Source organism: Camarhynchus parvulus, chromosome 17 (assembly GCF_901933205.1).
Source record: "Camarhynchus parvulus chromosome 17, STF_HiC, whole genome shotgun sequence".
Classification (NCBI taxonomy): Eukaryota; Metazoa; Chordata; class Aves; order Passeriformes; family Thraupidae; genus Camarhynchus; species Camarhynchus parvulus.
Window position 1 is genome coordinate 5,199,028 of NC_044587.1, and position 255,147 is coordinate 5,454,174.

Consider the following 255,147-nt stretch of genomic DNA (forward strand, 5'->3'; position numbering starts at 1 on the left):
GACGCGCTCCCCCCGTTCCCAGCGCTCCGAAGGCAGCGCCTGCATCCGTCCTGCTGTGTCCCTGCATTTTAATTACCACCTTATTAATATTCATGAGGCTAGGCACTCAAGGGGGATTGCAGTCTGTCATTCTCTCTCTCTTTCTCTCTCTTTTCCCCCCCCACCTCTCTCGGCTGAGTCGGTGGGGTTTTTTTCCCTTCCCCTTCCCAACAGTTGGCGTGCTGCGGATCCGGGTGCGCGCAGCCCCGAAGGCGCCGGGCGTGGGGAGGCCCCTGTGCCGGCCGCTGGCAGGGCTGGGAATGCGGGTGGCTGCGGGATTGCCCCTGCCACAGCCCCGGCAGCCGGAGGTAAAACTGCCCCCGCCGGGAGAGTGATGCTGGCACACGAGGGAGCGCTGGAGCACGGGGGAAATGCGTCTCACACACACCGAGCTCCTGGTAGCAGCATCGCTTCTGAGTGCTGGGGTGATGTTGTAGGACCTCCAAGAGAAGAATGGGGCTGTGCAGAATGGCACCAGGTGAACACAGCTGCCCTCATCCCCCACAGCACCACCTCTCCTTGGGGACTGAGCATCCTGCAGCCCAGTTCACCCTGCACCCCAGTTCACTCTGCACCCCAGTTCATACTGCAGCCCAGTTCATCCTGCACCCCACTTCACCCTGCACCCCACTTCACCCTGAATGCCAGTTCACCTTGAAGCCCAGTTCACCCTGCACCCCAGCCCTCCATGCTCCTGCAAGAGCACCCACTGCTGCAGCCGGTGAGAGCACCATGGCACAGCCACGCTGCCACTGTGTCCTTGATGGAGCCACTGCTTTGGCCATCAAGGTGAAGTGGGACCTAAGGAGTCTGGCATGCATCCAGCAGGGGGCTGCCCCTCCCAGATGCGCCCCAGCTGCTGGTGCAGGTTTGCTGGCTGGGCAAATTGGACCCCATTTGTTTTCTCAGGTCCAAGGAGCTGAGGAGAGGGGCAGGAAGCCTGGGTTAAGGGCACACAGAGGGAATGGAGCTGGAGGTAAATCGATTTCTCATTCCTAAATTGAGCAATGTGGGGTTTGCACTCTCCTTGCTGCCATGCAGTGTTTAACCCTTTCTATCTCCAGTACTGAAAACAGAGGCCACGTGGGCAGCAGAAAACTGTCCTGGCTTTGCAAACCCTGCTCCTCCTTATCCTCTCAGGTCACTGTCCCAGTCCTTCCCCATGAGATGATGCAGAGCCCAGCCACAGGTGATGGGCAGGTGCCCCTGTCACCTTACACCATTCAAAGCCATTGGCAAAGGGACACACGGGGTTGCTCCATCCCAACAGCCACCAGTTGCAGGCTGGAGCCCACCTCCCTTTTTCAGTCCCACCTTCCCCCAGCATCTTCCTCTTCCATCTAACCCTAACCTTAACCCTAAGGACACCCTTTGAGAACCTGAAGCCTCTTTAGGGATGCATCCTGTATCCCTCAGCGCTGCCTCCCCATCACCAACCACCTGCAAGCAACCTGTCGAGAGACACTCCAACTCGGCCGCTCCCCAACGCCCCACTTGCTCAGCTCCACAAATATTTGAATTAAGGTCCCCTGGGGAGCCACAGTCACAGAGTAACTGATTTCTCCTCCTTCATTATATCTCTGTGTAATTTACCGAGGGACGGCGGCGTGTGCCTCCGTTCGAGCGAATTCCCAGCAGGACTCCCAAGAGCTCACAAATCAGGAAAAGGCAAGGCATTAGAATATGAAAGGTGAGGATGGTCTTCCCACCAAGACTCATCTTGCTCTTCCCTAGCTCCCCTAGTTCCACTAGCCCTAAACTGTGTTTTATTTCTGCCTGCTGGCCCTTGTACAAGAAGGGAGGTCATGGGTCCACGGTGCCATGTTGTCAGCTCTGTCCCTGACTTCTGATCCTTTCTGGGCAAGAAGAAAGGAGAAAGGGTCTCCTCCCTCATAGAAACATCTCAAGAAATTCCAGGGAAGCTGATGAAGCAAAGGTTTCCAAGTGAAATTTTGTCCCTTGGCCCTAAAATCTTTCTTTTCACCTGGACAAGTAGCCTATGCCTCAGTTTCCACATCTACAAAAAGTAGTCACTCCCTCCAGTAACTGGTTTAAGACTCCCAGCACTCAGATGTTGAAGGTCTATAAAAGGCATGAATCCATCTGTGTTGCATCTCTAGCAAGGAGGAGCAGGGGGACAATTTTGCCAGCATAGCTCTAAAGTTACCAGAAGGAGCTTGAAGAGTCACCAAGGAAAAAGAGAAGGGAAAAATGAGGAATTTGGACCAAGGATGCACAACTGAGCCGCTTTGCATTGTTTTCTTGTGAAACACGACGTGTGAGGAGGTTGGTCTTGCTTGGGCCCACCTCAGTGTGAAGACAACCCAGCTGAACCATGGCCAACCCCCACGTCTCAGTCCCGTGCCGAGGTGCCAGGGCAGGAGCAGCTCACCCTGAGAGTGGGAGGATGTCACTCCTGGTGGCTCAGGGAGGGTGATGGGACCTTTTGCAGGTCTTTGCAGCATCTGTGGGCTGGGTGGGAGTTGTCTCTCTCCAAATCCTCTGACCAGTGCCAGGGATGTGACACTGGAGTAAAGCGCTGGACTGGCTCGGACGCAGCGAGTTCTCTGTTCCAGCAACGCTGCAAACAGCGGAGGGCAACATTTTGCTTCCTGGAAACCCAGAGAAAGAAGTATTTTTTGTGAAGAGCTGCAGCTCAGAGGCAACCTGTAATGGAGATTTCAGAAAACTGGGTGTTCCCCCTTCCACCTCCTCTGCAAAGACAAAGACTTGGCAGATGGTGGTGGTGCTCACAGGGCTTGTGCTGGGCTTTTTTTGGGAGCTGGGTATTCAAACCCTCACTCTCATTCTTCACTTTAGAGGTGTGAGTGATATAAAATCTGCCCATCCCAAAATCAGCCCGTCCCTGGGCTATCTCAACTTCTCAGAGCTCTTCCCACAAGCTGAGTTAAAGACCTGGGGCTGTTCAGCCTGTAACAAAGAGCTCTTTTCTCCCCAGCCCTCACCAGTTGTTGGAGTTAAATAGGCTGCGCTGAAACCAAACCAAACAAAGCCCCTGCAAAGCAGCTCCAAATCCCCGTCCCCTGGCCAGCACTCAGGATTTCCCCCGGAGCGCAGGCACGGCACTCCTCAGTGTGCCACGGCTCCCTCCCCACTCCAAAAGGTGGGTGAAGCAGCCAGGCTGTGTCCCCTCCTGTGCCTCTTGATGCTGGACACCCACGGGAGGCGAGGAGGGGGTCTCAGGGTGGAAAACATGCCATGGAGCTGTGCAGCCTCTGCTGCCATCCCCCTGCTCCAGGGAATCGCTCCAGACTGTGGCTACACTGCTGCCAGGGCCGTGACCCCCCCGAAACAGCCCTCATGGGCACCACATGGCTCTGCCAGCTGTGGGCACCCTGACGGGACCTTTCCAAACACGCTGCCTCACCCACCCCCTCACAGCCCCTACGGGGCAAGATCGCCCCTTCCCATTTTGTGGGGCCAGGTCCCTGTCCTTGGGCACCGAGCCCTCCCCCCAGCGCTGCAGAGACCAATTCCATGAGGCAGCTGCCTTCCCTGAGCAGGGATGTGATGGCAGACGGGGGTCTCCATCGAGGCAGGGGGGAGTTTTTGGCCATGGCAGCCGCTGGAGGGGCTGCTGGCGCCTGCGTCCCGGGGGTGCAGAGTGCGGGGGTTCGGGGCTCTCTGCGCAGGCAGCTCAGTGATCAAAGCGCCGAGCACGGCCCGGGGCCGGGGCCGGGGCCGGGGCCGGGGGGAGGCAGGCGGCGAGAGATGAAACGGAGCAAAGTTCCCCGGGTTCGGACGCGGGAGTTGGAAAGGATTCGACGGCAGCTTGGAAAAGGAGGAGAAGAGGGCCGGGAGCAGCAGCGTTCAGCAGAAAGGAATGTTCTGATGGGACGGCAGCCTGAACGCCGGCCAGGAACACCCCCCCCCCTTCCCAAGGCTGTTTAAAAGCCCCGGACCTCTCCGAGCCCTTTAATTGGCGCTTTAAAAAACTTCCTTGTTCCTTGACGCGGCGAGGTTTGCGTTTCATGCCCAAAATGACTCAATTCCCCCTCTCCCCTCCATGAAAAAAAAAATCCTTTGAAACGTTTACTCGAAGCCAGCTCCATCCCCTCCCCGAAAGCCTCGGTAGCCCCCAGCCCTCACCCCACCAGCCTCTTGTGTGTATTCTTGTTCTCCCCTAATAATCCACATCCCAGCTGCCTCCCTCTGCCTTCGCCCTCCTCCTCCCTGCCTCTCTCGCTCCCTCTTTCTCTCTCCTCCCCCCTTCCTCCCCCTTTCCATAACTCAAAAGCTTGTCAGGCTGGTTCCAGACTGCTGGCGCCAGGCTTCACTCCAGGAAAAAAATAAAGCAAAAGAGAAAGGCATGCAAGGCAAAACAGCCCCGCCACATGAACACACATCAAACCAGCCCTTTATCTCCCCGGAATGCTCTCCCCGCTGCAGAGCTCCCTACCCCGGCCCAACAGCCGCGCTCCCCATCCCCGTAACCCTCCTGCAGCAGCGCCAGGCTGCGAGCGCACACGCCCTGCCAGAGACAGCCAAGGAGCAAATACAAGATCTATTATTTATCAGTCTTATCAATTATTTAGAGCCTCGGTGCAGGGAAGGGGTGGGGAGAGGAAGCCATGGAAGAGGCAGTTCTTACCCTGGTAGTTCAGGTGAGGGGGTTCTGCATGATGCCACCTCCCCACTGGTGCTGGGATGTCCCCAAGACCGTCCCTTGCATCCCACCCCACTGACATGGGGTTGTTTCTATCCCTGACCCATCCTGCCTTCAGCAGAGCGGAGCTTCCCCTCACAGCAAGCCAAGATACCCAGCTCCAGGAGCATCCCAGTTCCAAGAGCCACTGGTGGAGGGCTGCACTTCCTCACAGACAGAGCGGCCACCCAGAGGGTGAGGGTTCACACATGGGGACCTTGGACCTGACTCCTTATCCAAAGCCCCCAAAAATGCAAATTTTAGCACCAATGTACATTTTCTCAAGCACTTCCAACAGCACTCTCCTGGTTTGCCAGTGCATGTCTCCTCTCCTGCAGTCTGGAGGATGCACCACTGCTCATCACCACTCCCATACTGCAGAGGTGGCTGGTGCAGGGCTCTGGAGCCTCAAGTCATCCTCACATCCAGCCAACCCTGCTGGAGCTGGTTTGGCTCAGGGCAGGAAGAGGAATGTATCCAGGGGTCTCCTCCCCATGGAGGTCTCAGGTCAGTGTTGACCCCAAAAGGTCAAAACCAACATTCCAAACCCCAAACCCAGCCCTTGCTGCAGACGGAAAATCACACCAGTCTACGCAGCCCCTTCCATCTTTGTTTTCTCAGGGATTTTGAAGCAAGCTCCAGCCCACCATCTTTGTGAGGATGTTTGTGAAGGGTCCCAGCCACCAGGCAGGTGACAGGGGTGGCACTGTGCCGATGGGCACGGGTTCATCCATGGGCCAGTGCCGGGAGGCAGATGGCTACCGCAGCCTCCCCGCGAGGTAGCCGCCTTCCCGCGGCAGATCGCACCAAAGTAGCTACAGTGATGAGGAACGTGTGATGAGGTGGGTGTGCTAAGAAGATTTTTTTTGGCAGACTTCAGGATGACTTTATTGCTCACAAGTTCTCGAGTCATGGCTGAGTAACACGCTCATCGCATGTCTGAAATGAAAAAAAAAACCCTTACCCCAGCACAAAATAAATAGCCTGGACAAAGCGCGTTTGCTTTGCTGCCCTTCCCTGCTCCAGGGGTTCCAAGGCTCCCACAAGGGCTGCAGCAGCTGCTGTCTGTGAGCCCAATATTTCCCTCTGAGTTTGAGAAAAGAGGCTCCCACGCACACAAGCTCCAGTCCAGTCCTGAGAGCTCCTCATCAGGTCCTCCTCCAAGTGATGGGCTGTGTATTCAAGGCAGAGGAGCAGCATCCACTCTGGCAGGATCTCTGTGACATGGCCTTAATTTGGGTGGCTGAATTAGGCTCGTTGAGCCCAGACTTTTTCATTGGAATGTGTGACCTCAGCCTGTTTTGGTCTCAAGTGTTTTCTTCTAAAGCCCAAGAGTTGTGCCCCATACCCCCACATCCCAGCCAAGCTGTGTGAAGGCTCCTGGGTTGGGTCAGGAGAGACCCTCAGATCACCAGGGAGGATAAATTTCTGCAATGCGGATGCTGGTTTGGATGTTCCTGGGTGCCAAGAGGGTGCAGAGAGCTGTGTTGTCTAAGGATAGAAGCATCCCCACCTCCAGTGCCTTCAGCTCTGAGAAACCAGTAGCTACTTTTGAAAAGCAGCCAATGTACTTCCAGCCTGGAAGGAAAACTACTGTCCTCTGCTTCAGCTGAGTCAATGGGGGCTGATCAAATTCCTGTGGCAACTCAGTGATCAAAAGGTATCAGATGCCTGCCTAAGCCCACAGGTGCAAAGAAAGTGCTCTCCTCTTCTCGAGGTAGGGAAATTAATGTGAAGAGTGATGAAGTGACTTCCCCAAGGTCACCTGGGAAATGCTGTTGCACAGCCCAGAACAGAACTCAGGTTTCTGCTGCCCAGCTCCCAAATCCTCACATCCACCCTGACCATCCTTGGGACAATCCCAGCCCTCCCACAGCCCCACAGGACCCCAAAGCCTTCTGTACATCCCTCCACTGGAAGAAAAAGAAGGTCAGAAGCATGAACCCCTCCAGATGTTGGCTTTTGGGTGCCCTCCAGCCCCAAAGGAAGAGTTCAACTGGGATGGGAAAATCTTGCCCTTGAGTAAAGAAAGAGTAGGGTCTGCTTTCTGCCATTTATTATCCCAATTCTCCCACCCTAAAGACTAAGAACAGATGAGAACTAGTTGGAAGAAGGGGGGGAAAACAAAATTAATTTCATTCCATTGTAACAGGTTCAAAAGGGATGTTTTAATAAATTTTCTACTATTTTGGAAAAAAAAAATCCAGAAAAAAACAGAACAGTCTTTATAATTGCTGCGCCTCCTCCTGAAAGAGCATATCCTGAGGAGAAAAATGGGGGCTTAGGGAAAGGAGAAATTTCACTGAAGATTGAGGGGGGAAGAGCAGAAGGACAGGAGGAACCCTTCATTTAAGAAATGTCACAGTCAGTTTCGTGAAGAAGGAAAAAATTCCATTATGTCGAGTATTTTTCACAAAAAAAAAAAAAAAAAAACAAACTTTTGTGTCTGTTTGTTTTTTAAAGGCTGGGGGTTTTTTCCAGCTAAAAATAAAACTCCACATGTTCAAAAAAAAAAGTCATCCGTCCCTGGGCAAAACCGAGAGCGCTGGAAGGGACAGCAGCTACCCTGGGACGGCTTGAGCCGCTTCTGGACAGCGGTGACACCTCCGGCTGCCGCTCCGGGCCGGGCAAGGTTGGCAGGACCAGACCGGCCCCGCGCCGCCCCTGAGCGCGCCCAGCGAGCCGGGGCGGGCGCGCAGCGAGCCCGAGCTGACGGTCACCAGAGCAGGGCTGTTTCCTGCTGCCGGCTCCTGGCACATGGGGATGTGGGTGCCCAGGAGCACCCCTGGCTGCCGGTGGCCGCGCTCCGGAGCTGCCCCGATGGGCGCATTTGAGGCAATTCCCGGCGGATGCTTCCAGGAGCCCCGGTGTGCCGGGAGCCAGCCCTGAGCCGGCCCATGGCCCCAGCCCATCCTGGGGGAAAGGCGGGAAGCAGGACACCGCTGGGGCAGAGCACACGGCTGTCACGGCCGGCCCCAGCTGTATCCTTTTCCCATTTCCCTTCCATGCGTGCGGCCGGGCTCCCCTCCCTGCTGAGGTCAGCTCCGGCTATTCTCTCCTCTGTTTCCCCTGCTCTTGCCATGCACTTCCCGTCTCCCTTTGAAATTTCACCTTCACTGCGTCATTCCCCTGGGCCGTTTTGGGGCTCGGGTTCACGTGGAGGTGCTGCTCCCCGCTGTTGTTACAGAGCCAAGGTGGGGCTGAGCCTCGCTCTTTGGGACCCCTTGTGCTGGGGAGCACACCAAAGAACCCAGTTCGCACAGAGCCGTGTTCAGCTGAACAAGCACGAGCCCAAATGCTGAGCTTGCACCAACAGCCTCGAGCAGCACAAGAGTCAGAAGGGAAAACGCCATGAAAAATAACGAGGAGCTGGGAGGAAACAAAGGCTGGGCAAAACAGAGAGTGTTTCCAGCAGATGGACATGGCCAAATCCGGCGGTCTGCTAGCTGTGCTCAGCTTAAAGCTGAGCAGGACCTGGCTGTGACCCAGGACAGGCAGAGGAGCTGTCTCATGTCACAGCCACCCACTGCCCCGATGCCATCGAATCGAGGGAAGATCCAGGCGGATCTCTCCCGGGCATTACAGACGGGACACCCGAGCACCCACTCGGCCGACACGGGGAGCAGCACTCTGCCACAGCATGAGAGAAACCTCCAGCGGGGTTTGGGAGTGAGCAGCTTCCTCGTGCTCCCACAAAGCCCCAGGGAATTCAATGCCGAAGAGAGAGAGCAGCTGGGCCCCTCCCCAGGCGGAGCGGCTGCTGCGCTCGCACGCGCCCCATTTTGGCCAACCGTCCTTTCCATGGAGGAGCCACAACGTTGAACAAAAGCTGTCCCTGCCGGCCCCCAGCACTGCCTGCCGCGCTCCCCGCGTGGCACAGGGCCAAACCCCTTAACAAAGGAGAGCTGGGAGCAGAGCACACATTAACTCCGTGCTGGATTTCCCTTGACAGACCCCAGCGAGGAGCATCGCCCACCCCGCGGCGGCTGGCAGCGCTGGCAGCACGTGGCACTCGCCCACCAGGGCAGCTGCAGTGACGGGGTCACTTGGAGCTGCCTGCACCCCTGGCATCCCCAGGACGCCACTCCAGCTATTTTCCAGCGACAGCCGACGTCTGCCGGCGACCTCCTGGACACGGGCTACAGCCGAGCCGTGTCAGCGAGATGAGACACAGCACAGAGGGGCTGCTCCCTGCAGTTTGAGGGAGGAGGTGGAGAGAATCTCATGACATGAGAGCCTGGAAGAAAGGCCTGACCCCAGGTTATAGATTTTTGCCTCCTTCCATGGCAATCACTGACAAATGCTCACAAGTACATTTCTTTGGAGGAGCACACACTCACTGAGAGAGCTGAGGGAAGGGCTGCACGCCTTCTCCCTTCTCCTGCCAAGAGAGGCTCAGCCAGCCCAGGTCACATCCCACCCCAATTCAGGGATTCTCTGCAGGCAGGGAACCCATCCTGCTCTGCAGGTGGTTCCCAGGGAAGAGCGGTGCTGCCGGGCTATGGGTGAAACTGCAAACACTTTGTTTGCCAAATGGCTTTAAAGCTTCCCCATCCCCTTGGATTGCATCACCTCTGCCACTAGAATGTTCCCCAGCTCTCCCCTCTTATGTCCTTTCTGTGCAGGAAGCTCTCATACAGTCACGGATGTGCTCCAAATTATCATAGACAGTGCTGATTACTTGAAGCCTTAATTGGAATACCATTCATAAAGGGAAAAACCCTCCACTCTTTCTCTACTCTTCTTTCTGTTCATGTATGCTCAAGATAGGGTTGATGCCTTCAAACGGTGGCACAACAATCTCTAGGTGGGATCTTGGGGGTCCTTAAGGAGAGAGGAGGGGTTTGAGAGACAAAATTTGTAGAAGAAAATGTGAACAGCCTTGTAACCCAAACAAACCATGTTCTGGATGGTTGTGATCTCTGGGCTCATTGCAAGGAGCAACAAGAAAGAGGTACCATTTTGTGTTTTCAAGCTCAGAAATAGTGTTTGAGTGAGTCACAGGGAGTTTTGGCCCTCCCCTGGAGGCTTCAGATTCATTCACTCTTCCTTTCTTTTGTTATTTTCAATAATCTGAAATACTAGTGAGCTGGGCTGAATCTGCAGGGTTTACTCACCACCTCCAAAGGACTAAAACACAGCAAAACACCATGGCAAACCCCAAACATTTAGAGCTCCTGAAGATTTCCAGACACTAGAAAAATCAGGGAAGAGCCTTTAAAATAATGAGATTTGCAAGGGAAAAAAAAAAGAAAGGAGAGAGAGAAGAAGAAAAAAGGAAAAAATAAAGAGGGCCAGTTGCTTTGCTTTTATTTCCCTGTTGGCTTTCGAGCCTGTAGGCCACTCTGACATCACTCTGCTAAGCTCCTCTCTGCAACCATGAGGTAAGAAGCCCCGAAACCAGCACCGCCCTGCCAGTGCTCTGCAATCACACAGCTCCACAAAAATGGAGGAGAGAAGGAAACGCCGGCATCCAAGGGAAATCTCAAGAGGTTTGGAGGACCATTGGTAGGACCAAGAGGAGCATCAGTGGGCGAGGCAGAGTGAGAGGTGTCCTTGAAAGCCCCTCTGCACGCCCAGGGTGGTGGAGAGCTGGGGACAGGGCTTGAGGCAGGGCAGGGAATGTCGCCGGCGTGGCCGTGCCGCGTGGCTGGCTCGCTCCTGGCAATGAGGACGGTCCCAGGAAAGGGAAAAGACTTCCAGCACATCTCAGCAATTTCTCTCCACTCCCAAAGGAAACATGTTTATTGGAAGCCATTTTCTGCATAAATAGCCCTTTCCTGCTGTTTCCCACAAAGTCAGACTAAAATAATTTCCTAGGCTTGAGGACGCCAGCCCACAGCTTTCTAGATGGATGCACAGAGCTCAACCTTGAGCAAGAGACCAAAGACATTCCCAAAATCCTGCCCAGAGTCCACAGCAGAGGTTTTACATCCTTCCCCAGCAGCACTTGCACCAAATTCCAGCTGCCCCACACATCACCCCATCCCAGCACTTTCCTTTGGGTGTCTCAAAGCGCCCTCCAACCTCCAGGCCATTCACACTCTATGTATAACCCAGATGGAAGCAAGACCCCAAATCGCCGCTCACAAAGAGCAAGGAGCAGCTTACTCAAATACCCAGGCAGTGCACACTGGGAAACAAACTGGTCTTCAGCCCCTGAAGGACTGGTGTGCAAAGGGAACAGCAGGGATGGAGACAGTCCAGTGTCAAGGTTCTCTCACCCCACACAATTTAGAGCTGATGTTTTCTCCACAGCAGGGAGCTGGTGACTGGGACAGATTCACACACGGGGGTCCCCTGAAGGGCCCATGCAGCAGCACTTCGGGGGCTGTGGGGGAGAGCTGAGGTGCTGCAGTGCCCAGGGCAGGGACTGGGGTGGGGTCTGCCCTCCATCCTCCCTGGTTCTGCAGCACAGCACAGGATCCCACAGACAGCTGGAGGGGTCTGTGCCTGTGCTGCCACTTGCTCAGCCACTGACCCTCCTTGGCCCCAGTGTCCAGGCTGGGGCTTGGCTGGGACAGGCGGAGCCAGCACTGCAGGGCCCCCAGCAAAACACCAAACACCCCTGGGACATCCTGACCACAGCGATGGAAAACACCGTGCCTGTGGCCCGAGCGTTCCCAGAAGAGCCCTTGCTCTGCACTCCAAGGCCAAGCAGCCCATGGATGCTGCGTGCCAGGCTGCTGTCCTCAAGTTTGGGCAGGGAGAAAAGAAGGGAGGTTTGCAAAAGCAAAAGCCTCCATCTGAAGCTGCTTGGGGACTGAAGGCAGAGGGACTGCAGCGCTCTGGAACTGGAATTGGGCAGGACACAGTTAACGCCTGGTTCCTCGTGAAGGATCAGGAGGAACTTGGCTTCATATTTCATGTGTGGGATGTTGCAAGAGGACAAGGAGCCCTGAACCCCAGCGGCATGCGCTCCCTGGGAGGAACCCACGACGCGCCCCTCTCCATGGCCCTTCACCGAGGGCAGGACCCTCCCTGCCGGCCAGGGACGGTGCCACCACGCCAAGAGAAACCGGAGAGACACCAAGGCCGTACTGACTCCATCGAGATGCCAGCAAACGAACGTGGGGCGGCCGAGCTCGGTCGGGGCTGGCGCTGGAAGGGCCCCACGCGTGGCGTGGTGCGGGGCTCGCAGCGCCCCGGCTCCGGGCACATACAAAGGCTGGGCTCCCCCAGCCCGGCTGATGCTCGACCTCTCCGTTGTCCTCGCTGCACGCCTGTCCCAGTTCCAGCAGCCGGTTGCTACAGCAACTGAGCTCTGACTAATCATTTGCGCAATGACCTTTTTTCCCCCCAGAGAGAGGGAGGGAGGGAGATGGAGAGGAGGGAGGGAGGGGAGGAGAGGCAAAGCGAGCGGAGGTTAGCAAGAAAAAGCAGCCAGAGAGAATGTGGGGTTTTTTTAGATGATGCAAGATTTTTTGGGGAGGAGGGGGGGAGGAATTAGGGGATGAGGGCGGCAGGAAGGGGAGAGAGGAAAGCAGGTGTTGAACGGATCCCCCACCCCCGGCTCTATGCTTCAGAAAGGGTGGATGGATGGGGGCAAAGTCGGCTGCCAGCGGGCAAAGAACCTCACTGGCATCTCTTCCCTGGGCACGGGGGTGGGGGGACTCCAGCCGGGGCTGACATTGCAGCCCTCCTCCTCCTCCTCCTCCTCCTCCCCACCTCATACCGGCCCTGGCCACTGCTGAAGGGCCAGAAGTCAAGAATTTGGCTCTGCCTCACCAGCGAGTGCCTGCAAAGGGCTGGTTGGCCCCAGGTCAGCTGGGATGGAGCGCCCCAAGCACAAAGCCTGACTGGTGGGTGGTGTTTGGGGAAGCCACACCAGGGCTGAACGGAGCTAAAAACTCCCGTGTCAGCGTTACACCAGGAGGGAACAGGGCTGGACTCTGCTGAGCCAGGAGAACCAGCCAGGGAAGAAACCTGAGCCCAGCTCCAGTGGCTCTGATGGTGTTACTGGGAGGGCTTCACTCCCACCTCTATTGCCTTGAGCTGAACAAGCCCAGAGTCAGGTCTGGCTCCAGCTCCAAAGGAGAGTAAATAATGCAAAAGCCTCTTTCTGTAGAGCTCCAAGAAGAACATGTGAGGTCACATCTTCCTGAGTTGGTAGGAGAAAACAGTTTGGAGGTTGTGCATTGTTCCTCATGCCAGAGGAGAACAGAATAGAAGTTGGTGAAACCAAAAAAGCAGTGGCAAGGTTCTCCTCACCAAGGGGTGGATCGTTGTGCCCTAAGTTTTCACAGCAAAAGGATCTGGTCTTTATCCCAGTGGGATCAGAAACAGTCACATCTGGCTTTGACCAGCTGCAAAGAGCGAAGCCAGCTGAGATGAACAACAACAGTGACCAAGAGCAGTGTCACAGGAAAATGGGTTGGCAATTGGAAAGAATGGGAAGTGTGAAGAAAAATTAGTTTTGTGGACAGAAATTCCAAAACACATCCTGACAAACTGCAGTTCTGTTGTGTGAACTGGAGAAGGAGGACGTGGTATGAATAATGAGTAAACCAGAGAATGAGTTACATCCTGAATGGTGCTGAGAGCACACTCTGCACACACAACTCCTGCTGGCACAGGACAGAGAGCTCTCATTAGGCAAGACAAAATCTCAAAGTGGTTTTATGGTGGGGCTTCTACATCTATGCCCTGTAAAGTTGGACCCTCTCCTTAAAGCAGATCAGACAAAATCCTAGCTCCAAACACCTCCAAAAGGTCCTGGAGCCAATCCTCCTCTCTCAGCTTATGCTTCCCTCTGCCCATCAAAACAATGCAGTGGACAAGACAGGCGTTCCCAGCTAGTTTGTATACCTGAAAATGTAAAGCAAGATTCACAAAATCACCTGTGGCTTAAGGCCAGGTTGTGAGGAACACTCTACACTCAGTGGGCACCCAACATATTTCCCTTATCAGCATGACTTGGCACCTACAGAAATTCCCACTGTAGCATCTGATCCCAACCTTGGAGAAACCAACAGGAGGGTTGATACTGAGCCCATTGCAGTGCTTGCACAACATGGGGCACTGCAGGCAGCCCCAGTTTGGGGCTAAGACCAAAGCCATGTCAAGCTCAATGTAAAAAATGCTCTTGAAGAGCAAGAGATATTAACTCGGGCTTGGCCACGGTCACAGGGCTTGCAGATCCAACCTGAGCCCACGCCTGCCTCCATTCCCCCTTGTAGGTGAACCTGGGGCTGCACTGAGCCTCAAACAACATGTGTAGAAATAAAACTCCTTTCCACCTCTTTTCAGTTAAATCGCTCTGCAGTTTGCAGAGCTCCACCAAGGACAATTATTTCCAGCATGTGCCGTGCATGAATGCTGTGAGCAAGGCAGAGCCGGAGTTTCATCATAACCCAGCTTTGTGTGCAGAGCAAAGAAGGAGGAAAAAAAATAGAGGGGAAAAAAAAACAACATCAACAAAAAAGGAACTTGGAACTGGAGAGGCCCCCCCGGCCTCACCCTGATCCCGAGGAGGCTCCGCTCTGCTCTTGCTCAACCCAACTCCGAGAATGAGGAAGCGGAGGAGACGGGCGGGGGAGGCGGTCAAGCTGCAGACAAACAGCCTCTGAGCCGGGCAGCCTGGAAAGCTCCGGGAGCAAGAGGGCACTGGAGCCAAGAGCAGGCTGTGCCCCGAGCCCTCTGCCCCTCCAGGCTGGGGCCTTTGTGCCCTCTCTCCAGGGGATGCTCTAGGTTTTTCTGAGTCCAGGTCTTAAAGGAGATGTTGTCCAGCACGGAGCTGTGCCAAGCCCTGCTGTGCTGCCAGCCCTGATCTTGCACACCCCAGCTGTGGCCGGTGACAGCCAAGCTCCCACTGGCCACAGCGCCCTGCCCAGGCGTTGCTGTGGTGCCTGGGGACGGCAGAGCCGAGCCGTGCTGTGCCGTGCTGTGCTGTGCTGTGCTGTGCCATGCTGTGCCGTGCTGTGCCATGCTGGTCACAGCCAGCCAGCTCTCCCCATGCCCAGCCAGAGGCAGCTCTCAGCTCAGCATTCGCCTCCGCACTCTGCGGTACCGGGAGCCGCAGCACCGCGCTCGCTGCAAACAGGATTCTGCATCAAAAACTAAACCCCAGCCAAATGTGAGGTGTTCCAGACAGCTCCACATGCCCAGGGCTGGTTCACAACATCCCAGTACCCTGCACCTCACTGCTCCAGGAACTTAGTTCTCCTCACCCCCTCTGCCAATGGCCGCTCTCACCTGCCCTGTGCTGGTCTCTCCTTCTCCTCGTGCCCTGGGCTAGGAAGAAACCCAGCTGAAGGGAGCCCAGTGTCTGCACAGTCCCACTGGTGGCAGACCAGACCCCAGCATGATATTGTCCTGCTGATCTGCCCTTCTCCCTCAGGAGGCTGGAAAGGAGCTCTTTGATCTCACCCATATCACAGCAAAGGACAGTGTGGCAGAGACACAAAGGGATGGGTCCGAGGCCAAGGAGGACAGAGCAACAGGCAGAGGAGTTGGTGGGGTCCACCTGTTTAAATTTTTTTTTATGACAAGCAATATTAGCTATACCCAGAATTGCTGTGACTGACCCCCACTTCCCAAATCTCTCTGGGTCCACCAGCAAATGAGAACCAAAACACCAAGGCTCATCACCTTGTTTGCCCAGTTCCTGGTTGCTCACAGGGATTGAGCTATTTTGGGGTCATCACATCCCCCTGAGCTGTCCACAGCCCCAGCATCCTGAGGTGAGGGGAGGCTATGGCAGGAGGGAAATGAGGTACCTTTCTCAGGGTCAGAATGGCCACTTCTGGAGTTCATGAAACCCATTCCAAAGGAAAGGATTTGCTGTTTCCCGAGAGAAGTGTCAAATTCTACTGGATCTCAGATGGAACAGCCCTTCATGAGTGTCAGAGAAGTACCAAAACCTAGAGATGGACAGACAGGGGAGAGAAAATCCAGCAAACTGGGGAAAACTGAGGTGTTTTTTCCCTTCCACAAGGCTATCACAAGTTGGGAGCTGGGGGTCAGGAAATCTTTACCCCCTTCCCAAGCCAGGCAGCACCAGAGCCTGCCAGAGATGTGGGGAAGAAGGACAAGGGCCAGGCCCCACACAATAGTGAGTGAAAATTCTGTAAGTTTACTCCCAACTTGCATTAGGTCACCCACCACTGAGTCACCTGTGGGGCCCAGCTGGGAGTGAGCCCCTCAGAGCAGCAGCCCTGGGTTTAAATAAATAAATACAATTCTGCTGAAAGGGGAGAAGAAAAAAGAAAACAAGAGGAATAAAGGATGTGCCTCTCCAGCGCCTCCTCCCCTCCCATAAACCTGTGTGCTATGCAAATATATGCAAATGAGACATGGAAGCAGGGATGAAATTGGCTCTCTAAACCAGCGTGGTTTTAGACTGGGGAATGTTGGAGGCAGCTTCCTGGGAAGTTGAGGCAGAAATAGCTGCACCACAAGAGGGACAAGTAATGACAGCTGGAGGGGATGTGTCCCCAAATGCCTTTGGCCATGGGATCAGCTCCCACAGAACCAGCAAAATGCAGCACCAACCCTCCTTCTCGACACCCCACTTCAACAGCTGGGCTGGGGAGGGAAATGAGAACTTGCTTTTCCCCTGTTTGTGATTCCACTCATGATTCCTGGGGTGGGATGGCAAAAAGCACTGCAGTGCATGGAAGCCCAAGCAGCTCAATCCAGATCAGGGGACAGCCAACACAGGCAGCCCAGGGTGATGCTCCCCGGGGTGGGCACTTCCTCCAGGGACTGCTTAAGGAGTGACATCTTTCTTACATGAAGAATGGGATCGTACAAATTCCAGCTCGTTTGTTCCAGGCAATTTATCCACCCAAGTATTGCCTTGTTCAGTAACATTTTCTCAAGGGGTTTCTGCAGAGAAGCAGGTAAAATCCAGAAAGTCTGAAGGCTTCGGGGTGTAAACAGCATTTGCCTGAGCAATGCTGCTCACGTTGATAGTCAATGCCTGAGTGTTTTTTTGCTGAGAAACAGGAGGGATTTTTGTGTTAAACATTCTCTGCTTAAGAACAGACCTGGCTGCAGCAGAAGCCCCTTTCCTGCCTCCTGACCCAGCACAGAATTTTTACAGAAATAGCCCAGATGCTCTGAGCTCAATGGAAAGTTTAGGATGGACTGCCAACCTCCCAGACAGCCCTGGACCACAGCAGCCCTGCTGCAGGGAGCCAGCAATCTCCATCAGCATCACTGGGACATGGCTGAAAAGTTTTCCTGCAACTTCAGGGCTTCCCAAACCCACTCCAGGCATTGGAGGTGGGGGAAGGACAGGAGAGCTGAGACACCATTATTTGTGCACTTTGAGACAAAAGGTGCAGCACAAGGGTCTGTTTCATATCTCACAGTGGGTTCTGGAGAAGTGGGGTGCCTGCAAAAGGCACTGGGAAGGATTCAGGGGCTCTCTGCTTTGAGCCCATGCAAGATGACCATCCCCTGCAATTGCCTCTCCAGTGCCTCCACCATCATTTGCAACCCCAGCTTCCTCCCAGGAAAGTCACAGCGCTGCATTCAAGACAGCTCCCACAGCCCTGCATCTTAATTTGCTTTTCATTTCGCTTTATCTGTCTCATTAAAGGCAATTCCAGCAACTCCAGCGCCAGGCTCTGGCATGGGGGGCGCTTCTGTTCCCACTGCTGGCTTGAGCCCCTGTCAGCAGTGACAGCCCAGGGGTGCCACACTGTCACTGAGTGGCACTGAGCATGGAGCAGAGGCACCTTCCATCCCCTCACTGCTCTGCACTCACTGTGGGGTGTTGAGGGGTGTTCCTGCACCCCAGAACCACCCCTGACAGATATTATGGCTTCAGCACCTGGATGGGGCTCATTACCTGTGTGCCTGGGGACCTTGCATCACACACCAGCCACTTATGGACATTGTCCATAAACCTGGGCCCTTCCTATGCCACAAACCCAGTTGGTTCACTCGACCTGGTCTATGGCACAGGGACAAGCTTGAGCATCTTTCTTGTTGGTGAGGAAATAACAATGCATCTCAGCTCTTCCTTATGTTTTTCTATCCTTTCCTCTGCCCTTTTTACCAGATTTCCCTGAGCTGCCCTGGCACTGGGGCTCCAGAACTGGAGCTGTGGCTGTCAGTGCACACAGTCCCTCCAACCACAGCGGTGTCACACAAACCCTCAGAGTACACAAGAGCCCCAAGTATGGTGTTCTGCAACTCTATCAAAAATACAGCCTTAACCCACCTCCCTGAAGAGAGTTTCCATGAAAGCACCATGGGGTGGCAAGTCCTGGAGATACCTGGCAAAGGGAAAAGGCTGCTGCTCACCCACCTCTTCCCAGCCCCTTCCCCAACTCCTGCTTCCATCTAAGGGCTGCATATTTCTCCCCATGCTCACCCTGCAAAACACTGTGAACCTGAAGAATAAAAAGGTGCAGACTAGCTGGGATTTCAAATTCTGTGATTAAGGACGGAGGCAATTTCTCCCTCCCTGGGCTGATAGAGCAGGCAGCAGATGAAGACAGCTTTTTAGCGTGCTGCCAGCAGCTGCGATAGGCGCCTGTGCCGTCACCAAGCAGAGAGATTATTCTCTGGATCTCCGGGGCTGTTTATCAGGAACACTCACTGCTGCAGCCGCTAAACCAGCTTAAATACCAAAATTAAATAATAATTAAAAATAAACCCAAAATCTTTTCTGTAACCTCAGAAAGAGAGGGACTGGGGAAGGGGAAGTAAAAGCCAGGGTCTTGATAAAATAGCCACAGGCATAGGCAAAACAGGCTCTGTAGCTGGCACAGTGGGGATGGCCAACCCTGGCTGGAGGGATAGAGCAGCAAAACCCGCTGTCAGGAGACCCCAGAACCTGCCTGGAGCAGGCAGCTGCCAGCCTCAGCCAGAGGGCACATCACTGGGAAGCCAGGGTGAAGCTGTCAGTGCCAATGCCAGCACATTTCCCTGGCTCTGCCTTGAGTTTCATGGGATGGGGAGCACACAAGGAGCAGCAGCTTCACACCATGGCCAGGGCAGCCAGCTCTGGTACCCAAGGAAGGGTGTGCTCCCTCCCCATGCACAGCCAGGGAGGGAGTGGCACGTGTCAGGGATAATAAATTGCATGAGAGTCTGGATCTGGGAACTGCATGGAAAGAAAAGGCATGAGGTCTGATTTCCTTGGGCATTCAGAGCCTTTGAAGATCAGAAAGCAGCTAAGTGCAAGGCAGGCTTTCAAGCTGCCAGTGTGGGTTAGTGGTGGGCCTGGGACTCCCCAGGGAGCAAGAGCTGTGGAATCCCAGCTGCCAGGTCAGATCCTGCCTCCCAGCCACAGGAAGGTAAATGGGAACAGCTCCATTGACACCACAGGATCATTCTCCTCACTGGCACGTGGGTGCAAGCTGGGGAGCACCAAGCTGCTTGCTCAGGGCTGGCTGGGTGCTCACTGGATTTGGATCATCCCAGCACATCCACCTGCTACAATCCCTTTCCTTGACTCCTGTTTAGACAGCCCACTGTGCTGGGGATGGTCCCATCCCTGGTATCAGAGGTATGATGCCCAGGAGAGTCCCTGCCCCACTTTGGAGACAGAGTTGGATCCTCCAAACCTACCACTCCCCTGGAATTCAGGACAAACAAGACCCCTCATGGAATTTCTGGCAGTCAGGGAGTGTCCCGGCCACTTGCATGAAAGGTTAAGACCACTTTCCAATTAGAGAGGCAGGAGCCATGGCAATAAAGCTCTTCTGAGGGGATATTAATCAGGGCATCTTCCTCTTGTGGAAATGCAAATCAGCAGAATGGAAACGGGAGTGATTAGAGCCAGAGAAGAACACAGACACATCGATCCCAGCTCCATGAGCAGCAAGGGCCATGAGGGCACAGGAGAGCTGCCCCAGGCTCCCATGTCAGAACTCAGGTGGAGGAAGGGGGGACTCAGGGGCTCCACCTGGGAATATTCAGCATCAGGGAATATTCAGCATTAGGTTTTCAAGTCACCACTAGTGCCAAGGCTGAGGAATGGCACCAGTCATAAAAAACCATCCTCCAGGCTGGCTGCAGGGCTTTGGTCCATCCTCATGCACCCACCCAGGAGCGAGGATGGAGTGGGCACACGGGCTGGGGACCTGGCAGGAGAGATGGAGAAGACACCAGCAAGGGCAGCAGCATCAGCTAAAGGATATAGGAAGGAAAGAGAGGAGATGAAGAGCAAAAGGTGCTGCAGAAAGGGGCCAAAGCGTGGGTCAGGGTGGTGGGGGGCACAGAGGAGCTCCCAGCCCCTGCCCAGGGACGCTGAGCTCTGAGTCCGGAGATGGCTCCGCTCCTCACGGCAGGAGGCATTAGATCCAGCTGAGCTGCTCCAACGCAGCCTGCATGCAAATCAGCTGGACAGGCAGAGAGGAGAAAAACAAGGGGATGAGATAAGAGGATAGAGAGAGAAGCAAGGGGAGGAGGAGGAAGGAGAAAAGGGGAGGAAAGAGAGGAGCAGGTGTGGAGAGAAAGAGAAGCAAAGAGAGGGTAAAGGGAGAAAGGGAGGGGGAGGAGGAGGGGTGGGGAAGCAGACAGCAGGAGGAGGGCAGGGGGCTGGGTGGGGGTCTGTTGGTAACTGGTCACACGTTCAGGCCAGGGGCAGCCATGGGCAGGGGAGCACAGGATGAGCAGGGTGGAGGTGCCACAACATGACCCAGTCTGGGCCAGGGCAGCCCCAGACGTGGGCACCCTTCTCCTGCCTCTTGGCTTCCAAACCCTGCAGCGAGTCTGGGACCCTGCTGGGGTCTGGGATAAAGCAGCACCACACTGAAATTTTCCAGCCATGAGGGAGATGCCTACACAAGTGGCCAGTCTGGCATCCTCTAATCCCTCACCTGCAAGCACAATGCCTTCAAATCACCTGTACATTTATGATTGAAGAGTTGGTGGGTATCAATCCACAGCTGACTGCATCTGGGGGATGAAATGACATGGACATGTCACTCCTTTAAGTCAGGAATGTCTTGCAAAGCACAGTGAGTGGTCCCTGATAAATAATACCTGGCCCTGCCTCTTTCAGGCAGGAAACTCAAAGGCTAAATATTATTACAAAACCCTGAGGCTTTGGATCAGCAGCCTCTGAGAAGTTCTCGTGACTGGGCAGGACACAAGGATCCCCTGACATCAACATGCACTAAGCAACCAGAGCTGATGCAAATACCATCTGCTACAATCATGACATCACCTTTAATTACAAAACGGATGAGGATGTCGCCACATACAGACTCCTGACATCACCAGCAGAGCTGGAAAAAGATCTGGAGCAGGATGATTAAAAAAAAAAAAAATTAGTCCAAAGGAGGAAGATCTCAGCCTGGAAAAGCAGCAGCCGGAGAGGCACACTTGTGGCCTCAAGAGGGTGAACCAAGATTGATTGCTTGCTGCGTCTCCCAATAAAAGAATTAGGAGATATCCAATAACATTAAGAGGCAGCAGGTTCAAAAGAAACGAGAGGAGACGGTTCCCTACACGGTGCATGGTTAAGCAGTGAAGTCCTTGCCACAGCTCTCTGGGGATGATTAAAACTTACGTGTTTACAAAAATCAACTAGACAAATTCATGGGAAATCCATTGAGGGGTATTAAAGATGAAATGCCACTTCAGCCTGGGGAGTCCCTGAGCTGCCACGTGCTCAGGGCTGGAGATGCTCAAGAGATTCATAGGTCCTGGTCATTGTGGGGACAGGCAGAGGACAGCTGGAGCAGGGACAGCCCTGCACAGCCTCTTATGCTGCAGATGGCAGGTGACACCTCCAAGGCAGCACATTGATGTCCACAGGCTCTGTGTCACCCTCTGGGTGATGTCCAGGTCCTTTCAGCTGGGTGCATTTACAGCCCAGTCTTGGGGGTACTGAACTGCTGCAAGGTACGAAGTCCCTAAGAGTGGGACCACACAGTGCCACTATTGCTGCCACTGGTTTAACGCACATGGAGCCGCCCTTAACCTCACCCACCCAGCGCTGGGCTGCACCCACACCTCTTCACTAAACATCATTTCCCAGGATCCCCCCGGGGGCCCGGCCGGAGGCAGGGGCTGTCCCTTGGGAGCCCGGCTGTGCACCTCCCTGCGCGCAGCATCCCTTCCACGCACGCCAAATCCGGGCACGTAGCAATCCCAATTAAACCAAACTGCCTCGCACAGGGGCCTGGCAGCGCTGCATTTATCAGCCTGCCTGGAAGGGGCTTGTGCAAGCTGTCCCCCCGGCTGACGGATTAGACAGCAGACAATTAGGTTTCAGACACACACGCACACACACACGCACGCACGCAAGCAAAGCACACGCAGGCACACAAATCCTTTCTCCCCATCCATCTGCAAGGCCGAGGTGGCTGAGCCCAGCTGCGCGGCCGTCCGATGCTCCTGGAGCTGCGTGCAGCTGAATAAGAACGAGCCCCCGTGCCTCGGCTTTCAGCGCCCGCTCGCGAAATGAGCGAGAGGTCCCCGAAGAGATGACACAATTGCAATGGAAATTATTAACCCTTGGCGGGGCGGTTTCGCCGCCTCTCCCCGCTCCTCACAGCCGCAGCCAGCCCGGCGGCAAACTCCCACTCTGGGTTTCAAGGACAAAGCCGGAGCGAGTTGGTGGTCAGCTGACATCGCAGGGGACCAGCAGCCTCCTGCGTTTGTGCTCCGAGGTGAGCTGGGCTCTTTTGGAGTGCGGATTATTTCAGATGCATCCCTTTGCTGCTGGGAAAATCCCAGCTCCTGGAAGTGGGGATGGTGTCTCAACACGAGCACCACTTCTGCAAACATCCCACCAAAAGCATCCCCCCTTGAGCAGGAACTATGGTTGCTATGTGCAGATTCAAGGTGCAGCACAAGGCAGTGGTGTTCCTCAGATTGTTCTTTCCAAGGGCTACTGAGAGCCATAATTCAATGTTTCAAAATTAATTGAAACGTGAAATGGCTAAGATAGAAATGGAACAAGCCCTGGCTGGCTTCTAAAGGCAAAGCCTGCACGTCCTCTCTGGGAGAGGATTTCTGATGGAATCAACAAAACTATGGATAAAGGCAAATCACTAGATATAATTTATTGGGATTGTCCTAAAGCCTTTGAAAAAATCCCACATGAGACACTATTAAGGAAACCAAGCATTACTGGGGAAGATGTAAAATATTGCTGGGGAGCAGGAAGCAGTAAAGTGGCACAAACCAGTGCAGGAGGGGTTGCTCACGCCATGCCAGGATGAAGATGGAGCATGGCCATGCTCTGAGCCCAGCTCCAACCAACAGCTCCAGGAAAGCAGCACTGTGGATGCTCAGGGGACACCAAAACCCTCACAGGGCAGCCCCCAAAGCCCCTCACTCCTCACAGTCTGTCCCAGGCTGTTTGTCCTCCTGTGGGGCAGGGGTATGAGAACATGAGCAGCCTCACCCTCCATTCTCCCTTACACCTACTTGAGGGACAATATGTGGAACAGGACACCAAAAAGGACCACGTCAGCCCCTGGCCTCACTTCTCACACTCCCAGCCCTTCATCTCCCCAGGTTCTTTCAGGACATCTTTCAACGATTCATGTGGAGAGGAGAAAGTGCCAGGAAAGCAAACTCCCATCCTTGCTAGGAGTGGGACATGCTGGGAGAGGGAGGATCCTCTGGAAACACCACACTCAGCTGTGCAAAGAGCTTTCTAGAAACAGCACTGTATTTTAATTTTTCCTGTAGTTACTTTTTGAAGAAAGGGAGATTGAATGAGAAGAGCCCTTTTTGGTCCTTGGTACCCATCTCGCCCTGGTAGAGGATGCAGCCATCTCCAAGACAACTGATGCTGAGGTAGAAACATCACAAAGGTAACTCAGCACATCCCTCAAACCAATTCCAGCAATTTTTTTAGGTATGTTTTCACAAGATACAGACATAAGCCCTCACTGTTACAAGATGCATCATCCACTAAAGTTAGAAGAAGTTCTCCAGGTGCACTGGGGAATGTCTAGATGTTTGCCAAGGAAGATTGCTGCTCTCCCTGAGCTCTGATTATTATTGGCAGCCTAACAGTGGAGACATGAGGATGGACCTGGCCTCACAGAACAGATCACACAGGAATTCAGAACAACCTGTGAGCAGCTGGGTCACAAAACGGGCTCTGCCCCACACGTGAGCTGCTCCATCTCCAGACCCAGCAGCTTTTTCACCTGCTCCAGCAGGGCTGGCCCAGAGTCTCATCCCCTCCTTCACCAGAAATCAGTTCCTCACTTTCAGCCTTAATTTACTTGTGGGCATTTTCTAGTCATTTGGTCATCAGCCAACAATATCTGTCAGTGAAACAGCTCCTCTCCTGCCCTGATGCTCCATGGCCTCTCATCTGCTAGATTTGCAAAGCTGAGTTTGCAGAGTCTCAGGAGATGGGCCATTCACCACTTCTCCTTGGGGATTTTGCCATCATTTCATGTATCAATCCATAAATCATCCCTCCAGGTTTATCAAGACCTACATGTTTCCCTCTGCAGCACTAAGCAGGGACCTGAGGAGAATTTTCTGACAACTGCACTGCATTTTCCTTTCCTCCATTCATCCCATTACCCATAGATATATCCCTTAGACCACTCTAAATAATTACTCAGCTGTGTGTTTATGACCTTCAGATATTTGTCCATCTCTGGTTTAAGTGAACTTTTAGTCAAGCTATGCTTAATATTTAGACTGCACAGAGAAGTGCTCATCTTCAAAATACATCCAGGCTGGGGTGGGGAAGTCAACAGAAAGGGTTGAGGATGCACCATGTGCCACAGGTCTGAGGCCATTTTCCAGTCCCAGGCAGCTTTCTGCTTCCTCAGTGTCATGTATTCCCACTGAAAACCCCAGAACCTGGAAACCTCTCCATGCATGCTTCCTGCCCCTGTGCTTAGGGAAAAGGGAGTGCAGGGACAGTTTGTCGGGGGTGGTTCACACAGAGGTGTGAGATCTCCAGATAAAGCTGCTCACACACCTCCTCTGGGAGGAAGAGCTGGGGTGTCTGCAGAGCACCCCTGGGAATTACAGGGAAGGGAGGAACAAACCTTGCAAGAAGAGCCAGCTTCCAAAATAACAGCTGATGAGACCAGGAGGATCCAGCACTTCCCTCTGTGCCAGGAACATCACTGATACCAGGAGGAATTCCTGCTCCCCTCTGACCTCCCAGGGATGAGAGCCTGGGTGAGGTGAGGGTCAGGGCCACAGAGAGGGGCAGCAAAACTGGCCCCAGTAATGGAGATTTACTGCTCCAGCCCCATTAGCTGGGCCATCTGCATCCCAAGCATCAGCACAAGTTATTAGAGACCACAGAGTGATGTGGGAGAAGTGGGAGAAACTGCAATGGCTTCTCCCCATGTGGGAAGAAGGTGGGAGCTCCAGGAAGGTTTCTGCTGCAGCAGAACCCCAGCAAGGGGAGGGAGGAAGGGAAAGGCACACTGAGCTCAGGGATGGCAACACAAACACACCAGTGGTGCACAGAGTGCATCTGCACTCACAGCTCTGCACGGGTGCTCACAGCCAGGCACAGCCCTGCAACTGCTGCACGGGCAAGGAAAGAGAGAGGTGGAGCGAGGAGGAGGAGGCAGGATGAGCTCCTCATCTGCAGCACTGCCAGCTTCAGGCATCCATCTGTCATTGCCAAGCTCCAAACAAAATTATGAGGAGGGTCTATAGGAGTTTGTGTCCAAAGAGTGCTCAGTGGGGTGGTTATGGTGTATCTTCTGCTTTTTGATGCTTTATGAGGCCACATTTACCTTTATTGTTTTTTGCTGTGTCCCCAGGAGGTGGAAACACTATTTTTTTACTGAAAAGTAAGATCTCCTCATGGCCACCAGAATGTGTAACCTTAACTTTAAAGTCAGTATTTGTGATAAAGCAAAGAGCCTGGGCTGGTGTCTCTGTTTTGTGGGGCAAATCCCCCAGAGCTTGGCACAACAACACTTTCTTTTCTTCTACCCAGTCTGGGTTTCTGTTCCTTTTCAGTGAGCTAGGGTTCAATGGTTAGACCCAATATACACCATGCAAGAGGCCCCAGGCTGACTCAGAGAGGGGAAATGACTCGCTGTGGTTATGAAGCATCACTTTCCCAGAGAGGAAAACAATCCAGCACATGAAACAAAACCTCTGTCCATCCTTAAAACTGGGCATCACCTGTCAGGACACAACAGACAACACAAGATCTGAGAAACAAAACTTGGCTTGCATGGGAAAAGTGTATTTCCCCCAGACCTGTGCTGTCCCTGGGCTCTCCAGATACCATCCCAGATCCTCCCCCAACAGCCTGGCCCTAACCCTGCACCCATTTTGGTGCTCTGTGTGTGACCTGGCTGCCTCCAAACCTTCTTCCCCGAAAGGAATAGACCTGACCACATCCAGCCCTACAGAAAAGGACCCTTCACACTTTCCCTTCAGCCCCCCACCCCAGCACTGCAGAGACAGAACCCCCCAGTCCCCCCAATGGCTCCTCGGAGAGGCGCTGGGGCAGATCAAACACTGTGAGGGAAGGAAAGCAAAAAGAGAAAGGAAGGAGGACAGAAATAGGGCCGGGGATGGAGGAGGCTGCGGGCCGGGCTCCCGCAGGTCTCAGCCCGGATCGGGCTATTTTCTGCCTTTTCCTTTTCCTCACCGCCGCGTCGCCATGGCAACCCCATCAGCTGAGCGGCTCCGCTCCCGACTCTGCTTCCCGCTCCGTGGGGATTTTTGGGTTTGTTTTTTTTTTCCCTCCCCTTCTTCTCATCTTGATTTCCTGCTCGAGCCCCAGCCCAGGGGGACTCTCAGCCAGTGGTGACTAGGGACTTCCAAGGGGTGCTCATAAGGTGTCCCTTGTACTGGCAGGACCGGGCTGTGCAGCCCCTCCCAGCCCCAGGCAGGGTCGGGTACCCCCCAGTGAGGCACAGGACAGGCTTTGGGAGCAGAGCCCTGTGCCAAGGGGGCCCCGACACCTCTCACTTTTGCTATCCTGCCCTGGGAAACATTTTCCCCTTTAGCAGCTCCAGCGCCCCCAAACAGCTCCCATTGCAAGGAGTGGGTGTTGATGTTTTTGGCAGCCATCCCATAGGAATGGGGGATGTCCCAGTGCTGCTCTGGGACATGGACATCACCCAGGGAAACCTGGAAGAAGCCCTGTGCAGGGTGGTGGACTCATTACTGGGGAAAAGTTAAACACTGTCTGGGTATAACTCCTGCCACCAGGACACATCAGTCCCCAGAGGTCACTTCCAGCCCTGTGTTGTAGGCCTCAAAATGGCCAAATGCCTCATTAAATGAACAGCTGAGCCAGAACCTAGGGTAAATCCTCGGGTTTAGAATTAAACAGAGGAAGAGAAATGTAGCAAAGCCAAAATTGGTGACAGAGGATGCAGAGAGGTCGGAAGAGGAGGGAATAGGAGGAAGGAATAAAAAGGCTTTCCTGCCCTCCATCCAGAGAGCGTGTCCAGGTGTGACAGGAGCCCTTGACAAGGAAGAGGGGTTTTCAGAACATCCCCTGACATCAGATACCTTCTTGTAGTTACCAGCACTGCTCCCCTTCTGTCTTTGAAATCCCCAACCTTAAATACAAAGGAAAATCTCTGCCTCCCTGAAAGCCTGAGTTTGAGGAGACCAGATTCATCTCCAAAGCATGCTCTCCTCTTTCTTGCCTAGCACTGGGCTGGCACATCCCCAGAGCACCATGAGCTCATCCTGCCTGGCCAGCTCCCCTTCAGCACAGAGGAGTCCCTTTGGGGTGTTTTGCATTGGTTTTGGTGCCTTCAGAATAGCTGTGGTTGGAAATCAGAGGCTCGGTTAATCTGACCCTGTCATACATATCAGATGTGCAGCAGAAACAGCCCTCCAGTGAGCATTATCATGACATTTGGGGAGGGTGGGGTTTTTTCCCCCTCTTCTCTTTTTTATAGCAGACATCTGCAGCAGGAGAAGAGGGATGGAGGAGAGAGGAATGAGAAGAAACAGCAATTCTTCTAACAGCCAAATCCCCATGACTCAAAGCCCCCCATCACCCCCAAATCCCAACTTGCTCAGAGGGAGGCCAAAACCCCTCTGGAGAGGAGCAGCCCAGTGGGGCTCTGGATAGCTCAGCACAGCCCCCTGGCACCAATATCCCTGCACACATCCCTGCCAGACTCTGGGTCTCTTTAAATGTGGAATCACACTGACTTCATGAAGGTGCAATTTTGCAGCCACTTGCTGGGGAAGCAGAGTTTCTTTCCATGTGGTTTAAGTCAATTAGGAGCAGGTTGAAGCTGAACTGAATTAAGGCATTCAGCTCCAAACAGGAGCGTGTGCCTGGAGGAAAAGGGAGGGGAAGGCAGCTCTGCACCACTTTTAGCTAATCCAGTGCAACTCAACCAGTATAAATCCAAGGACAAGGCAGCATCCTTCACTCCTCCTCCTCCTCCCTGTTCTCACTTTTTCTCCCCCCTCCTTGCTTTCCTCATCCTTCCCCCATCCCCTCACTTAAGAATTCTCCTCCTGCTGTTCATCTCTTCCCCACTTTCTCAGCTCCTCCCGGTGCCCACATGCAGGGCGGGGGGCTGGGAAGCACTTGGAGATCAAACTCCTGGCAGCACCGAGGCATCGGCCACGCCGAGAGCCCCAGACAGCTCCGGAGCAGGGAGAAGTGGGATGAGGAAAAACTGGGTGGTTTTGGGGATAAGCAGAGGAACTGCTTGCAGCCTGGGAAGCCCAGGATATCAGGCAGCAGGGAAGAGTCTGATTTATAGCACCATGAGCACCTGGAGTCACCCAGAGCACCCACACAGAGCTGCCTATTTCCAGCCCCTTCCAGGACACAGGGCAGGGAGAGCTGGTGTGCCCAAGGGACTGCTCTGAGAGCCAGGGAACAGCTCAGCTGGTCAAGGGGAAAGTGCCCCATGGCAGCCATCATCCTTTGAGTCTTTGTTGCCATCCTCAAGGACATCAGCCAACAGTTTAGAGACCAATTCTTTGGGTGTTTGGAATTGTGTAAGGACACTATTAATGCAAGAAGATGCATTAACATGGGTGCCACAGGATGTTTTCGAAATTTAAAAACTAAAGTACTAACTTCCTCTATCCCCATCCCCACTCCCCCCTCCTTAATCTCCCAGCTTAACATCTGGAAATAAAACCAGCAATGTTTAAATTCCTTGAGACCTCATCCAGCTACTTAGGTGTCACAGCCCCTGGAAGAAGGAAGAGAGGAAGACATTCCTGGCCCCACACTGCAATGACAGAGGACCCTGTGCACACCAGGAAACAGCTCCAGCTGCTGTTAGCAGCTTTCCTCAGCAAGAAGAAGAGCCCAGAGAGGGTGAAGCAGCTCCAAACCCGAGCTGCTGTACTGGGTTTTCAGTGATGTTGGGTATCTGCCTCTGTCCCCTGCAGCCAGCAGTGGGGTTTCCCCAGGAGGCTGGGGGAGAGAAGGAGAAGCTGACAACCCAACCTCACAGAGCTGCTCAGGGGCTGTTTTGGAGATGCCAAAGCTCTGGCTGCTCCCAAGGACACACACAGCACGAACAAGCTGCACAAAGAAAATGCTACTGGAGCAAAGCCCCACACACCCTGCTCTGCACCACAGAGCTGCAAAATCCTCATCCCTGGGTGTTCCCTGCAAAGGGCAAAGGCACCAGATCTCTCCAGCAGTCCCTGCTGCAGGTCGAGCTGGCAGCACTGTGCAGTTTGTCTCTGTTGCTCACAGTATTGGCTGCTGCCAGCAAGAGAGGGAGGAACTGCGGGGGAGAACAGAGGAATCACAGTGGAGGGACAGTTAATTAGAAAAGCTGCCCGATTCCTGGACTTGCCAGACAAACTTTGGGATGTCCCTCCACACTTTATCAATGCAAATTAAGCAGGTGGGCCCAGGGGGATATCTGAGGCTCCCCATTGGATCTGTCCCCAGATCACCAGGTGACAAGGCTGGTCCCCGGTGCTCCTGGAGCCCTCTGACCCCTCACTGCAGCCTTGCAGCCTCCACCAGCACCGTCTGGGACAAAGATGTGGGAGCTGCTGAATGCTGAACCTGCTGCACTTGCAAACAATGCAGCTTCAGGAGGAAATGTGGTGTGGGCAGACTGGTGTGAAGGAGCTGTGACCCATCACAAACATCTCTCCCCTCTCTGCTTCCCTCCAGCCCCCTCAGCACCCATGCACACTGAGCTCCTGGGGACACACAGCCTGGGCCACCACTGGAGTGCTGCTGTGATCTCCTCAGGCATTAAAAGCCTTAAAACTATCAAATCACTATTTACTACCTAAATACAGATTTTCCTCAACACTCTGTGGTTAAGCACCCTAAAGAAGCCCTTCCCAAGAAGGAAAAGCAGGAGGAATCCCTGCACAGGGTCTGTTCTCTCTTCTAAGAGACATCAGAGCTGGCATGGACATCCCAAGCCCTGGGTGCAGGAAGCTCCATCCAGAAAGATGTGAGGCAGGCGTGTGCTAAGGGATAAAGGCTGGACATGTGGGACAGGAAGCCAGATCCCATTCCCATTCTATCCACAACTTCCCCCATGACCTTGGACAAATTCCAGGGGCACCAGATTTTCAGACAACTCCTGTTCCCTTCAAACCCACACTTATGTGGGCAGAGCCTGGCATGGCAGGTCACTGAGAGGGCTGGAAAGCCAAAATCCATTCAGCACTTTGGCTCCTCACCCTTCCAAAGGGCATCACCAATGCTGCCTTTTCTGCCACCCCACTTCCAGCTGATTTTTCATATGTAGTGGGGTGGCAAAAAGATACTTAAAATTTGTGCAGCTCTCCAGGAGTTAGAAAATGTCCTGGGGGTTGGGGGGAAAGGTGTCCAGGAAGAGAAGAAGCAATAAAGAAAACCCTCCTTAAAGAAACCAAACCAAAGTGTTAGGTGCTTATATGGAGCCATGATGGGGGGCAAATTCATGGGTCTTGTTCTCTTGGGGGAGATCAGACACACTGTTTAAGCACAGCAAAAACCTTCTGTGGTGAAGCAAGTCCCTCACAAGGGGCTTTGATTTCTCCCCAATGTTCTGGGTTGCCAGAAGCCCAAAGCAGCCCCAACAAGGGCAACATTTGTGCTGTTTGGAAAAGGGAAATTGGAAAAAGCAGCAGCAGACAGAGCACTAGATCTGCCAAACCCCAGCATGCTGGACAGGGCTGGCCTTTGCTCTCTGCTTTGCTGTCCCCAGGAGTCATGTAGCTGTCACCCAGCACAGCTTTTTGGGGACCCTTTGGGGCAGGGCAGCAGGGGCGAGGCAGAACCTAATCCTGCAGGATCAGCTCTGACCACTCCAGCTCTGACAGCAGCAGCAAGGAGGAATGGAAAAATACAGAAAGGAGCTGAATAGAGCTGCCTTGTAAAGGGGCTCAAACCACACCTTGGACCCTATTCCCCACCCTTGGTCCCTTGTCCAGACAGCTGCACAGTGTCTCCGTGGGGAGAGAGCAGATTCAAGCTCCAAACTTTAAAAAAAAAAAGGAAAAAGAAAAAAAAAGAGAGAGAGGGAGCGAGCAAGCGAGAGAGTGTCTGACTACAGCCCTAAGGGCTGTCACAACAGATAAAACCTCAGCCAGGATTCGCAGTTTGAGCTCCTGCACGCTAATGCACAGCAGAGCTAAAAATACCGACGTGTGGAAAAGCAGAGGCTGCTGTTGCTGCCTCCCGAGCTGATGGCAGGCTCCAGCTTCCCAGGCAGCCCAGAGCAGCCAGATGCACGGCCTCGGAGGGGGAACTGCAGCCCCAGAGAGGGGCAGGGGCACTCGGGGGTCTCCCCCAGCACCCGGCTGCAGGGCAGGCTCTGCCCATGCAGTGCCCGGCTGAGCCATCGCAGAGAAAGATCTGGGTTAGGTTTGTGCTGATGTGAAGTAAAATATCTGGGCCACGAGCTTTGTGCTCTGCAGGCAGAGGGATGGCAGTGCAGGGATGGAGCAGCCTTGGGGAGAGCAGCTGACGCCAGAGAGAGGGAAGGATGGAGCCTGTGATGAGGAGGAGGATGCAGAGAGGCTTCAGGAGATGACAAAGAGGCGGGACAGCTCCAGAGCCCCAACTCTGGGGCTGCACAATAAGCAGCCCAGTGCCAATCCCCAGAGTCGGCCTCGTGTGAGATGGGAACGAGCTCGTGGCTCTGCTGTCACACTATGTCCCAATTTTTGCAGCCATCTTTGCCCTGTCTGAGGCCCAGGAATGGGAACATACTTTACCATGCACTTAAATTCAAGCATGCACCAAAAGTGGAGCTGAAGGATGAGCTCAAGCGTTCTCACCTCATTAGCTGCCTTCACCAAGGTCGGTTCTCTGAACTGGGGCTGGCTCAGAGCCCCCACCCAAACCTGGGGAAGGCACCTGGCTGTCCCCAGGCTGTCACATCTCCTCCTGTACATGCAATGCCCACTGCTCCTGGGGACAGCCATCCTCCAAAGTGCTGATTAACACCAGGTATGGAGCAGACACCACTCTCCCTGCATCAGGTTTGTGGGGTCCCCATCCCATCCAGTGGAGCAGCTGCCTGCCCAAAGGCCCTGGAAGGGCTTGGTCTAATTTTGGAAGCCATCAGGACAGTGGGGACTCAGTCTTCCTCAGCTCAAGGGCAGAATTCTTCTCTCATGTTCTGTGCATGCTCTGCTCAGTCCCGTGAGTGGGACAGACATGACCATCTCAGGGTCACTTCACCCCAACACCTGGAGCCCAAACTTGAACTCAGAGCGCCAGAGAGAGTCTCCAGAGCCCTGGCCAACACAGCCTGCACTGACTTCCTTGTAGGAATCAAATCCTCCCCAAAATCAGGGGGAAGCATTGATCAGCACCCCTGCTCCAGCCCAGTATTGCACCTCCTGCACTGCTGACACTCCTGCAGAGCTCACAGCCCAATTACCCTACACATCACCCAGTTCCTGTTCTACTCACAGTCACATTCAGGACACCAGTGCAAAGTCTCTGTGGATCTGTCTCAAGTTGCATTATCAGCACATTTAGTATTTTCATCATGCTTAGGACATGGTCCCCTACAAAAGGCCAATTTATTTTGAAAGCAAACCCTGCCTTGGGGGCTGCTCTTTCCAGCAGGCAGCACCTTGGGCAGGCAGAGAGTCCTGCTGTACCCAACAGCACCAACCATGCCCTGTAGTGGGGCACACATTCAGAGAAGGAACTGCCTCAGCTCAAATAATCCAAATTTCTCATTGTCTGGATGGGTTATTTTCACCACACCAGTGCAAGCCATGATAGCAAATTGGTTCTTGAATAATAACTATTATTTAGATTAATTAATTGATGTTTCCACAGTGTTTTGAGGAATTAAAAAGAGGGGGAGGTAAAGGAGGGAGCAAATCAACAAGAAAAAAGTGTTACCTAAGGCCAGGGAATGAACGCCATGCAGGAAGAGAGCAGCAGGTTGTTACAGTAATTATAATGTCAGTATTTATGGATGAGGCCAAGAGGGTCCCCCCAAGCACTGACTGCAGCTGGGTCTGTCTGTAACCAGCCCCACTCGCACAGGATGGGGCAGGAACACTCCCTTCCTGATCCCACCACAACCCATCCAAGCTGAGCATCAGCCACTCCTCTGGAAGTCGTTTTGCAGCATGACAAACTCCTAAAACAAAAAAATCTGGCTTTCCCCCCACCCCCCATCCAGCTTCCAAATCAAGTAGACACTTGCCAAGCAGCCAGCCCAGCCCCACACTTCTAGTATTTCAAGGGTGCTTCCAGCCCTCTTTTCTTGCTGCACACAAGCACATTCTTATTATCTCTACAGTAGATATATAAACCTTACACATCACCATCCAGCTGTAACCCAGTGTTGGCAAATATCACAGCACCATCACAAGGTGTTGCACAGCCTTTTGACATCCAGAAAGCCCCTGCTCCCAGAGCCATGAAGTTATAGAAGAAAAATTTAAAAAAGAAAAAACCAAACCACTTCTTTCATTAAACAGGAAAATCCTCAGCCCTCATGGTTAGAGGCAAAGACTTGAAAATATGAGTTCTGAAAATACAGCTCCTAACCACAGAGGAAAGGGAAAACACATAGAAATCAGACTTTTTCACACAAGTTTTATAGCAGATTTCTGATCTGGGGGCAACAACTGGCATTACAATCACGCTCCTTATGTGCTTACATTTGAGCACACAAAGAGGAGAGCTCCCAACAGAGCAGCACTGACAACCAGGAGGGCTTTTCCAACCAGAGTCAGTTCCAGCAAAAATCCAGATGTCCATGGAGATACCCATGACCCAGACACAATCCCTCTAACAAGGATTCCCATGGCCCAGGGATGTCAGACATGCAGACCCCCTAACAAAGACTGCAGCCCCACCCATGACTCTCAAAAATCCCCAGTTCCTCATCCCTTTGGCCCAGAAGGCCACTGGTACCCACCAACCCTCCTGCTGACCCATCAGGCAGCTTCATCATCAAGCTGTTAACAGAAAACCCTCCAGAGGCAGCTGCACCAGCTGTGGTCTCTTGACATGGACTCACACTTTTAGCTCTTCTGAGGAACCATTTTGCAAAACAGAAGTAAAGAGGTGTTGAAATTCCACCTGGAGACACAGAGCTGCCCAGCCCAGGGCCTGGCAGCAGGTGCTCCATATCCAACATCCTGCCTGAGGTGTGGAAATCCCAGAGCCATTTCTGGCTGCTGTCCCTGGGGTGAAGAACCAGGCATTCCCACAATTCAGAAACCCCAAACCCTGCCTCAGCCCAAACTCCTAAAGATGCTCCCCTTGAACACTCCTGTCCCGAATCCATCAGGCCTCTTTGCCAGCTCTGGCCTCTTGAAATTCTGCACACTAATAAAATCCTAACTAATTTACATCCAAGATGAGGAGTGAGTGGCAGCTGTTGCTATAGAAACCCTCTCCCGAGCCCTGGCTCCTGGTTGCTGCTCCAAGCTGAGAGCCTGGAAGCCAGCTTGGAGCCCAGTCCTGATGCCACTGGTGCATCCCATGGTGCCCAGGCAGTCCCACATGGGCTGAACCCACTGCAGCAGGGAGGACATGGTGGCCACCACAACCACCAGCCAGCCCCTGGTCCTGTCATCCCCCAGGCTCTGCATTTCCCACCCTCCATCACTGAAGGGTCTTCTGTGCCTGCCACCCTTCCTGAAAGCCTTTAACCACCAGCTCTTGGAGCCAAGGGCTGCATGACAAACCCTGCTCTCACTTGGAGAAAGGAAGAGAAAGATGAAAACAAAGCAGAATCGCTCCCTGAGCTGCCAGACTTTCGGAAAATGCTGGAAAACCCAAGTTGAGGATCCCAGCAACAGAAGGAAAACTTGAAATGTGTTTAACACTTAATGTAGATCTGTTTTTTCTTATGTTGGACTGATAATTATTCAGTGCATGACCTCTGGAGGGGTTAATGCTTTGGGTAGATAACAGCACCTTACACAAAACCCTCCCTCAGCTCTGAGCAGGCTGTGCCTCAGGTCTTTGCTTTACAGAAGGAGCTCACCTTACAGCATGAAACCTGCACTGATCACCAGGGCTGCACCAACAGCTTTGCTGGGAATGGAGACACCACATCTCCATGGTGAAGCGTCCAGGACTGAGCTTCTTCAGCAGAAAAGCAGAGGACATCATCTCCCTGAGGAAGGGAAGGACGCAGCTCCCCTTTCAGAGCAGAGGATCCAGAGTGACTGTCCCACCTCCCTCACACCAGAGGCAGGCAGTCACAGCACCATGGGCGCTGCACACTGAGCTCTGCTCACTGCCCCTGGATGCAGAGCAGGACTGGGGGACAGTCAGTGTGTGCTCCCTGGGGCTGATCCTGCTCTCAGTCACCCCCTGCACAGCTGCAGAGAATCCTGCACTGGCACACCAGGGAGGGTAGAGGAGTGGTGAGCACACACACCATGGACACGTGCTGTGGGGTGAAGGAGCTTCCTCCCCATGGATGGGTTCCTCAGGTCCTCCTGGGGGCAGGATCCAGCCCACAGCACAGATGCTCCTGGGCCAACCCCTTTTTTCCCTTGGTTGAGATGTCAAGGATGTATGAAGGTTGCTCAGAGGAGACATCTCCCTTGTCCCCTGTGTATGTGCTGTGACACATGGACACTGTGACCAGGATCGGGGTGGTGGAAGCTCCTGGCCCAGCACCCTGTCCCCAGTGACAGAGTCCCTGGCATACCTCAGGAGTTATTTATTCCTCCCTCCAGCCCTCAGCTGCCTGCTCTGTCACACAGGGAAAAACTGACTCAGACCTTCCCAAGATAAGGCGACCACATCTGCAGCCCAGCTCCCCAGGAATGCAATCAAAATAGCGACCGGCAGCCCCGGCGGGGGAACGAGGGGGGGCAGCATTTTTTGCTGTCGACTCCGACCCCCTGATGGACTGTTGCCATGGAAAGCCGGCAGCCAGCAGCCCCAGCTGGGGTCTGCTGAAGGATTTTTCCTGCTTGGCCTGAGGCTAGGGCAAGGGGAAGAGGGGAAGAGCTTGCATCTGGCTGTGACAGCCCTGCCCTGCTAGCAGGTGTGGAGCTCACTTCCCTCTTGGCTGGAGCATCCCGAGATGGTTTGTGATCCAGCATGGCTCAGATGCTGCTGGGCAGTGTTTGAATCCTGGTGCAGGAGCACGGAAAATAAACCCAATAAATCCAGCTCAGCATTAATGACAGAGGGACCAGGGAAGGGACAGAGAGATGGTAACCTCAGACAGGGCTGCCATCCTCTGAGTTGGTGAGGTCACTGGGGTACACATCCAGCTCCTCTCTCCTTCAGCCCGTTTCCAATCCCTCATTTTTGCATGAAGAATTAGGACAGTAATTTCTCTCCTGCAGAGAGAAACAATACAGGAGCTGAAGCCGACCCCTTGCAGGCTGCCTGAGCAGGCTGACGTTTGGGGAAGATTTGTACAACTTTCTTACTGTGAAAAAACCCCCACAGCTGGAGGTTGCACAGAGCTGGGCATTGCATGGTGGTTCCTTGCCCTAGTGCACTGAGATGAGGTGGAAAAGGCCACAGCCTGAAGCTGCTTATTTACACCAGAGCCTGGATCAGGCACTGCAAAATCTGCTGCCAGCAGCAAGCACCCAGAGGAGCTGCCACCCCTCCCGTTGCCTCGCCGGGAGCTGGCAGGAGGGGACGGACAGCTGCTTCTCCATAATCATCTCTCCACCACTGACAACATGCTGGAGCTCATTTTCAGAAGACACCTTGGGAAGAAGAATGCATTTACAACAGCAGAAGCACCAGGAAGAGCATCTCCTTCCAGAAAGCCAAAGATGCAGCAAAATAAAATGTCGCTTCTTGTTAACCCTCGCCTGTACCTGAGCAAGCAGGACAAAAGTTGCTGGTCAAATCCTACCCACATTCACAGTCCTGGAGCTGAGTGGGTTGGCTCAGTGGCTCTTTGGATACCTTAGTGACTGAAAATCCTGAAGGAGGGACCATGCCCGGGTTTGAAGCCAAGATTTGGTTTCCCCAATACCTGCTCAGATCATGGTCCCAGCAATCACCATTCCTGGCACCTCTCAGCTGTCCAGCACTTGTGTGGCATGCATGGCATCCAGGATGGGGGATGAGATGCAAAAACCAACAGCTAGCAATCCCAGCCCAGCTCTAGTTTTAAAAAGCTTCCCTGGCCCAGGAGGGGAAAGGAGAGCTGGGGAAGGTGAACAGAAAGGGAGGTGGAACGCCACCTGTGTATTGATCCGACGATATGAAATGGGTTTTTCTTCTGGTTCCTGAGTTGGAGACAGGAACCTATTGAATGCAAACCTCAGCTCTCCCGCTGCCCTGGTTTCAGCCACTCCAGGCTGCTGTTTAATTAGATGAGCATTAGCAGAAAGGCAGCTGGGCAGCCGGGAGGGGCCAGCTTTCCACACCCCACGGTCACCCACCCGATGTGAGCGTGCTGCTGTCAAAGGCACCACTCACTTCTACCTGCCCAGGCTCCCCCAGCAGCCAGGCTGAGCCAGCCAGGAGCCTGCCCCAGACACACCAGGGAGCAGACCTGGCTGATCCTCGAGCCATTGGGACCCCAGCTGCCCCCAAACAATGCAGTCATTAACCCTTTCCTCCTAAATTTCCAGCAGTCCCACATAAAGCCCAGCAATGGGACCGGGTTTCCTCTTGCATCAGCCTCAGGTTCAGCTCAGTAATGACCTGGGAGCCAAGGAAGCTGGAGTGTGGAGCAGGCTGTATCCTATCTGGGAGAAATTACAACAAAGTCGTGAAGGATTTGCAGCTATTTTCACACTCCTTTTCCCAGATTAACACATGGATCCACTTTCTGTTCAGCAGTCTGAGAGCGTATTGTTTTGTCTCTGTCGCAACCTCACACTCCCACATCCCAGAGCTTTCCAGCGCCCCACTGATGGCTATGGGATATCAACAGGAATGGAGGAGCTCACTTTAATTAGCGTGCACTTCTTAATTGGGCTGCAAGCTCCTCAGCAAGTCAGATTGTATTTTATCTTCATTTTACAGACCTGGGAGCAAGGAGACAGCAGGAAGACCAAGGAATATGACCAAGGGTAGTCAGCAGGATGGGCAGCAGAGCAATGGAGGGATGCTGAGCTCCCCCACCCCCATTATCTGCACTGAACCCAGCAGTGACAGTACCTGGTGACAGCTCACCAAAGCCCTCTGTTTGCAAGGAACAACAGGAAGATCCCATACCCACCTGCATTAATCAGCCTCTCTCCCTTGCTATCGGTGGAGCAATGCAGATTCAAGAAAACTGGGTTAGATCCACATTTATATCAGGATTCAACACTCACAAGTTAAGCAAAGTTCCCCCAACTATCTGACTGATGCCAAATCCCACCAGGGAAAAGACCCTGATCAGATGGGGCTTTATGTCAAGGTTTTACCAGGGACATGGGACAAGCTCTTATTGCCTGTTGTAAAATAAACTGTGCCACGATGCCAGGATGCAGCTGTTTCAGCTGCTTTCAGCAGAAGACATTATCTGTGGTGCAGATAAACCCAGTTCTGCCTTACCTGCAGCCCCTTCACAGCAGTGTCAGCACTCAGCTCACTGCTATCAGCACATCTGCAACACATCCATGCTGGAGCAGCCTCATGCCTGCTGGTTTGGAGAGAGAAAGCCAAAGTTTTGCATTGTCCTTCTCTAGGGGAGCTCTGGTCTGGCTGGTCAGAACTGGCTGTGGTGGGAGCAGGAGCTCTCAGCTTTGGTTTCTCACCCTGCTTTTCTGTCCCCATCTCTTTCCGTGCATACTCATTCCCAGACCAGCAAGGAAACACAAGGAGAATTAAATGGCTTTGAGCTCCCAGGTCAAAAGTGGCATTAACCATGGGGCAACAACCCCATGGTTAATGAATGTCCCCCTTGCTCTCTTACTGTTCCTCATCACCCTCGAGACAATGATTTCATGCTGCATCTGCCCAGCGAGAGATGTTAGATGGAGATGCACAACCCACCACAGGAAGATGCTGTGTCCCAGCTCTAGCCCAGCAAGCTCCAACCAGCCATGTGTTGTTCACCCCTAGGTCTGAAACCCCTTCATCTAGCTCAGGAAATGCATTGACCAAAACCTATGGAAAACAAGGGGAAATTGGGAGTGGGGAGCCTAAGGGTCAGTGGAGACTGGCAAAAACCTATCAGCTCTGGGATGTGCTAGAATGTCTGGTGTTGGCTCTGGGATTGATTTCGCTCCATGATGATGGGAATGCGAGTTCAGGTCCTCCCTTAGGACAAATCCAAAGGATAAATTTTCTCTGCTGTGTCACAAGACTCAAGGCAACAGGCCCCATGCATGACATGCTTCGACTGCTGAACCCCACAGTGCACATATGAGCACTGGGAACCTCTCACAAGAAAAGCAGCGAGCACATCCCACTGAGCAGAGATGGAGCTCCAGCAAGAGCTGAAGGAAGGCTGTGCCAACACCTCCATGCAACCAGGCAACAGTCCACAGGCAGAGAGAAGGAGAGCTACAGGCACCGCGTCCCCCTCCGGCTCCCAGCGTGACTCACACCGGTTGCCATGAAGAAGTCAACATTTCCATGCAGCCACCCCACGGTGGAATGAGAAGCTCCCTCAGCTATTTGCTGGCTCTCTGGGGGAGGGCAGCAAGCAGTGGGACCTCAGGGGCCAGCGTGGTACCAGATGGCAAACTCTGGCATTTCCACAGGCATCTCCAGGCTGCTACCAACGCGGTCCGTATGTGCAGCATAGCCCAGACGATGCTCCGTGCAAATGAGATGTTCAAAACAGAGAAGCGAGTTGGGCACCCGGTTCCTATCAGATTTAGTTCTCCTTCAGCTTCTCTAAACTCGCAGCCTCAGAGCTCCCCACCCTCACTAAGCTCTGCATAGAATTAGCTCGACACAGAGCGGTCGATTCCGGCTCCTGAGCAGTTCACACCCACTCAACACACCCTGCCCGGCACAGAGCGAGTGTGAGCGCACAGAGCCGGCCCAGCCCGGAGCTCTGGCAGCCCCAAAACCCAACACATCCACAGGCACTTTCTCCCAGCGTGGATGCACCCACGGATGTGCTCTTCAGAGCGGGGTGGCTGCTCCTGCAGGCGTGTGAAAAGGCCCAGCTTGGGAGAGAGGGGGTAATTATATGCCAGAGGAGCAGCTGATTCAAACCCTTCCTGACCCCAGGCTGAAGAGTTCTCCTGATCGATCAAGAAGATGCTCTTTCATTTTCCTCAAGCGTTTCGCTGATGGATGGAAAAATCAATGCCCCATAGAGGAGTCTGGAGGGGGGTGGAGCAAGGGGAAGGAAGGGAGAGAAAGGGAATGAGGAATGGAAAGGAAGAGAAGGGAGAGGGGAGAGCGCTGGGGGCTGCTGGAAGGGGTGGTGGGGAGGCACATGGGCTGGCAGCACCTATGGATATCACCTGCACCTGAGGTTTGGGATCTCCTCCCCACATGGAGGGCCGTGGGCAGTGCAAAGCTTCTCCTAGCTGCACACCATGGAGCCAGGGCACTGCCAAGAGCCTCCATCAGACTGGTGCCTCTCCATGCCAAGCACTGCTCCTGCAGCACTGATGAAGGGCCCAAATCTGTGCCATGGGGTCCCCCCTGCAGCAACATTGCTGGTTTCCATGGAAACACCTCCCAGTTACCCATACGGAGACAGCCCTGGTACCCACAGTCAGAAGAAACCCTCAAAGTCCACAAGCCTTTCGGATGAAAATTCCCCATTACTTTGTTTTTCCTTGAAATTGCCTGCTGAGATCCTCTAGCTCTGACTCACCATGTGGGTGCAGTTCAAGCACCATCTTTGGGTCCCATCCTGCCCACACAGCTCTGCAGGGTGCCCCGGGCTGGGACAGGATCCCCAGTGCCTCTGTGCCACCAGATCCTGCAATTCCAGCATCTTGCTGGGCAGAGATGCTGCCAAAAAGGCCTTTATCCTCTGGGGGCAAATCTTTGCTAAAGACCAAGCTAAGATCTATTCAGCTCCTCATTTTAGGAGTGCTGTGGTTTTCAGAGAGGGGGTCAAGCCCCTTCATTCATACTTGCCTACACCAGCCACTGGAAAAGACACCCATAAATCTCCCCTTGGATCAGGGGAAAGCCAGGCCCACACCACTGGACACAGATGAGGTAGCAGCTTGCCTTAAACAGTTGGGGTTTTCCAGTGTTTTCTTCCCCATATCCTATTAATAATTAACACAACTGCAATGAGACCAGCTTTTAAGAGGCTTCACTGCCATGGGCTGTGTTACAGTCCCTCTTTCAGGAGCAAAGGTTTGTCTGTTACCACTGGAAACAAGGAAGGCTCCAGTCTCAGCCAGGGATGCTGTCCTCATGGGAACCTGATTCTGTGTCCCCAGTGGGCTGAGCTGATCCATCACACTGCCAGAGCCAAGGCAGCCCATCCTCTGCCCCTTCCCAAAATTCCACCCTATGTCAGAGATACCTCACTGGGCCATTTTGAACTCTCCACATGCTTTTCAAGGCTGACCTGGTGTATGCTCAGGAGGACAAGCTAATACTCTTCCTCAAGATGGGATTTGGAGGTCAAAGGGCAGAGTTTGGGGTTCGTGGGTGGTCTCTGCCTGCTGATGAAGAACCCCGTCCCCTGGCACCACCAAAACAGTGAGTGAGAAAAGCCAGAGCAGCACATTTTAGGCCACTCTAGGGGTGCATTCCAGGATCTCCCTTTCTGAAGAGCTCCTTACAGATCACCCATCTCCCAGCTGCCCAGATGACCATGCTGTGACAGGCTGGGGACAAAACTCCGGGCTATCCAGGAAGGGAGGACAAGGTTTCAAGCTGTCCCCAAAACCTAGGATTTGATTCCGGTGATCCCCGTGCCTCCAACACCCTGCTTGGGAGAGAAACAAACAGAAAAGAAGGGATGTGATCAAAGCAACCCCCTGGGCCCAACCAGCCCTGTCTCCCAGCAGTGCCCCCCCCAGCCCAGGCTGGGGCCCCCTGGCCCCACACAGAGCGGCCACACCGGCCCAGCTGGTTGGGGGAGGCAGAGCAGGGCCTGCAGCAGCCCTGGCAATAAACAGCTTCCACATGCTCCTGCCGTGCTGAGCCCTCAGCCCCGACATGCCAGCACACTTATTCATCCCTGTGGAGGGGCTGAGGCAGCACCATGGGCTGCAGCCCCTCCTGGGATGGGGGTCCTGTGAGCCCCCCCGGTCCCTGGGGGTGTGGGTAGCTCGAGGTGCCCATCCCACAGCTGTGCCACAGCTCCAGTGGTGCAGCAGAACCCCCAGGCCGGCAAACACCCCGTGTAAGTGTGGGCTCCAGTGCTGGCAAATCCCCTTGAAACTCACTTTAATTGGATCCCCAGGTTTCCTCATCCCTCACTGTCTGCATCCCTCCAGACCATCATGCCAGGCTTCTCCATTGAGGACCAGTTCAAACCCATTCCAGCCTCTCCCCCCACATCAACACAGTCCTGACCCTCTCTTGTCCTCTGGCCTCTTAAATTAGGGGTTGGGAAAGAGTTTCACCCCCAGCCCTGGGGCAGAGGGGGATCAGTGCCCTGCAGAGCCTGTGAGGATGTCAGGGACACAGCACCCAGCAAGATCCCAGTGCTGTTCCATCAGGCTGGGACTGTCCCATCCCACAGCCTCTGGGGATGATAAACCCCCTTTAGAGGCAGAGAGCCGGCAGGGCTCCAGCTCGCTGGCACCCTGGTGGGTTTATGAGGAGATTTTTAGCAGCACCAGGAACAGTCCCCGGATTAGAGCTCCAGGCTTCAAAAGGAGCTGCCGAGCGCGAGAGCCGAGGGCTGGAGTCGCTGCGGCTGAAAAGGGAATGCTGCACATTATAAATAGCTGCTCACTGGCAGCACATCTGTTTCAGACAGCGGCTCGGGAAGGCTGTGCGTGTTCTGGTTTGGCTATTTTGGGGGAAAGAGATTTGAAACTCACTCATTATTATTGTTCACCCAAGAGATGCCTGTTTCTCCTTTGCCTTTTAAAAGTGGAAAGCAAAACGAGGTGAGTTTCAAAGCACACAGTGGCGTAAGGTTCTCTGGGAACTGCAGCTCTCGCTGGGAGATGGTACAAGCACCTCAGTGACACTCGATGGGTAGTGCCACAAAACAAGGCTGGCCATGGGACAAGGAGAGCACAGCTCTTGTCACTGCTAAGCCACCTTTTTGGGAGCTGCAGGGTGGGAGGGAGACAGGCATCTATGGGGCAAGCATGGATGTCGAGGTGATGCTGTGAGTGACACTCCCCAAAACAGTGTGGGCTCACCTGCACCACCAGATGGGATTGCTTTGTGGCCCTGTTGATGCCACCATGTACCCCCACAGCTCTGGCCCATCTCTGCCCCAGAAGAGATGCCAGACCTGCTCTAGGATCAACAAAAGTGCAGAGGAGCAAGACCATGTGTCAGGATGAGGGCCACGACCCCAAGATTGGTCTGGAGCCATCAGGGCAGGGGACAAAGGGATGTCCCAAGCCTGGCTGCCCCCTCAGAGAGACATCCCACAAGAGCCCACAGCACGGAGACGTGGGCTGCTGGTGAAGCCAGCACGCCTTGGGGCAAGCAGGGGAGGACAAGAAGCGTCCAAAGTCCGGCGGCGTTGGAGCAGCCCCGCGGTGCCCAGCCCGGCCCAGGCGCTCCCGTTGAGCCCAGCAACGGCTCATTAATCACTCGGCACCACGGCGGGATGGAGGCCCTGCCTGCCGCCGCCAATCCCCGCGCCGTTACCACAGAAACAACCCTCACCCTGCACAGGCTTCAAAGGGTTTTGTGCGTGCGCCTGTGTGTGCTGCTCCGGCTCCCCCCTCCCCTTGTTGTTTTTTGTGTGCGCGTACGCAAGAAAGAGTTGGGGTTTTTTTCCTCTTTCCCGGGAAGGGTTTGGCACCAGGGCTCAGATCATGTGAAAAGCAAGGGCAGGATAGACAGACAGACAGATGAAGCAGGAGAACCAGCCATGATAGCCCAAAGGCTGGGGGGGTCTTCTGAAAGGAGAAGGAGAAGGGTTGGGGGGCATGGAGGCAGCTGTGGTGCTAACGAGTCAAAAATAAATATTTATATGGGTAGAGTTTTAAAACCCTATTTTGCATCGTTATAATAAATTATTCATCTGCCTGTTTCTCCCTGCCCGCCTCTCATGGTAGGGAGCTGGGAAAGGGGATGATGCTGCAGGGTGAGTGAAGGGGGTCAGGGCTGACCAGGACCCTGGACCCCTCCAGCACCCCAGGGAGAGGAGGCAGGGGAGCTTGGGGAGGGAAGCAGGGACAGCACAGATGTGGCTGGACCCCAACACAATCATGGCAGTGCCAGATGGGGAAGGGTGAGGAGAGGTGGGTGTCAGGAGCAGGCAGCTGAAGGTGCACAGGGGACTGCACAACCTCCCAGCCAGCAGCATCAGGAACAACATGGCTGCTCATGTGCTTGCTTTGGATGGAGCCCTCTGTGAGTTTTGGGCTCCCTAATTTTTATTTTGGCAGACAGCAGTTTGGCTGATGCCCTGCAGCGTCCTGCTGAGGAGGTGGGGATGGGGAGCTCTGCAAGGAGTCCTGCTTCCCTGACTCCCCCAAATCCCCAGCTTCCTGCATGTCCTGGTGTCCCACTGAGGGTGGGCACACACCTGCTGGCAGTGGTACAGCTCCCATCCCTCGTGTCCCCCCTGTCACAGTCAGCCCAAGGGCTGAGCCAAAGGGAGCCCCACAGCACCACCTGAGACAGCACTCCAGGAGCCATCAGTACCCTCCCACCTCCCCCTGAGCACTGACAGTGCCAAACACATCCCTCTGCAGAGCTGCCAGCAGCTTCCCATGGAGGGCCTTGAGCAGCACCTCTGAGCCTGCCCCCTTGACCCTTCTGGCTGTACCAAATTGTTTGTTTTGTTCACTTCTGCACGTCCCAGTGCTCTGATGGCAGCTGCCATTGCCTCCACCAGTGTATGGGGTTTGAAAGAACCACCAAGCACCAAGGAAAGGTTTGGGGAGGAGAGCCTTGCCCTGACTATTTCCAGGCTTGCTGCAATTGCATGTGCCAGAACTGCTGCAACAGAGATGAAAAGCAAGGATAGAGAAAGGCATGAGCCTGGTTGAGCAAGCCACAAAAAGCCCCTTGCCTAGCTGGAGGCTTCCAGCACATGGAAGGAAAGGTAAGAGGGCTGAAGAGGATGAAAAATGATCCTCTGGATCACCCCACTATCCCTTAACTCCCAGCCTCTCCTGACACCTACTCATCTCACCTGCCCCTCCAGTGACTCCCCAGCAGCCTCCTCTGGTGCTTCACCCCCAGCATATCTGAACATGAAACCTAAGTCTCTCTTGTACTACAGTTTAAGCCCATAATTTCTTGTCCTACCCACCGTAGGACATGGAGAATCGTTTATTCCTGTCCTGTTTGCAGCAGCCACTGACATATTTTTGAAGGCTGTTATCACATTTCACCTTCAGTCTTAGACCTTTTCATGAAAGATGGAACAGAAACACGAGTTTGTGACGGGAAGGAAGGACAGAATAACAAAGAGGTTTTTCTGGATCACACATAGAAACCAGGAAAGGCAGGGAGCCAAGGAATGAGCAAGGAGAAGCCTGTAACACCCTGAAGGATCTTCAGTGCCACCAGACAAGCCCAGAACACAAAGGGAGGTGCTGGAGACAGCAGGGAGGAAAAGTCAGGACACACCTGGACAAAATGGGCCTGGGATTCCCGTGCAGGGTGATGTGGCAGTGCCCAAAAGATGTGTTGGACTTGGCTGCAAGCAGGAGAGGAGCCAGCTCAACTTACATCTGATGGTGCCAGTATGAATGGCAGGTAATGTGCCAGCTTGGCTCTAAGATGCAAGGAGGACAAGAGACATGAACAACAGACACACAGCAGTGTGTTCCAATATGCTTATCGTGCCTTTGCACGGCTGCACGTGTCAAAAGTACTTACGAGAAGGAGATAATCTAATTTGATAAGGGAGAGGGTAGAGGAATGACACTGTGGCACAGATATCAGGAGCAGGAAACAAAGGAGAGACTTCGGCAGGCAGCTGCTACAGACCCCCAGGACTGGAGGAGAGAAAGAAAGAACAAAAAGATTCCTGAACCAACTATCAAAGAGCTCACAAACACAGGATATTTGTACTCAGGGGGCACTTTAACCACCCAGACATCTGTTGGGCGACACACACATCAAAACTATAGTCAGATTGGTTCCTTCGTTATGTAGAGGACAATTTACAGATGAAGGAAGTAGAAAGGCTCCACGAATCTACTCGCCAATGAAAAGGCACTGTTCAAAAAGCAACCTTAATAGGGGAAGTTTGGAGCCTGTGATCACAAGCACAAACCCACCAGAGTGAGGACATGGCAGCACAAGACACTTCACAGCAGCCACGCTGGAAGGGGAACTGAGGGACAGGCAGGGGTAGGAGCTGTGCTTGTGCCCTACAAGAGCATGGCTGTTGATAAGAGACTTGATAAACTTCCCAAATGTGATGGAAATAAAAGAAGCAGAAAGAGCAGCCCTTTGTGTCAGAGACAGCCCTGAATGCGGGCTGTGGACCCAGTGAGCAGGGGAGGCTGTGATCCCACCTGGGCTGGCAGCTACAGCATGTCTCAGCATTCCCAAAGGCAGGCTGTTCCCAGATTCTTGGGGAGGTAAAGGCAGGAGCAGGCAGCTTGTGGAGCTCATCTCTAAACAGCAAGAATTGCCATGCCTGTTGCATGAAGAAAACCCACTCTTGCACACCACCACAGGAACTGAGCACCTCCAAACACCAGGATGCCTCTTAAACATTGCCCCTCAGTCCCTCTAACTCTGTCAAAAGCAAAGACAAGATCTGAGTTCCACAAGCCACAGCTCCAGCACAAGGTCAGTGTGCTGCTGTGGTTCCCCCACAGAGGGACTTTTCCGTGCTACTGCATGGAAAGGAGTTTCACAACATCGAGCACAAGCGACGCAGAACACTCTTACACAACTTGGAGATGCAAAAGTCCACAGATCTGACAAGTCCTAGGGCCGCAGAGGGGGTTTCCCAGCACGCATGGCCCTTTGGCTTCTAGAAACAAAAGTAACTTTGTCTATGAACTCCTGGAAGAGGTTGAAAAAGATCTGGCTTCAACCTAATTATCCATGCTCCATGGAGAGAGCCAGGCTTGTGGAGGGCACAGGCAGCAGGAGACTGCCCAGGGTCCCCCTCCTCTGGGGTAATGGCCCCCAGCTCTGGGCAGCCTTTTCTGTCCAGCCCCAACCAGACGTGGCAGCTTGGTAAGGCTTTGGCACTCCATAATGGCCTTCAAAACTAACCATGTTTTAAAGGTGTTTTGTGTCTAAAGATTAAAACAGTGAACGACTTGAAGTGCCTAAAATACACCTGAAAATCTGGCTCTTTGACCCACTTTAAAGTTTCACTGCAGGGGGTGGGAAGCTGCGTGAGCCTCCATTTCCCCTCCAGAGTCATCTGGGAAATGAAGGGATGTGTCATCCCCTGCTTCCCACACCAAGAAAAGGACCTCCTCAGCCTTCACAGTTACCTCCAAGCAGATGCAAAACTGGAGATCTGCAACTTCAAATGCCCTAATTAAAAAAAAACCAAAACTATTATCACTGAGGACAGGAAAAGCTCCCCACTTCTTTCCACGTTTCCAAAGTTGCTTCCCACATTTTGGCCTTAGCTGGAGCGCAGTTTCCCGTTTCACTTATAAAAATGTAGCTCCTGGTGTACAAGTGTCCAGGGTTCACAGGTGCTGGTTTTGAAGTGCTTTGGAAAAATACAGCTATTAAAATAGGAAGGAAAACAAAGTAGTAGCAGCCATATACTACCGCACTTATAGGGAACTACCCTGGACATCTTGTTTCTTGTTTATTAAAATAAAAAAAATAAGCAACCCAACATTGCTTTCCAGGCCTGAAACACTGATTCAGTTATGACATGTGTCTATTTATCAGGAGAAAAGCTGAATATTTCCACTATCACAAGATTATTGCCAGTGCTTAGATTTTTCTCCCTAACCTCCAGCTAAAATCCTTTGAAAATGGAATGGCATACAAAATACGCTGCCTGACTCTCAGAGTTGGAGCCCACCCCCCCTTTCTCCCAATAAACAATTTTGCATATATTTAAACCTCCTTTCTCTGGTTTCCCAACTCCTCCACCCTCCCCAGCAAAGAAATTACAAAAATCCGTCATTTCTCTCTTTTCCCCTTGCACCTCCATCTATCAGCGTTTCAAAGGCAGTCTCCTCGAATGCCGAGCAGAGCAGGAGATGGGCAGCAGTAATGGGAATGTGCTCCTGACTGTGCAAACCCACACAGAGAGTGAGGACAGGAGAGACTGCATTTGCATACATATTAAACGAGAGCAGTAAAAAATGCAGACGTGCAAACCATTTGGACATGGCTCGGCTCGGCGATGCGCCCTGCAAGGGAATCAATCTTGTGCGTTCTTAAAGGGAAAAACCTGTTACGGAGAGAAAAGCAAAGCCCAGAGACGTCCGCCCGCAAACACTTGTCAAGGTTTCAGGACAACCTGACCTTCACAGCCATGCCAGGCTGTTGTGAAGGAGGGTGAGGTCCCAGAGATGTCCAGTTGCTGCCCCTGCCCTGGTTCCAGCCAGGCAGACTGGTGCCTTTGGTCCTCTTCCCATTATCGTCAATGGGAGGAGAGCTGATGAAGACCCCCAACGCCAGCCATGCTTGCACTTGAGCTGAAGCAAGATGTTCTGACAGGATTCAAGCTCTCATGTGAGGGCAGCACAGAAACATCTCTGAAACAGCCTGAGCTGGGCTCCATGGAAGAAGTGATGACTGAATGTGCTGAAGAAGTCCAGCCTCTGCATCCCAGTACCTTTCCTGACTGAACAGTGACATTCCTCTTTAGATCTGGATGATCCCAGATATGGGGAGCTCCAGAAAGCAAGGCCAAGCTCCAGGCCAAGGCCAACCTGGAGGGCATGACTCCCCAAAATGGCTCTGGTAAAAAGTTTTTGAGTATCTCTTTGCTGGATCCATGGATTTTCACCTGCACCCTACCACTGCTGCTTGACTGACCCACAGGAGTCTCAACAACCACACTGCACACACAAGTTCCTCCCATGGTCAGGTTCTACCTTGCCCTGGAATGACCCAACCCAACCTCACCTTCACTTGTCCCAATGCCCTGGTTAAGGATGTTCCCAAGGTAGGATGTTACACCCAAGACAACAAGTAAGTACAGTGGAGCTTACGTAGTAGATCATTCCAAAGTGTCTGCAAGGATATGGATCTAACGAGGCGAATCACGCAGGCAAACCTACTGATTTCAAAGTCTGCAGGTTCAGATGCATAAAAAGTGCAAAATCAGTAACTTTTATATTACCACTCAAGGAACCACAAAGATAAAAGCAATATTCTGGGAGTGAAGATGCCATGAATATTTCTCATCTGCACTTATAAGGGATATTTGGGACCAACGGCTTGATTCTGCGTTAGCCTTGTTCAAATGAGATAATTTACATTCCCTTCCAGCTGAAAACAGGCTGTCAAGGTATTTACTTGTGTCAGGTTTCACTTCCCAGCCACAGCACTCAAACCCACTAGGTGCACATGGGGAGCAGAGGTCCAGGACCAGAAATGGCAAGGGGGACACCATGACATGGTGCAAGCTCACAAAGTGTAAATGTTCTGCAGAGAATCATGCTATGGTGTATCAGCAGCTGCTGCTTTGCATCACATTCTTTCAGCTTCTCCCTGCAAGGGTCCCTTCTGGAAAACCAGGAACTTGCAAAGTTCAGCTGTCCATCCCTGAAGATCCCAAGGCTGCAGACAGACAAGTGGACATACCTGCCCACCGAGCCTCACTGTATTGCAGGGTTTGGCCCCTCTGCTCCTGTGGGAAAGGCTGTCTGGAGCCTGCCTTCTCCTCCTGTGTCCAGCTATCCCCTGCTATGGCCAGATCTAATCTAACCACCTGCTTCTTCGTGGCTGACTCACCCTCATCTGCCTTTGCACCTACAGCCCAAAGGACACGCAGGGGAGCACGCTGCCAGATCTTCCCCATCAACCTCCAGAAACATCCCTTTTGCCAGGCCCAGCAAGCCCAGGATAGCAAAGCAGTACTCAGCTATCTTCTGCTCCCTACCACCCTCCAGCTCCTCTAAACCAGGCACTTTTGAGTGGGAAGGCAAACAAAACAGGCTTCCCAGTAGCCTTTCCAGTGTGGATTCTCTGGTGTCTCATAAGGGTTGAGTTCCCATGCAGCTATCGAGCGCTCGACTCTCTCTTTACCCACCCACCCACCCACCCATTTTCACAAGGCTTGTGGGAGCCACACAAGAGCTCTTTCCTTCAGCCAAATGTAATTGGAACTCGTCGCTGGGTAAAAAACAGGGGGAGGCGGGAACAAATGGAGAGAGAGAGAGAAAAGGAGAGACACGTATGCACACATGCACAGGCTGGATCACAGAGGGCCTATTCCCTTAAAGAAAGGGGAAAAAAAGAAAGAGAAAAAAACCAAAACGAAACAAAGTAAGACTACAGTGGCAATGTGCACCAGCTGAGCTGTTGAGTTGCTTGTGTGCTGCACAGTCCCACCCCTCTGCCTCAGCTGCTGGGGATTTACAGGCACAAACAATCTGGGAAGGGTTGGTTCATCTGTACATGGGGGTTTCTACAGCTCCCTGCACAACACCAGCTCCCCTCCCAACAGCAAGGCACAATTTGGAAACATTTTGGGCTGTTAACTATATTCGGATTGATTTTTTTTTTTTTTCAATAGAAATGGCCCTGTGAAAGGGCAGTGGGTGAGAATCTCACAGAGGGAACTCGGGGATTTCCACCCAGAAACTGTCCCCCTGACTTGCCAGAGAAACATGAAGGCAAAAGAAAGTGGTGTTTGACAAAACAACAGAAAAACAACTTATTGAATAGCTCACTAGACAAGTATAAATATATTAGTGATTCTGTCAATATTAAGCTGATATCAAAGGTGATTAATTTGATAATTGCCTGTGCAGATGAAAAAAAAAAACCCCACAATCAAGTATATTGCCACTGGCATCTGAAACGCCTCCTTTGGTTAAATCAATTTCCTTTTTAACTTAATTTGAGTTAATAGGAAAGTTATGGTGTAACCATAATCCAGAATCACACTCCCCCCTTTATTCCTTTTTTGACTGACCTTATTTTCGCATTGGCCCAAGAGCCTGGAGGAACCAAGGGCTTTATTTGTCAGTTTGGAAAAGTTAAGAGATAGTAGAGAAATGAAAACTGTTTTGCTGAAAAACTTGTCCACAAACCTCCCCAGTGACACTGAGTGCCACCTCCCACGTGTGCCAGGTCCTCCCGCAGGACACGCATCCCAGCAGTAGTCAGTGATGTCAAACTCACCCCGCAAATGGCCCCAAATGTCATTTTTAGAGAGGCTCTGTTATCTGAGACTACAAAATTAGCACCATATAACAGCCTTGGTCTGCAGGGCTGTTCCTGCCAATGTCAATGGCGGTGCTGTAGAAGATCAAAGGCAAAGCACAGTCCTTCAGCAACAGAAACGTTTTGGCTGGTGGGAGAACATGGGGGGAGCACAGCAAAGCCAGTAGCAATCCCTTCCCTGGGCAGAAAAAGCCCCAGTGAACCCCAGAAAGCACCAAAGTGAAAAATCATTCTTGCCATTTGCTTAAATCAGGCAAGTCATGCACAATTCTTCAGGAATATTCAAGAGATTTATCTAGAAAATCAGCACTAAAAGCATTGACCTTCTGCCAAAGAGTTAACAGCCCGGAGAGCGAAGCGGAGGCCTCACTCTTGCTGCGAGATTTCTCCCAGTGACACCACGTTCCCACTTGGAGACAAGTTTCTTTGTTTGCTTTTCCCCAGTTATATAAGGGACATAAATTTTTCTTGCAGAGAGAACTCCAGGCAATCTGCATCTCCCTCCAAGGCTTCTCACTATGTTTCGGCTTGAACACTACTGCTGTTGCTGCAGTTTTGCAGCTCCTGCCTGTGTCTGCACTAAACCCTCTCCCCTGCCCCAGGAAGGAAGAGCCTGCTTGAAACTCAGCTCCCCATCAGGTGTAATCCCACAGCATCAGCCAAAGCACCTTCCCACCCTCCCATTCCCTGCCTGTGGCATCGTGAAGGTGAAGACATGAGTGCAGGCAAGCTACAAAACCTTGGGCCAGCACAAAGCTGTGTCCAGGGACTCTCCCCTGTGCAAGAGAGTCTCAGTGGAGCCCAGACTGCTGCCTTGCAGCTCGACTCTTTTCCAACTGGAATCCTCCAGCCCCTGGCTTTGCTCTCCCAGCAAGTCCCTGATCCCCAGCCCCATCACTCAGCACTGCAGCAGCGAGCCAGGGGAGGCTGTGCCGGGAATTTCGCAGCGCTGGGGTGAGGGCTGGGTGCTCTCGGCCGGCCAGCACCGCATTGCACACATACCAGCAAACCTCAGCCCGGCAGCCCCGGAAGGGCAACAGGCAGCCAGCAGCAGCTCCCAGGCCAGCGAGGAAGCCTTAACCCCTTCCCTGCTGTGGCCAAAAGGCTTGTCAAGAGTCCGGAGGCAGCGGGAGAGAGGAATCCACTCTACAATCAAGCATCTAAATGCAGCATCCCTCCCTCCCTAAAATAAAGCCCAGCAAAACCCTAAAAATCCCTGGGAATGCAGCCCTCCTCTTCCCCTTCCCATGGCCTGATGGAGAGGCAGGGGACCATCCTGAGCCCTGGCCAAAAGCCATCAGAGCTCCCAGCAGCCAGCACAGCCCCAGGCACCGCACAGCTGGATGTCCCCTGCCATTCACAGCCCCATGTCCTGGATGATGGACTCAGCAGGGTCCTGTGGGGGGCCCAGGGACAGCCACAGCCTGGCAAGGCTTACTGTGCACCCCAGAGAAGGGAAATGTTGAGTCCTTCCATTCATACCATTTAAAATCATGGTGCTGAGGGGAGTTTCTCATCAACACTACCGAAGGAGGAATCTCTCGGGGTGAGATTTGGCTCCGAGGTCTGTCAGTGTGAATTCCCCATGACCCAGAGGCAGGATTTGGCACATGGCTGCTGGCACCCATCAAGAGCCAGCAGCAACCTTGAGTGCCCAGAGGAAGCCCGGCGGTCGTGCCTCTCCCCAGTCCCTTTCTCACCTTGTTCCTCTTGACCTCCTGATCTCTTGATCCCCCAGAGAGATCTGGTCTCTGCCCTCCCACACAAGTGGGTCCCTGAGAGCCGGGGCAGGAGAAGGTGGCACAGCACCTCCAGAGCTGGTACCAGCACATCTCACCTCTGAAAAAACAGCAACCAGGTGTTACATCAACCCATGTGAATGGACTAAAACATGCCTGTGCCACCCCACTTGGAAATCAGCTTGGTCTGAGCAGTCTCCAGACAGCTGCAACAGCTTAAAAGTCCCATTTATGGATCCAACACAACAGCAAACGCTTTTTTTTTTTTTTTTTTTTTCCTTTTTGGACTAAGTGGAAAAACCAGACAAAGCCCTTTCCAGCACAGGTAGGATCACTGAAACCCGGGGCTGAGCCCGTGGCTTTGGCAGGCAGAGAGAACAGAGGCTCAGGGGCAGGGGGTGTCAGCCAGCCCCAGTCCAGGCTGCCTTCCCAGTGGAGATCGGATCTCCCACACCGATACTCGGCCCTGCTCGGCTCCCTCCAGCACCAGTCCCACCAGATCAGGCCCAACAGGATTAACCACATATCACAGAGCCAACAAAAGGCAGATTTACCTTTTAAAAGGAAACACGCACACACATACCAGAGTCCATGTTAAAGGAATTGCCTTGGTTCAAAAGCTGCTTCCAAATTTAGGTTTGCTAAAATTAAAATTTCATATTTTTAATAGAATAGAATTAGACTCTTCATGATAGATTAATAATCAAAGGCCCACAGAAATGTTTCCATAAACGAAGTTTTCCAATTCCAAAGGAAACCATTTGTTTAAAAGAAGCAAGTGTTCCCCTGCAGAGCTGGAACTTCAGTAATTGCAGCATGATGATAGAAAATGGGGCTGGATAGCAAAAATAACTTAAAACTATTCTAAACAACCATGACGCTGAGTCATCTGTTTCAAAGTCCAAATGAAGCTGTCCCAGTGACAGGGCCCACAGAAAATGCTAAGGTGCATAGTTAAAAGGGGAGGGGAGAAACAAAAACAAACAGTAAAAATAGTACAAATTCCTTCAGATACTACTTGTGACAAAAGATGAAAGCTGGGATTTTCACCCTCTTCCCAGCATCTCAACTGCACTGAAGCTCAGGGTTTCATCACACCAGGCATCCCCAACACAACAGTACCAGGGATGTACAACCAACACCAAATACTGAAGCTCAGTTTTCCTCTAAACCAATTTAAGGAAAAATAAAAGCATTCTCTCCTCAGCTGGTATCAGCCGGTGTAACCCCACAAAGAACAGGGGAAGGAAAGACCAAACCCTGATCTCTCAATCTTTTGTACTCCGGCCTCACTTGTATATACTGCTATCACATTACACAGTATGTAAGTTGCTGTATGAATGGCAAGGTGCCACCGGCATAAATACATTCATATCTGGAGAAAGGATCAGTCTGCATGTCAGGATCTTCATTAAAAACGAGTTTGTAAGCACTTCCCCTCATTCTTTTGATTCATTTCCACAAAAACAAAAATGTGTTGTTGCGTCAAAGCTGCAAGGACGCCCAACACGAGACTGGACCAAACACTTGGTGCTTCAGACCAAGTCAGCTGTGCTTCCACAGCACTCCAGCTTTCCCAGGCTCATCAAGGTGTGTGTTTACAGCACTGGTATTTGATCCTGGTAACCAGTTTGATCGAATGATGGGTAGAGCATGTGCTCACTCCAAGAGAGACAGAGCTTGGCAGATCTGGTCTTATCCAACACACCAAGTCCTTTATGCCCTGCTACCAAGACTAATTTAAAGCTAGTTTCAGGTAGATATGGGCACACCAGACAGCAGGGTTTGCCCACACCAAGTTTACAACATGGCATTCGGCTGAATTCACCTCAAAGCAGCATGCTGTAGAAGGTGGTGCTTCCAGAGCTGCATCATGAGCAGTGCATCCCTCTGTGTGTGAGCAGCCACAGGCAGAGCAGAGCAGGAGCCTCCTCCACTGTCCCCCCATGCCCTGGGGCACTGTCTTGTGGCTGGGACTCCAAGGACAATTCAATCCCCTCAGGATTTCACAAACAATTGACAAAAGCAGGAACCCAGGAAGGAGGTGACCAAATGATGGTAAAGCCTGTGGGAACAAGCAGCCTGTTACAACAGAGGGACAAGTGACAGCGACAAACCTTTCCCCATGCACGCTCAACAAAGGCCTGCAGGAAAGCTCGTGGTCACCCCACTGTCAGCACCTCCCTCTCCAACTGTTTCAGACTTCCCTTCTCTTCCTGCAAAAGATCCAACTGCCTTAAATTCCGCCTTGTGCTGCTGTAACGAGGGAGGGCTCTTGCTTGCTGCTTACTGATGAGGAACCAACATCCAAAAAAAAAAAAGAGCATGGATCGAAGGCAGTCTGAGAGAGGGAGAAGGGAGAGGCCATAGCTTTTATCAGGCCAGCTGACAGAGCCAGAAAAACAGCAGCCTGGATTTTGGGCACAACTGGCTTTCTTTAAGGTCTGTCTGTTGTAGACAGGAGAAGCCTGTAGTTTAAACAGGGTGTTCCAGTTTTTTCTCCTTGGCTGCACCCTGAGTTAAAAACACCACCGGCTGAAGGGCTGGAAAAAAGCAATGAGTTCAAACAGAAAGGCATCCAGGAGGGGGATTTCCGAAAAGGTGGGGGAGAAACCATCAAAGCAAGATTTCCAAGGAGGTTGGCATTCTTTGGGAAGGGAAACTTTTCCAAGATCTGACTCCAGGACCACTTCAAGACAATGATATCCTCTATGTGTGAAGCTGCCTCGGTCTCCACTCCTCAAACACGGATCTAGGGAGGCAGGAGACAGATGGATTAGAGAACTAAGCACAATGGGAGATCTGATCCTCATGTCCCTTTTACACCACACTCTCATTGTGAAGAAGTCATAAAGCAAATCATCCCCTGAGCTAATACATGACTATTTTAACTCTTATCTTTTCTCAGCAAGAAAGGGACTCAACACATGGAGAGCCAAACTTTGCACCTTGATCACCACAATTTGATCCTCCACCTCCCAACAGGCAGGCAGGAAGGCTGTGGGTTTCATCCCAGGTCGCTGATGGAGCATGGAAGAACCTTCCACATCTGATGTTACAGCATCCTCCAGGCTTTGTGCAGTCTCCAGCAGTGCTGCCTTTGGGGGCCAGATACCTGCTGGGTCTAATGCCTGGCTGGGGAGACAAAGATCTCTTCTTTTGATGAAAGAGAAAAACAGGATGAGTTGTTCCCTAATGATAAGCAGGGTGTAGATTTGCCCAGACTCTGCTCCCTCTCATGCCTAAAGTACATCCTAGGATGTCTCCAATTCTCAGGTCTGGCAGTCTCCAAGGTGCTGGTCTTTTGGCTGCCCCAAGAAATGAGGCAGCACTTATCTGTCTTTTGCAGATGGGTCACTAAAGGCAGAGAGACAAAGCCCCAGCTTCCCTCTATATAAACTCCTCAAGGCACCAGGTTTGTGGATTTCATGGTGTTCAGGCACCTGAACCTGGGTCCAGTGTCACAGAGAGCAAAGAACCAACTTCAAAATCCCAGAATCAGGGTCAGAAGCCCCGACCACTGTCCACCTTTGCCACATCCTGGCCAACTGCAATTGCTCTCCTAGGTTTCATCCCAGCCTTCATGCTCTGGACTGCCTCAGAGAAGCCTCTGTGCTGCTGACAGAACAAAATTCAGCCTTTGATGCCATTGGCACTTCCTCCATTAGTTGCTTTGAAGATTAGGGCCAGAGCCTTAAATTGGATTCTGAAGCTGATGGGGAGCCAGTGGAGCAGCTTGAGCTCCTGATGGCCCAGCCCTTTGGGGAGGTGAGTGGTGGTGCTCTGCACCACCTGGTCCCACCACACTGTTTCTGCTTTCAGCTTCTGCTGCACTGCACAGAAGCACAGCCAGCTTGAGCCAAGCCATGGCTTCGATACAGCAGACAAGATTGTCCCCATGCTGGAGGGAGGAAGGCAGTGATTTTGGAAACAAGCATTGCCTGGCCAACATGGCTAGCAAAGAGGCTGGAAAAATTGGGATTCTCCAAACCACACCCACGGTTCATGGCAGCATAGTGACAACAGAAAGCAAAATGTCACTGCAGACTTCAAAGCCTCATGTTTTCCAGCCTGCTTGCCCTCCATCCTCAGCTGAACTAAGCTGCTCGTACCTGCATCCCACAGCAGCAGCTCTAGTGATTGTGCCAGTTGGGAATGAGAAATGTGCCCATGGCATCTCCATTTCCCGTCCTGGTGGCGAGTCCCTCTCTTCCCATCACACAGTGCTGCCTGACCAGTGCATGATGGGCAACAGCAAGAGGGGTACGCAGGCAACATGTAAGCCAAGAGCATCAGGAACATCAACAGAAGCCCAGAGTGGCAGCAGAGTTTTGTTTTGGCATGATTTTGTTCCTCTGTGTTTTTCACAGGAGCAGTTCTTATGCACAAAGGAACCATCTTTGCTGTAATCTGTTCAATTTCAGCACTAAATAGTGCCTGCAGAGTTCTGCATGCAGAGCTCAAGCTCTAGACACTCAGCAAAACACCCATCCCCAACCACATCCCCTTCTTGGCCCTCCATGGAGCAGCATACCTGGATTTCACCCACACCCACCACTCAACAACATCCCCCAGGATGGGAGGGTTCCCTTGCCCAAATTCCTTCAATGTCTTTGGAGACTGGCAACTAAAATGGTGCAAAGAAAGGAGGAATAAGGATCACAAAAAGCCACAGCTCCTCTCCCCAGTCAAGTTGAATCCCCAAGCAAGGAAGGAGATCCATGCACACCGAACTTGCTTCCAAAGCATCTCCCTCCTCCAGGAGCCGGGGCACAGGGGCAGCAAGACACTGAGTGCCGTGAAGTGACACACATCAAAGGAACATGTGGCTCAGTCACAGCAACTCTATTAATTTAAGTTAATTTCCTGCAGTTCTGTCTTAGTTTTCCAGCAGATTCAGGACTTAAAGGTTAAAGCATAACCTTGTCTCAGTAGCTTGCTATTCGCTCCATGCAAATGTCTACCTACAGCCTGGTAATTACATGCATTTCCACAGAGCCAATCCGCCGTCAGCCTGACAGATACTGATCTTCCCGTTTTATTTTTAGCTCTGTGCTTCCCCCTCTAGATGCAAAAAAAAATTCTGTTTGTTCCATCTTTTGCTGCAGCCTCTTTTTTCCCTGGCTCGCCAGCCAGCTCCCGGCTCAGCCAGGCTAGAGCAGGAAGCAGCACGGGGCTGCAGGCTGGGCAGGCACCTGGCTCCTGCTGGGTGTCCTGCACGGGTGCCCACCACGGTGACAGTGGGCAGCCACCTCCTTTGGGGTCACCCAGGGAATTTGTCACCTCCAGCAGCAAGGGGTGTTTGGATAGAAAACTGAAGTGAGACATAAACAGTCCTTTGTAGGGGAGCTGGACACTTTTTCCTGGGGACATATCCAGGCCTCACACATCCAACCGAGAGAAAAGGGGTCAAATCTGGCAAAATTCAGCCCATGTGCCTGTGGCTCTGCAAGTACAGGATTTATCACCTTGCAGAGGTGGGTGGCTTCCCCCGTTAGCCACCCCATTGGGGCCACCCAGAAAGAGGGCAATGCCAGGAGGGCAGACACTCCAGGCAGGTCACCCACACAAAGACAAAGCTCCATTGACATTTCCAACCCCTAAAATGGGCACACATGACACTAAATGTATCTGGTGCCACTGAGGCCAGTGTGCTGCTCTCCTTCATGAGTGGCTCCTGTGACTCTGGGGAGAAGGAAAGGTGTGCAAACCAGTAGAAATCAGTGTCCTCCAGAATTTTAATTCTATGGGGCATCCCCCCACCAAAGGCTGATTGTAAACCATGAGACTTGGAAGAAAAGGGGATCATGTGGTTCTTTTTTGCCTCTCCTTTTGGAAGGAGTCTGGGAATGGGAGTGGATTGGGCTTTTAGGGTGAGGTCTGCATGCCTCTCTCCCACCCTCTCTCTCTCAAATACGTAATATAGATTTAAACCAGAACAGATTTGTACAAACTTTAGTCATGTGAAGGGGGTGGGAAAGGCACTGAGCATCAGAAGTGACAGGAGGAGGGCACTGAGAGTTGGTTATCCAGCACACAAGGCAAAACCACCATGGTCAACTTCAACTATGGGCCACAGGGTGCAGCTCAGGGACATTAGGGGGTGAAAAGTGTCTGCACAGAGAAGAGAAAGAAAACCTGCATGCAAGGAAGCCACATTAAAAATGTATTAGGAATTTTTCTAGATTAAATAGCTGAAGTGAAAGAGGAAAGAGGAGCAGGAATGGGATTAAGTAGAAGGAAGGGCCAACCTGTATGAGCTTCCAGTAAAAGGCAGCAGAGCTGGAGCTGATGCATCTCCCCAGTACTATGGACACTTGTTCAGTGCTCATCCCTGCAGTGGCTATCTCAGCCACATGGGAATCAGAATTCACTCCTACCTGCAGAGAAAGGATTGCTTGTCTTGTTATTCTTCGAAGGATCCTCCTTGTCCCAGTATCATTAAAAAATAATAATGAAGAAATTATCCCTACATGGTTTTACATTTCCAAGGGAATCTCTTCAAACCTCATCAGCAGTTCGCCTCTTTCGAATTTGGTAACAAATGAAGCACACAACACTGGGGTGGCTGCTTATCCAACATTCTTCAGACACTTTCAACAGGCATTTTGGGGCAGTTAGAGGGGACAGGGCTTTTATAGAGATTTGGGCAACACTGTCCCAGTTTGTCCCTCCCGCAGCTCCAAACATGAGGGTCAATCTAACACAACCAGGGGATCAGGAGCCATCCCAGCAAAGCAGGGAATGGGGAGGGAAAGGTCCTTCACCCATTACAGAACGACAGCCAAGGAACAGAGATTTTGTTATTCAGCCCACAAGCCAGGAATCAAACTCAGATTCCAAAATCCTATCTTTCTGCACCAAAATAAACAAATAAACCAACCAGCCAACCTGCCTCCCATCGAGGAGAAGTTGGGGAACTCCAAGGGAGCTTTCCCACCCTCTGCACAGCTGCAAGCCCTGGCTGAGCTCCGCAAGAACCAATTCCTCTAAAAACAACGAGTTTAGCCAAAGGAATTCAGGGCAAGCAAAGAGAAAAAGGCTGAAACAAACCTATCCCTTTACCATATTCCTGCAAAACACCATTAAATCTGTGATCTTTGCATAATTGTGTTTAAAACAACTCAAACCTGGCGCTGCCAGCCTGTCATGGCTCGTTCACTGGGATTTGTAACTGTTATTCAGTCTCCATTTTCCTTTGTGTGATTCAGTCCTACTGTTCCCATCTTCACTTGAATTATGAAAGGCTGGGTACCTCCAAATCCCCTTCTTTGCATTTACCCCCTTCTTTTGTAAAGAATAGTGGCAGTCTCTGCCACACATTATTTCACTGAGGACTGCACTCAGGGCTGCAGTTGGTCTTTTGCATCTTGGACATCCCTGCAAAGTAACCAGCAGAATTCCAGGCTTTAACTCCTATAACCTTTCCTCCTGCACTTACCCATCAGTCTCCATGTCATTGCAGTACTTTACTCCAAATCCCTTCCCACTGGGTTTGCACTCAACTGTCATTGCAGTGCCCAGACTTGAGCACTGGAAAAGTGCTGTGAGCACAAGCAAGAGAGCAGGAACCAGGGTAGTGTCTCCAGGGCTGTCTGACACGTGGCCTCAGCATCTGTTGCCCCAAAAATATCAAATGGCAGATCTTGCCCTTACACAAGATGCACACAACCGAAGGTTTCAGCCTTTCTGTGACCACAGCTGGCTTGAGAGATGACTCTCCAACAACACTATTTACACCAGTGCTCTCCATTCCTCTGGTGACACTTATTCCAAGTCTCCCAGTTCTTCAGCTGCTCTGCAAGAAGTTATTTTCCTTTGGATCTCTGTTGCAATTACATCCACTTGGAATTTTCCTTGTGGCATGGCTATTTCTGCCCTCTTACAGCAAATCTTCCCAGGCTTCCTCTGTAGTTCTTTCCTCTTTGATTTCACTGGCTTTGTTCATCTAATGAAAACATTCATGATGAGATGGGAGAGGGATGTGAACAGTGACATTGACCATCCTGAGAAAAAGCCCATGATGGAGAATGTGACCCTTGGATGGGTGCTGGGTGCTCCCACCGTTCAGCCTACCCCTGTTCACTCACATTTCATTTACTCATGGCAGCTTTCACTCCATGGCCATTCCAGTGAGGCACCCAGAGGCACTGGGCAGAACTGGAATATTGTGTCCATTAAGTTCCCTTGGGCTGCTCAGGCTCCCAGTAAGCACTTACATGTGTCATGCCATGCTTCCCACAGTCCTGACACCTCCAACAGCTCAGACAACACAGGAGCAAATTTTTGACTTCAGGAGCATTGCTGTGAGTGTGAAACAGCACTTCTGCCCCCATGCCAGCCCTGCTCTTCCTACCATGTGCACAGAGGGAAATTGCCCAGCCTATTTTCCTACCTCAACCCCCCTTGCCCCAGGCTTTCCCACCCCATCCCACATCTCTCCTGTGTCCCAGGTGAGACACAAGCACCCATCCCACAGCAGGGACATCTCTGACCTGCTGTCACAACATTCCAGTGACAGCTACCTGGAGTCAATGCAGCCTTTCCTCGGACTTCAACAGCTGCTGGCTTCATTCCCCTATTCCTCATGGTCTCTCTGTTTCCTCATGGGCTGCTCTTCTATTTGGGAGCCCATGATTGTATCTGACAAGGTCTCCTAATTGTCTCCACTGATTTTACCAGAGACTGATTTTAAAAGCAGCTCAGTAACTTAGTCACTTCAATATCATTGCTGGATTCAGCTCCCTCATTTATTAATGGGCCTACTTTTGCTCTTTTTCCCCTGATATGGTTGCAAAATCCCTTTTTATTTCTCTTAACCCCTTTGGCTAACATTAACAAGCAACAACTCAGTAATATTTGATATTATATGTGTATAAATAAAAGCAGGAAAAGATCTTATTCACTCCTGTTATAGCTACTAAAGCAGGCCTAGGGCTCTGGAATAGCAACTTTACTGCGTACGTTAAATATCTCCATTACTCTATTAATGCCCAGTGTTGGAATTTTATTGGATGGTTTGGGTTATTTACCTTATAAAGTAACATGGGCATCACAAACCATGAAAAGAGGGTACTTAGTACCTTCTTCTTAAGTCTGCATCTCCACAAGCCGAGTGAACACAAGACCAAAAAACAAAACCTCATGTGCTACATGTTCTTCCTTCCATGACAGGGGGAGAGGGGAGACCAGCAGTTATCCAGGCACCAACTCCACTGCATGGTGTTCCTCAGGAGGAAGTTGGATGGGAGATTTGCAAACAGCAATCCCATTCTGCTTTTCTGGCCATGGTGACACAGCCAGCAAGTGTGAAGCACTCTTCATCCAGCTCAAAAGAGGTTTTGGGGTACCCCATCCTCACAGCCCAAATGCACAGGTGACAGGAAAGAAAGGGAATAAAAACCAAACAACTAATACCAAAAAGAAAAAAAAAATTGCCAAGAGGGAATTTTAATATTTTGTATTTTCATTGACTTCTCAAACAGAATTCAAATAATGCCTTAAACTGTCTGTAAAATTGTAATAACCAGAACCACTTAGAAAAGCACCCAAAAAACTCACTTCCTAAAGTTTTTGAAAGAATTAAAATAATCTAGATAAGTCAACTCAGCCCTGATGAGAGGCCACCTTCCCTTTGCAGGCTGCACTTTTATTTCCCTGCCTTTAAATTGCTGCTTCAAATTCTCCACAACTTGAATGCTCAGAGACTGGCTCCAGTTCCCTGCAGAGAGATGACCACTGGAGATAACTCAAGAGATAACTCAACCACAAGAGATAACTCAAAAAAAGCTGGCCCAGGGTCCTGGCCCCAAATCTCAGTGTTGAAGTGAGGGAGGAAATGCCAAGAGCCAAACCAGGCACATGTCATTGAACATCTGCCTCAGTTTCCCCTTACTCCAGCCAGCTCATCCCCAGGGAGAGAAAGGGACAGGAGGGTGGCTGGTGTGAAATGTCTTTCCCCAGACAAAACCCTTCCTGGGGGCTGAGAATGTGGCAATGTGAGGGGAAAGGATGCTCAGATCCCTGCCAGGCAGGGAAGGATCCAGGTGACACAGCTACGGGATGAAATCCTGCCCAGCTCCACAGCATTGGGTGATTGGAGGTAAGTTGAGGTCACTCCCAGCAGGGCTGAGGTGATGGGTGACAATGACATCCCTGACTTCACCCCTGCAAATCCTTCCCATTCACTTTTTGCGCAAAACAGGGGGAGTCCGGAGTTTTCCCATCATCCTCTGCCTCCCCTCTTTAAGTGCAAAAAAATTCCCACCGGCACCTCTATTTAAATCCAGCCCAGTCCAAGCAGGATGCCCTGGGTGGGATTTCTGTCGGGGGCTGTGATTTTGGGCGGCAGCAGGGAGGCAGCAGCACCTGCTGCCAGCCAGCCCCGAGCCTGCCCGCAGACCGCAGGCGGCGGAGGAGAGGGAGGGAGAGAGGGCGGGCGAGCAGGCTCCCCTTGCAAAGTCTGTCCTGTGCTGTCTAATAACACAAGGTGTCATTGTATACCCAAATCAGTGCCTGGAGCTTTATTTATAACAACTGAAACACAAAACCCAGCAGGCCAGAAACGGCAAAGGGAGCAAGAGACCAAGGAGGGCAGGGACGCAGCCGGGAGAAATCTCCCTATTTAGCAGGATTTGCCTTGAGATTTTCAAGTCGGATTGAGGCTGGGGGGGGACTCGGGAGGAGGAAAAAGGAGATGAAAGGGAGGGAAGAGGGAGCTGGCAGAGCAGCGATGCCTCCCTGGCTGCGGCAAGGCGCGGGGCTGTCTCCCTGCACGGAGCGATGGGAATGCTTCGCTCGCAGCCCCCCGCCAGCCAGCAAAGGGAGGTGGGGGGAGGCTCCAGCTCCCCTGGGACTCTCTGGCTTCTACAGCAACTCTTTTTAAAGGTTATTTGTGGCTCTTTAGCCGCTTCTCATCCCAGGAAGAGCTTTGCAGCTCAACAGCTGGCTCCGGTGGACTCGCTCTTGCACTGGAATAGGCTATACCTGGGAACTTGGCAGGAGCCATCCCAAAGGGACTCGCCCAGCCCGGCAGGCAGCAGTCCCGGCGTGCTCCCTCAGGTGTGGCTCCTGTCAAGCCCAGTGCCAGCGGCTTGCACGACCCCGCACCTGCGAGAGGCTGAGCACCCCGAACTCTTGCTGAACTCGGTGGGAGCCGGGACAGCTCAGCAGCGAAAGGTCCCAGCCCGGCACTTACAGCATCGGGAGATGTGCTCTCCTCGGGTGGGTGCAGATGTTATCACCACCGCTGCCACCCCCGGCAGCTCGTTCATCTGCTCCCTTGTGCCGGAGGCTCCCGCTGCCGGCGCAGCGCCGGTGGAACAGCTCTCGCACTCTCCTCCGAGGCTCCTGGGCAAAGGCTGGCAGCTCTGCCTAAAACCCCTTTCCCCAGCAGCTGGAAGGAAGCCGCTGCCAGACTTTGTGCTGAGGTGGGAGCATTCATGTCCCATTCTTCTGACACACCGTGGAGGTGGTAAGCAGCAGCAGAAGGGAAATAATAAACAGCTGGAGGGGATGAAGGGGGAGGTAACGTCTTAAGGAGTTGCAGCTAGGGATGCCGTTTGGTGTTCACCTCCCCTGCAGACAGATATTTAAATCTCCAGGTGCAAAAGCCACTGAAAGTTCAGCCTGAATCAGAGCTGCAAAATTTGACCCACTAACAAGCAACAGAATAGGCCCCTTAAAGCCAAATTCTGAGTCTGTCTTGCACTGAGGCCACTTTGGTCCAGCTTTGCTGAAGACAGTGGGAGCCAAACCATGTTCCCTGCGAACAAACGAGAGCCAAGCTATGAAAGCAAATTCATAATCCGTAAAGGAAACTGCTCCCATTATCTTGACCAGGACTTTAAAATCTCCCCTTCCTCCCACTCTATCCCAGTATTGGTCTCAGATGTTTTCCAACTCTTCATTTGAAGAGGGAAAACAAAACAACACCAAACCCACAAGGCACAGGGGGAAGAGGGTTTCATGTTCCTTTGCTAGCGAGCGCTCGCCCAGCTGCACCCGCCGCCCTCAGCCCCCAAAGCCTACCTGCAGAATTACATTTGCAAAACTGTTGCCCAGGAAATGTGCAACTAAAATCTGTGAAATAAGCATGCCTGGAATCAGACTTTCCCAGTGTAGTTAAACGACCGTGCCTTGAAATCTGCCTCCGCGTTTAGCCACGCTGCCATGTACAGAGCTACAAAACAAAACGCTTGGCTTGTTTCACATCCCAGCCTCACCACTGGGACTCTTGTTCCCTGCAAATAGGGAGCCCAAACTCCTTCCCCCATGGGTTTTAGGAGAGTGGCAGCAGGACAAACAGTGAGATTGGGGCCCTACCCTCATGTACAAAATCAGTGCAAAGGCTCAAGCGCAGGGCATTGCCTGTGCAATGAACTGTAGCTGCTCAGGAAATAAAAGCCCAGCAGAGGAAATAGAGAACCAAGGCACTGGAGTTCCCCATCTCTTCCACCACATGTGTCCCTTCACAGGGCAGAGCTGGTGGGAACACAACCCCAGATGCCTTGTTACAGCACAATGAAAACAAGAGCTTTTGTGGGGAACAGCAAGGGAATGTCCAGCCTGGTCTGTCCTGGGGAGGATGGAGCCTTCAGGGCAAACAAACCATGCCAGTTCCCCATGGAGCATCAAGGAAGAGAAACCCAGGTCCCCCCAGCCCACACAAGGGCTACAGACGCTGTCATTCATTATTCCAGAGGGTGGTTCAGAAAGCCTGAGCCCTGCTGGAAATTTCTGACAGGTTATTTCACAAGGGTTTGTCCTATGCAGTAGGAGGGCAGGATTTTATTATTTTATTTTTTTGAGATTTTGTAGATGGGAAAACATCTCTCCTTCCCCTCTCTGGGCTCACCATTCCAGTCCCACATCCCAACAGAGAACACAGACTTCCTGCTTGCCTCTTTTCCCAGCAGCAAACAAATTTCCAAACCATTTTTCTTTCCTAGGGAAACTGAGCTGCATAGGCAGGTGGGCAGCAGAAAGGCAGGTCTTCACACGAAACCATGGCTCCACTGCAGTTCCCAACCCCTCACTTGGAGTCCTCAGCACTGGGGGGAGAACTCAGGGTCAGGAGACCCCTCTGAGCTCAGCTGCTTCCCAGGTTTCACACAGTACCTACACCTGAGAGGAGACACCACGTGATCCAGAGGGTGTTGCCTCCCCAAGACAATTAGGTTATGTTCGAACCACGACCTCGAGGAATCAGATTAATTACAGAGATGTCGAGCATGACTTTGTCTACAGGGACAAGTCATGTTTGACATTGCTGCCAGCTGGTTACAGGTCTGGAGGATGAGCAAAACTGGAACAGTCCCTCCCTGGGCTGGTTCATTGGCACACGTTCAGTGACAGGGCGGGTTTTGGGGAGAACAGCCTGTGTGAAAGCCTCAGCAAGCAAAACCCCTCACCAGAGCATTCCCACATGGGCTGAGAGGTCACACAGCACTGGAACACTGAGACACACAATGGGAAGGGTAGGCCTGGTAGAAACCTGGCATCTTCCAACAAGCAATGGCCACCAATGGCCAAAATCCATGGGTTTATGGAGCATCTAAACAGCAAATGACTTAAATTGTTGTTTTAACACAGATGGGTTCTCCTGGTGGAAAGGCAACTGGCCTTGCCCATGAAACAGCACTTCAGCATTCTTCAGCCTGATCCATGGCTTAGCTAGCATGCAAATAGCTGATGTTGTTTCTCACCTGATGATGTGTCCTGGCCAGGGGAGCATTTCACAGTCAGGCCAGAGTCACAGATGGGCCTACAGACTGGAACAAGGTCTCCTCAAAGGGTCAGCATCTCCCCAGCCATCCTGCCTGTACCACCCTCACTCTGGGCTGCCCACAGGCAAGGCTCTGCCTCAAGTCTAAAACAGTACAAAAAAACCCCAAACCCAGGCTGATCTTTAAGGCTAAAAAAGGCTAAAGCAAAGGGGAACAGGGGGAGGTGGGGAAGGAATCTGAGGTTGCATCATCTGGAAATACCCGAGTGCTTTGGAGATGTATGTACATGTTCAGCTTCCTACCATTTCTCTAGGAACCTACTTGGGAGCAGCAAAGTGACACCAAAAGGATCACAATGACATTTGCCTGAAGCAGATAAAAACAGCCTTGAATTTAACCCAAATGAGCCCATGTGCAAAATACTGTATTGGAGCTGGGCACTTTGAGGTTTGAAATTCCAGGCAGACAAGTGGGGCAAGAGAGGTTTGAAATATAAATCAATCAAGAACTTTTGCCCTTTGCCTGGGCTGAAAACCAATACAGAGACATTCTCCATTGTATTTCAAACATTTCTCAAAACATGGAACCAAAACTGAGCTTCATTTCCTTCAACAGAATTCACCATGGCTCCTTTATGACGAGGAAAGTAGATTGGAGGGAAAGTCTTACTTTCAGTAAAGCTTTTGTTCTTTCAGAAAACCAGGCTACTTTCTAAGCAGCTTTCCTGAAGATGGATACCTGCACCCAGTTCCATGAGATTGTTCCCACCGCCACCCAGGCAGGTGCACTGAAACCCAAGGAAAGCACATGGACAGCCCTGCAGGTGTGATCCCATTCAGAGAACATGATGCCCTCCAGGGAGTCCAGTTTCAACATCAAGCCAGGACACTCCTCTAACAGGGACCAGTCTGGGTCCAGCTCAGCTGAGGAGACACAAACCATCCAATGTTCTGGGCTAGGAGTGAACCTTACCCATCTCAGACAGCTCCAGTGGTGCAAAACACCCTGCTCACTGCCCAGCTCTGCCTTCCATCCCCTGCTCCCACATGGACCTGGTTCTCCAGGGACTCCCTTCCGCAAGGAGCAAGACAGGAGGAGGGAAAATATGAAAACTATGGGCCTGATGTTCCATTTCCAGAGGCCACCGTGAGCCACCGATCCAGACTGGGAGTGGCCCGACTCGACGCCTGCAGCCACAGGAAGAGGATCCTCACCGGGGCCGTTCCCTCTCCCCGGAGCATCCCCCGGCCCCTGCTCCCACGCATTCCCTGGCGAGCTGCCCGGCCCCGCTCCTGCCTGCCTGCCTGCACAAAATGGTTAACACAGCAGGAGGGCCAGGTGGCTCAGGTGTGCGTGCCAAGCAGCTCCCGGCTCACCTGCAGAGACTTGTCGAGGGGGAGACGCATCTGCCCTTTCTTGTCTGGCTTCAGTCTGCCTGGGGAAAAGGGAGAAAAGGGACTGGGGAAGGGTAAACACGGCTTAAGCAGCTGCAAGTCCCAGCAACCAAAGGGCTCAGCAGGTGATTCAGAGAGCTGGGGGCCTGCAGACACCCTGTTCTTTGCCTCCCACCGATATCTCTGGTGGTGGCAGCAGCCTGGGAATTGCTGGCAGGAATGTGCTGGCAGCCAGGGCTGCAGAGTCCATCCAGCAAAGTCAGGACAGGGAGGCTGAGCTACAAGGTCTGGGGTGAATTGCTGCTTCTTGCTCTGCTTCACTACCTCCCAAAGGACCCAAGAGAAGCAAGAGAGCACAGGCAGGTCCTATAGCAGAGTATCCAGTGCTGCTGCAGACGCTGTGATGTCCCCTTGGGAACACCCATGGTGCTGTCCCTGTGGAAACACCCAAGTCAGAGCTGACCCCTTCTGCATCCAGCCCAGGCTTTGCACAGCCTGAGACAGAAAGGCTCAGGATATTGGGTATTGGTCCTCATCCAGCTGAGAGACAGAGAGGAAGGAGCCTTTCCAGCTACAACCACCTCACTGAAGAAACATCCCCAACCTTGCCTGGGACCTAGGAATCTGCCCTATCAGTCCAGAATATTCTGCCTGGGTGAATCAGCTGTCAGCCCAGCAAGGAGCCCCAGTGTAGGTCAGGAATGTGAGTGGTGATGTGAGTGCGTGGAGGAGGTGAGGGGAAAGGGCTGGACAGTTTTGAGGGCAGTGGCTCCCTTGAAACTAGGCCACAGCTCAGAAGAAGTCATGTAACACTTCCCCAGGCACTGCTGCCTCTCCCTTCTGCAAGGAGCTGGGCTGGCCCTGTATGAGGAGGAGACTTGCCACCCTTGTGGTCTGAAGAGCCACTGGCCCCACTCACAAGGTGGGCAGGGCCAGACAGTGTGTTCTGGGGAGAGAAGAAGTGCACAGGAGAGCCACTCAACTCATATTCCATCCTTTCTCCACCCACAAGACACCCTGGTGCACAAGACAGGGTGCAGTTGCCCAGCATTACAGGGATCTTTTTTCAGCTTGCCAGACTTGGAAACAGCCAGAACTCTGCAAATCCTCTCCCTGCCTGCCTACCCTCTCCTCTCTGACTCGGGGACAGCCATAACCCCTTGCAACCCCTTCCCTGACAGAGCAGCAGTGCTGGGAGCTGCCCCAGGGAGATGGGAGAGCCAGTCTGACTGGCTCAGGGCTCACCGAGAGCTCCCTGGGCGAGCAGCCTTCCTCATCTGGGAAACACAGGGAGACCTGTGCTCCCAGTTACCTCCCAAGCAGGTCAGGGCGAGAGCCCTTCATTGCCCAAGCCTTTGGCTTAATTATTTTCATTCCTGTCCCCACACCCTGCCCATAAGAGCAGGGATGGAGCTGCCTATTACAGCACGCGTGTTTCGGAGGCACTGCCCTGTCTGACGGCTGTTCTGAGGAGGCGAAGTGGCCAAGCCAGAAAGAAAGGGTTTTGCAAGTGTAGCCTGTGAGGCTGAACCCAATTTGGTGGGCACAAGGAGTATTTTGGGCAGGCTAGATGAAATGATGGGGCAAGGGGAGAACCTGATTGCTGATGTAAACACACAGCTGGGTTTGCAACCTTGCACACCAGTGCTCACATCCATCAGCAGGACACCAGGGTGGCCACAGCAGCAAGGCTGCCAAAAAACTCCCAATTATTCCCAAGTGCCATCAACACCACATGTGGTGAGGGCTAAACCTGCCTTGAACTTCTGGCCTAACCAACAGAAGAGGAATATATAGACACAGGGAGGAAACTTGTGTGTGTAGGAAGGAAAATATCAAGATAAAAAACCATTAAAGAATTAAATAAGAGGAAAGAAGGGCTGGGAGAAAACAAATATGGGTAGAATAGTCAGGCTCTGGCAGCAGTTAAAACTTCCATGTGTTTAGATTCCCAAATCGATGGTTAGAGATGCTACAACAAATGTCACCTTCATGCGAGCACCAGAACTGCAATTTTCTCATCATCCTTTTTCTTTTTTCCCTCCCCCTCTCTGTGTTGGAGCCTGTTTGGAGGACAGCCTGTTGGGGGCAACCCCTGTACCCAGCAGGCACAGGGTTTTTTCCTGGGCTCCCTCTCTCCTCCTCTTTGTCGCTCCTGCACACTCCCTGTCAAGTTTCTGGCTGATCCAGAGGGAGACGTCAGTCCTGCCAGCTCCAGCATCCAACTGCTCTTCCTGGGCCCGGGAGCTGCAGTAACCATAGAAACTGCATCCAACGCGCAGGCTCCGCTGGGGGGGCCGATAGGATGCTCAGACACATGCACAGACAGGTAGGGACCAGCCAAGGCTTCACCAAACCACCTCCAAATGATGCCCAGGTCAGGGAGAGGGGCGAGGTGGAGGGAGGATGAGGCTTTTCTCCCTGAAGCCCCGCGGAGGGGCTCAGAGCAGGGTCGGGAGGTGTTTGGTCCCCGGGCTGAACCGGCTGCAGAGCTGACGGTGCATTTTACAGCATGCGGGGAGATCGGTGAGGTAATTGGGAGGATTCTGTTGCAAAGCTTTGTCTTGGTCTGCCCTGCATTTTATCTGCAGACTGGATGGGTACCCAGGGCTCCCGCTGGCCCGAGAAGTAATCAGTCATTAATCCTTCGGTCCTTTTTGCACCGTGAATATAAACAGGCCAAATCCTATCCCCGGCTGTGCTGCAGAGAGGCTTTATGTTGATGGCTCTGGCAGCAGCACACATGCCTCCAAGGGCAAGATTTGGACCAGCACAGTTAGTTAATGAGCTGATCCAAACATTGCATTAATTTTACACCCTTCCCAACGCAGATATAACCCCTGCTTTTAGCAGCACAACTCAAAGTGGGCTCGAGCCACAAGGACCCCTTCAGACACCTCACGTGGAGTCCTTAAATCCATGCACGGCCCCAAAGAGGCGCGATTTTCGGAGTCACTGGGCACAGCAGATGCTCAGTGTCTATCAGAGCCAGACAGAATCCATTTCAGTCTCACGAAAGCTGATCAGAGGGGGTCTGGTGAAGGAGGATGGGGAAGCAATGTCTGCAGACACCCATGTGCACCCAATGGGACAGGAGGTGGCTGTGGCAGCCACACAGGAACCTGGGACTAGCAACCAGGATGGCAGATGGAGATGGCAAACATAAAATGGGGACAAGGGCAGTGGCTTCACCAGATGTTGACATCTCATCCCCCTCATTGACCACATTCAATGGTTTTTGGGAGCACCACAACCTCACCATGGGGCTTCTATTCTCTCTGCCCCTTGGCTCCATATCCCAGCCATCATGGCAATCATGACCATCTTGCTTTTGCACCAGGACAGAAGTGCCTGGCTTGCAAGAAAGCATAAGCACCTACGGGAAGATGTGGGGTGGGGACAAAAATACCATCAGTCCTGCCTTTTTAACACCAAAAAACAAATAAAAACAAGGTCACACAACTGCCAGGCTCCCTCCTTCCTTCCCCCTCTCCCAGCCATAAATACTCCACAAAATCCCCACATGCAAACAAGCCGTGGCCTCCGGACAAAGAGGCCCAGCCTCTGAATGGCCACCAGGTGCCTATTTTGGGCTGTAACTCGGCTGGAGTGGAACAAGCGGGCTCAGCTGTCTTCCCTGTCCACAGCCCACAGCCGGGCCAGCCAGGCCTCACCCCCGGCTCCAGCCCCTCAATGGCCCCATTGTTCAGGGCTGGGAGCTCAGCTGCGATGGCCAGGGCAGCCCGTCTGGCTCCCTGACACCCGGCAGGGGACAGGGCCCATGGTGGGCCAGGGGCCTCCAACACGGCCAGGGGGCATGCCAGCCCCTGGCTGAGGAGCCCCACAGCCCCCCAAAAAGGGGAGGGAGAAGGGGTTGTGTCCTGACAAGGCAGAGATGAGTTGGGGTCCCTTGTCTCACAAGGGCTGTCAGGGTGAGACACGTCTCCCACTTCCTTGCATAGCTTTTGGGGGCTTTTTTGGCAGAGGAAAAGGGAAATGTGATATAATGAGACACATAGAAGTCAAGCTTTCCTCTCCCACCCCAGAGGCATGGCTTGAAATCTCCCCACTTCTCTGGCCAGTTCCTCTCGTCTTACTCCCCCGTGCCAAACTGGGGGTGAAAACAATCCCACAGGCAGATCCCATCTCCAGAACAGGCCAGGGGAGCACAGGGCACACACACACAAACCATTGGAGCAGGGGCTGGCGTCAGGGCAGACACACTTGAGCAGATCCCAGATCTGCAGGAGATACCAGCACTCACAGAGCCTCCCTGCAGCTCGGCACCCTGCCAGCCTGGCTCTGCCCAAAATCAGAGCCCTCAGGCTACAGCGTGGAGTGGCTCCAGCACCCTCCGCCCAACCCTTCGAGGACTCTGCTTGACAAACAGACACCTCCACCAGGAGCTGAAATTTTCCAAAAGGAAGGATTGTGTCGACATTTCTTTTAAAACTCCCAGCAGTTTCCTCCCGAAAGATGCAAGCAAAGGGCTGAAATAAAACCTTCCTTGTGCAGCGTGATGGCAGCATCCTCAGCAAGCTTCAAACACCACACAAGGAAAAATGTTAGAGACAATAGAAGTCCAAAAGCAGCCCAAGGCATTTATACACCCCTGTTCTTTCTGGGCCAGAAGGGGTGAAAATGCCTTGGGAGCAGCAGTGGGACATCGCTTTTAACACCCACGTGACACACAAGGGACTGTGTCCTCCACTGTGTCACATCATAGGGTGTCACTCTGTCCCTGTTGCAGAATCCCACCCAGGGCCAGCCATACAATTTAACCACAAGAGCCAGGAGGATCCTTTATCGATACCTGCACAGCCCAAAGGGTCACCCACATCCAGCACATCCCCGTGAACCTCCTGAGGCAGCTCCATGGAGCAGCACCATCACGTACTGGTTGAACTGGCAGGCGATGCCTATCGATACAAGACGTGCCTTCTCTTTGCACAGCTCATTTCTCTCTCCTGAATGAGAAAAGCTTTCCTGGCAGTACCGGTAGCCCACGCTCAAGAACAGCTTGCTGTCTGTACTCAGAGCAGTGAAGTTGCAGAGCAGCCCAGCACAGGCCAGCCCAGCGTTGCTGACTGCTTCAGACAGCACTCCTGGTGTTTAAAGAGCATTGTCCTGGTGCAAGGCTGGGCAGATCTGAGCAGGGACTAGTAAAGCAAAGGGTGGTTGTGATTCTCCCTCAAAAACATGCCCCTGTGGGGGTAGGGAGATCCAGCCTGTGCTGATTTATTGCAGGAGATACAATTTAAACCCACTCCCTCTCACAGTAATTCTACAGCTTTTCAAATGAAGTATCTGCAACTCTCATGCTGTCCACATGGACTGTCTCAAAGGATCCCAGATGAAGAATGTAGGCAAGCAGTCCCCAAGATCAGCTACAGCTGAAGCATGGCTCCCCAAAACAAGGGAGAAAGGCAGTAGGTAACTCTTCTTCACAGCATGTCCCCAGACCAGACTTGGAGAAGACAACCCATCTCCATGGCACCATGAAGGCTGCACAGTCCTCTCCCTCCCACCATGTTCTTCATGCAACATAAGACAGTCTTTTCGCATCCAAACTTCCCCTTTGTAAGAGTCACAGCGAGGGATTAAAAGAAAAAGCAAAGCAAAAAATCTAACTGGACCATGTCTTTCACAGGTTTTCTTGTATGATTTCTCTCACATTGGCCTGATACCTCCTTGTGCCACACAGGCCCTTCAGCATCTTTCATGAAAGTCATTTAGCAATCGCTTTTTTCCCCTGTATTGATCTCTCTGCCAGTAACCCACCTCTCAGCTCACAGAAGAAGATCTAGCAAAACAGCCAGAAGCTGCTGAAGACCTGGAAGAGCCTTGGGGTCTTGCAAATGGGTCTTGCAAATTCCTGAGATGCTTCTGTTAAAGAAGTTTTGTAGGCTGTCTTTCGCCAAGCCCTGCTGGAGACAAAGGCAGCAGAGCACGCTCCTGCCAAAACTCCTCTGGTTGCCCCTTTCCCTGTAAATGTGCCCTCTCAGGCCATCCCAGAAGGGTTTCACTTGCTGTTGCTGTATCCAAGCATTCAGGAAACAGAGCTTTAGTGGCAGAGAGCAGGATGATGCTATTTATGTGTCTTCTTCAAGTAGGATTGCCCAAATAGCCTGGAAGCAATGTCACCTCCAGCAGCCAGCCGGACCCAGCGATAACCCCATGCCAGATCTCTGCTCCGACAGCTCCAAAAGATGATTCACCAAAGAGATATTCAACCCGGGATCTCCCCATCCGGAGGGAATACCCAGTGATCTGATCTCTCAGACACTATATTTTACTCAGCATTTAACATGGGCAAAACACTTGATAGGACCCAGAGGGATTTCTGCATCTGCTGATCCACTGCCTCTTCTCTCCGTTCCTCTCCAAGTTTTCATTGTTGCCTTGAATTTGACTTCAAGCCTGTTTCTTTTATGGTGTGACGCTGATACGATCACAACATATCTTCCCAGAACTTTTAAACCTACTGACCCACTTCCAGCCAAGTCTATCAGGGCAGGTGCAGAGCTCAGAGATAACATTCCTGCAGCCACAGAGAGCAATCGTGGGATGGGCTGGGGCTCAAACTCGACTTAGACATCACATAACACACACAGAGTGGGACACTACAGGGTTTTTTTCCCCAAACACAGGGAAACAAAACAGGCTTCAGAATTAGACCTTGTGATTTTCAGGTTTCAGAATCAGACCTTATGATTTAAAACCTAACTGCTAGACAAAGCCAGAGGGATTTAAAACCTAACTGCCATCCAAAGCCTTTCATCCACAAGGCCAGAAGTGAGGTGAGACCCCAGAATTCAGGTGACAGCTGGAGGGGCTGTTTCTGAGCCTGCCACATCGCAGTAGCCACCCCTCTCCCAGCAGAGCAGCTGTGCACTGGTGGCAGAGATGATGCTGCAATCACTGTAGACACATACCCCACACCCAGAGTACCTTGCCCCTGTCCTATTCCCCACCACACACCTCCCCAGCACCTACCAAATGAAAAACAACCAAGAACCCCTGTAAAGGAGCCACAACTGCAGCACAGGAGAGATCACAAACATCTCATGTTCCTGCATGAGCAGGGCACAATTCCCTGAGCATCCTGGGAAAGGATCATAGCCCCTGCTGCAGAGTAGGTTTCCTGCCAGCACAGGCAGATTCAGCATGAAAAAGCTCAAGTCTCAGGACAACCACTCCACAAATTGGCATCCTGGAGATTTAACATCCCTGAGGAGCCCTGTAGTGGGTTGGCATGGTAAGGGGTGACTTCTCTGAGAAGCTGCTGGAAGCTTCACCCTTCTCCAACAAAGCCTGTGCCAGACAGCTCCTAGACAGGTCCACAAAGCAACACCTCTGGGATAACATACCAGAAATGGGGGGAAAAATCCAACAAAACACTCAGAGGAACTGCTGCCAAAGAGCAGAATGAGAATGTGTGAGAGAAACAGTTCTGCAGACCCAAGGTCAGTGAAGAAGCAGGAGGAGATGCTCCAGACACCAGAGCTGAGATTCCCCTGCAGCCTGTGGCACAGACCATGGTGAGGCAGCTTTGCCTCTGCAACTCATGAGGGTCCACAGGGGTTCAGAGATCCACCTGCAGCCCATAGAGAGCCCCATGCCAGAGCAGGGGAATGCCTGAAGGAGGCTGTGAGCCCATGGGAAGTCCATGCTGGAGCAGGCTCCTGGCAGGACTTTGCAGCTCCATGGAGAGAGGAGCCCATGTGGGAACAGATTTGATGGCAGGACTTGAGACCCCCAAGGAAGGGACTCACAATGCAGCAGTTCATTAAGAACTGCAGCCCCAGGGGGAGGACTTGCATTGGAGCAGTTCATGGAGAGCTCTCCCCACACCTGAGCAGGGGAAGAATGTGAGGAGTCCTCCCTCTGAGGAGGAAACAGGCAGAGACAGCTTGTGATGCACTGACTGCAGTCCTCTTTCCCTGTCCCCCTACACTGCTGGGGGGGGAAGAGGTAAATAATTTGGGAGTGAAGTTAAGCCCAGGGAAAAGGGAGGGGTAGTGGGAAAGTGTTTTAAGATTTAGTTTTTATTTCTCACTATCCTACTCTGATTTGATTGGTGATAAATTAAACTAATTTCCCCAAGTCAAGTCTGTTTTACCCATGACAGTAAATGGTGACTGATCTCTCCCTGCCCTTCTCTCACCCCATGAGCCTTAAGTTAAATTTTCTCCACCCTTTCCAGCTGAGGATGGGAGTGACAGAGTGGCTTTGGTGGACACTTGGCAGCCAGTCAGGGTCCAACCAACACAATCAGCATCCTGTTACATCCTGCCTCTTCCTGTGCCCAATCTCACCACTTTACAGCAGAAAAGGTTTCATGTGCATGCCTGATGCACTGGGGACTGCAAAAAATAAATCCTTTCTTGCAGGAAGCATGCAGAAGCCTGGAAATGTGGGCTTAACAATGCAAGATCACCCCAAATTTCTCTCCCTCTTTAGCTTCTGTAGCCATTATCCTGCATGCCAGCCCTGCATTAACTCCCACACAGGAGTAAGGTGGGAGAGGGGCACAGCCCCATGCTGGATCTCTGGAGGGATGATGCCTGACCCATATCCCATCCCAGGTACCATCTTTGCCACCAGTCCCTTACTGGACACCCTGTTCATTAGGGATGGGCTATGAGCCCACAGCCTTGTCCAGCTGGCTGCCCAATTTACTCTGCCTGCCCCAACTCAGGGACAGAATCTATGTCAGACAATCTGAAGTTATTATCTGATTAGCCTATTTGATATTGCAGTGCCTGATTCAGTACCCATTGAAATCAAAGGCCCCTTGATCTCAACAGGCACTAAATCAAGCCCTGGCTCCCTCAAGCCGAGCACAACCATCCTGTCTTCCCTGGTTACTCCAGAAGCCCAGGCCACTGCTGCATAATTAGAGGGCACAATACTGGGTTTAACCCAGTGCACCAACATGGCTTTTCTTATCAGCTGTGAATTTCCCCTTGCTTTGGACTTCGTTCCAGAGGAGTTAAGTGCTATTAAAAGCTTCTGTAACCATAGAATCATAGAATCATCTAGGTTGGAAAAGACATGTAAGATCATCAAGTCCAACCATTAACCACTCACATCTGAGGATCTCCAAGCACTGCAGAGACACCAGCCAGTTATGTTAGCAGCTCTCCTAGGAGAGTTTGAGCAGCTTTTAATACAAGGCAGAAATGGAAGCGCTGGGAGATTAAATTGGTTCTATCCCAGAATGTCCCTGGGCTCAGTTACCATCTTAGTTTCAGCGCAGAAGCAAGTCAGAAGGAACTACCCCAAGTCACAGGGCTGCAAAGAGAGCAGGAACCTGGCCCATTGCACACAAGCTGCAATTTGAGATGCTATTTATTTTTCTTTTGCTCATTCAGTAGCAGAGCTGCCCCTGTTAGCAGCCACGTCAGTTCTTGGCTCCACAGGACCCAGGCTAAAAGACAAAGCAGCAAAGGGAAGAGGAAAGTGGAAAGTGCTCCATACTGTAAACAAGCCAGGGATCATTTCTGGGAAGCTGGCACCTGTCCCTGATGTATTCTGGAGCAAAAGGGGACACAAGGTCCCAGCCTTGCCACCCTCTGGAGACATGTTCCTCAGTTCAGCCTTTTGCAAAACAAATGTGAGGCAGCAGGAAGACATCTACCTGAATCTGGCTACATGTCAATGAGCCTTGGAGTCTGTCTGATCCCAGAAACCCCAAAAGGTGGTAAAAGAGTAGGAAAGGGAGACTCAGAGTTCCCCTCCAACAACATTATCCTGTCCCCATCTTCTAAAATGTCCTAGAACAGGGGCTGGGAAACAGCTCAAGAGGGAATGCTCCCGCCTCCAGCACAAGAGATGCACCATGTGCTGCTCCAGCAACAGCCAAGACAGTAAAAATTGTTGCACGAACAAGGAGAGAGGGATGGGGCTGGGCAGCAATCAGGATACACCCTCCCTCACTAGAACAATCACTTCCTGTTCCACTCTGCCAAGAGCAGGAAAATCCCTTCCATAAATAAAACAAACAAACAAATAATATAAAATCCCAAGTTTGGGGGAAAGGAGAAAAATCCAGTGTTAAACCAAAACAGCACGTTTCTGGGCCCTGCCAGTTGGCAGCAGAGCTAAGCAGCAGGAGCAGCAAGCAGTGGAGTTCACAGCAATGAGCACTGGGAGCTGTGGGGAGGGTGGTTTATGGGCCAAAAAGTGGCTTTATAAAAATGGATCTTTAAATATTTGCTCTGACGTTTCTTGAGTCCCATCTGCTGTGGTGGTTAAATGCTCACAGCCCTCACATGTGTCCAGGTCCTGCAGCAATCTGGGGAGAGGGACAGCACCAATTCCCAGCCCAGATCTCCAAGCACAACGCTGACATTTCCATGCAAACCCAGCCCCTTCCTACCTGAGCTGTAGAAGAAACAGATGTGAAAAACAGGAACTCCTTTCCCACCTCTCAAAGAGAAATGATAACACCAAGTTGGCCAAAATCCTCAGATCTGCTCATTTTGGTGATGATGGAAACATCACCTTCTAAACCAGCTAGTCCAGAATAGAGTCAGGGGGTGAAAAACTGAGCAAGCATCATCATAAGAGGCACCCCTGTTGTCTGCCCTAGGGGTCTGCAGCCTGGACACAAAGACCCTTCCAGGCCACCTCTGGCCACTCCTGGCCCTGGATCAGCCTGAACACCAAAGAGCAGCAGGGAAAAGTTGTTCTCACATAGCAGATCTGGCACAACCAGCTTCTCAACCAACTTTCTATATGGCTAAAAGAAACATGACTCCTTAGCAAAGGTTTTTGGCTGGGTTTTCTACCCCCAGTCTTCATCCCTTTCTGTGTTCACGGACTCTACCCCTCCCAGTGCTTTCAAATCAGCAGCTGCCAGCATCAGAGAGTCCCAGGATGTTCTTTCTCACTCCTGCATGGGATTTTGGGATGACCAAAGGCAGCCTCTCACAGTGCCCCACAGCTCTTCCTGTTCAAGGACAGCATTCAGGGCTGGGAGCAGGTGCCTGATCAAACCCTTGTGGGGTTTCAGCCTGGACAGAAATGTTGCTTCAATGCCTGGAGCAGGCAGGCAGTGCAGGCAGGACATCATAGTGACCTCCTAGGAGCAGCTCAGCACCACTCAGGGAGCAAGGGAACATGATTCAGGCAAAATTTCTTGCTCAGAATTGGCCTGAGCCTGCCCACGTCCAGCCTCTTTTGTAAGCTGAAATCACAGGGTTTCTGGAGCTCCTTCACTCTAGGAGAGCAAACAGCTGCAGCAAGCTGGATTCCTGACCATGCTGCTGTAGGGCCTTCATTTCCCAACAACTGCCTCTCTCAGGCTGAGAAATGCTGGATGACCTTCCCTGCACAGCACCCAGCCCCACCTGCACTGACCTGCAATGCCCACCCCTCCTCCAGCCCCCAGCACCAAACACACTCCTTTGCTTATGAAGAGCCTGAAGGTGCATCTACAGCTCAGGGAAGCAGCATTCAGGCTGCTTCATTTTCTGTTCTCCTCCTCCTCTGGCTCTTTGCTGAGGCACGAGAGCCTTTCCTGCACCCCGCGCTGCTGAGCAGCCTCCACCTCCCCAGCTCCACAAGCCTTTCCTCTCCCTGCCTTTGCACTGGATCTGCTGAGCAGCTCAGAAGCAGCCTGCATGAAAGGTACTGACAAAATAAAGTTGGATTGTACTGCATTATTGAAAAAGTGACCTCCAGTGGTCAATAAAGCCTTTGCCCACCGTTTCCAGGCAGCGGTGCCTGTTGTCAGGCTCTGCCGCGGTTCAGCAGGACGGCGGCTCCTCTCTCCCAGTCCCAGCTCCCACGGGTGGCTCGTTAAAACTCAGACTGTGCACTTTGGTAACGAGGAGCTCAAAGCACTTTAATGCATGGATGCAATCATGAATGCAAACAGGCTGCAGGCAAGAGAGCAGTGTAAGAGCAGGCTGTTCCCCAGCCCTACAGCGACTGGCTTTAGGCGAACGCACAGGGTCTGATAAGAGAAGTTGGCAGAAGGAACCGTTCTAGGATGAGGCATTTTTTGATTTTGCTGCAAACCCTCAGCCACGCTGTGTGGGGAGAGGGTTTCAAGGGACACCATTCCCTGTGTCTCAGCAGTGCTGAGCTCAGCAACTGAACCAGGAGGCTGATAGACCTCATGCAGGTGGCACACAGGTTCCCCTCCAAGATGCCCTCTGCTGTGCCGCAGCATTCCCACTCCTTTCACATTTGATTTTTATGAACAACTGCACAAACAGCTTCCTGTCTCCCTCCCCTACCCCAGCTACAGAAGGCAGCAGGATCCTGGCACATTTATTTTAAACTTTTGGTGGAATGGCTACCTCTCTCCCTCACTGTGTGGTTCACAGATCCAGAATGGAGAGAGGGGAATTGCTGTTCCCCTTAGTAGGCACTCCAGTTCTCTCCTCAGGCTCTGCTCACATGGTTCTTGCAGCCAGCAACTGGTTCATGGCATCCCTTCCATGAGGGTAGGAGCAAGCAGCTCCAGCTGAAATAGTGATTTCAGTGCTGCTCTCCAGACTTTGGCATCTGGCATGGCTGTGGCACCAAGGGCAGGACACCTTCAGGCACAGCCAGGCACTTGTTCTGTTGTGCAGCACGTTGCAAGTTCCCTGAGGAGAAGTGGACCATGACATTTGGTGGGCTAAAATCATACGGCTAAACTCCACAGTCTGCCACAAGAGGGGATGGGCAAGGAAGAAGGGAAGATGGGATCCAAGCTTTTGGGATGACAGTACAGCTGAGCCCCAGCTGCCTCAAGACTACAAAGCCCCTCTCCTCTGGCCATGGATGGGTGGGCTCACCTCCTCAAGTAGAGACCTCATACAAAGCTTGGCATGGTCCAGACACCACTGTCACAGGCAATGCCCCAGCTATTTGTCCTCCTGAGGCATAAAATACATCAGCAGCTCCTTGCAGGAGGTGGAAGTATTTCCCATAAAATGTCTCTGAGCTTAACCTTATGGGGCAGTCACAGAAAGGGTGGCTGTTCTGAGCTGCTGTGAGCTCCCACTGGGACATGTCATAACATCTGGTCATAAACCCCCTCTGCCACTTGCTGTTGGCGTGGGGTCATTCCTGGTGAAAGCAGCTCTGGCACCCCTCTCACCTCACAGGAAAAGGTAAAGGATGGTGTTGGGGACTGGAATTTCACTTGCCTCTTTACACAGTGCTGAAGTACAAGCTGGACTGAGTGTCACTTTACACAGGTGCAGGCATTGCTCAGGCCTCCAGTGAGGTCCAGCAGATCCTCCAGGACCCATCTGCTCACACTCAGGCTCACAAAACATCAATTTCTCTCCAGAGAGATGAGCACACACCATGTGAGTCAAGCCTGGGTTTGGGGATGCCAAAGGCAGCCACATTCAACCTCCTAAAGCTTTGACTTCAAACCAAAAGCTGAGGCATACAGCTGGGTGGAGATGAGGGATGGGGTGGGATCCTGATGCTGCTTTTGCAAGTCTCATTTGGAGCTGCACCAGCACAGCCTTCCATAAATGGCATCACACCCAACCTTTGTCCACAACTCCATCCCTGGCAAATCAAGTCTATCAGGTGAATCTCTGCCCAAGTCACAGCTTTGCAGCTTCAGGCTTAAGAAGTTTTAAATAATAATAAGTCGCAGCCTTGCATCTCAGATCAAGCTCCCTTTTGGATCATCCAAGCCCCAGCTGGGAGTGTTAAACCAGACAGGCAGGACCAGAAAACATTCCCATCCTACCTCTGCAAAGAGGAGCCTCCACTCCACACCCTTCCAGTCTGCCCCTGGGGTATCTGTCTGACAGGTGGAGCAAGGCCTTTGTTGTTTAAGGCAGCCTAATCCTGCAACCCTTCCATCAGTGGGGCCAGATCCCAGCTCTCTTGATTCCCCCAAAGTTTGATGGACCTTCTTGATTCCTCCAACCCTGGGATGCAGCTGAGAAGGGAGGGTGGCTGTGAGGGCCAAGAGAGGGGACACAGTTCAGGGCCATCACACACTGCCAAGATGCAATAGCTCTTCCCTTTCTTCTGCTTCCCTCCTGCCTCTGCAAACCCCTCTCGGCATCACAGGGTGAGTGAGGCTCAACCCAAAACAGGGCTGCAGCAGGGCTGTACCTGCACATGTTGGTGAGTCAGAGCTGGCCAGATAGGCACGCACCAAGCCCTCCCCCACAGCCCCTTCAGCTCCAGCCTCCTTGACATGCCCTCACCAGCAGTTTAAAGAGGGTTTCCCCCCTCCACCCCCTTTTTCTTTTCTGCTCTTTTTTGTCTTCAGTCCTCCTGGTGGGTGGGGAAAATCCCGGGTGTCAAACTTCAAAAGGGAAGCCTGAGTTCACATTGCATTCAGGTCCAATGCGCTGCCTAACCACAGGCTGCTGCCCGCACCTACACCCGGGGCTGGCAGGAGGGCTCTGGCACCGGCAGAGGATGGACCACGCTGCTGCCTCCCCCCCCGAGCCCCGTGCAGCAGGGGATGTCTGTTTGTCCTGTCCGTGGCTTGTGCACCAGCTAAGGCAGAGAGGAGGGTTTGGACGTGGAGTGCTGCTTGGGGGGAGTCACAGGGCTGGGACTCAGCCCCCTGCCAACAAGCCCACCCTAAAAGCAGCGTTCTTGGAATTCATCTCTGTAGGAAGGACCCCTTACCTTCTCCCTGCTCAGCACCACACCCCTGACAGTAGCTCTGTGGCCCTACCACACATCCCATGAGATACCTTGGTGGCACAGGATGGCCGTAGGATTCCTCACAGCAAATATTTTTCTTGAATTTCACTCTTGCCCACCGACAGACTAGCCAGACCAAGGAAGAAACAGATCACAGACCAGCAGCACGGGGGCAGAAGATGTGCTCCATGTTGTACAGGAGGCACAAGGAGGCAGCCTGTCCTCTGCAAGGGCTTGGGCAGGGATGAAGGCTGGACAAAGCCTCCCACTCCAAACCTGCTGTGCTGTGCAGAACTCAGGTGCTCTTTGCACCCTGCAGAGCCACCTTGGGGCAACAGAGCCACCAGCCTCAGCCTTGTGTTGGTCCCACCCACAGCAGACCTGGTCCACACAAGCCAGCACCTCTACATCTCCTGCTTTCCAGATTGCCAGAGCAGGGCAGTTTGGACCTGGTGCTTTCATAACAAACCTATTTTCTTTCCTTCAGTCACCTGCAACAAAGGAAACCAGGCACACAGACAGTCAAAGGAGATGTAGCATCTCTTTGATTTTCTATTGTATTCCTGAATAGTAAGTTAAAGCCTATTCACAGTTGATTTGGTTCTGTTTTCGGTAGCATGAGACCTCAGCTCATGGGGAGATGAGCTCTCCCACAGAAGAGCTGGCAGGAGCCAGTCTTGCAGAGTTAGGAGCCAGGCTCTCAGGTCCTGAGAAGTGAGTCAGAAACCCAACACAGAGCAGAAAAGGAGGATGCTCAGTGCACAAGAGCCCAGACCTGTCTGCTTACACCACGAGCCCCAGTCAGGGATTGGAAACAGCCTCACTCCCTGCCAGGAGCAGAGAGAAACGTCAGAGCAGCGTTTTGTTGGAAGGGGATGAGCAGGAGCATGGGAGGATGTGTGGATGCTCCCTCCCCAGAGAAAAGGACACAGTTTTCAGTGAGAAAAAGCTCTGCCATTGAGGATGGAAGCACTGGACACGGAGGGCTGCAGCCTCTGCTGGTGCCCAGGACACATCAGGGCAGCTCTGACACACAGGCTCACCTGCAGAATCCCTGGCAGCCCACCTCTGCCAGCCACCGCCTCACAAGTGCACGCACCATGATTTCAGTCCCACTCCCCTCAGCATTGTTTGGATGCAGTGTCCTCAGCCATGGCAGCCAGCACTGCCTGGGGAGGGGCTCTTACCCCACCTCCTCCCTGGGAACACAGGCTCTCGAGCACCTGTATGGAGCACAGGACCAAATCCTGGAATAGACAGGACACCAGCCTACTAAAAGCCTTGAATAATGATTTCTGTACACAGTGCCAGCAATGCAGCTGGGGACACACATCCACTGTGGATACCTGCTCTCAAAACACCTCCTGAAAACAAAGTTCCACCAAGATGTTCACCTCCAGCAAGGTGCTCATCTCTACCAGCCTACAGAGACAGCTGGGCATAGAGAAACAAGCAGCCTCACTTTCCCACATAGCCCAGGGTGCCCAGAAAATATTCAACCTGTGTCTAACATGTGAAGAACATTTATTTGATTGCATTTTTCCTCTGTCCCCTTCCAGGTAAGCAGGGACCTCTGAAAATCCCCCCATGCAGATGTGGAGAGGATGCTTTGAGCAGTACTGTTGCAGTGGAACACAGCCCTGCTCCAGGATTGCTGGGACAAATCTTCATTTTAAGAAAGTGCTGAAGCTGGACGGAGCCTAAGAGAAGGAACAGCCTTGCAAGTGAGGCCTTCCCAAGGAGACACAGGGCAGGAGGTCCCCAGCATCTCCCCAGGGCTGACCCCAGAAAACCCTTCAGCCCCCACAATGCCCTTCTGAAGGGGCTTTCCCTGCAGGACACTGGCAGGAGGCCAGGAGCTGAGGGAAGGGGGATGCTGTTCCTCCAGCCTGTGAGGCAAGAGGGATGCACGTGACGAGGTGTTGGCTTGGATTTCCAAGCCCTGAGAGAGCACCAGCTGCTCCTGCCCATCCCTTTCCTCCCAAAGAGGCCCACAGATCAGGTTTCCTGGGCTGCCACATCCAGGTGAGTCCCCATAGACCTGGCCAATGCCCCCTTCTCACAGCCACTCCACAGAGATGCCAGATGAGCCCTTGAGCAGGAGACTACTGGAGCATCCCTGCCAGCTCCAGCTGACACGTGGGCAAGGGAAGACTGCTCCTCACCTCCCACAAGCCTGGAGGATGCAAGAGGTGTGCTGGGCAGGGACTCACCCCAGCAGAAACCAGATCTGGGCCGCTCCAGAACCAAAAATAACCTGCCAGCTGCCCAGGAAGAGAGGAGAGCCAAGCGCACACAGATCACGCACATGTCAGGAGGGGAGTCATCTGCATCCATCTTCAGGGATAACAGAGGGGAGCATGGGTTTGGTGCAATTCAATGCAGAACAGCAGCACTGAACAGCCTTCAGGCTTTTCTGGGGCAGCAAAGCAGCAGACGGTCAATACCCCCAGGGTCCTGTCCTCCATCTGGGGAAGAGCTGCCATGCCTGGTTCCTGGGAGCTGCAGAGAGCCCCAGTGCAGCTGTGCCAAGGAGAAGAGACCCCCTGCTCAGCCCCTCCTGTCCTCCCCCAAGAGGCAGCAGCAGCAGCCAGAGCAGCTGGGAGCCCAGAGAACTTGCAAACTCGTCCTGGGTAGGAGGGTGTTCTCCCACCTCCAATCACTCCAGCAGCAACCACCCAGAAAGGCTCTCCCAGCCTGAGCAGAGCTGAGCAGTGCTTGGAGAGGGCTGGAGAAGCAGGAAAGAAAATCTGAATGTGCAAAACAGAGCAAGGAGGAGCATCCCATGCCAGTCTCCTGCCAGAGGCTCTTGGTGCAGACACACCTTCTGTTTTTGAGGAGCAGCCAGAGTCCTGATCCTCACAGCTATTGGGGAAGAGGGGAAGATAGAGCCTTTTGTCCCTTGGCTTAGGTGTGATGGGACAGAGAACCCAGTGGTGCCTTTGAGATGAAGGAAGGCAGTCAGACTTCATAAGCAGCAGCCCTTTGAGCAGACCCAGTCCACATCAGAAATACATGTTTTTGCTATTCCCATTATTACACACCAGTCACTACCAGAACTGAGGAACAGGGTTAGGCTGAAGTAGAAAAGCAGCAGATAACATTTCTCCATCAACCCATACTTCGAGGAGTATTTTTTCCCCTGGTCATTTCCAAATCTTCTACTTTTCTTACTTTTTCCTGCCACCAAGGCACTCACAACTTGATGTTTCTGAACCAGTCACCTCAGAGCGGTTCAACACCTACCTCCAAACCCCAGCAAGGAGCAGAAAGGAACAGAAATTCCAGGTGCAAATCACCTAGCCCCTCAACTTCCTCAGCCTCCTGAAGGCACCAGCACTGCTCATCTCCAAGCACTGTTACCACAGCCCAGGGGAGGGCATTCCCAGGGCACACCTCATGGAAAAGCTCTATAAAATGGGACCAAGCCCTCAGCAGGTACAAGCTGACCTCAGTAAGCAGAGCTGACCTCATGGGGAATGCAGGAATGTTTCCAGCCAGATTTGGGAGGGAAGCTGGCATGAACAACACAAAGGTGCAGTGCTGCAGGATGCCAGCTCCTTGCATTCATGCCACCTCCCAGGGTTGTGCACGGGATCAAGGCTGCTCCCACTTTTTCTGAACCAGCCCCTCTGGGCAGGAGGAGACAAGCATGAGCTCCAGGCTCCTGGAGCTGCAGTCTTCCCTTCTCCCGTGGTGGGAGAAGAAAACAACATCAAACAAGTTTTGGGCTGTCACTCCCTGGCACCTTGGCAGCGCTGCCCATGCCAGCACAGCGCTCTCCCACCTCCTTCCCATCGCTGTGGCTGGAGAGGGAGAACAAGTGGCTCTGATTCCCAGCCTGGGGGTAACAGTGGCTGGGGAAGGATGAAGCCAGTTCCTCTCCATTTCCCAGCTCTGGGGCACTGCACCAGCCAGCAGGGAACGTCTCCTTCCTGCTCTCCCAGCTCCTTGTGCAACAAGGACCGGGTGAAACCCCTGCACAGGGCTGCCACTTCCACAGGAAAAGCTCATCTGGGCAGGGTGGAAGAGGAAGCCCTGGCACCTCACAGCTTCCTTGTCATCTCCCTGGAACTGTTTGTGCAGAGCTGCTCTGTCCAGATCTTCCTGCCTCTTGCTCAAAGGAGGAAGGCACCAGCCCATCTCCCACACCCAGACTTTGTTGGCTCTGCTTCAACAAGAGAACTTCCATCTCTCTGGTTGCCATCATGAAGTCTTCTGGGCCAGAGGGTTTAGCACCCAGCACTGCCCACTCTGCCCTACCAATCTTCCTGCTGTAGGGAAAACCCTTTAACTCAACTTTCCAGTCTGGGTGCCCAAAACACTGATCAGGGATTAAGACCTCCCTGTCCTTATCCTCAGCATGCCACAGTGCTAACTCAGACACACAAAGAAAGCAGGAGCTCCACACTGGTGATCTGCACCATCTAAAAGCCTTTTATTTCATTTTGCTTGCTCTCTCATTTTAAGCTAGCCGCCAATACCTTGGGAAACACAGGCTAGAGAGACTTAGGATTTATTTTTGAGAGCTTAACATCCATTATGCTCTTAAAAAATTTATGCCCTTAAGCATCTCCACAGTGGCTGCTGAACACCCATTAAAAAAATTTCATCCATTGCTTAAGCCTGACAAGTCTCACCTTCAAGAGATACCCGTAAAGACCTGACAAGACAACTCAGCTTGAGCCCTGGGCTCTTAAGACCTGACCATACCACAAACAGCCCTGGGAAAGACATTATCCCCCGAGAGAGCGAGACACCAGAGGTGAGGTTTATATCCCAGAGCAACCAGATGCGCTGACTTTGCCGCAGACGACCGTGGCAGGACAGCTTGATGTGTCAGTTGGAAATGCAATTAACTTCGATGTGCAAAGGGATAAGGGAAGAACTGAGGTTCCTATGGATGCAGTTGCTTGGTTCTTAATTCCTCTAGCAACGCTAGCCTAGCGATGTTATCCACGTTTCATTCCTACCCTTGCCAGAGTCAAAGTTCCCTTCAGCCTTGGGGATGCCTGTGCATATGGGAAAGTGTCACAGTGTAAAAAGTGCCACTGCACCCAGGAGCTGTTTGCAAACAGCTTCACCTCCAAGACCCCCAATCCACAGTTCTTGCTGCCTCCTCCAGCAGCTGCATTTCACCCTTTGGGGCTTCTGCTCCAACATCAGACAGGAAGGGTCCAGGCTCAGCCTTAGTCTGAGCACGACTGTGTCAGAAGCAATCAGGTCAGGGGGTGTGGAGGGGTGCACACCTCAGCAGCCTCAGTGCAGGGCTCCTTACAGGCACCTGCTGCAACACAACCATCACAATGTGTTAGGCAGCTGTAAGGCTGCTGGTACGAGGCTCCCAAATGGCAGGCAAGGGATGAAAAGCAAAAAGGAATAAGCAACAGAGCTAAGACAGGCCTATAGGAGAGCTTTCCTGTGCCCTTCTCCACCAGAGATCTTCACCAGGTCTCTGTGGAGCCCATAATTTCCCCCCAAATGCTGTATCAGGGTTCACACAGCCCTGTAGGCAGGTTCCCTGCTGGGCCAGGCACAGCACACACATGTACAGGAGCTGTTTGCCAGCACTGCAGCACCAAGGAGGACAGGGAGTCAGTGACTGGACCAGGTTCAGGTCAGTATACAGCACCCACGGCCTCACCTAGCCCCTGAACAGACTCTGGAGAGCAGCCAGGCACAGCATGGGGTGTTAGACTGAGCCCTTATAATTTTCCCTGGATCCCATAGGATCCTCATTGTTCACAGTTCACTATAAAGGTTGCACTGGTGCTTCCATAGACTGCTGTGAACTGGCACCACGAGCAAGGGCAGGACCCTTTATGGTTCCTTGTCTCAGCATCCCTGAGGCAGCAGGCTGGCAGCATCCACAGCACAGCAGCATCATGGGCTCCCTGAGACCAGGTTCCTTGAGGGATGCAGCAGCCAGCAGCTCACCACAGACAGCCTCTCCCACTCCACTGTTTCCTTTTGCACAGAAAAGGATGTGATACAGACTGCTGCAGCCCAGAAGGGTCCTTCTGCTGCCCTCAGTGTGTCCAAGAGGTCACAGCTGCGTGGGTTGTGTTCCAGCACCCAACCACATGAGTCTCTGCACACAGGGCAGCCGGGGCCAGGGACAGCAGAGCTCTCCAGATACAAGCTCTGATGGGCTTCAGCCCTTCTGCTCCCATCATGTCACTCATGCACCAGGAGCTATCTGCACCCCAGGGAAGAGTTCCTCTGCTCTGGGTATGATTTTCACCCAGACAACTCCAAAACCAAACAAGACCAGCAGCTCTGCCCACTGCCAGCCATGCCAGACCAGGCGCCAGGCTGGAAGCATTTTGGACACTATCCTGAACTCATAGCACACACCAGTTAGAGCCCAGTTCCAGGCAGGAGCATGTGTTCCCAATGCTCTTTCCAACACCCACACCTTCATGAAGGAAGGGTCAAGTACAGCCCCTCAGCAGGCAAACATTCAGGCTGTGAGGAGGCTGAGCTACACCCAGAAGCCCAGGAGCAAAAGGCTCAGCAAAGAACCCTGGCCTCATCTCTGCCACCCAAGCCCTCTCCTTGCCTTCATGCTGGTGACAACCCACGTTTGAAATGCAGTGTGTGACCCTGGGAAGCAAAGGCAGGCCCAGAGCATCACCCAGCACCAACCAGCTCGGCTGCCAGCTCCCTGCAGCACCACAGCCCCCCCACACCAGTTGCCTTTGGGTGGTTATTCCTGCTTTTCCAGTCAGCAAGGTTCCCGTGCTGCACTCCACCAGCCTCTCTCGGCACATTCACCTGCCTGAGAGATTTCATCCCCCTCTGCCGAGGCTCAGGGGGGCATGGAGGCAACGACCACCGGCACAGGGAAGCAGGGACAAAGCAACTGAAAGCAGCCAGTGCCAGGCTGCAGCTGCCCAGCTTCACTGGGACAGATGTTTCACAGGCACCCCCACCACGATCCCAGGACGGGGTCGCCCACCCAGCTGTGGCTCCCACCACACACCCCAGGCAGCCCCGGCTGCCCCCCAGCAGGCGGGAGCTGCTGAGGGCTGGATGCTCCGCAGTCATCTCCCTCCAGGTTTGCACAAGATGTCTAGAGGTAGCTGCTGGCGAGGGGCCAGGCAAGCCGCGGTGGCTTTGATGTGGGTGTCTGCTGGGCACATGCCAGGGCCGGGCCAGGGTGTTTAGCTGGAGGCACCGGGTGCTAGACTGAATTATGCCGGAGGGAGGAAGAAATCTCCAGGTCACGGCTGTGCCACAGCGGCATGAGAAATCTGCCGCGCTGCCCACTCGTCGCTACTCCACACTTCTCTCCAGAGCTCTTTATCTGCGGCGACCATGAGCGGGGATGTCTCCCCTGCAAGGAAACAGATTTTCCGTGGCATGAAGAGCGCTGGGGGTTTCGGCACTCACACCCCGGCAGCTCCGGACTCCCAGACGGAGAGCGCCGGGAGGAGGATGCTCTGGCGGGGATGCAGGAGCAGAGCGGCGCAGCGCAGCGCAGCAGCCCCACGGCGGGCGGGCCCGGCTGGCGATACCCAGCGCCGAAGGAGTTACTGAGAGCGGGAGATGTCGTTAATAAGGGAGGCCACGCGAGTGATTTTTATCTTTAAAAAGCCCACAGCCCGGGTTGCGCGGCTCCGCTAGGGAGCTCGCTCGGGCACAGCCGCTGCTCCTTTAAGGTATATAACAACAAAGTGGGTGAACACGCTGGCTCCTCCCCGAGCCGGCACATTCCCTCCGGGTCCCCCCGCCCCAGCCACGAGTGGCAGCGGGGACCCCCACGCCAGGCCCCGGACTACCAGTCCCGGCACACCCCGGGGGTTTGCTCCCTGCCGGGGATTGTAGTTCTGCCGCCGTCTGTCCGTCCATCCGCGGGGCACCGTAAGGCCACGCTGCTCCCGGCCGGAGGGGCTCTGCTCGGGAGAGGCTGGAGGTTCCATGACACACGAAAAACCATTAACCCTTTCGGAGCCCCGCGCCCGCTGCACACCAGCACTCCTGGAGTCACTTTCAGCGGGGAAGGGGATCCCCACTGGGACCCCACCACGCTTCTGGCCAAAGTGCCATTCAGCACCCCAGCGTTCATTCCCCAGGTGAGCCACAGCTCCAACTTTACCACAGTTTTTACCCCAGCAGATTTGGCAGATTTTACCCTCCCTACAGATTTGGCAGGAGCAGAGAGCTCGGTTTGGTTGCCCTCAATGCCAAGCATCACATGGCAGCCCGAGCCCTGGACAGGTCGTGTCACTGGAGATGAGCAATGCCCATCACAGGAGTCACCCAAGGGTCCCCTGCACCAGACACTGCCTGTGCGGCAAGGCAGGCCCTGCCCTACTCTGATGAATATCTAGAAACCACGGGACAGGGGAGATGGGAGGGGAAACAGGCAGGATTAGCCCCAGATCACAGGTGCCCGGTCTCCACCCCTCCCAGAACCCTGTAGCAGGTGATGCCCAGCCTCCTCCGAGCTGCTGCTCCCATCGCCAGCAGGGAGCACGATTACAAATCCCACTCAGTGCCCAGCAAGTCCTGTCCTGCTCCACCCGGGACAGACGGGAACAGGATTTGCAGGTAAGATCCCTCATTCATGCTGGTGTTGGAGACAGACTTCCCAGTTTGGATGAGGACTGTGCTCCAGCACAGCCTCATTTACAGCTGCAACTCGGGGTCAGACCAAGTCCAGGGATCAACTCTTGGCTACACAGCAATAAAGGCTGCAGGATATCTGACCTAGCAATTAAAATAAGGTCTCTATCAGATACCACAGCCCAGCAAACAGCACTGGTTGCCCAGGGCACCTCATGGCTCCAAGAAGTGATGCTTTGGGGCAGCAGCAGCAGGATCCCACAGCAGCTCCAGAGGGAGTCCCCTGGCACAGACTTGATTTCTCTCCCACAGTGTCAGAGGAACTCCCAGGATTCCACATGACCCCAGGAGAAGGGTGAGCACCACATCTGTCAGGGAGGTTTAATGAGCTCCTTGGCTGGCAGGGCCCAAGGGAGCACCCAGTCCAAGGTGTGAAATGCTCACAAGAAGGAACAGACCCCAACTTCATCCCCTCTTCCCAAAAGGGCAGCTCCCGAGCTTGCCACATACCACTATATTGCAGCTTTAGCATCCTGCAATGGTTTTGCAGGAAATCAATGGCCTCCAAATGCCAGAAACAAGGAGAGAAGGCACCAACAGCAGCCAGCACAGCTGGACAGGTTTGTTAGAGACATGGGGAAGTGCCTGTGCCAGGAACTTTACAATGCTGCCCCTGGAGAGCATCACACAAGCAGCTCTGGGCATGAGATGAGCCACACAAATCACACCAAGACCAACCAGGACACTGCAGCCTCTCCATGAACACCCACAGCTCTGCTTACACCATCAGCAGTTCATTCCCCTCCTCAGCTCTAGCAAGGAACAGATCTGCTGTGGGCACAGCAAGCCATCAATGGGCTAAAATACATCAGCACAGGCAGAAAGCCCCCATCTCCTTTGGGTCACATCCCCAGCTGGCCAACACAGCCAGCATTTTCCCCCTTGCAGCAGGGTAAGCAGAAGCCATTCAGAAAAGGATCAGCAGTGGGATCCTGGCAGCAATAACCTCCTCAATTCCACCCTTCCAGGATAAGTCAAAAGAAGAATTATACAATGCCCATCCAAGGGACCTCCCAACACTCCAGTAGGCACCAGGAGAGTTTGTAAGCACCATGTGGGACACAGGTGCTTGGTCACACAGCAGCAAAAGGCCATGAAGCAATGGCAGGGAAGTTTACAGAAGCACCCATACCCTGCACAGTGGTTCCCAGGAACACAAGAAATGAGCTGGTGAATTTAGGTAGGAGCAGTGGTGCTTGGGAGGCATTATACAGCTCCCCACCTAAAAGCATGGAGAAAAGATAATTAAATTGATGTTTTTTCAGTATGGTTTCCATCCCTTTTTCTCCAGGATTTTATACAAAGTATTTGACTGTGATAGTAAAGCTGAGAGAAAGAGCTAGCAGCTACAACAGCGAGGTGACAGCCCTACCCACAGCCTGCTCAATCAATACAGATGCATACACCTCTCCAAGGGCTGCTGGCTTTGGGAGCTGACATGCCCCATTCCCCACAGGCTGCAGCAGAACCTGTGGGTCTGCACTACAAGTCCCCCCAAGATGGGGAGTAGCCTGGGGAGCCAGGCAACCTTAAGCTTGCCCAGCACAGAGGAGAAGGTGGAAGAAGCCAGCCCTGCTCCAAGAGCTCAGCCTGAAAACCTTGTTCTGGCTTGTTTTCCCACTAGCTTTGGGTGCCTGACTTGTAATAAGTAAGCCTGAAAAGCAGGCTCCTTTTCAGACATGCCAGGCACTCGCAGCTCCAGCTCATAGACGCATCTCCAGGGAGTCAAGTTCCAGGTGCACCCAAAAAAACTCCTGTTTCAGCCAATACCCAAAGGCCTCCGTTTCCTTGTCTGAGAAAATCTGGGCAGTGCCCAGGCCCAGGACTCCGAGGCTCAAGGGGAAATTGCTTTATAGCAGCCAGTCTAATTGCACTGAAATTATGAGATCAAGCAGTAAATTCACGTCTGTGTTCATTGCTCTGGGTGGCAAAGCTGCACTGGCAAGTGCCTGATCTCCAATCGCTGCAAATTCACGTTTCATTGGAAAGGGAAGGAGGGGGTTAATGAAGGAGAGCATTGCCAGTTGGAAGTGCTACCTAAAAAGGGTTTCTCCTACTAGCTGAAGCAAAATGGTTTCTCTTGCCAGCTTGTTTACTCTGCAGCTGAGAGCAGCGGACCGCCAGGTTTTGCTGCTGGATCCTGCTGCAGGATCGACGGCTGTGAAACCAGCCCTGGCACCAGGACATCAGCAAGGCTGGCCCAGGTGTGCTACAGCTGCACCATCCCCAGCCCAGGAGCAGCCCCACAGTGCCCACATCACAGGCAGTCCCCAGGACCAGCATCATCCACGCCAGAAAATGTGTAGCTCAGTGCATCAGAGAGCAAATCCAGGGCCCATCCTCTTCTCCTTTGGGGAAATAATGGTCCTCACCATATAAAGGCCAGGTAAAAGCTGGAATTACATTTAACCAAGATGGTTTTATATGAACTGTCCATTGCAGCCATAGGGTCCTTAGGGGCCTTGCCCATGGAAAGGGCACCCAAACCCCAGCACCAGGGAATAGGGATGCTGGACAGGACATGCAGGTTTTCCTGAGAAAGGCAAGCACCAAACCCATCCTGCCCCACCTTGCTGCTTCAGAGCCAGAAAATGGACAGGACTCATTATCCTCTTTAGAAAAGCAGAGCTTGCAGTCGTGTGCCAAGACAGGTATCAGCCAGATTCCTGTCTCTGGGAGATTTCAGAGTCCACAGGCCAAATTGAAGCAGCGTGGCTCTTGCAGTGCACAGCCCGTCCCAGCTCCAGGATTAAAGCCACCGTGTCTGCAAACAAAACATTGGCACCTGCCAGGAGAGCCAGCTGGGGAGGAGAGCCAGCCTGCAGCTGCTGCTGCCCTGCCGGCCACAGCACGGTGCCCAGCAGCCAGTGCCAGGATCAGGCCCACGTTTTACAGCCTTTATATTAATTACTCAGAGTCTAAATAAGATTAAAGTTTTAATTCCGTCTTCATCTCCTAGAGGCTCCTGCTGTGTGCTCTCGGGTTTTCCTGGTGCCACGAAGCTTCTCAGGCAGTTACAGCAGAGGGCACTTCTCTGACAGCCAGAGACAGCAGCAGCTCCTGCATCCAGGGCTGCCCCGCAGTGCCCAGCAAGCCCCGAGGATGCACAACCCTCTGCACCTCCATAAACCCAGCCCTGCTGCAAGCAGAGCTCTGCAAAACCTGAGCCTTCACTGAAATCCACAGCTCGAGGCCAGCTGGGCCACTCTGTGATTAAAAAGCAGAGGGCCAGCACTGGGCAGTGTCCCGAGGGCACGCTCAAGTCGTAGGTGGGAAGGTGAGCAAGAGCTCGAGGCAGAGGGTGTCTGCCAGGGCAGTGCTTTGTGCCTGGCCCCGTCTGCACTGCCCAAGCCACCCCATCACAGCTGGCCAATGGGCAATTCAAGCTCTTAGCCTGGACCACCTAGGCTGGAGTTTTACAGCTGGAGATGGGCCAGAGAGCAGCCAATGCCAGCTGAGCAGGAGAAGAAATCACTGCCTGCACTGGCTGGGTGGAGGATATGGCACAGGTTGGCAGCAGCAGTGCTTGCTGCCCTGGTTCCCCAGTGCCCATGAGGACAGAGAAAATACTGCAGAGCTGCAGCTGCGGCTCAGTCCACAAGCACCAACCCCAACAGCCCATGATGGCAGAGCCTTTGATCTCACTGAACAGCAGCAAGGACTGGCCCAAGCCACCAAAGCACCCAAAGCTCAGCACTGACCTATGCAATGTGTTCAAACCTAATCCTGCTGCACTCTGTAGTATCTGCACAGACCAGCTCCAGTTATCACCTCCTGAACCTCCAGCTGCTGTGCAGCCACAGTCCTGGAAAAGCCAACTTGCAGCCAGGGAGGATTGCAAGGGAGAGAGCCTGGTGGAGGAGAGCATGGACACAGCATAACCCCCCATCTCCAACACTGCCTGTACCCACTGCCTTGAGCTACAGCCACCCCCTTGGACAGGGTTGTGATCATTTTTTATGTTATGAACAAGGAACAAGAGCATGTTACGAGCTTGGGAATGAACAGAGTATCCTTCACCCCAGTTTGCCTGGCTGAAGGCAGATTGTGGAGAAGGTTGCTCCATGAGCATGCAGGACTAAGCCAGCTGCTCCTGAGGGAGCAGTGAGCTGCCCTAGCTCAGCTGCTGCCCCAACCACCCTTCCACAGGAACAAAATCCTCTGTGGTGCTGGGTCTGCTCCCATTTCCTTCAGTGGAGAACATGGTCAAGCTGAGCCAGCAGAATACAGCCATGCCAGGAAACAAGAAAAGCCCTCCAAGCATCCCTCTCAAAGCCCCCCATGGAGCCCAGGTTTTGCATAGTGAGCTGATGACCCCGGTGATCACCTTGTGTCACTGTCCCTGTGGTTTGGAGCTTGGGCTGCACAGCAGGAACAAGGGCTTCAGAGGTTTTCTTTCCAATGGGCTCCCTACCACACGCAGACACAAAGCTGTCCATAGTCGCTGCTAAGGTGTATATGCCAGGGTGGCCCCAAGGCAGGCACCCAGCCTGGAGGACCTCTGCAGCCAGTGGAGAACCCACTCCTCCTCCCCTGCCTTCTGCTCTCTACAGAGGATGCCGTTTCAGAAGCAGCTCCCGTTGCCCCAGCACTGCAGTCCCTTCCCGGCTATCCCATCTCGAGGTCCTTTCTCCCACCCAGACACCGCAGCCTCCTGCCCTGAGCCCCCAGCTCTTACCTGGAGGACAAGGGCTGCTGCTCTAGGGTGTCACCAGCTTCAGTGGGTGCTACTGCTCCCCGGGCGCGCTGGTTGGGTCTCTCGGTCACTGGGGCTTTTAAACAAACGTGGGGACACCCCTGAGTGTCTGCATGCCCTAAACCCACCCTGAACCCCTGCTGTCCCCAGCCCCCCGGGAACCAGCCCAGACCTCTCCCCTCACACCCCTCTGTGAGGAAGAGCAGGGGCCGCGCTGCCCTGCAGAGCCAGCGCTGCCGTGTGCCCCGAGGCGGGACGGAAGGCCTTAATTAGCCCATAATTAACCCGAGCGCTCTCACTTTGGGGGAAAACCAGGTGTGATTGGGGCACTTTGTGAGGAGTGACCGATGCACGGTCCTGCCCCCACGGCGGGGGAAAGCCCTGACTCCCCTCCACACGCGGGGTGATGGGACTTTGGTCCATGCAGTTATTAGGGTGGATAGCCTTAGGACTTTGATTGTGTTTAGGGTGAGGAAGCCGGTAGCAGTTATTATAGCGTATAGCTAGAAGTTGAGGAGGGTAAGCTTAGGGAGCTCCGCAGGCACCACGAGAGCCGTCTCCGCCGGGGGCTGTCGGGGCGCGGGGGTGTCCGGCAGCACTGGGGTGCGGCCAGCGCCTGAACCGGCAACTCCCGGGCTCAGGACAGTCCAAAGCGGAGCGGGGCATCCCACCGCACCCGCGGGGATGGCATTCCCAGACGGCGCCGGTACCACCGAGAGTCCTGCTGAGGATTCGCGGTGCCTCAGGGCTGTCACAGGGCGGGACGGGGCGGGGCGTGCCGCGCCCCCGCCCCCGCTCGGGACCGCCCACCGGGGCGGGCACCGCCCCCCGCTCACCTGTGCGAGGGGAGTGGCGCGGGGAGGCGGCGCCCCGGCTCCGCCGCCGCTCGGGCGGGACCCCCGGTGCCCTCAGCGTTCCTCACCCGGCCCAGCCGAGCCCTCGCCGCCCTCACGGGGCGCTCCGCGCCTGACACCATTTGAACGGCGCGAGGCGCCCGCCTCACTCCTATTGGCCGCGCCGCCCGCCCGTCAAGCCGCTCTCCGCCTTTCCATTGGTAGCGCCGGCCGCGGGGGCGGGGCCCGGGGGCCGGCGCAGCGGTATAAAAGGCGGGGGCCGGGCGGGCGGGTGTTCAGTGTCTCTGCGAGACAGGTACGGGAGGGCGAGGGGAGGGCCGCGCGCGGGTGGGCGGGGCGGGCGGGAGCGCGCGGAGGGGGCGGGCGGGGGGCGGTGCCGCGCGGGAGGGCGGGGCGGGGGGCGCGCGCGGCGCTGGTGGCGCTGCCCGCCCGCGCCGTCCGTGCTCGGAGCGCGGCGGCGGCGGCAGCAGCGGGAGCCCCCGGCGATGCCCGCGCTGCTCCCGCCGCTGGCCGCCCCCTGAAGACACCCCTCTCTATTTGCCCCCCCTTCTCCAGCGACCTCAGGCTCTTTCCCCCTTTTCCCCTTCCCCCCTCCCCTTTATTCCCTCCCCCGCCTCTTTATCCTCCTTCCTTACGACCCTCCGCACCCGCCCGGCTGCCGTGTGGATGCGGGCCGGGGTGCCTGGCTGCGCGGGCGGCGAGAGCCGATGCTGAGGGGCCGGAGGAGGATGGAGTGCACCCTCGATGCGCAGAGTTTGATCAGTATTTCCCTGCGGAAGATCCACAGCTCCCGCACGCAGCGAGGCGGCATCAAGCTCCACAAGAACCTGCTCGTCTCCTATGTGCTCCGCAACGCCCGGCAGCTCTACCTGAGCGAGCGCTACGCCGAGCTCTACCGCCGCCAGCAGCACTACCCCGACGGCGCCCCGCTCCTCGCCATGCCCGCCTGCCCGCCGCCCGCCGCCGCCGCCCCGCCGGAGCTGGCGGCGCTCCCGCTGCCCGCCGACACGCAGGACCGCGAGGCGCGGAGCTGCGGGGCTGCGCGGGGCGGCGCGGAGCTGCTGGAGGTGCCGGTGTGCGCGGTGCCCCCGGAGATGCAGCGAGCGCCCTGCAGAGACTCGTCCCCGGGCTTCTACCGGGCCACCGGCAGCGCCGGTCCCGGCGGCGGAGGCAGCGCGGCCCCGGGGCTGCTCTACGCCGCCGGCTGTGACTTCGGGAGCGGCGGGGCCCCGCACTGTAGCAGCCGCACCACGGTGCTGGATTTGGACACTCACGTCGTGACCACGGTGGAGAACGGGTACTTGCACCAGGACTGCTGCTCGCAGTGCCCCTGCTGCTGCCAGCCGGCACCGGGGCTCGCCTCCCCGCCGCCCGCGCCCGGCACCAAGCGCAAGTATTACCCGGGGCAGGAGGAGGAAGAGGAGGGGGTGGAGGAAGGGGAGCCGGGGGGAGGCGGGGTGGCGGGCGGCCCCCCCTTCGCCCCGTGCACCAAACGCGCCCGCTTCGAGGAGTACAGCGCCGAGCACCCCCAGGACTCTTCCAACATCTCCAACTTGATCTCCATCTTCGGCTCCGGTTTCACGGGGCTGGTGAGCCGGCAGCAGGCGGACTCGGAGCAGCCCCTCAACGGGCAGTTGTGCAGCAAGCAGGCGCTGGCGAGCCTGGGAGCCTGGACTCGGGCCATCGTCGCGTTTTAGAGAGAAGTGGGGGAGCAGAAGGGGTGTGGGGGGCTGTTGACAAAACGGGGGTGCGATCCGAGGGACGGCGGCTCCGGAGGGGGGACCCTGAAACAAAGGCAGGGAGGGGGGTTGGGGCGAGGGGAGGGGGGTGCCGAGGGGTGCGCAGGGGAGGCGGGGGGGCAGAGCCGCGCTAGTGTTTTATAAATTGTACAATAAAGAAAAACAAAATCTAAGATCTTGGGACTTTATTTTTGCAGAGATGAGAGAAAAAAAAACAACAACAAAAACAAGCAAACAAACGAAAACAAAACAAACAACAACAAAAAAAAACAACAACGAGGCACCTATTTAAATAATCCTCTTTGTGTCCGCTCGGGCTCTCTTCGCGGCGGGCTTCCTGGGGCCGGTGCTGGCGGCCGGTAGCGCCACGTGAGAGCCGGGACCGGCCCCGGGACCCCGCGGCGGGAGCGCCCCCGGCCCCGCTCCCCGCCCCGGGCCGCCCCGCGGGTCCCGCCGCCCCCGGCTCGCTGCGTTTCAGGGTGCGGACAGGGGGAAAGCCGCTGCTGCTGCCCCGTCGCTTTTGTGCGTTTCTTTATATATTTAAAAGAACAAAAAAAAAAAAAAAAAAAAGCAGAAATGAAAACATTTCAACTTTCCTCCCAGAAGAAACGTGTGCGATGTGACTTCTTCCCACCGCTCGTGCCAGGGGAGCGCGCTGGAGGGTTCTGAGAGCTGAATGTGGGAAGGGGAAAAGCAGGAGCCGGGGGTCCCTCCGGGCTGCGCCCCGCCACACCGGGGAGGGGGCGAGCCACCCCCGGCAGCCCGGAGCCTCCGCCTCGGTGTGTGCTTGTGATGCGGCAGGTACCCGTGTAACACGACTCACGTCTCCAATGTGTGTGCCGGGTCTGACCCCTTTTTTTTTTTTCTTTTCTCCCCTCTCTTTTTTTTTTTTTTCCTTAAGTTTAACTGTTCTGGTTTCAGCCTTCCCAATCATAAAACCAGCAGTGTTTGGTCTTGTGAAGAGATTGTCTCCTGTAGGGTCTCTTGATTTTTTTTACATTATTTTTTTAAAGAAAAACCTTTTGTTGTAAAAAGGTGGGTTTTCTGGTCGTCGTCCCCTCCTCTTTCTTTTGCCCACTCCCAACTTCACGGTATCAGCACTGTGTGTAACTGAGGATGCTTTGCAAAACGGTCTGTTGGGGTCTTCTTTTTTTTCCTGCTCCTTTTTCTTTGTTTGTAAGCCTGTATTTTTGTGCATATGGAATTGTATATCACCGGGTAAAACTGTTCAGATTTGTTTAAATTTATAATCTTAATAAAAAGTCGATTATAAAGTTGCTGTGCCCTTGCTTTCCTTCACCCCGCAGCCCGCTGAAGTCCCTCTCCTGAGCCACTGCTTCCCCTCTGCACCGGGGAGCCTTCACCGAAACTCCAACTCCCTCTCACCGTGTACCCCCCCTCGGAAAAACCCCTTTGTCTCCTCCCCAGCACCATCCAGATTCACCCTCTCCCCACACACGCACCCGCAGCCCCCCCGGCTGCCGGGATGCAACAAAAGCCCCCCCTTGGGTCAGGCTGTGCCGCGCAGAGCGAGTCCCAGGTGGGGACGGGGCCGGAGCTGGGGTCCCCTCCCCGCGCCCCGCGCCGGGGGGAGCAGCCGGGACCCCCCGACCCGCACCTGGGCAGCGCCGCCGCCTCCGCGCCCCCCGACGCGCTCGGGAAGTTTTTTTAAGTTGGAGTTTGTTATCCCCGCGCGGGGCCGCTGGGTGGTGCGGGCGGGTTTTCCTTTTTTCCCCCTTTTTGTGCATGTGTTTTTCTCCTCCCCTCCTTTACCCCACAGGAACGAGCCGGGGCCGCTCCACACCCCTTCAACACCCCCCCGGCCACCTCAGGAGGGGAGAATTATTATTTTTTTAACCTGTGCACAACGCGCAGTTTCTAGCATGCAGCTCAAATCCCGCAGATTGAACCGTCCCTCTGCTCCCGCACCCCAACATCCCTAGGTTGGATTTGGACCCCCCCCCCAAACCAACACATGGACAAAACCCCCATTCCCTGCCCCGCGCATCACTGCGGGAGCGCAACCTTCCCTTCTCCCGGGCCGGGAGACTGAAACCAGGGGGTTGCGGGGCGCGGAGGGGTTGCGGGGGTCGCGGCAGCAGAGGAGCCGGAGCGCGGAGCCCGCGGAGCCCCCGGAGCCCCCGGCCCCGCCCCGCGCCCCGCGCCCGCTCCGCGCCCGCAGCGCCCCTGGCGCCCGCCGCGGGACCTGCAGCGCCGCGCGGGGCCGGGGGAGCGCGGAGGGAAGGAGAGGAGGGAGGGAGGGGAGGAAGGAGAGAGGGGGCGGCCCCGACCCACCCCGAGCCGAGAGGAAGGGGCAGGGGCGGCCGCGTTGTCCCCAAACGCCGGGGTTGCTGCCCCCGGACAGCCCTGTCCCGCTCAGGACACCGCAGGGCTGAGCGCCGCTCCCTTCCCCTGCTCATCCTCCAAACAGACTCCCCTCAAAAAAAAATCACAATTGAAAATATAAGCCCTGTAACCCCGTGCCCAGGCGCAGAGGCACTGCGGGAGCGCTGCTGGACGCACCAGCGCTCGCTCTGTGAAACCAGAGCTGGATGCTTTGACCAGAGAAAATTCACCCACGGGGCCATGGAGAAGTCCCCTTCCTGCTCCGGACCCTGGGGGCCTCCCCCGGCCCCATCCCACTTCCTTGCCCCGGGAGTCGAGGCTCCCCGGCAGTGGGATTAGGAGAAGCAGCAGCTCCTGCACCCACAGCTGCTGCACATAGTATTTGGGGGAAGTTTTAAAACCCAGGTGCTGCTGCGGATGCCCACAGGTAACTTAAACCCAAATCCTTTTCCTGCAGCCCCTGCTTCAGGCAGCCCAGCCAGCCAGGGGCAGAGCTCGCTTTAGTCCAGCAGCCTCATGCACTCAATCATCACCCTCCCGAACCGCTCCCCATCTCCCAGACCTCGGGGTTTCAGTGATAAAGGGGCCACCAGCAGGACAAGCACCCGTTCCTGCAGGCTCCACCACCCCAGGCGCACCTGTCCCTCCAAATCCCCCCTCTCCCGGGGGAGCCAGCTCTCGCCCGCCTTCACAGTGGAACTTTCTGGGGCTTCAGTCAAGGTTTCAAAGGCTGGAATTGGCAAAGACGCCTCCGCATCGCCGGTACACGCGCGGGGAGGGGGAATCGGGGTGCATATGCCACAGGGACACTCAAAAATCCCTGTCACTGAGGAGCGAGGAGGTCCCACAGCTCCGCGGAGCCGCGAAGACTCACACGCTCTCGGTGGCGCAGTTATTTATTTATTTTAAACGCTGGTACATGACATTTTTCTTCTTACGAAGGCGGCAGCAGCAGAAAGCCCATCACAGCCTCTCCTGAAAGCAGAGCCTGGAAACCAGAGTCTCATCTGCATATTCATAAGTACCTGATAAATTAGTCATGATGGCAGAAGCATTCAGGCTAGAAGGGAGGTGACAGGGGAAGGTTGCACCCCCCAACACAAGCCCATCCTCACTCTCGCACACGCTCCTCGTCTTCCAGGCACAAAATGTTTTGATCCCTTCACAAGTCGGCTGAACCCCCTGGGTGCTGCAGGAAGGGGCTGTGCCCGCCCAACACGCGGTGGGCACCCACCACAAAGCCCCCCAGCCCCTCCGCTCCCTGGCTCCGGTGAGAGATGCAGAACAGACGGGCTGGAGCAGGGTGGAGCACCCAAAATCTGAGGGAGCTCAGCTGCCACCCCCAGCCCAGCCGTGAGCTCTGCTCCCGTGTCACCGCCTGTCCCCAGCGCGCTCCAACGTGCCCAGCACTGCCCGACCTTTAGCTGATGCTGAAGAGTTTGACCCTAAAAATCCTTCCATGTCCTCTGTCCCCTCAGCGCTCTCCCGGCTGGGGGCGGACGGGCATCGCCAGCCTTTCGTGCCCGGCAGCCCCGGAGCGGGAATGAGGCACAGAGGGGTCCCTGGAAGGGACAGGAGGAGCGCGGCTGGCACAGAACCGCGGGAATGGGGGATCAGGGGAGCCAGGGGAGCCCTGCCCCGTGCCAAGGCAGCGGGAGCCGGCTCCGTGCTCACACCGCTCCCTCTGCCAGCTGCGAGACACGTGTGGCTTTTCCTTCCCACTGCAAAACGCCCTCCGCAAGCAGATCCGCTGCTGGTGTCCTCGGTGTCACCACGCTGAACCCCTTGTCTGGGGAAGTGTCACCCTGCCCGGGGCAGGGACGCTGCCTCCGGTAACAGAGGCAGAAATTCAACCCGCGGCTGGAGCAGAGCCCGAGCCCAGCGCGCTTTTCCCGCGGGCAGGAAGGGCAGAAAGCACCTGGGAGCTGCCTCTGGAACCCAGCAGGGTCCAGATCTCGCTCGATTTCCCTGACCCAGAGGCAACTGCAGAGGTGGCTGCCGGGCTGGGCTCACCAAGAGCAGAGGGTCAGCACAAACCCAGCACCCACTGGTCCCAGGGCTCTGCCCTGCACCCCCAACACCCCCCTGGTGCTTGGGGGGCTCAGATCTGGCATTAGCGAGTCACAGGTCAAGCCCAGAGCCAAAGCCAGCGGCTCAGCCCAGATGTCACTGCACATCCAGCGGGTCTGTCCAAGGATGGACACAGTGATGGAGAACTGACCCTCCCATCTCCCAGCCCAGCTCACCCCCAGCTCCCAGGGGGTGGTTGGGCACCACCTGAGGAAAACCCACCCTCACACCATGAGCCAAGCAGCAATTCCCAGGTGCTGCCCCACAGCTGGAGCAGCTCCATGTCCTCCTACACCAAGAACAAGCCCATATCCAGTCCCAGCAGCCCATCCTCAGGAGAGCAACCTTGTGCTCTGCAGAGCCCAGGCAGGATCTATCTGTCCTTCCTTCCATCTGTTGATTTTGAGTCAGATCCTTCCCATCTCATCTCCCCAGCTTAAACACAAATGAGCAGAAGAATATTTTGGGATCTGCACACGTTAGCAGATGTTTGCAGGAGTCCCCTGCAGAGAGAGCAGCAGGAGAGCAATGGGGGACCCAGCAACGTGGTCGAGAGGCCACTGCCGTTAGCTGCCTCTTTAATGTGGTGGGTTTGGTCTGGGCCTGGGTAATTAGCACCTGAGCAGTAATTATTCACACTTGGCCTTTCTATATCCTGCTTATAGATTTGATGATTAATGTTGCTCCTTAAGTTAAGCCTGTCCTGGATTTACCAGCACGCAGTGGGAAAGTTTGGAGGAGGCTGTTGTGTGGCAGAGGCTGCTGTCCCTCACACAGAACAGCAAAAACAGCACAACAGAAAAATTAGAGTAAAAAGCACTTTTCACAGGAGCAGCAGCCACTAAGCACAGAGCAGCCATCTCAGCAACACTCTGCCACCACCATCGACGCACAAGGAGCTTGGCTGTACAGCAGGAGAAGCAAAAAACCTCCCTCAGCATTCAAAAGACACTGATGCCAAATGATTTAGGGGGTTACTGGCACCCCAGAGACACAAGCTGGGTAGAGCTCTGCAGCAAAGTTGGGGTGCACAGACCCCCTCAGCCACGTTTCCATCAGAGAAACATAATGAGGGGTCTGCAGAGAAGGACCTGCTGCCCCCACAAGCTGGGAAATGGGGAAACCAGCTGCTAACTTCTCCAACTGGGGCTCGCACAGCTCAGCCAAGCAAAATCCATAACCCATAAGGTGGGCTCACCTGCTCTGCTAAGCACGGGCTCCCCTGGTGTCACTGCTGCTCCTGGCTGAGGGGGCTGTGCTGCCAGTGACAGTCCTGGTCACCTGCAGGGGGACCTGGGGCTGCTTGGCAGCACTGCTGACCCAGACCCTTGGGGGCTGAGGGCTTCTCCAGCTGCTCCTCAGGGCAAAGGACATTTCCAGCAGAGTTACTCTGGGATTTCTATGCCAGGCAGGCAGGAGCTCCATCCAAGACCTCGGCCAATGCCAAGCAGCACACGGAGGTTGGCATGGAGAGAAGGAGAGGGCCAAGCCCAGGGGCAGAGCCCAGGCAGAGCTGCCCTGGCTCCTTTTCCTCAGGGGAAACACTCCAAGTCTTACAGATAAAGGAGCAGGGAGAGGAGAAGCCCCCACCAAAGCCTGCTCTGATCCTCACTCCTCACGCCATGGCTGGTCCAGCTGAGCAGAATCTGTCCCACACCTGCAGGGAATGAGACAGAGCATTAACCTCATCTGTGCTTCTGCTCAGAGGAGGGAAAAGGGTTTCCCAGGGGAACCTCCACATCCATGGTGCCGCTGTGGGCCATTCCTGCTCCCTGCAATCCTCCTCCTTTTCCTGGTTCTGAAGCTGCCCCTTTTTGCCTGGCTGGCAGGTCCCTCATTGGGTTGGATCCGTGTGTTTTCCCCCCACACCTGCTGTCCCAAGCTCGTGAGGACTCCTGTGTGCCAGAGCGCAGCCTCTGCACCGTGCCCCTGCTCCCACCTTTCCCACGGGGGAACCTCCAGCAGCCACTTCATGGCCCCACTGGGCTCAGCCCCAACAGACAGGAGCAGCTTTGGAGCAACCCCACCTGCCTCAGGTCCCTGATTATTTCCACATTTCCATTCTGGGAGCTCGATTTCTAATAAAGAACCCCCAAAGCAGTGCTTTCTCCCTCTTTTCCACACCAAAATGAGACTTTTGCATTGAAATATGTGAAGCTGCATTTTTTTTCCCTCCCTTTTTCCCCAGGTTTTGCAACATGAAAGTGGATGTTGATGTGAATGGAATTTAGAAATTGGAGACTGGGAAGTTCTGTGCTAGGAGGTGACTGTTTGCTCACAAAATCTCCCTTTTTCAAGCTCCTCGATGAAATTCTGCACGATTATTTTTGTCTCCTCCTCGCCCAGCCAGCCCGGTGCCCCGCGCTGCTCCTGCTTTTGTTTCTCCTCTTTCTCCCTGGTGAGGATGAACAAAACACCAACCATTGCCCATGCCCACTCCTCCTCCTCCTCCTCCTCCTCCTCCTCCTCTCGCGGCTGCCAGCGCAGCCCGGTGCTGCCCGCCTGGCAGGGAGTGCTCAGGATTGGGAGATTTTCCCGTGAGCTCCCCCGGCAGAGAGCCGGGGCTGCTCTGCACAGCTCAGGGAAGGGAATGCCAGCAACTCACCCTTGTTTGCTTTGGTGCTGGAGAGCAAACACAGCCCAAAATACGTGTGAAGGGACAGGCTGCACCTCACGAGCTCCGTGCTGGTGTGAGGCGAGGGAGAGCTCTGCAGGCAGCTTCCAGCAGGGCTGGGTTGGGATGGGGGATGACCCTGCACAGGGATAAAGCAGCAGCCAGGGTGTCTGGGGAACACTCAGAGCCAGGGGAGAACCTCCCTATCCTATCCAGGCTCTGTGGCTGCTCTCTTCCACCACCCATCTCCCCCCAGCTTGTCCCCACAGCATCATGAGCATCCTGGCTGTTCCACTCCCACTCCCAAAGCAAGGACAGGGCTGAAAACCTCAGGAGCCAGGACATGGAAGTCCAGGCTCTGTGGTGCTGTGCCCTTGGCTCAGTCACACGAGAGGTGAGGAGGAGGACTGAGCCTCCACTCTCCCCTGTGGAGTTACCACTGGATTAACTCAGCCTGAGGTTGTTTCAGGAGCACTCACATCCAGAGCTCCTTCAACTCAGCCCAGTGGTACCTGCAGGGTCAGGCAGTGCCTCTGGCTTATTCCTGGGCTTGGGATCTGTTGACTTGGGAAAATCCTCAGGTTTTGGAGCACATCTATTAAAACAAGCAGTGCTGTGGCCATCCAGGCTCTTCCCCTCCTGCCCACAGACCAGGGAGACCTCGTGCTTCAATCCAGCAGGAGGAGAAGGGGAGGAAAGTGCCAGCCAGGTTGGATCAGCAATTCCTGTCCTGATCCTGTGTGATCTCCTGTCTCTGTCCCACACTTCTCACCACAACAGGCAGTGACCAGAGCACCCAGACACACGTTTGGAATAGGCAGGATAAGGGGTGCAACCAAACACTGACAGATGGAAACCCTGACAGACAGAGGAAATCTGGTCCTTCTGACCCCAGCTTCAGATTTTCCTTGGTTTTGGTACCTCAGGTTGCAGTAAATAGGACAACACCAGCAGGCTGGGTGGAGAGGACACACAATGAGCTGCTGGAAGCCAAGTCATGGTCAGCTCCCTGGATTTCATCTTGCAGATGTATTTATGTCACCCCATGCCCAGATTCACTGGGTTTGTACAGCAGGATGGTGTTTTTAGCCTTGGTCTCCAGGTGGGAAAGGGAGGCAGTGTCCTCAGGTAAGGTTGCAGTGGGCTCCAGGCAGAGCAGGCAACTGAACACACAGATCCTGAATCCATCCCAACCAGTGACAGCTCTCTCATGTATATGAAATTTATGTTTGACTCTCTCCCCAGGGACTCATCTCCCATCTTTCCCCTTTAATTATAAAAATTAGTAGGTTTGAGATATATTTTGAGGGTTTTTCTTTTCCTGTGTTGACAAAGTGCAATACTTGATGACTCTAACCCCAAATTCTCTGTGACACAGATACCCTACCAATTATAAAATACTTCCAAGCTCGCTCCATAAACCCCTTTGCTGTTGCTATTAGTATGCATTAACATTTTATTGGTGTTACAGGATGAAACATCCAGTCTTGCAGCTCCAGTGGGCTTGGGGATTTCCAGCATCCTGCAATATGTATCCGTGCAGAGGAAATTAAAATGTGGATGGATCAGCAAGATACAGTCAAATCCTCTACAGTAATTTGGAGAAGACTAAACTCTGGTGCTAGTGGAGCATATTCCAAGCTATCTAATAGAGAGTTGATGATCTCTGTAACAGCCTTTTTGTAAGTTTTATTCTTGCCTACAAGGGAATTTTTTCAAAGGGAGTATGTAATACCTAAACTAATATTTTTAAAGGTATATGCTCTAAACATGGAAAAGTAAGGCCCTTTGCAGAGCAGTCACTTCCAGTGATCAGCAAGTACTTGATAAAAGAATTTACTCTCGTATCTTACAATCTAGCTGGAATTTCTACCCACACAAGTCATGTCTCTATAGTTTGTATCATCAAAGGACACATAAACTCCTAGGAATATTGTCATGCTTTTTTCTTTTAGCCATAGTACAACACAGATATCCTTTAGCAGCATCAGCACTTGAAACCTGAAGTGTTGTGTCCACTCAACAGCTGCTGGAGCATGGTGCTGGTGTCCAGCATCCCATACTTCCCCATCTCAAAGAAAAGCCCAATTTTCACATATAAAACCAGGAGGAATTGGAAAATCATCCACATCCAAATGGAAAATCTGGGTAGTTGACTTGTGCAGCAGAGTCTGCTTGGGTTTATCTCTCCCAGGTGCCTTAAAACACGGGAGAAGCAATAAAGATCCTCTGCCTTCTCTCCTTCCTCCATTTATAGGGTCAGGGAAACCTTAATCTGCTTTCTAAAAGGAAGGAAAATGTGCTCAGGAGGACTTAACCCCACCCCTCGGTGCCCACTGGGTCAGGGCCCCGCAGTGCCACTCCTACAGGACCCCCCTCCTGGGGATTCTTTGTTTCCATGGGTGTGACTGTACCGAGCATTAAGGAGCCCAAATTCTAATGAGGGATTTTGATGTTATTTATTATCCATGTTACAGTTGCAACTGGGAACATGGGGAGGGACTCGTTCCAATTTTAGCGACAACTGCATTAATGCCCTGCACAGAGCCGGCCCATGTAGACATTCCCAAGCCCAGGCTTTTTATAGCAAGCAGAAGCAACCACTCCACCCCCTGAAAGGCCTTTTCTAACCTCCAAAACCTGCTTACAGCCTTGTGCTCCTCACAACAAGCCAATCTCCAAGCTGATGATGCCCGTCACGGTTCAGCCCTCGCTGAATCTGATGTGGAGACAGCCCCTTTTTCAATTTGGCTCGTTCTAGTTTGAAGTTTGGCACAATTTACAACACCCCGCGTGTCCTCAGGATGTTCAAGGAGTTTTCTCCAATGTCAACGGCAAGAGTGCTCATCCACCAAAGGGGAAGCAAAGTTAAACGATGAAGATATCTCCTCTTGGATATTAGAGCATGAAATGACCTCCAAAAGCCCTGTTAAATTCTGCCTCTGAGCCAGGGGAGTCCTTGTTGAAGCAGCAAGAAGATTCTTTGAGCTTCTCAACTGTACAAGGTTTCCACCAGCACACTGGCAGCAGGAGAGTTCAGGTAACTTTAGCAGTTATCATTACCAGTTTCACCTCCTCCAACCCATTTCTGCCTCCTTCCCTCTTTCAGGAAGCCAGTGCAGTCACAGGGACTTAATGCAGAGTCCAGGGCTCTCGTGTGGTTCAGCACCAGGTCCTTGGGGTACCAAGTGCATCTTCATCTTGGCAAGTGCCCTCTGAGATTCTGCAGGCCCTGCTGCTTTGTTTATCCTCTCACAGGATCCCAGCACAGCACAGTGGAACTGAGCCACACACCAGGGACAAGTTAATACAGCAACAATAACATCAAGTAATTCTATTTTTTATTCTGTTACTTCTATCTCCACATGAGGCTGCTTCTCTCAACTCTTACTTCATCACTGGCTGCCACAAGTGATCACTTCTAAAGGAGGGCTGTGAAGGAAGAGACAGGGCAAGGCTGGCGGCGATTCACGAAATGCACCCTAGGCAAAGGCAACAGCTGTTAAACAGCAACACGAACTGGCCTACGAATGGCAACCCCAAAGACCCAGCTCTGAAAACTGAATTAAAAAAAAAAATGGCTTGGTCAGTGGGCTGAGAGGGAAGATGGCCAGAAACCCACGCTACGTCTGCTTCCCCTTCACTGCGCGTCATGTTCACCAAGGGACATGCTCAAGACAATTTCAAGTGCCTTCAGAGACAACATTTGTGATCCAAGATGACATTTCTGCTCACCATCCACCCCTCCACACTGCTGCCACTTTTAGCTCACACAGTTGGCCTGTGTTGATGGAGAAGATGTAACCCAGAGACAAGAAAAGGAGCATTTGCTAAGTGCAGCTACGCTACCTTCCACCACTTGTGAGAAGGTCTAGGTTTAATTTAATCCAGATCTATTATAAGTCCAACAAAGCTGCTGAACTACACTGATGCTGGAAGTCCTGAGTCAGCTCCTACAGCAGGACAGGAAAAACATCTGAAGGAAAAGGTTCCAGTTCTCACCCTGCCTTGGAAACAAGGCTCAAACATCCTTTGGTTATAAGAGTCTCTGATCTTCAAGAGATTTGCTGGCCTGGGATCAGGCTTTGCACATCACCTACCTGCCAAACGTCAGATGGGATGGGGGGTGGACGTAGCAAAAAAGTTAATAAATAAACCACACAATACAACAGAAAGACACCTTGGAAGGACACAAAGACAGACCAGATGTACTTGATCATGCAGTTAAATAAAAAATCAATTTTAGTGCAAGCACGAGGTCAACCACCGACATGGCAAGTGCCTCCACAGGGCCTCTTCCCTGTGCTGAAGGCTCCAGCCATTGGCTTTGCTGGCTCTGTTCCCAAAGCAGGAGCAAACCCAGTCTGAGAGAGACCAACACAGTCACCAGTGCAAAACACAGAAACTTTAATTAAACCTACAACACAGGGGGAGGTGGGAAGCGCTGCTTCGGACACGGAGCAGCCCTGGGTGCTGCCACGTGCGTGGGCAGAGGAGCTGAGCCCGTGGGGGATGTCACTGGGAGCAAGAGGGAGGCAAAGCAAGTGGCTGCCATGTGACAGGGGCACATCCCAAGCAGGCTGAGAGGACTCAAACAAGAATTAGCTGCTTGACATCCCAAAATCCCCAGCAGGACAGATGTGCAGACTCGGGCAAACAACAAACACAAAGCTGTGCGTGAGCCTCCTCCCACCGCCTCCGCAGGTCCCCAGCCCAGGGACACTGTCCCAGGGAGCAATGCTGCAGCTGCAGGGGAAGGAAGCACCTCTCCACCCTTTTTTGGTGCTGTATTCCACATTCCTGGAGTCCCTCCCCTGCATCCATGTCAAAATTTCCACCCATCCCCATCCTTTTGCATGGAAGCCTCATTTCCACAAGACCTGGAGAGATGTTCTCCTGACCCTCAGGCAGATAAAGAAAACCAGGAGCTTTTGCTCAGACATTGCTGGCGGGATGCTGCACAGTTATTTAAAGTATGGGGACACCTGCCAAAAGACACAGCAACGTGAGGGGACACAGGTGGAGACACCATGAGTCTGCTCCAGGCACAGGCTGCTCCACTGAAGATGGACTCATCAAGTCCCAGCAAGCACACAGATCTCCAGCAACATTCCAGGAGTGGATCCATTTGAAAAGCAAAGACAAAACACATCCCATTTAGCAGTAAAACAAGACTTAACCCCAGTCTTCCATTTTCATTTAAAACAGAAGTTTATAGTTGTTTTAGGCAGGTCAAAAGCTCCTGGTCCCCCATCCCCTGCCCAGCAACAAGCCAAGAGCAGACAGGACAGCAACAGTGCCAGAAAGGTCTGCTTCAGCTCTGTGGACATTTCACCACCACCTCTTAACTTAGACTCTTTTTTAGTCTCCTTCCCCTGAGTGCCTGCAAGAGCCTTTACAAGAGGGAGTGAGTAGGTCTGTTAAAAATAATGAAAAAATAATAATAAAAAAAGAAAAAAATCACAACCATGTTTCCTCCTCCCACCCCAGCAGTAAAGCAGTTGCAGCAGCAAAAGCTGAGCAGCCTGGCTGGGGGCAGTCCCTTCATAGTCTGCAGGAATGCCAGAGGAAGAATTCCTGCTGCTCCTGATCCCCAGCAAACCCAATCCAGACCTCTGTCCCTGCCACACCCAGCCTGGGAACCCCAAGAAGAAACAACCCCACTGCAGCTGCAAAGCTGTGCACCAGCTTGGCCATGACCTGTGGACAGACAGCTCATCTCAAAAACAGCACCAGCCCTTTCTGCCCTCCAGTGACGCTGCTGGTGTGATCCAGACCATCTGTCTTCAACACACTGCTGCTGGTGGCACTGCAAGTGTGGTTCCCCTGCCTGAGGTCCAGCACAGCAACACCAGCAGGGAAGAACAAAGGAAAAGAGCTTTCTCCAGGTATAACCTGCTGTCCTGGGCTACTTATGCTTTTGTTTCCAGCCCAAGTATATGAATGCATGAGAAGCTGCATGCTGTCCCCTCACGCTGCCTGTGTGTCCCCCTCAAAGAGCTGGGGATCCTGCTGCTTTGTGGGGAAATCCCTTTGCCATGGGGGTGCCACTACAATTTATGACCAAGCAGGAGCAACCACAGTCACCTTGTGCCACTGAGGCCAGCCCAGCCCCAGAGCAGCAAAGCAGGGGATTGCAGAGGGCAGGTTGGACCCAGTTATGGATGTGTGTGAATGTGTCAGGGTTCGTGCCAGTTAAGAGGGGGCCTGAGCAGTGTCTTTGCATAGCTGTTCCCACAGAGCTGGGTCCCTCCAGGGACCTCGTCTCCAGCTCCAGAGCCAGCTCAGACGCCCGCAGCCCAGGTTCCCAGCTTCACCCAAGAGAAGAGGTGCTAGTGAGAAAGGAAGACCCTCTTGCAGAAGAGGTGGAGGGAGGGCGCTCTCCTTACCCAGAAAAAGGGAGAGATGGTATCCTGGGCTTCCACAACCCACAGACACTCCCTACAACTCCCTTTTCCCAGTTCAGACCTCCAGTGCAAGCAGAGCTGGCTGATACAGACACGCACAGGCTCACACCTCACCCGGCGCAGCAGTTTCCCAAAGCAAACAGCAACAGGAAACTCCAATGAAATTCAAAAGGGAAATTGCAGTTACCACTGCCCAACACATACACACGTGCCTTCCTCCCCTCCACACCCCTGTCTCTTGGGAAGCCAAGCAGAGGGCCTTTTCTGCAGGGCAGCCCCTGCTCAAGCCCATCCCCATTCCCGGCAGGGACGCGGCACAGCAGAGCAGCGCGGCCCCGGCTCAGCCGCTGGCGAGATGTCCCCAGGGTGAGGACGTGCAGGAGGAGCTGCTCCAGGTCCCATCCCTGTGCTTTAGATCTGTGGTTGCTGATGAGGATGTGCAGGAATGGATGGGCTGGGTGGTGAGGAGGGGTGAGGGGAGGAGGAAGAGCGCTGTGCTGTGCCTCCGCTGCCTTGGCTCGTCCTGCGGTCTCCTTAAGATGTCACAGGCTGGATGGGGAGCAGGCTGCCAAACTTAAAGTGCTGGATCACAGGAAACTTCTCCAGGCACTGCAGGAGGAGAGATAAAGAGAGGTGAATTCAGGAGACATTTCCACCTTACACACACAGCCTGAGCCACATCCTGCCCGCAGGGTCAGGGTTCGGGGCCACTCAGCTCAGACAAAGGCAGAGGATCAGCCCCATGTTTTCCCCCACAAATTCCAGTCAGGCTTCTCAGGCCAGTAGCACTTCATAATCCCATCCCCTTCCCTTCAGCCAGAATCATTTTCTTACTGAAATTCAGTATGGGGAGGCCTGGAGCATGAGCAGAAGCAGCATGTCTATGTCAGCAGCTTTCTCCCTCACCACTCTCTTTGCTTGAGCTGATGTCTTTGAAGAGTTTCACCCGACAAACACTGAGAACTGCAGAATCCCCCGGGGCAGAGAGACTCTCCCCTCCAGGCCAGTGCCAACACTCTGGGTTTGAGGCACCATTCTGCAGCTGCAAGGCACTGCCCAAACGGCATTCCAGACTTTCAGGTCTTTGATGGACAAGCACCAGTGATTTTGCAGCCATAGTTTAAGATATGATCCTATTTCTAACAACCCCTCACCCCTGAAATTCCCACCTCCTATTGAAGAGTAATGGATCACAGGTCAGTCACACAGACCCACTACAAAGCAGATTAGCTCAGAGCAGCTTCCTGCAGCTACACCAGGGCCCTGCATAGGGTGAGCAGGGCTGCAAGGGCACAGCCCCTTCCACTCACCAGCCAACAGCAGGAAGGTCATGGACTGTGGTCAGTAACGTCAGAGTTTGCCAGCACTTGTCTGGCAGAGCCACTCAGAGCTCTTGTTTTTGAGTCACTGCAGACTCAGACTGCCCAAACCTCATGGAGGGCACGGAGCAGGCTCCACTCCACCACACAGAGCTCAGCAGTGCATGTTCAGCCATGATGTGGTTACAGCTCTCTATAGGAAGGAGTCTTGTGCTCTCCATGGGGCCAAACTGGACTTGCTGCAGCAGGGGAGACTCTGGGGCTGCAGAGGAAGCTGTGTGCTGCAGACAGCTCTCACCCCAAGGCAGGACTCAGGCACAGGCATGAGTCCTCATGCTGTCATCATGGGCAAGCAGGAAGATGAGTGCCCAGAAGCCCAGGCCTACAGTAATCCTTTTGGAGCCAGAGGTCAGGCAACTGGTTCCAAGCATCAGCACACTGGAACCAAGCAAGTTTGGAGGTGGTGAAAGTACAGCATGGCTGTATCCATCCAGGGGAATAAGAGTCAGGCAGAAAACCACAGATCTCCATGGCAAGGAGAAGTAAGTCCTCTGAGCATCAGGCCATGTCACCTTCAAAGCTTCCTAATGCTCAGAGCTGCTGCTGTCTCTCCACACAACCATTTAGACAAACTCTCAGAGGAAGTAGGGCTGGGTAACACGGGCATGAGGGGGAGAGCAGAGAGAAATGAACACTGGAGATGCGGACAGCTTGAAATGTCAGCCCAATTAGCTCCAAGGAGTCCCATGGAAGACCAGACTGGTTTGGGCTCCAGATGAAGAGACTTTACCACCAATGGGAAGAAGGGGTATCCATTCCATGTAACACATCACCAGCTCAAGAGGAGACAAGCAAGAAATTCCTCCTCCTCTATTCAGAAGGACTAGCACAAGTTTACTGAATTACTAGGTGTACCAAGCAACAGGGTCTTCCTTGCATCAGCTGTGAATGAAACTGTACCCAACTCAACTGTACCCTGCTCAATTTCAGGCTTATTTCTTCTTGCCACCATCTTGATCCCACTGAAGGTCTGCTTGGGACTCAACTGGGGAGTAGATTCATACACCAAGTCCAACCTTTAAAGATGGAACTGGGACTAGATTAGTTACAATGGAAAGTCCTTCCTGACTGACTGCAGAGAAGGAAAGGTCAGGAGACTCAAAAGCAGGCTCAGGGGAAAAACATCAAGGCTGCTGCTTTAACCACACTCTATTCTGTCAACTTCTTCACTTGCCTTTGATGGAAAGAATAAGAAAAGCCCATGGACTTTCAAGCAAACATGTCTTCACCCATTATATTGTAAATAGACACATTTGGGATTTCATAAACACACAGAGTTGAAGACACATTGTCTTCAGTCTACTGCTCATCTGCCCTGGAGTGCCTGGATCCAGACCACAGCTCCTGGACACACAGACACACCTGAGCTTTCTGTCAGCTGTTTAAAGCCATCCCACAGAGGAGACAGAGAAGAGATAAAGCCCTTGGAGTGCTTTTTAGATGAACTAGGTCTGGGGGCTGCCCCACTCCCATCAAGTGGGATTTCTCTTGGTCTATTTCCAGCAAGTGACCCCCTCCCCTGCTGCTGCCTCCACTCAGTCCCAGTCCTGGCCAGCACCATCCAGCACTTCTCAGGCACCCCAGGCGTGTTACAGAGCTGGAGCCTCCAGCTGAGTGTCTGATTTCACCTGATCTAATTGCAATGGGTGATCAGAGGGGCAGGGAGAAGGGAGGGGAAAACAAATAAAACCTGAAATCTTGCTCTCACTTTGCCAGTTAGACAAAGCAGCACCACAACCCCAAACCTTCCCTCTCTCTGTCATCACATACCCCAGCTCTGCCACACAGAGCTGGACAAAGACCCATGTCAGTACTTGAGGGGTGCTGCTGACTTCTCTTCTGCTAATGCTGGCAGTGGCTAATTGCAGAAAGACTGCACTGGTGAAGGCTACACAGAGAGCAGAAATACACCAGGAACCAGCAGAAAAGAGACAAGGTCTCCAGCAGTGACTTTGTGCCTGGCCTGAGACACCCAGACGGATTCAGTTTGCAAAGATGAAGGTTAAGTGACTCCTAGACTGATTTTCTGGGAGTGACACAAGGTTAAGAGATCCTCCAGTTGCAAATGTTGGTGTAACCTGCAGGGCCAGGCACACCATAACTGAAAGTTCTGTCCAGCCATGCTGCCCTGTCCACATCCACACCCCTGTCATCTCCCAAGCCAGGCAGGAACTGGCTGAGCCAGCATCAGGGTAGATAACTCCCCAGAACAGATTGTATCTAAAGATCTATCTATTGTAAAGAACCCTGAGGACCCCTGAGCAGGAGTGCCCCCTCTGTTCTGCCTATCCAGGTGAACACAACTTCCATGCCATGGCAAGAGGACAACATTGCACAACGATCATGTTTTTAGGATTAGTCCTTTAAGGCCTACAAAAATTATCTGAGGAAAAAACCTAAATTTAAAGCTCTTTGGTTGACTCAACATTTTTTACACTTTAGGCTAAATTAGTACCATTACCCTTCCTAGCAGTTTTTGCATTCTCCCCTTGACACAGCTACATCTCAGATATTTCTAGAAACCTACCAGTACTGGATCCTGCATTTTCACACTGAAAGTCACCTGCTACTCAAAACAGACTAAGGCCTTCAGAAAAGACCATGTCTTGGGTGCACATAGAAGAATCTCCCAGTCTCTAGAGAATCCCAGTGCACTCTCCAGCCAGGGCACAGGTAGATCTGCCAGCACACACTGGCCCCAAGACATCAGTGAATGGGTGCTCATCACTGCCAAGCTCCTCCAGCCACCTACAGGTGGGAGCAACCATGGCACAGGGCATGTGGGGTACCAGGCAAGAGCACATGAACATCCCAGGGAATGTGGGATGCCAGGGGAGCACCCAGCTTGTGAAGGAACTGATCCAAAGGAAAGAAAGGATCACAGCAAGGCTGTTGAGGCAGCAGCAGATCACACTGAAGCTCCAGGTCTTAGGGCACTCATGTTTCATTTTAAAGGCACTCACAGTGCTGTGGTCACCCCTTCAGCTCTCACAGCTTAGGCTCCAGCTCAGGGTTTTCCAGCAGGCAGTGTCTCCAGCCCCTGTGTTGGAGCTGCAGCCCAGGGACAGCCCCCTCCCCAAGGAGCAGCCCGGGGCACCCCTCCCAGGAGCAGCCAGGCGAGGGGGTCGGCCCCCAGCCCCACTTCTCCTCTTTGGAGGCTGGGAGGAAAACTGAGCTGGGGCTGGAAGGAGCCAGCGGGCCTGGGAGTGACACCTCACAGATTAGAGAGGTATGTGGCCTGGAACCTAAACACAGGATGTGCAGTGCAGAGGAAGGGCTGGGGGAGGGAGCGGCCCTCAGGCACAGTTAACCCCTTGGTGTGCTGGGCCAGAGCACAGCTGTGTGTCCCAGCAACGGGAGCTTGTCCCAGCTCCCCACAGGAGCATTGCTGACACCAGCAGCACTGCAGGGTGTGGGATTAATTCTTGCAGGCACCACCAGTCCCCGCCCACCCGGTGCCAGCAGGGAGTTCCACCATCCCTGCTCCTCCAGTGCTTTAGTGCAGCCAGTGAGTCCTGCAGAGCCAACACCATTCCCTCCAGAGGTTCCTGTCCTGCTTCCTCAAGCCCAGGGTTAGCTTGAGCAGGAAGGAAGATAAGGGAGAGCCAAAACTGCCCAGTTCTCCAGGTCAGGGTTCACCAGGAAAGCCTGGGGCAATGCCAGCAGAGCTGGTGGGCGGAGGGTGGCCAAACCAGAGAGGTGGCTGTGGTCTCACTGGGCTGGCACATGGCATGGATGGGGCTTGTAGAAAGGGTAAATCAGAAGGAAGCATTCAGCCTGCTCTTGAAACATGGGATGGTAATTTAAAATAAGTCTTCTCTAGCTGGTAATAGTGGTGGACCAGAAGAACAAGCAGGTCAAGACACTGGCCCTTATTTGGAGACCTGCACTTGCACTATGGTAAGACAAGACATGGCAGAAGTCATGTTTGCAAGGAATGGCCACTTTGGGATTGGTTTTGGGGCAAACACGAGGCAGGAACTTCCTTCAAGCCAGCAGCACCTGAACAGCCAAGGGCTCCCAAGCCACAGTCAGCAAGGAGTAACAAATGGCTGTGATGGGGTCCCCACACCTGGAGCAGCACAGGAGCTGACCCAGGGTGCTGTGGGAGAGCAGGTGTGTGGCTGAGCAGCCTCCCCCTGCCCACAGCACTCACCTCTGCCTTGTACATGCGGATGAGGCCCTGGTTGACCTTGGACCAGGAGGGCACGGCGCTGATGTTCCAGAGCTGGTTGGAGTGCTCAGCAAAGGGGCCTGTCTTCATCTGAAAGAGACCCAAGCACAGGGCTGAGGGAGCTGGGCCAGCCAGGAAGCTCGTGCACCAGCAGTGACTCATGCTCACACTCTCTCCAAGCAAACATTCCCACCAAGCCCAGTGACCCACGCAGCAGCCACCTCACTGCGTCCTCCCTCCCTCCCTCCCTGCTCCCTCCCGCTGTGGCCACATCACATGAAGCCGTGGCAATCCAGCTCCCCTCCTTCCCTGATAAAATTAAGCCTTTTCCTGCCACGCTTTTCTAATCAGACCTCCTTCTGCACACCTCCCTTTTAATGACTGTATTAAAAAAGCCCCACGTAAGTCCCGTTCTTCCCCCCAGTAGAGCTTGGCTCAACGCTGTTCCTATTCTACCCAGAAACCTCCCAGTGCAGCACTGCTGGGCTTTCCAAGAAAATGACTCATTCCCCATTCAGATCAACAACAAGCAGCAGCGACAGCCATCGCTGCCTTCCCTGAATACAGAGGGCAGTGCAGGTTGGCAGCAGCTCTGTGTCCACAGCCCACTCCACACCTGCCTCTAGCTGAGGAGGGCTCTGGGGGAAGCAGGAGCAAAGGGGACATGCTCTCCAAACTAGCTCCAGAGCTGTGAGCTGCTGGCTTGCAGCAGATGCTTTACATTTTTTTTCTTTTTTTTTATACTCTGCTGTTTCTCCTCCCAGGGCGAGGGGTTTGGAGGAGGGAGGGCAGGAGGGAAGCTGCAATCAGGGGCAGTTGCATGTAGATTCCCTGGCTGGTTGTCTCTCCTTCTCCTCCATGAACAAAAACAGACCCTCAGGGAGAAAAAGAAATACAACACAGCCACTCTGACTGAGCAAAGTTCCCATGACATCAGAAACCACAAGGCCGAAGCTCACGCTAAAGAGGAGCGTGGGGAGAGAGGAATCTCTTGGACTCTCATTCCCGACCTGGGGCTCCAACCACTAACCCCTTCCCTCTGTGCACGCACAGGCCTGGAGAGAGGGTGGGAAAAGCGCCTCCAAAACAACCTCTCTGCTCACTAAAAAAGCAAGCAGGGCCAATCAATGTGCTTTGGGAAAATGCTGCTGCCTTTCTGCAATGCTTGTGTGACACCAGCCTGCAGCAGAGAAAGAAAGAAAGAAAGAGAGGGAGAGGGTGGGAGGACCCAAAAACCTCACTATTTGGAGGGTGATGTGCTTCAAACCCGCTGGTCTTGGGGCTGGAGCAGCAGGGGAAGCAGATCTGCAGCTCTGCCTGGTGCTGGGAGAGCAGGGCTGCATCTCCACTTCCCCTTGGAGGTTCCTGTGAGCTGGGGGATGACAGCTGAGCCACTCCCTGTCCCCTCTGCCACACGCTTCCCTCGTGGGCACGAGATGAAATGTGCACACACACAAAGCACGGTGTTACCCAGCGCCAGGATTTGGCACCCAAAGCAGCGGCTGCCAGGAGCTCTGAGCCATCAGAGCCTCCCCTCCCCACACAGGAGGGTTGGGTGCCTGGGTTTTGATGCCAAACCTTCCTTCCCCCGGTGTCACCACCCTTCACAGGGGCACAGCTGGCATCAGCCACCACCACTGTGCTGTTCTCCCTTTCCCAAGGCAGAGAGAGAAGGAGGCAGGCACAGCTGGCCAGTCCCAGCTCATGCCCACTGTGGCCCTCCTCACCCAGACACCTAGCAAGGGATGCCTTGGCTATGGTTTCAAGCTGGGGCAGGAAAAATAAGAGGGATGAGAAGGGGAACAACAAAAAAAAATCATCTCCTTCCAGCCACAAAGGGCGAAGAGGGAGAGCTGGGGGGAGAGCGAGAGGCGGCGAGCGCGCTGCAGTCCCACAGTGACCCCAGGGGAACGGAGTGAGTCAGAGCAGCCATATTGAGCAGGAAATTACTCACAGACGTGGCGTTCCTGCCTCTCGGTTCCCAAGAGAATCGGCCTTTTGTAAATGGTTCCTCTGTCAGTGCAGGGGGGAGGGGGACGGCTGAGGCCGTGCTTTCCTGTCAGCTCCTTCCCTTCCAGCAGAAACCCGAGCCCTCCCTTCCCAAATTTAGAAGCCAGATTGAAGCTGAAATTCCTGCTGCCTGCCCTGAGCTCTCAGAGGAGCATCTGGGCAAGTGCACTGATCCCCCACAACAGCTGGGGTGTACCCAGCTCCCCTCTCTGCACACCCACAGGCAGCCCTACATCACTGTTCTCTACAGCCCCTGTGTGGCAGGCACCACAGGGATGCTCCCAAACCCTCCTCATCCTCACACTTTCAGGTACCACACACACCCCTTTGGCAGGCAAAGGCAGCAGCAGGGGAACAACTCGAGTCCCAGCCAGCTCTGCAAACCTCACCCTGTTCCACAACCATGTGTTCAGGTCCAAACCCACCCTGCAGATTTCCCAACATCAGGTCAGCTCATGCAAAATTCAGTGCTGTGCCTGGGCACTCCTCTAAGGAGGAAGCCGTGGTGGGTTCAGCCTGGACATCATCTTGCTGCTGCTTTAAAAGCCTGAGGTTTAAATACACGCCTGGCAAACACCACAACAGCATATTCCTGAAACATCACCTGGGGGCTGAGAACAGTATCTGCTCAAGAGAATATTCTCTCAGTTGACAGAAAACAACCTTCCTCAGTTGTAGGCTGAAACAAAACCTGCTCTCATGTCGGCAAGACCCACTATGGGAACTGCTGTGGTGTTTGTTACATGTTTAACACCTTTAAAGGAGAGCTGTTTCCAGATGACAAGCTCAGAAGAAAATAATATCGTTCATTTATTGAAGTCTTTAATCCCTTCATCTTTTTTCTCTGCTATTTTGTTTTGTTGTTGATTTTGGAGAGAAAGCATTTGGAGGGCACTGAGGCTGCCTCGCCCCCCCTAGTGGCAGTCACGGCCTTCCCGGGAGCTTGGGAGGCAAAAAACCCACGATTTAAAAGGAAAATCTTCATAAAAACGAAGCAGTAACCCGCATGGAGATGCACTGAATATTCCATGGATTTGGTGATGCAGGTTGCTGCCGTCCCTTTCAGCTCGTGGCAGGAGGGCCAAGAGGGCTCCTTGCCACCAGGTGGCACTGGGGATCTCGGAAGAAACACTTGAATTCCATGATTCACAACAAATGTGCAGAAAAGGAGCTCAAATCACTTATTTGAAAAGCCTACTAAAAAGCTGACTTTCTGCAGGCAGAAGCAGAGTGACCTGAAGCAGCAGGATTGTGCTGGGTATTTTAAACATCACCTGTCAACTGGGCGCTGCAGAATCTTCTACACACGTTTCAGGAGATGTATATTTTTTAACAGGTCAGTGCACTGGATATCACAGAGGCCTAAACTAAAATAAATCTTTGACCATCTTGGCTCCTGGTTTCCTGTCCTCATCTTGATCTCTTCCACCAGCACCTCTTTATTACCCATGGTATGATTTATCTTGGCATTAAGGGTTAAGCCCTGTGAGGTGCTGAGTACCAACAAACCCTACCAGATTTAGCAGGACTTGACACAGCACCTCCTGGGGTTTGGGCCAAAGGCTCTTATAAAGATTTCCTACATGAAAGGCTAAGTTCATAGTCTGTAACCTCCCTTCCCATCTAATCACTAAATTAGAGAGGCGAGGAAGGGGGAAAGTGAACAGAACAAAAGGGAAGAACTGCACTCTGTCCTTCAAAATTAATCCCATCAACTTCCTCCTGCCAGAGACAAGAAATCCCTCACCACAACAGAGTGGGTAGCTCTTGCTCTCCCTGTCCAGACTGTGCAGTGAGGGAACTGGGAGAAACACAGCCAAATCCTGCATTGAAGCTGCAGGCAGCAAGCCATGAGCTCCCTCACTGAGAAACAGCCCAGGGCTGCCAACGAGCTGAGCATCACCCACCCTCTCCAAAGGGCCCTGCAGTGCCTGAGCAGAAACAGCCCTGAGAGTGCTGCCAGCAGGGGAATCTCAGCACCACCTCTGCTCTAGGTCAGCTGCAAATAAGGTGCATTTCATGGGCAACTCTTTTAGTAGAATCTGGAGGAGACAGAGCAGCACAGAGGTTTGGGAACCTGCCCTAAGCAAGGGGAGGCTCAGGGCTGCCAGGCAGCACCCAAGGGCTGCAGGGAAGGGAGGTTGTCTTGGCAAGCCCAGTGATTTTGTAGCTCCTACTTCATCTTCCTAGTGTATCTACAGGAACCAGTCTTCTCCATATAAGCTCCCACTGACTGATCCAAGTGATGATCCAAAGTTATTTGTTTGCACTTGTTACAGCTCCCTTCAACGACAATCCACAGCCCATCCAGCTTAATTACACTTTCTTCTCAACATCCTTGTCTCAGCTCATTCAAGGAGAACACCTCTGCCATGCAACAATGGTTCATCTGCACAGTTCCATGAGAGCAAACAAACAGGCAAAGGAGGAAGAAAAAAACACTGCCAGAGCCAAGTATCTAATGTCAAGAGAACGTCCCCGTGGGACAAACCTTCCATTCCTCACCTCTGTAATGAAGAGGATGCACTCCAGGAACATGAAGTCCTTATGGTTTTCATTTACCACCTTCTCATCAACAAAGTGACGAGGCTCCAGGCTTGGATGGTCTAAAAAGAGTAAGAGACAACAGGAAATAACCTGTATGGTAATCCCCCCTGAGATCAAGTTCAACCAGGTGGTGTGCTGCCCCTCACCCAGAAGCACAACCCTCCCATCAGAGCTCTTTAAAAGGCAGCACAGAGTTGCTCCCTTCTATCTCATCTCCCACTCCAGTGCCTCGTCCCACCATCTTTACAACCTAGACAAATAGGGCAGAGGGTAAGCCAGGACACAAGAAGATTTTTATTAGTACCTATCAGCTGGGAACTGCCCCATATGAAAGGCAGGAATTGGAAGTCATCCAAGCCCCACACACCCTGGCTGCCAGCAGGTTCCATCCTGTAGGTTTTCTGCAGTTTTCGCATCACTTCCAGGTACCTGAGACCAAAGAGAACAGGAAGGGTTAAGGCAAGGCCTTCTCCTGTCTTTGACTTTTGTGAGGACAAGAAAAACCAGTTGCGGAAAGGACACAATTTATTACTCCTAAAGCAGGACCCCCACACACAGCACAGTTCACAGAATATGTATTCAGCTCTTTTGCCATAGAAAGCAGCCTGATGGTACCTAACACCAAATGCACAGAGAAATCCAGTGGAAGGGGTTTGTTTTATCTGCAAAGTCTTATGATTGTGCAGATCCTTCCTCATCCCCACTGTTATTTGAAAACATTGACACTTCACATCCCTTCACCAACTTCCAAAAGAGCACAGAGTTTTCTACCTTACAGCAATCACTACTTCCACTTTTCAGGTGGAAAATTAAAGCTGGAAATACTATAGAAGGAAATTGTTTCCATGCCACCAAACAGTGATACAGCTGGGATTAAATCTCTGGACTCCAAACACCCATTCCACCAGTTTCATCACTACCAACTCTACCTCCTGAGCTGGAAACACATCTAAAGGAGCAGTGGAGGCCTGCCAGTTGCATAGATTTTTTATTTTTGATGCCTGAAGAGATGTTAGATCCTCTGATCAGATATTCCTGTCTATCACAAAGCACAGCCTCACCCACAGAGTTCAGTAACTTGTGCTCCACTGAAGTAACTTTCCAGAAGGACACTCTCCCTCTGAAGACAAGGGGCCATCACCTCTTTTTGAGATAGTTATAATGGGTCAGTGTACAGTCCATTAAAATGTACATCTGCTCCTAATTTTGTCTAAAATTGTCTTCAGCTTTCCCATTCTACCCTTCCCCCCAAACAGCCCAATACTCCAGCCCTTCTCCTCCCATTACCTCACCTGTTAAACACTTTGAAGACAATGGCCATCTGGTCATCCACTCTGAGCACACCGATTTTGCAGAGGCAGCAGAGAAAGGCTGCAAATGCAGCTTCGTGCCCTGGAGTTAAAAGACATGAAGAGACATGACACAGGTGTCTCTGGCCCCCAGGACAACCTTTCTGTGGGCACCACAACAGCTCTTCAGCAATCACAGCAGTCACAGTCCCCTCTGAACCCTGTTGTCACTGTTAATGCCATGAGCTGACAATATTTCATTCCCCTGCAGCACCCATCCAAATTATACCTTCTAGACATTTATAAGGTGATCATTAACTTAGAGAAAAGAACTTCTTAAGAGAAAACAGCTCCAACTGGGCACGCTGGGAGCAAGGCAGAGACTTTCCCAGGAGCTTGGCACAGCAAGGGAAACGGAGCACTGCAGAGTCATCTGCTTGGAGGATGCAAGAGAACCTCACATCTGCAAGCAAACAGATTTCCTCCTGCTACAAAAATATCTCCGTGTTGGAAGGATGCAGATCCCACGACACTGCCAGGAGCAGTCTGTCCCAGAAGGTACTGGGATCTCAGGCTAAGCCTCTGCAGCTTGGCCCTCCTGCTAACAGCAAGGAAAAGAAACAACCAGCAAACCCAGAAATGTCTTTTAGTGGGAAGGACCAGGGAAGAAGGGAGAGTACAAGATCAGCAGTTCCACACTATGGACAGGTGCAGCTCCCAGTGCTGGAACAAAACGCACCCATGGTCTGGACACTGTGAGCTGGGACGTGGGCCCCTGGCTTGGGACACACAGGGTGGGAGGAGAGGTTGAATTTCCTTCTCTGAGCTGACCAAACCCCATCCAGCCTTTCCAAGGACAACATCTCCCCCTGGTGCCAGCGAGCCGCAGCCAGCAATGCACAGCCTCATATCCTTCAGCCTTTACCCACAGCCTCCTCTTCCTCTCCCTGCCCAAGTCCAAAGCCATGTTTCCTTGCACTCATCTTGCTCTCCTGCCTTTTGGTGAGGACACAGCTATCCTCCAGAGAGGAGCAGAGCATGCAGACAATTCTGTATTTATATTCTTACTGAAGCCTGTGTGGTTTCCTCACCTGCAATTCAGTTTTTCCTCATCTGCTTCTAACTTCAGATTTCAAAGTCCCTCTGTAAGCAGTGATTCCCTTCTAGGGACCACCAGACCATTATGATGTCCCTCTAGGGACACCTCCTACTGAACATGAACATGGTTCTCACTCTAGTTCCAATTCAAGCTAGTATATTTTATCCCTTCAAACTGTCTGTTGCAGGACTGCTGCATGCAGTGAAGCATGTCCTGCAGCTCATCCCAGAACAGCTTGGTTCCCATCTCCTTGGATGAGATGTGAAAGGATGTCACAGCTCTAGCACAGCTCCCAGCCCCAGCTCCCAGTCACAGCCCACACAGGGCAGAGGGGTGAGGGGGCCCTAAAAAGAAGGTGTTCAGCTCAAGCTGGCCCTAAAAATAGTGGTAATGATGCATTTAAATAAATACAGCACCCAACTCCAAAGGTCCCTTCCTGACAAACCCAGCCCTGGTCAGGGTGCAAGCCCAGGTACCTGTGCCATAGTCAATGCGGGTGGAGTTCCCCACAGATTCCTTCAGGTACACGGCCACTTCTGGGGCAGCATCAGCCAAATGCTTGGGAATCACTGCTGACACCAACTTTTCTGCCTCCTGAAAGACACAAAAGACTCCCCTGGGTGAGCACAGATCTGTCACTGTCCCCAGGGACAAGGCACCCTGTGCTCAAATGCTGCCACAGCGTGAGGGTTGCAATGGTGCTCTGCAATGCCTGGAGGTAGCATGAGAGAGGAGCAAATTCTCCTGTTGGAGTCATCTCCAAAGATGGAACAAGTCAGGGAGAGCTTGTCCTGAGACCTATTCAGGTCACACACATCCTGTAGGACAGAAAAGCCTCATCACCCAAGTACATTGAACCAGTTACCCACTGAGCCATCTCCAGGACAAAAGCACCACTAGAGCAGCAGAGCAGCTGCAAGGCCACTGCTGCTGGGACTGGGGCTGTGCCACCTCCAGGCCTGGTGCAGGGCAAGTGCTCGGAGTGGAAGGAATTTGAGCAGTTTCCCCTGATCTTTCTCTCATTTTGTGACACAGTGGGCAGTTACAAAGCAGAGGAATTCCTTGGGCTTGGACAGCCCTTGTGACTCATCCAGAACTTGGAGACCCAGCCAAGAGCATTTACACGGCCCATATGCTCTCACAAGAGGAAAAGACAGCACCAAGTCTATGGTAAGTGATGTGTATCAAGGGGCGGATCCTTCAAGGCTTATCTGAGCAATTCCTCTGTGAGCTGCTTGGCTGCCACACAGTGACAGAGCCATTCCCCCACCCTGCTGGGCACACTGCACTTCTGTGGGAGCTGCAGGTACCACTACACAGCACAGACATGCTCACCTGGTCTAGTTTGGCATACCAGGTCCTGAAGGCTTTGTTCCCAAAGCGAGAAGGTTGATCCACTGGCGGGGTTTCATCGATCCATCTGTCGAGGGTGTTCAGCAGAGCCACCAGCTTTTCAATGGGCTACAGAGAACAAGAGGGTGAGGGGTCACAGGGACATAAAACAGAGCAGTCCCTCAGTCTCTGACATCTCTCCCCCTGACAGGAATCATTAAAGCCCACACCATGCTTCCCAAGAGAGGCATGTGGAAATGAGCTGCACCAATCTGCCTCAAAATGCAGAGGGGACAGAATAACCATTTTTCCCTGCAGGAGAGCAGTCCAGTACAAAGCCCAGCCTGAGGCTGACTCCTCAGTCACCCACACAGTCTTCCATGAGCTGTAACAGCACCGTGCTGCAAAATCTCTTGGAGAAGAGCTGCAGAACAAGACTGAGAGGCAGGGAAGGGACCTTCAGCACAATAACTCAGGCTCAACATCTTAAGGGTTCTGCATTCCCCACAGGATAAAGAACAGCACATATACAGTGCTATGCATCCTCACCACTGGCTGATGATATGATTTAAAGGCCCTTCTCAAGGCTCTAATAATTGTCCTGAAGTGTCTCTTAGGAGCCAGGATTAGCAGTTGATGCTGTTAAACCACGACACACTTGTACAGCAAGTCAACCTTCTCAGCACAATTCCTGTTGCCTCAAACTCCTACCAGCCAGACCACCGGGCAGTTCCAGCCCAGGGACACCCACTGCATGTGGCAAAATACAACCTACCCAGGGGAAGAGGCAGCCTGGTTAGCCCACCAGTGCTCCCTTCGGAACAGGAATGAGAAGCTCTCAGAGAAACGTCTCAATTCAAATACAAAGCTGATGGGAAGACAGCAACAACAGCAAGACCACAGCCATGTTTCTCACACCCAGTGCCGGAAGTGAGGGACCCATGTGGAAGGAAAAGAGGTGCAGCAGATGGCATAGCACAATGTCTCCAGCTGTGCTGTCAGACCAGAGCTGGCCAATGCACACCATCTCCCTGCCTGGCCCAAATAGCTGGAGAATAGCTACCCCCACCCCATTCCAAGAGGCAACACCACAGGCAGCACTTTTAACAGCTCCAGACAGTTTCATGAAGCTCTGCTGACAACTGGTCAAGCCTGCCAGAGGCTCTGGGATTCTCCCTGCCTGACTCCAAGCAGCTGGAGAGCCATCAGCTGCCACAGCAGCTGGCCAGGCCCCGGGCAATGTAGGCTCCTCTGTCTCGAGAGGGGATTCCTCCTTCAAGGGGACAAAGAGGACAGCAGGAGCGGCGGCTGCTTTGACTTTGCTGGAGGCATCGACCGTGTGAAGCTGGCTGGTCTCCTGGGTTGTGGTTCAATTCTTCATGCTGCTGTCGGGAGGACAAGGAAACAGCAGAGCCCAGCAAGTTTCCAGCCCTTGAAGTGCCACTCAGAGGGGGTGGGCAGAGCCAGGCATGGCAGAGTTGTGCTGCCACTGAACCAGCTGCAGGTCAGTCCTGGGGGGAAGGGTCTCATGGCAGACACAGCCCTCCACAGACAGTGACTCCTGAGGTCCCACCCCAAGGACATGGTGGGATCTGCCCACCCCAGGACCTGGACATTTGGCCACTGAGCCAGACCAGAGACTGGGACAAGCCCTGAACACACTGAGAACACAAAAAAAGGGACCAGACAGCCTACAGCTCTGGGTGACCCTGAAGGCACTAACAGACCAGTGCCCCACATACATGTGGACCAAAGCCCCCTCTGCTTCAGCTCCCTGCTCCCGAAACACTGTAGGAATCAAACACATTCCCATTGCACTGGGCCACGTTTGGACTCAGCCCTACTCTTCCCTGGCTATTGCATTCCCCTCCAATTAAGCAACAGCATCCCCAGCACTGGGCTGCATTAAATAATTAAATCATGCTGGTGATTTATCCGCCGGCACCAGCAGCTCATTATGAGCAGCCACCGTATTTCAAACCCTCTCCACGAGCACTCGGTGCTGCCTGGATAAATGGCTGGCATGGACCAGCTCCTTCCCTGGGGAGCAGAGAGCCCAACCTCCCCTTCCCCACTCGCTGCCTTTAAAGGGATTAAAAGCCCAGCCCCACTGAACACGGGAGAGCAGGACCCAGCTGCTGGCTCAGCCACATCAATAAATAATTAAAGAGCTGTGGCTCATTTTGGGCTCAAGGCCCTTTGAAAAGGGGGTAACTAAAAGAAGCAGCTTCCCATTGTCCAGCAGAGGAAGCCTGTACATCCAGGGCTGACCCCTGTGGGGGAGAAAGGAGCTTATGGGAACACTGCCATCAGCACCACTGCAGCCTGTTTTGCCTGGCTGGGTTTTTAAGCTCTATTTTTGCTTTACCTTTTCAGTGATCAAAGCAAGGGCAGCCTCCCCCCTGCTCTCCTTGCTCTTCTCGTTGTGCTGATTTTGCATCTCCTTGACCCTGAGTCTGCCACCGGTCCCAAAGGCAAACCACAGGGCTTCCTACAGAGCACAGACCTGTCAGCAGCTCTCAAGAGCAGGGGCCAGGCAGACAGAGGTGCTGAGGAGGCATCACGGCAGCCAAAGCTGCCTGTGGCAACCAACTCTCCCCCCTCTAGGCTCCTCAGGCCCTGTCAGAATGGGGAGCTGATAAAATCAGAGCCTTTGCTGCTTCCCCCACTTCCTTCCTGGAAGCAGAGCAAGCCACAAGACCGACCAGTTTCCCCCAGTGCATTGGGCTGTTTGACAGGAAGATCTGCTCCTTGCATGGCAAAAATTAACCTCGTCCTCCTCACTGCACTGCACCTCTGATCCAAGCCACTGCTCCAGGCTGCAGCCCCAGCAAGTTGCTGATGGATCCCCACGTGGAAAGCACTCCCTCCAGGAGGGGAAGGCAGGTCACAGCCTATCACTCACACAACCTTGTGCCAGACACAGTGTCTGTGCCAGAGTCTGCTATCAGTGCCTGTCAGATGCCTGCAGCAAACCCTGGACAGCTCCACACAATGTGTCAGTAGGAGCAGAGCAAGCTCAGCAAGTCTCCAAGGGGGCTCAGCCCCCACAGGATCCAGCAGAAAGGTTGGTATCAACACACACTCTTTGGAAACCACTAAGCTGCCTCTTTCAAAGCAGAGCACACCATACTTCCATTTTTTATTCCATGGCAAAGCAATAGCAGTAAGTCACAGAGTGGATATGCATTCAGCAGGAAGGATTTCAGGAGGTCATTTGCCAAAGGAAGGTGTCCCTGGCATTTGATCAGGGAGGAAGATGGGATGGCACAAAAGCACATTGGTAGCAGGTACAGCAAAAGAGAAGAAAGCTGAGCAGAGATGCAAGAAGAGGCCACGAGGGGCTGAGCCTTTAAAAGCACAGATAAGCAGTTTGATCTACAAAGGAGCCTGTGTGAACAAGCAACCTCATCAACAAGACAACCCTGGGGATGTTCCACCTGTGCCTCAAGTCTCAGGCTCCTGTTCTCCTCAGTGTGTGGGGAATGAGATTTGTTCCCTGCCACTTCCCAAGCAGCTGATATTCTGTCTCTTGTTTGTTACTTGGACTGGGACCATGGATGGAAAACATTCACTCCAAGAGGGCTCTTCTGCAGACACAGCCCTGGTATAGCTTTTCCTGACAGCTCAAAGGGCTTGTGAAGAGGGTTGGGTCCCCCCCCCTTCCTCTTTGTTTTGTTCATTTTTAATGCTTTGTTTCCCTAGACCTGCTCTGTGAATGGTTGGGAACAAGCTAGATCATGACAAAGACAAAACTCAAAGGTGAAATGCAAACAGCAGAAAGCAAGAGCAGCATTTGACAGCAGTTTCTACTTAATTGAAGGAACAAAAGAGGGGCACAAAGCCTGTTAGGGAGAGACTCATTATCCCTGATCCCCTCCATGAACTACAGGGGAGTTTCTCATTCACACTGGCTCCTAGAAGGGAAGGCTGGACTCAACACAGTACTTCAAACATGAAGACTGGATTAAACACCACCATCAGCTGCCTTCCCACACCAGAATGAAGCTATAAACATAGGGCCCAGTCTGCTCCCATTTTGCCTTGATCTTTATGCATCACTCTCAGCTTTCTTGCACAGCCCTGATCAGTAAAAATGTATCCAAGAATCTCCTCATTGCAGCACAGACCGAGGGAGGGGGATTCAGTGTGCAACAAGGAAGCAAAGCTGGTGGCCAATGTGTGCTGTGTGGATCGGCAGCACCCAGAGAGCCAGCCCTCAGGGCAGTAGTGACACCACTGAGGGTGCCTGCCCTTTCCCTCTGGCTCCACTATGCCCTGAGAAGGTGAACAGCCATTAAAATTGGCTCTGGCAGCAGACAGGGACAAGTGACAGCCACTTTCATGCAAAGGGAAAGCCAGGTGCTTTCTGCTTAACACTTTGGAAGGGGAGATCCTGCCCCACGGGTTAAACCTCCCAGTCCTGCTGAAATCTCCCAGCCCAACCCAGCAGCCTTGGTGGCTCTGCAGGCCCCAGGACCTTTAGCAGGACCCTGGGCAAGGCAGGTGCAGCTGGTGACACACTTTAAGGTCACAGCTGTCCAACCAGAGCTTGCACAACTCAGCTACAGCCTGGGCTGAGGAGATGGGTGCAATTAACACAGTCTGAGCAACGAGAAGGGACAGGGAGAGAAATGGTTTGAGAAGAAGTTTTTGCCCATGGATTTTTGTACAGAAAAACCACTTGGGGGACAGGAATGGCACAGACATCCCAGCCTTTTGCCTGCAACCAGGAGGGAATATCACATCTTCAAAGCATCACCTCTGCTTCTGCCCACTTGCCCGATTTCCCATCCACCAAGCATATTCAGAGTCTCTGCATCCTGAGGGGAGGATGGCATCCTGACATTTGCATCCCCAACCATAGCCCAACCACATTCAATCTCCCTTGGCTCCCAGATAAGTTACTAATTCATTCCTCACCCAGGAAATACTCACTGTACAGCCAAAAAAAAAAAAAAAAAAAGGCAGGAAAGAAGTAACAAGGGGATCCAAACTCTTGTCCTACCTCTGAAATTTTGTATTCACAGGTCAGCTTCTTGCCCCTGACACCTTCATTCAGAGTGAGGATGAAGCCCATGTAGTCTGCATACGCCTGTGAAAACACCAAGAGGGCAGAGCTTTAGGGAGAGCCCAGGGTCTGTCAGAGCACAAAGCACAGCACAGGAGCATCCTGCACCCCAAGGGAACCTCTCCCAACACACAACAGTGCCTCCTTGGAGACACCCGGGGGTGCAGGGCTTGCTGTGAAATTGCTGCTCTTTTTGGCAGTAGGCAGGTGGTGATTGCAACACTGCAAAAAGTACAGAAAGGAGAATCCTAAAAATGCTCACAGTGACCCCAAAATCATTCCCTCAGCTCCCATCAGGTCAAATTCAAACTCCTCAAATTCAAACTGTCTCCGCTGTGCCCAGGCAGCGTGCTCTGCTCTGCTCCTCCCAGACCTGTGCTTTACCTTCCCTTTTCCCCTTGGACTCCTACCCTGTGCTCACAAAAGGGAAGTGGGAGACAGCCCAGGCTCCTCACTCCTCCCCTCTTTAGATTTGCTGTTTGGAAGCACCATCTCCAGTGCAGCTCTGCAGCAGCACACTGCCACTCCTCCCTCCCTGCATTGAAATCCTGACCAGGAGCAAGTCCTTAAACCCAGGAGACTGAAATTGGAAGCTGCACCCAGAGGTTTGTTTGACACCTGGCTATAACCTCAATTTATCTCAAGACATCTCTCATCAGTCATTAAGCAAGAATTTGCTCCTAAGAGGTGGGACAAGTCTGGGCCAACACCCCAATCCCTCAAAGGCAGAGAGGGGAGAACCTGCTTGTTCCACCAGCTCTACCACGGGCTGTAAACAAAAGTTATCCAGGAAATTGAAGGGCTCAGCTCTAGAGTCCTTGCCAGAACAGCACAGTGGGAAGGAACCAACCCAGGCTGGTGCTACCAGGGCCAGGCAGCAGAACCATGTTTAAGATGAGCTCAAACAGGGCTGGGTAAATCCAGTTTGGTTATAAAGCACAGGCCAGGTAGGATGAAACAGTCATCAGCTTCTCATCCAGCTTGTTGGGAAGGACCAGTAATCATTAAAGCCAAGTAATTTTCCTACAAACAAGCACCAACTCTTCTTCTTTAAAACACAAATTCAATTATTGCCCATTCTCTGCCCAAGCCTCCTTTACTTCCTGGCTGTTCCCAGACCAGACCTGGCTGCCACCAAAAGATCATCAGCATTTCCCAGCATGCCCTGTCCCCAGAGCCATACCTGAGATCGTTTCCACTTGGCCATGTCAGAAACCACATTTATCTCCTTTTTGGGGACCATGAAGCATTGCTGGACAGGAGGAGCCACCTCCTCAGAGGTGCCTGGGAGATGGAAAAAAAGAGATAAAAGAGGCACTGGTGAAGGAGAAATCCTCTGTTTTTCTTACTTAGAAATGAGCTTTATTTCTCAGGAGATACAAAGCACACAAATCCGTCCCAGCTGGGCTGTAATCTCTCCAAGTCCTCCTCACCAACATCCTCCTAAGGACACTGCAAGCCTTCAGACAGAAGCATTATGTCTGTTTTCATTGTTAAAGATGCATTTCCCACTCAGGCAGGAGATAAAAGCAACATCCAGCCAGTTTAATTATTTCTGTCTAGTGCAGCCAAGCCTCAGGTCATGCTGAAGCACTGAGCTCTCCTACAGACTAACTCTGCCTTGTTTTTAAGTGTTAAGCCTGACCTTCACTCCTCTAGAAAGGATAATTCCTGCATGGACAAGCTGGAGCAGGGCAATAATCGCAGCCCACAGCCACAGCTCTGGTCCAGGCAGCACCAGGGCTTGGGGGATGATGGGCACAGCCTCTTCCAGGTGGAAGTTGTGAAGATTGTTTCATTTCAAAGCCCTCTCGGAGCCTAGGATGCAATATTTAATGCAAATGTGAGCTGCTAATGAATTAGAGGGGTTATTTTCCCCAGCATCTGAACCCAGGGCCCAACCTGTAGAACCAGAAAAATTCCAAGAGATTTAAGGAATTTGCATTACGCTCCTGTAAGTGCAACTTTTAATAGGAAGAGGCAGTGCAGAGCGCACTGTCCAGGAACCTGGGCACTAATATCAATCTATGAATTCTGTCAGTCACTCAGTTCACCTTTTTAAACACAGAAAATCTGCAGGCACCTGTGCAGCACCAGCTGCCCTGACACACTCCAGCAACTGCAGTCCTCAACCCAGCCAGTTCAGGCACTGTCTCCCTAACAAACACCACCAAACTCCAACTCCTTAAAATATCAGCAGCTGCATTTACATAGAAAACACCATCCAGAACCATGAGCAACCTTTTCCACAATTCTCTCTAGCAGGCAGATCAGATTAAAAGGGATCCAAAGTCCCAGGAACCACACAGAGTCCACTGTAGATTTGTCATACAACCTTTGACAGTCATTGGACTTCTCTGCCTTTCACATTCCCCATACACAAAACAAATTCAGCCTCATCTCTTGCCCTGAATGTTGTAATGTTTGGTTCATTCCTGCAAAAGTTACAGCAAAACTTCCAGGTAGGAGGATGAGAGGAACAACATGTGATGAATTTAAATTAAAGACACGTGTGTCTCTCCTCTGAAAATTCAGCAGACAACTCACAGTGACTGGCACCACAGCAATGGAGCTCTGCTTTTAAGAGTTTATAACATGAAAACCTCCCAAGCAGTGAAGTGAAAAGGCAAACACTGATGTGTCCATCAGTACAGGTGACACATAAATCCCAGGGCAGTGTCCTGATCTGGGTATTTGCCATTCATAGAACTGCTTTCATCTCTTTGTGTTTATTTCTCAGCCATCACTGCTTCTGACCCACACTTTGTGCAATTCCTCTTGGTGAGGAGACCAGGAATACTCAAGGAAGGAAACAGGGAGGGTTGCAGGGGTTACAGTAGTCTGGGATGAGTACATAGGAGTCCAAGCCTCCTGGTATGATAGAGTACCGTGGGTCCGCTTTATGACGAGCAGCAGCTTGGACAGAGGAGGCACTTCCAGGCTCGTGTCACGGTGTGAGGAGCGGGAGTCAAAGAGAACCAGCCACAAAACGGGGCTGGGGGCCACAGGGATCCCCGATCCAGAGCCTCAGTCCCGACCACCAACCTCGCCCTGGGGTGGTGCCAAGACTGGGGGGCCCAGGTCCTTCACACCCTCAGTAAATCGCCCCCTTCCTCCCCCTCCCCGGGCCGGGCGCTGCTGCCACCGCCCCCCGCAACCCAGGCCCGGCGCCCTCGGCCCGGCACCCCCGGAGCGTGGGGCCCTGCACCGCCACTCCCCGGCCCCGAGCACGGCCCTGAGAGGCCTCGAGCGCAGCCCACAGCCCGGTGGTTCCCAGAGCGCCCCGGCCGCCGCTCACCTGCCCGCCGCTCGCTCTCTGCCATCTTCCCGCAGCCCGGCCCGGCCGCCCCTCACCTCCCACCTCTGCGCACGCCGAAGCCGCCGACGGCCATCTTTGAGCAGGGCACGCCGCCCGGCCCTGCCGTTCCCGAGGCAGTCACACGGCGGAGCGGCCCCTGCCGGCCGCCGTCGTGCTCACGCCGCCATGTTTGTGTAGGGCGCGGCCCTCCCTGCCCACATCGAGAGGAACGGGTGTGCGCGGAGGGCAGTGGAGGGGCGAGAGACAGGACCCTCCTCACCATCTCCCGTAGAAGGCAGCGGAGAGACGGCCCGCAGCACGGTTCTGCCACTGGCCGCGGCCCTCCTTCCGCTCAGAGCATCACTCTGCCTTTCCCAAAGATGGCACCGCGGGATTCGCCCCACTCCAAGATGGCAGCGGGGCGGCCCCGCCCCGAGGCGGTGGAGAGGCGGCGGCGGCGGCCGGGGTGTCCTTGCGGCGGGCCCGGGGCCCGGGTTGCGGGGCCATGCTCGCCTTGGTGGCCAGGGCTGCGGTAAGAGCGACACCGGGAGGGGCGGCTCCGCCAGGACCGGCCGGAGACGGGGCGCGAGGTGGCGGTAGAGGGTCGCTCCGTCGGGCAGGGTACAGAGTGGGCGGGCGGCGAGCCCGGGGCCGTGCGGGGCCTTTAGCCGGGGCAGCGCACACGGTCGCTCCCGGCGGTGCCGCTGTCGGGTCCGGCCCCGCGCCCCGGCCTGGAACACAAGCTCGGGTCCCGGTCAGGGCCGTGCGGGCGGGTGCGCTCGGTGCCACCTCTCCCGGGAGCGGGGCAGGGACCCTGCCGGTGTCAGTCCCCCAGGCCCGCTGGTTTCTTCCCGTGCCTGGCGGCAGCGTGCACGGTGAAGCTGTCCGGGACGGAGATGACAGTGCCAGAATTGTCAGGGTTGGAAGGGATGGATCTCTAGAGATCACCCTGTCCAACCCCCCAGCCAACGCAGGGTCACCTGGTGCAGGTGACACAGGAACGTGTCCAGGTGTGTCTCCAGAGGGGGAGACTCCGCACCATCCCTGGGCAGGCACTAGGGCACAGTGCTCTGCCATCCTCAATGTAAAAAAGTTATTCCTCTTGTTGAGGGCAGACTTCTTGTGTTTCAGTTTATGGCCGTTGCTTCCTCTCCTGTCACTGTGCACCACTGAAGGGAGTCTGGCACCACCCTCTTGACGCCCACTTTGATGATATTCATATGGATTGCTGAGATTCCCTGTCAGCCTCCTCCTCTTCAGATTAAACAGGATGAAGTCACAGTCTGTCACTCTCCTCATACGAGAGATACTCAGGTCCCTTAATTATCTTTATGTGCTCCTCTGGACCCTCTCCACCAGTGCCTTGTCTTGTACTGAGATGTCCAGTTGGGGCTGGACAGGGAGGGGCGAGGGAAGCCCAGGCAGATGGCATCGGTGGCTCCCAACGTGCTGCACACAGGGCAGAGCTGTCAGACTCCTGCCAGGCTTGGGAGCTGCTCTTTGCAGTCCCTTTCTGGTCCTGACAGGAGACAGAGCAGCAGAACAGCAGCCTCAGTGTGGATCCACTCAGTTACTGAGAGGCCAGGCAGGGCACCCAGTTGTTTCTGGGCTTAAGGGGCACACCAGATTATGATTTAAAAATAAAAGACAAACCTCAGACATCCTGGTACTCAACTCTGTGGCTGTGCTAAGAATCAGCTAGGAAATTCCTTCTGCCCCCCAGGAGGTGGATTTCCTTTCCCACCAGCTTTGCAGGTTCTGGAAAAGGTTCTTTGCTGTGTTGGAAGGTGGCTCAGCAGCAATGTCAGCCCACAGGCTAGCCCTGTCTGCACACCTTGCTCCACTGGTGTTAATTTTCCTGCTGCTTGTAGGGAGGATTGGGCTGTTCCCTCTGAGCACACATGCATGGGGAGTGAGGACAGTTAGCATGCATGGTGCCACCTCCAGGACATAAACTTGGGTCTCTCCTGCCTTATGTCCAGGTACCTCTCCCAACAGCTACAGTAGTTTCATGGTCCAGGCAAAGGCTGAAGGAACAACATCCCCACTCCTGCCCTAGCTGGAGCCCAGAGCTTGTCAGAGAGAGGCTCTAGCCAGGTATTGATCAGGTGCCCGGAGGGGCACCTTGAGGGCAGTTGTCGCAATCCAGTGATCTGATAATTCCTGTCCCCTGCCGGAGCTGTGCCAGCCCTGGAGCCCTTCGGTCGCAGCAGTCATGTGGCAGTTGGCTAATGAGGTGACGCCCTGCACGGGCAGCACATTGTCAGGTGGAAGAGGAGACCCACACAGGCCCAGGGAGAGCTTTACGGTCTGTTCTGTCCTACCGGCCATGGATAGGAAGCAGAAGCAAGCAGAGAAGGTACAGTATGCCCAAGCTGCTGTGATCAATACCTTTCATTTCCTCCCAGTTCCACTCTTCTTTTATGCTTCAGTAATTCCTTCTCCTGTTGTTTTTCTCATTCCTTCTGCAAACCTCAATCTCACAGCTCTTCTCAGGTCCCACAGAGACCCAGCTGCCCAAAAACCAGGCAGCTTCTGGGGGCTTTGAACACCTTGTAGATTAGCTCTTTCTTCTCTGTGTTTAACTGCTGGGAGGAGGCGTGGGGACAGCTATTTTCTCACTGTTTTGGAAGTCAAAGGGAGTGTTCTCAGTGGCTTTGCATTCTCAGCACACTGACAATGCAAAGTCCAGAGTCCTGCAAGAGTGTCTGATTCAGTAGATCTGTGGGAGAGGGAGGTGCAGAGGGAACTGGAAACCTTGAGAGTACTATTGAAACATCTTCAAACTGAAGAATGTGCAACCCTGCTCATCCAAAACGATGTTGTTACTCTTTCTGGGGAAAACTGGTGAGTTGATTTCCTGGTGAGCACTTGGGTTTGCTGTGCTATATTTTTCCAGCCAGGGAAGTGGTTGGTGCTTTTTTTCCCACATGACCCAGTTGGATCACAGGAGCCTTTTGGCTTCACCCACAGTTTCCTGAATAGACAGAGAAGAGGCATTTTAATCCTACTCCAAACTTAGCTAAATTCTGCCTCCTCAAAGCCAAAAGGGTAGTTTGGTTTGGCACAAGGGTTCTGCTTTTTTAGCCTTATGCTTTTGTAAGAATTAGTGAAAGTTTCTGATAGTATATGATTATTTTTTTCACAACTTTCTTCCCACTTACCATGGGATGGAAGGGTTTGACTTTGTCATCACATGGAGACTCTCAACTGGAAGGTGTCCACAAAGTGGGGAGATGTGCCATTATCCCAACAGCATTTTCTCTGAGGAGTGACAATAGGGATCTCGGAGTTTCTCTTTCACAGCTTTCCTGGATGTCCTGCACCCTTCTCCAGCACCCAGCTGTGCTCTGCTCCCAGGCTGGGACACCCATGTGCCCACGGAGAGGCTGGGATGGAGTCTCCTAAATCCAGGTTCTTTGCTCCTTCGGGGGAAGTTCTGTCTCGACATTTGCTCTGTGCTTTGCAGGCCAGGCCCTGTGGCCTGCTGAAGCAGACAGCTCTCAACAAGATCGTGGGCAGATTCCAGCTGCACCAGGAAGCTCTGCCCCACCTGCCCGTGCCCCCACTGCAGCAGACCCTGGACCGGTACCTGCTGGCCCTGGAGCCCATCATCAGCCCCGAGGAGCTGAGCCACACGCAGCAGCTCGTGGCCGAGTTCCGCAAGCCGGGAGGCGTCGGCGAGAGGCTGCAGAAAGGCCTGGAGAGAAGAGCCAGGAAAACAGAGAACTGGGTAGGTCAGGGCTCTGGGCCCAGCTCTGGTCTGGGAGGGTGGAGGGGTGATGTTCATCTCTTCCCTGTCCTGGCTGCATCCACTGGTACCTGTGTTTTAATGGTGTCACCTTCCTGACCAGTGTGCTGCTGATCTCCCCAAGCTGTGCAAACTCCTCACCAGGGCTTGGGTGAGCAGAGAGATTATGGCAGAACAGCGAGTCACTGGCCCTGCCTCTGGCTGCTGAAGGCTTGAACCTGTCAGCATCACACAGCTGCTTCAAGAAGTTGAGTGAAACCCTCTGCTCAAGCCCTGCACCAAAAGCCACCCATGCCTTGTTCAAATCCTCCTTTCCCCTTCCACCTGTGTAGTACAAACCCCTGCAATCCCCCCTTTGTTTGCAAAGTGTGGGACAGAACTGGGGGCAGGATGCTGAGACCCATCAGGCAGAATTGGGTTGGACAGCGGCAGCAGCTCCCTGCATGTTTTCTTTTTCCATCCCAGCTCTCAGACTGGTGGCTGAAGACAGCTTACCTGGAATATCGCTTGCCAGTTGTGGTCCACTCCAGCCCAGGTGTGGTTTTACCTAAGCAGGATTTTCTGGATCGACAAGGTCAGCTGAGGTAAAATCCTTTTCTACCTTCCCTTAGGTTATAGGTGGGATGTGCTCAACAGGGATGAGGGTATTAAGGCAGATTGGGAATGAGTAATGTAGTCCCCAGGTCTGAGCTGTCTTTGCTGTAAGGGCAAGGCTGCCAGGCTGTAAGGAAACTCCTGGTTGCACCTGTCTAAATATTTCATGAGGGGAGAAAACCAAAGAGTCTAGTGGTTCAGGTATTAAACAAGGACTAAGAAACTACATTGAGGTCTTTGTTCAAGCACAGATATTCACTGCAAAATGGGCCCATCACTGGCTGACAACATTGTGAGGATGTACTGGAGGCACTGTGATTGAGTGTGCAGTTGAAGGATGCACAGAAAGTAGCCCAGGCATGTGAAGATCACCCAGAAATGCCTCTGGAGTTTGCTAGTTTATAGGATGGAGGAGCCTGAAAGGGACTGTCCCCCATTGTGATTCATGTTTTGGGAAACCACAGTGACCAGGCCTTCCCACTCCAAGCTTTTCCTTGCAATCAGACCCTGCCATGCCCTCTCTTCCTCGTGGGCTCCCTTTAATTTTTAACCACCACTAGCAGTGTGTTTTGAATCCATCTGCAAAACTAAAGCAGTGACCTTTACACAGGTACCTTTGCCACAGTTACCAGTCAGCATTGCCCTGGCAGATCAAAAGTACCAGCCAGGGGATCAATGAGGCTGAGAACAAATCCTCCCTCCCACCCCTCGATACACCTGAGCAGAGGATTAGCCTCACAACAGTGCAAGAGTACACAAATGTCTTGAAAGCTCTCTGTCGTATTATTCACTCTTAAGTTTTCCAAATAATCTGGAGAGCTGCAAGTGCCCAACCAGTGAAATTCAGCAGTTGCATAAGAAGGTGGGCTCCTGTGTAAAATACAATTTAAATGTGTGTTTGGGTAGTTTGTGGCTGCACAAAGAAGTTTGACAGTGCAGCTTGAAACTAAAGCTTCCACAAGCAAAAGGCAAAGTTGGAAAGTGGTGGTTTTTTACTACTTAACCTGGCAAAACTGCTGGCTGAAAACAAGTCAACCAGCCTCCCCCGTCTCCTTGGGCCCAAACTCTGCTTCCAGGCTGTTAATTCTTTGGAAAGGAACACAGACACTCTTACTGGTGTTTCCCTCATGTTTTGCAGTAAGGCTGAGGAGTTTTAATTGAAAACTACTTTGCAGAATGTCTCATTTCACAGAACCCTTAGGTTCTTGGAGTTGTGTCCTTTGATCTTTCCTTGGGATGGGCAGGCTAGCCAATCTAAAGGATACTGCCTGCAAATGCCAAATGTTGGCACCATGTCACTCAGCCAAAAACACAACCCCCTGTCCCAGTAACCTCCTGCCTCCTTCCTGCAGGGACAGGTGGGAGCTCCCATGTCAGAGAAGGCCAATCTAGATAAGAGAAGGTCACTTCCAGCTAAGCAGCTTGATGTGGCATGTCACAGCCCTGCTGGGAGGTGGCATTGGCACTGTTTACATTGATCCTGGTAAACACAACACCTCAGTGTCCTCATGCAGCACATCTGCTTTGTTTCCAAGCCCTCAGTGCCAGAGGAAGGTTCTCCAGAGTTATGTTAGCAGTAGGATATTCACTGGGGTAGGAACTCAGTCAGTGTTGTCTTAGATGCAGGGAGAAACAGCTGCATCTTGGCTTGACATTCCAAGATGGCCCCTAGCCAGGGAAAGGCAGAAATCCTTGGTGCTGTTTTAATGCTGAGAATCAGAACTCAGATATGATAAAACTGTAACATATCAGTAGCAAACACTGCTGTTAGAGGGTCACTAATGCATGACTGAATCCTTCTTTCTTGAAAGCTGTCCAGAGTTCCTTGGCTGTGTAGTAAGACACATAAAAAAAGAAAGTGCTACACAGTACGACTATCCAGCAATTTCAAATCACAGCCCAGAGTGGCTGTGTCAGTGAACCAGAGATGAGCACAACAGGGGCTTGGCAGAAAGGCTGAGCTTCCTGAGGAGCAGAGAACAGCTCTGCTAATCCTCCTCAGCTCGTCCCTCAGCCCCAGACACATCTGTGCCTGATCTCAGCTTGTTACATTTGGTATTTTTCCAGGTTTGCTGCCAAGCTGATCGAGGGTATCCTGGATTTCAAGGCCATGATTGACAAGTGAGTTACTGACCCACCTGAAAGCTCACACCTTCTTTAACGTCACAGAGAGGTTGAACCTTGTCCATAAATCTGCCACAAAGAGAGGCAAGAGATGACAGCACAGATTTGGAAAGAGATACTGTAATCCCCAGTCCCCTCCTGTGGAAAAAAGCAAACTTACTCTTCTGTCTTCACGTTCTTTGTTTACCTTAATGCTTTCATTGGCATGGGAACATGCTTGGAGGGAGCAAGCACGACTGACAGTCTTACAGAGCTTTGCACTTCTGTTTGCTCACAGGACAAGCTACAGCTCAGGCAGCAGGAATTTGAGTCTCTAACATTGGGTTCCTGGTGTTTCTCACCTCCCAGCTAGATGGAATGAGCTCTAGAGAAATTTGTTCCTCCCTTACCCTTTTTCTTCTAGTCACCAGCAAATTTCTGCTGGACACACCTTATTTAAAGTCCAAAAATATGTTTACCAACACCAACAGTCAGACAAAGTTCAGGGTGGTTGGAATATGACTGCAGAAGCAAGTGATTGAGCCCCTGCCTAGTTCATGAATCACATCAGGTACTCGTCACTCAGAGCCACAGCCATGGACTAGGTCCAGAGACCTGATTCTCTGGTGTCACAGAAAGGACAGTGGTTTTTCTCCTTCCCAAATGAAAGGCCAGCAGACAGACATTTTTTGTAGCCTGTACTAAGAAAGCTGCTAGGAATGGGGAAGGACAGCCCCTTTTTTATGCCACCAATACCTTTAGGTTTTGCCAGAGGAAGGGAGGGAGGGAGTGCAGCTGCAGGGCAGAACCTGTGACCTGTGTGGGGACTACAGGCCCGCTCACACTGATCTGTTCTCTCCCTCCTTCCTCCTTATCTTGCTGTGTGCCCAGTGAGACCCTCCCAGTGGAGTACATGGGTGGGAAGCCCCTCTGTATGAACCAGTACTACCAGATCCTCTCATCCTGCCGCATTCCCGGGCCCAAGCGGGACTCCATTGTCAACTATGCCAAAGGCAAAAAGCAGTCCAGACACATCACAGTCGTTCATAACTTCCAGGTAAGGCAACTGCTGGGCTTTCAAGGTTGGTTGAGGTGCAAGTGTCCCTTTTGCTAGCTGTTTATACAGAGGAAAGGGAATAACAGTCTCTGCCCACAAGGTTTTTCTCACCAGGGATATGTTCCTCCTCCCTTTATCCCCTTTGGCCAGCAGCAGAATTTCCACGTGTAACCAGCAGACTAGAGGCAGAAAAATACTGTCTTCCTTCCTCTGTTTCTTGTCCCTGTAATTCCTGTCTCTCAAAGCCCAGACACCATGTCTGCAACTGGAAACTGAAAGTGAAATTTGGATAACAAACCCTCCCACTGCAACTTAGTCTCAGAAACAGGAATTCCTCCTTGGTCCTTGTTACCATGGCTTCATAAAACCAGGACTGTATTTATGCTCTGCAAAGGAAGCTGGACTTGGGTCTCAATTCTGAGCATCCTTCAAAAGTCTTGCAAGCTGAGTTCTTCAGCCAGGCCTTACCTTCTCAAAGTAGCTGTTCCCAGTTTCCGGGGCAGGACAGTTGTCTTCTCTCACTGTCTCTGTCCCTGTCTATTCTTCTCATGTTCAGTTCTTTGAGCTGGATGTTTACAACAGTGATGGATCTCCCCTTACTGCTGAGCAGCTCTTCATTCAGCTGGAGAAGATTTGGAACACCTCCCTCCAAACAAACAAAGAACCTATTGGGATCCTCACCACCAACCACCGAAACAGCTGGGCAAAAGCCTACAACAACCTCCTGAAAGGTCTGTAGAGCCCCTAACACACATCTGGTAAGAAACACTCCAGATCCTTGAACAACAAACCTCCCCACTGTGCTCTGCTCAGTTTTTTCTTTTGGAAGCTTGTTTTGGACAGATAACATGAGCTTTCCACCTTAAAGAAGCAATCATTGCAATCTGTTATAATTTTTGGGTTGGGAGGTACAGATTCAAAGTATGAAGTTTAGTGAAATCCCAGAGTTTGTGGCCTTGCAAATGGGTAGGATGTAAGAAAATTGAAAAAAGGAGAGTGAATGCAGCCATGTTCACACCTGTAACAGCCCAGCTGGCTGCAATTTTAATAGCTGTGTGCACCCCCACTGAGGTACGGTGGGAACCCAACACCGCGTCCTTCAAATCCACTCTTTCAAATTTCTCTCCTTCCAATGACACAACTGCCTCTTACTCACAGTTCATTTCTCTCCCAGATAAGACCAACAAGGAGTCGGTGCGTGCGATTGAGAAGAGCATCTGCACCGTGTGCCTGGACGCCCCCATGCCCCGGGTGTCCGAGGACATCTACAAGAGCCGCGTGGCCGCGCAGATGCTGCACGGCGGCGGCAGCCGCTTGAACAGCGGCAACCGATGGTTCGACAAAACCCTGCAGGTAAGAACTGATGCTCTAAAAGTACTGAAGAGGTGGCTCTGGAGGTGTTTCCTGAGACTACAGAAGTCTAAAAACTCCCAGGAACCTTTTGCAGCAAAGGTCCTCATGTCAAGAGAGTAGAAAAGGGAGATGAGGAGTGGTGGCTGACGGTGTGAGATCCTGTGGTTCCCCCTGCAGTCACCAGCATTTGCTGCTGCCTCAGGGACTTGTTTCTTTTCTGCCTCTGCCCACGTTTATTCAGTGCAGCAGGTCTTTGTGTTCCTTATAAATCAATTTTCTGCCTGCGGTCAACAATGCCTCATCTGCTCAGAGGCAGCCAAAACGATGGGAGGTCTGTTCCTTAGATGTCCTCCAGGCTTGTCACTTTTCCTGGTTCTGCCAGAAGCTGCCCAATGGCATTTTGTTTAGTTTTTTGAAACATGCACCGCCATCTCACAGAGCATCCCTCTGATCTCTTCTCCATTCAGTCTTGTCAAGATCCTTCAACAGCAGCTGCTGTTGGAGCTTTTTCCTTCATTAGTTGGTATATCCTGGCTTGCAGATTATAGCAATGGTGCTTTAGAGGACTCTTCTCATACCTGCTGAACTCTTCATAGTGTTTTCAGCTACTCTTCATAGTGTTTTCAGGAACTCTTCACCAAGGGGATAAAGTTTAGATGTTCCAGCTCATTGAAAAGTAAGGGTCAGCCAGCATGTGGCAATGTTATTCCTGTCCTTTGGGTGTATCTCAGTAAACCAGAGCCACTGCACCTTTCTGTATGGCCAAATCACTGAGCACACCATTATGTCAGGCACACCCTTATCCAGGGAGTTTTGCAAACTGTAACAATGCTCTTCTGCAATTTATCTTCTGCACCTGCTGAAAGGATTCCCCTGCTGTGCTGCTAAAGGAGACCCCTCAGAGTGCAGAGACAGGCTCTGACACAGACAGGGAGACACTGAGGTCTCTCTGGGTATCTTCTGCCTCACACACTGGCTGTCTTCAACACTGTCCCCTCTCATGCTTCTGTCCCAGTTCATCGTTGCTGAAGATGGCTCCTGTGGTCTCGTATATGAGCACGCTCCCTCCGAAGGCCCACCCATCGTTGCTCTTCTGGACCACATAGTGGAGTTCACGTGAGTCCTGCCCCTGCTTTTCCTCAGCTTTGGAGATCCCTTATTGGCACTGTGGGGGGTCTGTCAGGCTGTAATCAGGGTCACAAGGTGTCAGGGAAGGTCTCCTGTGCATTTCTGTCCAGGCTGTGGTCTCATGCCAAAGGTCTGCTCAAACTGAACCATTTCTCTGTGCAGGAAGAAACCCGAGACGGGCAAATCGCCCACAGTTCATCTGCCAATGCCCAAAAAGCTGCGGTTTAACATCACCCCAGAAATCAAGAATGACATAGAGCAGGCAAAGCAAAACCTCAACATGTGAGTATGGAGAACTGGGTGGGTAACTGAGGAAGTAATTCTTGTCCCCCTTTGGAGCCTGTCAGTGGTTTAAATGAGGCTTTCCCCACTGCAGCCAGGGAGTTTTCCCAGTGACTTTTGGGCTCAACAGCATTGAGCTGAGCTGAAAAGCACTGCCAGGAATAAGGTCAGAGGAGCTAGAAAAGGGTTATTACTGATTCATCCCATTTGCTAAGAAAGAGCAAAGCTTTACTGGATCCAGCCAAGAATACTGGAGTATAAATCCACACATGACCATCTAATCTGGTGGAGATTTTCAGCAGTGGCCAAAAATTCTTACCTTTGTGGTGCTGCCCAAAGAGATCTGTGTGTGCTGGAGCTCTCTGCATAAGTCAGATCCAGATGGCCTGTTCCCCCTGAGCCTTGAGAAAGCAAATCCATTCCACTGTGTTATAAGAATGGGCAACAAACAAAGGAACAGTTCCTCTTTCTTTCCTTGTAGAATGGTTGAAGATCTGGATATCAAAGTCATGGTCTTTCATCAATTTGGGAAAGGTTTCCCCAAGTCAGAGAAGATAAGCCCTGATGCTTTTATCCAGCTGGCCTTGCAGCTGGCATACTACAGGTAAGACCACCCACAGGTCATTCCTCAACCTCCTCACTGACAGACTCAAACATGTGAGCCTGCTAAAGCTGGCACAGACAAGGCTCTCCCAGGGCAGGCTCACTTGTGTGACTTTCTCCTCGCTGTCCCAGGATGTACAGCCGCGCCTGTGCCACGTACGAGAGCGCGTCACTGCGGATGTTCCGCCTGGGCCGCACCGACACCATCCGCTCCACCTCCGTGCACTCCCTCAAGTTTGTGCAGTCCATGGACAGCCCTGACAAATCGGTGAGGACCTCAAAGAAGTGGAGTAAGAGGAATCCAGAAAAGAGAAAAGCTGTTTATTTGGCTAACCCTGTGTCATCTGGTTTCAGCTAAGGAGGGCTGCACCCCATATTGAGCTAAACCATAGCTTGCAGTATCTTTACACATCAGAGGTTTGATTTGACTTTTCTATCGTATGCACTGAAAGCCTGGGAAACATCATGTGGATGTTTCTAAGCCCACCAAAAAGTCCTTTGTAAGGCTGTTCAGCTACTCACACTAAGTTCTGCTACTGATGGATGAACTCTATTCAGAATGAAGTAATGCTGCCAAACAAAATGATGCAGAAATTAAATCTAGTAAATATAAATGAATTTCATACAGACACACAAAGCAGAAATGTCCTCCATCCTAGAGAACAGCCAAAATGAGGTTCTCCATTCTGCAGAAAAACTTAAACAGATTTGTGTGTTCACAGGACCAGGAGAAAGCTGACCTGCTGAGGAGAGCCACACAGGCCCACAGGGAATACACAGACATGGTGAGTGTCCTCTGTACAGACAGATTTTGGGGGTTTACCAAGCAAATGAGAGCTCTGAGGAAAGACAAGACCTGAACATCTTTTGCTCCTGACACAGCAGTGGTGTGGCCATCAGTGTTGCAAAGGTCTGATCTGACATTGCTGCACAGCCACAGACTAAATCCTCCCAAGCTGGTGTGTAAGTGTCCTTTGTGACTGGCCTAAAGGAGAGAATCAAATATTACAATAGCTTCATTTCTTACTATCATTGTTGCTGATAAACACTGAAGTTGCACAAGGAGCCCTTAAACCAGAGGGAGTCCATGGGCAGGAACTGTAAGGTTGTTTGCACTGGTGTGTTTAATTTCACAGTCCTTACAAACAAGATTATTGGTCTTAAAAGCAACATCTAGTTTCCTTCTAACTTTAGAGACTTTTTAGAAGTGTTCTTTTCTTTAACCCAAAGAAATAGTTTTGCTCAGGCCTGGCTTTCATCTGTCCATCCTTGCTTTCCCCAGGCCATACGGGGCAATGCCATAGACCGGCACCTCCTGGGGCTGAAGCTCCAGGCAATTGAGGACCTGGTGAGCATCCCTGAGCTCTTCATGGACACAGCCTATGCTGTTGCAATGCACTTCAACCTCTCAACCAGCCAGGTACAACTCATCTGAGCCAAAAGCTCTCTCTGTTCCTTTTCATGCCTTCCTTCTCCATGTTTCTCTTTGGTTCCTTTTCGTTAGAAACTCACCTACATTGGGTCAGAAATTTGTAAGTCAATCCCACAAGCTACAGATCTGATCTTACACCTGCCACAGTCCCTCACTATCATAACCAAAGCCAAGATCACCAAGAGTGGTGTCTAAATCAAAGTGATATCAATGAAGTCAGCAGCCAGAACAGCTTTGTGTTAAGTGCTGTGCTCTGATTCTTACTGAATAATTCTACTTGTGACTTACTACAAGCTTGCCCTGGGGAGAGGCACTCCTGTGCAAATGCAGAGGAAAACACATTGCTGATAAATGGTAGGATCCAGCACATGTGATGGGAGGTGAGGGTGACCAAAGGCCCTACTACAGCAGTTTAATGAGATGAGTTTCCTTTGTTGACAGAGCTATTTCCATGTGATGGTTTCATTTTTCTCTGACTGGTCAGAAGGTTTTAATCACATTGTCTCCACAGGTGCCAGCCAAGACAGATTGTGTGATGTGTTTTGGTCCCGTGGTTCCAGATGGCTACGGAGTGTGTTACAATCCGATGGAGGAACACATCAACTTTGCAATTTCAGCCTTCAATAGCTGTGCTGACACAAACGCAGCCCGCATGGCACATTACCTTGAGAAAGCACTGCTAGACATGAGGATCTTGCTCCAGGCTGCTCCCAAATCCAAACTGTAAGAGGGAAACCCCCCCTGTTAAATGGGCTATCCCTGATGCACTGAAGCTCCCAGTTCCTCAGAAAACGATTCAGAGAACAGCTTGCCCTGGAACCTAAGAAGGTATCTACCATTTGTTTTCAGCAAGATGTTACAGAATAGTCACCCACAGATGTCAGACTCTGTAGTGAGAGGAAACACTGCCCCAAACCAAAGTAGAACTGAGAGGGCCTCTCCCATCAATGCAAAGTGCACCTTCCTGTCCTCAAAGAGGACGCAAATATGATTTTTATGAAAACTACTGTAAGGGAATACAGAAAGCACAGTCCTTGCCAGTGTCTAAATCCGTTTGGTAAGGAAGGTAGTTCTTGTCCATGAGAAGCAGGGAATGATTATTGTATGATAGAACTACTGTAAGACCAAGTCTTTTTCCTGGTTTCATCTTCTGAAGAGCATCTTCCAGTCTTGACTGAAGATTTTTCTACTGCTCCAGCAAAGCCTTCATCATTCAGCTTCAGCAAGGGGAGAAGGAAGTTTAGCCAGAGCAGATCCAGTCTTGTTAGAGTACACTGCACTACTTATCCCAGGCATTCCAACCAGTACAGGCTCTACAGGAATGTTCCTTTCCCCTTGTTCAGGACACTGGGATCTCCTTCGTCTTACCCTGACCCTCTTAACACAGGACATGACTTGATACAAACTGAGGTGATTTTTACTGTTTCAGGTTATTTTCTTTGTTGTTCTTGGTCTGGGCTTTTTGTTAAGCTTCCTGCCATGGTCCTACCATTGATCATCCAGCTCAGCCTTAAGCTTTTTCCTCATAAACCTTCTACAAAACTCTCCTCATGTAAGTTCTGCCAGCTTTGGCTTTAGGTACCTTCATATCTGCAGAGATGAGAAGGAATTTCCTAGGCATTTAGCAGGACTTGCTTCATTGTACCTTTCTTTGGAGCTGAGGAAAAGAAAAAGATGCTGACTCTTTATTAACAAGCCACATGCCTGATGTCCTTCAGGACACACACATTAACCCAATGTGGTTTTACACCTTGCTTTCAGAAACAGCCTTTTTGTGCACAATGTTATGCCTGAGCTGCGGACAAATAAGGATGTTTCTGATCAGGAACTCCAACACATACTTCCATTCCTGGCCCACAGAGTTGAAATCTGTTAAAGGGCAAAGGAAAAACAGCTGCAGAAACCCTTCTTTCACTCTGCTGTAACAAGGCATAAAATGTTGAAAAACAGGAAGAAAGCTGTAGGGCTTTTTCTGCACTGTTCCTGCACAGCACCGTTTCTGCCACTCTGGGGAGTTATTTCTTACTGAAATACTACTCCAATTTGTGTCAGCTTTATTCTGTGAGAGAACATACTCATATGATACTGTTTTTATGTTCAGTTGACAAACTTGAGACAGTAAAAGATTATATATAAACATTAACATACAATGGTAGCATAGGAACTACTTCCAACCCATCTGTCAGAACTCAAGCTCCTGACTACACTTTTATTTAGTAAAACCATATGGTAATAAAGAATTCTAGTGCTCTTTCTGCAGTAGGAATTCTGTATTTAAATTGCACACCCTTCAAGATGTGTCTGCTGGGATGTCACCATAAATAAGAAGCATTAGGAGTGTGATGGCCTGTTTTGTTAACAGGGAAATAATTGCAAGGGACATGATCAAAGTGCCTTGATGAACATACATGAACAAATTTGCACTAAAGCTTTTTAAAGTAAAAGAAGAAAAAATAATTCTAATTTGTTTCTCAAAATATACATGCCAATGCTCTTGGCATTTTTTTCCTGAAAGGATGTTATTTCAAAGCTTCTATCTTATACCTAATAACATACCTTAAAAGAGGAAAATTTAATTGAAACTCACCTGCACAGCCAGTGATTGTATTGAACTTGATTGAACTGCCACTTTCACATCATCTACATGGATTTAGTTGATCTTTTAGAAGAATCCTGAATGGAGTGAGATAGCCTAAAAACATGAATAGGAGCACTGCAGACCTGCAAGCAGAAATCCCTGCTCTGGTGACTCCTCTGTATCAATCAGACTGAAAACTACTAGAGGATACTCAGTATTATCAAACTCTAAGTGACTGTGTAAATACTACAGACAAGAACAAACCTTACTGGAATAACATCTGGATTCATGGAGCCTTTTACATGGAAAAAAATATTCATTTTGCCAAAGTAATCCTCCCCCCATACTGAATCAGCCTCTGTTACCAGGGGATGAATTATTTTTCCATGTCTGCAATGCCTTCAAGCACAAGTAGCACTACTGAAGTATTTAACACTGGCCCTTTTCCATTTCTGTCTCAAAGGGGAAGGCTCTCAAAGCAAAGTGCCTATTAAAGACTAAGCATAAGCATGTGCTGATGAAGACTGTACCTCAGAAGATTGGATTGATCTATTCTGGAACTAAATCTGGACATCCCACTAGCTTCAGCAGAGTACAGCTGCAGGGAGCAGACTAAAAGAGATACAAGATTCATAAACCACCTAATGCATCCTTACTAAAACACAGAGCTGAAATTCAGATGAATGAGGTTGATTTTTAAAGTGCTTGAAAGGACACTAAAATCATTACAAGGTTTTTCCTTTAGAAAGTCTTTTCTTATTGTACAAGTTCTAAAATGTGATGTCCTTCTGGTTTGTATCTTCAAGATTTTTTCACTGTTGACTTACTGAATACTCTTCTCCCTGTTTCTGATTGTTTTATCAAGAGATGCCCATTGTCTTAAAGGCACATTAAGCAGAAGAAACTAAAGCTCCAGAAAAATGACTGATTTGGAACAAATTATTTCAGAAACTCGTAGACTGAAAATATTCAGATAACTCTTGGGGTGAGTGCAATTTTTGACACAGCCTGGTAGTGTTGCATGTTTTGCTGGTTAGCTGTGTTAAATACTGTTGGGTAGTGGGATCCATGTCATGCAAAGTTTGGAAATGTTTGTTGAATAAACTGGGACACAATAAACAGATAAATGCTACAAAAAGGCTTAAAACTGCTTAAACACTGCAGAAGTTACATAACTGCCCTTAATGGGACAATGATTGTGTGGGGACAGCAAGAACAGTGAACCACATCATTCTGTCACCTTCCTTTTATTGTCATATCTCCATCCAGCCCCCTTGAGTACAGGGGAGGAAGAGAAAGCATCTGCTTGCAAAGCCACATATTCCAAAGAAAACATTCAGTTTCAGAAAACTAGTGGCAGGAGATTTCATATAAGTGTAGGATAATAAGGCAGAGCTCAAATCTTTTTCCTGCACAGCACCATTTAGTTAAGAAAATCCATGGAATCACTAAGGAATTTCTACCATATATCAAGTATTGCAAAGATTTCTGAAAAGGTACAGCAAAAGTAGGCAGAAGATGCAGATTACAAACAATTCAGAGAGAACAGAGGAGAGTTTATTACAGTGTCTTACAAGAGCTCTTCTTCCTTTCCCTCACTCCTAAGAATTACTGTAGGAAGCTTAGGTTTGAAGGCAACATGAAGTGGAACAGCTTTTTACGCTGCACTGCTCTCCATGAGGAGATGAACACTCTTCCCTATGCTCAATAGGTGTTTCCATATATTTATTTTTTCCAGCAGTCTGTTGTAACAGCTCGAGAGGCTGGGGAAGTGCTAAGCCACTCCTGAAACAATCCACTCCTTCAGCAACCTTGGAAGAGAGGTGTGATCTCTGTTCTGGCTTTGTCAGTGCACTTACAAAAGATATAAAGAGAAAATGAATGGTTTTGCTAGACATAAGTACCAGTTTTCAGACTGAAACATATGGTACCACCATGTCACGGGACCTGTCTGATGTCCTGTCTCATCCCAACAGAGCTGGTCTAAGGCAGATCAAATGTCCTTGTGAAAGCTGCAAGATGCCTCTTGATTATGATGCACCTTCAAAGCAGATCCAGTGCTTGGGTCCTTCAGATATTACAGGATTGCTTATGTTATGCTAAACAGTTCTTAAAAAATTTATATATATATCTACTTGCTGTACCAACTGAAAACAGTTAATTTACTACCCGTAGCTATTTAAACACAGAAATTTAAACAGCCTTCATTCCTGATCTCCTGAATCAGGATCACTTTCTACAGTTTACACTCTGAGTGTCCAACAGCAGCTCCCGCTCCACACAAACACACAAACTCCTATAGCAACAGGCACAGATGAAAACTTAAAAAAAAATAACCAGGATGAACAGAAAAAAAAAATCTGACTTCAAGCAGCTTTATAATGCAGGAGTCTGATTAAAGTGGAGATAGTAAAACAAGCAGCAAGACTGAGATGTGACAGTCATTTTACCTCTGCTCATGACTGCATCGAAGGCACACCGATGACCTTTGAGCCAGTTCAGAAGCTGTCCTTTATCTGTGAAAGTTCAAGTCAATTGTGCTTTGAATAAATACTTCTCTGTAGTTACACTTGAACTGCTGCATTATATACTAGAAATACAGAAAGTGTCCATGCACAGCCCTGAAGCACTGTGAGTATAGCCCTTGGCAGGTCACTGATGGCTCACAGAGGTCGTAGGCATCACCAGCACACAGAGATGGCAGGCACACTCCCACAGAGACACAGCACCCAGAGCGCCACCGGCCCCACGCACAATCCATGGAAGAAGGATGGAGAGCAAAACTTGCTGGTAGGAGTTCAGCATTCAAGGTTACAGCTGCAGAACCCCAACCAAGCTACTGTGATGGAGCCTCTGCTAGGATAAATTCCCTACTTGGAGTTCATGGATGGAGTCTAACAGGGCTCTTCAAGGAGTAATTCAGAGAGCAGCTGAGCTAGGTATTAGTCATTTGCCTTGTTCATTTATGGTTGTCACTATGTTCATTCTTAAAAATCCCTCCCTTAAGCTTTAACAGGAAAAAAAATCCAGTGCTTAAGACAGAGACCAGCAACGGAATTTTGTAAGGCTTTGGGCTGACTCTCACTGGAGCACAGCACTGCTTATAACCAATGGGCTTCCCAGTGCCCTCAGCACAATCAGTACAACAAAAGCTGTACAGATCACAGCAACCCTGAGATAATAAAAGTATAAAGGAAGAGATGGAATAAATGTGAGATATGTATGATAGTCTTGCCACCTAGAAGAGATTCTGAAAAGGACACTCTTGCTAATTACACAACAGGAGCAGCAGTGGAAAAAAAAATAAGAGTCAGTATATTTGTGTTTTTCTTTGTTTTACACACACACTCCTCTTAACTGGTATCCGTGCAGGATTCCCTGCAGAACTGTCACTAGTGTTAAAAATTAGATCTTTATAGTCTGTCTTTTTGTCTGTACAAAGTACAGTTGGAATTGATTTTGATCTCCCAAACTGACTGCAGAAAGGAAAGTCTTCTTCTCCCTTCTGTCTTGGTCACCCCTCCTAGATCCCCTCCCTCCTAAGAACCATGTAAGAATTAGAAGCCCTAATTAAACATGACCAACTTGAGATTATAGTTTTGTCATCTTCTTCCAAAAAAAAAAGTAAAAAAAAAAAAGCAAAACACACAATCAACGCCTCACCCACCCCATAAACAATAGTTCAATTTAAAAAAATAAATAAATAGTGTGTATATTTCATGCTGAAAAAAAAAGTCACAGAAAGGATTCATTTTTGGTTTTCCCTCCCCCGAACACGACACCAGGCATTTTCTCCCCCCTCCCCTGACGTAGACACGATGGTACATCCAACCATGTGCATCTGTGTTCAAAATGAGTTTCTACTCCTGCACGGTCCCACATGCATCAGGGAGCATCCAGCTTAGCTGCTAAAGCAGAGCAAAGGCTTTCAGGTTTTGGGTATGGTCCCTGCCTGTTCCTTTGGTCCGTCTGTAAAAAGGCTCCTTGCTGCTCCCAGGTCTCTGCTCTTGTGTGTCCATTACAGCGCGCCCTGGTCCCGGTCACTGGAGCTTCGTACCCAGCTTGCGCTGTCTGTTCCTGCAAGGCAGCACAGGGGAACCCAGCTGTCACAGACATATTTTATGGAAAATCCTTTTGTTAGGATCTTTCCTCCTGAGAAGCTGAGAAGCTTCAGCTTCTCCATGTTTTGCTGCTTTGGAATGTGATTTGGAGAATTGTTTACCCAGCACGTGAAATTGTTTTTACTTGATGACCAATGACAGCCACCTGTGTCGAGGCTGGGAGCAGTCACAAGATTTTATTATCATTCCTTTCTATTCCTTTCAATCCTTCTGATGAAATCCTTTCTTCTATTCATTAGTGTAGTTTTAGTATATCATTTTTTAAAATATATATCATAAAATAATAAAGCAGCCTTCTGAAACATGAAGTCAAGATTCTCATCTCTTCCCTCATCCTGGGACCCCTGTGAACACCACCAAATCCAGCCCCATCCCAGGGGGCTGAAACAAGCCAGAGGCAAATACAGGAGGATTAAAGTATGCCTCTGCTTAGCTCCACACAAAACTGAAGTGTCCCTGCTATTCCCACCAAGCTGATCATTCCTTCCCACTCTGCACACTCTCAGAACACCCACCCCATCCTCAGTGTACACAAGCTCACATGGGGATGGCAAGATTATAAACAACTGCTTGCAAAAACCATAAGCCAGGGAGCTGAAATGCTACTTAAATGAGATTAAATTCTTGAATCACACCCTCTACAGACTCACCCTTCAGATGCAGTCGTTAACCCACAACTTGGTATTTCCTTACTTCCAAGCTATTCTACCCACAGTAGCTGAAAATTATCAGCTACATATCAGAAAATTAATTCATAAGTGCATCTGAAAGGTCAGAGCAGCAACAGCTCCTCCACTCCCAACAGAACTTACCTTGCTTCTGCTCTTGTGACTGTGTATTCGAACCACAGGATGTTAGGAATGAGGCTGGTATCTCGGATTAAAAAGAACTCTGAAATTGGCCTGAAAAAGGACAATGTGGTAGAAAGGGGGAAATAATTAGACTTTCTTCACTGGAATTTTGATTTTAAAAAAACCAACAAAACCAAAACCTGCCTAGTTAACAGTACTATTCTATCACTTCAGGCTTTGTTACATTTTCTTTGTTACATGTTAAAAAAATATTTTTTTCTTTCCTTATGCAATATTTCCAGACTATGTTACATGTAAATAGCTCTGCAATTTGACTGGGTCATTACACATTCATTAAGAAAGGTCTGCTGTTCATCTTGCAGAGCTCCTCCAGCAGGCTGCCACACCTCACAGCTTTAGTAGGGCTTTACAAAATGTAGCAATTCATTGAATTCCCTTTTCCCCACCCTTACCAAGGACATATGATCCTTTGTATATATGCATGCACAAGAAAACATGGAGGAACAAAGTAGGTTACACAACAGCCAGTATGCAAAACTGGGACACAGCCCAGGAATTCTCATTTCTAACATCCATAACAAACCTCCACAGAATAAAGAGACTTACCACGCAGCTATCCTCGGGAAGAGGGGAGTTAGGATCTCCTGTGTGAAGGCAAACCAGGCTATGGCCATGATGCTTCCTGCCACACCTCCATATAGGACTTGGCTCCAGGTGTGGTAAAGCAAATAAACCCTGCAGTGGAAGAGAAGAGTCACCAGACAGGCTTTAAAACAAAAGGAGCCAAGAATCACGAGCTGAGGTGTCACTGGACCCACAGACATGGGTGCAAGTTATCCTCCAGGTGTTAAAAGTGGGTGTCTTTTTTCAGTAAAGAGCTGGCAAAAATACTGGGGAAAAAAATAGGGAAAATTCTTCCCTGCTACAGCAGTTTCAGCTTGGAGCACTTCTAGTTTGAGCTTAACTCAATAACCCTCCACATTCTCCTTCATCCATCTTTGGATCAGTTGAAGAACTAATACTGTTAGTTCCAAAAGAGACTTTTCCAAAGGCAGTAATGGGACAAGTCTCTTCCAGGCCACCAAACCTGAGGCTTAAAGGCTTTTAAGAACATGGACAGCAATTTTTTTTGTGATTTTGGGGCATCTCCAATGTGACAGGCACAGAGGCTGCATGACCAATGTGCTCACTATGACTGCAGCCACTCAGAGCTGCACTGTTGGCCTGTTATATGTGTGCACAAGCTACATTCACAATTCTTTTTGCTCATATATCATTATGATCATCTTATCTCACCTTCTGTCTAACATAGGTCACTTGATTTCCTCTAATTTTGTTTTAATTAGACCATATACCTCTGACAAATTTGTCCTGTCAGGCTTTTAAAATAATTAGTAATAAGTAATCAGCTGTAGCGTACAGTCAACTGTGCCAACAGGTAATTACTTTCCTGTGGAAAATGTGACCCTGTTTCTAGCTTGAATTTGTCTGTTTTTACAATCACTGGAGCTCACTTTACATTTAATCTACTAAAGAGAAAAAGAAAAATCACAATCACAGTTCCATTTTCTTTATCCATCTTAACTAAATCTTGCAAGCCAACAGCTATAAGTGTTTTGATTAACTAATGATCAAGCAAAACAGTGGGATTGATCATCTGTAGTGGATCCACATGCTGCAGATGCTGGTGTGCCCAGATGGGGCAATGCCTCCACACTCAGTGCTGGAAAGAGGGCGAGGCAGTGAGGCTGGATGGAGCATGGCACTGGAGCCTGTGGGGAACTGGCACAAGCTCAGCTGATTTGGGATTTTGTAAATGCTTGTGAAGCACCACACACAGAGCACCTCTGTTTATTGGGTTTCATGGCAACACTTCTACACAGCTCTGACTCGTACAGTGCAGTGCAGAATCAGGTGGCAAAGGCAGGATGAGGAATGCCAGGGCTGCTGGCTGGGACAGGCCATGAGGCTGTGTGAGAGCAAAAGAGAAAACAGTTGCTCCATACCTACTATATGAGACTAGCAAAGCCACTGTGACGAGGCAGATGGACAGCACGTGTCGCCATAGCAAATCCAGAAACCTCGCGTTGTTTGTTTGGTGCATTCTGAAAGAGATGGAGAGCCATTAGCACAGGGCAGGGAGCTGAGCACTCCTCACCTCCCTCCCTCTGAAACCCTAGGAAAGTTTTACTCCACTGGGGTCATGGGCAGCTCAATCCCACCCCAGCAGCAATCTGTCCCACTGGCAGCAGTTAAAGAGCAGCCAAGAAGCCACAGGTGCTTCTCTCCAGCTGTGAGCAGGGGTTGCTGTGATGGAGGGCAGGATGCTCACAGTGATGTGAGAGGCACGTGCTGAGCACGTGCAAGAGGGAGCCAAGACAGAGTCCCTCCATCACCCACAGAGCCAGGAGGAACTGTGAGTTTTGTCTTCCTCCATCCAGAGCCATGTCCCAGCAAGAATTTCATTAAAGCACAGGTAAACCCAGTACTTGGTAATGGAAGTCAACTAAAAAGTCATGCAAGTGGACAGCTGGTATTATCCAAAAGATTATAGATAACCCCACTGAAACCGAGACAAAATGAGAAAGCAGCTCTTCAGTTCTTCTCCCTTTCCCCCACCTCCTTCCTCACACTGGGGCACCATTATAGCTTAGAAAAAGAAACTCCAGCCCTACATTCAGATTGAGACAGACATGCTCCAATCCCACCCAAGCTACAATAAATTGTGCAGGTCCTCAGATTTAATTCCATTATCCCACTCAAGTGGCAGCCAGCAAGGGAGCCACCCATTTCAGGTGTTTCAACACATTAACAGCCAAAACCTGACCCGGAATTTTTACCTTAAATAAAGGAACAGAAAAGAATAGACAGAGAAAAACCACATGAATTGGGAGTGGCTCGACGGCATCCCATATTTTGTGGTCACTGTTGAATGGGCTTCTGGGAAGAGAAGAAAAAAAGAATATGGTCAAGGTATGGTCAGCAGCTGGAACACTCCAGATGTGAAGCCAGCCCATGCTGCTGGAGCATGCACAAAGTTCCCAGGACACGTCCCTGCTCAGGAGGCTCTGTCAGCCTTTTTACACCCAAACATGCACAGCCAACGTGAGGCAAAGGGGGAAAACCCCTGTAACTCCCCTCAGTCAGCATTCCACCCCAAACTCCCCTGACACCACCACACTCATGGTGCACACCCTACCTTCGCACGGCCGAGGCTCCCGGATTACATTTTTTATTAACCAGTTCACTGCCTCGTTGAACACCAGCCCTCCCAAGAAAGAGATCTGTGAAGGCAAGACAGCTGTGTCATCCCCTCTAAGAGATCCTTCTACTTACCAGGCTCTCTCTGTTGACAAAACCCCAAACATTATGCTTCTAATTTTCTTTTTTGACTACTAGAGTTAAAACCAATGGCTTCCAAATTCTATACCTGAGAAGAGAAGCATTTATTTTCATCTCACTTTCTATTTGGCAACATATTGTGTACATGCAGCTTTTCAGCAGCTGACACACACAAAGACAAAAATGACACAGCAGGGCACTTCTGCCAGCACCTTGCACCACTGAGTGCAGAAAGTGACCTTTTTAATAGGGCAGGTTTTGGGACCTGGCTTTTCCCAATGACCAACAGGGGGAGTGCAGACACTGTTGTTTGGGTAAATAGTTTAGAACAAAGGTGACTTTTTATGCTTTCTGGCTTTTCCTTCTATGAATATTTTCATCTTGAAGCTGCTGTCTTCAGTCCAAGAGGAATTCACATTCTGAGCTAAGCCAGACCTGGTAGCATTTATTTTTGCTCTTCAACTTCACAGTTCATACACCTCCCCTAAATTAGTCCTGCTGCTGTGATCAGATTCCCAGCTGGTGATGACACTGCCTCCTTAGCACTCAGTCTCATTTCACATGATGAAGGAATTTTTCACTCCTCATCCTGAGCCACAGATCAGGCTGCTGCAAGGCAGCCAGGGTCCCTCTCCAGCCCAGTGGTGACTTCCCACACGAAGAACTGAGAATCAACCTCAACACTCATCTTGTTACCACCACCAAGCAAATCCCTGTATTGAGAAGCTTATACATCTGTGCAATAGTTACTCTGGCTTCTTTTCTCTTTTGGGCCAACACAAAACCTTTGAGTTGTCAAAAACTGTACAGCTGCCTTCCCTAGTTAAGAGTTCCCTATTCCCAGGTCCCTTGGGCCACTGGTTCCCATGACACTGTGGCCCTACACTCAAAATCCTTTCAGTGGCCCCTGTTTTATCTGTTTACTGAGGACAAATGCTACAAGAGGTTTATATGTCCTAGAGGGAGTTTATCCATGACACTGATTCCCAACTACCTGGCAGAGCAGATAAAAAGCATTTTAAGAATTTGGATTTAAACAAGTCTCTTCTGCCCCTGGTATTCAACTCACATTTGAAAAACAGCCCTTAAAGACAGATCCACTCCCTTGGAAAGCTTTAGGTTTTATTTTTATCCCCTTTTCTGTCTCAGTAGTTCAAAGAAAGTGCATCCCCCTGAGTTACACACACCATTTCCTGCATATGCTGCCCAGGGCTATGATCCTACTGGATCTTGGGAGTGTTCTCACTCTGCAACAGCATTCTGTACTTCCTCAGACATCTCCCTCGATGGTTCTGGACAGATAATGTCCAAAACACACCAGAGTAACAGAGAACTCAGAAAAGGCCAAGCAGCCTTTTAACCTGGTACGGGTGCTAAGTGTCTCCTGCTGTTCCCTGACAGGAAGATGGCTTTCCTCAGCTTGCTCCTTTTAGAGGGAAAGAGAAGTGTGAATACAGGAGCCCCAGGTGACAAAGGAAAAGACTTTTGTCAAAAGGAGAGGCTGGGAAGGGAGAGAAGGACTCACCGTGTGAAGCTCTCTCTTGAATATGATGAGTGTTACAAAGCCAACAATAATGAATATTGGACCAAGACTCAAATAAGCTAAAAGCTGGCCAGAGAAATCACCTGGGGAAACAAACAAGAGAAACCAATCAGTGTGAACTTCACAGGTACTTGCCTGCCACCACAACATGGGTCAGTCAGAGCCCTGCATCACAGAGCAGAGGGGCAAACTCAGCAGTGCAGCCAGTCCCTGTTTCCAGAATGACAGGGAGACAGCAGAGCTTCCGTGCAGGTTCAAAATCAAGGGTGAAAGGAGCCTGGAATCATTCAGCAGAGATTTACACCCAGTTTACAACAATAACCATGGGTGTGGGCCCAGAGCCACTTTAATCCAACGCGAGCACAGGCTGCTGCAAAAGAGGCAGCATCTTTCCCTTCCCCTCATTCCTATTTCTTCTCTGAGCCAGCAAAAGTCCCCAAACAAACCCTTTCCCACTCCTTCACTAAAATGGGTTAGTTTTCAGCTGGATCAGCTTCCTAATCTGTCTCACCATGTGTCTGCACGAACACCAGCATTAGCAAAATGGGAAGGAAATAAATAGCTAAACATAGCAGGAGATGCCAGGGAAATAAAGGAGACTGCCTTTTTAACCAGTAGCCCACTTGTACCACACAGAGGGGGGTTTGGGCCTCCAACCCAAATCATTAACAGTCTAGTTATCCCCCAGGGAGAATCAGGGAACTGCAATGGGACCTCACAGAGGTCATGGGGTCCCTCAAAACCTTTATTCTGAGCTACAACAGCCACAGAAGTGGGCAGCAGCAGTAAGGAGCAGCTGTGCATTTTGATCCCAGTTTCTCTTGTCTCCCTTCCCCAAAAAGGGACACATACAGAAGTATTTGGAGAAAAGATGTCAGCACAAATTCTGAGGACATAAAAAATTATCAGAGCAATTTTGCTCCAAATCAGCAATTTGTATGAGAAGAGTGAGAACTGTCTGCCAGAGCATCTTTAAATACAGAAGTCACCACAAACTCACTGTATGAACCCAGAGAGCAGCAGAAGAGATGGGTACTTTGAGTATTGGTTCTCACAGACCAGATCCTCTCCATCCCATCACAAAAGGCTCAGCCCCCACACAAATTTGTCTTTCTTCCCTCCTCTCAAAAGGAAACAGGATGCCTCTGCAAGTCTGAGCATTGGACTCATTCCTAGATCAATTCCACTGCAAGACACCCAGGCTCCCCAGCCCACACAGCCACATTTCAAAGCAGCACTTGGTGAAAAGGACTTTAACCTCAGCCTCTGAGTGCTGGAACTGATAAAAAAAGAAGTTATTGTCCCTTCACAACAAAGTTCATGCTGCTGATGTTGTTGCATAGTTGTGGTTACATCAGGTACAGTGCATGGAAGCCTCTGGAATTCCAAACTCTGGGTTAAATTTGGGAACCAGCAACATCATCAGCAAGGATTCCTAGCAGGAGTTAGGTGAAAGGAGGAACCTTTGGAGGACAAAACCCCCAGGCATGCTGGGTTTCCACTGAAGTGAGGTTCTGCTTTGGTTTTAACCTCAAAAACATTGGAAGATATTGAATTTGAAACTTTTCTTGCTCCATATGGCAGGTTTGTCTTGCATCAGGTGCATTCCAAATGTTCCCAAAGCAATGGATTATGGTAACACAAAGGGGATGTAAGTGACAGTACCAGTTACTTGGCAATAGACAATCAAGCCCCTTATGGTTTTACATAAATCACAAACTCTTAACAAAATGAGTTCTGTCATCAATGATGAAGGAATTCATGAGAGAAGCCACCTTGTCAAGAGACAATTAAACTACCCTGAAAGCCTTAGGAATACTTTCCAAAATTCTCAATTCCAGCATGGCCAAATAAAGAGAACTCATCATCAAGAGATCAACATGTTTCAGACCACTCACTCTGTTAATCCATGGTACATAAAGGCTTAGCACTTCCACATTAAAAGCCATAATTTTGTCAAGTAGAAATAAAACCAGATTATTTATCTTCTCAGAGGGTTCTATTTCTTGAGCAGATGGTGGAAAGGTACTTAAACAAGTAGTCTTTTAATTTAAATAGGATCAGCAGTGGCAAACTCAAAATCCTCTGTTATGTTACATGATAACATTCCAAATAAATCAAATCACCCAGACTTCACAGGCACAAAAACCACACCTGAGAGGGGAACCAGACACCATCACTCCCAGACGTGCCTACAGGCACCACATCCTTCACTCAATCTTAACAGAAAACCTCCTCAAATATTTCAGCAGTCCATTGAGAGCAGATATCACTAATAGCACTTCGTGTTCCTGTGCCTAATGGCAATTAAATACAGCCACATTCTGAAGCCACTTTTTCTACAGAGGAGGCAGATAAACAGCTGGGCACTGAAGGCAGCACTGGAGCTGCCCCAGGAACACACTAATGCCATCACAAACAGCCCCACTGGATCAGCAGCTCAAGGCAGAGCTTCAGTGACTAACCCAGCTCAGAAAGGACTGGAAATCCCCAGTGGAGGAGGCAAAGTGAGCTCTGAGAGAAAGGCCAGCACTGCTCAGCGCTCCAGGGGCCTTGGAGCGTGATTACTTCTGTCACTCCTGGCTCCTCTCACGCTCCAGCGCGCTCCGAGACTTATTCCCAGAGAAAGGAGACGTGCAGGAGAGCCACAGTTTAAAGTCCAGTCAGATGAAGCAAGCAGCACCTCTGCCTTTTTTTATAAAAATTAATTTTCCTTTAATTTGATAAACTTGGGAATTTTAAAGCAGTTCCTCCAACCAGCAGGAACAGCAACAAAATCTCTGCAAAAATGCAATAGGAGAATCTACTTAATACATATCTTGGGTTTCATTTAATTTTAAATTCTGCTTTTTTACAGTCCAGCTTTCCCTGGACATTATTTGGAGCTCAAAAAGCAAAAATAAAGGATGCAACTACCCCATTTTTGGGCAGCCAAGGGATAAGTACGTGCAGCACTATACATAGCTCAGACACACGCTATTTTTTCAGCCTTCATTCAGCATCTACTTCTGCTCCAATTCAACATTTTACCCAGCATCCTGTCGGTAGAAATAGCTGAGCTTCACCACATCTATTTAACCTGTATAGGATGTAAAAATGTGAATCAACAGCCCCAACCACATCCTACCACAAGACTGAGCTTTGCCACCACCACTTCCTATTGAAGGATCTATTTGTGGCACTGCCACTGGTTGTGTGTTCTTGCCTAAGCGCATATGTGCAAGTTGCACAGACAACATGCAGTATGCATGTCTCACTAAATCACTAATATTCATTATACAAAAGAGTAATTTCCTCTGCTTGTGCATATCCCCATAACACGAGCAGAGGGACAGCAATATCTACAGGAGGCTTTAAATTATGGCATAAAATCAGACATAACTTCTGCAGGGAGATTAAACACAAACCCTGCATTAAAGCAGCCAAACAAGAGTGGGATCTGCTTCTTCCAGGAGATATTGCTCAGCTCTGGAATGAGCCCTGACTTGTGAGCTCACACAGAAGCACAGGAGGGTTATCAGAACAAACAATCCTATAGGAGCTGCATGTGCTGATACTGAAAAGCAACAAGAACTGCTGAGCCAAAGCACAGACACAGCACCTTTGAACCTCTTTACCCATGGCACACCTGCCTCTCCAACTCTGCCTGCTGTAGGAAACATCCTGGAGAAACTAGGAAAATGGGAATATTCTGTCATTCTGCAGAGAAAAGGTTTGGCACAGGTTTCTCTTCTCAAAGAATTTGTCCAGTGTGAGAAGGTCCAGAAAGTCCCAGAGCTCTAAGAATCCCAGCTGCACTGAAGAGAGGAAGTTTTCTTTCTTTTCTCCAAATAATAACAAAAAACCCAAACAAACCAGGAACTCAATGTTTCTCCAGTGAAACTCACCCTACAGGCAGGAAGTCCCTGAAGATGAGTTTTAAGTCTGCAGCACAGAGTCATCCCATGCAAAGCAATGCATACGGGAAAAAACAACCCTAATTATACTCATGACATGACAGGATTTAGTTCAGTTGTTATCAAACAAAAACCCTCAGACTCAGAGTGTGCCAATACTTTCAGAGTAGCACCCAGTGCTCTGCAGCAGTCAAAAAGGCAAGAAGAACATTTTTAAGAGCACAACAGAAGTTACTGTTACAGCACTACAAAAATTTATTATGCAATTGTGGTGTCACCAGCTAAAAAGGGAGAGTACACACAGAAAAGGCAAATAGAATGGGGACAAAGATAAGTATGCAACAGCAGCCATTCAGAAAACATCAAATAAATCAGATTTTTAGCTGAAAAAGGAAAACGGATGATACAACAGTTCTATAAAGTCATGAATTATATGGAGAAATTGACAGCAAACAATTGCTGCCTCTCACTGCTCATGAGAGAGTGATGAAATTACTGAGCAGTGGACTTAACAGAAAAGAAACAACAACCACATTAAGCTACAAAGCTCAGTGCCAAAGATACCGTGAGATCCAAAGCGGAAATGGATTCAAAGAACAATTAGAGATACAGCTTTTATCCATCCATCAAAGGACTTCACAGTCCTGATGCAATCACCAGCTCATTACTGGAAGGACACAGGGAAGAAGGATTATTCCTGCCTACCTGCCAGCAACCTGACACTATGCCAGATCATTCCTTGGTCTCACCAAAACAGAGCTGGTAATATGAAAAGCTCCAGGATCAAAAAATTCTGAAAGCAGCATCAGGATGATATTTTTATAGGCTGTCCTCTGCAGCAGCGTGCTTTAGCACACGCAGGCAGCACTGCCATGGCTGATTTTTTTCTCCCTATGTTTAATCCTAACATTCCCTATGGGTAGTATTTCAGTCAGGCCTCCAAGACTGCATTCCTCAGACCAGTCTGCAGTTGATTACCACAGCATTCATTTGCTGTTTCTCATTTGTTTTGCTCAAAGTGGACATCACAGAAAGCCCTGGAGAGCTGTGCAGCCACACAAGCAACTCAGGATGGGTTTGATGTATCACTATTGATAAGGAAACATTAGATCAGAACAGGGAGCACCCTTCTGGAGACACCTCTCCCCTTCACAATTAGAAGCAGAAGCCCAAATCCAGGCTTCATCCGCCAGGCAGAAATCAGCAGTGACAGCTTTTTACCCAGGGAGCAGGACCATCACCCAGGCAGATGAAAGCTGGGGTTCTGCACTGGGAATCTTTAAAGATGTGAGATTTTCAGAGGCAGTTGCCACAGCAGCTCAGCAGCCTCTGGGATCAGCCAAGAGCCGAAGCTGTTTGCCACAGAGCAGTGCATGACATGCCAAGACAGCTTAATAATTGATGCTGGTAAAAGCAGGATCCATTTCTCGTTCCGACCCTCTCAGCAGCACGAGGCTGCATTAACTCCACTGTGCTGAGCCTGCTGCCAGCATCACTCCTTTATAAATATACATTATCTAGGCACTTTATGGACCTGGAGTTCAGATGTGCCCAGGCTGAATGTAAACAGCTTTCTAAATAAAGTTAAGAGCACTTTCCCCTAAGCCAGGTAAAAGCTTCAGACCCACAGTTTACTACAAGCCATTATTTCAGACCAAAATGTCGTCTGCCTTGCCTTAGTAAAGCCTTTGACTCTGCTTTCCACAGCATTCTCCTGGAGAACATCCACAGCTTGAATGGGTGCTCTGTTTTCCAGGTACAAAAACCTGTCCAGGCCCAGACTGGGGGGGAATGGAGCCAAATCCAGCTGGGGCTGGGCTCAGTTCTGAGGCAGGTTCTGTTTCATATGTTTATTAATGAACTGGTCAAGGAGATCGAGTGCACTCTCAGTTCACTGATGACACCAAATCTCCCTGTGCTGGACACTGCTAAGGCCTCACCTCAAATCCTGGGGGCAGCTTTGTGCCCCTCACAACAAGAAAGACATTGAGGGGCTGAAGCATGTCCAGAGGAGGGAATGGAGCTGGGGAGGGATCTGGAGCACCAGGAGCAGCTGAAATGGGGGGGCTCAGCCTGGGGGGACCTTCTGGCTCTGCACAACTCCCTGACAGCTGAGGGACAGGCATCAGGCTCTGCTCCCAGGGAACAGGGACAGGAGAAGAAGAAACAGCCACAAGTTGCAGCAGGGAAGGTCTAACTTGGATTTCAGGAAAAGCTTCTTTACAGAAAGTGTTGTCCAGCCCTGGCAGAGCTGCTCAGGGCAGTGGTGGACTCCCTGTGCCTGCAGGGATTTAAGAGTTGTGTAAACATGGCACTTGAGGATGCGGTTTAGTGGTGGCCTTGGCAGTGCTGGAGGAACAGCTGGACTCGGTGATCTCAGGGGCTTCTCCAGCTTAAATGATTCTATGAAAATAAATTAACAAACTTTTATATCCCCAGCTGTTTTATTGTTTTAGTCCTTTGTCTCCACTTTATAGGCTTTCATGAACACGTTTTACCCAAGATAAACACAGTGCCTATCCCCTCCAAACACAACCCTAAGCTGGGTGGTGATTTACCCCTCCACACAATCATCTCCTCCCTTTGCCTGTCTAAGAGCTCTCAATGCAGAGAGAAAATATTCACGTTATGTCACATTGTTCAAGATCTGACAGATAACCCTTGTGCAGGGATTTCCACCACCTTCATTTCCCAAACCAATCCAACAAATGGAGCACAGGACGCTCTGTGTATACTGCCAGGTTCAGATAAGGAGATAAGATACAAAGATGAATATATCAGTACTACTGGCAAGACTATTTCCCATCGCTCCCAAACTGACACATTAATATATTTGAGAAGGGGGATGGCAGAGGAGCTGACAGTGTGGAGGAAAATGCAAGACAGAAAAGGAAATGTCAATATTTCACATAAAGCATCACAGAAAACCATCAAACAGCCATAAGGGGGAGGGCCAAGAAATAATGTATCTCCAGTGCCAGATATTTTTTCAGTGTTGTCACATTTCAAGTCTCCTAGCTAAATGGGCACTTTCAACCCAGAAGATCCCTAAGCACTTTAAAAGCTTTAGGAATTGCACTGCTGAAAGGAGCTTTCATCAGGAACTAAAATCCAGCTACTGAAACAGGACATACAGCAACACTCCATGGCAAGTTGGGAACTGGAAATACTGAGAGCAGTGTTTAGACAAGATTTGGATTTTGAGCAAATGGTTAATACTATAACTCTGACACTTCATTTTTCTATTGTCTCTGATTATAACAAGCACCCAAACCCAGCACAGCACAAAACAGCCACAGGAGCTCCAAAGACCCACAGGTACTGATGGGACAGTTTAGGCATATGCCAGGAACTCATCCCTCCTGGTGTGCAGGACCTTTGTGGATCACACCTGTCCCAGCTGGAACAGCCCATCCTGCACTCAGGCACCTACTGCTCCTCAACCAGGACACAAACCCACCTTGGCCAGAGCTGAGCCACAAAACCTGCTGTGCCCGGAGTGCTCGGGGCATTTCCCTCAGCGCTGACTGACCAAAGTGCTCCCAGGCAAAGCAGCAGATCCACGGGGACAGGGACACGCTGCCACCCCCGCTGCCAGCACAGCCCCCAGACTCCCCCGACAGCCGAGCCCACCCGGGGGACACGGCCCCCTGGCACATCCCCGCTCCCTGAGGGGGCACCAGGGCCCCCAGAGCCCCCCGGCAAGGTGACACACCGAGCCAGACCCGCAGCGCTTGGAGCACGGAGGTGACACCGACACCGGCAGCTGCTGAGGCGGCACCGGGAGCTGCACACCGTGGGTGGGACCCTCGCCTCGAAGCCGGGGGCACCGCACATGGCCAGACGGCTGCAGGGGCGGCGAGGCGGCGGTGTGGAGCGGGCAGGGCGGCAGCGGAGGGCCGGGCGGCTCCGGGATCCCCGGGACGGAGCCGCCCCCCCGAGCCCATTCCCGGTCCCCTTCCCGTCCCCCCCTCCCGCAGCCCCCCAGCCCGGAGCCCCCACCGCGCATGCGCACCGCCTCTCCCGCCTCGGCTCTCAATCTGGCAGAGCGCCTCGCCGCCCCCAACGCGCACGCGCGCCCTGCCGCCTCAGCGCTGCTGCTCAATGGCTCACTATTTGGCAGCCACCAGCGCGGCCCGCGGCGGCGCCGTGGGGCGACGGGAAGGGGCCCGCCGCGCCCGGAGGTGCGGTGGGGAGGCCCGGCAGCGGCGAAACGGAGCGTTACCTGCGGGATACTCGACGTGAGTGAGGGAGACCGGCCGCCACGGCGCGGGCAGCGAGCACTCCCCGACTGCGGCCATCTTACCCGGATACCGGGCCGGGCCGCTATGGCCAATCGGGACGCTCTTGAGGGGCGGTGCGGCCAATGGGCGGGGGCGCGGGGAGCGGCGGGCCAATAGCGGCGCGCGGCAGGTGAGGCGCCGGGCAGCCTAGCACCGCCCAATTAAACATCCAGCCCAGGGAGCGCCTCAGCCAATCGGCTGGCGGCACCGCGGCCCGGCAGTGGGCGGGCACAGGGAGCGGCACAGCCAGTCGGAGGAAAGGCGGGCTGCACGGCGTTTCGTCATTGGCCAGAGGTGCCGTGCGGATGGGCCAACCAGCAGCTCGTTCTGGCGCCAGTTGTCAGCCAATCGGCGGCGGCGCTGGCGCGGCGGGCGCGGGGCGCTGAGGCGGGGGCTCGGCGGGAAAATGGCCGGGCTGGGGTCCCCTCAGAGCCCAGCGAGAACGGCCCGGGCTCCCCTCACATCCCTGCGCCCGGCGCGACCCTCCCCAGGCTCCCCTCAGGGCCCGGTGAGAACAGCCCGGGCTCCCCTCACATCCCTACGCCCGGCGCGAACCGCCCCAGGTTCCCCTCACACCTCGGCGGGAACAGCCCGGGCTCCCCTCAACATCCCTCACACTCCGCGGGTCCCCGCTCTGGTTCCGCCCGGGCTGCCCTCACACCCCTCTGCAGCCGCCACAGTTGCTGTTAAAAAAAAAAAAAACAAACCAAAAAACAAACAAAAAAAATCTACCGAAAATAAAAAAAACAAAAAGAAAGAAAAAGAAAATAAGGATTTAAATGAGAATCGTTCATTTCCGAAGGGAATTACTCCATTCAGCTCTACATCACACCATCAACATCTGCCCTACCCCGGGCACATTTCTCTTTGCCCTACACAGAAGTGATTCACTGGTAATGTCCAAGCGCCGTTGAAAGTGAATATTTGCATTTTTTTATATAACACCTAGGAACCATGGGTGTAAAGAACAACCCGCTCCTGTGTGGGTGTGCACACAGGAAAGTAAAAACCTGAAGTAAAGTCATGGAATCTCAGAATGGTTTATTTGAGAAAGCACCTTAAGGCCCATCTCATTTCACCCCTGCCATGGGCAGGGACACCTTCCACTAGTCCAGGTGGCTCCAAGCCCTGTGCAACCTGGCTTTACTCACAGGGAACAATTTCTTCCTAAGTCCTGGCAGAAAATCCTTTAAAGATTCTGCAAATGCCAGGCAAACATCCGGTCCAGGTGATACTTTTCCCCCCCAAATACCTTTAACTACTGAAATCACTTTGAAGACCAAGCCAAAAGGAGTGTTCCCGTATGTGACCCCAGAAATAAGACTTACCTGGGGAGCCTCAGGAAAAGTAGAACATGTAGCAGCATTGGACAGAAAAGCTTTCAGAAGGCAAATCCACCTTCAGACCAAACAACCAAAGTTAATTCAATATTTAAAAAAATAAAAACATATAGAAAAATAAATATTTAAGAGGCCCACAAGAAGCGATCAACAAAGGCATGGGGTTGCCTTTAATTTGTGTCAGGGAAGCACATCGACCAGGATTTCTAGCCCGTTAATTAAGATTTCAAAAAGGGTAGAAAACTCCTTTTCCTGCAGTTGTAATATACCCTCTTCAGTTATGATTATGTCCCATTAATTTCAACAAGCTCTTCATAGCTGACATTCTCCCTGGCATTTCAAGAAGTAAAATAGCATTAAAGTCTTATTATTTGGCAAGAAAGAGAAAATATTTACTGCAGGAGCTCAGTTCGTCGCAGAAGACTGCTATGAGGGAGCATGAGTGATTTACTCCTTTCATTATTCAAGTTAAATAAATCTCCTCCTTTCCAAGCTATTGAATGTAGAGTTATGCTGGCAGAGTGGATTACATTTGATCTATGTACCATGACAAGTACTGAAAATTGTGGGCTTCATTGCTGTATTCACCCACTCCTTCCTGAACAGGAGAAAAAAGTGTCAATACACGGAGCAGCCTTTGCTCTGTGCCTCAGCACAAGAAAGCACAAAGCTGCTCTGGAGCTGTAATGAGTGTGGAGTCTGACTCCATGGAAACTGAGATAAACTCCTTTTAACTCTCTCAACTAATGATCAGGGTGTGGCGTGAGACAAAAATTTTCCTATCCATGAACATTTTATTTGCATATATCTGAGCTCATGACAGGCTTGCATTAATGCTAACAGAGACTCGTCTTTACTTTTTTTATTTTTAAGTGTAGGGATGAAATTTTAATCACTGTGGAAGAATCAGCCAATCTGATTCAGTCTGGTTTCTCTATCGTTTGAAAATGGAAGTGTTTAAATTCACTGTAGTTGTTTCAGGAGAGCAAGAAGATGATTTTCTTGCCTTCCTCAGCAGATAAGCAGCTCTGATACCAACCCACAGGCTTTAGTCCGGGCTTCACAGAGTTTGGGAAGCTGGTAAATGCTGCAGGAATTTGGACACTGTTTAAGAGGTTCTGCTCCTCACTGGGATTTCTGTTATCTCTTCATCACAGCCTACTCACACCACACCCCAACGCAGCCAAACCACCACAGAAAAATCTGAAAAATGAAACCCCACAGTTTCCAACCACAGCTCAAAGTACAAGGAGTTTTGTTTATTTTATAGCCCTCTTCATCTGTGGACTTTTCAGCAGACCCAGGAAGACTTGCCATGCAATCAAACCCTTTAACTTTACACTTAAACCTTTCAAGTTCCTCATTTTAGCCCTAGGAACAGCAAGATGTTTGATACCATCACTAGCAGCAGAGGTGCCACCACAACTGTCACGTAAATAAGAAACAAAAGACTGAGTTTCTAGCATGTTTCTCCAGGAAATTTAGGAACGAAAACCACAATCATGAAGGAAAGTTTTATTTTACTTGTAATGCCCACATCCTAAGATTAAAGATATTTTTAAAAAATTAGCTGCAAAGAAAAAGATAAAAGCAAAACAAGAACAGATTTTTACACCTTTAGGAAATCAAGAAAAAAATAGGCACAAGTTTGCATTCATTAGTTTCAGATATGGCAAAGGAATTTTCTACTAAAGAGGGATAAATAAAATCCTGCTTTCCCACTTCCCTGTATGAGACAACACAAGTCATGCTCTTCAAAGCCACACTTATCTTGTAGATACAAGGCAGATTTTTCCTCATAATTTTTTATTAATGTGCTTTAAAGACCATAAAGACCCTCCTAGAGCCATTTGGCATAGTCTCTACATACATACTAAAGTACCAAGGATGTACTTTAACCTGTGGTGAAGCTTGTTACAACTTCCACATAAAAAATGAAAGTCATGCATATTTTAAATTCTGTTTAAGCATCAGACACTATTGAGGGATTTTATTTCATTGCTGCTAAGCCACTTTAAATCCCCATCAGTGTTAAAATCTTGCAAGTGTCAGCCCAGGATGATTTAACCCCTTGAGAATAAGAGTTCATCATAAAAAAAGGTGAACATCTTATCTCAAGGGGTTCTATCCCAATACACAGCTGCTATTAATACTGAAGAATTTCTGTTGTTAAACACAATATGCTGGGGAAGGGTTTTCTAGGGATCTCAGGAAGCCAGAGGGCAGGCAGGTGTTCCATCACACCCTTTAACTCTACCCTGCAATACAGGTGAATAGGAGAGTCACCTTTTGGGCTGGGCCCTGCTCTGGGTGGGATCAGTGGAAGCAGCCTGAGGGCTGCACACAAAGGACTTGAACACAGCAGTGACACCACTGCTCAAGCCAGGGAAAGCTTCTTCCACAGGAACAGCTCCTGTCAGCCCATTAATCCCTGAAGTTCCCTCCAGAGCCCACAGACCCTTTCTGCCTTTCCTCTTGAGCTACACTGGGACTGAGGATGGACAAAAAGCAGCGATGAAGTGAGGGGAGGTGTAGAGAAGTTTAACATCCATCCCAGTAAAGATAAAACCAGTTTGTCTCGGCAAACATCCTTGGCTGGTGCAGGACCAAGTCACTGCTGGTGGGAGAAGGAGGAGAACTCGACCTTCAAGAAGCTGCAGATGTTCCTGAGGCAGATTCCTCTTTACCTTCACTGGGAGGGATGTGTAACCTACTTGCAATAAGGGCTAAGGAAAAGCATCAAGCTGTAATAAAACAGTCTTTCTTCATTTGATTGATAAGGAATTTACAGTTTCTCAGCTTAAAAAGCCACAGTGCAAGTTAGTGTTTGCTTCAGGGGGACCCTGTTTCAGTATCCTCTCCCGCAAGGATGCAAAAGCCCAAAGTCAGCAGCCAGTGTTTTTGTCTGTACACAAAACAGGCAGGCTGCCCAAGAACTGAGGACAAAGACACTCAAAATAGTACATAAATACACATAAAACAACACTAAAAATGAAAAACAAATTTAACAGCACTGATTATTTAGAATTACAGTCCATCTCATTATATTAATCTTCACATTTTAGCATCTTTTTAACCACTATACAAAAGCTGCTGAAGTGACTTTCTTCTAAACCAGCCATACAGGAGCACAAAGCACTATCAACATTATTTTTTTGGCAAAGTAACTTGCTTTCAGAATATACCATACTTTCGAATCACAGCTTACGTGTAGCAGGTGTGTCATGCTAATACAACATTCTCCATTTCTTTTCCTCCTGCACACTGCCAGGAGCAAGACACCTCAGAGACCCTTCCTAGTTTCAATGGCTGTCTCTTAAAGCCTTCTCATAACAGTTTATTCCATGCAGCCTCACTTGGGGCAGCTGCTCCTAATTTCTGCCTCAGCATTGTCCTGTTTATTGCATTAATCTGGTTTCCAGGATAAGCCACATCAGTCTGATGTGCTTACAGAGCACCAGATGTTACTGTGTTCTACACGCACTCCCCTGCAAACAACTCAGGAGCATTTCAAGGAATCACAGAACCACAGAAGGATCAGGTTGGAAGGAACCACAGTGGGTTATCTGGTCCCACCTCCCTGCTCAGGGAGGGTGTCCCTAAAACACATGGCACAGCACATTTATCTGCTCCTTTTACATCTTCCTGTTTACTTTTTTTCTCTGTTTATTTCCTTCCTGCTTTTACCAGCAGAATCCACATTAAATATCTGAAGAGGAAGAAAAGCATTTGTATTCTCCAGGCCCACACACTGACTTTCCACTCATATGGAAATTCCAGATTCTTACATATTTTTTCCACTTGCAGAAACACATCCAGGTAAGCCTTGTGTCTTTCACCCAGAACAGGCACAAGGGGTAACTAATCAGTCTGGAACAAAAACAGTGAGTCTCATGTTTTTGTGCAGGTCCTGAAGACCTCCTCATTCCGAGGGTTGGAATTGGACCTCTATGTGGACTGAAACAGAAGAAGGCACAGGCTGGATCTCTACTTTTATCTGTGGCATTGTACTCACAGAGGACTCAGCAAATCATCGCAAACCTCAGTCCTACAAGCCAGCACTGCCTCAAGTCAACAGTGTGAAGCTGAGTCAGGAGAGGTTTAGGTTGGATATCAGGAAAAGGTTTTCTACCCAGAGGGTGGATGGGCACTGAACAGGCTCCCCATGGAAGCAGTCACAGCACCAAGCCTGAGAGAGTTCAAGAAGTTTGGGCAACTCCTTCAGCCCATAGTGGGAATGTTGGGGTGTCCTGTACAGAGACAGAAGTTGGGCTCAATCCTGATGTGTCCCTTCCAACTCAGCATATTCTATTATTCTGTGATTTTTATGATTCACTAAGTCCAGCACACTCCACTGCTGCTGTCCTACACAAGTATCCAGCTCAGCTCACATCCCAAAGCAGCCACATTCCAGCTGCTGGCTGGGCAGTCAGGATCACAGCATTTGAGAAGCACTACCATACACACACACATCTGATCATTACCCAAAATTATGCTGTACTTCTTAAAACTGACAGACTATAAAGAGCCATTTCCCCTCTAGAAGCTTGATCCCAGCTCTCCAACTATCCACACACATAACCTCACATCCACCATGTACACCTCTCACTACCCTGTGCACAACAGCAATAGGCACCACATTATTACCCCTTCCCCCTGCTTGTACACACCCCACACCTCCTACCCAGCAAAAGCTGCTGCTGGCTCATTCTGAAATCCAGCAAGGCACTTTGATGGGTGTCAAAGACTTTGTGCAAGCACAGGCAGGATGCAAATCCCCCCCCCTCCTCACACTAACCTGCCTTAGGGGCAAACATAAACCTCAGCAACCTCCTAAGCAAGGATGATCAGGACACAGAGCTCGTCATCTGGTCTCCAAAGAGCAGCAATACCAAGGGAACAGACCAATTTCCCCAGAGCTTCAGACTCCTTACAAAAGTCTGCATTTTACTTCAGTGCTTTACAGAACTATTTCTTTCTCCCCAGGAAAGAAATCTTTGCTAGTCACATTGCATATGTTATCACACTTATGGTACAAATCAGCAGTAATTAGTGTCTGTAGGAACACAGCAGAGAAGAACAGTAATAAAAATCCCAAAGCAAGCAAAGCCTCCTTGAGAAGCTAATGGTCAAGTGGAGAATTTACCAACGATATTCCTGTTCCCACACACAATCGTAAACGTCAGGGATTCACCTCCCAGAAAACACAAAGGCAAAACAGGTACATACATTGCCCTATTCAAGAGAATTGGGCAAAAATCTGGGCCCGGGCAGTTCAGGACACAATGTATATATGAAACATTGAAAGTAAAAATAATGACAGGAAGGTGGAACAAAGAAGAAATTCAAACCATAACTTGGCAAGTGGTCCTGGATCCATCCCAGCAAACACTACTGGCTACAAAAAGCAGAAGGTCCCACCAGATTGCTGTGTGTTCACATAGTCTTGCTGCCACCGCTGCACTTTGCAGGTAGTTTTATCCACCTCTGGGAGGAAAAGGTCCTTGTACAAAAGTGTTTTCCTGCACTGACATCAGATGAGCTCGTCCTTGAGCGGCTCGGATTCCCCAGGGAGCACGCCGTTCATCTCCGGGGCGCTCTCGGTGCCCAGATACCCTAAGAGGATCTCGCTGCGCCGCCGCGACAGCTGCAGGATGTCCTCTGCCAGCAACTGCACCGTCGTGTACCTCACGTTGTCAAAGTCAAACATGTCCTTCAGATACTGCACGATCTGGTGCTGCAAGAAAAGGAAGGTTACAGTCAGAGACCTCCTTCAGCTGCCAGTACCAGCCACCAAGAGCACACAGCAGCAGCTTTAAGCCAGCAGACAGGAGTCCCACACAGATGAGCCACACAAAAAACACCTTACCTTGAAGAAACTGCAGACTTCAGATAGCTGCTGCTTGGGCCCCAGAAAACCAAAGGCTAGAACAGGACTGACATGCTCCGATACGGAGTAGAAATGAGAGATAAAGCCATCTGGTACCTGTCACAGGGAAGGACAGAATTAGTTGGTCTTCATTCTCAGACAGAATTAGCAGCTTATTCCATATCAGCCACCAACTTTCCTGCCAGAAAGCTTCAGTATCTGAAGTTAAGAGCTATTTGGAACATCTCTTCCTGCAAAACTACATTTATCTTTCAGATCCCTTGAAGGATGGCTGGAGCTTTTTATCTTCATGTTTCTAAACTGCTATTTCAAGAGGAAAATGAACAGAAGAAAATGAAAAGCAATCACCAGCCAGCCTTTATAGCCTCTATTTATAATTTGCTGACCAAGCCAGGAAAGGACATGCAAATATACAAGGCAGAGCTACTGCATGACAGCACCAACAGAGCTTCCAATTCTCTCATTTCTTTCTGTGCCATCTCAGAAGCCAAACCCTGTCACATCAGCTGGCTGTGGGATCGAGCTGAAAAATTGCCAGAGGCCACAGACCCTGTGGCAGAACCAGGGTTGTGAAGTTGTGGCTTCCTGTTCCCCTTCTCCATAAACTCATCTGCTGTGATACTTTAGGAAGTGACAGATTTAAGTGAAACTCATCAAGTAATGGCTAATTAGCATCAGCACTGGGGAGTGGAGCAATGCCTGAATCCTCCTTTTGCTGCCAGCAAGGAAGGCACAATTCAGGAGCAGTCCCTTGTTGCTTGGGGTCTGTGGTCACTCCTACAGTATTGTGAGCAGGGAGAGGAAATTCCAGAAGGTAACGCTGTCGTTTGAATCCTCACATTAAGAAAAAGGGAGAATACACTCAGACTGATTCAATAAAATACTGGCATAGAACTGGAGCAGTGACTGCAGGACCCCAGGGCTCTAAAGCATCACAAAGAACGTGACTCTGTTCAGTCTTCTACCACCAAAGATTTCGCACTTTGTCAAGATCTATGTGTTCTCTTTTCAGCCTCAAATACATTAGATTCTTTCCCTTTTTGATTAATTTTGCTTACCATCAGAAGCCTCCTTTTTGCTTTCAGAACTGACCAGCAAGCAGTTGCTAAAGCCTACAATTAACAGAGAGAGCCCATTAGTTACTCAGATTATTTAAAAAAACCCAAAGTTTACCAACACTTTGTCATCAAAACATCAAAGCAGTCACCCTTTTGTGCCAGAACCTCTTTAAAATGACAAAATTAAAGCAAACTGGAAGCAGATTTAGCCACTTCAGATCCATTCCAGAGAAGCCTAAGGGTTTTTGAAGATTGTTAATATGATCTGACATAGTTGCCCAACAGCCCACGATCCCCTGTAAGCAGACAGCTGTTACAAAGTGCCATTTTACTCTCAATCTATCAAACTAATCAGACTTAAAAATACAGCTGGGGGACAGAACTAAAGGAAAGCTTTGCAATTTGAGCTTCAGTGTCTGCTGAGGTACTGCCAGAATGAATGGCCACATGCTAAAACCCACATATTTTCCCCTACATTGTGCCCCTTTTATTCTCATTCATAAAAATAGGTGCTGCCATCTTTTAACATCTCCATGGCATCACTGATAAAATCCCCTAGAGCCACAAGTCTGGTTGCCAGCCAGATGCTTTCAAAATAAGGAAAGCTTTCCTGTAAACAATTTCCATGCACAAGAAGGCTGTTGTTTAGAACTTCATGAAAGCGTGGCAATTATAAAAGAGAGAATTCAGCTCAGCTGGGAAAGATGAGGTTATGCTCTTTCCTGGCCTTGGCACTGATCTCACACTCAGAGCAGCCCTCCCTGTCTCACACACCGTCTCCTTGAAGCTGTCGGACAGCCAGCGGTTGCGCAGCACAGCCAGCACCGAGGAGGGAGGGTTCTCCAGATCCTCAAAAGCATCCATGAGGATGAAGTCCAGCACAATATCAAAGAAGCTCATGCACACCACCTGTCAGAGAGCAGAACAGTCTGTGAAGGGAACAGTTTTTAAAAAGAGAGACGGGGCTCTTTTGGTTTAAAGCAAGATGTAAGAAGCTGAAGTCAATGTAATCGTATTTCAATAGCAGGTCTTCCACACCTGGGCCATTCCTACATATGCATTGTAATACAATCACAGTGGTTTGGCTTGTAAGGGACTTTAAAACCATCCAGCTCCACCCCCTGCCATGGGCAAAGACATCTTCCACTAAACCAGGTTGCTTCAAGCCCCATCCAGCCTGCCCTTGAGCACTTTCAGGGATGGGAATTCCACAACCTATCTGGGCAAGGATTATCTTCTATCTCCTCTGCAGCTCTGTAAAGACAATGTCTTTACCAACCCCTCTTCCCTCGAGCTCCTGCTGAGTGGTTGGCCAGGTCTCCTGCTTCAAGGCATAACGCAGCATCTCCTCATAGCTTTCCAGGAAAGCTTTGGGATTCTAGAAGAGCAGAAAAACAAACCAGTTGAACTACTTGGATCTGAGCTGACATCAACATCCCAGTAATCATCAGCACGCAGATGAAGTTTTTTTCTTCCAACACACTGGAAAAGCTCTGAGTTGGGATGGGGAACAAGTATCTCTGTGCTCAAGACACAGTTTAGTTGTTACACAAACTTCCTACCTTTTCAGCTTTTGTCATCAGTCCTATCATCATCTGCTTCCCAACCTCCCCAAAAAACAGCTGATTGCTTTCATCCTCCAGCAGCTCCTGCAAAGGGAACACAGATGTCTCTTGTGAGCACCTAGACACCCTCAAATTCTAAGCTGGAAAAAAAACCCAAAAGGGCAGGACACGAAGCAGTGCAATGCTGCACACACCAGTGTTGTTAACCTTTAATAAGCTGGAACCTAGGAAACAAAACTGCACAGCCCTGTGCATGGAAACCTGGGAGCCTGGAGCCATTCTCACCTGGAATGCCTGCCTGACACAATGCAGCTTTGCCAGGAAATCCTGGTCACTGTAGCAGCCAAGGAGCTCTGTCCTAGAGGAAAAGGGGAAGAATTGTGTAAATTCCAGTTCTGATGTCGGTGTTCCTACAACTATGGTCCTGTAAAAACAAAAAACTAAATTCCCAGGCTGTGCATAGGAGAAAGGAAAAGTCACATTCCCTTTATCCAGCTCCCTGGAGGAACAGAGCACCTCTGCCAGGCTGGTAAAGGACTATGCCAGACTCCCAGAACAGTCACACTTCCTATCACTGATTTCCTGGGACAATGACTCTTTCTTAACTTGTGAATCCCTAAAATCTGGGGTTAATTCCCTGGGAAGGCCAAACCAGCAGGAAGGGTGCTGTGATTTTATGACCCCGTGGGTTATTCTGGTTATGGGGCTGCTCAAAGGCAGATGATGTGTTCACAGAGCCCCAGGGGCACCAGGTCCCACAGCTCCAGCTGGCTCTTCACCTCAGCGTCCGGCACGCCACCTTCCCTTCTTTCACCAACTGCAGAGCTTCTTCATATGCTGCCACTGGCTTGGAGAGGTGGAATGGCATTTGCTCAAAGGGCAGAGAGTCAAAGAGCTGTAGAGGTAACAAGAGACATGGGAAGAACAAAATGAGCTCATTAAATATTTGCAAACACAAGCGAGTGCACACAAGCAAGGTGGGCCTTCTTCAGAGAATCTACAGCTAGCAGAGTTTGTCAGTGACAATTGTTTCATGCAAAGATATTTCACTTTTCACTAAAAGTTAGCTCTGACACTGCTCAATATTCCATAAAATTCACACCACCAAGCCATCTTACATAGATAACAGCACCTTCCTAGCTGTTATGGCATGTTTTCTGTAGTAGATAAGTGACATGGAAGTGCTGGTTGGAAAAGCCTGCCCCATCCCCCTCATTAAAACCTTTTCCTAACATCCATCATGAACCTCCCAGCCTGGGGGGCTTGTTGCTGTGTTTATCATCTTCCTCTCCCAAGATATGTTTGGCCCTGCTGCCTTTGTGCCTTCCCTCCAAGCCAGTGGGCTGTGACACACAGGTGACACTTCAGTCACCTCTGCTGCAGAGAAGAAGGAATCCTCTGAAGTGGAGCTGTCCTCATCATCCGTCCGCAGCCGCAAGGATCCGTCCGCCAGTGGAAGCATCAAAGTCTTCTCTGGAGGAGAGAAAGAAGCCACATGTGTTGGAGTTCATGGACCAACATTCCTCTTAGCTCCTGTGCTCTCTTCCACTCCCACTTTGTCACTTCTCTTTCACCTGGCTTACAGAAAAGACATGAAACCAGGCAGGAAATTGGCATTTTACTGCAGCCCTACCCAGATCCAGCAGCACGCTGTCCGATGGGAGAGAGGAGCCAAACTCCTCCTGGAGGTGGTAGGCTCGGTGCAAGAGGGACTCCAGCTTCTCAGCAAACTCCCTTTTCTGGGACTCCTCCTGGAACACACAGAAATGTCACCCTTAGTTAGCCAGCTGGGCACAGACAGATTGGACAGCACAAATACGGGAGGAAATTTTCAGTAAAAATGGGATTTGCAGTCTGCAGATTATATGATTAAAAATAAAAAGAGAGAGGAGTCATTAATCCTACAATGCAGCTAATAATGCATGGGGAGGGAAGCTTCTACACAGCCTACTCAAACCCTCTGGCTTTTGAGCTTCACAATTTTGTTTTCCTGTTAAAAAGAGCAGAAAGAACTAAAGAACTTTAATCTGCCACCCAGAAAAATAGATATTTTAATAAATTATACACCACTTAGATCTCCTGCCTTTTGACTTTAGCCTAACTTCCAGGAGAAATCATATCAGGAAACCTGTGTTGAATATAACAGGATATCCAGAACTGGATAACAGAATACTTAGATTAAGGTGCTGGGCATAAGCAAAATTTGCTGTAAACAGGGGGATGGAAAAAAAAAGGTGTGGGGAAAATAAGACTTAAACAGCATCTTGCCTTCATGCCCCTATGTTTGCATGAGTATCTTATCCAGAAGACAGGAGCATTAACAAGAAGCAGAGAATCTATTTTCATAATGAATCAACCGTTTTAAGGCAGTTTTAGAAACACTACAGGGCCCTTCAAGGAGAACCAACAACAACAGAATCCAGATTTGCCTTGGATAAATATGATCCAGCACAAAAGACAAATGTCCCACATACTTACTACACCAGACTCTGTTTACAAAAGGCTGGGAACACTTTTTTTTCCAGTGAGAACTCCTGGAGAGTTCGAAGTTCAGCTCCTTTCACAGTCCTGAGTTAACAGCAGGTTTTTTTAGCTTTGTGGCTGTCACTGAGCCATTCTAACACAGGTGAGCCTTTAACACAGGTCTTCCATGTGGGGTCCTCAAGTCCCAGGCAGCAAGGGGTGTCCTAAAATCCTGCTTTCTGTAGCTGCAGAGGCTGAGTGAGGTACACATCTCCCTGCAGGGACCAGGGCCATAGCCAGCTCCAAACTCCCACTGCTTTCTTCATCCACACACACAGAGCTGGGCTCTGCTCTCCACCCAGCTCCCACAAGTGGCAGTGACCATCAAGATCTCCATTTTAAATGCATTAAAATATTACAGAGACAACACTGCCAGCCAGAGCAGCGCTGCATTCATCACAGCCTTTTCTCACCACAAGCTGTGCCACGGGAGGACACGTGTGACAGTGAGTGACACAAGGCTGGAAGGTGGATGGAAACGCTGGGGAATGAGGGGGCGAGACGTATTAAAAAGAGAAAGAAATTAAAAACACCCACTCCCATTGCATAAGGAACCTGCAGATACAGACAGCTCTTAAACAGAGTCTGGCCTGACTCTGCCCTTAATTTGCTCTCCTTTTAACCTCCCACTGTTTACTGCTTCCAGCACCCAGGCTGGCCCTTCAGCATGTGGGGACCTACCTCTGAAATGTTCTCAGACATGCTCTCTTGCTGTTTGCTGCTGTCCCAGGGCACAGGCGTGCTGGTACAAGCACTGTCCCTCTGCCTGATGCTCAGTGCCTGTTCCCATTTCTGCAGGGCCTCCTCAAACAGCTCCATGCCTGGAAACCCAACCAAATACTGGCTGTGAGAGTCCCGGGGCACTCAGGAACAAAGAGACACAGGATGAGTCTTTGCTCACTCAGACAATCCAGCAAAGAGGGAAATCCCAAAATAAAGAATAAACATATTCTATTTCTTTCCTGTTTAAATATGGTTTACTTTGGATTAGAAGGAGAACATCCCCAAACTGGTTAAAGCGTCATCCATGTTACTGCCAAAATACTGTTCTCTGCACAAGATGAGCCTGTTGCTCAAGAACAGTATTTTGGAAGTAAATTATTCACTGACAAAAAAGGTTTGGTTTTTTGTAAGAGAAGATGGGATTTTTATTTGAGCTTAAGCTGAGAATAGAAGGAATCTTTCTGTTAGAGCTCTACACTGAGCTGCTGATGCTCTGTGTCAATTCTCATCCCCTTCTTGCTCTCACAGTGATTAACAACCCCCACAGACCAATGTTACCCTTGTGCCCGCTTACCTTGAACATAGAGGCTTTCTGCACTGGAATCACCAATGGCCCCAGCATCTCCCATGGCCTGGCCCTCCCACATCCCTGGGGGAACTGGACTTGAGGAGTTGACTGCTACCATCTGCAGGAGGGGAACAGAGAGCAGCAAATGCCTTTTGAATTCTCTTAAGGTTAGAGATGCTAAGATCAAACCAACACCACCAGCCTTCTGCAAAAAGGAATTTTTTTTCCCCCTTGTGCTCCCCTGTATCGATGAGCACTGAAGGGAGAGCCCTGATGGAGGAAACAGCCCAGGGAAGTTCCAAAGCAATCACTACAAAGGCATCAGGATTTTGATGGAAAGCTCACATCAGCTCCAGCTGCCTGTACGAAAAACACTGGAGGTGGCAAGGAAGCAAGCACAGTCCAAACAAAAGAAACAGTTTCCCAGAAAAAATACAGCTGAGGATTCCCCAGAGGGCAAAGGGAATCCTCACTCTCCTCTTTGTAACCAGACCCTCTCCAGGGAGGGCTGAGCTTACAATCCACACAGCAGTGTCAGTTCAGCTTTGTCCAATTTCCCACAAGGCACCAATGTCTTCTAAAGTCTGACCCAATAAAGTGCTGGATTCAACACTATCAGTAACCAGTGTTTTCCTGTGGCTCACAGAAGGATGTCCAAACATGAGCCTGGTTCTAAAAAAAAGCTACAATAATCAGCTGGCAGATGAATTCCTGTCCTGCCTCCATTGATCAATCCCTGTGGAGTGTTAATAAATCACCTTGAGATCCTGAGCTGCAAATCATCATTTCACTGCTGCCAATTTACTTACTGGATGGCAAAGAGGAGCCAGGAAGCAAAAGAGAGCTCAGGCAAAACATGCAGCTGTGCAAAGGATGAGCTGGTTTTTTCCACCAAGTAATATAAAAACTGTAAGTACAGGGTCAGCTCATCTGTACAGAAACAGATGCCTCTTTGTGGGGATATCCCCACCAAGGCACCAGCAGTGGAAAAACGTATTTATTTATGGATTGCTTTTTATTTAAAGAGAAACAGAACTTCAGTGATACAAAACCTGGACAGCATCTGTGTGAACTGAGAAGCCATGGGGGAGTTACATGGATGTGAGTCCCTGTGGAGGGAGGGGAGAGAGCTGGACACAGCTTGGTGCTCAGGGACGCATCCCATCACATCCCAGCTCCCCAGGGAATGCTGTGCCTGCCCAGCGCCGTGCCAGCACTGCCGCCTGCTGGAGACACACTTCGGCCAGAACGGATTCTGCCAACCCCTGGTGCTTCAGCTCTACTAAAAACAGCAACACCAGCATGTGCTGAGGAGTGCTGGCGCCCAACAGCTCCTTTCAAAGGGGTGATTTTTCCTCCCCTCCTTGCCCCAGCATTGCTAAGCAGCCTCTGAGCCCGGGTGATGACGAGGGAGGGCTTTGCAGAAACTCACAGAGGTTCATCTGTGTGCCCCCTGCTCCAACAGAATGTTAGCTCTGAGCAATGGGGATGTGGAACAGGTCTTGAAGACACAAATGCTTCCAGTTTTGGTCTCACAAAAGGTGGATATAAGCACTGATGGCTTCTCCTGCCTGGTTAAGCCTGAATTACCTGTACTCATAGGCTGCTCCTTTGGCTTTGGAGGAGGTAGAATGACTGGGCTGTGTTCTCACCCTGCACTGTTTCCTGAACAGAGCTATCAGATTTTGGTAGCTGATTTGGTTTTAAGAAGAAAGCAAGCTGGGAGCAGCCCCAGCACAGGAGGGAGGGGCTGCTGGGCCACCCAAAATCCCACCACAGAGGGAAGCAAACAAGCTCCCCATTGCTGGGAGACTCAGAAACAACCCAGCCTAGCTCCTTGAGGGGGTCACAGAGAGCTCCAAGGATTCATGGCCATGTCCCATGGGGAAGTCTCTCCTGAGACTCCTCCTTGGCCCAAGAACTGGCCAAGGAACCCTGGAGCTCCTGGCCACAAAAAATTGCTGCTCACAGGGAACTCCAGTGCAAGGTGAACAGAGTTAATCAGAACCCGCCCTACAATTATACTGCAATTTGTTCTGCCCAAGGACTTGGTGATCTCCAGACAGGTCTGTGCACTGCCATCTCCCAGCCCTGCTAAGCAGGTCCTTACCGAGGCCAGGCTGTGGGAGGAACTGGAATGTTTGCTGGGCTCGATGGAGGAAATCCCGCTGAGCGTGTCATTGCTCTTGCTGCCAGGGCTCTGCACTCTCCTGCTGGAGTACCCTGCAGTTGGGAAGGTCACACAGAAACAGGATTTTAGGCCCAGGTGACTGCAGAAGGGAATAGGGAGGGGAACATCACCTTGTTCAGTATAACTGTGAATGGACAAAGCAGTATCCAATACGTAGAATAAGCCACAGATCTCCTGCCTGCTCTGCTTTGCTCTGAGACTGGTGTCAGTGGGGATCTGAGGCTGAGGAATGTATTCACTGCTTATGGACAGCAAGGGGCAAGTGGAAACAATCAAACAAAAACTCCTCCACCTTCCCTCAGGACAGGCAGAACACAGACACTGCTCCCTTGATTTTCATGTTTCACCAAACAAGTGCTTAATCCCTAAAGTGCTTTGCTGAGGGCCTGGGTCAATCTTACCCCTAAAATCAGTACAAGTGGTGAGGAAGCTGCCCAAGGTCTGGGAGTCACCACAGGGCTGGATGGACACTCCCAACTGCCCAGCCTGGCTCAGGCCACCCTCCCTTCCCCTCAGCTGAGCACTGACACCACGAGACAAATGCAGAAGCAGGTCACTGCGTGCCCGGGTCGTTATTATTGGGGCAGCCTGGTAATGGCTGCCTAGAGGGAAGGGGATAGGAACCACAAACCTCAGGGAAAACATCAGGACACCTTTTGTTCCCAAGACTCTGAGCTCACAGTCTCTCCCATGGGTCCCCAAACCCTGAGCTCATGGCACTGCTTTTCAGAATTACAGAGCACTACACAAATGGCTTTGCTCTCCCCTCCCCACACCTCCCCATTGATCCCTGTACCACCTCTTTAGGGATTGTCCCCTTTTTGTGAGGCCAACCTTTCTTCACAGAGGACACCCTCCTGGTTGGCAGGATGGGCACTGTGATCCCTCCTGGTTTAAAGCCACATTTGTCCGGGGCAATTTGCTTCTTTCGGCGGCGGCGGCGCTTGAGCTGATGAGCTGCCAGAGCCAAGGCCACGGTGCCCAGGGCTGTGGCAAACAGAACCTTGCGCAGGCCTGGAGAGAGCCGCAGCTGAGAGAAGACAGACTTTAAACACAAAAGAAATGGAAGAGCAACAATGAAAAACCAATTCACTGCCCTTAAAAAAAAAAAAAAATTAAAACAGTGTTAAACATGAAAAACCTTGGCTTTACCCTCCCGCCCATAAAACACGCCCTCTGCTACACAACTAAGACACAGCAGCAGAGAGACTGTGGAGCATCATTTTGACAGGAGCTGGAGAACTTGGTCTCAATCCTCATTGCCCAAACACCCTGCAAAATCTGCACACAGCCTGGGACAGATGCAATCCAGGTTACCCAAATTCAGCTCTGAAAGCCTGGTGTGAAGCTGAGCTTCACTGCTCCGAGTGCTGCATCACTACAAGTGGGGAACATATTACTCCTCTTTAAAAGACAAGTCTTTTTTTAGAGCCTTTGATGAACAGAAAGACTGAACCTGGGTGTTCTCCCAGGGAGGGATGTGGGAAGCACTTTCCTCTCCAAACCCACTCAGAGCTCTCTTCCACCACCCCAAACTCCCCCTGCAATTCCTCCAATCCATCAAACTGCCCAGGTCCCACTGTGCCTCCATCTCACCCAGACAACCCCACAGAGCCAGCCCAAGGAATGTGACAGGAAAACCCTTCCTGCTCCTCGTACCTGCCCAAAGGTCGTGTAAACGAACACGGGGATCTCAGCCACGGTCATTGCCAAGGCCTGCATGATGGACATTCCCTCTGTCCTTCTGAATGCCATGGCTGCACCACGATCTGGGCACCTTCGGGAGCCACAACAGAGAAGGGCACTTGTGGATGCTGTGTGAGCTGCTCACAAAAGAATCCAACTTTTCTCTGACATCTGGCTCAGAGTCCTGGGGTTGGCCTTCATCCAACAATCCTCCTCCTGCGGGAAAAGGGGGAAAATCAGGTGAGTGAGGGGAGCACCCACCCTGTTCCTTGCTGCCCTTTACAAAACACAGTTCATGTCACTTGCAGCAGCGAATCTAAAATATCTTCTTATCAGCAGCAATTCCTTTGTTTGTCCTACCAGCCATGGGGACAGATTCCCAAACTGCTCTACAGCAGCAGCACCCTGGGATTTGACAGCTCCCAGAGATTTCTACATGCACCAGACCTGGCTGCACATGGTTGGAGGGATTTTGTTTGCAGTCCCCATATGACAAAAGTCCCAATTATCCCGAACCATACACACATTTTCGCTGCCAAAACTCTGCTTTCACACAGTTTTCTGTGTATCACAGCCCTGCTCGAGAGCCACCAGCCAAAGGGGGTTTGCCCAGGAGGTTTCACTGCTGCCAGCGGGGCTGGGCAGGAAGGATGTGCTCAGGTCAAGGACACAGCGACAGAAGGCGCTGATGTGTGACCCCAGAGGCGGTGACAAAGCCCAAAGCCCTGCTCCCCTGACACCCTGCCCGCAGCCACTGCCCCGAGCACCCTACGGAATGTTCTCCGGGCAGCGGGAGCCCGCAGGGACCGGACACCGGACACGGGCTCTCCCCACAAGGTTAAACACAACGTCCTGGCCACAGCAGGGATGGGAAGAGCAACGTGCAAGGAATTTTGGGCACAGAAAGCAGCCCGGGGTTACCATACCGGCATAGGGAGCACAAGCACCGCGGTACCAAGGCAGTCCCTCTGTCCGGGCATCTCCCCCAGCCCTGCCCGCCGTGGGCACCCGGCGCTGGGGGTTCAGCCCTCCGGCCCGGCGGGGAGCGTCCCACGGGAGCCCCGCACCTGCACTGCAGCACGCTGGGCCCTGCAGAAAGGGCTCCCGCACCCCCCGCAGCATCCCCGACATCCCCCGCATCCCCGAGCATCCCCCCCGCGCCCTCGGGTGCTTCGCACCGCTGCTGCATCCCCGACCCTCCGCATTCATTCATCCCGGGAGCATCCCCGCCGCCCCCGCACTCGGAGATCCCGCACCCTCCGCGCCTCCCACCCCTAAGACCGGCTTCACCCGGGGGTCCCCGGTTCGGCGCTCCCCTCTGCTTCCCCCCCCCACCACTAACGATGGTGCGGCCCGACGGGCCCGGCCCCCGCGAGCGGGCGCGGGCGGCACCACTCACCGCGGCGGGGGGGGCGCGCGGCCCCGCTCGGCGCCCTCTCCCCGCGCCGCGCGCCATGGCCGCGGAAGGGCAGCGTCTCCTTCCCCCGCGCCGCAGCCCACCCCGCGGAGGGCGGGGCCAAGCGGAGATACCGCCTCCGCGCCCGTTGCAGCCAATCAGAGTGGAGAGCGGCCCGCCGCCCCGCCAATCGGAACGCGCCCGGCTCGGGGATGCGGCGGCGATCACGGCGGAGCGGGAAAGGAAGGGGCGGGGAGCGCGGCGCGAGTTCCTATTGGCGGGCGCTGACAGCTCCCTCCGCCGCCGCCGCCGCGCTTAAAGGGGCCCCGCCCACGCCTCCGCCGGCCGAGGCGCTGCCGGGGCTCACAGACTCTGTCAGAAGCCGTAGCCCTTTTAAGAGGCGCGGAGCGGGCGTCACCCGACGCTATAAAAGGCGGCGGCGCGGCGGGCGCGGTGACAGCGGGGGTGCGGCGCGGCCGGGGCGGCTTCGGGGCCGCCATGGAGTTCAACGTGAAGAAGCTGGCGTCGGACGCGGGGGTCTTCTTCTCCCGCGCCATGCAGGTGAGGCGGGGCGGGGCGGCACCGCCCGGAGGCCGCGGGGCGGGGGATCCGCGGGTCTAGGCCCCGGCGGAGCCCGGAGGGTCTGCTCGGGCCCGGGGGGGCTGGACAGGGAGGTCAGAGCTGGGTGGGCCCGTCTGTGTGAGCCGGAGCACCGCCCGCAGGTGCATCCCCTCAGGAGCATCGCCCCGGCCGTGGCTCGGGGGTGCCGGGGAAGGTCCGGGGGAGAGCCCCGGGGATGGCCCTCAGAATGTGGAGGGGTTGTGGGGGGACAGTCGTGCCTGGCCTTATTGACCTTACAGGAACAAAGCTGTGTGGTCTGGCCTGCGGCTGCTTTGTCCGTGCCCAGACCCGCCGGGACTGGCTGCGGGTATCTGGAAGAGCCCAGGGGGGATGTGGTGTCTCCCACTCTGGAGATGTTCCAAAGCCACCTGGACGCGCTCCTGTGTCACCTGCCCCAGGTGACCCTGCCATGGGATGTTCTCCAGAGGTCCCTTCCAACCCCAGTCATTGTGGGATCCTGTGGGACGGTCCCTGTCGCTGCAGGTGCCTACACCTGGTCTGTGCTTCTGCCCCTGGGGAGGAGCAGGAGGTCCCAGCCCTGGGAAAACACTGGGACAATAAAGGGATGGGAAGGAGCTGCTGAGAGGCAGCAGGTTGGGCCTCACGGGGCTGCTGAGGCACCGGGACCGTGCGAGGAAATGGCAAGAGCTGAGTTGGGGGGTAGGTTGGAATTAGGAGAAGGTTCTTTCCCCAGAGTGTGCTGGGGCACTGAACAGGCTCCTCGGGGAAGGGTCACAGTCCCAGGGCCTGTAGAGCTCCAGGAGCCTTTGGACAACGCTCTCAGGCACAGCGGGGAATTCTTGGGGCCAGGATCCATGTGGGATCCCTTCAATGATCCCTGTGGGTTCTTCCAACTCAAAATATTCTGATATTCACAAACTTGAGATCAAGAGCTTCTGGGGATGCAGTAACCCCCCTGGAGCTGTGAAGAAATCTGGGTACACATGAACAGCAGACGTGCAGCAGGTGGTGAGATGGAGCTCCTGAGTGTATTAATTTCTTGGGTATAATGGGTGAAAAACTGCTCTTGTTTAGCCAGGAGAGGAGAGAGGCAGGTCAGAACTGGTTGGGATCCTGTTTGGGAGGTGAGGTCCAGCTGGTGGCTCTGGGACTGGGCTTCTTGCTCTGCCCATTGTGTGTGGGCTGGTAAACAAAGAGAGCAGAGCTGCCTCGTTCCAGACCTTCTGTGTAGTGGAGTAATTCTGGCGCTGCTGAGGACTGGTCTCCTGTAAGCAGATATCACCTCCTGCAACCATGCCAGTGAGTCATATGTTATGAAAAAGGGAGATATTAACTACAGGTGCTAAAATAAGGAGCAGATGGAAAACCTAAAGATGCTGTTCTCATGCAAATGCCCTTGGATGCAGAAGAAATGCTGGAGAGAAATCTTATGTTTAGAAGCCTTATTGTAAGTCTCTGATAAATGTTTTTTAGCTCCAAGGCGTAGGAAGGAGACAGGCCTGGGAACAGTGTCTGCACACAGTGATTCCAGAGCAAGGAGGCGTTCATAAATCGTGGCTGCTGCCTGCTACACCTACTCCACTGTCTCGTACATGAATATTCATATGCCTAATTACAGTAGTAATTTCTTAAAACCAAATGAGCGCTGGCACTTGTGGACAGCGAGCAGGTGTGTAAGGAGAGGGAACTGGAAGGAAGGAGATCTCTGAGGCTGAAAACCACCTCATGAGGGGTCACTGCTGGGGGAATTCAGCTTTTTTGGGTGCCCATGGAGCTCTGGTGTGGGTGAGCCCTGCCCTATCTCCCCCAGAGCCAGCACTGACAGCTGAGCTCTGCTGTGGGCAGTAAGGGCTGGCTTTGTAGCCCTCTTTAGCACTGCAGATCTTCTAGGATGGGAATAAGCTGTCTAGAAAAAGCTGTTTTCTGTAGTGTTTGGAGATGCTTTCTCCAGCTCCAGGCATTTAACAAAGTGATGTTTTACTGGAACTGCAGCGACTGGGAGATAAATGGACTGGCCATTATGTGCTGTTCCACTCAGACAGCATTTGCTCCTGCTGTCTGGCAGAGCTGTCTGACCAACACAGGAGCTTCACTTGAACTGGAATTAGGGCTCAGCCAGGGGGAAAGGAGACAGGGCATGGTCAGCACAACACCTCTGGGCTGGCTCAGGGCAGGAGCTGGTTTGAAATCTGTCAAATACAACGCAACGTAGGTGCTGGAAGAATGATTTTGGACTAGGCTCCTCATGACAAAACACAATCAAAACAGCTCAAACCCACTGCTTCCTTTACCTGGCTCTTCCTTGCTCAGCCTTCAGTCACAGGGCTCCTCCAGAAAAGCAGAGCAGACAGGAAAGTTGGGGTAGGAAAGCAGTGGACAGCTCTGCTACCCTGGGAGTGGGGAATGAGCTTCTAGGCTGGGGGCACTGCAAGGGTACAGAGCTTGTGTAGGGTTCAGCATTCAGCTGGGGATGGCCTCTGTTGCCACTTGCACCAGTTGCAACCATCAGATCTGTACTCTCTGAGGGGATGTAGCACCTGCAGACAAACTCCTGACAGGTCACTCTTCACTGAAGAAGGGGCTCTGTCTTTGATCAGCTGCACCTTCCAGTTATCATAAGTGGGTCTGATCCCAAACCTTGGCCAGTGGAAGCTGTGTGGCCACACATTGGATTTCTCTGTTCTAGATAGGCTGCAAGCCAGGCTCTTTCAGGGAGCTCTGGAAATAACTGTAGGTGTCTGTCTTTTGTCAGTTCTGATGTGGACAGGCTCTGGGTGAAAATGCCCAAGGCCGAATGCAGCTTTTGGGTGCTTATCCTCCCCTAATGTCATTACTGAAACAGCTACAGGCTGACTTACTCATCTTGGAGCCCCTGCAGACAGACTGACAGACTCCCCCAGCTCCCTGAACTCTGGTGATAAAATAGACTTTTATCATTAGTAGATAAAATTAACCCTCTGCTTGCCAACCTTATTAGTGCTCACACTTTAAAAGCTGAGAGAGCAGAAGGTGACCCAAGGAAAGATCTTGGTGGGGACACAGCCAGGACAGCTGACCCAAGCTGCCCAAAGGGATATTCCACACCATAGGACATTGCTCAGCAATAAAACCTGAGAGAGAGGAGGAGGTGGGACATTATTGTAGAGCACATTTGTCTTTTGGATTAACCTGGACATGCACTGAGGCCCAGCTTCCCAGGCAGTGGTCACACATCACTTCAGGTGGGAAGACAAGAAAATCTTTTGGTTTCCTTTGCTTCCACACACAACTTTTTCTTCATTAAAGTGCCTTAATCTTGAACTATGAGGTTTTTCCATCTTATTTTCAACTCCCCTGCTGTGCTGAGGAGGGAAATGATAGAGAGGCTGGGTGGCACCTCACGTCCAGCCAAGGTCACCCACCACCGCAGTGTTTTTCCTCTCCTGACTGCCTGCTCATGAGTTAACCAAGCTGTCCCTGTTAATGGCTTCCTTCTGTCCTCTAGCACAGTTTCACTTGGCTCCCAGCCTGGCTTTCCTGCCTCCTGGTGACCAAATACTTGGAGCAGACTCTCTATCTGCTCCAGAGTTGCTGAAAATCAAGTAGTTTTCAGATGCTGAGTGGCTGTGGCTTCTTTCCTACTGCAACCCTGTGCAAAGAGGGAGCCAGATTTGCTGAACTGTGTTGTACTTTTGATCACCAAAAGAGCAAATGTTACAGTGTTTTGGGCATTTTGAGCTATTTGGAGGCTTTGAAAAACCCAACAGTTTAAATCTACTGCCAGCTACTGGAGACTATTCCTGGTTTAAGTCTCCTGACCCTAGTTTCATCTTTGTAATCTAAAGTAGAAAGTCGTAAGTAACATCCAGCTGGATAAAATGGGGACCCTGCAAGTGATACAAGGGCCTGAGCTCTGCCACCAGATCCTCTGCAAGGGGGCTGCAGCCTCCCTGTCAGAGATACAGCATACAGGCCTGGGCTTTTGTTATTCTGGGATTTTATTCCCCTTTTAAGGAGAGGAAAGTGCTGGTGCTTTCAGCATGGGCTATTTTAAAGCCTAACTCTGTCCTTTAGACAGGCCCAGCTTGTCTGATCTGTACCTGTAGTGCAGAGGGACCCCTCCAGCTCAGCACTACTTGCTGACCCTCCTGGCATCCCAGACTTGTGTCTGCCAACTCTTCTGGGGAAGGGGCTTTTCCCCAAGCTGTGAATGCTTAGAGCAGCTGCCCTAGCTGCAGTCCAGCACATCCATGCTCCTGTTGGGTCTGTACCCCAAGTGCTGCTTTCCTGCTGGGTCACCCTGTTTGTCCACCTGGGCCCTGATAAAGCATCTCTTGTTCCTGCTGGCCAGCCAAGCCTCCCAGAGGAAACCCAACCTTTGGCTGAATTATTGATGTCCTGGAATGCAGCACAGCTCTGCTCTTCCTGGAGAGTGAGAGTGGCACTGACAAAAGGCTGCCCTGCATTATTAAGCACCTGCTCTGGGTCAGCTGCAAGGATGTTTCCTGCAGGGGAGCAGCCTCAGCACTGCCACCTGGCTCATGATCCCAGGATGCAGAGCTGGGAATTGGTTCAGGGCTGGTGATCCAGTCCTCAGGTTCTAGAAAACAAATGGGAGTAGTTCTGCCATGGCAGGATGGAGGAGCTGGAGGTTCTTCTCAGCCCTGCAATTGCCTGTGCTCTGCCAGCCCTGCCTCCCTCCCCAGGGATCTGTAACAGACCAAGCCTGTAAATCAGCTTGATAAAACCCAGCATCACTCCCATTTTTGGCAATCTTTGTAAAAGACAGCAGTGCTTCTAGTCTGGGAGCAGCAAGATATAAAATACTCAAAGTCTGTCTTTTTACAGTCAGGAGGCTTGAGAGTATCATCAGTTCATTTCTCCTGTATCTCTTGATGTCACAGTGAAATATTTTCAATCAAATTTCTGTATTATGAAAACAGATTCCCAAGAATAGAAATTCTTTACAGGGGAGTTCTGCCTGAAGTGCTTGAGTAGCCAAATTTCATAAACTGCTGTTCTTCTACCCTCCTTTTCACTGGGCAGCCAGGTAAAGAAGGGAGCAGCAGCTGAGATCTGTTGCCACCCAAAATCTCAGATTTCCACTTGGAGCAGACAAAAACACAAGCCAGCTTGTAGGTCAGTGTAATTTACCTGTAATCTCCTGAGCTGGCTGTGCTTCCAGAAACTTCATCTGATCTCATGGCAGGCTGCTCCTGCAGCAGGTGGTCCTGCTCTCCTTGCACCTCATGGCACATCCCCACCACTGCTGTGAAGTCGGGTGGGTTCCCTGACAGGTCTAAAAAGTCACATTAGAGGTCAAATTGATCTGGATCAGGGACTGTGTGCACAGGGGGGAGGAGGAGGAGGTAGCACTGGGCAGGGACAGCACCCAGGGCAGCCCCTGCAGTGAGGCACCAACCACCCAAGGCTGTGCCTGGGCTGGGTTCAGCACATCCAGCTCCTGGCCAGGGGTCAGGGAGGCACTGAGGGAGTTATGGGTCAGTGGAGTCACAGCCTCCTGGGCCTTGCACCCACTCCATGCCCTCCTTTCCAACCCTGAAAGAAAGCCTGAATAAGAGATTGTTTTCTGGCCTGACCCTTTTGGACCAGGGGCTGTGACTGAGATTGCTGCCCACCCTCCCCTCCTGGCATTGCCAGGCATCCCCAGCCTTGCTGTGATCCTGGTGCTGCCCTCAGCCTTGTTGTAAGACAAACAGCTTTAGTGCCTGACTTGAGATAAGAATTGAGTTTCTGAGTTCTGGCAAATGCTGAGCTGTGACCCCTGCACTGGGTTACACAAAATAGCCACAGAGGACAGTGATGCCAAAGATGTCACTTGCTAATAGAGCAAAGGACCGCAGAGCTGGAGTGTTCAGGACAGGGGCAGTAGCACTGTGGAGATGCTGGAGTGATCTGGCACTGCAGCAATGCCGTAAGAAGCTGACTCAATTCAGCTGAAAAGAAATTGGGTTTAGGTTTGACAGCTCCAGGGCAGATGCTGATGCAGGATAAGCCTAAACTGCAGGAAAAAGAGCTGGACTTGAAAGTGAGATGAGGTCTCAAAATGCTGTCTGGGATAGGGGGGAGAGAGAGAGACTTACCTTTACATCAAAGAGTCTTGTTTAGGAAAGATCTTTAACAGATGACTCAAGAATTGGTGCCAGATACCTGGGAAGTCCCAGTTTGCTGCATGGCAGTGACTCAGCCCAGCCTGGCAGAGTCTGAAAACAGCCCTGGGCTCCCAGACAGAGGAAAGCAGCCTCAGCCCCTGAGAGCCATGTGTGACCCCCCAAAGGAATCACAGACCAAACAATACAAACACCCTCTCACACTGAATCTGCTTTTACCCCTGTCCAGCAGTGGCCAGGGGGCCATGGGAAGACCTGGGTGAAGTTACATGGCAGCAACCAGGGGCTGCTGGTGCAGAGAGCAGGGACAGGATCCCTGTCCCTGCAGCTGAGCTCTGTCACCACCCACATCTGACAGAGCACTCCAGTGCAGGGTGCCAAACAGGTCGCTGTGTAAACGTACCTGGAGGCCTTGTATATCTCAGCCATCTGGTAACAGGACTCCAAGGGCTGTTTGCCCCTGCTCTGGGCTCTCCTTATCTCACTTGGTTCCCAGCATTGGGCTGGGTGGGGAAGGAAAGAGCTGGCCAGGAAGCCTTTCAGAAGGGCAGCAACCCCAGACCAAGACCCCATGGAAGGGACATCTCAGCCCACCTAGAGCTGAGCTGTGGTGTAGGGAAACAGAGAGAAGGTACCAGTGGTAGATGAGACAGGAGCTGCATTTAATCTCAGGGTTTTAGCCAGGCTGTAATCTTTGGCATCTGCCTGTGCCAGGATTGCACAGCACCATGTGCTGGTGACTCAGCAATGGCATCAGAGACCAGTGACAAGGGTTAAGGGACAGCTGGAGCCTCTGTTGGACCTCAAATGGCACAGCTGTCCAAAGGGTGTTTTAGCATGATCCAACAAGATGCTGGTTCTGTCAAGAGCAGGGAATGGTGTTTCAAAATACGCTGAAATTGGCCAACTTCACTGAAAATGGCAAGTGGGAAATGGGGATGGGATGAGAGGGAATGGGCTCTTCTCTCAGAAATCCTTCAAGGAAGCAATGGAGGGTGTCCAGGCCATCTGAGGCTGCATCTGACAAACCTGGTCAGGTGCCACTGCCCAGTATGAAAACACTGGAGACTTTCACCACCTAATTCTCCCTACTACTAATTTTAGACTTAAAAGGAATTGCAGAGGGAAGGATTGTCCATTGCCAGTATGAATCTGAGTGCTGAGAAGAGTTGGACAGTGTTATATTTCAATTCCCTGTTTCAGAGTGTGTCCCAGAAGAAGAGTCACTTGCTGGAAGTGGTTTTATCTAAATGCTAAGTTTGAGTCTCCTGACTTCAGGAGTGGTAGTTGCATTCCTGACCCCTTGGGTTTGCAGGTCACAATGTTGGTCAATAGGAGATGAAGGGATTTAGCACCTTCCCTCATGTGAAGGATGTCTGTTGCTCTCCTGCATGAAGCAGTGGAAGCCATGTGCATATTTAAATAGATCCCTCACAACTGGAGTATTTCTGTACTAGACCTTATTAAAAGTTACTTATTCTGGAACACCTCTCAGACCTGGAGTCTATTTTTAGCCCAATGCTTGTTCTACTCTTGGGCAAAAAAATTGCCCTTTTCCCCTGAAAGATGCCTGGGAAAAAAGAATGATACCTTGAAGGGTTTTTAGCCCTATTCTAAGGTAAATACACAAGACAAAAGCAACTTCACTCTCCCTTATTAGCTCTCCAACACACTGTAGATCTGCTTTAGAAAAACAGACCTAGTGACTGCCATCTTCCTGCAGTTTACTGAAGAAAAGCTGGGCCAGGCTGAGAAGACTGAGCTTGATGCCCACTTTGAAAACCTCCTGGCCAGGGCAGACTGCACAAAGAACTGGACAGAGAAGATCTTGCGTCAGACTGAAGTTCTGCTACAGCCAAACCCCAGTAAGTCCAGCTTCTCCTAAGGCTTGAGAGACAAATGTCACTTGCAGCTCAGTGCTGAAAGACATGGCCTCTGGCAGGGTTTGTGGGGTTTGGGAGAAATGTGTCCTTGCAGGGCCTGTCCTTCCCTGAGCAGCTGAGAGCACCTCACAGCCTGGCAGTGCCTGGGGCAGGGACAGCTGCTCCTGGCACTGCTGCCTGCTGCCCAGTGCATCACTGAGGACTGCATGGGCTGGGTTGTCATCATTCCCAGTTCAGGGACCCTCTTTCAGCCTCCCTGGTGTCCTCACTCCAGGTGCCAGAGTAGAAGAATTCCTGTATGAGAAGCTGGACCGGAAGGTGCCTTCCCGGGTCACCAATGGAGAGCTGCTGGCACAGTACATGACAGAGGCAGCCAATGACTTTGGGCCAGGGACACCTTATGGTAAGTCAGCCTGGCTAATGAAGAAGTCCTGGGAATCCATCCCTGTTTTGCATTGAGATGTTTGCAGCAGGCTCCTTCCTGACCACACAGAGCATCTTCCTGCTCTTAAATCCTCACAGCACACAGCCTTCACTTCCAGTTGTCCTTGCCCCTGCCATGAGCTTTGTTCCCTGCTCTCCCAATCAATAGTTGTTCAATAGTGAGTCCTGTTACAGCCAGAGCAGCTGTAGCTGCATCTATAGCCAAACTGCCTAATCAACTCATGTTTTCTGCTCTGGTGCTTTTTAATTTGCTGCTCTGTTCCTGTGCCTCTGTTTTACGAGGCAAAGAAGGATCAGTCTGCGCAAGCAGGTAGAGCAGTAAAATACATCAGTGGCATGAGTGCCTCAGCAGGTAGATAAGATCAGAGCTGCCCTGGGAGCAGTGAAAAGATGCCTCAGGCCAGCAGCAGAGTGGGTAGGGCTGGAGCTGGGATGGGACAGGCACGGTCACCTTGCCCAGCCCAGGTACAGCTGTGCCTGTGTCCCCCAGCACGGCAGTGTGGAAGCTCTGGGTGAGCTGGCTGAAGCCAACACGTGTTAATTGGTTTCTCTGGAGCTGAAGGTTCCTGTTGTTGCAGGAAAGACTTTGATTAAAGTTGGAGAGACTCAGAGGCGCTTGGGTGCAGCAGAACGGGAATTCATCCGCTCTGCCTCCATCAGCTTCCTGACCCCACTGCGCAACTTCCTGGAGGGGGACTGGAGAACCATCTCTGTGAGTGTGCCACCAGGGCAGGGGAAGCTTGTCACAGCCCTGGAGACAAGGAGGGCAGGGGGAGAGGGAAACAGTGCTAAGAGAACCTCTTTTCTTTCCCTATGATAAAGGATGACTCCACAGCTCTCCCCTTAAAGAATGCTAGGATGAGGAAGTAGCAGCCCTAGATCTGCTCAGGTTCCCCCTCTGACAGGGAAGAGTTGCCTACTGATGTGCATGAAAAAAGTAACTCATTTCCCCACTCCTGCAGCTTGTGGGCACCACCCATCACAGGCTGCCCTGTTTCCAGGAGGTTATCCTGTATCCCTGGCAACCAGCCCCAAAACTCTTGCTAAGGAGATGAGCATAGCAACTGGTTCTTTCTCCCTGACATGTTTTAATAAAGAAATAGATTTGATGCCTAGGTGATAGCACACCCCCTCCTCAACCCTGCTTCTAAGCAGTGTGCTCTGAGCCATCTCCTGTCCCTTCCAGAAAGAGAGGAGGATCCTGCAGAACCGACGCCTGGACCTGGATGCCTGCAAAGCCAGGTTGAAGAAGGCCAAAGCCGCCGAGGCAAAAGCAGCGGTAACTCCTCCCCTCATTTCCCTCCCCGCAGCGGTAACTCCTCCCCTCATTTCCCTCCCTGTCCTTCTGGCCCCCGGGCTTGGCTCACACGGTCAAAAATTAGGTTACCCTGCTGTGCCCTGTCTCTGGCAGGCGTGGGTGGGGGAATTCCTCATCTGGGGTGGAAGGGAGCTGGAGCAGGAGCCATGTGCCTGTTTCTGAGATGTCCTCCCTTGGGGGACTTGTTGAAGCAGACAGTTCTGAGCTTCTGGAGTCTGGAAACTTGCACTTGACCCAGGCTCCTGCCTCCTGACTGATCAGGGTTGCTGGATGAGTTGTGTTAGTATCTAAAAGGCTGCATCTTCTGAGGACTTGCTAATTTTCACAGGGGATGTTAAACCAAGCCAAGAGAGAGCTGAGCTGGGAGGTGCACAAGGGAAAGGCTGCTGGAGCTCTGCAGCAGTCCCAGCCTGTCAGACTAGTTAGGATTCTGCCAGCTCCCAGGCAGGAGAGCTGTGGGAGCCTGCAAGGGGTGGCCACGGTCAGACTGGCTACAAGGTCTGTCCCTGAGCCTCTCTGCTCACTCTGTTCATGGTGCTCTAGTTACAGGCTTGTCTTGCCCTCTGGCTTTGGGGAGTTCATCCCACTGGGCACTGATGGGTTCCCTGGAGGGCCTGGTTGGAGCTGCTTGTCATCCTGTAGAGCTCTGGCTGTTGGCACAAGGACCTGCCAAGTTCTGCTCTTGCCTTGGGGCCAGGAGCTCAACTGGCAAATGTGTGCAAGTCAGAATCAGCCTGTCCTTGTCAGTCAGACCCTGGGATGCACTGGGATACCAGCCCAGCAGCCCTGCTATGAGCCTGTTTCTAACCATCTTCCAGCAGGGCCTCTGGCCTTCTCTCTCCCTGGGTAGCCAGTTCCCAGGTGTTTGCCCTTTCCTCCAGCTCCAGTTACATCCATGGCAGATGGGGAAGCTGTGCTGAGCTCAGCAGCCCTGACAGAGTGCTCAGACCTACACAGGACAGCTGTGACCAGAAGTACTAGCTGCCCTTTTAGAAAAGCCTCCTCTAATCAGTCAGGCCTCCCACATCCTCTGAAAGTAACTTCAGGAATCCCCCATTCCCCTTCTGGAGGGGACAGTGCCCCCAGTGTCAGGGGAAACTGGTGACCATTGCTTTATCTTTAAGCTCAGAGCAGGAATTCTGATACCTCCTGTGCTTCCCCCCTTTCCACCCTCCTTATCTTGCTTCCTACAGGAGGTGATCCCAAGGCCTCTCACCTGCACACACTGTCCTGGTTTGGAGACTCCCCTGTAGCTGGAAAAGAAAAACTTTGTTTCCCACTGGAACTTTTGGGGTGCCACAGGCAGGTGCAGAGCCAATCCAGGCTTTCCAGGGTGTCCTCCACAAGCCAAGCCTCAAAGTAGCAGAGTGGCTGGAACACTGAGCACAGCAGCAGAGCACATTCAGCTGCTGCTCTGGGGACCCATGTCTCAGCCTAAAGGTGGAGTCCCTGGGCTCTGGCTGCCTCCCTGACTGCTGGATGACAAGGTGGAAGCTCCCAGCAGTGGAGAGAGCTGCTCCCTCTGCTCTAAACACCTCACCTGGATCACAGCATTCCCTGTAACCTGCCTGGAGTCCTGTGTCACACCTCCCCATCCAAGCTGAAGTATCCCAGCTCTCCCAGCTCACCTCTCTCTTGCTGCTCTGTCCTCTCTGTAGTGCAAATTTGTGTTCCCACAGCTTCTGTCTCCTGATGCCCCTGGAGCTGCTGCCCAGACCTGTGAGCTGCTGTGGAGCACCTGGGCTTGTGCATTTCCCACAGACCCTGTGCTTTGTCCTCCTGTTGATGCTGTTTTGTTTACTAACCTTTTTGTTTTGTTTCTTTGTGATTTGCTCAGTGTGAGGGAGATGTGAGTATTGACTGTGCTAACAGTGCTGTGATTTTTTTTTTTCCTTTAACACCTCTCATTGTCTCTTTCCCATTTTTTAAAAAGAAAATTCATATCTCCTTTGTCCCTTTGGGACTGGCCCTGGAGCATGTTCTGAGCGTGATCAGGGCTGTGGCTGCCTGGGGAAGGTGCTCCAGAAGGGTGGGAGTGTCAGACCTGCCTGCAGCCCCTCTGGACCATCCCTTGGGTCCATCCACGTTGCTGCAAGCAGTGCTCAAGAGAGGCAGGGGCTCCCCTGAAAACCCCCTGGGGCTCCTCCAGCTGCAGGCAGGAGGAGGTGGGGTTGGGTGGCCAGTCCCCCTCTGGAAGGGCAGCCCAGAGACAATGACAGGCAGGATGATCTGGTTGTGCTGCTGTTCTGCCCCTTTTCCCCATTACCAGAGTGGAAGGGGGAGGGAGGTGGGTCCCTTTTGATCACTGCTTGCAAATACAGCTTCTCCATGCACAGAAGTACAAGAGAAGCTTGCCTCCTTCATCCCATGTGCTGTGACTAGTTTTGGGACTCCCTGGAGACCAGGGAATGGGAGGAGAGGTTTCTTCAGTTGCTCTTGATCTTCAAAAACCAAAAAGCATAAGCAGCTATTTCTCTGAACCATCCTTTCTCCCCACAGGGAGGAGTCCAGCCTACTTGCTATGCTGGCCTCAAACCTCACTGGTGCATTTTTCTCCCTATATTCAGGTTTAACTTGCAATAGGAATTGCTCCTCCTTATTCCTTCCTCCAGCCATCCCTAAAACTCCTAAATGTTATGAAAAAAGAAAATGGTTGGGACTGCCTGACTGCTCTTCCACACACTGGTCACTCATTCCAGCTGGCTGCTTGGGCCCAGCAAAGTGGGTCAGTGTGTATAAGTGGATCTGGGTGAGTGCAGAGAGATTAACCTGGGAGAGGAAACGAGGGCCTGAGGGGATTAACAGCAGAGCTGGGATGCAGCAGGACTGTGCCAGCCCTGCACAGCAGCCTGTGTGCAGTAAGGGCTGGCCAGGAGGATTCCTGGTGTTGTTGGTTTTTCCCTTTAGGTGCTGCAGCCAAAGGCCATCCCAGGAGCAGGTCTGGTCTTACCTGAATAAAATTTCCACGTTCTGTGGTGGGTAGTGAGCCCAGAACTGGGGGATGGACTGGATCCATTGCACTTCCAGGGAGGAAATCTCCAGAGTACTCAAGTCTTGGTGCCCCAGGGCAGAAGTTTAGCTGTGGAGAAGGGGGTTTGGTTTGGAGGTTTCCTGACCCCCGGGATGAAAACTCCCACACTGCCTTTGGCTGGACCTGGCTTGGCTAAGCCGTGTGCCTTCCTGAAAACTGCAGATCTGGCTCTGTTAGGAGGAAATGTGGCTTGGAGAGAGTAAGAGTAGGAGAAGGCACTGTGGGAGGGATGCTCCAGTGCTGGCAAACATTCCTGCTTTAAGGGCAAGGCCCTGTACAGTGACTGTGGACAGGAAAAAAGGGGAAGGGAGGTCCTGCCCACAGGACTGAGTTAATGCAACAAGAGCAACCTGCTGGCTGCAAGGGGATGGGAATGCCTTTGGGATGGTGCTGTATGAGCTGACAGCTGTAAGTACAGAGTTCCCAACAGTAGGAGTGTCTGCTGTCCAAGCACCAGGTGTGGCTGCACAAGCCAGCCCACCTCCCCCTGCCCAGGCCTGGCCTCCACACCCCACTGCTGAGCTGTCAGGAGACCTCCTCTCATCCGAGTCTGAGCAAAGCTCCCAGCACAGGCAGGAAAAAGCCACTGGTCTCTTGTTCCAGCCATCACCCAGTGACTGCTGTTGGCTCCTCTGGTGCCTTGTACATGACCCTCTATTCCCCCCCAGGCTGTGCCTGACTTTCAGGAAACCAGACCTCGCAATTACGTGCTCTCCGCCAGCGCATCAGCGGTAAGATCACCTCCTCCTGGGTACTGCTCCTCCTGGATCCTGCCTCTCCAGCCTCTTCCTGCCCCTCTCTCTACCTAACTTAGGCCTAGTGCTCTGCTGTTTTCAACATTTTAATGTGACATGGGCTGCCCAGGCTCTGACTCAGCCTCCAGGATTCGCATCACTCCTCTGGGGGTGCCTGCTCAGGGTCTGGCCCTTTGCAGCTGGGTTTGCTGTCCAAACCAGCTTCCCTGCCAGCCCTCCTCCACATTTCCAGTGGGGATCTTCTGATGGTTTTTTATTGCTAGGGGAGCAATTGAGAAGAACAACCCCCAAGAGTGGCTTTTCTGGATGGTTCCAACTGTACACTGGCAGTATCACACATGTGGCTGCCTGGTCTGTACTGTGGTGTCAGAGGCTTTGAGGCTGGTCAAGAGAAGCAAAGGTGGAGGAATCTCTCTGCCACCAGTGTCAGTAACATTGAGGTTTGTCTGTTCTGCAAACAGAGGTTCATTTTTTACAGTTTCATTGTGTTGGCAGCTGTTTCACAGCCAGATGTGCCTGGGGTGGGTGAGCAGCCCCCTGTTTCTCCACTCTGTTGCACTGAGTGGATGTTAGCCAAGCAATTGACTTCCCATGCTGTGTTCATGGCTCCCCATTGCACAATGTCACATTTCTCGTTAAAATGTTGAAAACTGATCATCTTGCTTCCTAACCAGCATTCAGAACAACACTGATGCCTGCTAACAGAATTATCTGGGAGTGGGATCTGCTGATATGAAAAAGGACAGCCCAGCCTTCTCAGAAACAAAAACCACAGTGGAAATAAGCTGGATTTGGTTAATGGGAAACCCATCCCATTTGGAGACAGAGGTGTGACTGAGCTGACAGCATCAGTGTTAGTTCCTAGGGGGATCTGTCCTGACCTTCTTGGAGAGCGATGCTGGGATCAGAAACAGCTTTACACAACACTAGAAAATTATTTCCATCAGTCCCAGGCTCAGTGATGAGAGTCCTGCAGAAGAAGCTGATGCTGGTGATGCTGCAGTTCTCCTGTCTCCTCGTGCAGCTCAGAGCCAGCCTGTGGCTCTGGCTCTTCCCTTGGGAAGGTCTGTTCCAAGGGACTGCAGTGAAGCTCTGGGAGACCCAGAGGAGAGAAGCTGGGCTTTGCCTGCCTCTGAACAGAGCAGGGCTAAAGCACAGCTGAAGACAAGCATTTGTACAGTGTGCATTGGCATCTCATGGAGTGCCCAGACACTCAGCTGGACACGTCCAGCCCTCACCAGAAATTACCTTGATCTGTTCCTGCCGTATAGCAAAGCTGCTCTGGGGAGCAGGTGCCACATACAGGAACATAGCAGGAGAACAGATTTTGTGAGGTTTTTTTAGGTAACAAGTGTCGACCCTGGGACATCTGTGCCTAGTTCAGTGCTCCCTCATCAGGCTCTGCTGGTGCTGGTGGCACTGGGCAGTGAGAGCAGGGCTCTGGGAGAGCAGCCAGCACTGACCCCAAGGGGTTTTATTGCACAGCAGGGCCTCCTAGCAGGAGTGCCTGGGGAAATGTGCTGGCCTGACCAGAGTCAAGCCTTGTGGCTTCCAAAACTCTTTCAGAGGCTGCAGTTGGTGGGTGAAGGGCCACCTGAAGTCCAGCTGCACTGGCAGGGGTGACATGAATTATAGTTTTCATCTCTAATTAGCAGAACACAGGCTGAGCCCAGGCTGCTCCCTGGCTCTGTACAGGCAGGGCTGCTTGGCTGCAAGCTCTCAAATCCCAGCATTCATCCCAAAGGGTCAGGCACTGCAGCAAGGTAGGAGCTCTTCATCCTGTTGCTCTGCTTTTCTTCCAGGCCAGAGTCCTTGTGCTACTTCTTAGTGTGCACTGAGAGTGCAGAGCAGTGGCTGCTGCTCACCTGCTCCTTTCTGGAGGGAGGGGTTGGTTGTGCCCAAGGGAACAGCTTTGTCTTACAGGTGAGCAAACAGGTCAGCTCTTACAGGTCAGCTCTCTCCTGGATCCCACATGCCCTCAGCTGGGCTCTGATTTGGATTCTAAATTTACTTTGTTGGTTTTTGGAGAGGTGGATAACATGGTGCTTTTATTTTTTTTTTTACCTTCTACGACAGGAGGGCTCAGATGGAATTAAATCCAAGAAAAAAAAGCACCTCCCTTGTTTTGTATGAGTTGGAGGCTGAGGAGCCATTTCTCCTCTCTCCCACACTGACCTTTTGTTTTTGTGTAAGAAGGTGTACATGAGCTGTGCAAGCCTGAATATCCCTTTCTCTCAAACCCTGCCATGTGCTGTACTCCTAGGAATGACTCCAAGAAAAACAAATTGAGTGCCTTAAAGAGGATTCCTCTGGCTTGAGCTGGGGTGCAGGAAGACAACAGCAGATCTTGGCCTTTTCTGCCCTCTGAGCTGCCCAAAGAGGAGCCACAGAGAATCTTAGCCCAGGGATAGATCTGGGCAAAGCTGGGCTGTTCCAGAACACCAGAGGGTTGGATCTGGAGGTGGCACAGCAAAGGCAATAGAAGAGAAACAAATTTGCCTTCAAATTCAGTGCGTGCTGCACGGATTAAATGGGGCTGCCATGGCTTAAGCACTGTCCACAGTGTCTGAGTGGAAGGCCTGGGATCAGAGGGCAGCTTCCCCTTGCTCCTATAGCAAACCTTGCTCCAAAACCCTGGGGATGTGCTGGCAAAGGCCTTGGGCCAGAGAAGCAGTTCAGGATCTGTTTCTCAGCTTCCTACAGGATGCTGCCACCACCTCCTTCCACAGTAGGAGCTCTTAGAAGAGGAAGGAACCTGTGTCCCCACACATGGCTGAAATTGGCCAGGCCTTGCTCACACCAATTCCTGATTTGCAATAACAAAACATCCCCATAAAAGCCAAAACCTCAGCACCCAGACCAGTACAATAATGCCAATCAGGTAAGAGGGGCTTCAGCCCCTCCCCAGTGCAGGCAGGTCCTGTGGGTGCTCCTTAAATTGGCTGCTGGAGTCTCTCTGCACCTGGGGCTCCCACAGCCCACCTGAGGACAGCTGGTGAGCAAAGCTCAGCTGGGAGAGCCTGGTCCAAGCAGAGCCTGCTCTCCCTCTGAGCCCCCAGTGCACTCAGCTGTGCCTGGTGCCCTTCCCAGGCCTGCAGAGGTGACACTGAGCTCCACAGGGCTCGTTCCCCTGGCCCTGCTGGTGTGGGTGCTGCAGGCTGCTGTGCTCCTGGATCCAGGGGGATTTCACATTGCCAGGACTGTTGGCTGCTGAGGAAAGGCCAAGCCAAGGACCTCTGGGAAGGATCAATGCGTTTTTCTGGCTCCTCTCTCTCCCTTTGCCATTGCTGTGTGTGATTTCTGTTCATTGTTTCATGTCCTGAAGCCAGATCCCACAAGCAGCTGGAGGTGTCCAGTGTTCTGCTCCTTAAGTGTGCCCCTGTGGATGAGGAGAGTAGGAAGGAGCTGTGTGATGTTTTGCCTGGCTCAGAGGCAGCATCCAGCCCCTGCTTCCTCCTTGCTGTGCCTGAACAGGCTGTTGGCACTGCAGGCTGGGTGGATTATCCCATTTCTCTGGGTGAGGAACACTTGCCTCTGTGTGGCCTGATCTCAGAAAGCTCACTTGCCTCTCCACAATCCTAAAACAGGGCTGTCCTCCAGCAGCAGCCTCTGCAGCTAGAGCACAGTGAGCCTGGCAGTGCAGAGGACTCTGCTGTTACTCCTTTTTTTCCTGGAGCCCATGGAATGCAGTGGCTGTAGCAGCCCTGGCAGGGACTCTCTGTCCCATTGTGAAACTGAACTCCAGGGTGCAGGAATGAGGGGAAGGGGCATGGATCTGGCAGCTGCTGCTGGGTGAAGGGCTGGCTTGTCCCTGGAGCTGGCTGTGTCCATGGAGGGTGCTTGCTGTTGGTGTCAGTGCCCAGTGCCTCACGACGTCTCCAACACTGATCTATCTCCTCTCCTGTTGCTCTGTGGCCCCCACAGCTTTGGAATGACGAGGTGGAAAAAGTAAGTACCCAGCTGGAATGGTGCTCAAACCTTCTGGGGGTGTTCAGAGGATGGGGGTGCTGTGGTACCCTGCCTGTTCCCTGCAGGGAGGGTCAGGGGCTGCTGCTGTTGTGTGCCCCAGGCCTGATCCCTCTGGGTGGTTCAGTGCAATGACAGCAGCTGGGGATGAGCCATGGGCCCCTTGGCCGGCCCTGGTGGGAGACACTTCCCTGTGTGTGGTGAAAGGAGGCTCAGAGCCCTGCACTGTGTGACAGGAGCAGAGGTGATGGTTGAGGTGTGACCAGCTCGGCTCCTGTGGCCAAGGCTCTGATCCTCCATGTGCCTCTGGCCTGATCTATCCAGCTGGCTCCACACAGAGCTGCAGCAAGGGCAGAGCACATCCCCAGCTGCTGCAGGGAGCAGCTTGGTCGGGGAGGAGGTTTGAAGCCTCATGGAGTTGATTCTCTCTGGATGAGCTGCACTTACCCTTCTGATCCATGGAGGCTCTGGAAGGGAAGTGTGACTTGTCCATGAGGGTGGATGGAGGGTGAGACCGAGGTGAGCTCTGTGTGGAGCTCCAGCACAGCCTGGAGCTTCCAGAGACACCTGTGCTCCTGTTCTTTCTCACCTCAAACACCCCCAGCAGGCATTGCTGTGAAGCCTGAAGTGCAGGATGGCAGAGGTTCTGTGTGCTGTGCATGACAGCAGCTTGTTGCTGTTACTCCAAAGGCTTCTGCAGAATGGACTGGCTGTTCCTGACCCAGCTCTTCCTCTTCTTTAAATCCTTCAGTCCCTCAACCAAACAAGCTGGCTACAGTCAGCTGTGAGCATGCAAGGATCTATCCCTCTGTCCTCTCTTTGGGTTATTCTGCTTGGATAGACTGAAGTGTGTAAGTAAATGTTGGAGTTCTCCATGTCTTGGAGAAGCACAAGACTAGAAGGGGCCTCCCAGGTCACCATCCAGCTCTGGTTTTATAGGAAACTACATCCTGCAACTGCTCAGAGCTGGCAGGGAGAGGCAGATCCCAGGCAGCACCAAATGGAGCTGGGTCTGCCTGGCACAAGTTTAAATAGCTCTGAATACTGGAATCTCAGCTCACAGGAGCAAGAATCACTTGGTGTTTTGAAGGCATTGCACTGTTGTTTTCTGTTACATTCCCCCTTCTCCTTTAAATAATCCCCTTCATACAGAGGATGCAAGAAAATAGATCAGTTGAGTTGCAGCTTAAAATAGACAAATCTGATTATAAGACAGTCAAAGCATTTCTTTGTTGTAGCCTGGCTGTACACTGGTAATGCTGCTACCAGATGAGAGCTGTGCTGGCCCCAGCAGCACCTCCAGCTTGTCCTACTGGGAATGCTGGGTCTCCTCTGGGGTCACCAGTGATGTGGCCTCTGCTCTGCCAGCCTGGCTGGATCAGCCCTCTGGGCTCAGTTTCAGACATGTCATTCCTGTGCCAGAATGGTCAGGGCATTCCCAAAGCAGCAAAAGGAGCCCTGCACGCTCCTGGAGGGGGGGAAAGGATTCTCTTCCCTGTGAGCTGGAGCTGGGTGGGTGTCACTCTTCTGTGACCAGCCACAGCACATCCCAAGAGGACACCAGCCCTGGTGTTAATGAATCCTGCAGAGAACAGAGAACATGTGGGGATGCTTGTCACCCCTTTCCGTCAGCAGGAGGAGAGAGCCAGCACCAGAGCACTTGGCTGCTCCAGCACTTCTGGATCTCCTTGCCAGGATCCACCTTGGTGTTCTGGTACTGCAGAACACCACTGTAAATGCACTGTTTGCTGGGGGGGAGGTGGGTCTCCGTGTGAGTCTGTCTCTGAATCCCCAAAGCTGCTGTGCAGCTGCCTGCTATTCACCAGTGTTTAATTCCTCCTAGCTCAGAATCAGTAACTTGCCCCAAAGGAGACTCTTGGGTAGAAGTTGGATTGGAATGTTCATCTCCATTGCAGATTTAATTAGCAGCAGCAGTTTGGTAAATGCTGCCTGGCCTCAGTCTTTGTTCTGTGGTGATAAAAACAAAACCACTGCACTTCCAGAGAGAAGCCTAGGGAGGCTGTGACATTCCTTTGTCTGCAGGTGCAGAAACAGGGGATTAAAGGGACCAGAGCTGGCATGGGACTGACTTCCCACATAGCTCAGGATTAACAAAGCCTCCCCATCTTCATGTTCTAGTCTTGTGGGAGTAGGAGCTTCCTTGCTTGATGCACCAGTTTTGAGCTGCCATTCCATCACCTGCAGCGGTCCAGTGCAGGATTAAGGAGGAATCAGGCTGAGATGCAGCCAGAGGTCTCTGGAATCCCAACCCAGGGTCTCTTGTGCCTGCTGCTCAGTGTCACAGCTGGATCCTGCTGGCAGGGGGGGTGTGGAGGGGGGTGCAGAGGCAGCTCAGGGCTCCTGCCTTGTGCTGCCTGAGCCCCTGTGCTGTTTGCAGGCGGAGCACGAGCTCAGGCTCACCCAGACCGAGTTCGACCGGCAGGCAGAGGTGACCCGGCTGCTGCTGGAGGGCATCAGCAGCACACACGTGAGTCCTCCTGGGCTGGCAGGGACCACAGAGACTCTGGGCTCCTGCCCAGAGGAGCATGGAGTCCTGCATGTGGAATAGAGGTGGAAGAGGGGGTAAATTGGGGTACCTCAGGGGAGCAATAGTTGCAGCAAGAGGGTTTCTGTGCCTGGCTGCCAAACTCAGCCAAGCTGATGGTTCCTTTTCCCTCCAGGTGAATCATCTTCGCTGTCTCCACGAGTTTGTGGAGTCTCAGACCAACTACTATGCTCAGTGCTACCAGTTCATGCTGGATCTACAGAAGCAACTGGGCAGGTAAGACAAGAGACTGCTTTTACTTCTCTGAGGGTTATTGATCTCCTTACCCCCAGCTCAGGGCTCTTTCCCCCTCCCATATCATAATGTTGGGTAGAAGTTATAAATTGCCCTCACAGCTCTGACAGAGTTTGAGTTTACAGTGATGACCAGTCCTGGTGGTGGTGGTGCATTTGGAGCAGGCTTTTCCACTGGATTTTTACATTCCCCTCAAAGCATGATGGCCATGGGAGTTTGAACATTCTTTCTCTAAATTAGTTAAATCACACAGGACTCAAATTCCTGTTGCCAAGCAAAGAGCCTGAGCATGCTCTGCTGCAGCAGTAACAAATCCCAGATTCCATATTCAATGCTGCTGGCTGCACATCCCATGGGATGGGCTGGGATGCTCTGTCTGGTCCTATCACACCAGCAGAGGCCTGACCCAGGAGGGGCTGTTGCCTCTACGTGCTCACTCACACTCCTGTTCTGTTCTTTTTCCATGCCTGCAGCTCCAAAGGAGAAATGTAAGTATGACCTTGGCCAGGATGAGCTCTGAGGGTTCTCCTTACTTCAGTGACTCTGGGATCTCTGTGTGATCACTGCCAGGGCCAGAGCTGTACCCCCTTAGATAACTGAGCCGGAGCTCCACCACTGTGTCTCTCTAGCGAGCCTGCAAAGCCTGGGAGCCTCCAGCTGTGTTATCCAGTTCAACAGCATCAATGCCCATCCCTTTCCAGAAGAATTAGCAGGCAGAACAGGTAACAGACTGTGTGAGAGCAGGGCAAGGGCACAGCACATGGATCCAGTCAGTCAGAGGCCAGAGCAGCACCTGCCCAGCCCCCTCTGCAGAGCCACACATCAGTCTGGTACTCTGCAAGTGCTGAAGCAGAGCACTGGAGTCACAATGGGCAGACAAATGTCACCTGCTGCAGCCTCAGCACCTGAGAACTGAGGGTGTTTCCCCACATGAAGGGCAGTGTGGGTGTGTTATAGCTGGCTCTGTAGGCTGCAGCTCTTGAGCATCATCTCTGCAGAGCAGCTGCTGAAAGGAAGAGCTGATTGTGGTTCCTCAGGCTGGAGCCTCTTTGAACTGGGCTCTTTTCTCCCCTGTAAGATTTTCAGGAACGTTCGTGGGCAACGCAGAATCCGCGTCTCCCGCAGCCGCCGCCTCTCCTCCTGTTGCTGCTGCCACACTCCCTGCTGTGCCTACAATCCCAGTGGTGCCCACAATTGTTGGGGTGCCCAACACCGTGGCAGAGGGTGTGCTGAACCCCAATGAAGTCAAACCTCCTGCCAGTGGGACACGCAGGGCCAGAGTCCTCTACGACTACGAAGCAGCCGACAGCACTGAGCTGGCACTTCTTGCAGATGAGGTTGGTGCCTTTCTTGAGTGTTGGATTTGGCTGTAGCTACCCAGCAGCCCATGGTGTGCCCCACAAGGACTTTGGTTCCTTTTCCTGCCCCTAAAACCTGCTTTATTAATAGAGTCTTTTCCTGGGTAGCAGTATCTGCTGAGTTGGAGTGAGCTTGTGCTCACAACCATTTACTATTTAACATCACCCAAATAACTCCTCCTGTTGAAGCCCAACTGTACCCAAAATAAAATACTCCAATACTAAATATCTTCACTGTGACCCTCAAATACTGCTGCCTCATCCAGAGCCATGGGATAAGCTGTTGGCTGGAGGCCTGCTGTAATCATGCTGAGAAAAAAAGAAAAATCAGCAAGTTGGAAACTTTTCTGTTCTGTAGACTGAACTTCCATATTCAGAAGGGATGACATAGCAACATGTAAAAGTACTTTGAGTCACTTTGGAGAATGAAAAAGCAACAGGGACATCACTGGGCAGTTTTCCATAGATCTTGTGTTAAAGCTGCAGATAGCTCCAGGGAAAGGGCACAGATGGCTGCTAAGTGAACTTCAGGAATTATTGTTCTTTCAGTCCCTGTCTGACTGAACTTCCTGGCTCTGTCTGCAGAGTAAGGTTCTGTCTAATGTGCTGTCTTCTCTCCCCAGATGATCACTGTGTACAGCCTGCCAGGCATGGATCCAGACTGGCTCATAGGGGAAAGAGGGAACCAGAAAGGGAAAGTTCCTGTCACTTACTTGGAACTGTTAAGTTAAATGTTAAGGAAGAAGAATGTACAAGCAGAATGCACCCCTCATCTGGCACTTCCAATGCGGATTTCCTCATCCGAGACCATTGCTCTCTTCAGGGTCGACACTCCATTGCTCATACAGGAATTGGGGGAAAGAAGTGGGAACACTCTTCTGGTGAGGTTTTGGGAAAGGGCTGATGGCACCCAAGACTGAATTGGTGACCTACCAGTGCAGCCTGCTTTGAGGTTAGTCCTGATGGCACAAGATTCCTTGATTTCGTTTTCCCTTCCCTGCCCCAGTCTTGTTCCTCCCAGTGGCTTTCCTGGGGTGAGGGAGCTGTGTCCCTCAGCAGCTGCTCACCACTTACACTCCCTGTGTCAGGTGTAGGTTGGTGCTTGCTGCCCCTCTTCCTACTCCAGTAGAATTGCCCAAGTCCAACCATTGAGCATTCCAGCAGGGCAGTGTCTCACACCCCCCTCTGACCTGTCCTGGCACACAAGGCAAGGAGGCTGCAGTTAAATTTAGGAGCCTGTTAAGCCCACCCACCCTGCTCTCCCCTGGGAGCCCAGCAATGCACAGCTGGCCAGAGCCACAGTCACTGTCCTGGGGCTGGAGGCTCCCACCTGCCCCTGTCCCCTGAAGCTGGAAGATTTCTTTGTGAAGACCAACCTGCTACTGTAGGGCCTAACCCCAAACCTCCGTGCAAGGGACCATGCATCTTGCTTGCATTTCCTCTGGGAAATTGCTCTTGGACTGCAAAGTTTACAAGCCTTTTTACAAGCTTTGCTCCCTGTGTTATTGTCCAGGCTTTTCTTTCGGTGTGTCTGTCCAGGCATGTTTTAGCCTGACTTTATTTCCACCCTGAATCACTGATTTAATGAATGTTTCCCCTCCCATGTCAGCAGTGAACAGACTTGGTGCATCCTAGTGCAGAAAGGGACAGTCCCAGCTGCTGTGACCCCCAACAAGGAGCTGTTTTTGGCCACACACACTCCAGAACCCAGGCTTAGCTCAGGTGTGTGTGTGTGCCTGCTCACTCTGGAATGAACTCTTAGCTAGAGCTCACCTAAAGCACTTCCACTTGATGTGTCACAAGTTTTCCACTCAAGCTGGATGGAAGAAAAACTCACCTGCACCAAACTCTGTTCACACCCTTCCCCAGGTATGTCAGAACTAACTTTGCTTGTTTATTGATCTTTTGCACTTTCCCCAAAGGTTTCGTGACCATTCTAATGTAACAGGGCACTTGGCACCTGTGTTTGTGGGGCTCATGGGTTTCAGCACTTATTTGCCAATAAACAAAACTGCCTGACCTCCTGCCTCAGCATCTTCTGTGGGCTCAGGGCTGTCCTTGCTCCTGTAAGCAGGGACACAAAGGAGCAGCTCAGGTGAAAGCAGAGCCCTCCTGCTGCCTCAGGCTTGGAAGTTGGGGTTAAAAGCAAAACAAAGCTGCTCATCCTTCCTGTCCCACCTGACACTCCCAACACTCTGTCAGAGCCTTGTGGTTCCTTTCCCAGCTGCCACATCTCAGTTGTACGACAGCTTCAGGGGCTCTGAGAAACAACAGCTCCTCCTGCACTTGAAGCAAAAATAGAGCAGCAGGATGACTTCAGCTGCTGAGAGACCCAAGTGCTATTCTAGATCTAACAGACTTTTTGAGTTGTTATGGAAACTAGATCTGCTGCTAATCTAAAATCCTAAAGTCTTGTCCCTAACACCCAGCTTGGAAGGAACTCCTGGGAAAAGCAGCTGTTGAAATGCTCTGTAATGCAGCAGTAAAGCTTGGCTGTTCTAGTTAAAGAGAACAGGGAAATCAAATGATGTTGCTGTTCTAGTTAGTTTTAAAACTGCCAGGACTACCACTCTCATCGTCCTGATCTATTAGAGATCTACTCCTGCCTATTTCCCTTGCAGCATGTATATCTTCCCTCAGGCCAGTGACATCCCTGTTCCTCTGTTATTCCTCTCCTTGGTACATTAAAGCAACAGCAGCTTAATGAAGCAGAAAATGGTCTCTTGCCTCAGAGCAGCCAGAAGGAGTTCTCGTCCTGGCACCAGCACTCTGTTCCCTCTGCAATAGGAAAAAAAGCACATGGAACATCTCTTGCTACTCCTGACTCTGTAGAGGAAGGTGACAATTGTGCTGCTTCTTTGCAGATGTCAGGGGAGCCCCCCTGGCTGGATCCCTCTGTGCCTGAAGGACAGGGGCAGATAAACTCAAGACTGAAATGCTGCTGCAGCTCTAAAACACACATAACCAACAGCACCCACTGCTTCTGCTGTCTGGCACCAAGGGCTCCTGCCAAGCACCACCAACTCACTCTGGTGCTTGAATAAACATCTAGAATAATCCATTTTTGTTGAACATCAATACAGTGATGAGCACACTGCAACTTCCAAAGCCAAAAGGAAGGAAGGCAGGAATGAAAAAGGAAACATCCTGACCACAGCTGTCAAGTAACAGCCTCTGCTGTAACTGAACTTGCTTAGATGGACCAGATTCCAGCTTTGCTTCCCCTCCCCTTGGCAGCCCTCATCCATTCTGTCTGTGCACAGTTGTTCACCTTCAGCTGTCCCTGGTCACACCCAGTTCACCATGGCACCACGGGTTTCTGGTTACAGGCTGCCCCATCAAAACACCACTGGGTTTAGGACCGTCACACCACCTCACAAGCCCCTCTCCCTTCTGCTTTAAGACTTTTCTCCAGCCAGTTCAAATCTCTCCAAAGCCCTCAGGGCACGCAACATCAGATCAAAGAAATGTGCCAGGATATTGCCAGCATTTAAGCTTATAAGGTAAAAAAGCCAAAACAACCTCAAAGCAAGATAATCTCATTTTCTAGCTCTAGTCTCTTAAAACCATTTAAATGAAAAAGGTTCTGGCTGGTAAAGCAATCCACGGTCTATTTAGGAAAGAACTGGTAGGTTATTAGCTCACAGCTGCACTGAAATTTGATTTCTTACCTTAGCTAAGTCTGTCTAGATTTCAGGCTATATTTTAAGCAATAATCACTGACATTCTCCTACTGCCATTACTACACACTGAGCCTCAGAACCTCAAAGTTTGTTGATCTAGAGCTACACCACATGCTGCACCCTTACTGTGTAAGGGAATCATCCCTGAGGAGTATTTTATAGCACTGCTCATTTCAAACCTCCCACGAGTTCCCCAACAGGAGAGTAAGAGAAAGGGAGTGGGTGTGGGGAACCCAGGGTATCAGCCTCTAATTACAATCATTTCAGACCGTCTCTGAATTGGCACTTAGAAGTCACAACATTAGCTGGGATTTCAGCTCAAAGAATTACCACCCAGACACTGCAGAACTGGTGCTGCTGTGTCCAACACAAACCCATGAACACAGCTGCTGTCTATAAAGGTTTTAATATCAGTATAAATAGGGCACAGTTACAAAAAACTGCAAGACTGGAGCAATGGAATTTTGACGTAAAAACCTTAAGTGAGGCCTTGCTCTTCAGAAACACACACAACACACAGACTGCAGGGTGAAGGGAAGGCGTGAGCACACATACACCATCGTGCCTGGAACCATTCAGTACAAAAATAGCAGTAGAAAGATGGTCTCTGAATTGCTGGCTGATCCCTTGGGTGTGCCTTAGCTGGACTCCACGCAGGAGACGCAGACTGCACCTTGTGTTAGGAGCAGAGTTAATGCCCAGCAGAAAGCATCTCCTCTCTCCACCCAGCCACAGCTTCCCCAGCTGAGGTACGAGCTATAAAAATAAAGGTTTTGACTGTTCAGTGCTTGTACCCAGCCAGGATGCTCTGGCAGACGGGGCAGACTGTGCACGTGGGCTCGTCATGGGGAGCCAGCTGGGCTCTCCTTACATTCACTCTGCTCCTGGATGGCAAGAGTTCCATGGGATCTCTCTGCTCAGGTGACACCACTGCCCACACCTGGCCTCCCTCCCTTCCCAGTCCTCATTACAGCTCTGCCAAAGGTGATGCCTTCTGTGGTAGATGGGAATTGTCCCGCTGCAGGTCCTGACAAGGGAGGCAGGGCCAGGACGGGATCTATCTCTGCACGTGCCGGACAAAGGCCTGCACCAGCTGAAACAAGGGCTCCTGCCCCTCTGGACCCAGCTTGGAGGCAGACTTTCCCTGGGGAGAGGGAAGGACCCCGCTGGCAGGTGAAGAGGGACCTCCCCTGCGGAAGTACCGGGACAGGCTGGAGAGCAGCGTACTCTGCAATCAAAGAGTGCAACAAGTCAGCTTCCTTCCACCACAGCCCCTCTCCCTGCCCCAGCCCCACAGGAATGTGCCACCATGAGCAGCCCGAGGCTGTTCAGTCCTGCTGGGGAATGGCAGCCACAGACACACTGAGCAGGGAGAGGGCAGCACAAGGCGCTCACCAGCTCCGAGCTGAGCTCCTGCTTCATGCGCTGCTTGTCCCGGGGGTGCACGGCCGGGTCCCGCAGGTACCGCACAGCCTGCGAGATGAGCAGGTAGAAACAGTTCTCCATGGTAAACATCAGCAGAGACCTGTGCAAAGAAACACAAATCAGCAGCAGCCAAAAAGGTCAGCACACTCTGGTTTCCAGGTCAAATAGTTAAGGGATGTACAAAGATACACAAATGCCTCTAAACTTCAGTTCTGATCTGAGGAGCTGGGACTGCTGCTTGGTTGTAACTACATCAAGTAACTGGAAACTTACTTGAGGGTTTTGGTTCCCTCTTGCATATTCAGCCCTGTAGCCTGAGGGAAAGGTTCTTTCTTCTTATCCATCTTTGAGGGAAAAAAAGACAGGCATTAGAGACAGGAGATAGGAAAGAACTGCTCTTGCTCTTCAGAGTCTCAGCTGAATGAGCACTCTGGGATCACTGCAGCTGCCGGGCTCCCAGACAAAGGAAGGGCCAGTACCTCTCCCAGCATGTTCAGGGCCACGTTGACTGTGGCAAGGAGGGTCCCAAAGGAAGGTGCAACGTCCGAGTCAAAGGCTGGTGTGGTGAAACTCAGGACAAAGAGCACGTTGTACTCAGCAAGGTCCAGAGACTGCGGAGGAACAGAAAGAGAAGTGAGACCAGGAGGCCATGAGGATGGTGTTGCCATAGGAACAGGAATACCCAGTCCCTTATTATGCTTTTTATGTGCAGAAATAGAAGCACTGTGATAATTTCCCAGGTCTCAGGTGTGCAGCTGGAGCAGTAAAGTGTCCAGCACAGCACTGCACAATCAGACTCCATTGCTCTCCTCTCACAGCTGCCATCACTGGCACACCAAAGTACTGGCTGCTCCCAGAGGCACAGGAGGATGTTCCCCACCCAACAGTTAGCAGCAGAACACTGCCAGAATCAAGGATTAAACCTTCCTTTTCTGAACCTGGAGCCCAAGCATTGGGTCACACCACCATGGGAGGATGGCAAGAGCATTTTTCCTGTAGAATGGTATACTGAAGGCACAACCCAGCTGGGTTATTGTCTGCTCCAGTAAGGTCACACACACAGAGCCTTGTGTAGATCACACAAAAGCTCAGCCAAGTCTTCCCTTCACACTGTGCAGTGCCTGATTCCCAAGGCAAATTCCTTGTCTCCTGCCTTCCTGCTCTGTTCAGAGCAGCAGACAGGTATACAGTGGGGTCACTGCATCAAGCAGGACACACACATCCAGAATATGCCTGGAAATGCTGGAAACCCCCCTTTGGAGCACCCACCTGGTCAAGGAGGATCTGGCAGACATCAGGGGTGAAGTGGCGCAGGGCAGCCAGAGACTTGCTGAGGATTTTGAGGAGGCTGTACTGCACTGTGAGCAGGGCCTTCTGCTCTGCTGCCTCTGACTCGGGGCTGGGGTGCTTGGAGGAGGCCTGGGGGTTGCGCTGCACTCGGGGAGTCACGCTGGATGGGAGGGAGTCACCGTTTTTTGTCTGTGGAGAAAGGAAAGAGAAAATCTTGGATACAGATGGGATTATTTTGCAGTAAGACAAATGTTTGGAGAAAAAAAAAACAACACTGTGAACAAAGAGAATGAGGAAATAAGGCACCCAAAGTCTGTCACTTGCTGAGAATGTACAATTGGTGTGGGCTGGGGAGACACTGCATTGCAGGGAGGCAGCTGCAGAGGCTGTTTGGATTCCACACTCAGGAAAAAGAATGATCAACACACCAAGCCTGAGCCATGCTGAAGGAACTCTGCAGCAGCAATGCATCATCTCCACCTCGTGCATCTGAAGATGTCCCAAGAACAGGAACTATCTCCCTTTAACAAATTAAATCAAATTAAGGACACCAGGTCAACAGTGGCTTAATTAATGGCACTCCAGAGTCCTACAGCAATGCAGCCTCCTTATGACACCAGGCCATTCAGCACAGGCTGCTGGTTATCTAGGACTGGCTTTACACAGTCCAAAGGTTTTCAGAGTCCAGACTCCTCTCACCACTTTTTTTTTTTTTGCTGTGAAGAAATGCAAATCCTAACTGCTGATGGGTGTCAATAATCACCACGAGGATTATCAATAATCCATTCAACATCCAAGACTCCTTATAATGAATAATGCTTCCTTCTAACAGGGAGCATGGTGAAGTTTGGTGTAGGATCCTCACCTGCAGGTAGTGCTGGAGCATTTTACGGCTGTGCAGGAGGGAGGTACAGGCCTGGCACAGGTAACACAGATTCACCTGAAAGAAATAAAGTCAGGGAGAAATCTCAGAAAAGCTCAAACCCTGTCTATTCACTGTCACTGCCTTAAGCTAGAAAATCCAAACATAGCACTGTGATCATAAAGGATCCACACAGCCTCTTAATTTCCCAGTATTTTCTTGAAATCACCTGGCACTAAGAACTGAAAATAAGCCACTGAATTCCCCAGTTTTCTTTTCCAAGCTACCACTTCTCTCTCTCCCAACAGTTATATTTCCTCAGAGACAAGGTACTGACAGAATGGGCAGTTAAATAACCTCAGCTGTAATTCCTATTAAAGGAGTGGTAATAACAAAGTAATATTGTGCCATTTTCTCTTCAGACAATCAAATCCCTGCACTCCAAGGCAATGTATTATCCTGATTCCTACCTGCATGTCCCTCATAAGCTGTGGCAGGTGGAAATGCCACTCTTTTGTGAAATTTGAGAGCTGAAGAATGAAGCCAACAGTGTGATCAGCCTCTTCCAGACAGGCCAAGCTCTGCACGGTCCGTACTGCATTCAGGCACTGGGAAGGAGAGAGAAGTAAATCAGGGCCATGACAGATAAGGGACAGATGGGGTAACATCCCATCCTCCTCTCCCAGCTATTCCCACTGCAACCCTTCCCGAGGCAGCAGTGACTTTTCAGTGCATCTGCCCTTTCTGACTCATCTCCACTGCTGTTGGAACAGAGGAGCCAATTGAAGCACAGGGGCAGTTTGTGGCACACCTGAAGGATCCTCTCCTGATGGACACCCACAAAATCCAGAGCTTCTGTCAGGAAGTTGTATCTCAGTGTTTTGAGAAGACGTTCCATGAGGGACATGGAGAGGCGATAGACCCCGGGCCAGGAGGGGGCATCCAGGGATTTCCGGGATGAAGCAGATGTCTGAACAAATCACATACAAAAGAAGTGACTTTTTTCACTCCACACCATTCTGGCAGCCTCTAGCCACAGCCTGAGAGGGCGTGGGAAGCTCTCTGGGTGCATCCCCAGCTGGAATGAAGGAAGCAGCACCCACCTGGATGGCTCCATTTGTGCTGAGCTGGTACACGCTCAGGAGGGGCAGGCAGACGCTCTGAGTGACACCAGCTCCAGCCATTGCTGCTGCTCCCTACAAGAACAGACTGCAGTTGGAATCTGTGCCTCTGCTCTCTGAGACTGAAGAGACTTGTGCTGCAGTAGATATTTCTGTTCTTTGCACTGTCACCAACATTTTACAGAACTTTCATCTACACACACTTCTGTGTTGTTAAAAGTTCAAAATCAATAAAAGGAAAATCAAACCTGCATAACTGTACTCAAAATTCCATTATCACCTGCTCTGGTATGTACATAATCCTTGCAAAGGGGCTTGGAACAACCTTGTTTTCACCTAAAGCCCCACATAAGTTGAATTGGAAATAGATAAGTAACACTTTATTAAAACTAATGAAGAAGCAAGTTCCAACACTCCATGCTGGTTTAACGAGGGGGTATTTGCATTGCAGAATCCATTCAGAGAAAGTGCCTGCTCTAAATCACAGGTCTGCCTGGCTGGCTCAGCTTTTCTCAGACATCAGACTATGGAGAACAAGGCACACTAAGCAGGTGTACATACAGGACCTGCTGCTTGCCAGCCTCCAAAATATACCCCTTTATCTACAGCCCATCACTCAGCTGCATCACAGACAGGATAATGAGATAAAAAAGACACAGACTTTTCTTATTTAAGGCGTACAGCCATGCACTCTCACTTCTCTGCATCTCTCACCTGCTGAGTCCTTGCTAAGGTCAGCAGCAAATGTAACGAGGCCTCTGTGAAGTGAAGGTTTTGTTTAACTCTCAGGCTGATCTCCAGTGCAGCAAAGATGGTAGGAAGCACAGGGACTTTCCTAGTAATCTGCAGCCAGTAATCTCCATCTTCATCTACTTCACAGAGCTCCTTAGCCAGGTGCAGACCCAGAACACACACCTGCAGTGACAAGGAAAGGTAGGTAGGTACAGGGCTGTACCAAGAAAAATCTCATTTTTCTTGGTACAGCCCTGTACCAAGCATTTACTAACACCACCTAAAGTTCAATCATTCTCAGAATCACAAATGAAGGCTCCTGGTATCCCTCATATTATACTCTGTACACTCTTGGCTGTATTAACACTTATGAAAATGTTTTTTAGTGCACATCTGAAGAAGAGGCAGCAACAGCCAACTTTCCAGACTGATATGAGCCAAGAAAATTCTGAAATAGAAACTGCTGAAACTTCCTTTGAAGGCAGCAGGCTACAAAGGAAAGTTGTTCCAAGCATCATGAAACTTTTGTCTGGAGAGAAGAGACAAGACTGCAGAGCAGATGAGCAGCCCTTTACCCCGTCTCGCTGGTCCTTGTGCTTCACCCGGGAGGCGTCGTCGGTCTCCATGCTGTCCTTGTCATCTGCAGCGTCACCCACGGTCAGGCTGTGCCGGGTCTGGTCCAAAAGAGCAATGACCTCATCCTGGAGAGTCTCACACACACTCAGCACCAGCTGGGGGTACTGGGGGATCTCATTCACTGTGACACACACAACAGACACCAGTTAACACATAGTCCTTGTACTCAGCTCTCCAGTTTAACTGGTAACATCACTGAGCCACATTTCCTGGAATTAGCATTTATTCTGTTCTCATTTCAAAACCTACAAAACAATGTGAGCACCTGTTAGCTGTCTACATCTAGGAGGATATATTAAGAGATTAATAGTTGAGCTAGGATTACTGTTGTGGCAAAGATTCGTTTGCAGGTAGTGGGTTCTTGTTCTAGGTGGTTTTGACTATATTAAGTTAGATGTCTACATCTAGAAGGATATATTAAGGGATTATATTCATCTCAATAACAAAACCATGTAGATTTTGTCATCCAAAGTCATATGAACTCATGACATGTCAAAACACAAATCAAGCACTACTATGGACAGATTATTCCACCACAGCAGTTCCCACCCACTGCTCCAGACTGCTGCTATCAGCCTATGCAGACTGGGTGCAGTCCATGGTCTGTGAATCCATATAAATGCTACATTCTTATCAAAACCATTATAATAGATTGCCCCACATTTTACCAGCACAACTAGAAACTCATATTCAACAGCAAAGAAAGCAATTTAAATTGTTTTCTTTAAACCAACCCTCCACTTTCTACTTATTTTTCAAAATGTAAATGTTTGCAGAGCCAAAGCAATGGGACAAGGAACACAGACAAGTAACCTGACACACTTTTAATCACACTTGCATTTGAATGTGCTGCACAGAGAAATATTGACCAGATTTCACTGAGGGTCTTCAAGTGCCACTGCAATGCCAGATGCCCCACAAGGGACAGGAGTAGTAACCAGACTGGTTTCTGTGGTTTGTAACAAAATGTACCATTTCTTGTGTTTGGGTCTTCTGTTATCTCTAACTAGAAATCCATGTCAGAATCTAAGCTCTACAGCTACCCTGAGAGAGCCTGACTTACACATCCACTGAGCTATTTCCAAAACACACAGGAACTAAACTGATCAAACAGAGGTTATTGTCAGGGAAAGACAAGAGAAGGGAACACATGGACATAGAGTGAATGAATGATAAACCTCACCTCTTTCCAAAACTAGCTAAAGAAGGGAAGAGGAGAGAAGTCCCACAGGCTGGTGACTACATTCAGCACCCTGCACGACTACCAGCACCATGTGTTTATCTTGCACATGCTGGGGATAAGGAGTGTTCAGCCCTGGCACCTCAACACCTGCACATGCACCACCTCACCTTTCATCTCCTTCATTTGCAGAACAGTGATAAGAGCTGAGAACACTTTGGCTTTGGTTTTCTCCATCATCTGCTGATCTGCCTGTAGTACTCCCTCCAGAATCTGCGTCAAGGAGTTTATGATTTTATCCACAGAACTCAACTCGCTGACAACAAAAAGGGAGAGCTCTTCAGATTAGACAAGATCCCTCAATAAATATACTGGCTTGAATGAGCTGTGTGGATCATAAGTTATATGACCCATAAAAACATAAGCAGTTCTTCAAAGTAAAGTTTAAGTCACCACCTGGGTCTCACTAAAGACATTCCACAGAATGAGAGAATGCTTTTTCCCTTCATTGTGAGAGTCAGAGTGAGAAAGCAGGACTAACTATCACAAAAGCTCTTTTGCTACTTCTCACCAGCAAGCAGGAAACAAAATTAACTGTATTGCTACCAGAGATTTCTCACAATTTCAGCAACAACCAAGAGACATTTGACATGCCAAAAGAGAATGCAACAATAAGTCTTCAGTTTTCTTCCCAGATCACTAAGGAATTCTCACTAGAGCAAAACACTTCAACAAAATCTCCCAAATTTTTATTTAAACATGACCTCCAAAGTTTTTTTTCTAGCAGTGACTAAAAAATATCCAAACAAAATACCTACCTTTTCCACTGCTTGAGCAGGATCAGAAGAAGGGTACACAGCATAGACCCCAGCTGCAGACAGGGCACTGACATGGGAACCTGGAGCTAAGGAGAAATACAGTAAGAGTTACAGCTGGAACAGTCACAGGCAGAAACACTTCAGAAATGCTCAGCCCAAGCACCACCAACAAATGACCAGGTTTGTTCTTCAGCAAAACTGAGGGGACCAGAGCCAAGACCCTCACAGTGTCTTTTAGTGATGACAAGAATGACGCATACAAAATAAAGATTTAAGCAGCTCATCAGTTCATGGAGAGAGAGAGAGAGAAACTCTGTTTCAGCCCATTTTCACAGGATCTAAAAAACCCTAAGATTACAAGCATCTGTAGGAATAGTGCAAAGAAGATAAGCAATTGGGAAATGAAAGAACTGATAGGAAGCAACACCTACCAAAACCCTGGTGCCATTTAGCACATCCAGAAACAACTCCTGATGAACTGCAGAATCAGTCAGATGCATGATATCAGCCTAAATCAAAGATAAAGATCAATCAGCACAACAAAAGGTGCATCTTCTAAGCAGCCTAAAATCAGTTTACTGTTTTAATTTGTTACTTTAAGAATCCATCAGTATTATAGCTGCTGAGTTTTACAGAAATCACTTTAGTCCTACATTACCATTGACAAGAAGCTGGTAATGACTAATTGCTTAATGGTGCATCCCTGCCTCATTCGACAGGAAAAGTTTGTCAGGATTGCAGAATTACTTAGAAACCCTCTAAAAATGATTTACTACCTCCCTCCTTGAGAGGGTAATATGCTCATTTTGATCAAACAGCAAAACACCACCCACTCTAACCCCTTGCAGCATGCTCACACCAACCTGTACTGTGCTCACACAACAAAACTGAAAGAAAAGAACAGTGAATTCTGCTTAGCTGGCCCTAGGAAGCTGCTGACATTGTATTACTCAAAATGTTCATTTCAGCCTCTCATGCAGGGTAAGAGGCAGCCCTTACATGGCTTGTGGAGATGATGAGCAGCATCCTCCAGGCTGAGATGAGCATTTGGTACTCGGTGACAGAGGCACAGCTGCTGCCCTCGGTCTCTGCCACGTGCTGGGCCAAGGACCTCACGTACTCTGACCAGTAGGCAAAGCGCTTCTTGCTGGAGAAATTCTTCAGAGTGTCTTTCAGGGACTGGTCCAGTGAACCCCTGACCAAATCAAGAGGAGAAGTTATCTTCAGTTATTCTTGGGTCAGAAAATATACTTCTTCTGAGATTCAGGGAGGAAAGCCAAGGACACAGCTTGCAAGTAAAGGTTATTCCACATATTTGACCTGTGCAAGGAATCCCACTTTTTGCATCAAATATGAAGGAAAAACATGATCCCTGAAGAAAATCTGTAATTTTTTAAAAACAGATTTTAGTTAATCCTGACTTTTCAACATATGAAACAGATATTACTTTCAGGAAAACAAATCATGTGGGAGAAAACTACTAAATGTGATTCCATCACTACAGGTTTACTCAGATTAGTTGACAATTAGTTTTAATAAATACTGTATATTCTTATTTCAGGATAAAATGAAAATACTGATACTCTCACCTAAAAGCTGCAGAGGAACTGTAATATCATAATCACAATTAGTGATTGCAAGAATCTTGAATGTTTGTCATGTGTTTGTGAATCACCCCCAGATTTTCACAGGATTACATGTGCTTTGCCCATCAAAGCCCATATGGTGTATCAAGAGTTAACACACACAGTTTAGATAACTAAAAAGTACAGGGATGAAGGAGAGACTAGCAAAGACTCACTTGACAACATAGTAGATCTCCAAGCAGATGATTTTCATTATTAAGGCACAGGTATCCAAGACACTGAGCTATGAAGCAAAAAAAAAAAACCAAAAAAAACAAGGAAAAAAAAATCAAAATCTGAGTTCTACAGGGTAAGAGAAATTATCCCTACCCATTACACTTGGGATGGCAGATACTCCAGTTCTGCAGGAGACTTATTTCTCCCACAATAGCAATATTTATGCCATTTTGACCACAGACTGGTGAAAATAGGGACAGAATACTGTGCTCAGAGTTTGAATTCTTCAGTGAGAGCACAGGGCTTTCAGAATGAAGGAAAAAACTTGCACAGAAAGGAAGAACAAGAACCTAATCAATTCCTCCATGATACCAGTTAGCCTGAGCACAGATTATGGACACACTTCAGACACACACCTTCTACAGTGAGTGTTACCACAGCTGCCACACAGCTATTTTGTTTCCTATGTGAATAAACAGAAGTGAATTTCAAAAGGCAGTTCATGGCTACCCAGTCTCTGAAAAGCCAGACAGCATTCACTTCATCTTCTGTGTGTTTAACCCACTTGGTCACAGCTCCTTTTAGGAAACTGGAAGCAGAGGGAATGGCCACACATATCACTTAGAAACCTCTTCTGAGGAGTACATAAATCCCTTCATTTTGTTTGGATGTTACTCACCTCTGATGATTCGGAAGGCGGAGGAAGGGTCCCAAAGAGGGGATTAGTTAAATTTTCCCAAAACTTTGGCCTGAAAGACATTAACAAAAGTATAATCAGTTATCTCACTCATGCCACGTGCCTAGCAGCATTTTGAGTGTCTCAAACTTTGCAGAAAATATGCTTTGATAAATACAAGTTTATTTAGCTTTGTATAAAAGAAACAAATATATTTGATTCTGACACACTGGGGCTTCTCATCCTCCACACCCAGAGCCCACACACTGCATACCCTCACCACACACTAAGATGCAAATGTCCCTGAAAAGTCTGATAAACCACAGAAAGAGTGTTCTGGAAAAGAGGAAGGAAAATGCCTTGTCAAGGATCACCAACTCACTTTGTCCTCAGCACGAGCATGGCACTGTCACGACGGTCCTGCCACAGCGCGTGCAGGAAGGCGATGGCAGCGCGGTGCAGGAGGGGAGGGCACCAGTACCTCTCCTGCTGCTTGGAGTCAATCAGCTCTAACACCACTTGGAGGCAACTCCACTCCCCCAAGCTGAATTCCTAAAGCAAAAGGAGACAAGAGGTTATAATGCTGGAGAACTATATTGTCCATTGTACACAAATCTTCATCTTTCTCACTGCCAGAGTGTCATGAACGAGTGTTTTTAAGTTGCTTAAAGAACAGCACATGCAGTGAAGAGAGCAGGTCACAGGCACCCTTGGTCTCAGTAGATGTTCTGTTGCTAACTCAGTATCTGCCTTGAAATACTGGGGAAAGTTTCTCTTTGGTTACAGGGAAAACTGAAACTGGGATAGCACCACATCCATAAAATACAAGCACAACCTGCATTTATCTTTACATTAAGCACACCAGGTTACAAGGAAGAACTATCAGATTTTAGCATCCAGTGCCATAATATGCAGAAAAAAGCCAGTGAGTCCTCAGGCAAGTATCTTGTATTGTACCTTTGACCCATCACTGCCATCCTTCACTTCCAAGTTGAGGAACAGCTCAATGAGCCCAGGCTGTGTCTCCACTGCCACTGTGAGGAACTCCAGGATCATGACCTTGATGCGCATGTCCTCGATCTTGCTCTGCAGGTGGGTGAGGAAGGCGTCGCGGATGGCAGCAGCATCACTGCCCAGGCAGGCGTACACAGACATGGGAGCAACCTGCCCATGGAAACAAACACCAGAGGGAAAAATAAACATGCTGTACACAATGCTTAATTCTACATAAAAGGTGATTGTATTGAAACTCAAAAATATTTAATATTGAATCTATGAACCTATCAAAGTAAGCTGTCGTTAAGCAGGAAGAACCATGAAAAGTGATCCAAACTTTCCTCTTGAGTAATTCTACTCTATCCTCACCTAATTCTCAAAGGTTACAAAAGAAATAGAAAAGACAAAGGAAAAAACAGTTTTGGAATTACATTTCTTGAAATAAATGAGCCAATATCTGGATTTATATGCTTTCAGAAAGCTACAAATATTCTGATGTTTAGCAGACAAAAAGAGTAAGTGTAAAAGGCTCATAAGTCTAAAGTCTACTTTTACCAAGTCCAGAAGTCTAAAAGTTGAAAGATCCCAATAAAAACTTAAATAGGATACTCTTCTCAGTAAGATGGTACAATTCCAGGTAGGAAGGTCTAGGAATTCTATTTAAGAGTATGACTAGAGAAAGTTGCTCAAAAATTGGGAAGAGAACAACTGGAGGTGCAAATACTTTGCAGAAAAAACCCCACTCATGGGATGCCTCCCAGTGAGTGCTGAGTGATTTCTGAAACAGCAGATCACATCAAAAAACTAAAGGATCCTTTACATGATTTTTCATGTGCTCTAACTTGGGCACCATCAGACCACCCTGCTTCAAATGATTTGCACTAAATTCCCTGATACAAAAAAAGCCTGAGGCGATTATTTGAAAAAATTTCAGTGGTGGAATCAGTCACAAGGGGAGAAGCAAAGGAGCACCGATGTCTCTTATCTTACTGTAGCCAGTCGTTTGAGTAGCTGGATGGCCAGGCGTGGAAGTGCAGGGTCATGCTTGTGGTAGATGTATTTGGCCAAGACAGCAATAAGGTTGTTCCCATGAGCACCTGGAGAGAACACAAACAAAATCAAAGAGAAGAAACAACAAGATGTAACTATTTACCAAATAATGATTTCCACAGCAGAAGATGTGAACTAAGTTGGTCTCCCAAAAGAACATGGTATGGGTCCAGCCAGAGGCATTAACAGCAACTGATTTAGTATATTCTGTAATTACAATAATCTCATTACAAAGCAGCAAACAATAAGCCATGTTTGATTAATCCTTTAAAAGCTGTCACAGAGGGGAAAAATGCCTTAGAGGAGGGAGAAGAGGCATCCTCCCATCAGTAGCAACCACTTTTTGTTACCTGGAAACCTTAACTAGTGTTTGTGATGAGACACACAGTGCCATTTGCAGATGCCCCAGGGAGCAGTACCCACCATGCTGAGTGAGTGCCTGCTCCAGGGGTGACACCACGCTGGACGGGGGCTTCAGCCGGATGACGTTGTTGGTAACAGAGAATGCCAACTTCACTGTCTGGATCAGCAGCTGCCCTTGGCCCTGGGACTCATCACTGTGTCCAAAGAGAAACCAAAGTAAGGAACTGTGTTCACAACCAACATTTGTTATTTAACAACATTCACAGAAGAAACTCCATCAGAGTTACATCACTCAGAGCCAGCACACAGAAGCTGCCCAAACAGGCACACCCCACTCACCTGCTGGACTGGGAGGCCATGACCATGTCAATGGTGTCCACCCCAATGCCCATGATGTTAATGACAGCTTGCCCTGCCTCTGTGTTGGCCAGGCTGAAGATGCACAAGGACTGCAGGCTGGGGGCACTGCTGTGACACAAACACAGGACAGTGTCACCAGGAGCACTTGAAGCATTTTGCCACATTGCACTTAAAATATTACCACACAGTAACCTTCTCATTTCTACACCCCCACTGATCTTTTCTTTACTCTCCCTTCTACTTTCACCAGAGCACACCAAACAGGAAAGTGGATGGAAGTCTGTCCCAAGAAATCTATGCGATCATTTCTTTTTTTACCAGAAGCTCTAGAAACCAACATGATTTGCTCTGTCCCTAATCTTTTGCTGTACTCAATAACGCAGCAAAGAGCTGAAACCAGCACTACACACCTATGCCAGCTCCCTCCTAGTCATTTGAATTCAAAAACTGACACAAAATGACAGTGATTCCTGCACTGTAAACCAGGCTAGTGCAGGTGTGAGACCTCTCACCTGTCTTACCTGCTGCGAGGATCCATTTCAGGGCATAAGTTCAGTATAGCATGGATCAGCTGCAGAATTAGGCACCCTAAAACAGAGATTAAATGGACTACTCAGTTTTTGAAAACTTTTGCCTCCTTCCTTGTATTTTCAAACAAATCACAGCACCTAACAACATCAGGAGTTGTACAATGCAAATCTCAAATGGCTGCTAGAAAAAGAAGGCAGGTAATTCCTTTTATTCCCTTCCCCTCATACCCCCCCTTTTAACATCCTTACCGATTTTCTCTCTCACTCCGTGAGAGTTGTATCTCCATTTGTGGTAATTTGGTAACATTTCCTTCAGAACAAACACGATGCAGGGCACCAGGCCTTGGCTCTGGGTGCTACCAAGTTGTCCCTAGGAGAAACAGAAATGTTATTTAACCAGGAGGGGAACAAGAAAACTTTTGGAGAAAGATATTTCTTATTGTCTTTGAAGTGTGAGAAAACCATGGAACATGGGGACATAGATTTACAAGCAATTTATAGTCTTCTGTAGTCATTTGAGACAAGCCAAAATGTTTTTTTTTAAAGAATCACATCAGAGAAAGCACAAACAGCAGTGCAGAAGGGAGAGTCAAGCATATATTACTTAGAGAGCCCTGCTGCAAAGAGACTGATCTCAGACATGGCTGAGATCACTTTCACTTCTCAATCATAACAGCTCAGAGCTGGTGTCACACCAGAGCACTCCAGAAGCACTCACCCGGACAAGAGTTGTTACCAGGTTCAGGAAGGAGATGGTAACACTGTACTCGCCTTGGGGCTGCTCCATGCTCATCAAAAGGTTTCCATAGCCCCCAGCATTCATTCCCTCTGCACTGTGAAATGAGCAAGAGAGTCCACCACATGAATAGCAGGATTCTGACATGAGTGGGAGATGTCAGGTGCAGAGATTGCACACTGGCAGAAAGTTCTTATTGCATGTTATGAATTGCTTAGGCAAAAAAAATGGGGTGGGGAACATGGATACCTGATCATGTGATTCATACTGGACAGTGGATTGGCAACAAATGGCAAGAACCCCGTGTGGTGAAGGTCAGTCCAAACCTGCAAGAGAAGAGGTACAGATACTCCTTCTAATTTACACATAAATGTACTAGTTCTCACCAGCAGCTCCTTTCCTCACCTTGGCTGGCATCCGAGAAGCCAGGACTGTCAAGCAATTGACACAAGAAGCAATAACATCCACAGGGGGAGAGATTACAGTTGTTAGCCTATAAAAGAGAAACAGCATGCATGAAAAAAAGCACTGCCACCTGTGGTCTAGTCTCTTTTTTAATCAAAAAGCTTCTTTCCCTCTCACTGAAGTACACATATATAAAATTTAAGCAGATAAATACAGACACCAGAGTCAGCACTTTCAGTCTAGACTTGCCACCTCCCCCTCACACCTGAGTCAGATCAATTTACTGCCAGAGCAAGGCTGGCAAGACAGCAGGTTGTCACAGCAAACAATAATTATACAGCTGAACATCAATTCCCAGGCAGTTAACTCTGGGAGGAGTTAATAATTACAACTGTTTTAAAACCTGTGAGTTACTGCTCTAATGCTATGTTTTATCCCTGTTTCATGTAAATATAGCTACTAATCAAAATTACCTTTAAAGGGATAATATTGCACACCTTTCAGGAAAGAAGTAGAAGAGGGAGCCAATTCTGCTGCATCAAAACATTAGCCTATGTGTAACCAGAACAGTTTTGAGAGCTGAACACCAATCTTGGGGAATTCAAGCACTGACACACACACATCCTGTAAAGCTCTTGGCAAAATAAGTAATCAGCTACCCTTCAGGTCACTCTATCTGCTTAGGTACCTCTGCTGTCTGGGACTCACCTCTGCAGGAGCATGTAGATTCGTGATGTGATTGGCAGAAGACAATCTGCTATTGATACATCAGTGCTGATGACTTTATGAACCAGATCAATTATGGGCTTGACCCTCTGGCAATGCTGAATCACATCTGGATAAAGAAAACCAATCATTAGAATACAAAATCGTACTTCAGCAGTAATCAAGCCTGGAACAATGCACATGGATCTTACGATGTATCTGCATGACTCAAAACCATCCATCTCCCATATCAAAAAACATTTGTTTATCTATTTCAACTTTTCCCTCATCTAAAGTGTATCTCATTACACTACATGCTCTTGGCCTTTTGCAGCGAAATTTATAGAATAATCTTCCTCAGGTTTCTGAATAATACTCCATGCTCTTCCAAATGCACTCAGAGCTGTTCAGTCCTACTACTAAACTCAAATTGACACCAATTAATAATTATTTATTCTCTTTCACACTCCCAGCCTGTCTCACCTGCTGTTGACACAACATGCAGCAGCATCTCAATTTCACAGGTGAACAGAGTCCAGCTGCTGTAGGAATACTCCCACCGTACCAAATAAGCCCGATCATCGAGCATCACTTGGCCCACTGTTCCCTGAGGTATCCGTAGATTTGTCTGACCTAGTCCTAAAGATTGAAGCAGGTGAAACAAAGTCACAAATTTACCCATGAGTTAGAAGCCAGGTAAAGAAAGAGCTGAATTCCCCAAAGGATTTCAGTAAGAAAAGGTGAGTGCAGTTTCCTTACCAAGAGGATAGAGGAGCTTTGGAGCCTGTCTTCGCCACAGTGTGCCGTCCTCATGGGAGATCACATCTGGAGGTTTGTGCTTGTACAGCTCAATATAGAAGGACATTTTATCCAGGAAACTGTACACCTGCATCAGAGAGAGCTTCAACAACACAGCCAAAGAGCCAGAGCTTCTTAAAAATTTATCAACCAGGTCATTTCCAGTAACAGGCAAGTTTACTCAAGGCGTACAACAATATCCCTCTAATACACCAACCCTACCAAAACATTATTACACAGTCCTCATGTTCAGACAAGTCTCATCTAATGAATCAGGTAAGTACCGCCCAAAAATTAGCATCTTAATCTTCAGCCATTAAAGCTGAAAAGTTTTCTGAGAGCCAGAAAACAGCATCCTGAAACAGCACACAACTCTGAAGGAGCTGTGTCCACTGTTGTTAGACAAAAGCTTATGTCTGTTATCTAAGACTGCAGTTAAAATAAGCACATGTAGTGGAAAGAGAGAATCACAGAGCATGTCATCCCTGACTTGAAATAAATCCTCTCCCAAACACCAAGAGAGATCCTGTACCTTTTTTGCAGTAGATTTATCAGACACAAGGGCTTGGAGCAGCTGAAGGAGAGGAGTGAGAAGATGGGGGAACATCCCACAAACGCTGTCCAGGATAATACCCAGACCTGCAGTAGGTTCCTGGTGGTGGAAACAGAAAACAAATGTCTTATTACTAAAAAGAAAAGCTAAAAGGGTCTCAGTATAGCACAAGGTTACAGTTCTATTTTAAGCTGTACATTTAACATTAATCATGCACAAAAGTATCACTCCAGTGACTGGAGATCACACTTGCACAGACTAAAGCATGAGGCAGTCTGCAAGTATAAGGCAAGAAGACTGTAAGGCATTACATATCATCCTAATTCTGTGACAACAAAAAATAAGCACATTGCTTTTGCCAGCAGTTAGTTCAATCCTTGCAGCCCCAGCCCTGCTATCAACTATCACCTATATTAAAACTCGTTCCAGTATCCTTTTCAAGTGTAAAGCCAAGGCTGTACCTAAAAAGCAGGAAAGGGCAAAAGTAAATCAAAGATAGATGCAAATGAACATTTGCTCCTCAGGCCCTCCTAGAAACCAATTCACTAAATACAACCACAGCCTGTTCCTTTCCTAAAAGGGAATCTTTTATCAGGTCATACTTATAAACAAGGTAGGTCAAACAAGTAGCAAACACACTCACCGTCTTCCAGAAGAGCTGAGGAATGCTGGAAGCTGCCAGAACTTCACATGCAGCATCAATTATATCCTACAAAGGAAGACAGGATGGAAAAAATCAAAGCTACTTTACACAGGAGGATTTTGTTCCCACCAGGTTCTGCCACATCTCTGGAATTTAAGTTACCCACCAAGATGTAACTACTTCCAGGAGCCAAAACACACCCAACACTCCCACCCCAGACCACAACCTAAAGCCATGCTCCTCATAATGAATGAACTGGCCACAACAAACATGTCCACAATATCTGCAGAGGGCTGTAAAATGTCCAGTCCAACCCAGAAATGGAGTTTGTATTATTTCCATTGTTTTGGGAATAACAGATCACCAATTAGCTTCACATCCATAGGACTTCAAATGCATGATGTGCTCTTTCATTACTAATCTGCCAGTTTGTAGAGGTGTTTACCACATTTGCATGGTGTAAACGCAGTAGGAAAATCAGCAAATCACTCATTTGGGTCTCCCTAAGCCACATAAAACTTTCAAATTTGCTTAAAGTAAATTTGCATAACACAGATTTGCATAAATTATTTATTTTTGCATAAAGCTTTTCAAATTTGCAGTCTGAAATGCAGGATTACAATTTAATAGGCAATTAGCCTCAGTTATGACAGGTAATTTTAAATTATGTAACAAATGCAAAGGCTCTTGGATGCTTACCTGCTGATTGCCCAACGTATGCAATTCCAGTGATGTCAGGACAAAGGAAAGAAGTCCATAAATACACATACAAGCTGTGCTGGCAGTACACTGCAAAGACAGAATACACAAGGCTGTTATGAGAAAGATTATGAACTAGAAACATGCTCTAACTCTACTCAGTCTGCATTACACACCAAGTAACTGACTTTTTTATGAACAGGGAGCAGTCATTAGTTAAGGTCCATATTAACACGAAATAGTTCACTGAAAGGAAAAGTCTTGCCACTACCACTATCACTAGAAATGCCTTGCAAGCATCAAAATAAAAAAAAGCACTCAACACTTCTAGGAATCAAAAGGACTTGATTTCACTGGCTTGTGTCTACAAAGCAGTTTACCCTAGTACACCGTGTTTTCTAATGAAGTCCTATACAGAGAATAGTGCAGAGTTAAATCATCCAGTACTCAAGAACCACCATGGCAAATACACACATAGAGGCAAATAAAAAACTTTGATTAACTGGAGTCTATTCTGCTCAAGAGAGATGTAGTTCCTTGCTTAAAAAGTTTTACTTAATTCTCCGGACATAACAATCTGTTTTGTTCCAACTCAATTTCTGATCCTCACTGAAAGAAGATTAAGATGACAGAACATGCTTTACTGCATGTTTGAAAAGAACATTTGTTCAGTCTCTGCTTCCCATCACAGCTGTACATCAGGAGCAGTCAGACCTTCAAAAGCTTACATATACTACTGAAGAAACTCACATTCTTGCCCCCACTGCTGAGGGATTTCAGCAGTTTTGTCAGATACTGGAAGACATTCAGCTGGATAGCAGTGCTGCCCATCCTCCTGATGATGTTTGTGGACTCATCTGGGTTTATGGTGTGACGGAGCAGAGCCCAGGCCAAAAGCACTGGAGCATGATGTGAGACATCCCCTAACTGCAGCAGCTGATTGTCCATCTCCTGCACAGAGACAAATCAAAAGCAAAATAACTGAGATCTGAAAGTAATTCATACTCAACAAGCACATAGCTGATTGTGTCCTTCTCATGGTATGTGGATGCCAGTTTCTACACTTGGCCAACAAGCACAAGGACCAGAAGTTTACAGACACAGCCTGGGTAATCACAGCAAGTTCTGTATTATTAGGCTTGAGGAGGGATTGGTTACTCTGCCAGTGTTTTACCTGGTGGATGTGCTGATTGTTGGCCAACTTGTGCTCCTCTGTCCTGTCATCCAAAGCACGCTCATGGAGGGAGTCAATTTCCATGCCTTCCACCAGAATAAGAGCACTAAAGTAGCTACAAGCAGAAGAATAAAAACAAATAGTTCAGTAACTTCATTTGAGAATTCAGGTGAGGTTTTTTTTAAACTTTAAGAGGTCAAAAAGCAACCTTTAGTTTGCTTTGTTCATCTTTCTTTGAAGCAATAAGAAATTACAAGAAATGAACAGCACATAATCCAAATTTTGTCTTGAAATGCTGGCAGAGTAAAAATTACAATCTTCAGAACTACCTTTTCTGGTTGAATAGACAAAAAAGGCTCACTGAAATTTGAAAACAGCTTTTCCACCATAATAACTCTCTGCCACCAGGAGGTATGGCAGGATTCTCATTCCCCCCTTGAGTCATGGCCCAAACAGAACAATGAAGACATTAATTATAAATGCATTTTTTCCTGAGAAAAACAATTGTTTTGCTCTGTACCTACATCACAAATACACACAACACTTACCCAATACGATCCACAAGGTGATCCATGCTCTCATCTACTAAATGTCTGTTGGTTTGTCTTGTGCCAAATCCCTGCTCCTTGAACATCTTTGCAAAGGCCAGGAGCTCCTCAGGTGCCATTTCAAAGTATGCATAGTAGAGGAAGATGACTTCCAGGAGCATGGACTGTTCCCGAAGGCATTGCACAAACCACCGGGAAACCTGACGTTCTGTCTGCACAAAGGAAAGTTCCACCATCACATGTCAAAGCTCACAGGGCAGCCAAAGCAGTCAGAAGCTGAGAAGTGTGGAGGCATTTCAACAGCTTGTGCAGCCAGCAACTGTGCCAACAGCAAGGAAAGCCACTCTAGGTCCAGAGAGACCATGAACAACTACACATAAATGGCTCTGTTGGCCCAGTGTTCTCCGGATTTACTACAAGGAGCGCTAAGTTTACAGATTTACTACAAGGAGCGCTAAGTTTTATGAAACTCTGTCTCTGAGCAAAAGTATGTTCTGTAACAGAGAAAACAAATTTTATGTTTCTTGGACCAGGAGAAATGTCCTGTTTAACTGCATCTGCACAGATGTATTTTCCAATACAATACATATAAGAAACATATTACATATAGTAATAATTATAAGCTTGAGAAATTATAGTAAGAAACAAAATACCATGAGATTTCCGTGTGTTTCCCATGTAGGAGCCTCTGCTTTGTAGAGCGCTTCAAACTGCTTGCGGTAATTCGGAACGAGCTCCTTGTCCAACTTTTCAACGCACTGGAAGTACTGTGCCTTAAAGAGACCAACAAGTCCGTGAACTTCTCACATGCATGTGGGCTTTTTGCACAAGCAGGTAATTACCCCACAGCTCCCATATTTAGCCTGTTTCAATGGCATCACGTCCTGCACTCACTGTGTAAGGGTGTCGCTCATCCTGGAAGTAGGTGAGCAGGTGGAGGACGCAGCGCAGGATGCAGATCCTCTCCTCATAGTAGTAGTCAGCGAGCTGTGAATGTAAAGTGCCATCAATACCAAACTGGCACAGTGTCCAAGTCCCTGCCACCTCCCTCTCCCAGCCACTGCCAAGGCCTTCACCACAGGAATAAAGAGTTATTACAGATGGAATTTCAACTGAGCAGTTTTGAATTTGGAGAAAATAACTAACAATTAATGTTACAGAACTCAATCTAGCATTGCCATAACAATGGGCTATAATTACACTGTTAAAAGAGAAAACACAGAAAAGAAAGGCAAAAAGACATCCCTATTACCCTCTGACAGAAATGATCATCAATCTTGTTATGTCAGACAGCGACATACAAACCTACAAGCTTTGGAAAATAAGGCAATGTACATCTACCCAGCTAAATTCCCAAATATCAAGCCTAAAATTTCACTTCTGTAGCAATTACTAACCCTCTTCAAGTCTACATGCACATCTCTCAATTCAGAAGCACCTTCTAAAAGCCATCCTTTATTTAAGGAATACTTCAATTATTTCACGATTTTCCACAAAAAAAGTAGGTTTGCTGCCAACAGATTTTTTCCCCAGAAAATACAAATGGAAATGACTAACCTTCAGCATGAGAGCCTGACTCTGCCTTTCATCCTGAAGAACTGTCTATAAACAAAATATGACAAAATAAATAGCTACTGGAGAAATACCTACTGACAAAATATATGTTCAAAAAATTACTAAAACAAATAAAAAATATTTTTCTTTCATTTAAAAAGACAGATTCCAAAAGCACAAAGCCAAAACACTCATTTTTAACTACGTATTTATTTTTCAGCTCCACTGTCATTCACAAATCTGTAGCTTTCCTGTGACAGAGAGAGGAGCTGAGTTCCTGCAGAGATCCAAGAAGGAAGAGATAAGCCTGGATGCAGCTCCAGAGAAGAAAAGCTACAAAGCCATTTCCCAGTCAGAACTCAGATTCACATGTGACCATTTGCATCAAAAAACAACTGCTATTAAGGAAAGATGTGGAGTAAATAGAACATAAATGGGAGCTATGGACCTTCAAGGAGTCTCTTGTTCCTCTGTAATCCTCTTGAAGATAAGACTGTAACAACTGCACACTCTGCTCTTCATCCAGACCCTGAACAAAAGAAAGAGAAATGATCTGAAATTAATAAAAGGCAGCTGAATTCATTAAAGATTAAGATTCTCTCCAAATACTCAGGCAGCTCTTATCTTCAAAACAAATAATATGCCAAAAGAATATTTTTGCACCAGGCAGATGCTTTAATCAGCACTTCTTTTAAAGCCATAAGCTTTAATGTCACTGAGCTGCAGTTTAACTTCAGCTAAAGGAGCATCAGTCATTTTAATAAAGGTATCACCAGCCACTGAACTCTAAACTTCTGGCTTAAAGAAACAGAACCTTGCAGGTAAATTGAGAGGATTATCAAACAAGGTGACCGATTTAAGGGACATCTGGTTTTTAGCTGAGCAGTTTTCCTGCAAGAACCCAGCTCAGGCCCGTGGCAGGTGGCTGCTGCTGAAAAGGAACAAGAAAACCACAGCATCTCAAAGTTACTCATCACTTTGAAAGTTTGACCTAGAGCCTCAACATGTACTTCAACATCCTTTAGATTACTTTGAACTGAAAGGACCTTAAGTTTCTCTCTCCTCAACATCACAAAGTTTACTTCAGTATCAGAATCCTGTAACAATGCATTCCAGGGATAAAAAATAATCCAAGAGCAGCTTCACTCACCAAAAACTTGCTGACTCTCAGACCCAACTCTTTTAGTGGAGCAGCAACATCTTTATCAGCTTTAATTTTTTCTGCTGAAGTCGTACTAAAGTGAAAAGAAATTTTAGTCACCAAAAAGGCAGCAATCTCAAGGAAAAAATTAAATAGGCATAATTTCAAAGTTCTCCACTCTATCAGTTTAAACTGAACATTTGCTTCTTCCTCAGTGACCTTTCAATATTTCATACAATATTCTGTAACCTTTCTTTACTTGCTAGGAAACTCCACATTAGAATTCATTTCTAAAATCAGGCAGTGACTGTACCTTGGTGGTTTGTAGTATGACAGTCCCTCTAACAGCCTCTGCCAGTGCTTGTTCAACTCTGCAGCAATCTGGGCCTAAAACAGAACCAAACACCACTAAACAGACTCCTCAAAGTGCATTACCAAATATTAGATCTGCTAAACTTCAGCAAAGCAAAGAAATTCCACCAGCACAAAGAGGCAGGAACAACACAAGGCAGGTGTCTGTGGCTCAGAGTGAATCCAGATGCAGAACTGAACAGGGCACTGCCCATTCCTAGGGAGGGTGCGGAAAAGGGAAGCAATGGACTGGGTTTAGAAACATTTGGATTTTTAACTGCTGGGCAAATTCTTGAAAGCATAGGCTCCAGCCCTCAAAATAAGACAGCAGTTGTACCACACATGAACACCCCAGGGCAATCCAGGCAGCAGCACTTGTGCCCACTCCAGTAAAGGAAGCACCTTTTCCATACACCCTTCCAGGCAGTGCATGCAGCAGCTGCAAATAAGCAGTGGAAGAATAAACAAGTAGCAGAGGTATGGGAACAAAAATCATGCTGAGAAAGAAGAAAAAGCAGCAGAAAATATTTTCACTAATATTCAGAGAGATGCACAAATGATGGCCAAACCTGCTCTGCAGGGAATGAACTTACTGGTTCTCTTAAAGCTGATCTACCCAGCAGAATTGTCCATAATTCTCTACTGCTCCTGCAAACACAACGAAAAGGTGGAGAGCATTTTAATGATTAATGTTATTCCAGGCTTCCATTTAGCTTACACTTTTCAAACCTGCAATTAACTAGCAGCAAATGACACTGCAATGTGAGAAAATGATTTAAGGAACATTAGCTTTTAGCTAATGAGCTTCAGATGTCCTAGAAAAACCAAGGAAAAACCCAGAGAGGGTGACAACTGACACAGAAAGACCTGTGAATTCACATCAAAGCTTCACATTGATATCAGGTTACCAGCTCAATTTGATTTTGCTATCTGAACATTTAAGGCTCCTCAGAAGAAAATGAAAGCATAAAGCAGTATGCTACTGTTACATTCAATGCTCTCCTTCAAACAAAGTTTTCCAACAGTTTCATCCCCTGCTCTAAGCAGAGCATAAGACTATGAAGTGAAAAACTGCACCATCTTTACACAGACACCAGAACATTTACACTCAAGCTTCTCATTTCTTCATGAGAACTCTGCAGAAAAGCCAACCTGCGCTACAAGAATTTACAGATCACACCCTGACCCTGGCACGTGCATTCAAAAAGTCTCCCTACAACGGCCCAGGGAAAAGATATTTGCCAAAAGGAGTATTACATTTAGATAAACTATGACTTGCTAGAGCACATTACAAATGAGGATTTAAACACCCCAACTCCCCACACAAAGACTGTCTACACAAGAACGCTCATTGCCTTATTTTTAGAATAACATTATTAAAATAACTCACTGTGGCAGTGAAAGTCATCTGTGACTTCTGCCATGTGGTGACACTTAATGACAACACCTGTTATTTGCAGCACACCCATGAGTATAATTTCTCCCTGCTGATTCCTCTGCAGGTTGTGTGCATTTCTCTGCCATGAACCTCTCCAGCCACACAGAGCACCCAAAGGCCCAGAATTTCACCAATAATTGAACAGCAAGGTGAAAGAAGCAATTTAATGAATCCCAGGTTCAGTGATCATGTCAGATGAGTGCCTTCATTTGTCTTGCAGTTTCTTTCACTCATTGTCAAATCTGAGCCCCAGCCTAGCAACGCCAGCCCACCTACTTTTCACTCCTTCACAATCCCCTCTGTGAATAAAACAAACCATGGTCTGTTGTCCCCTCATTAATAAGGCTCCAATACAGCTAAGGAAAGAAAGCTCTCTGTATACGACCACAAGTAACAGTGCTGTCATTAATTTAATAAAAACTAGACACTAGGGAAACTCCAGAACATAAAAGCGTTGTCATGAATTACAAAAAACGTGCTCTAGAGAAACGAAACCACCGAACTACGATGATCACTGAACACGGGATTCATTAAATCGCTTCCGTGACACATTTCCACGTGTGTATTTTGGCTCGCACGGCCGCAGGAGCCGCGCGGGAGGCGCAGCCGGCCCTGGCGCGCCCCTCGCCTCAGGGCAGAGCCGAGCGCCCGTCGGGCACCCCCGCGAAGGGAGCGCGGACCGAGCCCCGGCCCCGCCAAAGCAACGGCTGCTAGGGAGCGCTGCCCAGCTCTGATCCCGCACAGCAGAATTAAAGAACCACAAAATGCCGGCAGTCGCTGCTCACTGCGCTCTTTGAGCCGGGGCTCCCTGAGGGTCCCTGAGGGTCCCTCAGCCCGGGGGGCGGGGCCTCACCGCGCGCGCGAGGCGGGGGCGGGGCCAGCCCGGCGCGCGCCCCGCTGCAGTTAAAACCTCCCGGCCCCGCGCTGCGCCCCCTCCCCGCCGGTCCCTCTCGGCCCCCGGTCCCGCGGAGCGGGGTCCGCCCGCAGCGAGAGCCCGGGGCTCTCCCACGCTGCCCCCGCGTTCCCTCCGCCCGAGCGGCCCCGGCCCCGCACCTCGCGCTCAGCCCGCCCGCCGCCATCTTCGCTCCGTTGTCACGTGACCCAGGGCCTGCCTCCCTCCGCCACGCCGGTGTCACGTGGTGCTGCACAAGCCACGCCCCTTGGACACGCCCTCACAGCTGGGTCATGTGACAGGCGGCGCGGCAAGATGGCGGCGTCCTGCGAGGTGGGTGCGCGTTGGGCTCCGGGGCGGGGCCGCAGCTTCGCGCTGGAACCGGGAATCACCCGGGAGCGCCTCCGACACCGCCCGCGGGCGGATGGCGTTCCCAGTAGCGGAGGCTGGGCTGTGGGTATCGCGGCTGAGGGGGACAGGAGGCGGCGGCGAGCAGCGTAGAAGGCCAGGGCGCGGGCAGCCCGCGGGTTGAGGGGCGTCCACAGCGCTGCGGGGTCCTGGGGAGGAGAGGGAGCAGGCAGGGGCTGCAGCGAGGGGAGGGCTGCCGGATGTTTGGCAGCACGTCGGTGGCAAACTTCCCTGCCCTGAGCAGCCGGGATGCGGAGCCCGAGGCGGGCAGCAGACGCTCGGTGCGGGTCCCGTTCGATGATGAGAGCGGCGGGGCCGAGGAGCCTCACATTACCTGAAAGGAGGTGCGGAGGAGGGGATTGCGGCAGGCACAAGACAACGAAATAACTCAGCAGTGAAATACATCGCGTTGCAGATTGTCAGGTGTAAACCTGACAATTCAGAGCTGCTGCAGCACAGAGCTCAGGCAGGGTGAAATTCTGGCAGGGAAGTGTCCGTGCCATTGATAGCGGAGCTGCGGTGCAATCTTAGGGTTGCCAGACTGAGTAGGAGGACTCAGCCCTTGGTTGGCAGGTGGCATTTACTCTGCTTCTTCTAAAATAAGCCTTAGTGCCCAGAAACAGCAGGGAGTACAACCCAAAAACATTTATTGGTTGGAGGCAGATATTGTCCAGACCAGTTCTGTTTTATTGACTGTATGATTAATTCTTCTCCTGTTTAAAAATTAATTGCAATGACAAAAGATTACATTTGGCCTGAAGGAGCTGTGTAGCAACAGTGCATGTAATGAAGCTGTTTGGCAATCAAGTATTTCAGGCTATGTGAATAAGGCTGCCAAAATGCAATCTATCATTAATTAAGTTTTCAGTACAAAGTCATAAGTATCTAAACACTGCAGACACACTGTCTAAGGAAGTTTGACAGTACAAACTGTGATAGTTCCTCAGTAATATTGCTGTTACTTTGTCAGCTTTGTAGTCTGCTATCACCATTCAACATTGGCTGAAAACCCAAAAGAGAATTTCAAATAAACCTCTGGCCTTCCATGAGGGAGCTGGATGGGCATTGAGACTTGGGGAGAAGAATTTAGTAAGACTTTGCTGCTAATGAGCTTAAGAGTGGGCCAGAAAGGATAAAATTTCCAACAGAAATAAAGAACCTGAGACCTTCAAAGACCCCAGAAGAGGTGCCAGTGTAATGGCAGAGGTTTACATATGGCTGATTATCAAATTATATATCCAAAGAGAAATCAAGGTTGCCAGAAAGCGATAAATGCTGGTGAGAATTGCACAATGTTGTCAATGCCCACAGTTCTGTGAAGAAGATGAGATTTAACCTAACAGAGTAAATGTGCCTGTTGCTGATTATCTCAACTGCTTATCTTCCAGTCCAAAAGTTTAAAGGAAAGTTTGGTTTGCAGGGCAGCTGTCAGTGAGCTGTGAGCCTTCACTCAGAGAAGGTGAAGTGCATGATTCACTCACCTCAGTTTTGGTTTTTTTAATCATCTGTGTGTTGACATTAGCAATTGGCACATAACTGTCGGTTTAAATTGACTTTAAGAACCAAATAGCTGTGTGTGGTGGTGTCTGCAGGGGTCCCAGGATGAGGGACGAGACAAGAATCTTGACTCCATGTTTCAGAAGGCTGATTTATTATTTTATGATATATACTAAAACTATACTAAAAGAATAGAAGGAAAGATTTCATCAGAAAGCTAGCAAGGAATAGAAAGGAATGGAATGATAATAAAATGTTGTGACTGACCAGAGAGTCCAAGACAGCTGGACTGTGATTGGCCATTAATTAAAAACAACCACATGAGACCAATCAAAGATGCACCTGTTGCATTCCACAGCAGCAGATAATTATTATATAATATATAGTAATATAATATATCATATACATTATAATATATAATTATAATACTATAATAATTATATTAAATTTATATAGATATAATTATTATAGTTATATATTACATGTTATAACATATATAACATATATAATATAATATAATATAATATAATATAATATAATATAATATAATATAATATAATATAATATAATATAATATAATATAATATAATATAATATAATATAATATAATATAATATAATATAATATTTAGTTATATATAATATATATTGTTTTATATATTGTATATAAATATGTAATATGTAATATTTAGTTTAAGATATGATATGATATTATATTATAATATATTTAGTTTCTGAAGCCTCTCAGTTTCTCGGAGAAAAAGGATCCTAGCAAAAGGATTTTTTATGAAATATGTCTGTGACAGCTGTGCAAACACTTCAGCTGTCCAAGTAGTTGCTTTAATTGCTTGCTTGTTTTTTTCTTTTAATAGCAATTGCAGTAGCACGAAGGGGAATTCTTCCTAATGGACAACTGAGCACATCGGGCCTGCTGAGATTCTGCAAGCTTGAGGCAGGCTGGGCCGGTACCATGCTGGACAAGGCAGTGCTGGTGGAGTCCCTGCTGGTGTTCGGGGTGGTGCTGTCGGTGCACGCCGTGGTCTGGGACCGCTTCTCCTGGTGCGCCCTGGCCTTGGCCCTGCAGGCCTTCTACGCCCAGTTCAAATGGGACCAGCTGCTGCAGCAGGGAGGGGCCGTGTTCCAGTTCCGGGGGGCAGCCAACAGCGGCCTCCTGCCCGCCAGCATGGTCATCCCCCTGCTGGGGGTGGTGATGAAGGAGAGGTGCAGGGCTGCCGGCATCGTGTACTTCGAGCGCTTCGGTGTCGTCGTGGCCTCCACGGGAATGCTGCTGGCGCTCTTCCTGTCCGTCCTGGCGGTGGGCATCACCAAACCCGTGCCAACCAACACCTGCATCCTGACTGGTGTTGCTGGCAGCGTAATTATCTACACCATGAAACATTCCTTGACTGTCTCAGAGGTGATAGAGGTTCTAGAAGTGCTGCTCATTTTCGTCTACCTCAGTATGATCTTGCTGTACTTGTTGCCTCGGTGTTTTACTCCTGGGGAAGCGCTGCTGGTTCTTGGAGGTGTAAGTTTTGTTCTCAATCAGCTCATTAAACGCTCACTGAATGTAGTTGAGGGCAGAGGGGATCCCATTGACTTCTTCCTCCTGGTAGCAGTTGTCGGAGTTGTTCTTCTTGGTCTTTTTTTCACTGTGCTCTTCACTTTCATGGATTCGGGCACGTGGATCTCCTCCATGTTTTTCCACATGATGACAGCAGTGTTAGGCTTAGGGGTCATCATGCCTTGGCTATACCGACTGATCCACAGGAACCCTTTGTTCTGGCTGCTCCAGTTTCTGTTTCAGACACAGACAAGACTTTACCTCCTTGTGTATTGGACTTTCTTGGCTGCCTCAGCATGTGGAGTGGTTTTCTACCAGAACGCCAAGAGATCATCTGAATCTAAAAAACACCAGGCCTCGACCATAACCAGGAAATATTTCCACTTCATTGTTGTAGCTACTTATGTTCCTGGACTCATTTATGACCGCCAGCTCCTCTATGTTGCTGCAGTGCTGTGTCTGGCAGTGTTTGTCTTCTTAGAGTACGTGCGGTACTTCAGGATCAAACCTTTTGGACAAACCCTGAGGCATTTGCTCTCTCTCTTCTTGGATGAAAGAGACAGTGGACCTCTAATCTTGACTCATATTTATCTCCTCCTTGGCATGTCCCTCCCAGTGTGGTTGTTTCCCAGATCTTGTGCTCCTAAAGGCACCTTGCCCGGGGCAGGAGCACTGGTCCCCTACTCTGGGGTGTTGGCAGTGGGGGTAGGAGACACCATTGCCTCTGTTTTTGGCAGTACAATGGGGGAAATCAAATGGCCAGGAACAAAGAAGACCTTTGAAGGGACAATGACAGCTATTTTTGCCCAGATCATTGCTGTGGCTCTCATTCTGATCTTTGACAGCAGTGTGAATCTGAACTCCAGCTATGCCTGGATTCTGGCATCTGTGAGTTTGGTTTCTCTTTTGGAAGCTTACACTACTCAAATTGATAATCTGCTGTTGCCTCTCTACCTCCAGATCATGCTCATGGCATAGAAGCACTTCCAGGAACAGAGTTTTCTCCCTTCCTAGAGAAAGGTACTAGAAAATGCACTTTAATGGAAGCTCAAAGCTGATGTTTTGGTACAGCAGAGAAAATTGTTGAGAACAGAAATGAAAAAGACTTATTTAAAATAAAGGTTTTGATTTAGTCTTGTTTTTACCCATGGAAAATAGATTTATGTTCTAACAGCAACAAACATGACTGATAAAAACAGCACTTGTGCGTAATAATCCAGTTTAAGTTTCTTCTGGGTACCCAAGGGAAGCAGAGGAAGAAGAGGTAAGTCAATTAGAGAGGACAAAATAAGCAAGCAGGTCTCTCAGATGTTGCTACCTCTGTACTGTACCTTGTTTTCTGTACTGAGTCCTGTGTCTTGTGTTTGATGTGTGAACTCTCACTTCTGTATAAGCACCATGTAAAGCATGTTTGATAACAAGGGGGGGGCACAGGAACCAGGTACAAGTGTCCAGTTATGTCCAGTCCTCATCAGCAAGAGCCAAAACCACACCATGATGCACAAACACAACTCCAAAACCAGCACCTGCCACAGCTGAGTTATCCAGGGTGAAGGTTTGGGGATGTCAGACACTGCTCATTCCAGATTATACTAATAAGAACAGTGAATCTTTAGCCCTGAAGTTTGCTTCAGCAAGAAAAATGTTTTCTCTTTCTCAAGATTTAATCTCCAAATTAATTAGGAATGAATATTGGGGGTGGAAATAAGCAAAGTCACAGCTAAAACTAATTACACATTAATCCTGAAAGCAGAAAATCTGTTGAAGTCAATAAAATTTTCTACTATTACACTTTTCTACTTTTCCATTTTTTCAGCCAGATGTTTAATCAAATAATGTATAAAAATTGCTTCTACCAACAAATTGACTAAAGCTACTGAATTCTATCCATTTAATTAAAATTATAACTACAATTTTGTGGCCCAAAAACCCATTTCATTTCTATGTATGAAACCCTTCTGTATCAACATTCTCTTCTCACTGGTTTGCCCAGTGTCCATTAGAACAAAACACAAGTGTCCTTCCTGTCTCCAGTGATGTATCCATGCAGGAGTTTGTCATCCCAGGCTTCTAGTTTGCATCATGAAGTTCACTTCTGACCCTTTTTTAATTTCCTTTTGGGAACAGTCTGGGGGAAGTCCAAGGTACCTTTCACAACGCTGTCCTGCAGGCCTGTAGCTCTGAGACCTTGGGAGGGAGCCTAAGACCAGGGGAGGAGTGAAACCAGTCCCTGAGTCAGCAGAATTGGCTCCAGAATCCAATATTGTGTGTCCCTGCAACAAGCCAGGACTGGAATAGCTGAGAAGCAGCATTGCCCAATTCATCCTCCTGCCTGGGAAGGGCTCCTGGGATTTGGTGCTGCTTTTCCTGATGCCAGAGCTGGTTACTAGCACACTAAATTGTGAGATACTGTGTAGGAAACCCAACTCAGTAACTGCTGGGCTGTTTCCTTGACATTTAACAGGAAATCCTGCCAATCAATCCAGCTTTTTTATTTTATTTATGCACTCGAAGTAGATGGTTTTATACATTGCAGATAGTGGTGCAAGTCAGGACAAATTATCCCTCCTCAGCAGAATTCTAAATTATTAACTCCTCTCATGGAAAGAAACCAGTGCTGGTGAAATCACACCTACACAGCTTCTGTTCAGGTACAGACTGCAGCTTGCCTGGGATGTAGCTTGCATTTCCAAACATTCCTTGCTATAAGTTGGTTTGGGTTTGGTGAGGTTTTGGGGATAGAAATTATTCTTTTGTATATTGAAAGTTCCAGCTGCTCACCAGACAATTTAGCAGTGTCCCCATCTGTTGGAAGAAGGTCACACTGTGTCTTCCTCAAAGAAAAGATGATGGAGATGAAAAGAAGAATTTCTATCTTTTTATTTAAGTGTAAAGAGTTTGATTGAGATTCTTTGTTTCCATCATTTCAACATGAATCTTTAAAATTTGTTGTATTTTTAATCACACTCAGAGATAAAACATTCAGCTACTGTCTGCCAGGAGTATTTAGAAGACTGACTATAAAAAGCACACCTCTTGCTTCATTTCACCCACAACAAACTTGTTTTAAATCATTGCTATTCTGACAATAAGACAGAAAACTAGGGGTGAAAATCAAACTTCTCCCCACAACATGTTCACCTGCATTGCTGGAGTCAACCAGCCAAGAAATGCACTTGAGCTCTTAAACACAAGAAAATACTGACTATCTGCAAGGAGAAATACTTGGTAAGGGGTGCCAGTCAAGGTGCAATGGTCTTAACTGGTTTGTTTTCAAGACTGAAGGTGTTTCCTTACCAAACTGACTGGGTGACTACTCTCACACTGTCAGGCCTCCTGCTGCAGTAGAAGCTTCTGTCTGTGCAGTTTTGGGCTGTTATGATGGTCCTGGTTTTGAGGAGGAGGATAAATTAACATTGAGAGCTGATCTAGTGAAGGTTGTTTTTAAAGAGACCTTGAATGAACAATCAGAAAGGAATATTGATCAGCTGTTGACTCCACAAGCCAGTCACTAACTTCAAGTGTAGAGTGATGGAAAAGGCAGTTCAGGAGTTGGCTGGAGCCTAGGGAGTAAAGAAAAGGAAAAAGCAAAACTTCAGAGGCTATTCCAGTTCTGCAGGTACGAAATCAACACGGCTGAGGCACTACCAACAAACTATACAGGCAAGACCTCCAACAGTTATCCTAACTATTGCATTGGAAAGGCTTCAATTTCCTCAGCCACTGGTGAGCATCACAACCTTACCAGTTCTCCTTGCTCCAGGTGGTGCCCTTGGCTTCCATCACGTGGAAGGTGAACACGTGGCGAGAAGACTCCGAGCTGTTGAGTTCACTCTTATGGACAACCTCCCCATGGATGAGGATGAGTCCACCTGTGGGAAAGAATCACCTGGGCTGCTGTTTTCCAAAAAATGAGCTCTGGCTTTTCAGTGGGAGGGAATATGCAGGGTTAAAATATGATTTTAGCTCCCTTGTGGTTTGTTGAGCTGTGAAGTGCCACATTTGGGGCTGTTTGTACCTTTATTTATGGGCAGAGGTATGAACTGCTTGTCATCATAGGCTGGCTCTGAGCCTACAAACTCCACACACGTTGAGGCACCTGAAGCTGCACGGACCATCCTCCTGGTAATCCCATCTGCAAATCCACAGAATAAGCAAACACACAAAAATTAAACACCTGGCTACATTCTGCACAGCAAAGGAACAATATCAGCAATTTCTCTCGGCAATGATAGGAACTTCATTTTTACTATATTCACACTTTCCTTAGTAATTTGGGTGGGGTCTTTTTCATTAATTAGAGATTTAGGATTTGCTTTTTAGGATTTAGGCTTTTTTATGGCAGAAACAGAGAAAACAGCTGCCTTCTGCTTGCCTTTTTGGTCCCTTCTGTGCATTGCAACAGACCCTTAGGAACACAAATAGTCACACATTCATGCAAAACCAACCTTTGGTCCATTTGTGCTTTCTATAGGATCATAAACCATGAAATGAGTACAGCTGGCTCCAGGATTTGAGAAATGAGCAGCTTAAAATCTGAAGAGCATTATGATTACACTTACTGAGTGAATGTTTAGGTGAGCAGAAGTTTAAAGCTGCCCTGTGTGCTCTAGAGGTGGGGAAAAGCAGAATTGTGCTGGTGACCAGCAGTGGTCAGGCACATGCTCTTACTGGTGTGAGAGCCAGGGATGAACCACAAGCAGCCATTCTCCTGTGTGGCATCTTCCAGGGCAATCCAGAACCCCAGGATCCTGCCCAGGGGCTCAGTGTGCAGGAAACTGGCATCCTGGTGTGGTGTCACTGCAAGAAGAGACTGTCATTGGGGTCTTTGATGGGATTCAGTTCCTCTAGAAGGACTTCAGGGTTGCATCTCCCTGACTCAGAGCCCTGCCCTGCCCACCCACCTATCACACACATTAAATCTTACATTAAACTCCCACCTTTTAGCCTGCTGCAAATGTAAAAACAGCTCTTTGTTCAAGCTGGGTATGATGTAGAAACTTTTCAGAAAAAATGTGGCTTTCAAAGATTTTTTTAAGAAGGTTTGGACTGCCAAACTCAAAGGTTTAAGTCTGATTCTGAGCCTTTTCCCTGGTAATATTCCTTTCCTAAAGGAGCATTATCTACAGTGTGATATAGAGATAACACAAATCTCACCTTCACCACCAATGCCAGGTTGCTGCAAAGAAAAGAAAGTGATGTGTGAAGAATTTCACAGCTTCCCACTTAACAGGGTCTTATTTCTTGAGTGACAAGACAACTTGAATTACTGTACCTTGAAGATATACATGCTCTGCACAACTACTGGTCTCTCAAGGCCTAGTTTTCTTCCCAGTTCCTGCAAGAAAATTTTCCAAGATTTATGTTCTCTGCACACTATTTAGCATTATTCTTTGAAGATATTTAAAATTCCTTTCACTGACAAAATTACTCCCCCTGGGACTGTAGAAAACAAAAATTAACTACTCTGCAATTTATTTTTTTCCCCAAGGCCATTCTAGGAAGCAATAACAGCTCACCTGCACCTTGGGGGAGTGGGTGATTTGCTTGAAGACAGGATCACAAGCATGTAGAGCTAAGGGGAAAGAAAAAGCTCAGACAAGATTTCAGAAAGAGAAGGGAACAGCTCTCAGTGATGAGCTGCAGACACCACAGCCAAGGAGGAAAAATTGCAGCCAGAAACTTTGATCCCTCCCAAGATGGATAAATGTGACTTAGCACACCTAAGGTGATAGGACACTTACAGGTTGTACAGTCATCATTAAAGACCATAAATGTAATCACTCTCTGGCCACAAACTGCACACACATAAAAAGCCAGTGTACAACAGAGTGAACAAAATGGAATATTATGTGATTCAGTATGATATTACACAAGTGACAACCATTACACATGACCCTGAGGCATATGGGTGAATTCATCCTGTAAAAACACACCTCTTGAGACCTACCAGAAAAATGAAGTACTGCAAAAAGGAGCTAGAGCTCATCTTTGGTGCCCTTCAGAGAGCCCCAGCCAGCAGGGCAGAGTGTTTGTGTAGACTCTTGCTACAACCCAGCTCTGACAAATCCACAAAGCAAAGACTCAGAGTTGTGCCTCCAGCTCATCCTGAGCAGATTTGCCATGAGGACACATGCTCAGGGTCCAGCAGGAGCTGCTCTCAGGCAAGGGATGAGACTTGACCAAAATGAGTAATTACAGAAAATAATAGTAGAGGAGGCTTTTGAATTGTTAAGTTGCTGGGTCAGCAGGAACCTACAGTTGTTTTCACATCCCCTGAGGAAAAGCTGAAGTGTGACAAAATGGCAGCAGGCCTGGGAAGAGAACAGGTTTTTTTCTCAGAAAACCAAAGAAAAAGAACTCTTAGTACTGAATTTCCAAATGTAGTGAAGTTTAGTCTGAGCAAAGTTCATGTTTGCAGGCACAGGGAATCCTGCTCTCATTTTCCACGTATTGTTGGAAAACAAAGGGGATCAAAATGCTAATCCAGGAACTGGGAGAGAAGAAATAGGTCAGACAGACCAGTAAGGGTAAAGAAAATGTGTTGGTGACACCACAGGAAGGAGGGCAGCTTCAATATCAGCAACCCAGCACAGCACAGGACATAGGAGAGAGTTTGGTTTGTACTGAGTGTCACCAGTCTCAGGTGGTAAATTTTTAGAGCAAATCTGTTACATAAAAGAGCCAAGGGCTGAAGTCCAAAATTTCTCATGTCAGTGACTCTGAGCTATCCATCACTGAAAAACCTCTGAGAAGGGGTTTTTGAAAAGGACTGGAACAGAAGATCCAGTCCTGTGAGAGCAGAGAGCAAGGGGCAGCATGGAGAGAACTGCAGAGACAGTTATGTACAGTGAGTAGGTCTGGAGAATCCTCATGTCTGAAAACCACATCTCTCTGTCCATCCCTCTCCAAACTCATCCTTTAAACATACCATGGCCAATCTTGCTGACAGACTTCTCCTTTGGAACTAGAAAGTTACCTACAAAACAAAACCATAATTTAAAATTGTTTGAAAAGCAGGAATCATTCCTTGAGCTGGAAACTGGCCCCTGATCCCTCAGCCTTTTTCCATCCCCTCTGTGTAGCTAACTCATTGCAGGGCTTACCTTTCTCATCCAGAACACCTTTCTCAAAGAAGAATCTAATCTTGTCTCCACTGGTTAGGAAATAATCCGAGCTACCCTGCAGGGATAAGAGCCCAGTAAAGACAGCACCCTTGTAAAAACATAAATGAACTTTCAATCAAAGCATTAACACTCACCTGCATCTTTTTCCCCATCAAGCCGCAGCATAAACAAAACACAGTGAAAAATCACTCATAAAAAGGCTTTCCACAGCACTACATGTCTTTGTGCTGATCAGGGCTTTACAAGAACCTCTCACATAGAGGTTACCCTAGCTTTTCTGGAAAATACCCAGTTTTCTGTCTGCAGAACATGTACAAAGTGATCTGTGAGAGCTGCTTGTGGCTAGCAGGGCTTGAAAGCACAGCAGAGCCGCACATTGATAAGCCTCTTGATAAGAACCCTGCAAACATTTGCAGAAAGCTGGAGAGCAAATTCCTCTCCCGGTGTTATGCTCAGTTAGAAGGAAGTCATGTTCCCCCAGAGTGAACAATCAGCAATTTGCCTTTTCCCAGCCCTCCAGGGAGGCAGCCCTGCCCTTGTCGGTACCTGCTGCTGGAGCTGCTCCTCCTGCCTGGTGGAGAAGGCGGTGCGGCAGTGAGGGGGCACTTCCATCTCCGCCACGATCCTCTGGATCTGCCTCCTCATGCTGTCACACTCCTCTGCGCTGAAAAACTGCTCCAGGACAAGGAAACCATCCTTGTGGAACTGGAAGAGATGGGGTGACTGCTCTTCCCCGGAGTCCTCGGGGGAAGCAGCACAAAGCAAGAGAAAGCAGTTCTGGCCCTTTAGAGGGTGAAAAGCATCCCAGCTCCAGCTCTGCAGCCAGGCAGCATGTTCTTAATTTTTAATTTCAGGAGGGGTTTCTGTTGCAAACGATTAATTAAGAGGCTGAAATTCCAAACAGTTAAGAACAATCTATTTCAATCTCTCAGTCTACGCAAAACAGAGAAGATCTCATCATTAGAGCCTTTTGTGGCTCAAGGATATCTTATCTAATGCCTGTAACCAGCAGCTGTTAAACTACCAAGCCCGCTAACACAAACAGGGCAGTCATGCCTGTGTGCCAAATCAGAATGAGATTCCTTTACAAGCTGGAAAGCTCTGTTCTCCCTAAGGAAAAAAAAAAAATCCCTGGGTGATTTGTCACAGTTCACTACACAATACAAAATGAACTCTGCAGGTAGTGAACTCAGTTTCTTTATATAGAATACCCTGGAGATTATCCTTTGCCAGGAAGATTTCGAGTTCAGAGATGACAGTTGAGCAACACAGACAGAAGGGGCACAGGAGAAATCCCTCCAAGAGCTCTGTGGGACAAGGCACCCCCAGAAGAGTCTGTAGCCATGACACTCACGCACTAAAATTAACGTAACAGAAGAAGCTGAGGAGAATACAAAGTGTTTGTAAAGCAGATCTTGGCTAGATCTGCTGCCAGGTTAAGCAGCAGTGACCCCATCTTACACAGTGCCTGCACTCTGGACACGCTCCCTCCCTGCAGAGCAGCTCCTTACCTTCTGGATCTGCTGCTGGGTCACGGATGCCATGGGGGCAGGAGCTCCCAGATCCCAGCACCAGCACCACGATGCCACCTGGGCTCTGCAGGGCTGACTCCCCGCCTCTCCACGTGATCCCTGTCCCAGCATGTGATAAAAGCCAGCCCTGGGCAGTTGGACTCTTGCACAGCTCAAAGATTTTTGTCCCTGTCACCAGTTTTGTCCCCAGTTCTTTGCTCCTGGCAGGGACATTCAGGAGTTCACAGTGTTGCTTTGGCTCTTGGTGGTAACAAAGCACACAAAAATTTTCTATTCAAGTGCACTCACCAGACTTGATGAACATCTGAGCTCCAAGGAGGAATCACTTTTAATTAATAACCCAGATTTAAAAATAGGGCAGTTAAACTGGTAATCACAGGAGTAAGTAAGATAAGGGGGGTGGGGTTTAAAATAAGATTCAAGTGTGAGGGAAAGATCAAGAGGTCTTAGAACAAATTTAAAGTACTGATTCAAAGTTCTTACAGAGCCCTTTTTGCTTAGTCAGCGAGTCCTGCCAGCACTTCAGCATATCCCCTGAAAGGGCTCTCCAGCCCAGGAGGTGACAAACAGTAAAATGTGGTAAAGAGCTTTCACTGAGGGTTTGGTAAAACCCATAGAGAATACTTCTGTTATTTTCATTCACAGCTGCTTTTTGGTAATTTACACCTTCACTTGCTCTGTTCACTCTCCTGCAGCTCCAGAAGTCCATATAATGTTTACAAATAAGTAAAGCCAAATCCACCCAAAATTCAAACCAGAGAGCAAAAATGCAGAAAGTGGGTCTGAAAGGCAGAGAGGGAGGAACAGTTGCCAGCCCAGCGGTGGCGCTCCCAGCCAACACATCCCTCCCACCGGGAATCCCTGGGGAAGGTTTTTCTCTCTAGAAGAAAACGTGTTTGGCTCCTACAGGAAACACCGAAAACACCCTCGGAGCAGCACTTCACAAAAATAACACCATGTGGGCGTGTTCTTGCATCACTCAGCCAGCCAAGGAAAACCCACCAAAAGGAAGGACTGCAAAATTCTCACAGGAAAGTGTTTACATCCTAGCAGCTGAATATCCATTAGAAGAGAGGTTGTTTGAAAAAAAAAAAGTTCTGTAAGGGAATTGTGGATAAAATCCCAAAAAAACTAAAACTTCCCTTTTTTTTTTTAATAAAGAGGAAATTAGGGGTTTAACTTTTTTTCAGGCTTTTCCCTCTACAAGGGAGGATATGAATTCAGTAGTTTAAAAAGCTAAATTCTGCCAGAGACTTTAATCATTGGACTACAAATCTGGAGAGGGGGGAAAAATAATAAAAAAATCAGTCTCCAGTGCTGCAAAGCCCAAAAAAATATTCCAGTAGTTCCTCCTTCCTCTTAACTCTCTCATCAACTGATGGAGTGGAAAAGTTTTTAAGGAAGATGCATGACCAGTGGGGAAAAAAAAAAAACAAACCAGTTCAACAGTTGTAGGCTGTTGCCTGCAAGTTTATTGTGTGACCCACCTCACCCCTCCCCAGGAGGCAGCAATCCTGGAGAACACTCCCACGCCACTCCTCAGTCCCTCTCCTCCGTCACTGTGGTGTCATGTCCTCCTCATTCCCACACAGGGTGGTTTTTACCAGCAGTTCATCACGTCACCTTCTCCACTCCCCTCCTTACACACACACACTATGACTCCAGAGGCTGTTTTGGTTCATGCCACAGCAGCAAACCACAGCTTTCCTGTTCCATGGAATGTTTTGAGCAATATAAACAGCAGATCACAGCAAACAATGCAGCAGCTACCAGGAGATAAAACCCATCCTGGTTCCAGGAGCTCTCCATGTCTGTCCTTAGGAGGCCTCCTGTTCCAGCCATACCTCTATTTTGAGCTCAGAAAGACCTTTCCAGCAAGAGGAAAACCACTCTGGCCACACAATGCCCAAAAAAGTCAAAAAGAACGATGCTACCTTTGCAAAGCCTTCTCTCCCCATAAGTTTACACAGAAAGGTTGACAGTACTCAGACAAAACTGGGAAATGGCTCCTTTTCCTTCCCTTCCTCCTCCTCCAAGAGCTCTTTTTGCAGACTCAACATTTTCTCCTGCCAGCTCTGCAAGAAAACTTCTGGCAAGCTCCATTGGAGGCTGCCAAAGCCCAGCCCATGGCTGTAGGAAAGGTGCAGATCAAGTGTTTCAAATGCCTTTTGGACTGGCACAATTACCCCAATAAGGGCTCCTGTTGAAGCTATTTGGAGCCAAGCCAGCTCAAGCAGCTCAGCACTCGCACCAAAACTGCTGCTGTGGAGCTGCCAGGGTTTTCAAGGAGGAAAATTTTCCACTGGACCACCTCACCTCTCCTGAAGTCTGATCAGCAACAAATGAGAGAATATTTAATGTGAAACAAGGAGCAAAGGAAGCATGATTTCCTCAGCTCCTCAAAGACCAGGTAAGTCCTCCAAAAGGTAAACCAGCCGAAAAGGAGCTGAGGTCCAGGTGAGGTTTAGATGACAAGGGACACTTTGTCCTCTCCTTTCGTGCTTCAGTCTTGCATTTCATTAAAACTCATCAATAAGCAGCATTATGAACTCCCACTCACCTGTTTCAAAGCCTGCTTACGTTCTCTGACTGAAGTGAAGTGGGGCCAATGTCACTGTGGTCAAGTGGTCACAGACAAAGGAAGTGAGGGAAGGCAAAACTCAAGAGAAACACTTTCCTACACAATAAAAGAGCTGCACAGACACTCAAATTTTCTTTTCAAGTCACAGGCTGATTCTCTGTAACACTTCATTAATTGGGAAAGACACTATCTGCCAGCATTTCCAGTTAAGGAGCCCATGGGGAAGACAGGAACTGAAATAATTTACCAATCTGAAGAAAATTCCTATGGCAACGGCCTTAAATTCAGCAACAGAAACTGTTTTGGACACTTGTAAAGTGATAATGAAATCTGTGACACAGGCCCAGCTTGGCACAGAGCAACCTCTTTCTCTATACATCCACTTAATTCATAGAGGATTGTCATACTCCACTAGGACTCTTGCAATGAGTAAAAGAACCCAATAATCCTACACAATAGCTGGAATTATTAACATCTGTCTTTTGAAAAGTGACATCATGGAAGGCTGAATGCCTTCATAGACAGGAAACACCAAAGAACAGAGACATAGAAAGAAAATGCAAATTAAAACTTTTATTCTGGTGAAGTGTCCAGTTGTACAAGTCTTTCAGAGCAAGCAAGAGCAGCCTTCAGTGCTCACGGGGAAGGTGCTGTTGCTCAGCTGCCCAAACAATCCCACATACAAAGTGAATGTCATAATTCTGAAATGTTACACCAAGTTTCAGGTCCCAGATGCCAAACCACAGCCCTGCTTGTGCATTTACACAATGGGAGTGAGCCATGTTTAAGCCATGAGTAGTGACTTATGGAAATGGACACATTTGTCAGCTGTAAAGATGACTCAGGCTCAGTAGCCCCCTTCTCATTAAGCCTCCTCCAGCAAAACTCTTCCATTGTCAAATAAAATTCCTTTAAAGGAAATGGAGAAAGGGATGGAAAATTCCAGGAATCCTAAATTAAGCCTTTGTGTGAACTCACACGAAGTTACCTTTGCCATTGGGGTCCAGCAATTCAAGTGCTGCTACTTTTGAAACTGGATTTTGGATATGAGATTTCTGGAGGATTTCATACTCCCAAAGCTGTTTAATATTAACCCACAGCTGGAAGGAAAAGAGTCTGAATCTAACTTTAATAATCCTGCCCCATTCCAGTTGTGCTTTGTACACTGTTAGAATGAGGTAGGACAGAAAACTCGTTCACTTTTGGCACATGCTTGGGGGGAAAGTACACTATCCACTGTGGCCAATCAGTAGGGTTAAAATGGAAGAAAAACTTTAAAAGTGAAGTTTAAGCAATAATTTTCCTAGTCAGCATCCCCACAGCCTTACCTTAGGTGACCTTCAGAGCAGGTGACTCTGCTTACAGTATGACAGAATTGTCTGGCAGTGACAAATCACCCCCGAAGTTAGGACATCTCTCCAGGGTTGAAAGAAAAAGAATCCAAGGGATGAGTTGGCTTCGGGCAGGCACTGCTACAAATACACTCCAGGGGAGAGCAAGCGCCTCTGGGGAGATGTTACATTAACAGATCTATAGAGAAGGCACAGCTATTGATGAGGGGGAAAAAAGTTACTCCTTCCCTTGAAGGAGGACTGAAAAAACATTTAAAAATCCAAGGAACTCAAACCATGCGAGTTCCATTCTAAAGCAGGAAAAGAGGTAAGGAAAGGAAACAATGTCACAGCCTAGGAATCAATAAAATTTGCAACTTTTTTCCAGACAACTCATCCTCTGTAAAGGATGTTATTGTTCTCAAAATTCCTGGAATCAATTGTTTAAGAGGGAAAAAAAAAAAAGAAGAGGACTTCATGTGGTTCAGCAACAGAAAGCCACTTAATACTATTTGCAGTAATGAACACCAAGAACTTTAATTAAAATGGAGTGAGCTAAATAGAGTGTATAAATGGTAATAAGAAAAAATAAAAAATGAGGTAGGCTATTAAAAAGAAGTGACAATTAATATGAAAGAACAGCACATCATGAAAGATACCTGTAACAGCTATTTAACCACTCAGACTGACAGAGTAAAATACTTCCAGCTGCTAAATTAATTTGGGATCAAATAAAATCAGAAAGTAATCTGAAACACAGAACAACTTCAGCTAACATTCCAGTGCACAGTGTCAGGGTACAGCACAATTTTACACATTTAATAGGTTTTGTATTCCTTGCCTTTCAGCTGGTTCAAAATAATTAATTGCAACTTATCACTTTTTGGGGTATTTAGCAGGAAAGATAAAGTGCATGTCACTAACCTTCAATCCTACCACGGGATGAGCATCCTTGTGATCTCCAAGAACTTGTTCAGCTCAGAAGTGCTATTAAGGAAACAGGTGGGTTTAATTAAAGTTGCTGTCTGCTTTAGCAGCTAATAAATAATCTGGTTTGCTACTGTTTTGAACAGCTTGTCAGGAGAACAAGACACTGACCAGGGCAGTGACTGTCTGCTTAAACTGAATGCTTTTTGTGAATGCACTGATCTGTGTCAGAAATAAACCCCTTAAGCTTAATTTTGATAGAAACTTGAAGGAAAATACAGAATATTCATTGATTGAATACTTGCAAGTGAGGATAGATTGTTGATGCAAGGACATCCCTCACAGAATGAGCAATCCAGAAAAGTTTGAGCAGTAACTCGCTCTGCTGTGGGTTGAGTTTTGCAGCAGTCCTCAGTGATAAACATGTTCAGGACTCATGGTCTAGATCATATCCTTAGAAGTTTTAAAGCTTTTTCCATCTCATCATACAAGACATACTCTGGAAGACCAAGCAGCACATATCAGAAGTAAATAATGCATATTGCTGTCTTTTAGAGTGACAATGTGTTTGTGTCACCTGTGTTTCCAGTA

The 255,147-nt window shown here is 50.4% G+C and overlaps 9 protein-coding genes across 16 annotated transcripts; 4 read left to right on the forward strand and 5 right to left on the reverse strand.

Moving 5' to 3' along the window:
* Positions 1-97,412: 97,412 nt before the first annotated feature.
* IER5L (immediate early response 5 like) lies at positions 97,413-100,002 on the forward strand. The gene has a single exon (XM_030961688.1). The coding sequence runs from the start codon at positions 97,697-97,699 to the stop codon at positions 98,684-98,686; it is 990 nt and encodes a 329-aa protein (XP_030817548.1). The 5' UTR covers positions 97,413-97,696; the 3' UTR covers positions 98,687-100,002.
* Positions 100,003-108,202: 8,200 nt separating this feature from the next.
* On the reverse strand, positions 108,203-134,481 carry PTPA (protein phosphatase 2 phosphatase activator). The gene is made up of 10 exons (XM_030961202.1): positions 134,365-134,481; positions 132,250-132,350; positions 131,004-131,090; positions 125,999-126,124; positions 125,140-125,257; positions 123,568-123,667; positions 122,580-122,704; positions 122,234-122,334; positions 117,701-117,808; positions 108,203-112,774 (listed from the first exon to the last, which is right to left on the reverse strand). Exons 1-10 carry the CDS (start codon positions 134,387-134,389, stop codon positions 112,700-112,702), a joined length of 966 nt encoding a protein of 321 aa, XP_030817062.1. The 5' UTR covers positions 134,390-134,481; the 3' UTR covers positions 108,203-112,699.
* Positions 134,482-134,546: 65 nt separating this feature from the next.
* Positions 134,547-152,257, forward strand: CRAT (carnitine O-acetyltransferase). Of its 3 annotated transcripts, none has more exons than XM_030961198.1 (15): positions 134,547-134,896; positions 136,621-136,723; positions 137,834-138,097; positions 138,581-138,699; positions 140,777-140,830; positions 141,704-141,869; positions 142,426-142,600; positions 143,044-143,222; positions 144,238-144,338; positions 144,513-144,632; positions 145,114-145,236; positions 145,368-145,503; positions 145,958-146,020; positions 146,518-146,655; positions 147,179-152,257. In XM_030961198.1, exons 1-15 carry the CDS (start codon positions 134,745-134,747, stop codon positions 147,392-147,394), a joined length of 2,109 nt encoding a protein of 702 aa, XP_030817058.1. In that variant the 5' UTR covers positions 134,547-134,744; the 3' UTR covers positions 147,395-152,257. The 3 variants fall into 3 exon arrangements, with proteins under 3 accessions (XP_030817058.1, XP_030817060.1, XP_030817059.1); XM_030961199.1 differs by having other exon boundaries at positions 134,855-134,896; positions 136,632-136,723; XM_030961200.1 differs by lacking the exon at positions 136,621-136,723 and having other exon boundaries at positions 134,759-134,896.
* DOLPP1 (dolichyldiphosphatase 1) lies at positions 149,479-167,275 on the reverse strand. The gene is made up of 8 exons (XM_030961203.1): positions 167,185-167,275; positions 159,046-159,146; positions 157,378-157,462; positions 157,019-157,118; positions 156,185-156,283; positions 154,785-154,913; positions 154,179-154,268; positions 149,479-153,322 (listed from the first exon to the last, which is right to left on the reverse strand). Exons 1-8 carry the CDS (start codon positions 167,258-167,260, stop codon positions 153,286-153,288), a joined length of 717 nt encoding a protein of 238 aa, XP_030817063.1. The 5' UTR covers positions 167,261-167,275; the 3' UTR covers positions 149,479-153,285.
* Positions 167,276-170,082: 2,807 nt separating this feature from the next.
* Positions 170,083-186,287, reverse strand: MIGA2 (mitoguardin 2). The gene is made up of 16 exons (XM_030961652.1): positions 186,186-186,287; positions 184,760-185,002; positions 183,935-184,145; positions 183,020-183,132; positions 180,916-181,027; positions 180,300-180,439; positions 178,729-178,846; positions 178,468-178,568; positions 177,875-177,990; positions 177,381-177,453; positions 177,093-177,179; positions 176,810-176,908; positions 176,305-176,439; positions 175,531-175,584; positions 174,452-174,568; positions 170,083-174,319 (listed from the first exon to the last, which is right to left on the reverse strand). The coding sequence occupies exons 2-16, from the start codon at positions 184,853-184,855 to the stop codon at positions 174,116-174,118; spliced, it is 1,776 nt and encodes a 591-aa protein (XP_030817512.1). The 5' UTR covers positions 184,856-185,002; positions 186,186-186,287; the 3' UTR covers positions 170,083-174,115.
* A 339-nt stretch (positions 186,288-186,626) lies between these two features.
* Positions 186,627-210,455, forward strand: SH3GLB2 (SH3 domain containing GRB2 like, endophilin B2). 4 transcript variants are annotated; one of them, XM_030961512.1, is made up of 12 exons: positions 186,627-186,743; positions 194,598-194,739; positions 195,032-195,160; positions 195,780-195,913; positions 196,388-196,480; positions 200,219-200,281; positions 204,230-204,253; positions 206,670-206,759; positions 206,953-207,053; positions 207,545-207,559; positions 208,150-208,408; positions 209,053-210,455. In XM_030961512.1, exons 1-12 carry the CDS (start codon positions 186,681-186,683, stop codon positions 209,158-209,160), a joined length of 1,221 nt encoding a protein of 406 aa, XP_030817372.1. In that variant the 5' UTR covers positions 186,627-186,680; the 3' UTR covers positions 209,161-210,455. The 4 variants fall into 4 exon arrangements, with proteins under 4 accessions (XP_030817372.1, XP_030817373.1, XP_030817370.1 ...); XM_030961513.1 differs by lacking the exon at positions 207,545-207,559; XM_030961510.1 differs by lacking the exons at positions 200,219-200,281; positions 204,230-204,253 and having other exon boundaries at positions 186,647-186,743.
* A 2,044-nt stretch (positions 210,456-212,499) lies between these two features.
* On the reverse strand, positions 212,500-237,829 carry NUP188 (nucleoporin 188). 2 transcript variants are annotated; one of them, XM_030961456.1, is made up of 44 exons: positions 237,752-237,829; positions 235,854-235,908; positions 235,223-235,296; positions 234,919-235,003; positions 234,217-234,297; positions 233,772-233,816; positions 233,109-233,201; positions 232,868-232,987; positions 232,215-232,426; positions 231,667-231,781; positions 231,243-231,443; positions 230,493-230,582; positions 229,794-229,859; positions 229,130-229,249; positions 228,559-228,685; positions 228,283-228,438; positions 227,803-227,929; positions 227,095-227,182; positions 226,939-227,015; positions 226,672-226,786; positions 226,203-226,323; positions 225,945-226,011; positions 225,403-225,531; positions 225,124-225,257; positions 224,641-224,747; positions 223,612-223,818; positions 223,037-223,206; positions 222,658-222,727; positions 221,978-222,045; positions 221,176-221,371; positions 220,608-220,685; positions 220,177-220,262; positions 219,529-219,674; positions 218,118-218,299; positions 217,525-217,725; positions 216,793-216,885; positions 216,501-216,659; positions 216,160-216,297; positions 215,693-215,767; positions 214,807-215,016; positions 214,017-214,148; positions 213,811-213,881; positions 213,508-213,637; positions 212,500-213,340 (listed from the first exon to the last, which is right to left on the reverse strand). In XM_030961456.1, exons 1-44 carry the CDS (start codon positions 237,775-237,777, stop codon positions 213,170-213,172), a joined length of 5,214 nt encoding a protein of 1,737 aa, XP_030817316.1. In that variant the 5' UTR covers positions 237,778-237,829; the 3' UTR covers positions 212,500-213,169. The 2 variants fall into 2 exon arrangements, with proteins under 2 accessions (XP_030817316.1, XP_030817317.1); XM_030961457.1 differs by having other exon boundaries at positions 213,170-213,340; positions 225,403-225,528.
* A 64-nt stretch (positions 237,830-237,893) lies between these two features.
* Positions 237,894-242,725, forward strand: DOLK (dolichol kinase). The gene is made up of 2 exons (XM_030961427.1): positions 237,894-237,923; positions 240,367-242,725. Exon 2 carries the CDS (start codon positions 240,465-240,467, stop codon positions 242,034-242,036), a length of 1,572 nt encoding a protein of 523 aa, XP_030817287.1. The 5' UTR covers positions 237,894-237,923; positions 240,367-240,464; the 3' UTR covers positions 242,037-242,725.
* A 1,571-nt stretch (positions 242,726-244,296) lies between these two features.
* Positions 244,297-249,744, reverse strand: PHYHD1 (phytanoyl-CoA dioxygenase domain containing 1). Of its 2 annotated transcripts, XM_030961497.1 has the most exons (11): positions 249,697-249,744; positions 248,732-248,890; positions 248,165-248,240; positions 247,990-248,037; positions 246,578-246,633; positions 246,334-246,396; positions 246,216-246,237; positions 245,730-245,858; positions 245,077-245,193; positions 244,804-244,930; positions 244,297-244,621 (listed from the first exon to the last, which is right to left on the reverse strand). In XM_030961497.1, the coding sequence occupies exons 1-11, from the start codon at positions 249,727-249,729 to the stop codon at positions 244,576-244,578; spliced, it is 876 nt and encodes a 291-aa protein (XP_030817357.1). In that variant the 5' UTR covers positions 249,730-249,744; the 3' UTR covers positions 244,297-244,575. The 2 variants fall into 2 exon arrangements, with proteins under 2 accessions (XP_030817357.1, XP_030817356.1); XM_030961496.1 differs by lacking the exon at positions 246,334-246,396 and having other exon boundaries at positions 249,697-249,729.
* Between the last annotated feature and the right edge of the window lie 5,403 nt (positions 249,745-255,147).

Bases quoted from the DNA above. Each gene is read 5' to 3' on its own strand.
- MIGA2 (XM_030961652.1), bottom strand. From the start codon at position 184,855: ATGGCATTCAGAAGGACAGAGGGAATGTCCATCATGCAGGCCTTGGCA. The intron at 183,133-183,934 runs GTTGGCCTCACA...TCCCAACTGCAG, and splicing joins GGTGTCCTCTGTGAAGAAAG to GGTACTCCAGCAGGAGAGTG. The intron at 181,028-183,019 runs GTAAGGACCTGC...CCCCTCCTGCAG, and splicing joins CCTCCCACAGCCTGGCCTCG to ATGGTAGCAGTCAACTCCTC.
- IER5L (XM_030961688.1), top strand. From the start codon at position 97,697: ATGCTGAGGGGCCGGAGGAGGATGGAGTGCACCCTCGATGCGCAGAGT.
- CRAT (XM_030961198.1), top strand. From the start codon at position 134,745: ATGGCACCGCGGGATTCGCCCCACTCCAAGATGGCAGCGGGGCGGCCC. The intron at 142,601-143,043 runs GTCTGTAGAGCC...TTTCTCTCCCAG, and splicing joins CTACAACAACCTCCTGAAAG to ATAAGACCAACAAGGAGTCG. The intron at 146,656-147,178 runs GTACAACTCATC...TTGTCTCCACAG, and splicing joins TCAACCTCTCAACCAGCCAG to GTGCCAGCCAAGACAGATTG.
- DOLPP1 (XM_030961203.1), bottom strand. From the start codon at position 167,260: ATGGCCGCAGTCGGGGAGTGCTCGCTGCCCGCGCCGTGGCGGCCGGTC. The intron at 157,119-157,377 runs GTAGGGTGTGCA...TTCTCTTCCCAG, and splicing joins GGAGCCTCGGCCGTGCGAAG to AAGCCCATTCAACAGTGACC. The intron at 153,323-154,178 runs GTAAGTTCTGTT...GCTGCCTTGCAG, and splicing joins GTCACAAGAGCAGAAGCAAG to GAACAGACAGCGCAAGCTGG.
- DOLK (XM_030961427.1), top strand. From the start codon at position 240,465: ATGCTGGACAAGGCAGTGCTGGTGGAGTCCCTGCTGGTGTTCGGGGTG.
- NUP188 (XM_030961456.1), bottom strand. From the start codon at position 237,777: ATGGCGGCGGGCGGGCTGAGCGCGAG. The intron at 228,439-228,558 runs GTAAGGAAACTG...TTCAATCTTTAG, and splicing joins AAAGCTCCTCTATCCTCTTG to GACTAGGTCAGACAAATCTA. The intron at 217,726-218,117 runs GTAAAGGGCTGC...TTGTCACTGCAG, and splicing joins ACAAGGACCAGCGAGACGGG to GTGTGTGTTCTGGGTCTGCA.
- PTPA (XM_030961202.1), bottom strand. From the start codon at position 134,389: ATGGCAGAGAGCGAGCGGCGGGCAG. The intron at 131,091-132,249 runs GTATGGCTCTGG...GTGTTTTCACAG, and splicing joins CCAAGTGGAAACGATCTCAG to GCGTATGCAGACTACATGGG. The intron at 122,705-123,567 runs GTGAGGTAATGG...CTTTGGTCTCAG, and splicing joins GTCTTCAAAGTGTTTAACAG to GTACCTGGAAGTGATGCGAA.
- PHYHD1 (XM_030961497.1), bottom strand. From the start codon at position 249,729: ATGGCATCCGTGACCCAGCAGCAGATCCAGAAG. The intron at 246,397-246,577 runs GTGAGCTGTTAT...ATTTTCTTGCAG, and splicing joins CCCACTCCCCCAAGGTGCAG to GAACTGGGAAGAAAACTAGG. The intron at 244,622-244,803 runs GTAAGGTTGTGA...TTTACTCCCTAG, and splicing joins ACCTGGAGCAAGGAGAACTG to GCTCCAGCCAACTCCTGAAC.
- SH3GLB2 (XM_030961512.1), top strand. From the start codon at position 186,681: ATGGAGTTCAACGTGAAGAAGCTGGCGTCGGACGCGGGGGTCTTCTTC. The intron at 186,744-194,597 runs GTGAGGCGGGGC...ATCTTCCTGCAG, and splicing joins TCTTCTCCCGCGCCATGCAG to TTTACTGAAGAAAAGCTGGG. The intron at 196,481-200,218 runs GTAACTCCTCCC...ATTCCCCCCCAG, and splicing joins CCGCCGAGGCAAAAGCAGCG to GCTGTGCCTGACTTTCAGGA.